The sequence below is a fragment of the Vipera berus genome (genome assembly GCF_964194415.1).
Source record: "Vipera berus genome assembly, chromosome: 2".
NCBI lineage: Eukaryota > Metazoa > Chordata > Lepidosauria > Squamata > Viperidae > Vipera > Vipera berus.
This window is the reverse complement of record NC_138203.1, coordinates 49,544,915-49,833,272: the sequence shown is the minus strand read 5'-3', so window position 1 is coordinate 49,833,272 and position 288,358 is coordinate 49,544,915. Positions and strand designations below refer to the sequence as shown.

The following is a 288,358-nucleotide window of genomic DNA, read 5'->3' as shown; positions in this document are numbered from 1 at the left end:
TAAGTTCTCTTTTCCTTACCCAAGTATTCCTTTCTGGCATCGGAATCAAGGAATTGTAGATCAGACTATGTCGCAACTACGCGACAATTGCTATAAACAAGCTGTTTCAGCCTTCTATTCATCGGAACGGTGGTTCCTCGGTCAATAAGCATTATTTGGAACATCGTAAACCTGCTTGGCGCGGATTTTCTAATCTAAACCCTTGCCCCCGGCTCTTTGACAGGCCGTCCTTTTACCTCGGAGTTGCCGCGGCAGTGTTCTTTCAGGAGGGTATGGGTGCAATTCCAGATCTCCGTTGCAGCGAATTTGGTTTTGGTGAAGTGGTAGATGCAACCCAATAACTTAGCCTGGGTCTTATTCCGGGCGGGAAGAAGAGAAGACAAAGGGTGAAAAGGATCACTAAAGCAAAGTATCCCTGCAGACTATTGGCCGAGAACTGGCTGTTCCCACCACCCCATGCAAACTCCTCCAATGAGCGCCCGATCTCATCAGCGTATCAGAGGTGCGACAGAGCATTTTTTAAAAGGTGGGTTTAGCTTTCAGGGATTCTGCCTTCTTTGACTGTATAGGAAGGTCCATGCTACGCGTGAATTCACTCCCTGGTTAGCTCCAGGTAAGCTTTAGGATCCTGCCAATTATGTAGAGCCCCAAGGAAAAGAAATCTATGGATTAATGCGGGATACAGAAGCTCCGAACTTTCCCATCATCTTACTCTTCTTTCTTGGAAAATGTTTTTTTTTGAATAGAAATTTCCTTCTACCATTTTAATTTACTTTGAGCGTTTAGGTGCTGTTTTGAAAAATGTAAAAAGCGTTTTGGGTACTGTTAGTAACCAAGGGGGTTAGGACCATCTGTAATCTGTTAGTTTTCTTTCTCTAATGCTATGTGCTGAATTACAGGATGAATTACAGTGGTTTAAAGATGTACAATTTATAATGTTCGGAAGGCTGCAAAGAGAACAACTAAAACTTGCAATAATGGATTTGTGTTGTGGTTAGTTAGTCCTTCTCCCATTAAGCATCTGAAATTCTGTTTTCCAAATAACAAAATCTTACCTTCTTTATACAACGGTTAGAAATATGTTGTTTAATATTACTTGCCTAGAAAGGAAGAAAAAAAAGTGTGATGCATGTATAGTATGATTTCCCCCACATACATTTTAACCAAGAGAGTTAAGTATTGATAGGAAAAAATTACTATCTACATAATTATACACCAAAATATTCAGGAAACCTGTCCAAGCCATAAGGAATTTTATAATGTGCTATGTTACAAAGTAAGAATGATAGTTTAATTAAGGTATATTAAAATGAAAGTATTACTAATTATTTAGTAACATTGCTTCTGCAATATGATGTCTAAAAAGGATTTCCCCCTTTCCCCCTATCTCTCTTGGGACAATTCATTATAGATTTATTTAAGTATGCTATAAAAGGTAAAGGTAAAGGTTCCCCCGCACATGTGTGCTAGTCGTTTCCAACTCTAGGGGCCGGTGCTCATCTCCGTTTCATAGCCGAAGAGCCAGCGCTTGTCCGAGGACGTCTCCGTGGTCATGTGGCTGGCATGACTAGACGCCAAAGGCGCACGGAACGCTGTTACCTTCCCACCGGAGTGGTCCCTATTTTTCTACTTGCATTTTTTACGTGCTTTCGAACTGCTAGGTGGGCAGAAGCTGGGACGAGTAACAGGCGCTCACTCTGTTACGCGGCACTCCGGATTCGACCTGCCAAACTGCCGACCTTCCGATCGACAAGTTCAGCGTCCTAACCCACTGAGCCACCGCGTCCCTTTAAGTATGCTATACATACACTAATTTATAATTGAAGCCATTTTGTAGATGCTAAATACTTCTGCATCTGTACAATCCCCAAGAGAATTATGATTCATTTAAAGAGATGAAAAAGAGTAGAAGAAAACAAACCTTGTTCAACTCCTTTGTAATAATGCTCTAAAAGAAATTACAGAAGAAATTAAGTAAATGATTTGTTTAACATTTTTTGAGAAATTTTCAGTAAATATTGCTAGGAATACTTTGCTGCCAATAGTTCCTATAGAGGTAAAATGAATATTTTTTTAAAAAATGCAGTCACCCTAAATCTGATGTTCTGTCACTTATACTTTAAAATAAGCCCTTTTGAATTTCAATGAGGCTTCCCAACAGCAGTCTTTAAAACTGGACTGTCAAAATAAATTATTCCTTATTAGGGCAAATTTGATTTTAATTATTATTAATTTTAATTTATGGAGACATAAAAATGTATGACATAAATGGACATTTTCATTTTTGGTAGAAAATCCAGCACAGCCTGAATTGTAACAGATGATGGTGAAGCTATTTGCACTTGAAGATGCCACATGAATTTTAAGTCTTAAGACATATACCTGTCGTTGACTTCAACTATCGCAGACACTGTCTAATCAGCTATATCTATACACTCTCCCCTTATCCCCACCAGTGCCATACCTGAAGTATATTTTGATAGTCTGTTTTAATAGCTGTATGGTTACATAGAGTGAAATTGTAAGTTCCCACAAGAGAAGCATAGAAGGATAATTGAGCCAAGCCAGTACAATGCAGAAGAAAAATCACTTTGGAAGTTACTGTAAGGAGAAGAAAAACAAAAAACATTAAAAGCAATACCCATGATCTATCTATTGGATATACACCTTAATCTAAAATATTAGAATAAAATTTGCTAGAAATAAAAGAATGAAGCAGTTGTGTTCCCATTTTCAAATATGAGAAAATCAAATGCATCCATTTACCCATGATGACTCTTAGGAATATCTGTTTGTTTCTGATTTCCCTGCAGTAGGATCTCCCTATATATATTTACCTATGGGTATTCCCCATTTCAAGGTCATAGTAGTATTGGATGTCTCATCCTTGCCTGCAAATAATTCATAAGTAGTATTTCCCATTACCAATTTCCCTAGAAACAGGTGAAACAGATATACAAATAACATTAAATACCAAGCAATCCTTGATAAGCTATCAGAAGGTGATGATTCTTCCAGGAAGTTACCATAAACTTTAAAAATAGGTAAAGAATCTTCCTGGATAATATCTACAAAGCTGAAATGTGGGGGAGGAACCCTTCAAAAGCACCGAATTCACTTTAAATTTCAATTTTAAAAGTTCATATTTTTTTGCCACTGAGGCTAGCTGTGCAAATTTTTCAAATTGTTTTGGGTTAGGGAGCAAAAGCTCTCATTATCAAATATGTTGGAGGTTATTTTTTTTCCCTTTTTCTTTTTCTAACCCTGCAGGTAGCTATATGTGAGGGGGCCCTGGTGCTCTCTGAACTTTCTTGCTTTCTTGCAGATATTGCATTACCCAAACTAGATAACATCATCTGTGCTAGTAAGCAGTGATGATGCTACCTAGTTTGGATAATGAAACGTCTGCAAGAAAGCAAGCAAGTTCAGAGAGCACCAAGGACCCCTCATTTCAACCCTGAGCTACAAATACTCTATTGTAACTATAGTCTCTGTGTTTAAATGATCATTTCCATACAGCATATTTGCAGTTATTCAGGAGATAAGATTATAACTGGAGTTCTCACTAGGTGGTGCTGTTACACTTCCTGACAGATTGAATGAAGTGAATGTACATTTGGCAATAAGTTGGTAGTAAGTTGGGCTGAGAGAGTGACTGGCACAACGTCACAGAGCTGACTTTCAGGGCTAAGGGAAGACATGAACTCAAGAGTCTCATACTTTCTAGCCTGGTGCCTTAACCACTGGACTAAACTATCTAAATCTTCAGTTGGTATATTTTCCTCAAGATAGCTTTGTGTGTGTGTGGGGGGGGGTTGTTTTGTTTTTTGTTTGGTTACCACAGCTACAATTAGGTTTTGTGTGTCTTTGGAAAAATGCAGCACATTTGCATTCTTATATACCAGAAAATATTTTATTCTGTCTAGTTGAGAATGTATTTTTCCAGATTGCACCTCTATTAATTGATCCTACCTAATGTTTCTGTAACTGGTTTTTTAAATGAATCAGAACAGATTACAAAACCTCCATAAAACCTGTTAACATCAAAATTGCCGAGAATATCTCTCTTCTATTTTCTGTCTGTTGTGTGCTGTGCAGATAGATAGAAATAGAATCGACTTTAACAGCTGAAGTTTCTATTTTCAAAAGTGTTGAACAACAATTATTTGTTACATCTGGAAGCTTTGGGAGTCAATGGTATGACTCAATTCCTCTAGCTGAAAAGATCTAGTTTACACATATGGCATTTCTCCATCAGTCCAACCCAAGAATAACATCTGTTAGATCTAATAGTAAACCAATAAATATGTTCCTTTGCTGAGAATTTTGTATCTCTTTTTAAAATAAACTAACTGCCAAACACAATTTGATATGTTGCTTTCATTGAAACATCCAAACATGCTTATCAACAATTATTCAATTTAAATATGTTGGCCTTTTTACAATCAATTTCTTCTATCAGTAACTGATGTAAAATATTATACATAGGATATGTTTATATAAATTACATGGAAGTCAAATATAATGGAGTGTTAATTATGAACACCTGGAATTATGTTCCTGATACATGTTGATATATAACATATAACAATCTGTGGGAAATCAGCCCCCCCAGAAGGAAATATTAAAAGGGCAGAAAAATATATTTCCTCAAAGGGCAGAAAAGCATGCCCAGTTTTTCTTAATAGCCTCAAGTCTCCCTCCCCCAAGCAGAAACCAGCTCTTTAGAAATGCAGATGTAAACCATTCAGGAAGGTTGAAGCTAGATTAAGAAGACAAAGACACCTAAAATCTACATACCCCACTCTAAGACAGGACATAATAGGATTAACCCATAGATGCCAAAGCACACACCCAGACTCAGGTCAAAATACATGACACAGGAAATACGAAGCCTCAGACAGGAACAGGAAACAACCTCAAGAGCTCCCACTCCCTACATGTGCTTGCTCTCTTTTCTTCCAGAGCCATCTTTCTGTCTGGCTGCAACCTTCTTTCTAAAGCAGTCGCCATGTTGTTTATTCCCGGCTTGGACTGAAGCATGATGAAGACTTCCTTCAACAAATCATATATGCTAATTATTTGTATGCATTATGTAAACTGAATCAGTCTACTGACAGTTTAGCAACGGTTTAGAAACAATCATAACAACTGGAAGAACTATGGGAATGAGTCAATAAAATTCCAAGTTTCAATGAAAAGAAAACTGCTACGTTTTATAGGTGGTATACAACTCTATCAATAATTGCCAAGATAGACAAATTATGTACAAGTAGTCCTTGACTTATAATCACAGCTGAGCCCAAAATTTCCCTTCCTAAAAAAGGCAGTTGTTAAGTGAATTTTTCCCCATTTATGATCTTTTTTGCCCCAGTTGTTAAGTGAATCATTGCAATTGTTAAGTGAAATGTATTTAAGTGAATCTGGTTTCCACCATTGACTTTGCTTGTCAGAAGGCAGTTGGAAAGGTTACCTATTGTAAGATATTACTAACATCAACCTTAAGCATAATACTATGGTGATCACATGACCATGGGGATGCTGCAACAATCATAAGTGAAAAATGGTCATAGGTCACTTTTTTCAGTGCCGTTGTAACTTTGAATGGTCACTAAATGAACCATTGGAATTCAAGGACTACCTTGATGGCCACAAATCAAGATTTAAATTGGTATATTTACTCATACAATGTACTGAACCAAAAAACAAGTAATTACATTTTGGTTTAATAGTTTGTAAAATCCATCAAATTTTCAATAGAGATGGACCTCAATTAACAATGCCAATTGGAACTGGGATTGCCATCACTAAATAATGTGGTTGTAAAGTGTGACATCACATGAATCTGCTGCATAGCGTCAGCAATTCCAGCATCCTGGTTGCTATTGTTAAGGGAGGACTTTGCAGGTCATTAAGCTAGGATATCATGTCACCATTTGCAATCTGCTAGCTTTTCCACTGACTACCTGCCAAAAGCTACAACATAATAATCAAGTGCCCAGATTGTGATCACATGACTGCAAATATCATTTGGTCAGCCCTGTTGCAAGTTTGAATGGTTGCTGAACAAGTAATTGTTAAGCAAGGACTATCTGATATCTTTTGATAAGGAAAACAGGTTTGACCACAGAAGCTCTGGATTGTGGCATATGTTTTCTAAGTACAATAATTTTATCTATGACTTAGTCAGTAAAATTCATACCAGTTCAGTCCAGTTGACCAACCATAATAAAAAGTACCCCTTCATGGATTACTGCCTTGTCGTGGCGAAGGGGCTTGCGTAATTCAATGAAGCTATGAGCTATGCCGTGCAGGGCCACCCAAGACGGAAAGGTCATAGCAGAGAGTTCTAACAAAACGTGATCCACTGGAGAAGGAAATGGCAACCCACTCCAGTATCTTTGCCATGAAAACCCTATGGACAGTACCAAAAGGCAAAACAATATGACGCTGGAAGATGAGCCCCTCAGGTCGGAAGGCGTCCAATATGCTACTGGGGAAGAGCAGAGGGCTAGTACTAGTAGCGCCAGAAAGAATGAAGTGACTGGGCCAAAGCCGAAAGGACGCTCAGCTGTGGATATGTCTGGTGGTGAAAGGAAAGTCCGATGCTGTAAAGATTTTTTCTTCATTGGAACCTGGAATGTAAGATCCATGAATCAAGGAAAGCTGGACGTGGTCAAACAAGAGATGACAAGACTAAACATCGACATCTTAGGTATCAGCGAACTAAAATGGACAGGAATGGGTGAATTTAATTCAGATGACCATCAGGTATACTACTGCGGGCAAGAATCCCTCAGAAGAAATGGAGTAGCCTTCATAGTCAATAAAAAAGTAGGAAAAGCAATACTGGGATACAATCCTCAAAATGACAGAATGATCTCAGTTCGAATCCAAGGCAAACCATTCAATATCACAGTAGTCCAAGTCTATGCCCCAACCACCAGTGCTAAAGAGGATGAAATTGACCGGTTCTATGAAGCCCTACAGCACCTTATAGAACTAACACCCAAAAATGATGTCCTTATCGTCATGGGGGATTGGAATGCTAAAGTAGGAAGCCAAAAGATAACTGGAATAACAGGCAAGTTTGGCCTTGGAGTACAAAATGAAGCAGGGCACAGGCTGATAGAATTTTGTCAAGAGAATACGATGGTCATAGCAAACACTCTTTTCCAACAACCCAAGAGACGGCTTTACACATGGACATCACCAGACGGTCAACACAGAAATCAGATTGACTATATGCTCTGCAGCCAAAGATGGAGAAGCTCTATACAGTCAATAAAAACAAGACCAGGAGCTGACTGTGGCTCAGACCATGAGCTTCTTGTTGCAAAGTTTAGGCTTAAATTAAAGAAAGTAGGGAAAAGTGCTAGGCCAGTCAGGTATGAGTTAAATCATATCCCTGTTCAATATACAGTAGAGGTGACAAATAGATTTAAGGAATTAGATCTGATAGACAGAGTGCCTGAAGAACTATGGACAGAGGTTCGCAACATTGTACAAGAGGTAGCAACCAAAACCATCCCAAAGAAAAAGAAATGCAAGAAAGCAAAATGGCTATCTGAGGAAGCTTTGCAAATAGCTGAGGAAAGGAGGGAAGCGAAAGGCAAGGGAGAAAAAGAAAGATATGCCCAATTAAATGCAGAATTCCAAAGAATAGCTAGAAGAGATAAGAATGCCTTCTTAAATGAACAATGCAAAGAAATAGAAGAAAACAATAGAATAGGGAGGACCAGAGATCTTTTCAAGAAAATTGGAGAGATGAAAGGAATGTTTCATGCAAAAATGGGCATGATAAAGGACCAAAATGGCAGGGACCTAACAGAGGCAGAAGAGATTAAGAAGAGGTGGCAAAATTACACAGAAGAACTATACAGGAATGAGCTTAACGTCCCTGATAATCACAATGAGGTGGTCACTGACCTCGAGCCAGACATCCTAGAATGTGAAGTGAAGTGGGCCTTAGAAAAGCTGAGCAACAACAAAGCTAGTGGAGGTGACAGTATTCCAGCTGAGCTATTCAAAATCTTAAAAGACGATGCAGTAAAAGTGCTACACTCAATTTGCCAGCAAATTTGGAAAACTCAACAGTGGCCACAGGATTGGAAAAGATCAGTTTACATTCCAATTCCAAAGAAAGGCAATGCCAAAGAATGTTCAAACTATCGCACCATTGCACTCATTTCTCATGCTAGTAAAGTTATGCTTAAAATTCTACAAGCTAGACTCCAGCAGTATGTGGATCGAGAACTACCTGAAGTACAGGCAGGATTTCGAAGAGGCAGAGGAACTAGAGATCAAATTGCTAACATACGCTGGATCATGGAGAAAGCTAGAGAGTTCCAGAAAAACATCTACTTCTGCTTCATTGACTATGCTAAAGCCTTTGACTGTGTGGATCATAACAAACTGTGGCAAGTCCTTAAAGAGATGGGCATACCAGACCATCTTATTTGTCTCTTGAGAAACCTATATGCGGGCCAAGAAGCAACAGTGAGAACTGGACACGGAACCACTGATTGGTTCAAAATTGGGAAAGGGGTCCGGCAAGGCTGTATACTGTCGCCTTGCCTATTTAATTTATATGCAGAGCACATCATGAGAAAGGCAGGGCTAGATGAATCATAAGTTGGAATTAAGATTGCTGGAAGAAATATCAACAACCTAAGATATGCAGATGATACCACTCTAATGGCAGAAAGTGAAGAGGAACTGAAGGAGAAGAGTGAAGAAGGAGAGTGAAGAAGGAGAGTGAAGAAGGAGAGTGCAAAAGTTGGGTTGAAACTAAACATTAAGAAAACCAAGATCATGGCATCCGGCCCTCTCAATTCCTGGCAAATAGATGGGGAAGAAATTGAGGTAGTGACAGATTTTATTTTCCTGGGCTCCAAGATCACTGCAGATGGGGACTGTAGCCAATAAATTAAAAGACGTTTGCTCCTGGGGAGGAAAGCCATGGCAAATCTAGACAGCACACTAAAAAGCAGAGACATCACCCTGTCAACAAAAGTGCGTATAGTCAAGGCTATGGTCTTCCCAGTTGCAATGTATGGCAGTGAAAGCTGGACCATAAGAAAGGCTGAGCGCCAAAGAATTGAGGCCTTTGAACTCTGGTGCTGGAGAAGACTCCTGCGAGTCCCTTGGACTGCAAGGCGATCAAACCGGTCAGTCCTAGAGGAGATCAACCCTGACTGCTCTTTAGAAGGCCAGATCCTGAAGCTCAAACTCAAATACTTTGGCCATCTAATGAGAAGGAAGGACTCACTGGAGAAGAGCCTAATGCTGGGAAAGATTGAGGGCAAGAGAAGAAGGGGACGACAGAGAATGAGGTGGCTGGATGGAGTCACTGAAGCAGTAGGTGTGAGCTTAAATGGACTCCAGAAGATGGTAGAGGACAGGAAGGCCTGGAGGAACATTGTCCATAGGGTCGCGATGGGTCGGACACGACTTCGCAACTAACAACAACAACAAATAAAAAGGAACAAATAATGTCACTTCTTCAATATATTGCATCATTTTTTCATTTGTTATATCTAATTGTGACCCCAGAAAAATATGCCAATGGAGATTTTGTTTTATTGCATTAGTTAATTCAATATTTAGATTTCAACAAGTTGCATTTTCAAAATATTTTCATCTTCCGTGAGAGTTGTTGGATAGCATTGCAAAGCAAGATCTTTTATATGACAACAAAGATGGATTTGTGTTTAATGGCATGCAAAGATGAACACATGTAATAAAATAGGCATTCAAAAGGTCAAGCCCGCTCATTGGTCAATCATTTATTTTTTCTTTCCAGAGAAAAGCTTGTTGTACTTAGGAATATTCAAAGGCTGTGTGTCAAACAAATAAGGAAATATAATAATCCTGAAAATATACTTGAGAGACAGGAAGATCAGCAGCAGCAGCAACAACAACAGGAGCAGCAGCCTAGGCGAAGGTCAGATAAGAGGCAATTTAGCCTGCAAAAATAGCAATAGCACTTAGACTTATACAGTATACCACTCTATAGTGCTCCACAGCAGTGGTTTACAAATGTGAGCATATTGCCCCCAACAATCTGGGTCCCAATTTTACTGACTTTGGGAACATCGAAGGCTGAGTCAACATTGAGCCTGTCAAGATGGAACTCCGGCTGTGAGCAGATTTAGCCTGCAATACTGCATTCTAACCACTGTGCCACCATGGCACCACCTGTTGTGACTCAGGGCCAGTCTGTGGGTCCGGCAGCCGGCTCAGATGTCTCGGATGACTCAGATGAGGGGGAGGAGGAGGGTGTGGAAGACGAACTGGCTGATGACGGCTTGGAGGCTTCGCAGAGCCCTCAGCCGGGGCCCTCTTCTCAGCTGCGTGAGCCCGATAGTGCGGAGGATGATGACCCACAGCTGGCCCTGTTCAAGGACGCCCGACGCAGGAGGCAGTCGAGCAGGACCAAGCAGAGAAAGGCTATGGGACTCCTCGGGAGGAGCACAGGGAGACCATGCCCTGAACTCTAAATAAAAGGAGTGTTTGGGGAGGGGCTGGTTGCTGAAAGCAACCCTTCCGTTTGAGGATTCAAGTTCCAGTGTTTTTGTTTCTTGTTCTGTTTGTGTAATAAATCTTGGCAGACGCTTTGCAGCCTCAGACGCTCTCCAGTCTCTACTGTTTGAACAGGGGTTTGCCTTATTGCAAGGCCGGTAGCAGGCTGGTTCAGAACACCACCAGAAATAATGGGGCATGGTAAACACTGTATCTTGAAGAGATCCTCCCATCAATGGCTGGGTTTATTGTAATCTTAAACCAAAGACAATGTATGGGAATCTCTACTGAGTGGATTCCTATGTTCTGCTAAACTGATTTAATCCCAGACTGCTAAATAAATCACGGAGTTGATTTATAAATTGTGTTAAGCTATATATCGCAGTGACAGTGGCTCCACTTGTCTGATCTCATTAAGTAGCGATCAGCAAGTCATATTACTATGGTTTGTGAGGGCTTTATATGCACATATCTCTCTCTCTCTCTCTCTCTCTCTCTCTCTCTCTCTATATATATATATATATATATATATATATATATATATATATATATATATATATATATATATATATATATGCCGCTTGGGGGGGGAAAGCCCTAATAAGCAGGCATATACATAGAATGAAGGCTATTGCTAAGCACATTGATTTGTGCTTAGATTGTAAGCCGCCCTGAGTCTTTGGAGAAGGGCGGGATATAAATGGGATTAAATAAATAAATAAATAAATAAATATGTGTGTGTGTGTGTATACTGTACACACACACATATATATATATATATATACACATGCACACACACACATACATATGCATACATACACACGTTTAGATGCTTTTAGGTCAGCTAAGTTCTAGTCTCCCAGGCTTTAAAAAAAGAAAAAAATTAGTACATTTTAGTACCATAACAATTCTAAAAGTATTTAAAACTGAATTGCTATTAAAAGCTTTCCATTCATTATAAAGTTTAAATGATAGTTTTTTTAAAAAATAAAACTGTCTGTAAATGACCTATTACCACTTTGTGGATGTGATACCATCCCACAAAATAAGAGGCAATTTTATGATGTGTGCGGCTTCAAAAATTATTTATGGTTTTAGAACGTTCCCTTGTTCTTCTAGAAAAGAAAAAAATGGAGAAATATGCTTTCCTGGCAAACTTTACCCTTCCATCTTTTATAAAAATTTACCTCTAGCCAAAATGACAAAGTTTGTCCTCCCTTTTTTTGCTTGAAATATGTGATTGCATTTTTTGATTAATAGATCTATCCTTTATCCTATTTTTAATCCCAGTCTCTAGTGCTGTTGTTTGCAGTAGTAATCATATAATCCTTTTATTATATTTCTTTGCCACCCATTTCTCAACAACTCTGAGCATTAAACAGAATAAAATAGGTTCAATATTCTTACGCTCCAATGTGGGTAAGAGATTTTTTTATTTATTTGTTAAATTTATTTACTGCCTATCTTTCTGTGGGGCTACCCTAAGCAGCCTACCATGATAAAAAGGAAGGAATGAAAATGAGTGTGAACAGAAAAGAAATAAGATAATAGAATAATACATTAAACAATGAAAAAGAACACGAGAAATATCACTACATGATTACCAAAAAAGAAAGCTGGACAGATAGCAGAGAACAAAGGGAGAAGGTGGGGTTTGCCATCAATCCAGCAACCACCTCCAATGTGGAACTCCTCCATTTGGATCCTCAAATAGGGAGAGAGGGAAACCAGACTGTGGGAGCAGCAGGCTGGGATGCATGTGTGTGCGCAGCTCAACTCACATGAGCGGCGGGTTGGCACGCACATGCACATGCAGCTCAACTGCAAGTTGAGCTTCATGCACATGTGCACCGGCCCGCCACTTGTGCAAGCCAAGCTGCATGCACTTGTGCATGTGCTCTGGCCTACTGCTTGCATGGCCCAGTTGCAAATAGGCCACGGCCCGGTAGTGGGGATTGGACTGTTGTGTCTCTCAGAACCAACTCTGTCAGCTGTGTAGGAAAAGGGCAGTGATCAATCAGGCTGTCTTCTCTATTCTTCACAATTAACAATTACATTTTAGCTGCCAACAAAAAAATCAAGATGATGGGTACAATGGTGTAATCAAAACTTTGACTTTTTTATGTGCAGCTGAAAAGAAATAGTGGGAAAGTACTGTACTGGCTTAGTACTTTAACCATGACATGCTCTCAACTCTGGCTTAATTAACGATCATAATTAAGCAGCATTACAAAAAGTATGAATCCGTGCACTATTATAATATGTTTTATTATATTTTATTTTACTGGTGGGGTTATGTAATCATTATTATTAAGGCTGAGTATAAATGTGCACACAAAGAGGGTTAAGGTGACAAATCAATTGTGCAAGCTGAAGATATCAGGGATGCTTTAATTAAGTGAAGAGAGATGCTTCAGATGTGCTCTATACCTTGTCTGGAGGATTTGTGCAACTTTACTAACCAGGGCCAATTCTGCTTTATTTTTCAAAATCAGCTAATAGCCTTGCATTACTCTCTGGCTGGGTTATATAGTATTCTTTTCAAAATAAATATTTTGAGATAGTAAGATTACAGTACTTTCCCACTATTTCTTTTCAGCTGCACATAAAAAAGTCAAAGTTTTGATTACACCATTGTACCCATCATCTTGATTTTTTTGTTGGCAGCTAAAATGTAATTGTTAATTGTGAAGAATAGAGAAGACAGCCTGATTGATCACTGCCCTTTTCCTACACAGCTGACAGAGTTGGTTCTGAGAGACACAACAGGGCCCCTCTTGGAATTTGGAACAGATTATTTATTATTTACAGGATGAATTCTTTTAGAAGCTGTGTATATGCAAATGCTTGCATGCCATGGCAATAAAAATAAACACATCTTTTAAAAAGATGTATATGCTTTATGCTGTATAAAAAGTACTTAATACAAAAGAATCTCAGCCTTATTTTCAATCCAATCTCCATCTCTAAGGCTAGTATATCCTATTCATGAACTGGGATTTGATTATAGGTAGTCCTTGTTTAGTGACCACAGTTGGGACCAGCAATTTGGTTGTTAAGTAAAGAGGGAAACTATAACTGTGCTGATTATTTTACTTCACATTCCCTTTGCCTTACAGATCTGTAAAGATGATAAATTTCATTTTTAATGTGTGCCACTGTGCCCACAATGACAATAAAGGTTATCTATCTATCTATCTATCTATCTATCTATCTATCTATCTATCTATCTATCTATCTATCTATCTATCTATCTATCTGGAAGGATCAGCTAAAAAGTTACTTTTATATCATTCTCACTAACTGCAAATGGTTGCTAAAAGAGATAATATTAAATGAGGACTACTGTACTTTATAGATAACTCCAAAATCAAGCCTCAGTGCAAACTATACATATATAATACATATGTAAATCACCCAGAGTTGCTTGATAGTGAGATGAGTGAAATATACATTTAATAAATAAATAAAACTAGATGCACATAAATAAGGCACAAATTTGTGGCCCTTAATTAAAAAAAATACAGGCTTCTCATTAAGCTTATGCTAAATTATGGCTTATCAACTGATTAAACAATTATAGGTAATCCTCAATTTATGACCATTCTTTTAATTATTATTTAAAGCTACAACAGTAAAAAGAAGTGACATGACAGTCCTCGCATTTATAACCATAACAGCATCCTTGTGATCATGTGATTAAAATTCAGATATTTGGCACCTGACATGTATTTGTAATGGTAGAAGTCTCATAGGGTCATGTGATTGCCATTTCGATCTTCCCAGGGGCCTTCTAGGAAGCAAAATCAATGGAGGAAGCTGTATTTGCTTAGTGACTATGTGATTCGTTTAATGTCTATGGCAGAAAAGGTCATAAAATCAGGTGTGACTAACTTCATGACTGCATCACTTAGTGACAGAGGTTCTGGTCCCAACTGTGATTTTAAGTAAAGGACTATCTGCAGTTGCTGAACTGAACCACATACAAAGTCTTAATAAGTTAAAATTCTGATCTACCTTGTTTTGATTCAGAAGCCAAGTAGGTTTAGACTTGATTTGATGCAATGAGAAACCACAATAGACAATCAGCCTTATAAACCAGACCAGACTGTTGAAACAAAATCTAGAAGAAAGCAGTGGCTAGCCACTTCCCTATTGCCTCCGTGAAAGTTACACAAAAGTGCTTCCACAGCAATATCAGGCATCAAACGTGACTTAAAGGAGGCCATAAACTAGCCAATCATACTTTAGCCTAGCATGAATCCAGGTTAAGTAATTAGATTATGGTTCAGGGTCTCATGCAAATCCAGAAAACTGACTTAATTCAGTTTCTTTTCCAGTTTAGGGGTTGTAATCCCAACAGATCTGGGGATTAGCCAATACTGAGAGGCTGATTTTAGAAGATATTAGTCCTAAAAAAAGGAAGAGATAATGAATACAGCTAGTGCTTGACTTGCAACAGTTTGTTTAGTGACCATTCAAAGTTAAAATGGCACTGAAAAAAGTTTATGACCATTTTTCACACTTAGAACTGTTGCAGCATCCTCATGGTCACATGATCAAAATTCAGATGCTTGGCAACTGGCTCATATTTATAATGGTTGCAGTGTCCTGGGGTCATGTGATCACCTTTTGTGACCTTCTGACAAACAAAGTCAATATATATTCTTATGAATGGACCACTATGTCACAACTCAGAAAAAAATATTATCTTCGTTCACTTCCCATATTTTAGCAGGAATAATGCTTTTTTCCATGTCATGAAATCAGCAAAGTTCGGAAAACAAGTAGTTTTAAAAGGTATGAAATATAAATCAATTGTGAATAGTAACTGTAGGTTATATTAAAAATTCAAAGCACCTGTTAGCACCTTTTTAAAACTTGCAACACTTTTTAAAAGGCATTGGCTTTTGTAAATTGCAGCTCACATTGCATTACATCACATTACTACCATGGAGATAATCATTCCAAAGGAATTCCTAGTTTACAAAATACTATACTAAGCTTGTTTGTCATGTTCATTTAATAGGTTTACTCTTAAGTATTGCAATATGTGTGTAAAGTTGTAGAAAAATATTTAAATTATTTCTCTGTAGCTAATATTTGGAGGTAAAGATGAGGAAGGATGGAAGAGGAATGAAAATCTTAGTGAACCCAGTTTATGGAAATTTATCTGACAATTTCATGACTACTTTTACTGAAAAGGAAAACATTAATTCATTCTTCTATAACATACTTACACAGCATTTGGTGAAAGAGAAATAAGTTAGATCCAGGATTAAGGAAGGGTGAAGTAAAGTTGCAGTCTTTATGCTAAGAGCAACTTCTTCCTTTGCATCTGGATTTGTTTATGGCCAAAATGGAACCTTCCATAGTCAATTGAAAGATGTCATAAGACTTAGAAGTCCAGATTTCCTAATAAGCAAAACGAAAATAGGGGGAAAAACCTTAAAAGAGAAAACAAGGAAAATGGTTGTCTGTCTGGAATCTTGGAACAGGAGAACCATAATAATAAATCCTTCTGCTATTGTATCTAGTTTCTACTTAAAATCCTTTTAGCCAGGCTTTTTGACTCCAACTTTTGACAACAAATTCTATAAACATGTTATCCAAATTATAGTAAATTACTTACATTTTTCACAAACTATCTTTTCCAAAGCTTTTCCTCCAGTTGGATGGTTCCAGTTTTATTTGGTCTCTAGACAGAAGTTGCAGTAAGATCAGAAAGGGAAAGTCTGAATTGCTTCATTTTGTAGGCTGTGATGACCAGGGTAAAGAAGTCAGTTGATTTTCTAACAATGTTTCTAACTGTTACGTTAATGTTACAATAATAGCTGACTCAATTAGGTAATCTTCCTCCCTCAAAGTTTATTAACTGCAATAAATGTGACCATAATGCTGATTCTTAAAAACTCCACCCAAAATGGGTAGGGTACAAAAGAGTCAATATTTCTCATATCCTGACAGATAAATTTAAGATGCTACATAACAAATACTACAGGTTTTAAAAAGGTCCATTAAGTCCATTTTTGTTTACAAAAATCAGAGCCTTGGAGAGTTTTTTTTTAAAATCCTAATGTTAACAAATATACTTTCTTTTTTCATGCAATACATTGAATGAGTCCAGCTGTGCTATCCCTTTATCAAAATTACAGGATTTTGTCTCTTCCGTTGTTGCACCCTGTGAATGTTTTGTCACAAAGTGACTTGCGCTATGAATATGAATCTTTTTTTTATTGAAAAGTTTTACAAAATTTTTAATAATAACCCCCCCCCTCCCCATCAACCCTCCCCCCTTCCCTCCCCCCCCCGGACTTCCCAAAGCAGAATACAGAGTATTACATATAGCAATCTTATGCAAACATATGCTAAATATCTATTACAACGTTAACAAACCTTCCACCCTTTAACTCCCTTATAACAAAAATAAAATAATTATAATAACACTTCTATAATTGTAAAAATTATTCATATGCTATTTGAAACTTTTTAGTCCCATATTTGTTCTGAATATAATCAATCCATCTTTTCCATTCCAAAATATATTTTTCTTGTGACTGTTCTTTCAAATATGCTGAAACTTTTGCCATTTCAGCTACGTCCATTACTTTAAGTATCCATTGTTCTATTGTAGGTTAATCTTCTTTCTTCCAATATTGTGCCACCAACAGTCTGGCTGCTGTTATTAAGTGTAACATTAATTTAGTTTCTATAACAGTACAATCCAAAATAATCCCCAATAAGAATAGCTGCGGAGTAAATCTTATTTTTTTCTTTAAAACTTTCTGAAAAATCCACCATATTTTTATCCAAAAGGCTTTAACATTTTTACATGTCCACCATATATGATAATAAGTTGCCTCTTCACTACCACATCTCCAACACTTAGGTGGTTGATTTGGATACATACATGCTAACTTTTTAGGATCTAAATGCCATCTATGAAACATCTTGTAAAAATTCTCTCTTAGGTTTTGTGCTTGCGTAAATTTTACATTTCTAACCCAATTTTTTCCCCAAGTATCCATCATTATGGGCTCTTGAATATTCTGAGCCCATTTTATCATACAATCTTTAACTAACTCCGATTCTGAATCAATCTCTATAAGAGCATTATATAACCTTTTTATATGCGATTGACTTTGATCTGTAATTTGCTTTATCAAATTTTCATCAGCTTTTACTATACCAATTTTCTGATCTTCTATCCATCTAGCTTGTAATTGTATAAACTGAAACCAAGTCTGTACTATCTTTTCTTCCTTTAAAACATTTAAAGGTTTCAGTTTCAAAATATTCCCTTCCATCCTAAGAAGTTCTTGATAGGTAATCACATCTTGTTTCTGCTCCACATTTATATTTCCTATTGCATGTCTAGGTATTGCCCATATTGGTATTTTATTATTTAATACCGTATATACTTGAGTATAAGCCGACTCGAGTATAAGCCGAGACCCCCAATTTTACCCCCCAAAACTGGTAAAAGTTATTGACTCGAGTATAAGCCGAGGCTGGGAAATGCAGCAGCTGGAGGCTGGATCCCCCGAAAGACGTCTCTGCTGAGATGAGATAACGGGGTGGCAAGCCGCCGAGAGAATGGGGCGGTGGAGTGCTCTGCCGAGAGAATGGGGCGGCTTGCTGTTCTCTCGGTGCAGCACGGCAGAGGCTGGATCTCGCGAAAGAAGTCTCCGCTGAGCGAGAGAATGAGGCGTCTCAGCGCCCATTTTCTCGGCGAAGACTTCTTTCGGGGGATGCAGCTTCTGTCGCCCCTTTCTCTCAGCTGCCCAGTGGAACAGCTTGCCACCAGAAATCAAGAGTGCTCCATCACTGGAGGTTTTTAAGAAGAGACTGGACATTCACCTGTCTGAGATGGTATCGGTCAGTGGTGGCGAAACTTTTAGAGACCGAGTGCCCAAACCGCAAGCCAAAACCCACTTGTTTATCACAAAGTGCCAAGGCAGCATCGGCATTCTGGTGCCCTCGGGGGAGGGGACAGGGAGGCGCCTCTGAGTGCCGCCTCTGGCACGAAAAAAAAGGGGGAGCAAAAAATGGGCCACCGTACCGCAAGGCACAAAAACGCCAACCGCCGCGCCGCAGGGTGCAGATACAAGGCACCACACCACGTGAGAACGGGGCTGGGCTAGTGAGTATCACGCAGGCACTAGCCCTGCCCCCTTTGCAGCATGTGCCTGCTCGTGGCCCCGTGCGCGCATGCACGCATGTAAAATGCTTCCCCCTCCCTTTTCTTCCAGTCCACCAACCGACAAGGACCTGCTGCTGGCAGCGGTGGTGGCGCACGTGCCAACAGAGAGGGCTCTGAGTGCCACCTCTGGCAGGCGTGCCATAGGTTCACCACCACTGGTATAGGTCCTCCTGCTTGAGCAAGGGGCTGGACTAGAAGACCTCCAAGGTCCCTTCCAGCTCTATTCTATTCTATTCTATTCTATTCTATTCTATTCTATTCTATTCTATTCTATTCTATTCTATTCTATTCTATTCACTTTCTATATTTCTATTCTATTCTATTCTATTCCATTCACTTTCTATATTTCTATTCTATTCTATTCTATTCTATTCTATTCTATTCTATTCTATTCTATTCTATTCACTTTCTATATTTCTATTCTATTCTATTCTATTCTATTCTATTCACTTTCTATATTTCTATTCTATTCTATTCTATTCCATTCACTTTCTATATTTCTATTCTATTCTATTCTATTCTATTCTATTCTATTCTATTCTATTCTATTCTATTCTATTCTATTCTATTCTATTCTATTCTATTCTATTCTATTCCATTCACTTTCTATATTTCTATTCTATTCTATTCTATTCTATTCTATTCTATTCTATTCTATTCTATTCTATTCTATTCTATTCTATTCTATTCACTTTCTATATTTCTATTCTATTCTATTCTATTCCATTCACTTTCTATATTTCTATTCTATTCTATTCTGTTCTGTTCTGTTCTGTTCTGTTCTACGTTCTGTTCCATTCCATTCCATATTTTCTATTCCATTCTGTTCCACTGTCAGAGCCCATCGGAGGCAACCCAGTCAGCCCAAACAGGAGTTACACTAAGGCTACGCAGCCTCTCCTCTCAACCTGAACCCCTCCTTACCTTTCCTTTTATCTGCATCCTATTTTTAACTGCCGGCTCTGCCCTGCCCTATTTTGTCCTTGAGCACTCGTGAGCTCATCAAGAACAGAAGGTAACCGTGGGGGGAAAGGCAGGGCAAGATCTGCAAGATCCCCATTTGCATTTGACTTTGCCATCCCATCTGGTTCGAGATAACACACCACACACACACACACACACACACACACACACAGAGAGAGAGAGAGAGAGGATGAGGATGAGGATGAACGAATTTTGCAGCGCGTTTGCTTTCAGCTTTCAACGAAGAAGGGAATGTTCTCCACTTCTCCCTCAACTTTTTCTTTCCTCAGGAACCAGAGGCAAGGGCTTTCTGTTTGTTTGTTTGTTTTACCACGAGTTGACAGTTGGGCAGAAACCAGAGGGGGGGAAAAAAGAGTTTCGGGCTTCGTGGGAACCGAGGAAGCAAAACAAGATGCAAAGTCTAAAATCTATAGGCTCATAAACCACCCCGGTTTCTTGAAACAAACCGGGATTTCTCTACCCCAACCTTGAAACCATGGATCGAGTGAATCTCTTTACCGAAGAATGTGATGAACGGGAGAAGGTGAGTCTTCACCGAGAAAATCTCAGCGCCCATTTTCTCGGCGAAGACTTCTTTCGGGGGATGCAGCTTCTGCCGCCCCTTTCTGTCAGCTGCCCAGCTGAGAGAAGGGGGTGACAGAGGCTGGATCCCCCGAAACAAGTCTCCTCTGAGACGAGAGAACAAGGCGTTTCTTTCTCCCCCCCCCCGCTTTTGCCGCTTTTGTGTGTGCGTGTGTGTGTGTGTGGCCCATCTGCAAAGCTGCCGAGGAAGGAGAAGCGGGATACTGGTTGGGTGGGGGAGCGGCAAAAGCGGGGGGGGGAGAGAGAAACGGCTCCGCCTTTGGTTCCCCCTCCTAAAGCACAGGGGCGCTAGAGAAAGTTTGGAGTTGGGTAAGGAAGCGCAAAATTCAGGAAGAAAAGTGGGGCGGCGGGCGAACGGGAGACCTGTACAAGGGGGAAGGGGAACTCTCTGCTTTTGTGCGTGCGTGCGTGCGTGTGTGTGTGTGTGTCCCATCTGCAAAGCTGCCGAGGAAGGAGAAGCGGGATACTGGTTGGGTGGAGGAGGCAGTGGCGGCGGCGGAGGCGGCCGCAGCACCGGCAGCCTTCCGCTTTTGCCGCTTTTGTGTGTGCGTGTGTGTGTGTGGCCCATCTGCAAAGCTGCCGAGGAAGGAGAAGTGGAGGAGGCAGTGGCGGCGGCGGAGGCGGCCGCAGCACCGGCAGCCTTCCGCTTTTGCCGCTTTTGTGTGTCTTTGTGTGTCTCCTTCCTCGGCAGCTTTGCAGATGGGCCACACACACACACACACACACAAAAGCGGCAAAAGCGGAAGGCTGCCGGTGCTGCAGCCGCCTCCGCCGCCGCCACTGCCTCCTCCACCCAACCAGTATCCCGCTTCTCCTTCCTCGGCAGCTTTTCAGATGGGCCACACACACACACACACACACACACACAAAAAGCAGAGAGTTCCCCTTCCCCCTTGTACAGGTCTCCCGTTTGCCCGCCGCCCCGCTTTTCTTCCTGAATTTTGCGCTTCCTTACCCAACTCCAAACTTTCTCTAGCGCCCATGTGCTTTAGGAGGGGGAACCAAAGGCGGAGCCGTTTCTCTCTCCCCCCCCCGCTTTTGCCGCTCCCCCACCCAACCAGTATCCCGCTTCTCCTTCCTCGGCAGCTTTGCAGATGGGCCACACACACACACACACACGCACACACAAAAGCAGAGAGTTCCCCTTCCCCCTTGTACAGGAATGAAAGGCCCCCCGAAGGAAGCCCAGCCTCTTCACCGCACCGATCCGCTGAGGAGGAAAAAAGCTTATTTCTATTGCCACGTGCAAACTAAATTAAAACAACTTGGTAAGCTCGCCCGTGGGCTGCATTTAGAAGGATTTGGGGGCTTTTGTGATTTGCTTCGCCTACAAGTGCCTTAACCACGACTAGCCCATGGTTCCAATTCAACAAAAAACGCTCTCTCGGTGCCTTCCAGATGCGCGAAGGTCACCCTGACTACAACCAGCCTGGGATTTGGAAAGGCTTCCCAGGTTATTGGGACAGACTGGCTTGAATACTTGGGGTAACATTTTTCAGGAGGAGGATCCTTATGTCCACCCCAATAGGGCATCTTCCCCTCACAAATCTTCCCTTCCCTTCCCTTCCAAGCGGGAGCCCCGCAGCAAATGACCCAGCGTTTGGACAGCGTGTGAATGGGCGAGCGTCGCCGTCCCCAAACAATGCAATTCCTTGCAGCGATGCGGACAAGAGGGAAAGGAAGCCCAGCGGCCAGACTGCGCTCCCGCCCTGCCTCCCCAAGGGCTCCTAATGGCTTGCTGCCCCGCGTGAGCCCGCTGGCTGACGCTGGCTCGTCTCTCTCTCTCTCTTCTTTCCTCCCTCCCTCGGTCTCCCCCTCCCCCTTTTCCGGCTCAGCCCCACGTCACCAGGAGACCAAAACGGGGACATCATGGCAGAGCGGAGGAGACACAGGAAGCGGATCCAGGTACCGGGCTGGCTTATCTCCTCCCTCTTTTCGCAACCGCTCTGTGGGATGACTTTCCCTTTTCCTTCTGGCTCACCCCCCCTCCCCCGCCCGGTCACCCTTCCCTCCCTCCTCCCCCTCCGCCTCCTCCGAGGCCGCCGCCAGTCAGCATCTCTCCTACCGTTTTTGCGGCTTTTCCGTCGCCCCCGCCGCCACTCCCCCTTCCCCGCAGAGCCGGCCGCATCCAGCGCCTTCTTCCTCTGGAGGGAAGCACCGAAGCCTCGGCCGCGCGCAAGTCCTCGGTAAAATTTTTTTGTTGACTGGAGTATAAGCCGAAGTGGATTTTTTCAGCCCAAAAAGTGGGCTGAAAAATTCGGCTTATACTCAAGTATATACGGTATATATTGGTACTTTTTCCAAACTCGGAGCAAAGCGTTCCTTAAGATATGGGTCTTAAAAATATTATCCACCTTTTTGTCATAAAATAAATACGCATGCCATCCATACAATAAATCATACCCCTCAATATTCAATATTCTTTCATCCGTTAAATTGAACCAATCACTAATTGTTGATAACACAACTGCATCATAATATAATCTCAAATTGGGCATCTTCAAACCCTCTCTCTCACGTGCATCTTGCATTATTTTAAGCTTTACTCTCAGTCTTTTCCCTGCCCAGATAAATTTATTAATACCTTTTTGCCACTCATTTAAATTTGCGTCTTTCTTAAGTATTGGTATCATTTGGAACAAAAATAAAAATTTTGGTAAGACATTCATCTTCATGGCTGCTATTTTCCCCAACCAAGACAATTGTAATTTTTTCCAACTATCAATCTCCTTTTGTACTTTTTGCCATAACAATTCATAATTGTTTTTATATAATTTCACATTCGATGCTGTGATATATACCCCCAAGTATTTAACCTTTTTTACTATTTCAAATCCTGTTGATTTTTCTAACGCTTCTCTTTGTTTTATAGTCATATTTTTTGTTAATAGTTTTTGCTTCCCCTTCATGGATTACTGCCTTGTCGTGGCGAAGGGGCTTGCGTAATTCAATGAAGCTATGAGCTATGCCGTGCAGGGCCACCCAAGACGGACAGGTCATAGCTGAGAGTTCTGACAAAACGTGATCCACTGGAGAAGGAAATGGGAACCCACTCCAGTATCTTTGCCATGAAAACCCTATGGACAGTACCAAAAGGCAAAACGATATGACGCTGGAAGATGAGCCCCTCAGGTCGGAAGGCGTCCAATATGCTACTGGGGAAGAGCAGAGGGCTAGTACTAGTAGCGCCAGAAAGAATGAAGCGACTGGGCCAAAGCTGAAAGGACGCTCAGCTGTGGATATGTCTGGTGGTGAAAGGAAAGTCCGATGCTGTAAAGATTTTTTCTCCATAGGAACCTGGAATGTAAGATCCATGAATCAAGGAAAGCTGGACGTGGTCAAACAAGAGATGACAAGACTGAACATCGACATCTTAGGTATCAGCGAACTAAAATGGACAGGAATGGGTGAATTTAATTCAGATGACCATCAGGTATACTACTGCGGGCAAGAATCCCTCAGAAGAAATGGAGTAGCCTTCATAGTCAATAAAAGAGTAGGAAAATCAATACTGGGATACAATCCTCAAAATGACAGAATGATCTCAGTTCGAATCCAAGGCAAACCATTCAATATCACAGTAGTCCAAGTCTATGCCCCAACCACCAGTGCTGAAGAGGATGAAATTGACCGGTTCTATGAAGCCCTACAGCACCTTATAGAACTAACACCAAAAAATGATGTCTTTATCATCATGGGGGATTGGAATGCTAAAGTAGGAAGCCAAAAGATAACCAGAATAACGGAAGTTTGGCCTTGGAGTACAAAATGAAGCAGGGCACAGGCTGATAGAATTTTGTCAAGAGAATACGATGGTCATAGCAAACACTCTTTTCCAACAACCCAAGAGACGGCTCTACACATGGACATCACCAGACGGTCAACACAGAAATCAGATTGACTATATGCTCTGCAGCCAAAGATGGAGAAGCTCTATACAGTCGGTAAAAACAAGACCAGGAGCTGACTGTGGCTCAGACCATGAGCTTCTCCTTGCAAAGTTTAGGCTTAAACTGAAGAAAGTAGGGAAAAGCACTAGGCCACTCAGGTATGAATTAAATCATATCCCTGTTGAATATACAGTAGAGGTGACAAATAGATTTAAGGAATTAGATCTGATAGACAGAGTGCCTGAAGAACTATGGACAGAGGTTCGCGACATTGTACAACAGGTAGCAACCAAAACCATCCCAAAGAAAAAGAAATGCAAGAAAGCAAAATGGCTGTCTGAGGAAGCTTTGCAAATAGCTGAGGAAAGGAGGGAAGCAAAAGGCAAGGGAGAAAAACATAGATATGCCCAATTGAATGCAGAATTCCAGAGAATAGCTAGAAGAGATAAGAATGCCTTCTTAAATGAACAGTGCAAAGAAATAGAAGAAAACAATAGAATAGGGAGGACCAGAGATCTTTTCAAGAAAATTGGAGAGATGAAGGGAACGTTTCATGCAAAAATGGGCATGATAAAGGACCAAAATGGCAGGGACCTAACAGAGGCAGAAGAGATTAAGAAGAGGTGGCAAAATTACACAGAAGAACTATACAAGAATGAGCTTAACGTCCCAGATAATCACAATGAGGTGGTCACTGACCTCGAGCCAGACATCCTAGAATGTGAGGTGAAGTGGGCCTTAGAAAAGCTGAGCAACAACAAAGCTAGTGGAGGTGACAGTATTCCAGCTGAGCTATTCAAAATCTTAAAAGACAGTGCAGTAAAAGTGCTACACTCAATTTGCCAGCAAATTTGGAAAACTCAACAGTGGCCACAGGATTGGAAAAGATCAGTTTACATTCCAATTCCAAAGAAAGGCAGTGCCAAAGAATGTTCAAACTATCGCACCATTGCACTCATTTCTCATGCTAGTAAAGTCATGCTTAAAATCCTACAAGCTAGACTTCAGCAGTATGTGGATCGAGAACTACCAGAAGTACAGGCAGGATTTCGAAGAGGCAGAGGAACTAGAGATCAAATTGCCAACATACCCTGGATCATGGAGAAAGCTAGGGAGTTCCAGAAAAACATCTACTTCTGCTTCATTGACTATGCTAAAGCCTTTGATTGTGTGGATCATAACAAACTGTGGCAAGTTCTTAAAGAGATGGGAGTACCAGACCATCTTATTTGTCTCTTGAGAAACCTATATGCGGGTCAAGAAGCAACAGTGAGAACTGGACACGGAACCACTGATTGGTTCAAAATTGGGAAAGGAGTCCGGCAAGGCTGTATACTGTCGCCCTGCCTATTTAACTTATATTCAGAGCACATCATGAGAAAGGCAGGGCTAGATGAATCAAAAGTTGGAATTAAGATTGCCGGAAGAAATATCAACAACCTAAGATACGCAGATGATACCACTCTAATGGCAGAAAGTGAAGAAGAACTAAAGAGCCTCTTGTTGCGGGTGAAGAAGGAGAGTGCAAAACTTGGGTTGAAACTTAACATTAAGAAAACCAAGATCATGGCATCTGGCCCTCTCAATTCCTGGCAAATAGATGGGGAAGAAATGGAGGTAGTGACAGATTTTGTTTTCCTGGGCTCCAAGATCACTGCAGATGGGGACTGTAGCCAAGAAATTAAAAGACGCTTGCTCCTGGGGAGGAAAGCCATGGCAAATCTAGAGAGCACACTAAAAAGCAGAGACATCACCCTGTCAACAAAAGTGCGTATAGTCAAGGCTATGGTCTTCCCAGTTGCAATGTATGGCAGTGAAAGTTGGACCATAAGAAAGGCTGAGCGCCAAAGAATTGAGGCCTTTGAACTATGGTGCTGGAGAAGACTCCTGCGAGTCCCTTGGACCGCAAGGCGATCAAACCGGTCAGTCCTAGAGGAGATCAATCCTGACTGCTCTTTAGAAGGCCAGATCCTGAAGCTAAAACTCAAATACTTTGGCCACCTAATGAGAAGGAAGGACTCACTGGAGAAGAGCCTAATGCTGGGAAAGATCGAGGGCAATAGAAGAAGGGGACGACAGAGAATGAGGTGGCTGGATGGAGTCACTGAAGCAGTAGGCGTGAGCTTAAATGGACTCCAGAAGATGGTAGAAGACAGGAAGGCCTGGAGGAATGTTGTCCATAGGGTCGCGATGGGTCGGACACGACTTCGCAGCTAACAACAACAAAGTTTTTGCTTATTAACTTTAAATCCAGAAACTTGTCCATATTGTATTATCACATCCAGTAATTCTAAAACCGATTGAGTAGGTTGACTTAAAGTAACAACCAAGTCATCTGCAAACGCTTTCAATCTATAATCTTGATGCCTAATTTTAATTCCCTTTATCTTCTTTGATTCACGTATTTTAATCAATAATATTTCCAGTGTTAAAACAAACAACAATGGTGATAAAGGGCATCCCTGCCTTGTTCCTTTTTCAATTTTACAAATTTCTGTTAAATTACCATTAACAAGTATTTGTGCCGTTTGCTTTTGATATATTGCTTTAATAGCCTGTAAAAAATAATCCCCAAATTCCATCTTTTCTATTACTTTCAATAAAAATTGCCAATTCAATTGATCAAAAGCCTTCTCTGCATCAAAAAATATCAATGCAGCAGAGACTTGGTTGTTTCTTTCCAAATATTCCAATAAGTTAACAATTTGTCTTACATTATACTTCATTTGTCTACCAGTTATAAACCCCGACTGATCATTATGTATCACTTGTTGCATTATATTCATTATTCTATTTGCCAATACTTTAGCAAATATCTTATAATCAGTGTTTAAAAGAGATATTGGTCTATAATTCTTTGGTTGACTAAGATCTTGATCCTCCTTTGGAATCAATGTTATAAAAGCTGTTCTCCATGATGGGGGCACTACTCCCCCAAGTTGAATTGTTCTAAATAAATCCTTCAAAGGCTCCACCATTTCTGACTGCAAATTTTTATAGTAACTAGCTGTCAATCCATCTGTCCCTGGTGATTTACCCAATTTCAACTGTTTAATTGCTAAAACAATCTCTTCAGAAGTTATTAACTGATTCATTCCATCCCGCTGCTCTTGAGTAACCTTAGGAATATTCACCTCTTGTAAATATTTAGCTATATCTATACTTTGAATTGTATCACTTGCACATAATTTAGAATAAAATTCTGAAAATACCTTTCTGATAATATCTTGTTGATAAACCTTTTTACCTTTATATTCTATTTTCTCTATCGTCCGAGACTTTTCTTTTTTCCTTAACAAGTAAGCTAACCATCTACCTGGCTTATTAGCATTATAAAAAGTATTGTGTTTAGTGTATCATATGTTGGTTGCCACCTGGTCTTCCATCAACATATTAAACTGCCCTTTCAATAAGTTAGTTGCTTCTTTCACTTTCTTATCAGCTGGGTTCAAGATAAGTAACCTCTCCTTCATGAATATGAATCTTGATGAAGATGAGAACTTAGAAAGCGGTTTCTGAAGAATTTTCTAGCTTTTACTGTATTTAATAAAAGGAATATATTGAGGACATTCAGGAATCTTCTGTTTTGAACTGGAAAAATTATCCCACTCAAAAACAGAGATAAGCATCATCTTGCTAACGTATTCAAACTGTCTGGGTTGTTTTGAGTTAAACTTTTCAAAAACTGCAGAGGAAAACTGACAGAACGTTGCATTTCCTGTAGTTGGAGCATTCATGGATGATTCTACACTAAACATTATCAGCTGGAATTCCTTTAGATATACTACAAACAGTAACTTTTCATAAGAATAAACAGTACGCAAACATTGTAAATATAAGGGGGAATCTGAGTTCATGCTGCCTGTTTTAGTGAGTAGCACTTTCAATTCTTTCTGTTTTTACATTGCAAGATAGGAGGCTATACCTTCAGAATTTTACTGTCACTCTCTCAAGTAGTGTTTCTCATTTTTAGCAAATACCTATCTTGTATTAGGGAATGCCAGTGTTCATGAGACCACCATCAGGAGAACATTGAACAATGGTGTTCATGGCAGGGTTGCAAGGAAAAGCCGCCACTCTCCAAAAAGAACATTGCTGCCTGCCTACAGTTTTGAAAGACCAATCTAGAAGCTACGGGAAGAACATTGTATGGATAAGATAAAAACTGAACTGTTTGGTGAATTCCACTATAAGAACTGTGTCCCATCTGTGAAACATGGCGGTGACAGTACCTTAGTTTGGGCCTCTTTGCTGCCTCTGGACAAATATAGCTTGCCATAGCTGATGAAACTATGAATTCTGAATTTTCCTAGCAAATTTTACAAGAAAATGTTTTGAACTGAAGCTCAAGTGTCATGGTTCAAACAGACAGAGATGAATAAAGCAGAACTCTGAGGCTTGAAAATTCCTCAAAGAACATGTTTATTAGATACAAAGTATTGGCATGGTCAAAAGTGAAACCAAGTCTGAATACACAAGTAACAATTGCCCAATTACAAAGTATAATGTCCCACCCACAAAACTATGCAAGCAACTACGTTATCTAATATTTCCATTTGGCAGGCTTTTTTATCCAGTGCCGTCTGGCCACAGGAACAGTAGATGACCTTGGTTCCCATGGTACAAAAGATTATTTTGAGTAATGAAGCACCTGGGCAACCCCCCCCCCCCTCCGTTCTATGCGGCAACCTAGAATGAGAAGAAAAAATGGCTGTAGCCACACTCATTGCAGAGTTGACATCAAGAGAAAATGGGTCACATAGTAAGAAAATAGTCTAGTCATAACAATCAAAGCATGGCTAAAGCAGAAAAAAGTTAATGCTTTGGAATGGCCAAGTCAAAGTCTTGATTTTAATCCTCAATAAAATGTGGGAGGACATGAAGCAGACAGTCCATGCAAACAAAAAATAAAAAACAAAAAAACCCCACCATCTCTGAGTTGAAGCAGTTCTATAAGGAGGAAAAGGCTATAATTCCTCTAAGCTAATGTACAGGACTCATCAGTTCTCAGAAAAGTTTAGCTGCAGTTGTTGCTACCCAAAGACACCATACCAATTACTGAAGAAAGATTTGCACACTTTTGCCACCCATAAATATGTAGCTTTGGACCATTTTCTTCACTGATGAAATGAACAAATTTTTGTTTCACTGGGTTCTCTTTATCTAGTTTTAATACTTGTGTGAAGAACAGAACATGTTTTAGGCCATATTTGTACATATACTCTGAACTCAAACACATTCACAAACTTTTAAGCACCACTGTATGCTGATTAGGGGACCATTCATGATCTCTTTTGTCCTTTGTTTTTGTTTTATTTTTAATTGTCAGCTTTTTAGAATGATCAGGAGTATGATGTAAATTATATAAATAAATAAATGCTGCTTCTTGAGGAGTTAAAGGATAGCACAGTTTGTCTTTTTTGCAGAGGAGTTCTACGTATATCTGTGGCATATGGCATTGATCCCATAACAAGAATGCAATGTCTGGTGCTCAAAGGAACAGCTAGCAGCTCTTAGACACTCTAAAAGATCTCCCAAAGGTAATCCACAATCCTAACCTATCCCATCTATGCTATTTGTAGCATAGATATACTGCATGGTGGCACATTGGTTAGAATGTAATATTGCAGGCTAACTCTGCTGACTGCCAGCAGTTGGATCATGACCCACTCAAGGTTGACTCAGCCTTTCATCTTTCCGAGGTTGTTGGGGGCAATATGCTGACTCTGTAAACCATGTAGAGAGGGCTATAAAGCACTGTGAAGCAATATATAAGTCTCAGTGCTATTGCTATTATAGAGTCATATTCCATGATAAAAATAATAAATCAGTCTTAGGATCATGTTGTTGCTTCTTTTTGTTGCTTTGGCAAAGTCCATGTTTTTCTTAAATTTGTCTTCCTATTATTTGTCAGGAAAAGGATTCCATGCATAAAATAGAGATATGGGAAGCTGTATATTATACCAAGTCAGCCATTTGTTCATTTGGGCCAGTGCTGGCTACATTGCCTGTCAAGAACTCTGACTTTAGATTTGAATTTTTCCCAGATGGTCAAAGGTTAAACCTGAATCCTTTTGTATGCAAAGCAGAGACTCTACCTCTATAGAACAGAACAGAACAGAACAGAACAGAACAGAACAGAACAGAATAGAGCTGGAAGGGACCTTGGAGGTTTTCTAGTCCAGCCCTCTGCTCAAGCAGGAGAATCTATACCACCTCAGACAAGTGACTGTCTAGTCTCTTCTTAAAAATCTCCAGTGATGGAGCACCCACAATTTCTGGAGGCAAGCTGTTCCACTGGTTAATTGTTCTCACTGTCAGGAAGTTTCTCCTTAATTCCAGGTTATTTTTCTCTTTGTTCAGTTTCCAACCATTGTTTTTTGTCCTGGTGCTTTGATGTATAATGCGACCCCCTCTTCTTTGTGGCAGCCCCTCAAGTACTGGAATACTGCTATCATGTCTACCCTATTTCTTCTTTTCTTTAGACTACCCAGACCCAAGTCCTGCAGCCATTCTTCGTATATTTTAGTCTCCAGGCCTTTCATCATCTTAGTTGCTCTTCTCTGAATTTTTTTCAAACTCTCAACATCTTTTTTTGTGATATGGTGACCAAAACTGGTTGCAGTATTCTAGGTGTGGTCTTACTAGAGTTTTATAAAGAGGTACTAGTATTTCACATGATCTTGATTCTATGCCTCTGTTTATACAACTCAGGATTGTGTTAGTTTTGGCTGCTGCACACTGCTGGCTCACCTGTGAGATAACACTTCTTAGAGTCACTAACAAGCCTTCTACAGAAAGGAATAGTGGAATGTAGGTGGTGTTGTTTTTCCACCAAGGTTGTGGAGAAATGAATATATTTAGTTAAGCTTTGAACCTATTCTATTGACAGTTCTTCTGTTTCCTCTTTTGGAAAGGTTCAGCAGAGACCAAGATTTTTTTTAAATTTTTTTTAAACAATAACAACGAGGCAGTAATCATTTCCTAACATTTAAAAAGTCTTCCGGGAAGAACTCTTCTACATCACGTCTAACAGTCATTGTTAGGAATGTTTATTTATAGTTTGAAACCATAGGAACAGGAAGAGACCTTTATTACAAAATAGAAAAAAATACAACTGCATATTTTGCCTTATGATATCTTGATTTCTAGCTGGGGTGGAGATGGGCTTTTTTAAAAAGAAATATAAGAAGTAAAGCTGAAGAATATGGTTTATCTGAAAGGGGGGGGGATTGTTTTCCTGAAAGATGTCCATGGTTGTCACAGAAACTTTTTTTTAATTTTGAAATTGGTACAGGTAATCCTCAACTTATAATTATTTGTTTAATGACCTTTCAAAGTTATAATCACATTGTAAAAGTAACTTATGACCGTTTTTCATTCTTATGGCCATTGCAACATCCCCATGGTCATGTGAGGAAAATTCTGGTGCTTGGCAACAACATGTACTGCCATTATTTATAACAGTTGCACTCTCCTGGGGTCATGGGATCACCATTTTTATACCTTTCCAACCAGCTTCTGATAAGAAAAGTCAATGGGGGGAAAACCAGATTCACATAATGACTGCATGATTCACTTAACAATTGTCTTAATCATGAAGTCAGCTGGGTGACTTTGGGTGACTTTCTCATTCTTTTTCCTCTGTATGAAGAACGAAATTGTAAACCAATTTCCGAAACTGTGAAGAAAGCACAGACTGGTTTGTGCAACCACCAGGAATCAAGACTGACTTGAAGGTATAGATAATAAAATGTAAAATGCAGTCAGCAAAACTTAAAATTAACGTGAAATAAAATATAGCCATAGTGTGTCATATAGCCGCCAATTTTGTTAATTAAAGTCAGCATTCTTTGTTATTTCATAGTTGATTGACTGGTTAACAGTGGTAATGCAAGCATTTCTAAATGTTTCAAAATTCAGGCATTGTCTTTTTCAACTGAAAAGCACAAACATTTATAGAAGATTTCCAAAAGGCTTAAGGAAGTTTATAAAATATATAGATGAATATTACTGCCAATGTGATATGTAGTTCAGATGGCTGAGAATGATGCTAGCAGATATGTAAGTTCATGCTAGGGTTGCCCTTGCCAGTGAAGTCAAAAGAGGAGGAGTAATGATAAGAGCAATGTACAACTGGGATGACAGCAGGTGAGTAATAGCACACATGTAGGAAAACAAACCGCTTAGGAGAAATCACTACAAAATCAAACCTGGAAAATGGCAATAGCAAAAAATCCTGCATCACTGCCAAGGAAATAGTCCTTCATGGCATAAATATTTTATTTGGATATGAGATAAATTGTGGTTGCTCTGAAAATGTCACTGCTTCTGGGACAGAGTCATGTGGGCAAAGGAAACCAATGGATAGAGTGACCTGCTCTTCTTTCCCAGTATGACTTCTGAAGTTCTGGAAGATGGTCAGGGAGTGATTGGAGGTGGGGGGATGGTGTGGGACCAAGGGGGTTGGGAAGCAGCTCAAGGTCTATGGGGACCCAATGGGGAGGATGGTGGAAGGAGGTAGGTATGGCATCCCTGTTGTCGGCCATAAGGACGAATCCACCAAAATTTTGTTCATGTAACTGCAGATGCTACAGCAGGCATAACTTTGAAACCAACTCATATACATGAGTTTTGGGAGAGGGGATGTCTGTTGTAATTTTGAAAATTGCTAGGCAATCGGTCATAAGTCAAGGACTACCTGTATTTTAAATCAGATGGCTAAATGGTATTCAGGGCATGAGGCTAATTAAAGAAATAAAGAATAAAGTGGCAATGATATTTAAAGGTACGTTAAACTATAACCTGTTAAATTGTACAATCATAATTTTGTTTCAGATGTGTTTGCCCATATGACTGCAGCAGTGATGGAAGAGACTGAACAATTCTGTGTCAAATTGCAATGGCTATTAAATGCAGCATCAAGAGAGGACATAGTATTATTTTGTGTGATTGGAATACAAAAGGTAGAGAAATTTGCATGACATAAACACAATAATTCAGGGCACACATTAATAGAGTTTTGAAAGATAATTCATAGTTTATTGCTACTATGTGTTTTAAGTAATATGCATGCAGACTTTACGCCTGGCTATACAGGTTGGACAAGATCTGAGTCAAATGGATTACATAATAGAAAAGAAAGTTGAGAAGCACAATTCAGTGAAATCACAAGTATAGATTGTGGTGCAAAGTGACTTAATCTAACAAGATAAAAACTATAATCATGCCAGCAAGATTTGATGTAGAGGACATAAAATCAGAATAAGATCAATGTTAACACACTAAAAAAAGACAAAAAATAAAGCCTTGGGCTATGGTGCAGTTGAATGAATTCTTCCAATATTAAGGAAAAGGGGGGAAAAGATAAGTGAATCAAGAAATTCAACAAAGAAAGTGCAACATCTCGAAGAAAATCAGCAAAAATCACAGCTGGCATACGTAAAAGAGGAAGGGCTTGGTTTGCAATATTGTTTTTGGCATCTTATCGGTTTTGACCCTGGACTGTGGATTTTGCTGGCAGAGGCTTGCTTTGATCCAGATCTGAGCCTACAAATAAATAGCAAGGAAGGCTAAAGACATCTAAAACATGGATCCTCAACTCCTGGTCCGTGGGCCACAGCACGTTAGAAACTGGACCCACAAACAAGCCAAGCCCCAACCTCAGGATATAGGCAACACATGAAACCACACCCCCTCCAGTCCACAGAAAAACCTCTCCATGGAACAGGTCCCTGGTGCTCAAAAGACTGAAGGCCACTGATCTAGGAGACACCCAGTTGAATGATTGCTGAAAAATATGCATTCAGTTTCTGTGTGATATGGGCCAAGACTCTTGCTTTTCTGATTGTCTAAAGTGCATAGAGTAGTTTTTCTCAACCTTGGGAACATTAAGATGTGTGAAGGGCTTAGGCCTCAAGCTGGCTGGAGAATTCTGGGAGTCCATACATCTTAAAGTTCCCAAGGTTCAGAAGTATTGGAATAGAGAGTGCACTCTGGAACATGATCACCATTATCTTGCATTTTTGCATCTGGGAAGTAACAGTTCAAGCAACTGGGAAGGTCAAGGTTTGAATGGGTCAGTGAAATATGCTGGGGTAGCAACTGGGTTGACCAGTATCCATGGGACCATGCATACTGTACTTTCACTATTCGCTTTGTCCAAATATTGTGTTAACCTAACCTGGAACAACCCTCAAATTCCTGATTTATTTTTGTGATATCATAGTAAATGAACCCACAATGGCTCAGTAGAACTTGCAGGATGCAATCAATTTATTTATTTACTTATTTTATTTATTTAGATTTATATACCACCCTTTCCCGAAGGACTCAGGGCAGTTTACAGGATATTTAAAAGAAAATCAATACAAAAGTTAAAACAAATTAAAAAAGATTAAATGAAATCCTGAGAAAAAATAAAAAACCCAGTTAAAATTAAAAATTAAAATTAAAAATTCTCAGCCTGGGCCAGAGAGCTCGAAGAGCCAGGTCTTCAGGTCCTGGCGGAATGAACAGAGGTCGGGGGCAGTCCTAAGCTCCGCGGGCAGCTGGTTCCAAAGTGCAGGCACGCCCACTGAGAAGGCCCTACCCCTGGGTGTTACCCGCCGACAATTGTTTTAGGATCAAAATGAAACATTTATTCATTTGTTTACACTAGTGGTCCTCAATCTTTCTGGCTCCATGGACCAGCAGAGGCAGCAGCAGGCAGCAGTGGTAGAGGAAGGGGATGGTTTCATATATGCAATCTAATCCCGTGCATGTGCAAATGAAGCTTTGTGTGCTTGCTTGATGCATGGACCAGTTTCCAATGGGTCATGGACTGGTAGCGGTCCATGGTGTGGGGATTGGGGACCCCTGTCTTAGATAATTCCCTGGGATGAATGATTTTATCACTGGTTGCTGATTTATTTGTTTGTTTGTTTGTTTGTTTGTTTGTTTATTTATTTGTTTATTTATTCATTCTGTTCTGCCTACCCCCTATAAAATTGCGGACAGATCTCAGCAACAATGAAAATATAGAAATATAAATCATAACTCATCAGAGAAGCATTGTAGCAGCAATAAAACAATTTAGATTACTGTAACAGCATTTGATCAAACAACAAGAAAACTACATAGAAGACATTTCTTTTCAGGACATTTCTTTGTCTATGCAGTGGCTTTTTAATGTCTATCTTTCTAACTTTCTTCTGTAGTGAGGAAGAAAGGTGGTCCCAGAAGTGAATCCGGAGTCAACAGTAAATAATGTTTTGCAACATTGGAGAAAATGTCCATGCCATGGGTCATAGTTATCTATCATTGGTGTCATGGTTCTTTTAGATGAAACCAAATGTCATTTTCAAATATGACACTTCCTTCCTCTGGCTTTCTCTGTGCTCTAAAGTGTGTCAAAACATTCTTCTGCTTGGTGTTTCTAATTATGGTGTGCAGGCTCAACACTTCCTGTTCAAGGAATCTCATGAATCTTCTCTTTCACTTCTCAATCCAGCTAATAGCATCAATTTTTTGATTAGGAGAATTCCACTCTAATAATTCCAGTACTAGAATGGAATTTTCCCAGTCAAAATATTGTATAATTTAAAGAACAGAAAACATTCATTCATGTAGCATTTAGTTAAGAAACACCAGCTTTCATTTCTTATAGTTTTTTGTTCTATTAAAAATAATTGAAATTGCAAAATTGGATTGATCATCACAAGAGTAAAGGTAATTTGTCAGTTCACACCATCATATTCATGTGATTAATATTTTCTGCAAACGTAACAGGGCCAAATTTAGTGTGGCAAGACAACCCAGTAGGAAAAAGATCTGTCTTAAGAGTGCCCTATATGTGATGGAGTATCCACCTTCAGCAGCAGAGAAGGATTTTGTCAGCTCAGAGCTTTCCCAGAAAGAGACCTGGGTCAAGAGACTGTGCAGTTCTGAAATAGATGTGGGATAGTGGAAGTAGATCAGGGTAACCACATCCTAGAATCTTTCAGAATATACAGTGTTTAGCAGCTTAGAATGTTACAGTTTTAGTTTGGCAAGATTCCATCTATCAGATGCAAGCAAATAAAATATTGAACTTGATTGGATCTCTCTCTCAATTTTTGGCTTGGGCCTGACACCAGGTCAGAAAAAATACCCCCCCCCCCAGTGTATTACTATTGTTGAGACAATTAGACAGTCGGTCCAAATGCTGCTTTGTGATTTCATCATCCGGGCCCCCTCCTTCCTGGTTATATGAATAAGAGTGAGCCTGTAGCTTTCCCTACACTCCTCAACATATATAAACATAGAGTAGAGGGCAGAAACACATAAACATGGATGCAACACCTAGGACCCTATCATGATTAAATTCACATATGCAGTCACTTGAATTAGATTTGGAGAGAAAATGTATATGTATGCCACACACACTATGTTATTTGGTTACACAGAAGAAACTACATGCATCTTTAATGACCATTGATCATCAAGAGATTAGGAAAAATTTAGAAGCCATACTTTTCCTATTTTATCTAAGTCTTGCCCAATGCAATGAAGTTATCCAGATGTGGAGTGGCTGCTTTCTTTCCTTCTTCCCTGCCTTGTAATATAAAAATTATATTGATTTTCAAAACCTTCCTTTACCCTGAATATATTTAAAATTAAGAGAGAGGTTCTTGGAGTGAGAATGTCAGTTACCAAGCCGATGGGAATTGCTAATATTAGTATAATATTAGCATTAGCATTAGAATTAGAATTCATTATTGGCTAAGTTTGGTTGGAAACACAAAAAGTTTGTCTCCAATCCATAAGCTCTCAGTGTACATACAAGTAATAGTGATAAATCATGACCATAAACAACATAAAATACATTCATCATAAATTATAAAATACAACACTTCATCATAAATCATAAGATGCAACACTTAGTGATAGTCATAGAATAATAGTTAAGCATGCAACATAAATCATACTAGGATACTAAAAACAATATAAATTGCAAGATAGAAGCAATGAAGTTATAGGCATAAGGATACGTAATAGGAAAGATGAGAATAATAGTAAACAGCTTTACTAAGTAGTATGACAGTGTTGTAGGAGTTAGTTGTTAAGCAGAGTGACAGCATGGGAAAAAAACTCCTTATGTCTAGTTGTTCTGGTGTGTAATGCCCTATAGTCAGTGGTGGGATTCAAATATGTGAACAACCGGTTCTCTGTGTGGATACCACTTCTAGAAGTCCATTCTGGGCCTGGGCAACAAAAAATTAGCTACTGGTTCTGCCGAAGTGGTGCGAACCGGATGAATCCCAGTACTGCCTATAGTGTCATCTTGAGGGAAGAAGTTGAAATAGTTTGTCTAGGATGTGAAGGGTCTGTAGATATTTTCACAACCCTGGGGTTGCCCTGTGCTAATTATACAGGTATCTGATGTGATTTTGTCTAGCTTCACTTGCTGCTTCCTGTCTGTTAGAAAGCTTACGATCCATTTACAGGTGTGATCAGGCACGGCTAGCTGATTTAGTTTAGGGAAAAGAATATTTGGAATGATGGTACTGAGTGCCAAGCTGAAATCTACAAAAAGCAGTTTCTAGTGTTATATCAAGAGTCCTACATGATGGTGATGCATGAAGGTAAAAGGTACCGTTTGGCTACTGTGATGCAGGCGCGTGATTTTTACAATAACGTTTTAAAAGCAACCCCACTATCACTTTTGGAAGCTGCAAAGGGATCTGGAGAAGGAGAACACCAAGAGGCTGAAGATGGACAGACAGAGGAGAATGGTGCTGGAGGAGATCAAGCTACAACTTCTTTGGATGATTCTAGAGAGCAGAGGGAGACGCGTGCTGCTTTAAAACGATCAAAAAAAAAATAAAAGAATAAGATCAGCAGAAGTCTATGGAATTTCTAAAATGTATTTACAGCCAAGTAGTGGGAGGAGCACGGCCTAAAACAGATAGTCCTATTTAAGCAAAAGATGCTTTTAGTTGGATTATATGCTCCTAATCAACAACAAGTTGACTTTTTTAGTTTATTTCATACAAAGTTTACCTAGTTGGATTATAAAATTTTTATTTTTATGGGGGATTGGAATGGTGTTTTGGATGTACAGATGGACAAGGCTGGAGCTTTTAAGCGCGGCCCAAGTCATGCTAGACTGTCTAAATCCTATTTTGAAATGAAGGATGACTTGGAACTGCGAGATATTTGGCGTGAAAGACATTCGCATGAAAAGGATTATACTTTTTTTTCCTTTCTGATAGACATCAATCTTTTTTCAGGATCGATTTTATTTTGTTGACTAATGACTTTTTTTTTAAGGATTAAGAAGGTGAAGATATGTGCAAGAACTATTTCTGATCATAGCCCAGTTTGGCTAGAGATTTATAAGGAGAATAGAGATAGGCGCTCGTGGCGCGTAAATGAGAATTTGTTTAGAAACCAGAGAAATGTGGAAGAATGTAAACAGCGGATGAAGGGTTTTTTTTTTTGAAATTTATATGAATAAGGGCACCCCTATGGATATGGTTTGGGATGCTAGCAAGGCCTATTTGAGAGGGGTGTTGATATATATGAACAATAAACATAGATGTGCTGTGGAAGCTAGGAGGGAAGAATTGGAGAATGAAATAAAGGAAAAAGAAAAGGCTTTGATTTTGAATTTAGGGGTTGTGAAGTCTAAGGAGGCTATTAAACTGTTAAGAGGAATGGATTGAGTATATCCAGAACAAATATGGGACTAAGAAGTTTCATGTAGTATTTGAATAAGTCTTCCTTTCTTTTTTTTCCCTGTTTTTTTATATATTCTATATTAATAGTGTTTGTAGTTATCCTATGTGAGCTAGAGAGTGATAGATTTTAGAGTCTATGGTTGTTAGCATATGGTTGTTTATGATTCTTTCTTTGTTTTTTTATACCTTGTACTTAGCTCTGGGAAGTCGGGGTGGGGTGGGGAGGGGGGGCGGGGTAAGGAGGGAGGGACAGGGGAGGCGTAGGGGGGACTGTCAAAGATAAAATGTATGATAAAACTTTTCAAAAAAAAAAAGAGTCCTACATGATGTGAATTGCTTTTTGTGATGAACTGGGCATGAATAAATGTGGTGTGGTTTCCCTGATCAGCAACAGTGATTGTTGCTAAACAATTTATTGCTAGGAGAAGCCACCCCTAGCTCTGCAGGTTAATTAATTACTTATTTAATAGATTTATAGGGACGCAGTGGCTCAGTGGCTTAGGACGCTGAGCTTGTCGATCAGGTCGGCAGTTTGGCAGGTCGAATCCTGAGTGCCTGTTACTCATCCCAGCTTCTGCCAACCTAGCAGTTCAAAAGCACGTAAAAATGCAAGTAGAAAAATAGGGACCACTACAGTGGGAAGGTAACAGTGTTCCGTGTGCCTTTGGCGTCTAGTCATGCCGGCCACATGACCATGGAGACGTCCTCGGACAAGCGCTGGCTCTTCGGCTTTGAAACAGAGATGAGCACCGGCCCCTAGAGTTGGAAACGACTAGCACGCATGTGTGCGGTAACCTTTACCTTTACCTAATAGGTTTATATCCAATGTGAATCACAGCACATTATTAATATTTAAAAATCCAAAGGAAAGATGAAACAAGCAAATAACAATGAAATAGCTAATTCCACACAGAGGCATGGGAGGAAGAGATGGAATAAGAAAAGCAGTTACACACCATTGAAGCCATATAGTAAAATGGGGTTATAAATCTTCTGTCCCAAAACCTACTGAAAAACACAACAATGTGAATTTCAGAGAATAGTGTCAGCCACACCTTTAGCAGGGAAAGTGACTCCCAATCATTAGAATCCATAAACATATGCATTATTATGATTTTACTCATAAGAAAAACAAATTAAAAATAAAGGAATGTAAATAAATGTAAGTAAATTTTCCTTTGTAAGTAAACTCATGTGCTTAATCACTGTTGTGCATTCTAATGAGAGTGAGTCCACTCTATCAAGTATAAAAACCTTGATAAAAGATGGTAAAAATGATATGAAATAGATTATCACCAGTAGCTTCATGTATCTGGTAAGCCAGGTGTGTCAAACTGCTGGCCCATGGGCTGGATGCATCACAGTGAAACCGCGTCCACCTCATTGCTGGCAATGGCAAAAAAGTCACGATACATCGCAACACGTCACGTAACATGAGTTTGACACCCCTGTGTTAAGCAATGGAGGGAAAGGTTTGAGTTCTTGCCAATAGGATTTTGTCACAATGCTCTTATTGTTAGAAATTCTTTTCTGGCTACTTAGCTTGGATAACTACAAGAACTACTTAGTACTGGCTGCAACTTTAAACAGGTTTTACAAACCTGACTTGGCAAAAAGGAACTTTCTGAAAATAAGTGTGCGTTGCATTGTCTGAATACACGCACACATACAGAATTAAAAATATGCAGCACCTCATTTCATACAGTAAAGTGCAAACCTGCAGGAGTAGCCAATTTGGCTTCACTCCAGTCAGGTGTTAGGTGGACAATGCTTGATCATTCTTGCTGCCCAAGGCAGACTGGTCATGGAGCAAAGTTACCAGTGGCCAGAAAAGATAAGCAGGCTACAACAACTAATAGGAGCTGGGCAGATTCCAGCATCTATAATGCTACACATTATGCTTGTAGAATTGCTATACATTATGCATGTAGTAAAGTTTGTGCTGGGAGAAGATATAAGATATCATTGTAACACCGAACCAGATAAATCTGAAGTTAAGCAACTTTTTAAGCTGTGGCTTTGAATGAAAGGAAGGTTGCAATTTGAGGAAGTATCTTCAAAGTATCTTGAAATAATAGTGAGAGATTTCAGGGTGAAATTGTGGAATGTTTTGATTTGCCATCTGATAGACATAATACATCTATTTTGAGTACCCACACTTCATCAAACTATTTTCTGAGTTAGCCCCACTTCCTTTAGAACACAACACTGTCTTCGTGTCTTGTTCAACAAACCATGCCTAAACATTTTAGCATGGCATTATATATGGATACAATGTACTGCTTTGCCAAATCACTCTTTTGCCCATGGCTGCAGTAGGTGATCTTGGTTATAGTTAAAAACAAAATAAGATTCATAAACAAAATCAGTGCATCCTTACCCTAATTCTTGACTCAATAAAAGTGTTTAAATATAGACATAAGCCTCATTTAGATGTTCTTTGCCCCTAAGCCTAACACTGCTTAGGGAAAAGGCAGTTTTGTGTTTCTGCCATTGCACTCCAACTGGCTTCACCCCATGCCTATGACAAAGGTTTGTAGGCTGTCTCTGTGCACTGGCAGAAATCATATTGTGAGAATCAGGGCCAGATCATGCAACTTCATTTTCTTTCACACCATCTATAGAATAATTACTGAATGGTGTTTTTTTGGGTTTATTATTAAACTCCAAGGGTGCCGGTGTTGCCTAGGTGACTCTGAATGATTATGGTTCATTGCATTCCTGATGCCTTCTAAGGAGTTTAGCTAATTCTTTTATTCTTCAGGTAGAAAGAAGTAAGATTTTGAGTTTTCAGAACAGTGTGCAGGACAACAGTTCATTGATAAAAGTGTGCATCAAGGAATCCATTATGAAAGTTTAAAATGTCGTATCTATTTTAACTTAACAGATTTGCTTACACTATTCAGAAGTATCTGCAGGATTGAGCACTTTTGTCAAAGCAATATTGTGCTGTTGGGCACAAGTTCTGCAAGCTCTGCCCCACTCATATCTTCATGTGAAATCACCATGCCCATCCACCATGCCAGGACAATGCTTTAATTTCTCTCTCCCCCTCCCCATATCCCCTATGTGGATTTCTCTGTAATTGTTCAAATCTCACATAGAAGGATGTTATCTCTATTATCACTCTTATCCTATTCTTTTTAGCAAAACCCAAACACAGTAAATTGTATTATCCTTTTTACCAGTTAACTCTCTGTTGCATTCCTTGGGGCTCTCTAAGAATGCGATTGGAAACACAATGATTCCTAGTATCAGCTTCTTCCCTTTTTTCTAATTTTTAGAAAAATTAGCTCAGCACTTTGCATATATAGTAGAAAAAAATAGATTAGCCAAATAAATTGTTGCCTCTCTTGGACGTTCTCATAGTCACTGATCTCATGGCTACTGTTGTATATTGTGCATTGTGGAAACCATGCATCCAGGAAGCTTGAATACAGTGATCAGCAAATTCCATACATTCAAAGAACAGCGTATGAATCTTAAGCAACAAGTTCACAAAAGTTCAGAAAATCACCCTATGATCTTTTAGTTTAAAGCAACTTTCAAAAATTAGATCACTTTACCTCTTTAGTAATATTCTGTTTCACTTCCTTGTGGATTTCTTCAGATTCTCTTGAGGTTTTTTTTCTGTTCTCCCTTTTGTGGTTTCTCTCCATGGATGCTATCTCAAGTTTTAATTATTAGCATTTATTATTATATTTGTTAGATTTATATTCTGCCTTTTCTCCAATGTATAAGGTAGCTGATAAGGGGAAATCCCTTTATCCCCATGCAAAGCATGCTATGATGTTGATTGGGCTGGGGAGGATTGGCCAAAGTTCATTCAGAGAGTTTCCATGGCAAAGATAGATATGAATCATTATTTTAGTACTTCCTTATGGCAAAAGCTGTAGGAAGAATGGAGGAGAGACTAGAAGAGATGGTTGTTTAAATACCTTTGCTTAAATGATGCTTCACTTAAATTTGCACTGCTGAAATAAATGCATCTTATCTTGCTTAAATTACAGATAAAGGGTGGGTGGAAGAAGCATTCCCAAGTTTATTTGTGTATTTCCTTGACACAAAGTCTTGTACATATTTATTTATTTATTTATTCACATTTATATACCGCCCTATTCCCTGAGGACTCAGGGCGGTTTACAGGAAATTAAAAAATCCACCATACAAAAGTTAAAAAACCAAATTAAAAAATATTAAATTGACCCTGTATACTTAAAACCCCAATTAAAATTTCTCCTCAGCCTGGGCCCGAGAGCTCAAAGAGCCAGGTCTTCAGGCCCCGGCGGAATGATCGGAGGTCGGGGGCAGTCCTCAGCTCCACCGGCAGCTGGTTCCAGAGGGCAGGCGCTCCCACTGAGAAGGCCCTATCCCTGGGTGTCACCCGCCGGCAATCTCTCACCGGCGGCACCCTGAGCAGACCCTCCCTGTGGGAGCGCACTGGGCGAAGGGCGTTTGATGCCGGCAGCAGGTGTTCCCTCAAATAGCCCGGACCCAGGCCATGTAGGGCTTTATAGGTAATAACCAGCACCTTGAATTTCACCCGGAGGGCAACCGGAAGCCAATGCAGCTCACGGAGTAGAGGTGTTACATGGGAGTATCGGGAGACCCCCATTACAACTCGCGCGGCCGCATTCTGCACCAGTTGAAGCCTCCGAGTGGTCTTCAAGGGCAGCCCCATGTAGAGAGCGTTACAGTAGTCCAGACGGGAGGTAACAAGCGCATGAGTAACTGTGCGTAGGGCGTCTCGGTCCAGATAGGGACGCAACTGGCGCACCAGGCGAACCTGTGCAAAAGCCCCCCTGGTCACGGCTCCTATGTGGTCTTCAAAATTGAGCCGTGAGTCCAGGAGGACGCCCAAGTTGCGAGCCCTATCAACGGGGGGTAACACCTCACCCCCCATCGTTAGAGGTGGAATAAGTTGGTTAACCCGAGATGCCGATATGCACAGCCACTCAGTCTTGGCGGGATTGAGACGAAGCCTGTTTCTCCCCATCCAGACCTGAACCGCCTCCAGGCACCGGGACATCACGGAGAGGGCATCGCTGGGTTGGTTCGGGGTGGAAAGAAAAAGTTGGGTATCATCAGCGTACTGGTGATACCCCACCCCGAAACCACGAATGATCTCGCCCAGCGGCTTCATATAGATGTTGAACAGGAGAGGCGAGAGGACCGACCCCTGAGGAACTCCACAAATGAGAGACCTCGGGGCGGATCTCTGCCCTCCTGTCAACACCGACTGCGAGCGGCCCTGGAGGTAGGAGGAGAACCACCGTAGAACGGTGCCTCCCACTCCCAACCCCCTGAGACGCCGCAGCAGGATACCATGGTCGATGGTATCGAAAGCCGCTGAGAGATCTAATAGGACCAGGACAGAGGAGCAACCCCTGTCCCTAGCCCTCCAGAGATCATTCACCAGCGCGACCAATGCCGTCTCCGTGCTGTGTCCGGGCCTGAAGCCCGATTGGTACGGGTCCAGATAATCAGTTTCCTCCAGGAACAGAGGGAGCTGATGCGCCACCACACTCTCAACAACCTTCGCCAGAAAGCGAAGGTTGGAGACTGGACGATAGTTGTTTAAAACAGCCGGGTCCAAAGCAGGCTTCTTGAGAAGGGGCCTCACCACCGCCTCCTTCAAGGCGGCAGGGAAGACACCCTCCTTCAAAGAAGCAGTTATTACTGCATGGAACCAGCCTCGTGTTCCCTCCCGAGCCGCATAAGCTAGCCAGGAGGGGCACGGATCCAACAAACAGGTGGTGGTGCTCAGTCTCCCCATGATCCTGTCCACATCATCAGGGGAAACAGGGTCGAACTCAGTCCAGATAACATGCTCAAGACCGCCTGATTCCTCCACGTCAGACTCTGCCCAGTCAGAGTCCAGACCGGTCCGGATCCGAGCGATTTTGTCCGCCAGATGATGACTAAACTCCTCGGCTCGTCCCTGCAAGGGATCCTCTCTCACCTCCTGGTTAAGGAGGGAGCGAGTCACCCTAAACAGGGCGGCCGGGCGATATGGGCCACACAACATTGGCTCTCATACCAGATGGGATGTAAATCTAAAAAAATATTTTAGTTGTTTGCTGCTGGCAATTACCGGTAAGTAAAAAAAGGGAGCATAGTATACTTGCTTGACTCTGACAGAGACAAGCGTAAAGATAGAATTGTGGTGAAATAGTTTTCCTATGCTGGAGTCTTGAGAGTAAAGTATTTTTTGATATGGCCATAAGAATTTCTTTTCTGTCATACCAATCCAAAAAGAAGAGCAATGATTACAGGTAGTCCTTGTTTAGTGACTGCTCCATTTAGTGAACATTTGAAGTTACAATAATTTGATTAAAGTTTACAAAGATTAAAAAACTAATACAAACTAAGAAAAGTATAAAAAGTAAGGAAAAGAAAAAGTGAAGTGCAAAGAGATAGAAAAAAAAAATTAAAAAAAGAAAACATATAAAAAAGATGACTGCCCCCTCCATCCAGACAAGTATATTTTTCTCTCTAAACACTTCTTGGGCATTAAAGTCCACTTTATTTTGTTGAAATTTTTTTCTTGAATGTTTATGGAGATCCTCAGTCATCCAGGTCATGGTTGTCCCAATGGTGCTGAAGAACTGAAGAAGCTTCTTGGATGAGAAGTGCAACATCTTTAAGGAAAAACAAAGAAAGTCCAGTTGAAAAAAGCACCTTTGGGACTTTTCCTTGAATATTGACATTGAAATTGTTCAGAGATTCAGAAAGGTCCACCTAATATGTCAGTGAAAGCTGAAACGATCTGTAAATTCAGACTAATTCTTTTGTGGCTTGAAGACAATTTTCAACTTGCCTTTCAGCTCAGAAGATGTTCTCTTAGAAAACCATCACATGAAAGAAAGTGGTTTTATCATCTACTCCCAAGTTTATATTAAAGTTATATTAAAAGTGCTGTTTTCATAAATTTTATAATTGTGAAGTCTTGATTCAATTAATTATAAAGATAAACTAAAATGTGTGTCCAACTGTTTTGGCTTGCCTGGGCCAAACTGAGAGAAGGGGAATTGTTTTGAGCCACATATAAAAATATATAATATAGTTAATGTACAGTATGCAAATGCACATAATTTTGTTAACTGTTTACAATCTTGTAAGTGTTCAGGGCTGCATGTGCCCCACAAGCTGTGGTTTGGACACCCCTGATTTAAAGAGTTTTTAGCAGCCAATATTTTGTCTGTGTATGACATAATGGGGTCATAATGATAACTGATATATAATGATAACTTATATTTTTAACAATACAAGAAATCCACAGGGACAGACAAACTGTGCAACTCCTGTAGACATCCCAACTAGTTTTTTCTATGAAAGTCTATTTTCTTCCTGTTATTTTCTTCCTATTTATCAAAATGCTGTTAATTTGAATTCTTAAAAGCAAACAAATAACCATGAGGATGGGACTTTGAACTGGTTCCATTAGTGGCAGTGGTAGTCTACTGAGGCCATCAGCATGACCCATTTCTTTGCCCAGTTTGTGAATCAATTTAAAATTGTATACAGAAAGAAAAATAGACCATCTCCTATGTGGGGGTTTTGTTTGTCTGTTGTGAAAAGTCCCAACAGTGGCTTGTGGTCTGTAAAGACCGTGAAGTCCCTACTATATAAATAGTCATGGAATTTTTTAATTCCAGCAATAATGGCTAGGGCCTCTTTGTCAATCTGAGCATAGTTGCGCTCAGCAGAGGACAACGTCCTTGAGTAGAATGCTATAGGAACCTGTGTTCCATTCTTTTCTAAGTGACTTAAAACTGCCTCCACCCCATAGGGAGATACATCACATGCAAGACATACTGGTTTAGACTCTTTGTAATGAGTTACAGTGGACTTTTCTGACAATAGTGCTTTTAAGTTCTGGAAACTTTTTTCATGTAAATTAGTCCATTTCCATGGAGCTTTCTTATCTAAAAGCCTGTGCAAAGGCTCTGCTAATACTGCCTTATGAGGTAGAAAGGTGTGATAGAAGTTAAGGAGACCCAAGAATGCTTGTAGCTCTCCTTTGGATTTGGGCCTACGAGCCATTTTAATGGCCTTCACTTTAGATTCAGCAGGGTGAATGCCATTAACATCAATTCTGAATCCCAAGAATTCTGTTGAAGGAACCCCAGAACTACACTTGCTCTTTTTTAATTTGAGGCCTGCTTCACAAAACCTCTGTAAAACAGCTCTGAGCCTGTTGGCTAACACTTCTGGGGACTCCCCAGCAATAAGAACATCATCAAAATAAGGGCAGACACCCTGAATGCCCTTGAGTGTGCGTTCCATTATTCCCTGGAAAATGCCTGGGGCAACACTGACTCCAAACTGTAAGCGTTTTACTTTGAAAGCCCCCCTGTGAGTCATGATCATCTGAGCTGCAGCTGTGGCCTCATCAACTGGCAATTGCTGATAGGCCTGTGCTAAATCAAGTTTAGCAAAAATAGTACCCCCTTGCAAGGAGGCTAAAATGTGGTTGGCCACTGGAACTGGGTACACGTGTTGCTTGAGGGCTTTGTTTAGGGTGCATTTATAATCAGCACAAATGCAAATTTCCCCGTTGGCTTTAAGTGGGGTGACTATAGGAGTTTCCCACTCCCCCCCCATCAACTGGCTGTAAAACGCCCTGTTCTACAAGCTTGTCAAGTTCAGAATCAATTTTATGTTTTAAGGCAAAGGGGACCCTTCGAGGCTTAACCCTAATTGGAACTACGTTGGGGTCTACCTTGAATGAGATAGGCGGGCCTTTGTATGTTCCTAGGGCAGAATCAAAAACATCAGCATAGTCCTCACATACTGACGAGAGGTTTGCAGTTTGTGTCCGGTTGATACCAGTAATCTGAATACCTAAGGCATCAAGCCAATCGAGTCCAATGAGGCTCGTTCTCTGGTCCCCTACTACTATGACATCCAGTTGCCCATAAAACCCCTTAAATTTACATTCAAGGTGGCTTCTCCCTTAACTTTAACGAGCATTTTGAAAGTCAGTTAGAATTATGTCTGAGGGCCTCAGTTTGGCCCAATTGTTACTGCACCTACACACAAAATCAAAAGTGTCTTGAGAAATAATGGAGACTGCAGAGCCAGAGTCCAATTCCATTTTACAAGGAACTCCTTGTAGCTCTACCAGGAGTCTGAGTTTAGGTTTGAGGGGGAGTCGGGCCCCAGTGTGGCACATGCTCCTACAGCTTCTGAAAAACCCCACACTAACCGGACCCTGGGCCACAGTACCTCTCCTACTTGGTTCTTCCAACTGGTGTTTGGGTGGCTGGTCCCTCTGGCAGGCTCTGCAAACCGCTGCGATGTGGCCTGTCCGGCTACAGGCTCTGCACGTGGCTGACCGGAATCTGCAATCGGCGTGAAAATGGCTGCAGCCACACCCCTTACATCTAGGTAAGAGAACTGCCTTGTAAGTGTTCTCTTGCTGCTAGCTGTTGCGGTGTTGCGCGTTGGGCTGCTTTTGAAGTTTGTTGATTTCTGGTTCTTCCTCCTCGGAGGACTCTTCGGGGTGTTTGGTGTCCTCGTGGTGGACCGTTTCTTCATGCTTTGTCGTTTTGGCAGGCTGGACTGCTTGAACTGCACCCCCAAAACTTCATCTTGCGCTTCTGAAAATGTTAAATTCAGTCTGGCAAAGAGTCTTTGTTGAAGCATTTGGTTCCATAGGCTGCAAACGAGCCGATCTCGTAGTCTCTCTTCTAAGTTTGAAAATTTGCAAAGGAGTGCGGCCTGCCTCAGGCCCGCGATGAATTCTGAAGCTGATTCACCAGTTTGCTGCACTCTCTGGTCAAACTTGAAATGCCAGGCCATTTCAGACATCTTGGGCTGGAAATGTTCAGTTAACTTCTTCCTGAGGTCTGCGTATGTCAGGGAAAATAAATCAATAATTCCCTATCAGAGGGCAATGAACCATGGTTCATTTGACGCATGGTAAACATCAAGTAAAAATAAAGAAACCCGAGGCATATTCTACTGTCTATAAAACTTTAATTGGGAAACAAAGAAAGAACTTAACTGACTACATCCTCTCATCAGACAGAATCAAAGAGAAGAAAAAAAGTAAAGTAAGAAAACTTTTGTAGACATGCGCAATTAATAGCAAAAAACAGATTGAAACCATAACATGGCTGGACATGTGACAATCACCTTGGTTACATTGATAAGATTACTATGCAGCTGGCAGAAAAACAAAGTGAGACGTGCGTAGCTGACAAACACTTAAAAAAATGCAGTGACAACCCCTTCTTTTGTCAGTAACGCAGAACTCAGATAAGGCACATGTTCTGACACAGATACTCATGCTGGGCTGCGGGAAGTGGCTTGTTCAGCATATCAGCAATCTGATCATGTGTAGGCACATACTGCAATTTTACAAAACCTTGTTTGACTGCTTGTCTTATATTTTGATAACGGATGTCAATATGTCTAGACCTTGAACCTGTAAAGCGATTCTCAGCTATATAAACCACAGATTCGTTGTCTTCCATCACAGTGATCGGTCGAATCGGATGTTTCCAGATATCTGTGTCTAAAGCATCAAACCACGTTAGAGAATTACATGCATCTGAAGCACAAGCATATTCAGCTTCAGTAGAAGAACAAGACATGCGCACTTAATAGCAAAAACCAGATTGAAACCATAACATGGCTGGACATGTGACAATCACCTTGGTTACATTGATAAGATTACTATGCAGCTGGCAGAAAAACAAAGTGAGACGTGCGTAGTTGACAAACACTTTAAAAAACGCAGTGACAGCGTAAGAGACCGATTCTATTGTCGTCGGAGTGAAGAGGTTCTCGGCCAAATCAAAGGTTGCTGGGCCACAAAGGCAGAGTAGCGTTGAGGCCTTGAGGCCTTCTTATGCGATTTGGTTTGCCTGGAGGTAGTTATATCCCTCAGCTTAGTCTAATCATAATGTATACCAGAGTTATGTAAGCTCTGTAGAAAAGGCTTTTGTACTTTATCAGATTCAGCCTAGCTTTAGGAAGTACGGTAAATCAGAGAAGGGGTTTCCATTACTGATTCTAGCATAAGATTTTAAAAATAAAACACTACTTAACAGCACAATTAGGTGCTACATTGAACTAACTGTCTGGTTTATACTCTAACCAGGTAGTTCTGCACTATGATATTTTTAGGCCAATTACATATAGTTTTGTTATTTTACATGTGGAATCCTCTGACTGTGTTGAACTTCAATCATTGTGAGACTCAGATATGCTGAGTTAGAACGTTGGGAGTTGTTCAAAACTATTACTACTCACAAAGCTGTTAAGATGAGGAGTGGTTTTGCCCAGAGTAGTTGGGTTTCATGAATAATCTTTTACAGAAAAATAGATACGTAATACTGAATTACTTAAAGTGCCAAAATTGGAGGATCCAAATGAGTAATTTTGTCAACCTAAGTCAGTATTAATCATAAGCACTGACTTCTGTTTATATTATACTTCTAAGCTGGTGATTCTTTCCAAACTTTATTAAAATGACGGTGTTCAAACTGAAACCTTAGGTGAGTCAAGGTATTCTAGTTTTCCAGATAAGATATTGGATGAGTGAGAATTTAAACACTGTCTTCAAAGATTATTGCCACCGTTTGTAGTGACTAATGTGGCAATAAATTCAGGAGAGAAAAATGTCTAAGACATCAATCACCTCATATCACCTGCATTCCAGAGGAATCAGTCATGCCTAATGAAAACTTCATCCCATAGTACATATTATTATTATTTTTTGCTGCCAATTTTAGTGAAAGGTAGAATAAGCAACAAAAAGTCTGTTTGTTTTGCCACAGCCTCTTAGTTTCATACAAAGTGATTCATACTTCCGCATTCATTATCTGAATGTTGATTCCAATAGACCAGGGCTTTTCAAACAGTGGTATGGGTACCACCTGTGGTACATTGGCGCCTAGCAGGTGGTAGGCAACCATCCTAGAAAAGTGGCAGCGGGGGAGGGGAATGTGGTAGCACTGCACAAGCCTGAGCGAGAGATGGCTGGAGATGCAGGGTTGTCAGGCCTCAGCGGAAGCACCAAGGTCAGCGTCAGGCTCCAGCTGGAGCTTGGCACTGATCGTAGCGCTTCTGCTGAGCCCAGAAGAAGTGCCAATCAGCTGGAATGTTGCAGCATCTCCAGGGTCTTGTGATTTACATTCAGATGCTTGGCAACTGATTCATATTTATGACGGTCACAGTGTCCCAGGGTCATGTGAAGTGACCAAAACCACCTGCAACCACCCAGCAGATGGGGGGTGGATAAAAACCAAACACCCACCCCACCCCACCCCCGCTGCCAATCCTCAACAGAAATGCTCACAACAATGAAAACCTCGGACAGGAGGAAGAGCGCTGCTGGGCGGGCAGGCAGGTGTCTTGCTTGGCTGTGGCCTGGGGGGCACTTTTTTCAGTGCCATTGTAACTTTGAACAGTTACTAAATGAACTGTTGTAAGTCGAGGACTACGTGTACTTCACCGCTTTTTTTCCTTTTTTTTGGTCATCAAGTTTTTGACACCTTATTTTATTTATTTATTTATTTATTCGTTTTTATATACCGCCCTTCTCCCGAGGGACTCGGGGCGGTGTACAGAGTAAGGTAGGTATACAGATGAACAATAGTAAAAAACAATAGTAAAAAACAACTGAGACCCCAAGAACTATCAGGCCAGGCCGGACTGCTGGAACAGGTAAGTTTTTAAGTCGCGCCGGAAGGTGCGGAGGTCGGGGGCCATCCGGATTTCAGTAGGCAAGCAGTTCCAGAGGGTTGGCGCACCCACTGAGAATGCCCTCCCCCTGGGGGCCACCAGCCGACATTCCTTGAGCGGTGGCACCCTGAGGAGGCCCTCTCTGTGGGAGCGCACAGGACGGAGGGGTGTTGACGTTGGCAGAAGGTGCTCCCGTAGGTAGTCCGGACCCATGCCATGCAGGGATTTGTATGTCATTGTTAGCACCTTGAATTTCACTCGGAAGGCAACCGGAAGCCAGTGCAGCTCACGGAGGAGAGGTGTGATATGGGAGTATCGGGAGGCCCCCAAAAGTGTCCGTGCAGCTGCACTCTGCACCAGTTGAAGCTTCCGAGTGGCTCTCAAGGGCAGCCCCATGTAGAGAGCGTTACAGTAGTCAAGGCGAGAGGTCACAAGTGCATGGGTGACTGTATGTAAGGCATCCAGGTCCAGATAAGGTCGTAGTTGGCGCACCAGTCGAACCCGGGAGAAGGCCCCCTTGGTCACAGCTCCTATGTGATCTTCCAAGGATAGCTGTGAGTCTAGGAGGACACCCAGGTTGCGGGCCCTATCAACAGGGGGTAATAACTCGTCCCCGATGTTAAGGGATGGAATGTTCTGAGTATCCTGGCTTGCCCGTATGTACAGCCATTCAGTCTTGTCCGGGTTGAGTTGAAGCCTGTTCCTCCCCATCCAATCCCGGACCGCTTTCAGGCAACGGGACATCACGTCGAGGGCATCACTGATGCTGTTTGGAGTTGAGATGAAAAGCTGGGTGTCATCAGCATACTGATGGTACCCTACTCCAAAACCACGAATGATCTCACCCAGTGGTTTCATGTAGATGTTGAACAGGAGAGGCGAGAGAACCGACCCCTGAGGGACTCCGCAAACGAGAGGCCTCGGAGTCGACCTCTGTCCTCCTGCCAGCACCGACTGCGAGCGACCCAGGAGAAAGGAGGAGAACCACCGCAGAACCGTGCCTCCCACTCCCAGTCCCCTGAGGCGCCCCAGCAGGATACCATGGTCGATGGTATCGAAAGCCGCCGAAAGGTCTAATAAGACTAGGACAGAGGAATGGCCCCTGTCCCGGGCCCTCCAGAGATCATTCATCAGAGCGACCAATGCCGTCTCCGTGCTGTAGCCCGGCCTGAAGCCCGATTGGCACGGGTCTAGATAAACCACTTCATCCAGGACCTGAGGAAGTTGCTGCGCCACCACACTCTCAACAACCTTCGCAAGGAAGCGAAGGTTGGAGACTGGACGAAAGTTATTCAATGAGGTTGGGTCCAAGGTGGGCTTCTTGAGGAGAGGTCTCACCACCGCCTCCTTCAAGGAGGTGGGGAAGTGGCCCTCACTCAGAGAAGCAGAGATGACCACCTGAAACCAGCCTCGTGTCCCCTCTCGAGCTGCATAAGCCAGCCAGGAAGGGCACGGGTCCAGTAAGCATGTGGAGGAGCCCAACCTCCTCATAATCCTGTCCACTTCCTTTGGAGTCACAGGATCAAATTCCTCCCAGATGACGTCGACAAGACTGCCCATGTCCTGTTCCTCCGACTCTGCCCAGTTGGAGTCCAGGCCGGTTCGAATCCGAGCGATTTTATCCAACAGATATTGACCGAATTCCTCGGCTCGACCCTGTAAGGGTTCCTCCCTCACCTCTTGGTTCAGTAGGGAGCGAGTCACTCTGAACAAGGCAGCCGGGCGATTATCTGCGGACGCGATGAGGGTGGAAAAGTAATTGGATTTCGCCACCCTTATCGCTGCGAGATAAGACCTGGTGAGGATTCTTAGTCGCAATCGGTCGGATTCGGAACGACTGGATCTCCAACGGCTCTCTAGGCCCCGTCTCCGGCGCTTCATCTCCCGGAGCTCCGTGGTGAACCATGGGGCTCGCTGGGATCTGCGTCGGGACAGGGACCGCAGGGGTACAACTCGGTCCAGGGCCTCCGTGGCTGCCCTTTCCCAGGCTTCCACTAAGGCGTCCACCGAGCTGTGAGCAGGGAGTGCAGGTGGGTTCCCAAGCGCTGCCTGGAACCTATCAGGATCCATTAGGCGCCTGGGGCGGTACCATTTGGTTGGCACCGTGCACCCACGGCGGGGGGTGGCAAATGGGAAGTCTAGCCGTAGGAGGTGATGATCGGTCCATGACAGGGGCGTAACGGTCGTGGAGCCCCCACCAATATCATCACGCCACCGTCCAGATAAAAACACCAAGTCGGGGGTGTGGCCTCCCTCATGAGTCGGTCCAGAAATTATTTGTGACAGGTCCATGGCTGTCATGGAAGCCATGAACTCCCGAGCTAGTTCGGACAATCCTCCCAGGGACGGTAGGTTAAAGTCGCCCAAGACCATGAGTTTGGGGAATTCAACCACCAACCCTGAGAGGACATCGAGTAGCTTAGGCAGGGCTGCCGCTGCACGATTAGGTGGGAGGTACGACAGCAGCAGGCCCAACTGCGCCCCCGGACCGTATCTCAGAAAGAGAGACTCACACCCGACTATCTGAGGGACGGTGATCTCCCGCGGGCTAAGAGTCTCCCTGATGATTACTGCCACTCCTCCGCCCCTACCATGGGCCCGAGGCTGGTGCAGCACCTGGAAACCAGGCGGGCAGAGGTCAACCAGAGGGACACCACCCTCTGGGCCCAGCCAGGTTTCCGTGATGCAAGCCAGGTCCTTGCTAGGGGACTGGTGGTACTCGGATGTTGCCATATCCTAAAAGTGGTACAATGGGTGAAAAGGTTGAAAAGCCCTGCAATAAACTATCCTAGCAATCAGATCTAAGATCGAGAATTTCTATTAAAATGACCTGCATGCCCATGGTAGCTTTACTGTGTGCAATTATAGGAAATTAAAATAGAATTCCTCTCCAGGATGGTAGTAAGTACACAATTGAGCCCAAAATTTCTGTTGCTAATTAAGACAGTTTTTAATTTTGCCCCATTCTATAACCTTTCTTGCCACAGTTGTTAAGTGAATCACTGCAACCGCTAAGTTAGCAATATGTTTGTTAAGTGAATCTGGCTTCCCCATTGACGTTGCATGTCAGAGGGTTGCAAATGTTGATCACATGACCCGAGGACACTGCAACTATCATAAATATGAGTCGGTTACTAAGTGTCTGAGTTTTGATCACATGACCAGGATGCTGCAATGGTTGCAAGGGTAAAAAACAGTCCTAAGTCACTAAATAAACTGCTGTAAGTCGAGAATTACCTGTACAAGTACTGCAGTTTATTACCATTGTCTGATAAAACTATCAGAGACACTGGTACAAGAAAGAGCCAGAGTTCCTTGATGTACATTAAGCCAAGAGATAGTTGTTGCTAGTTTTCAAAGAACAGGCTTATTTTGGTAGTAGTTCCACTTTATGGAAAACTTTCCCTGGGTGTGCATGTGGGCCCAAGACTTTTTGCAGTTTAAAGAGGTGAAAGGATTCCTATTTCATTGTGCCCTTGATCCAAGTGGCTCTGTGACAGGGTAGTTCTTAAGCAAATTACAGGTAGTCCTCAACGTATGACCACAATTGACCACAGAATTTATATTGCTAAATGAGAAATTTGTTAAGTAAGTTTTGCCTCATTTTACGACTGTGAATCACTGCAGTTGTTAAATTAGTAACATGGTTGTTAAGTGAATCTGGCTTCCCCATTGACTTTGCTGGCTTGTGGGCCGGGCAGAAGTTTGCAAAAGGTGATCACATGACCCTGGGACACTGCAACTGTCATAAATGTTAGTTGTCAAGCATTTGAATTTTGATCACATGGTCATGGGGATGCTACAAAGGTTGTAACTGAAAAACGGTCATAAGTCACTTTTTTCAGTGCTGTTGTAACTTTGAATGATCACTAAACAAACTGTTGTAAGATGAGGACTACCTGTATACAGGTTTGCATTTTTTAAATTATTACTTTGCTTTTGCCCTTCACAACCAGCATCTTTCAGTGTGGCTAGAAATGCTATTTAATAAATAATAAGCAAGCAAACAATTCTCTCTTGAATATGACAGTCTTATCTATTCTATACCTCCAAATGAAAGGGGTAAGTGCAAAATCTAGTTAGTGGGAAGCTACCCATCTAGCCTAATTAGTTTTATAATCCATAGATAGCAAAATTGTAGACAAGCAGGAATTTGTGGGGATAAAAAACTAATAACACTTTGCTGCCATCTAATGGTAATTGTTGCAGCCCTATTTAGTAGTTCTAGGACAGGGGTGTCAAACTGCCGGCCCGCAGGCTGGTTTCATCATACCGAAGCAGCACCCATCCCATTGCCGGCAGTGCAAAAAGCGTTGCGATACGTCACGACATGTCATGTGACATGGCGAGTTTGAAACCTAATAAAGTCTCCTTTGAATCCAGCAAAACTTCAGATGACTTCATGGACACTTCCATATGTTTCTCTTGATGTGAGCCCTTTGAGGTAGGTCAGGTCAGGAAAAAGATTCCACAAGTAATATTTAACTCTGTTTCATTTAGATAGGCTCATAGTAATAGAATCTTGAAAACCTAACAGCATTTTTTCCTTTCCCTCTTCTTATATAGAAAGAGTTAAGGTAGAGCCAGTTTGAGTTTCTTTCTAATATTCTCTTCCTATCCTGAACTTAAATGATATTTTGCTGGGGGGGGGGGGGAGGAGCCAAGATGGTGGACAGGCAGCAAAGGCTGTAAAGAGCTCCTCCAAAAGTAAAAGCTTTATTTTATTTTTATTTTAACTTTTTAACCTCTATTAATATTGTATTTTTAACCTACGCCTTTTTAATCTAAAACCTTTTTAAACCTTTTAAACCCATTTTTAACCTTTTAAAACCTAGTTTTAAACTTATTTTTAAACCTGTTTTAACAAACATGAATGGGGAAAAGGAGGAAGAGACAGCACTCTGCAGCAGAGAGTTTATCCAAGCCATTGAAGCAGAAGAAAATGGAAAATTATATTGCAAACAGACAGTCTGCTCCAGTAAGTAACTCATTCGCAGGCACCTTATCAGATAAATTTAATTTATGTGACTCATTGGAATGGGACTTACAAACCGAACTGGAGAGCAGACAGCGTGTGGAGTTGTCCTCCTCCCTCTCGGAGAATGGTTCCCCTCCTTGGAACCCAGCAACAGCCTTTTTTGCACAGGAGGGAGATGTAACAAATTTAAAGGGGGAAAATGTGACAGACTTCCTCCCTGGACAATGTTTGCTTACAGCTCAAACTGTAAACTCAATATATGATCTTTTGTCAATTGTCATAAATAAGGTCGACTGCCTGAAAGAATCTTTCGCAAAGTTTGTTAGGAGCCACCCAAATACTGTAGAAGGACTTGGGAGGACAACCATAGATAGATATGGGATGGCTAATTCAGAAAATGAAAATAGAGAAGGACCTTGTCTTCCTTCCAAAAATGTGAACACCCACAGAGAAAACACTCAATCAGGCAAAGGCCTAAGAGATGACCAATATAACTACAGTCTGCAAACTAACCAGGTGACTTTGCAAATTTATGACAAGAGAGTAAATAAAGGGCGTTGGAGTAATAGAGAAGCTGTTAGGCTGTCCCTGAGCCAGCTGCTTCACTGTGAATTCACTCTGATAGATCTACTACATGCAGAGTGGCTGCCAGCAAGAACACAATCTATGAGAATTCTCCTATCGTTCAAGCAGCCCACAATTCCCTCCATGCTCTTCAGAATGAAGCCCTTTCTGAGCACTTTTTCAATATTTCCAATAAGGGTCTTTTGCTCAGACAAAGTGTGCCCACTCCTGAAACAGCGTCACCAAGAGGCTATCAGCAGCCTGAATGGACAGAGTGATGACATCATCTAAGTGGCCCTGCACTATGCAAAAGGATAGGGGATGGGTTTTATTTCCTCCCCCCCATATTTTTTTGGGTGTGTGATGGTTTTCCTTTGTTTCTGCATTAAATTTAGTGTAAGAATTTTTTTAAGTTTTCATTTATTTATCTATCTTATTTTTAGCCAACATTTGATCTATGACTCAAAGAGGAAACACACCCAAAACAACTACTACAATTATTTGTTCCAGAAAAAAGAATGCTACACAAAGACTTTGCTTAGGAATGAAAACTGTATAATTCTCATAAGTTCTTAATTTTAAGGAAAGTGTGAGCTGGTTTGGTGTGGTACATAAAAACACCAGGTGAAATATCTAAGATTGTGAATTCTTGTCCCGCCTTAGGCACAAAGCCAGCTGGGTGACATGCCAGTGACTCCCTCTTAGTTCTGGGAAGAAGACAAAAGAAAATGTTGCTAAGAAAATGCATGGACTTGTTCTTTAATTTCTTAAGAGTTAGGACTGATTTGAAGGCATATATGTGTATGCACTCCTGCCCTCTCAATTCCTGGCAAATAGATGGGGAAGAAATGGAGGTAGTGACAGATTTTATTTTGCTGGGCTCCAGGATCACCGCAGACGGGGACTGCAGCCAAGAAATTAAAAGACACTTGTTCCTGGGGAGGAAAGCCATGGCAAATCTAGAGAGCACACTAAAAAGCAGAGACATCACCCCTGCCAACAAAAGTGTGTGTAGTCAAGGCTATGGTCTTCCCAGTTGCAATGTATGGCTGTGAAAGCTGGACCATAAAAAAGGCTGAGCACCAAAGAATTGAGGCCTTTGAACTATGGTGCTGGAGAAGACTCCCGCGAGTCCCTTGGACTGAAAGGCAATCAAACCGGTCAGTCCTAGAGGAGATCAACCCTGACTGCTCTTTAGAAGGCCAGATCCTGAAGCTAAAACTCAAATACTTTGGCCACCTAATAAGAAGGAAGGACTCACTGGAGAAGAGCCTAATGCTGGGAAAGATTGAGGGCAATAGAAGAAGGGGACGACAGAGAATGAGGTGGCTGGATGGAGTCACTGAAGCAGTAGGCGTGAGCTTAAATGGACTCCAGAAGATGGTAGAGGACAGGAAGGCCTGGAGGAACATTGTCCATGGGGTCACGATGGGTCAGACACGACTTCGCAACTAACAACAACAATTTTACTGGGATTGTGGCTTCCTACAGGTTAGTAATCATTGTGTATGACTCTTTGAAGGAAGGTCAGAACTCAGGATGGATACTGGGAGATTCCCTTTTTCTGGCCCATGTCAATATTAGAGAGGTTTATTTATTTGTATAGGGGGATACCTAATGTATTAGAAATCAGAAATAAAATGTACAATTAAATTGGTAGTTTATATAAATGTGTTGAATCTTATAATTAAATTTAACAGAGACAACAATATTTTATGTAAACAAAAGAAATATTACCTAGAGTGGGAAATGTTTGGTTTGGCAACAATATTTGTGAAAAGGGACTTAGAACTGTAATTGATTACAAACCAAATATGAGTGAACTAAGTGACAGTTGAAAAAAGACAAATTTAATTTTATGCTTCATTAACAGAAGTGTAATCTTGAAATCCCATAAAGTAGTACTTTGTTTCTTATTGGTCTGAGCATACTTTGAGTATAATGTATAGTTCTGATAATTTAAAAGGGAATGGAACACAATGGAATTGAAGCAGGTGCAGAGATGGCTACTAAGCGTGCTGTTGGCCTTGCAAGGTAGTCCAAACAGAAAGCATGCCCAGATTAACTAATTTTACTTTATTGTAAAGTTACATTTATCAAATCTTGCAAATCTGAAAGTGTATTTCTCAGCCTTTAAAGCCTAAGACACTAACTAGAAAGGATCCCTTCTGAGATATTTGTTATGTCCTTATTGCTTCTGCAAGCTAAGTTGCCTCTTATCCCATCATCCCCTTGGCTGTGGCCCCTCCACATCTCTCAAGGTCATTCTTACATATCATTATAGGTAGTCAGTGGGCTAAAAGTTAAATCATTATGAAAACGTATTGAATGTAGTGGGTTAATTTAGCTTGGGAAGGCTGAAGGAAAATATGATTGAAAATAACATAAAATTGTCACACAGATATCTGTTCTTTATCATTCCAGAAAATAGTTTGCGGAATAATGAATTTTAATTACAGGAAGGTCCTCCTGTAAGTAAATTAAATACATAACTGCAAGTTGCCATTTCTCAGAGAAATAAACATAGTAGCATTTTTATATGTAGAATTGATATAGGCATTTTATGGCTGAAATTCATATCCCTAAGGCTCAGCCAGTTAAAATTGTATTGATATTATTCTGCATAAAATGATACTAATATAGAATAAGGTTTATAATGCAGCAAAATTTGACAATGAAGTCATGGAAGTAAGAAAACCAGCAGTCAATAAATACGCCAGACTAGCACTTGGTAGAGAAATAATGAAAGCCTTGGAAAAGATTCTCAGATGCATGATTGTTTGTAGATACAAAGATCAGAACTGTCCAGACAATGATTTTCCCTATGACAGTGTATGGAACTTAAAGTTGAGTTTTGAAGGATAGAAAGTGTATTGATGCTTTCAAAATATGCTGGAGAAAATTTCTGACAATACCAGGATAGCCAACCCCATGGTTCAAAGAACAAATTTTCTCAGTTGAAGCACAAATAATTAATTACCATATTTTGAACATATTATTAAAGACTAGTAAAGTTAGGAAAATGTATCATAGCATACTTTAGTATTATTTTCCTTTGTTTTTTTTCCAGCTGTTTGCATTAAGTGCAGAGAAAGTAATTATAGTAACAAGGAAGCCAGCATTAAAAGTGTCTTTGTAGAACTAAGGATGGCATTTTCTATCTTATTGTATAAAAATGTTCAATTCCAAGTTCCTTTGAGATGATAATACTTCTATTTTCAGCATGTTTTAACAGCCTTTTAAAAATTGTTGTTGTTGTTGTTGTTAGCTGCGAAGTTGTGTCCTACCCATCGCAACCCTATGGACAACGTTCCTCCAGGCCTTCCTGTCCTCTACCATCTTCTGGAGTCCATTTAAGCTCACGCCTACTGCTTCAGTGACTCCATCCAGCCACCTCATTCTCTGTCGTCCCCTTCTTCTATTGCCCTCAATCTTTCCCAGCATTAGGCTCTTCTCCAGTGAGTCCTTCCTTCTCATTAGGTGGCCAAAGTATTTGAGTTTTAGCTTCAGGATCTGGCCTTCTAAAGAGCAGTCAGGGTTGATCTCCTCTAGGACTGACCGGTTTGATTGCCTTTCAGTCCAAGGGACTCGCGGGAGTCTTCTCCAGCACCATAGTTCAAAGGCCTCAATTCTTTGGTGCTCAGCCTTTTTTATGGTCCAGCTTTCACTGCCATACATTGCAACTGGGAAGACCATAGCCCTGACTATACGCACTTTTGTTGACAGGGTGATGTCTCTGCTTTTTAGTGTGCTCTCTAGATTTGCCATGGCTTTCCTCCCCAGGAGCAAGCGTCTTTTAATTTCTTGGCTACAGTCCCCATATGCAGTGATCTTGGAGCCCAGGAAAATAAAATCTGTCACTACCTCCATTTCTTCCCCATCTATTTGCCAGGAATTGAGAGGGCCAGATGCCATGATCTTGGTTTTCTTAATGTTAAGTTTCAACCCAGGTTTTGCACTCTCCTTCTTCACCCGGAACAAGAGACTCTTTAGTTCTTCTTCACTTTCTGCCATTAGAGTGGTATCATCTGCATATCTTAGGTTGTTGATATTTCTTTCAGCAATCTTAATTCCATCTTTTGATTCATCTAGCCCTGCCTTTCTCATGATGTGCTCTGCATATAAGTTAAATAGGCAGAGCGACAGTATACAGCCTTGCCGGACTCCTTTCCCAATTTTGAACCAATCAGTGGTTCCGTGTGTCCAGTTCTCACTGTTGCTTCATGGCCCACATATAGGTTTCTCAAGAGACAAATAAGATGGTCTGGTACGCCACAGTTTGTTATGATCCACACAATCAAAGACTTTAGTCAATGAAGCAGAAGTAGATGTTTTTCTGGAACTCTCTAGCTTTCTCCATGATCCAGCATATGTTGGCAATTTGATCTCTAGTTCCTCTGCCTCTTCGAAATCCTGCCTGTACTTCTGGTAGTTCTCGATCCACATACTGCTGGAGTCTAGCTTGTAGGATTTTAAGCATAACTTTACTAGCATGAGAAATGAGTTCAATGGTGCGATAGTTTGAACATTCTTTGGCACTGCCTTTCTTTGGAATTGGAATGTAAACTGATCTTTTCAAATCCTGTGGCCATTGTTGTTTTCCAAATTTGTGCTGGCAAATTGAATGTAGCATTTTTACTGCATCGTCTTTTAAGATTTTGAATAGCTCAGCTGGAATACTGTCACCTCCACTAGCTTTGTTGTTGCTCAGCTTTTCTAAGGCCCACTTCACTTCACATTCTAGGATGGCTGGCTAAGGTCAGTGACCACCTCATTGTGATTATCAGGGACATTAAGCTCATTCTTGTATAGTTCTTCTGTGTAATTTTGCCACCTCTTCTTAATCTCTTCTGCCTCTGTTAGGTCCCCGCCATTTTGGTCCTTTATCATGCCCATTTTTGCATTAAATGTTCCCTTCATCTCCAATTTTTTTTTGAAAAGATCTCTGGTCCTCCCTAATGTTTCCTTAAGTAACACCAGCTGCCTGCAATTAGTGCAGGTTTGCATCCCACCAGGCTCAAGGTTGACTCAGCCTTCCATTCTTCTGAGGTAGGTAAAATGAGGAACCAGATTGTTGGGGGCAATAAGCTGACTTTGTAATAATGCTGCTTGGGGCCCCCCGAAAGCCCTAATAAGCAGGCATATACATAGAATGAAGGCTACTGCTAAAGCTTGTAAGCTGCCCTGAGTCTTCGGAGAAGGGCGGGATATAAATGGAATTAAAATAAAAATAAAAAATATTCTATTCTTCTATTTCTTTGCACTGTTCATTTAAGAAGGAATTCTTATCTCTTCTAGCTATTCTCTGGAATTCTGCATTCAATTGGGCGTATCTTTTTCTCCCTTGCCTTTCACTTCCCTCCTTTCCTCAGCTATTTGCAAAGCTTCCTCAGACAGCCATTTTGCTTTCTTGCATTTCTTTTTCTTTGGGATGGTTTTGGTTGCTACCTGTTGTACAATGTTGCAAAAGTCTGTCCATAGTTCTTCAGGCACTCTGTCTGTCAGATCTAATTCCTAAAATCTATTTGTCACCTCTACTGTATATTCAACGGGGATATGATTTAATTCATACCTGAGTGGCCTAGTGCTTTTCCCTACTTTCTTCAGTTTAAGCCTAAACTTTGCAATGAGAAGCTCATGGTCTGAGCCACAGTCAGCTCCTGGTCTTGTTTTTACTGACTGTATAGAGCTTCTCCATTTTTGGCTGCAGAGCATATACTCAATCTGATTTCTGTGTTGACCGTCTGGTGATGTCCATGTGTAGAGCCGTCTCTTCGGTTGTTGGAAAAGAGTGTTTGCTATGACCATCGTATTCTCTTGACAAAATTCTATCAGCCTGTGCCCTGCTTCATTTTGTACTCCAAGGCCAAACTTCCCTGTTATTCCGGTTATCTTTTGGCTTCCTACTTTAGCATTCCAATCCCCCATGATGATAAAGACATCATTTTTTGGTGTTAGTTCTATAAGGTGCTGTAGGGCTTCATAGAACCGGTCAATTTCATCCTCTTCAGCACTGGTGGTTGGGGCATAGACTTAGACTACTGTGATATTGAATGGTTTGCCTTGGATTTGAACTGAGACCATTCTGTCATTTTGGGGATTGTATCCCAGTATTGCTTTTCCTACTCTTTTATTGACTATGAAGGCTACTCCATTTCTTCTGAGGGATTCTTGCCCGCAGTAGTATATCTGATGGTCATCTAAATTAAATTCACCCATTCCTGTCCATTTTAGTTCGCTGATACCTAAGATGTCAATGTTCAGTCTTGTCATCTCTTGTTTGACCACGTCCAGCTTTCCTTGATTCATGGATCTTACATTCCAGGTTCCTATAGAGCAGACATGTCAAACACAAGGCCCCGGGGCCGGATCCGGCCCGTGAAGTGGTTTCATATGGCCCGCGAAGCCATCCTGGAAACAGTGAGGGAACGGCCCCCACTGCCTTGGCCCTGGCCCAGAGACCCTCCTCTTGCCAGAGACCCTCAGATCTGTCCCACTCCTGCCCAGGCCCCCATAGGCACCCTTGATGCAAACGATGTAGAGCTGGCCACGCCCACCCAATAGACCATATGCACTCTAGCCACGCCCACCCAGTAGGCCACGCCCACCCCAGCCATACCTATCCGGCCCCCTGAGGGCAACCACAATGCTGATGCGGCCCTCAATGAAATTGAGTTTGACACCCCTGCTATAGAGAAAAAAATCTTTACAGCATCACTTTCCTTTCACCACCAGACATCCACAGCTGAGTGTCCTTTCGGCTTTGGCCCAGTCACTTCATTCTTTCTGGCGCTACTAGTACTAGCCCTCTGCTCTTCCCCAGTAGCATATTGGACGCCTTCCAACCTGAGGGGCTCATCTTCCAGCGTCATATCGTTTTGCCTTTTGGTACTGTCCATAGGGTTTTCATGGCAAAGATACTGGAGTGGGTTGCCATTTCCTTCTCCAGTGGATCACGTTTTGTCAGAACTCTCTGCTATGATCTTTCCGTCTTGGGTGGCCCTGCACGACATAGCTCATAGCTTCATTGAATTACACAAGCCCCTTCGCCACGACAAGGCAGTAATCCATGAAGGGGTTTTAAAAATTACTTGACTAATAATGAACAAGATTCCCAAAACCTCACCTTTTTGCATACACTAAGTTGACATAGAGCTTAATTTTTAAAAATCTGTGTACACCATTTCCAAATTAATTTGCTATAGTTTGCCACACAGGTAGAACATGCATCAACTGCATAATATGTAAAGTGATACTTTATCACACACATAACCAAATATTGTTCCAATGTCAAACAAAATTTGTATCCATTTTTATTTTTTCTCCAGAATTCTGAGAAACATATTTTGTAAACTGAGGATCCACAAGTTCATCACAGCACATTTTATAGCTTTATTAAAGCTTACAAAGTGTACAATTCCTTTAGGACTCTAGTATTAAACCTAGCAGAAGCATTGTGAAAAAATTACATCTATGAGATACATTGAAAAGCTAAAATGTGTTACTGTTACCCTCTTTTCAATTCATTTGTTTGGAACATTTATTTTGGCAAAACAGTCCAGATACAAGAGAAATTGCCTGATGTCTTCAATTCTCACACCAATTCTTTAATAACTATAAAAAATTAATTAATAACGTTAACTTGTTCTATTTCAATTTCTTTTCAAAAATTATTTGATGTGCTCCATAATTCATGAGTGTATTTAGTAGACATATCCCATAAATTAGAATTTTGTACATAAAGTTTGAACTGAAATATTGTTTTGCAGATTCATAGACACACAGTCTTTTACCACACATTGATTGCTGGAAGGGACAGGGACTTTTCCAAAGCACTTATGCATTGTAAAATACATCTTTGTATATTTTTCATTAGATCAAGCCTGGACATAGGAGCAAATAGACATCTAATGTATTAGGTTTTTGAAATAAAATTAGGTCATTTTAAAAGGGAACATACTATGGACTGCAGTCCACAATTGTATATTATACTGATAGGTAAAAGAATTCTGCTCTACCCCCAGCTATTCCAGAAAAAAAAGTAAACAAGGATTTAAATAGCTAAAATTACAATATATGCTGTGGTTGGGAGATATAAAGATCACCAAATTCAGCCAGATTTCTGAGATGAATTTCAATTCAATTCTTTAAAAAAATTCATCAATACTGAAAGCAACCTCTCTTTTACTTTAGTCTAAAATTTGAATACAATTAGAGATGTGCAACTATTTCCAATTCAACCCATTTGAATTCAAAATGCTCTTTTAGTGTAAAACAACTGTCAAGTGGAAGGTGGGTTATTTTAATTTAATTTAATTTAATTTAATAATATTTATATACCGCCCTTCTCCCTGAGGACTCAGGGCGGTTCACAGGGCAAAAGTCAAATACAAAGTACAAACATTAAAAAAAGATTAAATAATTGCCCAAGTTAAAACAATTAATACAATAATAAAACCCCAAAAATAAAATTAAAAATACAAAAAAATAAAAACCCCACCAATCCCCATCAGGCTAGGCCGGCTTGTACAAACAAAAACGTCTTGAGATCGCGACGAAAGGAGCGAAGATCGGGCGCCATCCGGAGCTCTACCGGCAACTGATTCCACAGCTCCGGAGCGCCCACAGAGAAGTATCTCCCCCTGGGCGCCACCAATCGACATTCTCTGATCGGTGGCACCCTGAGGAGGCCCTCTCTGTGGGAACGCACAGGGCGCAGGGAGCTTGATGCCGGCAGCACTTTGATCACTTTTTAAGTGTTTTGAGTTTGAAACATTTCTGTTCTTAATTTAAAACAGCACTATTCTGAGTTTAAATCTCTGTGCTTCAAGCTTAAAATATTTCCTACCTGCTTCACATTTGAAATGGGGTATTTCAAATTAATAACGGCTTTAATGAAAAGCTATGATATTGTGCTGAGACAGTTATCAACTAACTAACCTGCACTGGAATGTATTATGATGCTGTCTTAGGGACAGTAGACAGCTAAACTAAAATCCACTTATGACATTCTTCTGAGAGCTCATACTGTGGTGAGGCAGAATTCCAATACTGTATGAAGAATTCTAGTAGTGCCAACCATAACAAATATTCTTCTCAACAATTGAGTAGAACAATTTCAACCAGTTTTCTTTTATGGAACAATTTTCGGTTCTGATTTTTTGGGGAGTACCACACACTGTTTAATCAACAGAATGTGGGGAAAAAAGTACACTGTAAAACAAGACTACAGTGTGTAAAAATGCTGTTCACATTTGTACTATTGATATTAGCAATAATCCTTCAACAAAACTGACGAAGTACATAGTTTTCTCAATTTATTCCAAGACTGCCAAATTAATTTCACATTAACAATCTTCAGTGCAGGTCTCTCTAATAAGAGACAAGGCTTTAAACAGGACACAGCTTTATTTCTATATACAGTAGCTACAATTTATTTCTAATAGTTATGCAGCAGAAATTGCCAGTGGAATTGTATCTACTATCTGTCGTCATTCTGAAAATCACACTTTGCACAGATTTATAAAATGCCTTCTAATATTTTATTTACATTTCAATATTTTAAAAGCCTGAGTTGATCTACACATTTCAATTTCCTCTTACCATAGCCTGTGTAAAGGAAATGTTTGCCTTTGTTTTTATTTATGAAGGAACCATTACTATATATTTAATCTTTCAGATTTCACTACTGTGCCTATTTTCTGAAAATGTAGCCAACTAAATGGCCATGTCCACTAATTATTAAGAAATGTTCTGAAGCAGTGTCGAGTAAAGAACTTTTGTAAGCTGTAGTACAGCTACATGCAGTGTGTACTGTACAATTACAGCCCCAAAACCTTTGTAAAACCCCAACATTCCCTCTTCACGTTTTATACTATTGATACAGTCTCTCATCCCTTCATACTGTGTATTGATGGGGAGAACTTCATATCCAAGATCTGTATTGTCAATGATGGTGCGTGTCCCTTGAATATGAAGGCGATGCAAAACTGTCTCCAGTGGATAAAGCATAACATCTGCACAAAGACTGGCAGCAAAGCTTGCAATAAGTTCAGGAAAATAAGCATCCAACATGTTTTGTACAGAATTAGAGTTCTCAGCTGGGAAGCTTGGAGAATTCTCTTTCTTTAGGAAGAAGAGGACCAGTTTCTGTACTGCAGAGCTGATTATGTAATGAAGAACTCCATGCAGAACTGTTGGAAAGGTCAGTGCCAATAGAGGGAGTAGCCGCTTGCTATGGGGAACTCCAAAGCCCATTGCTCTGCCTATGCCCTCTTTCAGGCAATCCAAAATTCCAGGATTATCCCGAATGATTTCACTCTGTAAGAGAACACAGTACTTCAAGTAAATACCCAGAATTTATGATTACTGTGACTAGTTTAAACTTATTCAGAGAAATAAACTTCTATAGAATCTATTAGATTTCAAAGCTACTGTATTTCAGGTTGAATAGGCTTTGATTTAAAAAAGGTGTATCCACGGCCCAGAGGCTGCATGCAACCTTGGAGACCTATAATGTGGCCCCACAAGATTTTAAACTTTTAACATTATTGTATGATTTATATACATGAACTATATTGTATATTTTATATGCAGCCCAAGACGATTCCTCCTCACTCAGTGTGGCCCAGGCAAGCCAAAAGGTTGGACATCCATGATTTAAATATTATGCCATATGGTTGCCCTATAGCTTATGAATTTTTTAAAAAACTTCTTTTCAAAAAGGGGTGGCCTGCTTTATGTTATGCTATCTTTGGGCGATTATGATATTTATCTTTAATTATGCTTCAGGTATTTCAATCTTAGTAGATTAAGTACATGCCTCTTTGGGACAAAACAAATGAATAAGCTTTGTTTTCATACAGTACTGTGACGTGCAATTCAATAACAAACTGGCAGTATAGGTAGTCCTTAACTTACAACCATACATTTAGTGACCATTCAAAATTACAGTGGCACTGAAAAAAGTCGCTTATGACCATTTTTCACACATTTCACATTTCACCATTTTTCAACCACTGCAGCATCCCCATGTTTATGTGATCAAAATTTGGATGCCTGACAACTGGCTCATATTTATGATCACTGCAGTGTCCTGGGGGGGGGGGTCATGTGATCAACTTTTGTGACCTTCTGCCAAGCAAAGTAAGTGGGGAAGCCAGATTTACTTAACAACTGTGTTAATAATTTAACAACAGGAGTGATTCATTGTGGCAAGAAAGGTTGTAAAATTGGACAAAACCAGTTTAATAACTTTCTTGCTTAGCAACAGAAATTATGGGCTCAATTGTGGTCATAGGTTGAGGGCTATCTGCACTAGGTGGCTTACTCAAAGAATCTTTATAAATCTTTATAATTTCATATCACACATAAGCAAACCCGCTGCCAATCATCTGCACATTATGGAAGGCGTACTGGAATGCTTGATTTATCCTCCTGTCTTATATTCATTTTTTAAAAAAATCCATTTATATCCCGCCCTTCTCCGAAGACTCAGGGCGGCTTACAAGCTTAGCAGTAGCCTTCATTCTATGTATATGCCTGCTTATTAGGGCTTTCATACACCCCCCAAGCGGCATTATTACAAACTCAGTTTAATTGCCCCCAACAATCTGGGTCCTCATTTTACCTACCTCAGAAGGATGGAAGGCTGAGTCAACCTTGAGCCTGGTGGGATGCGAACCTGCACTAATTGCAGGCAGCTGGTGTTACTTAAGGAGGCATTAGCCCACTGCCCACTGTAACTGATCCATGAAAATTATAAGACATTAGGTCTTCTCTGTATTCAAAGTTTTAATTTCTTCATGACTTATGCTTTACAGATATAGTGAACCTCTAACAGTAGTAAAATGGATCAGACATAGTTTGAAGGATTCTAGAACAGTGTTTCTTAACCTTGGCAACTTTAACATGTGTGGACTTCACACATCTTAAAGTTGATTAGGTTGAGAAACACTGTTCTAGATGATTAACAAACATACTCAATACTTGCCAGCTTTATTTTTTTATCTAAGTTCAAGATCTCTGGAAGATGGAGTAGCTGTGGGTATTTGGACCCCCTGGAGACAAGGATCTTTCAACTCTGGTTCTGGATGGGGTGGACCTGTCCCACATAGATCTGGTACGCAGTCTGGGGGTCCTCCTGGACTCACAGCTCCTGCTCAAACAGCAAGTGGCATCCGTGGCCAGGAGGGCCTTTGCACACCTTTGGCTGATGTGCCAGTTGTGCCCATACCTGGATTGGAAGGCTCTGCTTATAATAACCCCTACCCTTGTCACCTCCAGATTAGAATACTGTAACACACTTTACATGGGGTGCCCTTGAAGACCATTAGCAAACTTCAGAATGGTCAGAATGCAAGGGCGTCAGGTAGTAACTGGTGTCAGATATATGATACATGTAACACCACTTCTGTGTGAACTGCACTGGTTACCAGTGTGCTTCTGGGTGCATTTCAAGGTGCAGTGGTTTGGGACCAGGGTACCTGAGGGATTGCCTTTTTTTCCAGAGTCTCCACCTATCCAACTAGGTCAAACAGAATGGGCATGCTGCAAATCCCTTCAGCCAAAGAATGTTAATGGTGAGCTTTTTCTGCAGCATGCCCTGCTCTATGGAACACCCTCCTTTCAGAGATTAGAATGGGCCCAACCCTGTTAGCCTTTTGTAAACTTTTGTAAAATCTGGCTGTTCTCCCAAGCCTGGGGCACCACATGAGCCAAGGGCCCTTCCTCCTGGCTATATGTTCATGAGCCAGATATCTTGCTCTTATGTGTAAATTAGATATTTTAACATTCTCTATTGGTTTTAATGTTTTTACTGTTTTAAAATGTTTTCTAAAAATTTTGGTTGTAATGTGTGAATTGAAAGCAGTCCAGAGTCATTTACTGACATGGGTGGCTATAGAAATCAAATAAATAAATGAGGACTGGAATGCACCGTTCTGCAACTATTATGTTTCCAATGCAGATCAAAATTGCTTATGAAGTTCTTAGGGTGCCACCAAGTGGTAAACACTTTGAAAAGCAATACATAGGAAGGAACTCACTTGCTGATCTGTGGGCCACATTAGTCTCCAAAAAATTATTATTCATTATAGTTAATTCATTATAGTTAATATGTTTTCCATATTAGAGATTAAATTAATTGATTTAAAGAAATTGAATGAGATCCTGAAAGAAACCAAGTATTTTATTCTATTAAAAAACAAGTATATCAAACCTGATCTTGAGGTGCGTCTAACAATTTTGGAAATTTTAATTATTTTCCTTCAGAAGCAATAGATATAAAACAGAATATAAAAGCTCGGTTCCAAGGCTATGATACTTCCAATTCTGATTCCCCCAGAATTATACAAAAGAATATGCAAATATGAGTATACATAAAAACAAAACTTACTTGCACAGTTTCAATCAAACTTGCTGAATAAAAAGGCATTGCTATCATACAAGTCAACCTAGAGGAATAAACACAGTTACTATTTTGATAATCAAAATCCAATTTGCTAAAGCCCAATCACATATTTTTATTTCAAACATCCCACCCAAGAATTATCTTAAGTCTTTATGATTTAATCTATTTCAGCCATACAGGTAATCCTCAGATTGCCAGGGGAATTGGAACTAGAATTTTTGTCACTAAGTCATATGCTCATAAAAATGTGATGCATGTGACCATGTCACTTAGCAATGGCAATCCCAGCAGTTCTTGCTGCTGTAATTAAGTGAAGACTGGGGGATTATTAAGCAAAGACTTATGTGATTGCATCTTCCTACTTCCTGCCAGCTCCCCTTTTGACTTTGTTTGTGGGAAGCTGGTAAGGAATGTCACAGAGGATGCTCACATCATCATGGGGGTGCTTCAACTGGTCCTAAATGGCAACCAGTGGCCAAACACTCAGGCAGTGATCACTTGACTGTGGGAATGCTGGGACAGCCAAAAATCAGAGGCCAGTTAATGAATGGTTGTAAATCAACAAGTATTTGTATTTCTTCAAAGCCATTGTATATCATTTTCTGAATGCTACTTAAATTCTTTAATTGGAAAGAAGTAAAAAGAAATGAGAATTCACCCTCAGTTTATCAACTACTTTGGATTTGTGTGTGTGTATTCAAGGGAATCATCAGAATAAAATGAAGAAAACAGATTTTAGTATTAAAAAAAATACTACAACCTGAAAGTCTCAAGAATTTTCCACAAATTGATCCATTCACAGTGTTGGATTACTTTTCAGAATTTTCAGTCAGAATGGTATTTTTCTATAACTGGGAATTCTGGAATTGGTACTCCAACAAATCCAGATAATCCTGCTCAAATTGATGTTGTTATTCTATAATGGAGAGAGTCTTATTATGCTTACCATTCACTTTTGTTTTGCCTGTATGGTTATTAATTTGAAAGAATGATCAAGCATACATACGCTTTTAGGGTCAGATGTCCTCCTATTTGCCTGGGATTCCATTTGTATGAAATTTCTCTGAAATTTTTTTAAAAGATCTCTTATTCACGCAGCAGTTAGAATATACAGCAAACCATTACTTTATGCTATGCTTAACATTAAGGAGTCACATATAATCTATAGTTAAACTGGAGAAGCATCAGTTTCCCATGGTACTCTAAATAAATTGGGGCATTATACACACAGCAGTGCTACCGTCACATTGGGTTTTGTTTGAGGGATATAAAAGCTCGTGTAATATAAAAATAAAGGTATTGGGTAAAATGCATTTACATGCCAATTGAGAAGCACCCAAAGTTTGATCACATGATTATGGGGATGGTGCAAGGGTCATAGGTGTGACAATTGGTCACAAGTCACTATTTCCAGTGCCACTGTAACTTTGAACAGTCATTATTAGACATATGGTTGTAAGTTGGGGATTACCTATGCTATATTTTGTTTTATTTATTAATACTTATTGGACCTTTCCACAATCTCATTACTTACATTAAAACTGAAGAAAAAAATAAGACATGCTTATGTTAAGAATAATACAGAATTGGTAATGGATGTAAAGATGTATTATAAAGGCATAATACAGAGCCCCAAAAGGATAAGAAAAAAATGTGTATTCATTTTTATCTTATAGAGCAGAAAGTCCTATTAAATGGTAATTAGAATTCCTACTAATATAATTTCAGCATATATTATTATAATTAGTTTACATCTGAATATACAATAGATACAATGCTATACTGTATTCACATTAGAATGTTGAAATAATTTGCTCAAAAATCTGAGTATGCTGTTTTGTAGTGCTGATCCTAATGCAGATAGCTTTATTTATGTTTCTCATCATAAAACAGTTATTAGAGGGGCTTATTTTTAAAAAAATTAATTAAAGGAAATAATCTCCCATATATATATAGGAACAATTATTATTATTTTATTTAATACAGTGAGACAGAAAGTGATTATACCTTGGCAAGGGTGTGAATTCACTGATGATCCCTTCTGCTCCAAGGGCTATACCCTGGACAATGAAAGTACTCCCCATTCCTTTCCAAAGAGCTCTGGGGCCCTAAAATTTAAGTTATAATTGGTTCAATATTAGATTTAATAATAATTTAATTTAATAATTTAATTTGTATACCGCCCTTCTCCCGAAGGACTCAGGGCGGTGAACAGGGCAATACATAATAAAACAGAATACAAAAATTAAAAAGTGATTAAACCATTATGCCCGTAATAATTAATACATATTAAAATTAAAACTATTTATAAAAACCCAACCCCATCCCGTCAGACCAGGCCAGCTTGTTCGAAAAAGAAGGTTTTGAGATCGCGCCAGAAGGAGCGAAGGTCGGGGGCCATCCGGAGCTCGACCGGTAAGCGGTTCCAAAGGTCTGGCGCGCCCACAGAGAACGCTCTCCCCCTGGGGGCCACCAATCGGCATTCTTTGATCGGCGGCACCCTGAGGAGGCCCTCTCTGTGGGAGCGCACTGGACAAAGGGAAGTTTCAATAGATGTATTGAAAAGGCCAATGTTACCAAGTAATAACAACCTCTTTACATATTGCCATTTTATATACTATTACAGTATATATGAGAAAGTCACAGTGCATAAATAAAATAAAAACAATAACAAATTTATTGTTCCTTTAAAAATTTGTGAGCTAACTTTACAAATAAATAATCTCCAACTGACAGTAAGTACTAACCTGTGTTTTATTGATGCTATACATAATGTTGATGATTGTAAACGGAGTAAGGTGATAATTCTTGGCATGATAATTAACCTGAAAATATAAAAAATATAAATATACACAGGTATAATATATATATATTTGCGCTAAATCACTATTGCTTATTTTGTCTAGACAAATCATGATTACAAATCTTTAATGACGTGTATGAACTGGATCTCTTGAAGTTCTAGGTGCACTAAATGTTGTATGAATACTTTTACATGCAAAAATCTAATCAAATTCCATATATTAGTGACAATAAATTCAAAACAAATGGTGCAATCTTATCGATATCTATATTTCATTGCACATGTTGGAAGTTTCAGGTTTTGGATCCAAGAGTACAAAAGTGGCATTGACACCTGACTGAAGAAACTAGAGGACATCAAGAAGACAGAAATGGGCCTGACTACGTCACTGCTCATTAAGGAAAACATGGGACTTTTCTGAGCCATTATGGTTATGAGTAAAACCAACAAAAGGCATAAGCTCCTTTAGAGATTCACCAACAAGGATAGCAGCTTTGATTACTTCAGATCCAAGTACTAAAATGCCTGTCTTCAAAATACTGTATAAGGAGGATTTTTAGGAATGTGCAGATTTTTCAGAAGAGATGGTTCAGAACATGAAAGAGCTTTTATGAAGAATCTTTTTTCAAATCCATGAAGTTCCTGTTGTTTTTTTCTAGGCTTGTGCTGCTGCTCTGAGATGTCTCCATATGTATATATGTGCAAAGCTGGTATACATGCACCACATAGGGCAGGGTTCTTCAATCTAGGCCCTTTTATGACTTGTGGACTTCAACTCCCAGAATTCCTCAGTCAGTGTGCCTGGCTGAGGAATTCTGGGACTTGAAGTCCACAAGTCATAAAAGGGCCAAGTTTGAAGACCCCCCCCCGGGCCCCGACAGACGGAAACAACTGGCAGTGGTTTATGAAGCAATTTCATGAAGCTGTAAACTATCAATGGTGTACTGATTCAAAGGAGAGGTTTTTATGTGTTCCCAGAGGCTCCAAAACATTTTAAAAGGTTTATACAGCTTGAATGAATTTCTTTAAGTATTTTACCTTAAGATTGGCTACACTGATAAAGATTTTGACAAATTCATAATTTTGGAAAAAAAGGAGGATGCTATCTCAATTTATCTATTCATTAAAATATATAAAATATTAGACCTGAATTATTAAATAAATTTTAAACTAGGAGTAATATAAAAGATGAACTTAGGATAAAGCTATTCTAGCTATCTAAAATGGAAAATTCAGTTCTATACTAAGTGGTTCAGATAGAGCAGTAAAACAATTTATTTACAATACTTGATGTAGAAATGTGAGTTATTTGGCTGTATGATTATTTTGCCAGGTTAAACTAACTTCACAATTTTTTTGATACCCCTGTACCTCTTTTCTATTTTACAAAAGGAACAAATATATTTTTAAAATCAGAAAAAGTTATAAAAATCGAATACTAAATATGCATGGAACCTGCTGTCCTAATTACATAATTACAACAAAGAAACACAAAACAAATATTTGAATAATAGTCCACAATTGCCCAAAGAATTTACCTGGCATTGCCGACGCAAAACGATGCAAGGATGAGCCAGAACATTTTCTGTGAATAAACTGCGAAGAAACAATTATTTTAAATGTTCAACTTTCATTAAAACATTAGTCATTCTAATTTGTACAACTGTGATGTCTAGGAAATTAAAATTTATAACATTTAGATAATTCTCAATAAGCTTCACATACATCTGCCTTCTGCAAAAATCTAAGCTGAGTATTGAACTACAGCTTCTATTGCATATATGAGAAATACAAAACGTTTGTTCTAATATGGAAAATTGTTAAGATGAGTCATTCTGCACCTACAAAATAAGAAGGCAGGGACAATGGGACTAGATTTGTATGTTTCTTTCAGTAACAGTCTGCACTGAATGCACTGCATATGTTCAGAAGCCCCACTTATTTATTAGATAAAAACCAAGCAATACTCCGCTGATTGGAAGATGGGTACTGTTTTGTTTGAAAGTGGTGTTTTGAATTCTGATGAAGCAAAATACCTCCCCAAAATAAGCTAATTTTAATAGGCAACTTATGTATTTCTGATATAACTTCCACAATCTTTTTTACATTTGAAAGAATCCAGGTTGTCCATCTCTGCTGAAAGACACATAGGCTACTATAACATGTAAGTAACCCGGTAATACAAACATAGAGAGGAATAAAAGCTACAAATTAAGCATTTATAGAAATGAATATGCATAGGTACTAGATAACTGTCTAAACTAAACTATCAGAACTATCAGTTTGATAACATCTAGAAATAGTGAAATGTGAAATACTTGTTCTCTATTCGGTTTACATGAGCTATATACACACACAGCCACAAAAACCAAAACAAATCAGCAGATCACATTAAACAGCCAGAGAGGAATTATTGTACATTATGATCCGTGTCCAAGATTTCATCAGTCAGCCCAGCCACATGTAAGCAGCAAGAAGCTGGTTTGACTACTTGTGTGAGAATGCCTTGCCACCTAAGAAGGAAAGCATACTGCACTATTGGCATTAGTTGCTAGGCACCACACTTCTAAGGGAGGGGTTATTCTCCCCTATGGTTATAATGGAACTTTTAAAAAGCAGCAGTTAAAACCACCACAATGGCCAATTGGCAAAGCCCATCTTACTAGATTTGTCGTTTTGTTTTAGGAAAGTGAGGGAACAAGTAGTTTGTGTTCTTTCTCATGAGAAATTAATCTGAGTTATACTGCTTTTTGCATGGCCAATTGGACCTATCACCTCATTAAAAAAAAATCTCATATAGTGAATATCCCCTCAAGAAATTTCTATACCAATTAGAACCAGGAAACAAAGTGTTTATATGTACCTGGGTAGAAAATGCACTTCATCTATTCACCTTGTGATTATATTATTCAAAATTCTGCTTTTAGTAGAATGGCGCTATTAAAGAAAATCCATACATGTGTTGTAAAAATTTCTTTTTATGATTGCAAAACCCGTATGAATAGCACAGCATGACAAGCTAATTTGTAAGGCTGCAAAATGGTTGCAATAGGACAAATATATCCTCTTTTTCCTTCTGCTATTGTTTTTGCAAATTATGTACCGTAGTTATCTGCAGTATTTATTAATTATAGATACAACAGTTGCTTCTACTATGATAAATTGTTGCTTTTGTTGTACAGTTGGTTGTTACCTAAGCAAGATCCATCCAAATTGGGATATGTAGGTAGTCCTCAACCTATGACCACAATTGAGACTAAAATTTACATTAAGGCAGTCATTAAGTGAGTCACAGCCAATTTTATGAGCTTGTTTGCCATGGCTATTAAGCAAGTTAATGCAGTTGTTGAATCCTGTGGTCTTCAAGCAAAACTGATTTTTCCCATTGACTTTGCTGGCCAGAAGGCAGCTAGGAAGGTCGTAAATGATGATGACATGAGCCCAGGACTCTGCAACCATTGTAAATGCCAGATGCCAAGCAACCCTGATCATATGACTATTGGGATGCTGTGTTGGCTGTAAGTGCGAGATCTAGCTGTAGATCCCTTCGTCCAGTGCGCTCACACAGGGAGGGTCTCCTCAGGGTCCCGCCTGTAAAAGACTGCCGGCGGATAACACCCAGGGGGAGGGCCTTCTCTGTGGGTGCGCCTGCCCTTTGGAACCAGCTGCCCGTGGAGCTAAGGACTGCCCCTGACCTTCGTTCATTCCGCCGGGACCTGAAGACCTGGCTCTTTGAGCTCTCCGGCCCAGGCTGAGAATTTTTTAACCGGGGTTTTTATTTTAAGGGATAATTTAATCTTTTTTAATTGTTTTTTAACTTTTGTATTTGTATTGCTGATTTTAAATACCCTGTAAACCGCCATGAGTCCTTCGGGAAAGGGCGGTATATAAATCTAATTAAATTAAATTAAATTAAATTAAAAATTTTCAGTCCCATTGTAACTTTGAATGGTCATTAAATAAATGGTTGTAAGTTGAGGACAACCTATATTTACAAGCCCAAGTTTCCCAAAATATTGCTGGGATGTCTTTATTAGTTTCTTTGGTTGTCAAATTGCTCTAGTATTGAGTGTAATACTAGTCATGAGTAAGAATTTTAATTTATATTCAGAAGCAACCATAAATAATTTATGTCAACTGCATTTTAATTACTGCTTTTCATGGTTTCATATCATACTATATATCTCAGTATACAATAGTGTTCTAACGTCTGACAATACTTTAGGGCACTTATTTATTCCAATTTGCTTTATAATAATGAAACTAAAGTTTCAGTAGACAAGTCAGATCTGTTGAATGGAAATTATTTAAAACATTTAAAAATTTCTTTGTTTCCATAAGTCTGCTGAGATTTTAGAAAATAGACTGATGGTAACAACGAGGCCATAAAAAGTAGAACTAATTTCAGACCTCTAGCTTTCATTTAGTTCAGAACAAAATGCTGAATGCATTGAAATGATATATTGAAAGTGCTCAATTATCTTTTAGCAACCAGAAATTCATGAGATTATATTCATATTGGATATTAGGTTTAAGGGCTAAAAATGTATATAATCTAAATAAAATATGGAAATCCCATAACTCCTGTCTTAATTTTTAAAAAACTACATTAAAAGACAGCTTCTGGGAAAGGTATAGGAACAGAATCTTCAAAACATTTATTTGGCTCAACATCAAGTATAAACACTATTAAGGAACTTTTTACATAAAATTTCTGAAAGAAATTGGATTTTTACAGATAATAGAAATTTCTTTTACTGTCATCCAATTCATCCATTTAGATCTTGTTGACAAACAGTTAACAAGACTTCAGGATTGAATACATATACACAGGCAAGTTATGGCTAATTTATCATAGTCAAGCACCCGTTTGCTCAGATGAATTAATGATTCTTTCTAAAGAAATGAACTTCTGTCAGTTATGAGCAGATGTTTTGCAAATTTATCATTCCAAATTTTCACTATTTAGCTTGAGACCAACTTGAAGTATTGTTGGTTCAGATTGAGACTTTAAACACAATCTCCTTCCAGATGAGTAATTTTTTCTAATGTAGCTTTATTGCATCATTAGTATCAATAGCCAAAGACTAGGCAAGAACAATATGAATAGCCTAATTAGCAATATCAAATAGATTCAGATGGTTAGTTAGCAATATCAAATAGATTTAGATATTGTAAGCCACTTAGAGTTATTGACTGAGATAGGCGGCCACAGAAACTGAACAAATATCAATTTAGTATTAAATGAAGTTACTTAGCAATATCAATAACCAAGTGTTAGTTATGAAAATTCAACAACTGTAACATTTTGTTTAAAGTTGAATGGCAATATTCAATTTCTGAATTACACAGTGGGCATGAAATTTTGAAAAAAAAATAAGGTGTTTTTGCATTTAGAAAAATGCCATTAACGGAAGTTTAGACCTCTTACCTTGCCAATCCAATCCCAAAGCCTGCAAACCGATTTAATTGCTCTAAAAGACAGATAACCACACATTTAAGCCAGAATATGAGCAACGCATTTCAGTATAGAATTTTTACTATTCACTGTAATAAATTTATATAGCTAGTCCAAGAAATTTAGCACATTAGGCATCCTTATTAACTGCAGAAAACACAGTGTTTCTAAATAAGTTAAAATACTTAATTTCCTCATATCTCTTAAATAATATCTATATTATTCCAGGTACTGTATAACTTGTTTTTTTTGGAAGTGCCTAGCATATGCCGCTCAAATATTAATAATAATAATAATAATAATAATAATAATAATAATAATAATAATAATAATAATAATAATAAGAAGAAGAAGAAGAAGAAGAAGTAGTAGTTGGAAGGGACCTTGGAGGTCATCTAGTCCAACCCCTTGCTGTCCAGTCTCTTCTTAAAAACCTCCAGTGTTGGAGCATTCACCACCTCTGGAGGCAGGTTGTTCCACTGGTTAATTGTTCTAACTGTCAGGAAGTTTCTCCTTAGTTCTAGGTGAGAAGATGCTTCCAGAAAGAGACACACCTAAAGACATGGATTACAGAAAAAGCGCTGGACAGCATCCAAAGCCAAAAATGGGTTAGCACACCGCTTCCGGTGGCTTTTTCGAGCAGACTTAACCAATGAGGACTGCAGAGCAGACCTGCCTGACGCACCGGAGCACCTGCTGCTTCAGGGCGGAGGCCAGGCTCTTATAATCTACGCGTGCCGCTCCCGCACTCGCCATTTGTTTTACGCACCGGAGTTGGTGCCAGCGCCTCCCAGGTACGGGTCCTCGTTGAGCCCAGCCGCCACCAAAGGTGTGCCTGCGGCGAACTGCGGCGTCTTTTCCCCCCAATGGAGATTGCGGCTGCCAGGAATGTCAGGCGGGGTAGTGACCCAGTGGCCTAGGTCTGGCTTGGCCGCGAAGCCTCCGGGCTCCTCTCGGGCGCTCCGATAGCCCAGGCCGTCGAAGCCCTCGGGGCGCCGCGGATGCATTGGGCAGCGAAAACAAGCCGAATCGGGGAAAAGAAGCGAGAGACAGAACCGGGAAGAACCAAGACCAGCGACTCCCCCTTTCTAATCACTTCCGGGCGTCAACCGGAAGCAAACCCCCGAGCTATCTGACATCGCCTAGCTAGGGCGTAGGGTTTGTCTGTGCTTGGCAGGTAGCGGGAAGCTGAGAGTCGTTGGTTAGGACCGGGATGGGGATTTTACAGCAATTCGGGTTTGCAGGCTAGAGTGGAGACAGAAAACAATTCCAGAACAACCTGCCTCCAGAAGTGGTGAATGCTCCAACACTGGAAGTTTTTAAGAAGAGACTGGACAGCCATTTGCCTGAAATGGTATAGGGCAGGGGTCGGCAACCTCGGCTCTTTTATGACTCGTGGACTTCAACTCCCAGAATTCCTGAGCCAGCTGCTGGCTCAGGAATTCTGGGAGTTGAAGTCCACGAGTCATAAAAGAGCCGAGGTTGCCGACCCCTGGTATAGGGTTTCCTGTCTGAGCAGGGGGTTGGACTAGATGACCTCCAAGGTCCCTTCCAACTTTATATTATTATTATTAGAAGAATACATGGCACTTGTATTCTTCTGGAATAGTTTTCTGCAAAACCGAATTGTTGTGAAATCCCCCGTCCCGGCACACTTCTGTAATACTGCTAAGAAAACTTTTGTGTGTGAATCATAATTCTCACTGTTCCTCATTGGTCCTTTTTTCATTTTTAAATGTTTCTTGTATGAGATATGAAGAGGTTTGTACAAGTGAATAGTGGATCAGAGTTGTAACACAGCTGGAAAAAAAATACCGGCATATCATCATCCGTGCTTACTTTTTAATCATGTTTTATGTGAAGTGAGTACATACGAATTTCTTTGAATTTGTAAGGAGCTAATAAAACTGACAAGAGTCTAGTGATTCCCATAACGTTTTCCAGTGTTTTGACATAGCAACAGCAATTTGCAACAATTCTGCAGTATTGTAAATTTAATATTTTATTACAGTTTGACAGATTAGTGTAATACAATTCTGCAATGTAATCTATTTTAGTAATTGGGTCTTTTTAGTGGTTGCTAATAAATACCCGAGATACAAAATTGATCTTGGTTTATAACAAAGCTGAGTTACAGTTCCTCTATAATACTTTTAAGCACTCAGTTGCTCAAGTCATTGGAATGCAATGATCTACCTTACCTGCCCTTGTCAATCCATACTTTGCTTGATGGTGGCTATTGACACAATTTGCGCAGTACCTGCAAGATCAGAAAGCCAGAGTGTAGTAGTGGTTAAATAAAGATGATTGGGGGACTGGAGGCTAAAACATATAGGGAACGGTTCCTGGAATTGGGTATGTGTAGTTTAACGAAGAGAAGGGTGAGGGGTGACATGATAGCAGTGTTCCAATATCTCAGGGGCTGCCACAAAGAAGAGGGAGTCAAGCTATTCTCCAAAGCACCGGAAAGCAAGCAACGGATGGAAACTAGTCAAGGAGAGAAGCAACCTAGAACTAAGGAGAAACTTCCTGACGGTTAGAACAATTAACCAGTGGAACGACCTGCCTCCAGAAGTGGTGAATGCTCCAACACTGGAAGTTTTTAAAAAGAGACTGGACAGCCATTTGCCTGAAATGGTATAGGGTTTCCTGCCTGAGCAGGGGGTTGGACTAGATGACCTCCAAGGTCCCTTCCAACTACTTCTTCTTCTTCTTCTTCTTCTTCTTCTTCTTCTTCTTCTTCTTCTTCTTCTTCTTCTTCTTCTTCTTCTTCTTATTATTATTATTATTATTATTATTATTATTATTATTATTATTAAGATCCAACATCTAGGAGTGGGCAGACTGAGGTTGAAGCCCATTCTTATCTATGGAGGCATATTGGGTGCTTTTCTTAAGCCCAACCTATTTTACCTGATGGTTTGGAAGAAAAACTGGAGGAGGAAGTGTATTAATTATACATCTAAGAAATAATACCAATTACAATATTCTAAGCTATAGCATATTATATTTTGAGTTATGAGTCTCACTTATGAGCTAATGTTGTACCCCATACAAAAAGGGAAAAATCACATAAATTACAATTTGAATAGGAACGCTTTATTTAACTACTGTCTTTTGTTTCTGATAGACTCTTGCACTAAACCTCTGAGTTTCTTCAATGATTAATAAACTCTTCCAATTTCTCCTCTCAGGACTCTGCTATAGGGCATTGCATGCCAAAACAACTAGACACAGAGACAGTTTTTCCCCCTCATGCCATCACTCTACTGAACACCTAATTCCCACAGCACTGTCTTATGTCTTACCTATGTAGTAGGGTTGTATTACTATTATCCTTCTCATCTTTCCTATTACCTTCTATTATTGATATGATTATATTACTTTGTTGTTTGTACGCACACTGAGAGCTTATGCACTGGAGACAAATTACTTGGTTGTCCAATTACATTTGGCCAATAAAGAATATTATATTCAAAACACAGAGAAAAAAAATCTATTGAAACTTGATCTGCCTGAAATATTTGTGGCTGAAGATGTTAAAATAGATTGTGATGTTTCAATTTATCTAAGGATTATTACTTTTACTCACGAGGACTTTTCTTATCAATCAAAAATCATTACAGTGTTGCATATCATCTATGATAACATGATATACGTGCTGTAGGCAATACAGGTAGCCCTCGATTTACAATCATTCGTCATTAAAATAATCCCTATATGGATCCCCGCTGCATTTAGCTCCGATTTACAGCAGCGGCATATACAAAACGCGGCGCTGGAATGGGAGCCAGGATCTCCAGCGGTACCGATGAGTTTCCCCGCTCTCACTCCGTGGAATCCCGTCCTGCTGCGTCCATGGCAACGGTTGCCGCGACTCATTAAAACCCCGCGAAGGTGGCAGCGTGAGGCCGAGGCCTGGGCGCTTTTCCTTTTCGCCGCCTCCTGAGAACGCGGTAAGTTTAACGAGAAGGTCGCGAATATGATCCCAAGTAGGGAGCTCTCAAGGGAATGGTTTTAATCCCGGCAGGTTGCCTCGTACCCGGTTAGAGCTTTCCATATCCCTGGTTCGTGAGCTGCTGTTCCACGTCTTACTAATCAGGGATCTTCAAACTTGGCCCTTTTATGACTTGTGGACTTCAACTCCCAGAATTCCTCAGCCAGCGTGCCTGGCTGAGGAATTCTGGGAGTTGAAGTCCACAAGTCATAAAAGGGCCAAGTTTGAAGATCCCTGTGACTTACTTAATGCCCGCTCAGGTGAGGGGCAGCATGGAGTGGACTGTGAAAAAGTTAAGCGGGCTCGGACCTGCTTCGTACCTGTAGTACTGGGACTGGAAAGACGGAAAACTATCCCTGAAGAAAGCGCTGGGAAATCATCTCCATCCTTTGCTGGAGAGAACAGCGCTGATTGATCGGCAATGTCAGTAGAAGAGCTTGCTTGGGTGAGGAGGGGGGGGGGTTCTGGGCTGACAGGTTTCTGAAGACCCGCTAGAGGGCAGCAGTCAGCATAATAGCCTGTTATTACTATCTATTTCTGCATATTTTAAATCGGCTCCTTTCCCCATTCGCAAGTGATATTACATTTTATTAAATGTCATTTGTATGGACAGAAAAGGCGTTCCTGGGCTCCTGGTTATTTGCTAGTACAGCCTAACGTGGCTCTCTTCCGACAGTGTTTGTATATTCTGCTGAAGGGTTCTGGAACAAAGGGAAATTGTTTAGTCTAACTGTTGCTTTCTTGCTTTTTGTAATCGGCTTTTGCACCAGAGAAATTTCATGCAAGCTTGGGAAACATGTACATGGATGGGATATACTGAAGGAGGGAATTAGGGAGTGTACAGGAATGATTGATGTTTTTCTTATGATGTAATGGGTCTGTTGTCTGATTTTCATTGGCTAACAATAATAATAACAATAAACCTTTATTGTCAAAGTACAACATGTGTACATTGAGATTAGCTGAGCCTCCCCCCCCTCCCCGTGCTCCCTCCCCCCAACACACAGTGACAACAAACCCTCCATCCTACCACACCATGTGAACCAACTACACCACACACCGGCCTCCCAAGTCAATTCTGCATAAGTTCACAGAGATTATATCCCATTCAAAAGCCTAACAGCCCACGGATAAAAGCTGTTTTTCAGCCTGTTGGTACGGCTGGCTATACTCCTATATCTGCTACCCGATGGTAGGAGAGTAAAGAGATACCGTCCTGGCTGTGAGTCATCCCTGAGAATTTTCCTCACTCTTCCAAGACAACGAGCCCTGGCGATGTCATCCAGTGGTGTCAGGGGACAGCCCACAATGTCTTGTGCTGTACTCACCACCCTCTGTAATACTTTCCTATCCGCGGCTGTCAGACCAGCATACCAAACCACAATACCATACGAGAGGACGCTCTCTACAGTATAGTAGACCGGTAAAAGAGGGTCATTAGTCGTTGTTCTACCCTGTTCTTCTGCAAGACCCTGAGAAAGTGAAGTCTCTGTTGGGCCTTTCTGGCCATCCGGGTTGTATTAACTTTCCAGGTCAGATCTTCACAGAGGTAGACTCCCAGAAATTTAAAGGAGGAAACTCTCTCCACACAGTCCCCCCTGATGTAAAGTGGGGCAGGTTCCTCCTTTTTTCTCCGGAAGTCCAGCACCATCTCTTTCGTCTTGCCGATGTTCAGGTGCAAGTTGTTACTACACCATATGGATAGTTTTTGTACCTCCGCCCTGTATGCTGTCTCATCCCCACCTGTAATAAGACCCACCACAGTTGTATCACCTGCGAACTTGATTATCGCAGTGGATGGGTCAGATGATACACAATCATATGTGTATAAAGAGTACAGGTAGGGGCTAAGCACACAGCCCTGTGGTGTGCCGGTGCAAAACGTCAGGGAGGTGGACAAAGCAGACCCGACCCTCACTTTGTAACCGATCCCTAAGGAAGTCTTGAATCCAATCGCAGATGGCGGGGGAGAATTTCAAGTCAGTCAGCTTCTCGATGAGAATGCTCGGCAAAATGGTGTTGAAAGCCGAGCTGTAGTCAACAAAAAGCATCCTGACATAACTTCCAGGTTTCTCAAGATGACTTGCTACAGAGTGTAAAGCAGTAGCTATGGCATCGTCTGTCGACCTATTTCCCCTGCAGGCAAATTGATGTTTATCAAAGTCCAGTGGTAGGCATGTCCTACGATGTTGGAGAACCAATCTTTCGAAGCATTTCATGACTACAGATGTTAATGCAATAGGTCTGTAGTCATTCAGGCACTCAACTGCAGTTTTCTTGGGGACTGGGACAATGGTAGCTGCTTTCAAGCACGATGGTACACATGCCGTTTGCAAGGAGATGTTAAAAATCCTTGTCAGGACCCCTGCTAATTGGTCGGCACAATTCCTGACCACTATCCCCAGCACCCCGTCTGGGCCTGCGGCTTTGCTGGGATTCACAGCCTTCAATACAGCTCTCAATTGGTGTTCACACAGGGTGAGTGGCTGAGAGTCAGAAGGCCGGCCAGCAGAGGCTACGGGGTCTGGTCTTTTAACCTCATTGCGAGCGAAGAAGATATTCGGCTCCTCAGCCAATGAGGCATCGGTGTTTGCCATGCTCCTCATGCTGCCCTTTATAAACAAAGTTTATAAAGGAATGCTACCAATTTTCTAATGCGTGGCACTTCTGGATGTAAGTCTGCCAACGTTCCAGATTGTTGGCCACCCAGCTGCTTAATTTGATCAAATAAAGTGCTGCTTGATCAAGAAGTCTCTGCTTGGGTTATCTGATTACATTGATATGTAACTGGGACCTTACACTGCTATCACATAATCATTGTTATGGTGTACAATGGTGTACATTGCCAACAGGGATGTTATAGGGTGCTGTAAGTGACTAGAAGGAAATGGTCTTCTAAGCTATAGCCTCAGTGTCCTTCACAACAGAAGAACTTCAGAACTGCGGAGAAATTATGCCTTTGAAATTTATAGGCGGTGAGAGAAATGTCAGTAAATTCTGATAGTATCTGTGATTGCTGTTGGAATACTGAGCGACTGATAATGCTCTCAGTTATTTGATGTTAGGATGAGAAGGAGAGTCTTGGACATTTAGGCTGTGTCTTTCTTCTAACCTGTCACCAGACAGATTCAGGAGTGTGCAGAACTAATGATAAAAGTTCCCTTTCTAGAAATGTACCCCAGTAAAAACAAATCAGTCAGTGCAGATGACCTTTCCTGAGAAAATCTGCATTATAAGCATAAACACTTAATTCCTGATATAGAATATTTGGTGGAAGCCTGTTTGTAAAGTTGTATTTATCTGATAAAATTGGATCAGATTGATATGTAGCACAATTTACTGGTATTTTTTTATTTCCAGACTGGAACAGTTTTTATAAGAGGAAATTTATGAGTGTGAAATAATCTATACTATGGATTTAATCATGTTTTCTATAACTGAAGTGGAGCATCTATAATTTCCTAAATCTTAAATTAAAAAAAACCCCCAAGCAGGATTTCTTGGCAGTCAGTAAGGCATCTAATGTTTTATCTGAGGAATGTCTGAGCTATAGGCATAATATCAGTAGTACTCACAAAGGATAGTTATGGCTTGGCTTATCAAAGTATTAATTATTTGGCACTTTCAGGAGCTTATCCTCTATTTTAAATGTCTTCTCTGTGTATTTCCAGATAATATTTTATTCTGTGATTCTTCTTCCTCGTGTTATAATGTGGGCATGTGGGAGCCTGCAAGATATCTGTATTGTCTGTTGGCTGGCACTCACCGATGCTTGTATGTTTCTGGTTAATTGTTTTAATATTTACATGAGTTTGTCTTTGCTGTTTTAATTTGTGAGGTGCACAGAATCATGTAAGTGAGTTGGGCATCTATATAAATTGAGCAAAATAAAATAAATAATTTATAACACTCCTAGCTTTTTTCATAAGGAAGATTTTTTTAAGGAAAAAAGTATAATTGCTGCATTATTTATCTTGGTTATTGGTGCTTTCTGGAAGTATCCTTTATTTTCATTCTCCTAATCCCACTAGTGGTATAAACAATGGCAATTTTAGTTTTCTAATCTGTTTATGTGGTGGGATTCATAGTAATTCCACTGTCTTTGAGATTCTTCTGAACACAGTGCTAAAGAGAGCTCCAATGAAAAAGGCCACAATGAACTGTACTGGATTTTACTCAGAGTAAATATGCATTAGAGTATGCTGAGAAGAGGCTGTAATCCTGACCGTACGATAGAGTAAATTTTGTCGAACTTATGGAATGATTACAGGTCAGCAAATTTAGGACAGTATTCAACAAGGGAGACTTATAACGTGCAATGCTTTGATTGTGATATGGACACTTGGCAACCGGGTCACAATTATGACAGTTGTAGCATCCCATGATCACTTGATCAACATTTGCAACCTTTGCTGCCAGCTTCTCACATGGATAGTCAATGGGAAAGCTGGCAGGAGGTTGCAAGGCACTCCTGTTGCTGCTGCTTTCTCACCTGCCTGTCTGTGGAATCCACCTACCAACCTCTGCTCTGTAGCATTTGCCTGTGACCCCTGACTGTCCACCACTCTCACCCACTGCCCTGCTTGCTTGAGACTCCTGCCTTTTCTTCCTTAGCAACATGTGCAGTCCTGGGGTTATGACAGGAACTGGGACTGCTGGGATTGCTGTTGCTGTATGATACAATTACATGACTTCACACTTTATAACCACATCACAGAAATTCCGGTTGCCACTGTAATCTGAGGATTACCTGTATTTCTGATGATAGCATAGGTCAGATCTCCACTATAAGTCCTTAGATAGCAACAGCCTTAAAACCAAAGAATGATTTTAAGGGGATCATGTATCATGTGGTTTCCTTAATGCTACGGGCATAATTTTATTATAAGGTATCTCTGATGTGATGATTACTGTCTGCCTTTTTTGGAGGGGCTATAATAAATTATATATCTGGATAACATCTGTATACAGTATATATCCAATGGTTATATACTGTCAATGGTTGCCTCCCACCAAAGTTTTTTTTGAGGGGTATGTTTTACTTGTGAAGTTTATAAGCAATTATTTTTCTATTCATCAACAGCATAGTTTAAATTATATTTTAGGAATTTTTATATTTTAAATAGTGATGTAAGTTTAATGGACATTTCCATTATTCTATTTGTGGATAATATTCTAATTCTTTGATATTATATTGCCTATCACATATCACTTAATAACAGGTAAATCGATTAATCAAACATCAAGCTAGTCTGTTGTGGTGGCTAATTAACTGATCAAGAAGTAATAATGAAATAGATTGGAATAAATCAGTTTGGCATGAATCCAGATGCAATTCAACAATTGTATTTTTAATGTAAATAGCATAACACATTGCAATTTTATTTTAGCTATTCTATTATGAATATTTGATTAACATAATGCCATTTAAATTGTTTTCTAAGTAGAGTGCTAAAAAAAACCTAAGTATTTTTAAATTGCTTGTTCCTTTTAGGATATCCAAATTATTGCTTTTGTTTTGTTTTGTTCTTCAATTCCCTGGAGGACATGACAAAAAACTTTTAAAGCTTAGTCTTGTATAGGAAATTGTAATCTTTCCTTTTGTCTGTACTGTTTTTGTTTTTTTGTTTTAAGACTGAATTTACAACACCATGCCTATTTTAAAAGTGCCAGTGTGTTATAACTTTGGCATTGTGTCCCGTGATGAGCACGAAAAGCTTCATCAGAGACTGGTGACTGAATATCTGAAAAAATGTTCAGCTGATTTCAAGAGAAAACCACTTAGGTAAGTTTAAATATTGATAATTGATGCAGTATTTATACCTTTAGTGTTTTCAGGGTTCTCAACCCATGCCTTAAGCAAAGAGCAAGTCAGCGAAACACTTCGTTAGAGTTTAAATAAAGTGTCCTCAAAATATAGAAAATGAAAGATACGGTGTACAATATGATAGATGGGACATGACTTCACTGTTGCCTTTTCAGCCTATGCTAATAGATTCCTGAACTGTTAACAGCCACTAATTCAGCGACTGTTTGAAGTTATGACACCACTGAATGAATGGTACTTATGATATGTCCTAGAAATTCTGGCCATCCCAGTACCCCTGCGGTCATCTGATCATGATCTGAACATTGGGAAACTGCATTGGCTTGCACTTACAATAGTTGTGGTGTCTCATGGTCACATGATCACCATATATGACCTTCTCTGCTGGCTTCTCAAAAGTAAAATCAATGGGGAAGCCAGCAGGGAAGGTCACATGTCACTCCTGTAAATCACTCCCATTTCCATCACTTTTTCTCCCAAAGAACCGAGCCTGGAGTGTAAGATCCCAGGGTTCCCTTATTCTGTAGTGCACACATGCCTTGTGTGGTGCCACAGCAGCCACACACATACCCTCCTGCCGCCACCAGCAGCTATCCTGACCTGGCTGGGTTGTGGCTTGTGTTCCCTCTTTACCTTCCAGAGCACCTCCCCCCTCCCCCCCCGATGCTTGGGTGTGGTTTCATCATGCCATAGCAACTACTTACCTGCCCACTAACATGTTTGTGAGCTGCCCAGGACTTGCAACTTCCTATCGTCTTATCCATTAAATTTGCTTGTTAGAAGCTGGGGGAAGTTGTGAGGAAGAGTTCACTTGATGACCCATGACCTTGCTTAATGACCTTGCAATGGGGACTTTCAGGATTGCTGTCGCTAAGCAGTGCTGTCATGCGATATTGTGCTTTACAATTGCATCACTTGGTGATGGAAATCATGGTTCCAATTTTTGATGTTAACTGAGGAATACCTGTAAATCCATTCTGGATCATTTTCTGGTGCATGTTATTTACTGCATGTAAATAATACATTCCATAGGTACAATAGCAATTTCTTCTAATGGTGGTATCTATACCACTTGTGAACAGGCGGATACTATTGGATTTCAGTCAGAGATAGGAAACGTTAACACTTGAAGAGCTTTATATAAATAATAGGGAAATGTAACAACTATCTGCTTAAGGAAAAAGGGGAATAAGAAACCAAAATAATCTTAGCACTTAAATTGAGTTAGCAAAAATAAACCTGTCCTCCGCATTTAGGAACTAAAATATTATCCCATGTCCTGGAATTTACTGGAAACTATTAATAAGATTCATGCTTAAGGAATTAGCTCTCTATTATAACTATAATAGGTGGAGTGAAACTTAGGATAATTACTTAGAATAATATCTGTTTGCCTAAATGAAATAGTAGAATCCATATTGAATCTCATCTGTGAGTCATTATCAGCAGTGTCCTGTCAGTTGAATTTAAATACATTTTAAAAATTGATCTTAAGTTTCCATTAAATGGAATTTTATATGACATTAATTTTCTTGATGAGAACTAATAAAATTAATTTCTGTGATACCTTCTTAAAAAATAATGTTATGTATCCAAGTCATCTGCATAGCAACAGCCACCAGGGGGCGTTGGCCTGGACGGTTTTGGCGGGAAACCCAGTTTCGGTGGGAAACCTTGGGCCAACCCCATTGGCTGGTCGCCTACCTGGCCGGGTATTTAAGGAGGCCAGGTAGCCCTTGTTCTGGCAGTACGCTACCCCCCCAATAAAGAGCTGAACACGTACTCAGGCTGGCGTCTCTTCCTTGCGTCGGACCCACTACATTACAAATAAAGGAAACAGAAGTTTGCTTGGATAAATTACTGTTTGAAGAGGGTGATAATGTTACTTAAATACACCTCCTCACGTCCTTGACTAGGCATAATCTGGAATAACCTTTCTTCTGCAGACTTGCTCCTTTCCTGACTTCACTTCGCTATTTTGTAGAGTGTTTTAGCTTAGATCTTGCCATCAATTTCTTTTCATATAGCTTTTTTATATTGCTTTGTTTTGGTTTTTAATTTGTACTTAGATATTTTAGGCGAACCTGGGGGCCTTTGCCCAGGTTCGCCTGGTGCGCCAGTTGCAGCCCTATCTGAACCGGGATGCCTTGCCTCGGAGGCTTCAACTGGTGCAGAATGCAGCCGCACGAGTTGTGTTGGGAGTCTCCCGATACTCCCATGTTACACGTTTGCTCCGCGAGCTGCATTGGTTGCCGATTGCCCTCCGGGTGAGATTCAAGGTGCTGGTAATGACCTACAAAGCCCTACATGGCATGGGTCCGGATTACCTACGGCAGCACCTGTGGCCGGCATCAACTTCCCTCCATCCAGTGCGCTCCCACAGAGAGGGCCTCCTCAGGGTGCCTCCGATCAGAGAATGTCGACTGGTGGCCCCCAGGGGGAGGGCATTCTCTGTGGGCGCGCCAGAACTGTGGAACCGCTTGCTGGTTGAGCTCCGGATTGCCCCCGACCTTCGCTCCTTCCGGCGGGATCTAAAAACCTATTTATTTGAGCAAGCCGGCCTGGTCTGATGGGTTTGGGGTTGGGTTTTAATATGGTTTTAACTATTGTATATATCAGGCATAAATCATTTAATTGTTTTTAACTTTTGTACTTTGTTTTTTAATGTTTATTGCCCTGTACACCGCCCTGAGTCCTTCGGGAGAAGGGCGGTATAAAAATTTAATAAAATATATAAATATATATTGTATAAATTACCAAGAGTTGTTTTTAATTGTGGCAAAATATAAATGCAATAAATAATTATATAAATAATAATGGAGGAAATGAAAGAGATTCCACCACCTTTAACACTTCTCTAGCCCCTGTTAGTCATCTGGACATTTTCAGCCAAGGTATAGTCTCTCTGTCTCTCTCTCTCTCATACACACAGACACACGAAATCCATCTCTCTTATCGTAAATATATTGCTATCAGTTGGCAGATTAATAATGTAAGAGAATACAGTACACTTATCATGAAGAGTTCATAGCATCCTATCATTACAGGTTATTCCAAGACTGTGGAGAATTGATTATTACATGCATAATTAAATTCATACATCAAGGTGCCTTACACTATACCATCATAGTATATGTCATAGTTTGATACAATGATGACTTCCTAGCAAATACATGCTTAGTGCAATAGACTTAGATACATTCATAAATTATTAATGGTTATTTCTGATAGAAATGCAATCCATGAAGTAATGTCATTAACTTCGAAGCAGCATGATGGTTAACCATAACTTATATATTTCTGTTGACCACTGATATAACATATTACTAGCTTCGTACAGGTGGCCTTGTTTAACAAACACTCATTCAGCAACTATTCGAATGTGACGTGGTGCTGAATGAGTGATAGTTATGATTGGTCCTCAAAATTCTGGCTGGCGACACCACTCCTGCAGTCGTGTCATTGCGATTTGCAATGTTCCCTGCCAGCTTTCCACAATGAGAGTCAGGGAGAAGTTGACAAGAATTTGGAAGTCATGATCAGTTGAGTTCCTTGCTTAATGACCTATGTGGAACTACTCTTGTTACTATTCTGCCTTGTAAATAATTAAAGGAGAGAGATACCATTGTGTAAGTTAGTCTTTTTTCTTAGTCTGCTAATAGGAAGTATGATTTTTACTCTTTCAAAGACATTCTGTTCTGTCCCTGATTTCTACTATGCCTATGTATCAATTATTTAATTTTTGCAAGTTTAGTTATTGATTAAAAATTTCTATATTAGTTTCTTAATGAACACATATAGATATGAATTACAATATTATATCAAACATTTAACATCTACAAATAAAACTGAATCAATTACTTCAGGCAATATCAGTCAACTGATTAAACAAAAATGAAAAGGCATAGTTTTACTTTAGAATTTCAAGTGATTCCTATGGCATAACTGCACAAAATCTGATATGTCACAACAATTCCCTGTAAACCGCCCTGAGTCCTTCGGGAAAGGGCGGTATACAAATCCAATTAAATAAATAAATAAATAAATAAATAAATAAATAAATAAATAAATAAATAAATAAATATAGGAATATTTTCTGTAGTGAATATACACCCCCTTAACTAAGAGTGTATTTGACATTTTTTTTTAAAAAAAATTCCTAGCTGTTACTTTTCTCCAGAAAAAAAATCCAAACTTGCCACAGGGTGGCTCCTTTGTTTATTAAAAAGAAGTCAGTGAGAATCATAGAAGCATTCACAGCAGAGGATAAAATCCAGCAAAATTGATGCAGACACACCTACGAATCCATCACATTATTTATTTCCTTTTTGGGTAAGCAGTCTTAAGCCAACTGTGGAAAAATAAGGAAGCAAAATAAGTTTAAAAATGAAATTATAGAAAAGGAAAGGAAATATAGGACACAATTGATAAAAAATTCAAAATAGTCAAAATAATATGGTTGAAGCTTACAGCATGGCATTGATAAGTGCAATAATTGATATTAAATGACTTTTAGGGAAAACATGCCAGAAATGGAAGGACAAAATTGAGAACCTCTTTTCCAGTTCACCCATTTAATCCAAGAGAGATGAGAATAGGAACTGCCTCCTAATGACAACAGTATCATTTATAAATGTATGTTTTAAAAAAGCTAGGCCTAAATGTCCAGGTTCACAGTGGACTTACCAATTCTTTTTCATAATCCTCTTCTTCCTAATTTGTCCCACCCACATGGGACTTCATATAAGAATCTGGCTTTATACATATTTTTTTGGTTTTGTGAAATCATCAATGCTTCTTCCTTCACTGTACATATGTTTGTACTTTTGTGGCTCCAGCTACTTAGTTTTTATCCTGGAAGAGATTTGAAATTAATTGCACTTGGTACTTGCAGAGATAGTGAATTCTCTTTTCCTTTGGAAAACAGTTGGGCAAAGAAGGTTTTCAATAGCAGTGGAAATGTAGGAGGGAGAACTTGTTGATGATTACATTGTTTTGGTGACTTTCAGTCAAACACTACTTTGAGCAATTCCAAATGAGCTGCTAACTGTAGGCAGAGTTTCACAGTCACACTGAGAGAGCTTAAACCAGTACCTTCCCAGCATATAATGTACCTGTTACATTTGAAAGATGTCAAGTACAAGGGAGAGACAATAATAGACATCTTGTACAGAAAGTGTGCATCCTGAAAGACCCACTCTTCAGAAGACAAACAACTGGCTCTTGTTTTCCCAGTATTTAATAACCATTTGTTTAGTGACCATTCAAACTTTAATAACACTTGCTCAGTGATCATTCAAACTTACAATAGTGCTGAAGGAGTGATACTTATGATCTGTACTCAAAGTTCCAGCCATTGCAGCATCTCTGCATGTGATTGTTCAGCACCCGGATTGACATTATGACATTGTAGTGTCACAGAGTCACATCATTAGAATTTGTGACCTTCTTTGCTATCTTTCTGCAAGCAAAGTCACTGGCAAAGCTGGCAGGAGGTTGCAAAGGTGACCATGTGAGATTGCACTTAATGATGATGTGGGATTTGTTTAACAACTGGACGTGCAGAACTGCCAGCGCTAAATTGCAGTCATGTGATACTGGGCTTTACAACTGATCACTTAGTAACAGTAATTCTGGTCCCAACTGATGTTACCTTAAGATGGAAGTGGTAAAGATGCACAGGAGTGTACCAGCTAGGAGCTTTGGTAAACTCCATCTAGGCCAAAGCCTGGCCTATTTCATTGCCAAAACTAATGAACAGATTGAATTCTGGACAGCAACTTCTTAAGCTAGATTACTTTCAGGATAGAAAACCAGTATTTCCATCTAGATAGAAGAGTGGCCTGTCACACAGATATATTGTTCTGATCTTACCAGGATAAATTGTTCTGACCTTACCAAGACAGAATTTTCAAATGTGTAGAAGCTATAAATTTTTTTGTAAAAGTGAGACAGCAGCAGATAATCTTAAAGACTGACATTACACAATGGATCTTTTAAAATTAAATAAGCTTTCCGTTCTTTTATGCTTGAAAGGTTAATTCTATGTATTTGTCCAATTAAATTGATATTCTCTTCCGTATATCTTTCTAGAAATCCATTTGAACTTACTGAAAAATTCATTGAGAATTTCAATAATGCCTCAGAAACAGAAAGAAATGAAGCATTCATAGATCTGGCTAAAAAAATGCTTGCTAGATGCAAGGTTTGTATATGTGGGATTCGTAAAAAGTCATTTATAAAGACCATTTGTTGAACCTAAATATTTATGGTGCTGTTTAAGACCTGAGAATTAATGAAAATACTTTTTACTACATCATATTCATTTTCTTTTTAAAGTTATTCATACAAAGATGTGCAGAAAGGACAATGTTAAAATAATTTGTATTTTAACATCTAAAATGTATAAGATATTGCCAGGCTGAAAATGCTTGAAATACTTGTTTTCTTTTTAAATGTAGTCACGTTGAAGTAATTTCATGAAAACAATCTTGGGGTGAGGAAAGGACATCAGAAAACTTCTTACTTTTTAATTATTGCCTCTTGTTCCAGGAGATGAGGAAAAAGAAATGGCCTGACAGACTTTCCTTTCGTAGTCAAGTTAAATATTGTTATGGCAATCCAGTATAAAAATAAGGCAAAGTTACTCCAACTCTGACAGAATTATGTTTTAAAAGCCTACTCTCAAATGCCCAAAGACGTTTCATTGGATTGGTTTTGGGCACCAGTGCAAGTCATTGCTGGAATGCAGAGCTTGTAATTAATTGCTCTTTGTTGCAAGGCACTTCAATTGGTGGTAACAATATAATTACACTCAGTATTTATCTTCTTATTTAAGTGTTAAGCTGAGAGATGAAAACATTGCTATCTCTGCTAGCCCCTGTATTTTCTTGTCAGCAGTTCATTTTAAACGTTATCTTTAAGTAGTGCTTTGCATACTTTGACAATGCTATCTTTCTGTACTGCCATTCATTATGTTTCTGTTATTTATTAGAGCAGCTCCACTTTTCCAGTCTGACAAAAGATGCTACTGCTTTAAGAGTCTTATGCATTCCTTAAACAGCATCAGCAACATGTATTCCAAGCAGAAGGTTGAAAAATGTCAGACTGCTTTAATGAATAGCTCAGAGGCACTACACTTGTGCAAGGTCTGAAGAATTTCTTCTGAATTCCTTCCGAATATGCTCATTTCATTAGTCTTTAGTTCAGCCCCAAGTCTATTGTTATTTTTTTTGGGGGGGGGCGGAAATGGTATTATAATCTTTTGCTTCTTTCTATTTTATATTCTTGACAGAGACGATTGGGGCTCAACGTATTAGGCTGTGGGAAGTATGTGAATCTTCCAGTAGCATGGACTGAGGCAATAATGTTATCACAGTGCAAAGGAGAAATTAGTGAAGGTATGTTGCTTTTTCATTTTAATAGATACACATTTTCTCTTTCTGCTGAACAAATACAGCTAAATTATGAACACAGAGACCTCATTTGAATAAAGTATTTGGTGGAAAGAAGCTATTACGTTTGTTTGTTTGTTCAATATAAAAATACACAATTAGCTAAAATACATCAACATGCTATTGGAATAATGATGTCATTATGCAGATGACTTAAATTGATGCACATGACATAATTTGCTTAACATGCAAAATGTTGCCCTGTTTCTACACAAGAAGTAAATCACACAGATATTGTAAAATTTGATCAATATACATTTACCTATCTTGTCTGGACTACATTGGATGCAATAAATCCATATTTTTGGGGGGGCACCTAGAAGGAAATTTATCCTATTGTATCCAACTTTGGCTAAAAGTGATATTGTTAAATAATGTTTAGGAGGTCTTTGCCCTCCCCATATGTTTCTTCTGAGCAAGATGGACAGAGGTTAACCACTGCAAACATTCCACTCGTTCAGTGAAAAACCATACCGAACTCTGATTCTAACAGCTTGCATTTTGATTCTTATTGTTTTTGCAACTTCAAAACAACATACATTCATTATTATTCATTTTGATTTCATTTTCAAATAAGATTGATTTAGAAATCCTTTTCTGAATTTAGATGTGAATAGGCTGTAATTCAGCATGCGTAAGCTACTGAAATAATTTGCCTTAAATAATGAAAGGCTTTAGTTTTCCCCCCAGTTATTCAATAAATAAAATGATAATTGACCCTCAAGATTATGGAGCATTCTCTAAAATATGTTTTGTTCTCTGTCTTAAAATCCTTGGAGAACAGAATATTTTATTTTTTTAAAAAAATGCTGGTGTATATCTCACACCTAAGCTTTTATTTAAAATTCACAGTAGAATTAAAATAATAATTTTGAAAATACAGGGAGATAAGTAATAAAGTGGTTGGATAAGGGCAATAATAACGATTGCCACATCTGAGATTTTCTTCCTTGTTACCTGAAATATATATGCTGAATGAAAAATAAGTGGTTGGTGACTTAAAGCTAAATATGCAAAGTGAATAGTGACCATATTGTATACATAGCTACGCTACATTGTTTTGTTAGTTTATGTATTTATTCACTGCAGAACTAAAATGGGATGTCATTCAAAGAGATCTGGAATAAGTTTGTTATGGTTTATCATGGATAGGAAATAGGACTTTAGAATAGGCCACGGCTTTTCCCAGATAGTTCATTTAAACTGGAAAGCAGCATGCAATCCTGATGAAGCACAGGCTGCTTAATACAGATGGTCCTTGAATTCCAACAGTTCATTTAGCGATCGTTAACAGCACTGAAAAAAGTGACTTCTGACTGTTTTTCGCACTTACAACCATTCCAGCATTTCTAGAGTCATGTGATCAAAATTCAGATGCTTGGCAACTGACTCATATTTATGACAATTGCAGCATCCCAGAGTCATGTGATCACTTTTTGTGACCTTCTGACAAGCGAAGTCAATGGGGAAGACAGATTCACTTAACAACTGTGTTACTATCTTAACAACTGCATTGATTAACTTAACAATTAAGGCAAGACAAGTATTAGTAAAATGAGGCAAAATTCACTTAACAAATGTCTCACTTAGCAACAGAAATTTTGGGCTCAGTTACAGTCACAAAACAAGGATTATCTATACAATACTGGATGGGGCTGCAATAGCTCTATGTGTATTTATGCAAATTAAAATATACAGAGAGAGAGAGAGAGAGAGAGAGAGAGAGAGAGAGAGAGAGAGAGAGAACTGAAACTGTTCTAAAACTTATCAGTGTAAATAATATTTAGGTAGCTATTTAATTGATCCAAAGATGCTCTTCTACTTACAGAAGGGCCTTCAATCCAGGCAAGACGTGGAATTAGCAAAAATCACCTTCTTTTTCTGTATTTTTCATTTGGCAAATCATAAAACTGTCTCTAAAATGTTATGGAATTAAGGCAAATATACGTGTTCCAGAATAATGTTGCAGGATCCAATCTGGGACAGTCACCAGATTATGGAATTGTCTGGAATAATCTTTCTTATGTTGGAATCTTCCATAATCAGAATTTCCAGCCAGCAGGACTAAAATATGTCTGTGTAAGCTTGTGAGTTTGAGCCCATATGAGAAACAATTATTGTTTAATAGTTTTTAGAAAGCAAAGATGGTGATTCCCTCAGCTTCCAGAACTCTAAAGCCACTGGAGACTACTTATCTTACAGTCTCCTTGCAGGGAGCTACTGCTTACAATAGTTTGGGGTAATCTGAGTCCTCTCCTTTTTCAGAGAAGAATTCCAAGATCTGGTCTTTTCACAGTTCCTCATTCTGCTATGATCATAAGCTCCACTCTCAGTGGAGTCATCTTGAGTTGAGGGTGGAGTTTCGTTCTCCGAGCTTGTGAGTTGGTTTCCAAACATTTCGTTACCAGGTCAGGTAACATCTTAAGTGGAGTTTAGGGGATGTCAGTATTGGTGTTCTTCTGCTTATAAGGCCTTAATGTGGTCAGTAGGTTTTGTGATGGGAGGTCACATCTTGTCTTCTTCATTGCTTCCCAGGGCCTCACATTGCACATTCTTGGTGGCCCATTCAACTTTATTAGATGGCTTTATTATGCAATAGTATTTAATTCACATTCTAGCATAAATATTTCAGCAACTGTTGATCAAAATTATGAGAGGGCTGAGTCTTAATTACATTTTCATCAAAATGATAATCAGAACAGGCAAACAATCTGGAGGAAATTGATTTAACACTTGTTATTTTGTTTAGAATTTGGCGAGCATTGTGATGCAGGTGTGATAAGTATTGCATGAAATATTAAGATTTTGTAGACTTGTAAAATAGTAATACCAATCTGAATTTGTTTTTCCTTTCCTTTTTTACTTTAGAAGCTCTTGAGATTCTTGGAATTTCATTGGATCATGCCCCTATTGCTCCAGAACACATCAGTATTTTATTTTTTGTAGCGGAATGCATTTTGTATAAACTCTGTTATGATGCAGCACAGAAATCATATCTATTCTCATGTGAAATCAAATTGTTGAAGGTATGCTTTTAATATTAACACACTGGTTTCTTATATAGATATGTGATCTTCAGTGATTATATAGATCTTATATGCTAATATCCCTTTAGTCTTTTATGCAGATTTGCTCTTTCTGCAGGTGTCAATGCTGCAACTTTGTTTTTAATTGCCACAGTTGGGAGGGGAGATATGTGCTTTTAAGGTTAGACAAAACAATAAATTGTCCTGTGGGAACCAAGGTCATTGCTGCTGGGGTTTTGGCGGGTTGCGCTTTCTGTTAGAAAGCCCCGCCAAAGTAGTTTATTGGGGAATGTGATTAGTGACATGTTACTGGGGTGGGAAGTTCAATTTTGTTACTTTGTAACCTTTGAGGGAATTTCAGTCTTGGTTTCACTTTTGATCCTACCAATACTTTGTAGCCAATATGTTCTTTAAGGACACCTTTTGCCTTGGAGTTCTGTTTTTACTGGTCTCATCTATTGGAACTATGACGTTAGGACTGGGAAAGATTTCTTACTTCAGGAAGTGCATCTGGAGATCACAGGTTCAGATAGTACTTGAAACTGTTTTCTGGTTATTTTCTTCTTGCTTTTTTTTTTTTGCTTTGGAATGTCATTTAGACTTTTTTTTTAGTAAGTAATGATTTTTAGTTAGTAATGATCTTTATGTTTACTGCTTTAAAGAAATATTCCAGAAAAGTAATAAAGAAACATTATCTCCCTTTTAAAAATAAAATGAAACATTTGTCGATGAAGATGAAGATTCTCAGTCAACTAGGTAGAGTGGTCGTAAGTTGAGTCATGGCAACTGGATTTCTTTTTTTTTTGGTTTGAAAGTTCTTGCTGCTTATTCAAGTAGCTTCTGAAGAAGAAGCTACTTAGATAAGCAGCAAAATCTCTCAGACCAAAAATGAAAAGAAGTCCAGTTGCCATGACTCAATTTCCAGACAAAATGAAACAGTGTAATTGCTAAAATGATACTTTACATTAGGATAAACTAAAATAAGTCTACACTTTAGCAGACATACTGCATATAATTACTCCCTGAAGACCCAAGTATAGACTAACTTGATATATTGATTTGTAGACTGCTGTTGCTTTTGAAATCAAACCCAAACTAAGTACCAACTAAGGCCTAGGCAACAATTACACTTCAAAGACTTTGTGCATAAGCCATGTTTTCAGACTTTCAAAATTATGCTAGGATAGATACCCAACCCACCCATCAAACCTGCACACACAGTAAAAAAAAAAGCATGTGCAAAATTACATTTCCCCAAATAATGACAACAGCAACAACAATCACTTCAACACTTGGGCAATTCCAGTCATTATATATACAAGAATGTGGCTTGGATAAAGGAGGTGAAGAAGGAAAAAAAGGAAGCTGAAATGACTTTGAACTAGTCCTATTCTGTCAGCCCAAGGCAGTAATAAACTGCTTTTGAAAACGTTGCCAAAAAACCTGCAGGATGCAGTTGTCGAGTTAAAAATGATTTGAGGACACAACTTTTAAATTTGTAGGTGGCCTACTGTTATATTTTCTAGTTTATTTATGTGAAGAAATACATATTAAATTTAAAATGTTATTGTTCCATATATTTACAATTTACTTGCATGCTTACATTGTGGGGCACAAATTAGTGCTTGCTTTGGAAATAGTTGTACAAAGCAAAGTTTTACTATACATATCATTGTTTGTATATTGGTTTTTATTTTTTATTTTTGTAAGCTGCCCAGAGTCACTGAGAGAGAATGGCGGCCATACACACTTTTTCAAACAAACAAGTCGGGAAGTAGAGGGAACATTATAATTGACTGAATCTCTGGGTGGAGATTATTTCATAGGATGAGGTCTGGCATTGAAAAAAAACTGTCTTTGGGATCCTGTCTTTCTCATTTACGTATTTGGAAAATCTTTTGTGTCCTCACCTGAAACAGTAGGATGTAATGAAATGGTTCCATATGAAGCAGATGGCTTAAACTATCAACTTTGCAGCTTTTTCCTGAATTCATTGCTTTTGAAAAGTCCATAAAACTATGAAATAAATTATCTATACTTAATCCATATTATAAATATTCGAAAATGGTCCTGTAAAATAATGTTTTTTTCTTAGAAGTAACTAATATTGCCTTGCATAATAAACTTCTCAGTATTTGTTAGGTCTCTTTATTCTTCCACGCAGATTACCATTAACTATAATATATTTTGTTTGGTCACATATCTTAAAGAAGCAGCAAGAGAATTAGCTATTCAAGGGTGAAATTGGTGCCATGTAAAAGAAAATTTCCAAATGAAGATGTTTATTTCTTAAAGCTGAATTGAACTTCCATAAAAATTGAACGGCTTATGGGGACATTTTGCTTAACGATATAATGTGGCTCTGAGCTTTAATCATATATATTTTTCTTACCATTTATTAAGCTTTCTTAAATAATTCATTTTACTATGACTTCACTAATTTTTCTACTAAATATTTTTGAGAATCTCACTTTAGCAAGTAAGCTGTTAGTTTTATTTTTATTAGATTTTTAATCCTGCTTTTATTATTTTATAAGTATCTCAAGGCAGCAAACAAACATAATTTTCTTTTCTCCTCCTATTTTCCACACAACAACAGCTCTTGAGGTGGGTTGACTGAGAGAGAGAGTGACTGGCCCAAAGTCACTCAGTTGGCTTTCATGGCTAAGGCAGGACTAGAACTCACAGTCTTCCTGTTTCTAGACCACTGCTTTAACTGGAAGTAAACATGAAGCATTGTACAACTTAACAGAATATCAAACTGAATATACATTGGAACAGAACCTACATGATTAGCATTGCACTACACATCAGATAGTTCACAAAATGTAGCTTCATATCCTAGAATGCAAAGAAACAATGGGGGGGAGAGGAAGTTGTACAATAAAAAAATGAACCTTGCAAATAACCAAAGAGTTACGAATTCAGAAAAATTACTTGCCTACAGATAGTTATGCTATTGAAGAGCCTGAAACCCAGCTAGGTGGCAGCACTCGGCCATTTTCGGTCTCAAAAGGCTGGACCAGCTTAGAACTTGGATGCTAATTCACTAGGACATTTTAATACTATAGACTAGACATGAAAGAGAAAACAAAATTCTCAAAAGATAATGGTCATTTTTTTACCTATAAATAAAAGTACATACTGTAGTTATGTCCAAGAAATCCTCAGGAGTTGGATTGACTTTAGAAGCTGAGAGTAAATAATATTTTTTTCAACACAAACAGCCAGCAAATTTGCTCTGTCATTAATGGATGCTTTGTTTTGTCTCTCATGTACTAACAACTATATTTTTGTCCAGATAATTTTGATCAGCTTATTTTTGATGCCGTTGGAGTGTTAAAAACATTGTATTCAATCTTATATGCACTTAGACACATTTGGAAGACAAGTCTATCAGTTCTGAGGAACTCAATTATTCTGACATTTTCTACTGACTTCTTTTTATTACCGGTACTTTCTTTTCTATAATGATGATGATGTAGGCACTCAATTGTCATAGATATTACTGATTCCTGTCTTCCTCTTAGTTTAATATGCTAATGAAGCAAAATACTGTAATCCCTCAAGGAAAAAAAACATTTTTAATCTTTATTTTGGGTTAGCAGGCAAATGATAGATATTGAAAAATTCAGAATGCTTTGCAGCCTCACTCTTGTCTCATCACATCTGTTTTTTTTGTAGTTATTTTTAGAGAAAACTCCAAACACATGCTGTTTCTTTGTCAAAGATAATACACTATTTTAATTCTTGGTGACTAATAGTTAGATACTATCATTTTTCACCCTGCACAGGAAGGAGCTGCAAATACTGCAGCACCACCTCTGTATGATCAGGCTGCATTAATTTGGCAAAATTTCTGTCTATAGGTGAGAAACTGTTTAGAACAGGGAACTATTTAGAACGGGGAACTGTTTAGAACAGGGGTGTCAAACTCAATTTCATTGAGGGCCGCATCAGCATTGTGGTTGCCCTTGGGGGGGGGCGAGTGGGTGTGGCCAGGATGAGTGTGACCTACTGGGTGGGTGTGGCCAGTTCGACATCACTCGCTTCAGGGGTGCCTGGGCAGGATTGGGGCAGAACTGAGGGTCTTTGGCGGAGGAGGATGGGACTGGGGTGAGAGCTGGGACATGGTCTCTCCCACTCTCCTTTCCTTCCTTCCTCTGTTCCTTCCTTCCTCCCTCCCACACTCCATTCCTTCCTCCCTCTGTTCCTTCCTCCCCCCTTCCTTCCTCTGTTCCTACTTTCCTCCTTTTCCCTCCCTCCCTCCCTCCCATTCCCTCCCTCCCTTCCTCCTTCCATTCCTTCCTTCTTTCCTCTTACTCTCTGTTTCTTCTTCCCTGTTCCTTCCTTCCTCTGTTCCTTCCTTTTTCCCTCCCTCCCTCACTCCCACCCTCCCTCCCTCCATTCCTTTCTTCCTCCCTCCAACCCTCCGTTCCTTCCTCCCTGTTCCTTCCTGTTTCCCCTTTTCCCTCCCTCCCTCCATCCCACTCCCTCCCTCCCTACATTCCTTCCTTCTTTCCTCTCACTCTCTGTTTCTTCTTCCCTGTTCCTTCCTTCCTCTGTTCCTTCCTTCTTCCCTCCCTCCCTCCCTCCCACCCTCCCTCCATTCCTTTCTTCCTTCCTCTCACCCTGCGTTCATTCTTCCCTGTTTCTTTCTTCCTCTGTTCCTTCCTTCCTCCCTCCCTTTTCCCTCGCTCCTTCCCACCCTTGCTCCCTTCCTCCATTCCTTTCTTCCTACCTCCCTGTTCCTTCCTTCATCCCCTTTTCCCTCCCTCCCTCCCACTTCCTCCCTCTCTCCCTTCCTCCCTCCCTCCATTCCTTCCTTCTTTCCTCTCACTCTCTGTTCCTTCTTCCCTGTTCCTTCCTTCCTCTGTTCCTTCCTTCTTCCCTCCCTTCTTCCCTCCCTCCCTCCGACCCTCCCTCCATTCCTTTCTTCCTTCCTCTCACCCTGCGTTCATTCTTCCCTGTTTCTTTCTTCCTCTGTTCCTTCCTTCCTCCCTCCCTTTTCCCTCGCTCCTTCCCACCCTTGCTCCCTTCCTCCATTCCTTTCTTCCTACCTCCCTGTTCCTTCCTTCATCCCCTTTTCCCTCCCTCCCTCCCACTTCCTCCCTCTCTCCCTTCCTCCCTCCCTCCATTCCTTCCTTCTTTCCTCTCACTCTCTGTTCCTTCTTCCCTGTTCCTTCCTTCCTCTGTTCCTTCCTTCTTCCCTCCCTTCTTCCCTCCCTCCCTCCGACCCTCCCTCCATTCCTTCCTTCCTTCCTCTCACCCTGCGTTCATTCTTCCCTGTTCCTTTCTTTCTCTGGTCCTTCCTTCCTCCCTCCCTTTTCCCTCCCTTCCTCGCTCCCTCCCACCCTCCCTTCCTCCCTCCCTCCGTCCATTCCTTCCTTCCTCTCTCCCACCCTCTGTTCCTTCCTCCCTGTTCCTTCCTTCCTCTGTCCCTTTTTTCTCACCCTCCGTTCTTTCCTCCTTCCCTCCCTTCCTTCCTTTGCCTTCTCATCTCTTTCCTTCCCCCGCACTCAGGAAGGGGTGATGGGAGGGGGAAAGATTGCCAGCACTAACATGCTGCTGCCGGCCATTCCTATACCATGTGGGTGGGCAAGGGTGGTCCCATTGAAAGTGATGCCTCGTGGCTGTGAGGCTGGAGTTGCTGGTGAGGTGGTGGCACTGATCTACAACCTGGTTGCGTTCATCAAAGCCAGAATGCTTTCAGCCTAAGATCCACTGGAACCAGCAAGAAGCTGCCCCCCTGCCTCTGCCCCCCCTGGGTTTGCGCACAGGAGACGGCCAGCGCCGGTGTCCTGGGTGAAGTCAGCCTGCAGAGCAAGACAGCCAGCAGAGATGCCATTTTCCACTTGCACGTGCACCCAGGGACGGGGTGGTGCTGCCCTGTGGATTTAAGGCTAAGTGCATTCTGGCTTTGATGGATGCAACCAGGTTGTAGATCAGTGCCAACCTCCCCAAAAAATCTCCAGCCTCACAGCCATGAGGCTTTCCTTTCACTGGGACAGACCCCCCCCCCGTGGGATAGCAACACTGCTGGCAAGAGTTATTATTTTGCAAAGAATTCCAAGAGAGCGATCAGACTAAAATAACATGTCATTTAATAATAATACTAGGTTTGAGGTCAATAATTAATATGAATTTGTTTGTTTAAGGAGTTGCTTCTTTGTATTAAAAACAGATTCCACAATCAATTAAAAACAATTGGTAATAATTGAAAACAAAGCAAATAAGTCAACAAAAGTTCTAAAATAGTATACTTAAAACATAGTTAGTTAAAAAGCTATAGTACAGAACAGGGCTTTTTGTCACTGCGTTTTATAGTAGAATATATGCTTCGGGGTTTATTTTTACCTGATGTTCACCATGCATCAAATGAACCACGGTTCATCGCCCTCTGATAGGGAGTTTTTGATTTACCCCCTGACACTTTTCAACCAGTGGTATGGGTACCACCTGTGGTACATTGGCACCTAGCAGGTGGTATGCGACCATTCTAGAAAAGTGGTAGTGGGGGAGGGGAATGAGCTGAATCAGTAGTAGCACCGCACAAGCCTGAGTGAGAGATGGCTGCAGCTGCAGGGCTGTCAGGGCTCAGTGGAAGCACCAGGATCAGCACCAGGCTCCAGCTGGAGCTTGGCACTGATCCTGGCCCTTCTGAGCCCAGAAGAAGCACCGATCAGCTGGAATGTTGCAGCATCCCTGGGATCTTGTGATTTACATTCAGATGCTTGGCAACTGATCATATTTATGATGGTCACAGTGTCCCAGGGTCATGTGAAGTGACCAAAACCTGCTGCAACCACCTAGCAGATGGGGGAAATAAAAAACAAACACCCTCCACCCCACTCCCGCTGCCAATCCTCAACAGAAATGCTCACAACAATGAAAACCGCAGACAGGAGGAAGAACGCTGCCAGGCGGGCAGGCAGGTGTCTTGCTCAGCTGTGGCTCGGGGGGCACTTTTTTCAGTGCCATTGTAACTTTGAACAGTCACTAAACGAACTGTTGTAAGTCGAGGACTACCTGTACTTCATCACTTTTTTCCTTTTTTTTTTGGTCACCAAATTTTTGACACCTTACTAGGCAATTGGTGGTACTCGGATGTTGCCATATCCTAAAAGTGGTACAATGGGTGAAAAAGTTGAAAAGCCCTGATATAGAACAACAGTGAGCCAAATGAGAATGTGTAACTGAATACATAGATAAATAGATATTTACTAAATTGTTTCTGACAACTTATATATGGAAAAATATGCTGAGAATAATGGTTTCTCTAGTCACAATTTTGAAATGGGGAGTGATGGGGGGCAATCTCACTCCTTGAACATAAAGACCTTCTACTAAATCAGGAAAATTTTTAAAAATGTTACTAGTGTACTGGGACACTGACAAACACATGGACAGAAAGTTATAGAATAAATACTGTTTTTTTTACAGCTTGGATTTTTAGTCTTTTTAAGGCTACTACTGCTATATTTATTTGGTTACCAGAGGTTTTCCGAAGAACACAAATCCAGGCTTCACACTGGCTTGAAAGGTAGATTTTTTTAAAAAAATCTGTTTATTTTTGCTATATTTGTAACATACTTTTAGAATCTTCTCTGACGATTGGTTATGTTATGTTACCAAAAAAACATCAAAAGAAACTTGAGGGCAAATCCAGATTGACATCTTCTATTTACTCCTGCCTATTTAGTAGGAACATGCAACCGTTGACATAGGGAGTGTATCTGGTCTATATTTATATTTTATGTCATCCTTAGACTATTTTTACAAGCTGTCTACAAGTGATTGATTCAAATCTTTGGCAAAAGCAACTGTTATGTTCCAGCCTATGACTGGCCCTGTTTGAATGTCAGGGACAACCCCTTTTCATAGTCAACAGGCTGGAAAAAACCCAACCAAATTTATTTACAAAGAGTTCAAACAAAAGTTAAACAAAAAGTTCAAGAGTTAAACCAAAAGTTCAAACAAGAGTTAAACAAGAATAACAGACCAGGACTCTAGCAGAAGATCTTCAAATGGTTCCCTTCAGCAACCAGCACCTCCCACACCTTCCCCTTTTATCAGCAGTCCCAAGGCGTGGCTTCTCATTGCCTTCTCCCAAGTTGCCTCATTGCCTTCCTCTGTTCTGCTCTGCTAGATTGCCTCCTGCTCCTAGTGTCCCTGAACAGAGCCAGCTGTGGATCGTCTTCTTCCAATCCCTCGTGCTCATATGGCTGAGTCTGATGAAGAACAAGATGGGAGGGGCCAGGGTGAGAGTCCTGCAATGCATCAGAACCTTCCTCTGACACCAAAGGCTCTCCAAACCCCTCCTCCTCCTCCTCTTCAGAATCATCCGACTCAGCTGCCGGAACCACAGGCTGATGCTGAATCACAACAGCAACCTAGCCTTTTCCAGTAAGCATGGGAAAGAGGGGTGAAGCTAGGAGAAAGACAGGAAAGGGCAGCACTGCTCATTATTTGCTCTTCTGCTGGCAAACAGACAAACTGTGTTAATCTGATTATTCTTGACCTTGAGAGAATATAGGCATTAACAGAAAGGAGTTCTCTTTAAAAGAGGCAACTCAAGACAATATTGGCACTCACCACTCTTATTTATTACCACCAATCCTAATTTCCTTTCTTGGGGACTTTTATTTCTTTAATTTGCTTTTAATCTGTTTTAGAAATAATGTTTATGATAGCATGTGGGAGGATTTCATACAAAGATCATAATTGGTTTCCTAAAATTAATTGTAGGAAGAAGTAGTTTTCCACAGTCTGGTCTGGATTCATTTTGCAGTTTGAAATAAAGTTGTTTTTGCCAATAAACCTTTCATTGCAAGTAAAAATAATTGTTGGAACAATATAGTTTTATCACAAAGATCAGTTCCAAATTATAAATAGAACTTGCTCAACCGAATTACCCTGAAGGCTTTTTATTGTGCTGCCATGATCTATCATGTTCCACAAGAAAGGGATACTGCAGCAGGTTAAATAATGTAGCATTGCACTATTTTCTTAAGAGTTCCCTGAAATGTAAATGTGACAATCTGAGAACGTCATGCTGGTTAATGTGACTGAAAGAGCAGCTAATGGCGTTTGACAACACCAGATCAGTTTTTGCTCACAAAGCTGGTATTTCTAATGAATGCTAAAGACATCAGTTTTTTGGCATACATATGCATAGCCTGCAGTGACTCAGCAGGCTGGGGGCGGGGGCGGGGGTGGGGGGACGGGGTGGTGCTGTTAATATTGCAGTGGTGTTGCAAACTTGCCACTGTTGTTGGTTGTCATGGCCACACACATTCATTCACAAAATCAAGAATATAAAGTCAGACAATTAAAAACAATATCAAGGATATATTTATATCTCCCTCATTAAAAAACCCCCCTCCCCCATGTGCAGTAGCCAATATAAAAAGATAATTACATTCCCCCAATATATTTCTCAAGAAATGCTGTAATACAGGGGTCTCCAACCTTGGCAACTTTAAGACTTGTGGACTTCAACTCCCAGAATTCCTCAACCAGCTTGGCTGGCTGAGGAATTCTGGGAGTTGAAGTCCACAAGTCTTAAAGTTGCCAAGGTTGGGGACCTCTGCTGTAATATGATATTGGATATAGATTTAAAAAATGACAGTGAAAAAAACTTGGTCCACAAAATATTTTATTAAAAGCAATACGTACATTTCATTAGAAATACCATTCACAGTTTTGGGCTATCTTTATTGTCCTGATTATATTAGTAATTCTTTAAAGTATAATTTCAGAAAAATTTACATGTTGCAGCATTTTGCTGTAGAAAAATCTATTTAAAAAGAAGGTTATTGTTCCACTTGTGGCAGTACAGAAATGATCAAGGGTGTGTTCCTTCATTAGATGTTATTGGACAGCTAATTTTTACATTGTATTAGAGTGCATTAAATATTCTAATTTATAATATTTTTAAGATAGATGAAAGCTGACAATGAAATTCACTGACCTACTGTATACTGAAATGTACACAAAACAGCAAGTTTGTATTAAGCAGATGGCTTAAAGCAGGGTTCTTCAAACTTGGCCATTTTATGGCTTGTGGACTTCAACTCCCAGAATTACTTAGCCAGCGTGCCTGGCTGAGGAATTCTGGGAGTTGAAGTCCACAAGCCATAAAAGGGCCAAGTTTGAAGAACCCTGGCTTAAAGTATCAGCCTGTTCTACTTCATTGTTAGCAGCTGTTGCTTAGAGGAAGCACATTGAATCCTTCCATTTAATAAAGAAGACAATAGCCAGAGAAAAATTCTGTGTACTGAGATTGAGGGATAGTAATTCGGATCTGTAATTTAATATATAAACTGAGTTAATTTGCACTTTCTACATATGAACCAGCATGCACCTACACCTCCATTTCTTTTCTTGCCTAAATATTGGATTGCAGTTCTTTTATAAAAGTAGGTGTATAAAAAAATAAATACATTAGGAAACATTGCAGATAAAAAGACATCCATTAAAGATGATTACAACCTAAACCAATGTTTTTATACAGATTTTTTTAAAAAATCTGCACCAAGAGATGTAAAAAGAAGATCGAGGGAACATTTATGAAAAATATGTCAATAATATAGGAAGGAAAATGGACTTGTGTATCTTATATAAATTATAAATTCTTCCAATAGAATTGTGTATGTAGTATTTTGTCAGTCCACAAGAGGTCACACAATATTTATATATCCATTCTAGAAAATTCTTTGCTAAAGATTCTTTTCATTTAATAGTGAAGTTTGATATTACGTAGTATCTAAAATTCAACAGGACAAACTAACATGGTGTTGTTGTTGTTTGTGCCATAGCATTAGCAGCATGTGAAATGTGCTATCAACTTTACCCAAACATTCTTTTTATGGTGCAATTTATGCTGAAGGCTGGAGAAATTATCTGTGAAACAGCAGTGGTTTCTGAATCACAATTAGAATCCCAGGAAAATTTAGAAGAAATGGAGGAAAAACCACTTCTTGACACAGTAGGTAACACATAATTGATATACAATACATCAAGCAGCATTACCACAATTAAATAAGCATGATTAGTAATTCAGTGAGAGCTATTAAAGCTGAGTTGAAGTGGCAGATTGGCAGTAGTTAAAAAAATTAAAAGATATGGGTTATCCTGGTCAAAGCCCGGTTCTTTGAAATATTCCCTATTAGGAGTATGTCAACCTAAGAATTGGATCCAAATATTTCTCTTCTTAACAGAAGTTTGTAACTTATGGAATGTTACGTATACAACCCATTTACCACAATACAATTTGGGTGGCCTCATCACAGAGACTCAAAATCATACTTAATCTTGGTTCCTAGGTGTATCTCTCTCTCTCTCTCTCTTTTTGTATTTTCCAAAGCTTTCTAGTCCTCAGTAAGAGATGTGTGGGGAGTACACGCTTTGCCTGCAGAAAGACAAAAACTCATGAACAAGTAGCTCTAGATTAAAGCTTAAGTTGGTTTAGACACATAATATGAAGGTAAGAGCTATTGAGGAAGTTTCTGATGCTTGGAAAAAATCAAATTGAAAAAGAAGGTAATAGACGTTAAGCTAGTTAGATGTTATCATGAGTGCTGTCACTAATGACACAAGCAAGAGCTTACAAGTATTGAAGAAATCAGTTACTAATAGACCATCTTAGTGAATGATACCCCATCAGTCACAAAAAGTTGGAAGTGACAAAGGTGGAACTGAAAAACTCTTGCCTGAAATTCTGGAAAATTTCTTTTGAGATAGACCTGGCATATATAACCTATGCTCTTCTTCAGGTGCATATGGCTACTACATTATGTAACTTCTAGTCATGCTTAGAGTGGACCTTAGACCAGGAATGGGAGAGTATGAACTTTTGGATTATATTTTCTGGCAATTCCAGGCAATAAGATCAATGATAAGAAATGTTGAAAATTATCTTTTTCGAAATCAGAGCAGGTTTGCTTTCCCTGCTGTTGATAACTTGTCATTCCCCCCATTTTTCTCAATGGCCATGCTTTGCAGAAGTTATAAATCGAATTATGTGGTGTAAGCAGCGGTGGGATTTAAATAAGTGAACAACCGGTTCTCTGTGTGAATGCCACTTCCGGAAGTCCATTCTGGACCTGGGCAACAAAAAATTAGCTATCGGTTCTGCTGAAGTGGTGTGAACCAGCTGAATTCCACCACTGGGTGTAGGGAATCTTGACACTTTTCAAATGAGCTAGTTTCAGATAAAATATATCTTTTAATTTCAGGAAAGAAATCTTTGGATTTCCTGAAATTAAAAGATCTATTTTATCTGAAACTAGCTCATAAAGGAATCTTGTCAAATACTAGAAAAAAATAACCTACACTTTATGTAGGATAAAATATTTTTGGCAACTGATGGGCCTGAGTGAACTATGATCTTTGTTACTTGTTTTTTATTCTCATGACCCTTCTGGCTGGCAAAGGCCTCCTGAGAGGTGATTTGGTTAAGTTTTAGTGGTGGTGAATTCTTCTTTGAGAGAGAGTATGGTTCCTTTACCCCTTAAAGAGCCATTGGTCCATTCTTTTCTCAAGACACTGGACTAACATACGCTGACTAATTTTTGACCAGTATTCAATGTTCCCATTTTAGGTAAGGTTATTGAGAAATTAGTCATGCAGCAGCTTCATAGGATTCTGTATGAAGCAGATTATCTGGATTTGTTTCAGTCAGATGTCAGGCCTGGGTATGGGACTGAAACAGAATTGGCTGTGCTTTTAGATCAGGCATGTCAAACTCGCGATGTCATGTGACGTCACATGATGTATCATGACTTTTTCCCTATTGCCGGCAACGGGGTGGGCGCAGTTTCAGGATGACATGTCTGGCCTGCAGGCCGGTAGTTTGACATGCCTGTTTTAGATGACTTCTGGTGGGAGTGGGATGGGGGTAGTGCATCCATCCTTGATCTCTTGGTGGCTTTCCATACCATTGATCAAACTATTCTTCTGGACTGGCTGCAGAAGTTGGGGGTGGGTGGCACTGCTTTGTGCTGGTTCTCTTTCTTCCTCCATGGACTATTTCAGTAAGTGTTGAATGGGAGTGAGAGGTCCTGCCCTTGAACCTGACTTTGGGGAGTGCTGTTGGGCTGGATTCTCCACTCCTGCTTAGCATCTACATAAAACCACTGGAGGAAATTGACCATAGCCATGAGGTGAGGTACTATCAGCCTGCTGATGTTACCAAGTTGTATATCTCCACCCTGGTGATGTTAGTGATGCTGTTTTTCTCTGCACAATAGAATATTCTTTATTGGCCAAGTGTGATTGGACACACAAGGAATTTGTCTCTGGTGCATAAGCTCTCAGTGTACATACAAATAACGAAGTATCATTTAGAAAGTTAGTGGAAATTAAAATTGAAAAATCTATTAGGTCATTGATTGTCTAAAAGATTTTATGTTAAAACAATTAGAATATGTGTAAACTAAAAACTATGGATATATATAAGGAAGTTATTTTCTATGTGACTGATAGGATAAAACTTGTCTTTAAATCTACAAATAGTGCATATGAAGGGAAAAAGAGAGGAAATGTTTATGGTAGCAATTTGAAATCTGTGCTAATGATATCTGTATGTAATTGAATTACTACTACCCAGCCACCACGTTGCTTTTCAAATATGTGAATGTAATATTAGAAAATCAATAAAATTTGTAAAAAACAACAAATAATGAAGTAATATAATCATAAGATACCAATAATAGAAGGTAAAAGGAAAGATGAGAAGGATGATAGTAATACAGCCCTACTAGATGGATAAATACTTAGACATAAAACAGCGTTATGGGAATTAGGAAATTAGTTGACTGTCAGGTCCCCAAAGAAATGTATTTTAACCCTATGCCTGTTTTCCCTTTTCTGAAGCCTTTCTTTGTGGCCTGCCATTCTGTTGGGAGGGGGGATCTTTTGGGATTGCTTGCACTGTTTGCAGGATACCCTTCCCCCAGGGAATGGACTGTCTCTCCCTTATCTAAGAGATGGTTTTTGCTTGGAGCCAGGAGAAATCGAAAGTGAGAAAGACCTTGAGGAGCCCACTGAAATGACCAGTTACCAAAAACGATGCCACCTGTGGATTGGCTGGGATTCAAATGAACACTGAGACTCTGGGGGGAGGAGTATTGAATGTTGCTTTTAATATATTGCTTCGTGGGTTTTTCTCTCAGATTCCGCCTTGATTCCCTACTGTCAGTAGCCTCTAATAAAAATTCCTTTTGAGACAATGCCTGTTTCAAGAGTTCTGCTTTTTTGGGAGGCTTAGCTGAGGTAGGCCCTTACATTGACATTCTGACTTGGTTATTGGACGCTGTGGGCATCTGTATGGGGACCAACAGCTTGCAGCTTAAGGGGCTTTGGGTATGGGGGCCATCAGGACCTGGAAATTTACCATATTTGTTTCTAGACAAGGGGGCACTGCCCTAGACAGATCTGATGCATAATCTGGGGGACCTTCTGGGCTCACGACTCCTGTTCAAAGAGCAGGTGACAGTTGTGGCTAGGAGGGCCTTTGCACAACTTCAGGTTGTTTACCAGTTACCCCCATTCCTGGAATGACTGTGGTCAGTCACTCATACCCTGGTCACCTCCTGCATGGATTACTGTAATGAGCTTTACAAGGGGCTTCCTTAAAGGGCATCCAGAAGTTTTGACTGGGGTAAAATGTGATGACAAGGATGGCTACCAGTTTGTTTCCAGGTTCAATTCAAAGTGCTAGTAATTATATACTACTTAACCTCTATTATCTGTCTGTAAGCCATAATGGTGCATCACAAGGCAACAGTTTTTGAAACAAGTTATTTCAAATGGGCTAAGTTAAAGAATATGTCCAAAATTGGGCATCTGTTGTTCCATGGAATTAAAATTGAAGGATCTTCATAAAAGTTGTATTTGCAAACAGTCAGCTGTAGTCCTATTATTGTGATTTCTGATGCTCCTTGCCAGTTTCCCACAAGCAAAGTCAACGGAGAAGCTGGCAGAAAGTCAGAAATCACTTCTGCTCCCACTGCTTTTTCCTCTGCTCACAGTCCTTCCATTTATCTATTTATGTAACAAGAAATATCTCTAAAATGATGGCTCAATGGGTCATGGGTCATCTAGTGACTATAAAGCACTACACAACATGTGATCAGGGTACTTGAGGGACTGCCTCTCATCAATCAAGTCTACTTGTTCCATCAGGTCTGGGAGAAAAGGCAGGTCCAGTCCAAGAAGGAATGTCATTAGAGTATGTGAGGTTTTCAACTTGAAGTTGCCAAGTTTGAAAAATACTGACTTAGAAGAGCAAAGGCAGGTTTTCAAAGAGTTTCAGAATAATTGCAGGTATGACCCATATGGATCTCTGGAGAGATGTCTTTTAGGTAGCATATTGGAGAAGGTGTGTTCCTTCGGTCCTACTAGATGATATTGTTTAATTGAAGGGACCTTGAGCACGGTCAGCCACAGTGTCCAATCTTACTTGGTGGGCAGAAACTGTTAGACAGTCCCTCATAAATTTAAAAAACCTAAACCTAAACCTAAATAACCATGTTCAATCTTTCCTTTGAATTGAGAGGTAGCCTTGACAAGCAGTGGATAAACTAAAGGGTTTCTCAGGACCACAGATAAAGAATAAGACAGAGATAGAGTCTAAGCTTCAGGTTTTAAATTAAGAGAACCAGTTTTGCTTTAGGAGATGACAACTCCTGACTTACAGCAGCTAGTGAGATTGTTTGCTGTTAAAAATCATTTGCTGTTGCTGTGACATATGTTTTTGATTCCAGCAAGTTCTGCTTAGCCAACCAGCAGCCCTTCACTTGTACAGTGCTGACAGATTCAATGTCTGCTATTCTGCATGGTTGCAGATATACTTCTCCCACAACACCCTGAAGTGGCCTGGGTGTTTTGTTTTTTTTAGTGAACCATGATATTGGTTGCTGGAGTTTTTCTCATCAGCTGTACTGCCATGATGAATATTGCTTTTTGCCCAGATAAAATAAATTTAAAAGACCTCATAGTAATGAGGCATACATTAGGAACACAGGGAATAGCTTCAGTACTAGGCTAGACTGTTATCCATCTAGACCCGTATTGTCTGTTCCAATCTTCTTTGCAAGGTGTCCTATTGAACTTCAAAATACAATTCTTCAATTTGTTAGTTTTTTTTTAAAAGATAAAAATCTTGCATGAATGATAGCTATATGTTTTAGAAATGACTGATATATTGTGACTGAAAATAATAGGTCTGTGCATACTTCAAACATGCAGAGTCATAGATGTCTAGACCATCAAATAAAAATATACTGTTCTCTAAATACAGTATTTATATCTAGTTTTTTTTATTATTTAGGACCAGCCTCAACACTTGTCTTAGGGATATTCAGAAAACAAAGAATAAATTCTTATTTGGCTTAGCTGCTGTTCCAGAAGAAATGAATGTTTTTGTGAGATAGTAGGTTTCCCGTTAGTTTATAGTAAGACGCTATTGTGCCTTTGCTTCAGAAGGAGATGGGAGATCCTACGATGTAGGAAATGGGACAAAGCATGAGTTCCTGCCAATGCAGGTCCCTTCACCCCCCAGGACAGAAGAAACAAAGGAAGCCTCCATTTATCCTAGTGCAGTAGCTGATATAGTTAACTCTTGCATTTAATTGATTAAAACCCCACACCTTCATGGATACATTCAACCACAGTGCTGATTTAAAATGGTGCCATCCCTGCTTCCAGAGAGGCCCTTATTTGTATCCTAATCTCACAGGCTTTAATGCAGTGCAGAAGCTGGAGGACCTCTTCTGTATATTTCATCGTGAGCTGGAACGGAAAACTCAAGGGATACAAGGTCTGGAAGCTATTTTATTTTAAATGACTCAGGGCTTCTATTTTACCCTTCCTGGCTTCCTGGAAGATGTTACAAAGATGTGTTCTCCAATTTGGAAAAGTTTGAAGAATAATTTATTGCTCAGAACAATTTAATATATTATAGAAACCGTGCTCCAGTAATAGTAATTGAATCACCATTCTGATATTTTTAGCTGTCTCTTAATAATATCCCTGAAATCTTTTCTGCTCTGTTACTTTTTATAGAGAGATTCAAAATTATGCCAAAAGAATGGGAGTTGTTTAAATAAGGAAACAAAAAACAAAAATAGAGTAATAAAAGCAGGCTGTATATGGAACTGAAACACGGCGGTGAATTTCACCTATCTGTTTATTCAGCTCACATGATTGCTATGGGGATAGACTACCTGTAGAAACCTCAGGCACAAGTGATTACGAGGAGATTTTTGTTTGTATGCAAAACATTCATACTTAGTAAAACCTTCTCATATTAAATATGTGTATCAAATTTTTCAATTTAAGTACTTTGTGAAAAATTGGTTCTTAAAATTAGACAATGAAGAAGCCTTGTATCAACTTAAAATTGTAATTTTGCTCATAAATTTCTTCCTCGAGTAATTCAGAAGTACCTTGTTCCCCAATATCCCACCACATTTATGAAAAAGATGCTCTTCTTTTTACATGCTCAATTAAGCTGAGAATATTTTCAAAATTACTAAACTGGATTAAGAATATTGGGTATCTTTTTCCATATACTGAACTGTTGCAGTAATATAGGTAGGTCTCCCTATTCGCAATACAGCTTAATATTATAAAACAAACATAAATCAATCATACCCCCCTTGAATTATAGAAATTGTGGAGTTGCACAAAGTTGTAGACTGACCATATGTAGGGGAAAGTAAGTGTACAGCTCAATGTTTCAGTTAATTGTTTTACATCTTTAATTAAAATATTAAACTTTTAAGATTGTAAGGAAAGTACAAAAGTAATATTTTGCTTGAATAAAAAAGCTGCCACTGAAGTTTTATCCTTCATTATTTGAATAAGTGATAGATTGAATTACAATTATTAAATGAAAAAGTGACATTGTGACACAAGCTTTTGTATCTAAAAGTAGGTAATCTTGATCCAGATAGTTTCAATTTCAAATGATGCCTTCTTTAAATTTATATTAAGACAATTTATATAAAATTGTTTTCATGAAAATATTTTTATTTGCATTTAATTAAAATAAATCTTAATTAAAATTTTTGAAGTATTTGTTCTTTATTCTACTTTTTGTGAATGATTCCTAATATGATCCCCGTAGTTGCTTATGATACAACAAGGGGAAGCATCATGCATCATATATCATACAAAAATGTACCCTCTCTCATCTTTTGCAATATTGCAAAGATTCCTGAAAATGTGTATGTGATACACATGCTTAAAATAGCACAGGGTTGTATGTTAATTTTTTTTCAGGCATCAACCTATGCAAATGACTTCTAATTTGTTTACATATGGAATGCATTCTTATGCTATCTATCAGATAAGATTACAGGACAGTATATATGACGATAAAGTAGCTCTAAAAAGCTAAGGGTGTCATCTGATTAAGTCCAGTTTTCAAAACCAAGTCACCCTTACTATTTTTTGTTCTAATTGCAGCCATTTGGAGTGGTGGTAAGACTGTAGTGTGTTGAGAGTAAGAGAAATGCTTTTATCCATTGTACAAAGAATCCATAATTTCTTTATATCACATAAAAAGTATTTGGATTGTTCTATATTTGAAGCTACTCTCTCTTGGAAGAAACTGATTTTTTTGTCATCCTATTTTCCATTCTCATTCTACCAATGTTTGCTTCATCAATTGTTTTAAACAGAATTTTGCTTTTCTTTCCCCCCCTCTATGCCTTCCTTTTTTTCTACATCAGCAAATATTCTGGGTTCTAATATTTTATTTAAAGAAAATTGGTTGTTGTTGTTCTTGTTGTTAGCTGCGAAGTCGTGTCCGACCCATCGCGACCCTATGGACAACATTCCTCCAGGCCTTCCTGTCCTCTACCATCTTCTGGAGTCCATTTAAGCTCATGCCTACTGCTTCAGTGACTCCATCCAGCCACCTCATTCTCTGTCATCCCCTTCTTCTATTGCCCTCGATCTTTCCCAGCATTAGGCTCTTCTCCAGTGAGTCCTTCCTTCTCATTAGGTGACCAAAGTACTTGAGTTTTAGCTTCAGGATCTGGCCTTCTAAAGAGCAGTCAGGATTGATCTCCTCTAGGACTGACCGGTTTGATCGCCTTGCAGTCCAAGGGACTCGCAGGAGTCTTCTCCAGCACCACAGTTCAAAGGCCTCAATTCTTTGGCGCTCAGCCTTTCTTATGGTCCAACTTTCACTGCCATACATTGCAACTGGGAAGACCATAGCCTTGACTATACGCACTTTTGTTGACAGGGTGATGTCTCTGCTTTTTAGTATGCTGTCTAGATTTGCCTTGGCTTTCCTCCCCAGGAGCGTCTTTTAATTTCTTGGCTACAGTCCCCATCTGCAGTGATCTTGGAGCCCAGGAAAATAAAATCTGCCACTACCTCCATTTCTTCCCCATCTATTTGCCAGGAATTGAGAGGACCAGATGCCATGATCTTGGTTTTCTTAATGTTAAGTTTCAACCCAAGTTTTGCACTCTCCTTCTTCACCTGCAACAAGATGCTCTTTAGTTCTTCTTCACTTTCTGCCATTAGAGTGGTATCATCTGCGTATCTTAGGTTGTTGATATTTCTTCCGGCAATCTTAATTCCAACTTTTGATTCATCTAGCCCTGCCTTTCTCATGATGTGCTCTGCATATAAGTTAAATAGGCAGGGCGACAGTATACAGCCTTGCCGGACTCCTTTCCCAATTTTGAACCAATTAGTGGTTCCGTGTCCAGTTCTCACTGTTGCTTCTTGACCCGCATATAGGTTTCTCAAGAGACAAATAAGATGGTCTGGTACTCCCATCTCTTTAAGAACTTGCCACAGTTTGTTATGATCCACACAATCAAAGGCTTTAGCATAGTCAATGAAGAAAATTGGTATCATCCATCATCTCAGAAAGATGTGTATGTGTTCTTTCTGTATTTTTTTTTAAAGTGATAGCCGCTATCTCTCTTCTTAGTCCTATTCAATAGGACTATATACTCTATTGAAAGTATATCTGAGTTAACATATTAGGCAATGCCATCAAAAAGAATATGGTAGTGAAAAGAGAACTCAGTCAAAATATGCAAGCCAAATATTAATGGGACTTTTTAGATTCCTATGGAAGTGATCCGAAGCTGCAGATATTGCAAGCTGTGTAGTTTGAAACACATACACACCAGTTTCCACAACAGTTGGAAATTTTCATTCTCCTATAATAATCTAATTTCTCTGCTAATTCTATCCTATGCTGGTAAAACACACGAATCTGTCACAAGATGAATTGGAAAAGTTCCACAGAGAAGTCCCAGTCATGAAGCAAGATGGGGAGTTCACACACACTTCTACTTAAAAATTAATGCAATACAATGAAAAATTAACATCGAAGAACAAAGTGACTTACAGCAAATGAAATATTTTATTCTTTTGACCTTTGTTGGGTTTATTTTTTTGAAGGAAACAATAACAGCAACAAAATGCCAACAACACAAATGCATAAAGAAAATGAAATTAGAGAAATTCAGTATGAGAATATAATACAATTAAAATAAAATTTTAGTTAAAAAGAGATACAAATCTGTGAGGAGAGTTGCCAATTAATTTTTTATTTGCAATGTTTTATTAATGGATTTAACTTTTTTGGTTTTTTTGGTAGACATCCACGAATGCCAGCTCAGCAGCTGAGTTAAATTCCAAACAAAAGCAATTCAGAATTAAGCAATTTCTTTGGCACAGCCTTCTTGTTTGGGTTTGTGTACATAATGGCAGCTCTGAAATAGATGCAGTCCTCATGCATGTCCTATTCTATAAGGAACAGCTCCATCAAAAAAACTGGTAAGGACATCTTATAACTTGATATACCCTTGATGGAAACCACTTTTGTGCTGAAATGTTAAATAACCTTTATGCCTAAATGTTAATCACTCTAAAGTTGCTTGTCAAAAAGATTTACAATTTTTGTGCCAGAAAGAGAAGCAATTTATGTACTTTGTATTGCTTTATTTTATTTAGAAATTGTTTCTGTCTTTTTGGCTAGGACATTTTACCAGTCTACTTTTATTAAATTATGTCTGTTATTGATACCAACTGCATTTCATGATTTCAAAGTACAGTATCTGTCACATAGCTAAACAGCTGCAGTGCAATGTGTCAATCCTTCTTCTGGGACCAATACTTGCCTTCATTTTTGGGTGCTCTTTATGCAAAGTGTAATAAAACTAATTTTGCATGCTTACAATTAATTTTATGCTGGAAATGTATTTTGATTGCTTCTGTTAATTGAAGCCTCAACAAGTTATAATTGCAAACTGCACTCATTGGAACTTTGCCTTATGCTTAAACTATTTTGTTAAGAATTTTTTTTTCAGATATACAAAATTATATGGATTTACAGAATAGCTAATTATATCCCTGTTCTGTGATTTTGGTCTGAGATCTTTTTGGTCGGTTTAGAAATTGGCATATTGGAGTAAAAGCAATGATTTTTGAGGAATATTTTTGTATTTCTTACGTTTAACAATATGGAGGAATGCCAACTCAGGTTATGTTTCAGCTGAATGTCAATTAGATGTGCATGGCTTCCATTTAAAAATAACTTCCATGGTAACTTTAATTTTATATAGAGCCATGAGTTTTATTTCCATTGAATGGAGGAGGGAAGCATGAAATAAATCTGGCATGATTCAAGCTGCAATTACAGATGTTTCAGGTGTCAGACAGCAGTGCAACACAAGGAGGAGGTTCACACTGTTTTGCCTAGCTTAATCCTATAACCAGGCAAAGCATCCCTTGAAATCTGCACATCTCTAATGTGGATTCTTCATAGTGTTGAGGACCTGGAGGCGCTAGACAAAAGTGAGGAGGCATATCACAGTGTAAATACTTGACAGAGGAGTTACTAGAGTCTAGACTAATCTCACTGAGCACTGGAAGGCAATACCCTAACTATTTGCCCAAGCATCAAGAAATACTTTGCTAAATTCTGGTCTGGCTCTTTATTGAATGACTTGTTCATGTAAGGAACACTCGTCTCAGCTTAATTGCCTGCTAGACCATTTGTTGCCTTCAGGCTAATAGTTGTGACAGTATTTATAACAGTAATATCTAAGGAGCCACAACATCAACATACTGTAAGTTAGTGAAACAAATTCAAGATGATGGATTATTTCTACTGTTTCTGTGTAAGCAAATCTTCATAAATTCTAGGATACATATAAAAATACTTGTTTATTTTTGCCTTTTTCCTCTGAAAAGTATTATGCATAATAATAGAATGATATTTCTATATACATTAAGCTGATAGATCTTTTTATAAGACGAAATAGAAGTGTTATGATAATTTGGAAGACTATTATTCTTGTTATCCTTATAACAGTGAGAATCTATACTTATTTCTAACTTGTTGGCTTAATATTGATAAGCAAAAGAAAAGAAAGCTCCATGTTCTGTGAAATGTGCAGTCTTTTTTAATGAACCTTAAAATGCTAATGGTTCAATGGATATAAGAAATTTATCCATAATTGCATGTTTTCAAGATGGAGCACCTAAATGCCATGCTGAGAAATATTATCCATAGATATCTTTTTATCTAAGATAGTGAATTATAGGATGCAACAGAACATACTACTTTCTTTATAAATGCATACAATGGAATGCTTTAAAATGTTCCCTTTCCTTTCCTTTCCTTTCCTTTCCTTTCCTTTCCTTTCCTTTCCTTTCCTTTCCTTTCCTTTCCTTTCCTTTCCTTTCCTTTCCTTTCCTTTCCTTTCCTTTCCTTTCCTTTCCTTTCCTTTCCTTTCCCACCCCCAAGAGCCTCTAAGCCCCTTCCCCTCCCCCTTGCAAACGCCAGACCCTGGGAGCTCTTGCGTTTATTCCAAAGGGTGGGTGGAAGGAAAAGCCCCTTTCGGCTCTGGCGTGGCTGCAAGTCGATGAGCCCGGGAAGGCACGCCCTCCTCTCTCACTGTGGAGGAAGCAGGGCAGGCTGGTGTCGGGCGGGAGCCGGCAGGGCAGTCCTGTGCACGCGCGCGCTCCCCGGCTGCTAAGGAGTGCTCAGGGAGCCGTGGCAGGCACCTCACGCCCTTCCCTCTTGAGGCGGCACTGGCGGAGCCGTCCGGCATCGGGCGGGAGCCGGCAGGGCAGTCCTGCGTACGTGCGCACTCCCCAGCTGCTAAGAAGTGCTTGGGGAGCCGTGGCAGGTGCCTCACGCACTTCCCTCTCGAGGCGGCACCGGCGGAGCCGTCCAGCGTTGGGCGGGAACCGGCAGGGCTTTGCACCATCTGCATCAGACGGGTCTAAATCGGGCTTGTGTCAGACACTTGGCAACTGGCATGTAAGTATTTTCTGGCGTATAAGACGAAAAATCTTGAAAATCTTCTCAAAAGTCGGGGGTCGTCTTATACGCCCAGTCGTCTTATACGCCGGAAAATACGGTACATAATTTGCCACCATTTTCATAGAGTGGTCCTATAGAAACAGCAGGAACTGCCCTGTCAGATCCTAGCAGTCTTAAGATAGTTCAGTCCATTTTAAAAAATCTTTGAAGAGGTAGTCCCAGACTCTTGGCTGACCCTGGGAAGCACATGAATGGGAGTGGCTCTTCAGAAATCTACCAATTTATTTTTAAGGTGATCAAGGATCTTTCAGACAGCATTGTAAGGTTTGGAATAATGTGTGTAGAATTATATCCCTGACTGAATGGAAAGCAGATTTGCTCTTTGGCAGAAAAGAGATCACAAGGTGTAGAATTACCTTGTCTTTATTCACAGCAAGGTATCTATGTTGATTTGGGAATGCATAGTTCATTAACATGCCTGGCAAATAACACAGAAATTAGAAATATAATCTTCTAAGACAATAAAAAGAATATATTATATTATTTAAAAGGAATGAACTATATGACCCAGAGTTCAGATGGTTTCAACATCGTCTTAGATAAGCTCCAAGTCAATATAAAGATGGATATAACTGAAGCAAGGTCTTCATGAAATCTTTAACTAAGAAATCTGAATGCAAAAACAAAACAAAGAAAGAAATGACAATTCAAGTGCTGTGATAACTGTAACATATATACACAACAAAGAGGAAGAACAAGTTTGGTTATGTCAGAGAGTATGTATGGATGAGACAGAACAATGATATGAACTGTGATTTCCACCATGGTCAGCCCACACTCATCTTCTACCTTGGTTAGGAAAGGGATCAGCAGGAAGATGTGAAAGAATGATTTTATCCAATTAAAACAACATGTACTCCAGTAGTGTACTCTTATCTTATCTTTTCTTTTTGCTGCAGAAATAGACACAAACTTACACTTGGTGGGAATTCGGCAATGGTAGATAATCATCCAGTTGCTTTTCACTTAGAAATCAATTTGGAGACACAGTTTAACATCTATCATCTTTTCCCACAATGTATGATTTATAATATCAGTCATATAGGATCATGGATCCCTTAGTTTTAGGGTGTAATGCAATGAATAGCCAAACCAATTTTATCTAAACAACAAAAATATTTCAAAAGATTACAGGGTTTTGAAATCTGCAAGGAGTTTCGTTTATTTATATGAAAAAAAGTATTTCAGATTCAGAGAGGATAGAGTGCACTTTGCAACTTATCATTAACTGAGGAAAGGAGTGGAAAAGACATCACTTTCAGAAAGTTGTCCAAATACTATATATTCACCTTAAAAAGGTTGGATATCTTGTCTCTGGCAGACTAGATTGTAGTACTACATATGCATTAGGTGTCTTTATAAATATATGCTGACCAATGTAGCATTGTCATATATCCTAAAACTAATAAGCATGAGGTAAGTCATCTTGCTCTTCCTAGAGGCAATAGTTTTTGTGAGATGTTGACACGAATGAGCCATGCTGTATGAATGGTCTGCTCTTTCGACACCATGACATCTAGACATTGGGCAGATGGTCATCAATTTCAAGAGAGTGGGGAAGGAAGAAGCAGTTGAGAGAAGGTGTTGGCATTATAACAGAGTGGATAACTTCCAATGCTTGCTCCAAGTATCACTTCTGAAATAATGCTGTTCCATTCTCTCTATTCCCATAGAAGATGAAAAACTGGCGTGTAACAGAGACAGAGAAAGTAGTAACTCATGAACTGAAGGCTTTGGAACAGGACAAGATTTGTGTTTTCATTTGGAACAAGACAAGGTGTAATGGGCAGAGGTTTTAAACATATAATATTTCTTTCTTCTCTTTCCCCTCTGATCAGTTAGATGATGCAATCAATTTGATTTCCACAGTTTCAAACTGATGGATCTCTGTGGTGTAAGACATAACAGAAAAACATGAAATATCCCTTAAATAAAATAAAGAATATTTCAAAATAGAATAAATATCCTTAAGAAGCTCAACAAAGCATGCTACCTCTGTGATAGGAAAAATCAAGAAATTAGTAGAAGCTGCTTCTAGCAGTATGCAAGGAAGCAAGTGACGCTTCTGCCAAGCATTTCTAAGCTCCATGCAATGCAGTACCTATTTATATAAGCACAGTGACTGCAAGGAAGAATAATACATTTTTTCAATTTTAAATATGCTTTGTCCACTGCATTGCTTGCACTCCTGGACTGTGCTGCTTCAACAAAGGCATTATTTAAATTTCCCTTTCTTTCACCAGATTCATTAGATTCATACGCTAGATTAATTTATACTAGTATAGTATACTGTTATTATATATCAGTTACTTTACACTTACAGTGGACATTTTAACATACTCTTCTGATGTTATTTCCCCTTACAAATCTGCATTTTCCCATACTGCTTTTATTGCAGTTCTTTGGTTCAGTTATAGCTAGCAAGTATCTTGAGTTTCAATACTGACAGGATCCTACCTGGAGAAAGTACACGTTATTTATATAAGCAAAAAAACCTGAATCATTTTTAAACTTGTAAATTTAGAGTCAAAGAAAAAGCAGAAGAAAACACAGTGATAATCAAATGAATTAAGAGGAAGAATGATTCTAAGGAAGTAACAGATAAAATAGTTTAAAATTCAACAAGAATGATGTAAATAGGAGATATTTTTATTTGTACGGTTAAACAATAGGGGCATTACATTTCACTAATGTAATTGCTTTTCCATGTGAGTGGGAAAGAACCTTCATAATAGTTGGAGATAGCAAAAGGGTTGAGGTAAAAATTCCATAAAGAATTATTTTGGGAATTGGATCTCTGTGTTTGAAAATCAAGAACTGTGGTAGTTACATCCAGTCCTCAGAGTTCCAGCTGTTGCAACATCCTGCAGTCATGTGTTCATTGTTTGCGACCTTCTTTGTTGGCTTCTGACAAAGTCGATGGGAAGCTGGTAGTAGGTTGCAAATGGGGACCACATGAGGTCCCTCCTTAACCACTGATAGTGATTCACTTAATGACAACAACTGGGAGTGCCAGAATTGCCATCACTGTGGCGTTGTGATATGATGGAGCACTTTATGACTATGTTGCTTAGCAACAGCAGTTCCAGTTACAATTGCCCTAGTTAACTGAAGACTACCTGTAGTTCACATTTGTATGTTTGCAAAATAATTGCTTGTTTTGTCTATAAGTTCCTATTTTGTATCCTGTTACATAGGGTATTGAAATGAACTAAATGTAATGTGTTCTTTCATAGTTAATTCTCTTTTCAAGCAGTACTTGCTGTGAAGTACTATGACTCTGTATAACCCATAGGGCCTACAGCTTAAGACCTGACTCCACTGAATGACCTATAATATTACTAAGATGTTGGTTGAAGTCCTGTGCTGATAGATCTACTTCTGACTGCTAAGTTAGAACAATTCCCTTCTATAATCACTTGTAAAAATATTTAACAGCCTCCCCAATTAAAGAAATCTGAAGTTATTGTTTAAGTCTGAGGCAATCACTTTATTAAATTTATGAAGATAAAGCATGCTTAATTTGTATAAAGATGACTTTAGAACATGAAGTATCTATTTTTTAAAATTCTGCATCATTTAAGCATGTAAATTAAAAAATTATTACAGTAATATAGCATAAACTTGTGAAAAGCATCTTAAGGAAAATAAAAATTGATTTGGCTGGCTAGCTAATTGGCTGAATATTGAAGTTAGCTTTTTAAACAGGATATAGTTAGAGGAAATAATGATGTTCATGTATTATGCAAAGATTAATACATCTTTCAGAGAATGTTTATTATATAGGGGGAAATGCTAAAAAGACCCTATAAGCAGTACCGAATTGCAATTATTTCAGGTGTTTCTTTACTGATTTTTAAAGTGCAGTGTATTTGGTTGTTGTTAGTATTGATTAATTACACATACTTCTGGCCTATTATTATTGCTTGATTCCCTTGGGTTGCCTGTATATATTATGAAACTTGCAGAGTTGCTGGAGCTTTTTAAAGAGCTTCAGTAAAAAAAAAAAGCAGAAAAAACCACTTTAGACTCAAGGGTCTTTTAACTGATAGTAGAAAAAGCACAACATGATGGGTGAGATTGCAAGCAAACAAACAAAAAAGTCCAACCCCCCCCTTTTAAATCTTGCCTTATTTGGAGGGGAGTGGGGAAGGAAGAAGAAAGGGCAAAAAAATAAATAAAAGAATAACAAGAATAATGCTGAAACAGTCAGAGAATAAAGACAAAAGGACAATGAATTTAGCAAGATGAGTAGCTTTATTGGGGAAGCTAATGTGTTCAGAGTATCACAAATGATTTGACATTTATATATACAGAGACTTGAACAAATGAGATTGTTGCTGAATAAAATATGGCTTTTCACTGAGTGTTATGGGAAGCAAAGCATAGAGGCTGTTGAAAAAGCTTAATTGCTCTATAAAAACTTGCAATAGCTTTGTAGAACAGCAGAAATAAGGCAGGAGTGTTTAGTGTCAAAGCCACTATTACTGTAAAGCACTTTATAAGCACAAACCAAACATCTACCTGAACTTAAACAGCTTTCTAAACATTAAAAAATTGGGCTTAATTGTAGCTTAGTTAAAAAGAATAGTGAAATTTTAAAAGAAAAGATTAAAAAAAAGATTCATAGTGGGACAGATTTAACATTTACAAGAAGTCATGAAATGCCATCTCTCTGTGGAAACTTCTACTGAAATACTATAAAGCTGAAATTAGGAGTAAAGGCAAATATACTGTAAATGATCTTACAACAGCATATCAACAGACAGTAACAGATCAAAACGAACTAAGATATTATCTATCATTATAGATAATGAAGTATTTTACACAGAAATATTAGTTCAATGAAGATCTAAAGGCAAAACCTGCCTTTATAATAAAATATGTGGTATAATGCAGAGAACCATTAATTCAATACCACTTGGTTAGAAATGAGGACAGTTTTGCTAACCTCAGTTGCTTTAACAAAGTAGAACTAGTAAATGGAAAAGGAGAAAGATCCCGAACTATTTTCTTATCATAATCTTGTCATCTCGGGAAATTCAGAATATTCCATCTCTTTCTATGGGGGGGTGAGTTATTACCCCCCGTAGATAGGGCTCGCAACTTGGGAGTCCTCCTAGACTCACAGCTTTCTTTTGAAGATCATTTAGTATCCGTGACTAGGGGGGCTTTTGCCCAGGTTTGCCTGGTGTGCCAGTTGCAGCCCTATCTAGACCAGGATGCCTTGCGTACGGTCACTCATGCGCTCGTGACCTCTCGGTTAGACTACTGCAACGCTCTCTACATGGGGCTGCCCTTGAGGACCACCCGGAGGCTCCAACTGGTGCAGAATGCAGCCGCGAGAGTTGTGTTGGGACTCTCCCGATACTCCCATGTTACACCTTTACTCCGTGAGCTGCATTGGCTTCCAGTTGTCTTCCGGGTGAGATTCAAGGTGCTGGTAATGACCTTTAAAGCCCTACATGGCATGGGTCCGGAATACCTCAGGGAGCACCTGCGGCCGGCATCAACTTCCCTCCGCCCAGTGCGCTCCCACAGAGAGGGCCTCCTCAGGGTGCCACCGGTCAGAGAATGCCGTCTGGTGGCCCCCAGGGGGAGGGCCTTCTCTTTGGGTGCGCCGGACTTGTGGAACTGCTTACCGGTTGAGCTCCGGATGGCGCCCGACCTTCGCTCCTTCCGGCGCGACCTAAAGACCTACTTGTTCGAACAAGCCGGCCTGGCCTGATGGGTTTGGGTTTTATTATTGCTTTTAATGTACTGTATTTATTGTTGTTTTGTATTGGGCACTATGTTTAATCTTTTTTAATTTTTGTATCTGTGCATTTTAGTATATTGCCCTGTTCACTGCCCTGAGTCCTTCGGGAGAAGGGTGGTATACAAATAAAATAATAATAATAATAATAATAATAATAATAATAATAATAATAATAATAATAATAATAATAATTATTACTATTATTATTATTATTATTATTATTATTATTATTATTATTATTATTATTATTATTATTATTATTATTATTATAACAGACTTGTTTTTAGAGTAGTATTTGCACCAGCACTTTGACAGAAAGCCATGAACTAAGTGTTACAAGATAGTCTAGGCACCTAGTGTTATTTAGATGACATAATTGCCACTGGAAAAAAATGATGTGCTTCATCTGCAAGATAGTGCTGCAAAGGTTGGCAATTGATGGCCTTCAAGCATAACACAACAGATATGAATTCTTTGCTCCTAATATTATTTATTGTAGTTACATCTCTGGTGCACAAAACATATAGAAGCATACAGATAATATTCAACGTGGATTATTCAAGCAATCATAAATGCTCCAAAGCCATGTGACATAGTACAGATATTATGCTTTTTAGGTTTGTGATGCCTCACAATATGGCATCAATGTAGTTACATCATATACTGTAAAAAATGACAGTGAATGTCTTGTTTTTGCATCATAATATAGGAAAAAAAGGTTTGAATTTGGTTTGATGATAAGCATTACAAGCAGTGCTTGAATGGAAGGGAATTTATGCTCCATCATTCATCAACAGCCACAACTATTAATCTCCAATCCTTAAGACTTTTGTTTACAGCTGTTGCTCAAATGAAACATTGGAGTTTGTTCTATGGTGGGAACAAATGCAAAGGATATATAACCATGCAAATGAAATAGATAATTTATGTTGTAGAGGCAAATGAACAATCCACAGAATCCACATTATATGAGTATTCCTTTGATATGCCTTTTCTGGTAGAAATTAAAGGAATACTCATATAATGTGATTCATGACTGAGATAATTTGCAGAGAAACTAGGAGAAACCCAATAGAATCTTCAAATCAAATGTTGGTGGTGTTCTCAGGTGATACTTTACATTCAAGGTTGGACTTTCTCAAACTTAATTTGAGAAAAAATGGTGAGAGCAGCTAACCTGAAAGAAACTGAAATGTTTTGATGCTGGAGCACAATATATTAACCAGCTGAAAAATAGAGTTGTATAGCAAGAAGTGAGTGATATAATTGCAGATTCTACTGTAATTTATGAGTAATCCACCATGTTAGTCCTTCAAGGTAGTGAGTGCTAACGTTATTGTAAGGTTACATTAGCAGAATCTTGCAAGACCGAAAGTATTTATTTCTTTCCTTTTATTCTGCTGAAAGTTACGGCAGGTCCCTTCTGAAATGCTTCCCATGCCTTTCACCTGCTGTGGCCTGAGATATCTTTTAATGCACCAGTTGTCCAGTTTGCTGCTGTCCCTCTTTTCTCCTAAGATCATTCTCATATACCATTGCATCCACCAATAAAATCTACTCCTAATTTATTATAGGAGTATGCACTGGAAATTGTTTTATGGTCTCCAATATTATCAGAAACCCTAAGCACTCCCATCTGTCATGTTATCTCTTAAGCATTCCAAAGACACCACAGCACAAAACTGTGTTAATAAAAATGGGTTTGTATGTTAGCAAAACAAATATAGTATATTGGGTTATTGTTTTTACTGACTGATTAAGCATGCATTTGATCTAGTATACTAGCAGGATCACCCCTAGGCTAAGGTATGCATTCTCATTCTTTCAGATTTATTGAAGCTAGTTAAAAGTTTCAGTAATGATGGGTGGGGGAGATTATACTATAAAGCTATCTTCATGTTTGACATAATGAAGATTTGTAGGTGACTGCCCATCTATTTCCCATCTGTTTACAATGAACACTTAAATAATTTCTTATAATAATTTATAGTGAAATTCATATAGATCTGTTTACAGTTCCAAAAAGTGCTCTGAGGCTTTGGGAGATGGTAGAAATGTAATACCTATCAGGAAATACACACACATTTCAGTTCATATATTTTCTGGGGTTGACGTGGCAGAGAGCTAGAAAAGATAGTCATATGATTCAAGAAATTATGCAGCTGAGAGTCCCAGGTGCTACATTTGCATGCACACCTCCTTCAAAACATTTTTTTTTATTTTTGTGTGAAGTACTACACAGCCTCAGTTCACTATAATCATGGATATATCTATATTTTTGCAAGGGTGGACTTTATTATTTGAATTCGGAGATATTGTTGCCTCCAAGCTAGCCAATACCTGAATATCCTTTCTGCTTGCATACAAATCCCCTGTCCTCCCAGGGAAGATCATGAATTAACAGAAATAGTTTTTCCCTCAGTAAAAGAATTTGTTAATACTTTTTCTCTTTGATACTTAATAAGCTAATTCCATTTCCAACTTACTTTATTTTGCAGCAGCATACCAGAGTTAATTGCCTAAGTACTTCTAAGCACTGCTCTTTTAAATTATTTTATTATTCAACTGATAAGATAAACATTACATGTGATATATAATGATGTATAAACATTTTATATGAGATCTGATTAGCTATGAACAATTTATGGAAATATTCTATGTGACAAGCCTGCAGAACCAAAGGCTTGGTCCTCATAAGTCATATATCTACATGTTTGTGTGGAATGGGTCCTGGAAGGAAAGATAATACCAAGCACCTGTTTTAACTCTGTGCTATGCTTTGCTAGTAATAGAAGTTATTTGGTTTCTCATAGGATCTTGTCCAGAAAAGAAGGAGGGGCAGACAGTTGGAGGAATGAGGGGGAATGCTTAGAAAAATTCCATGAGGATACATCAAGATTAATGAGAATTCTGGGGAAATTCTGGTTGGCAACTAAAGGCCTCACAATGGCTAAGATAGGTTAGATCAGTGCTTTTATTGTAAAAGAAAAAGGTGCCAGAACTCACACATGTCATACAACCCGCTTTGCCTACCCTACAAGGTTCCATCCAAAAAAGTTGCCGGAACTCCGTTCTGAGCGTTCTATGACAAAAAAAGCCCTGGGTTAGACAGTTTTAAAGGCTGTTGGACTGTGATGGACTGTGGTTGGTTGAAGAACCTAAATCGATCGAGTAGTTCCACTAATTAAGCTTTCTAGGATGTTAGATGAGATTGTAACAAATCTCACCAAAGTGTTCAAGGGCAGACCTGAGGATTGCTGAAAAGGAACAATATCATGAGGAAACATGGCTAGATGACTGTGGTGCCTGGGTTGAAGACAGACAGGTGAAACCAGATAAAATATTTCTTTGCTAGAGACTAACCAGCCAGACATTTATCATTTTTTTTTACCTGAGACTGGAGGGGTAAAATGCCAACCAAGTTTATAAGCTCTTTTTTTGAACTTAGAGTGATAAAAATAATTAGACACCTGGATGTGATGTTTGTATATTAGAAAGATATCATGTTGTGTAAAAATTTTCTTACCTAGAATTCTTTTGAGAACCACACATATCTAGACGGAAAAATGTGTAATGTACGATAAATTAAACTATGTTTGCCAAGAGAACATAGCAAGATTCTCCGGTCAGAGAATGTCGGCTGGTGGCCCCCAGGGGGAGGGCCTTCTCTGTGGGCGCTCCGGCTTTATGGAATCAGCTGCCGGTTGAGCTCCGGATGGCACCTGACCTTCGCTCCTTCCAACGCGGTCTGAAGACCCATCTATTTGAACAAGCTGGCCTGGCCTGATGGGGGATATGTTGGGGTTTTAATGGGGATTTTTATATTCTTATCGATTGTTTTAGCTGGGCTACTATTTAATTCCTTTTAATTTTTGTATTCTGTATTTTTTATATGTGCCCTGTTCACCGCCCTGAGTCCTTCGGGAGAAGGTATACAAATATAATAAATGAAATGAAATGAAATGAAGAGACTCACTCATAAAAGAATGTAAAAACGGTCAACTGAAAAGTGAAAAAAACTGACTAACAATTAAAATGATTATTTATTTCTGAATGATGAGCTGTGGTGGTAACACAGAGATTAGAATGCAGTACTGCAGGCTTATTCTGCTGACTGCCGACTGCCAGCAGTTTGGCAGTTTGAGTCTCACCATCTCAAGGTTGATTCAGCCTTCCATATTTCTGAGGTCTATAAAAATGAGGATCCAGATTATTGGAGGCAATGTGCTGACTCTGTAAACCACTTAGAGAGGGCTGTAAAGCACTGGGAAGTGGTATACAAGTCCTATTGCCAAGTGCTATATAAAAAAAGAGAAACTGGACTTCCGGTGGCTGCGCGGCGCCGGAGACAGCCTTCCCGGGCTGCCCGCGGCTCAGCTGAGTAATTTTCACCCGAAACAGCGCTGATCAGCTGTTCGGGTGAATTTGAAGCCCCCTCCTCGGGAGAAGAGGAGGGGGTGAGGCCCCAGGTAGGGGTTGAGTTCTCCGGGGCCGCCTGAGCTTGTTGCTTGGGCGGCTGAAGGATCGAACTCCCCCGTAGCCTGGGTCGCTCCCAGCTGGCCAGCGTCTCTGCTCCGGATTTTTTGGAGCAGAGCCAGGCGTTTGCGACCACCCCTGCCTGAAGGAAGGACTATGGAATAAAAGGAGCAGGCAGAGCGGTACAAGAGGAAAGGATGAAGAGGATTATTATATTTTACTCTCGAGCTTGATGGACTTTTTTAAACTTAAAGTGAAAGTGCGTCACAAGTGGAAGTAAAAGATGGCGGCTAAACCTCCCTCAAAAACTCTTCGGAGTGCTGGAACTTCTCCGACGCAACAATCATCATTGCAGGCGTTGCATCTTCCTGATGTATTGACACCGAAGGATCTACAAGATGCTCTTGAAAAACATGCTCAGGTAATTCTGGAATCAATGGGTGATAAATTTGCACGGATGGAGGAGAAATTGGAGAAATTGGAGGAGAGAATGGAAGAGAGGATGGAACAGAAGTTCAGTGTGATGAAGGCAGACATTTTGTCTTCAGTGTATAAAGTGGCTGAATGTGTGGAAGACCTGGATGAAAAAGTGGAAGATTTGACTCAAAAGAATGCCATATTAGAAGCAAAAGTATTGGAGAATGAAGATTTAAGAGACAAAATGGACAGAGAATTGAGTCTTGCTCAATATTACCAGATGCAGTTTGCTGTTAGAATCAGAGGCTTAAAAGAGAATATTAAGGAAGATCTAAAGCAGCTGATTTCTGAGGCTCTGGAAGTGGTATTGAATCAGCCAGCATCTGAAATAAAGGGAGGCATGGATAAAGTGTTTCGTGTGAATTCATGGATTGCTAGACAGAGAAAGCTGCCTAGAGATGTGGTGGTTTATTTTGTAAAGAGGGAAATTAGAGATGAAGTTATACAAGCTGCCTATGATTCTAAAGTTGTGATTGCTGATCAAGAAGTTTTGGTTCTAAAAGAAATTCCTCCAAAGATTTTAAGGAGAAGGAAGGATTTTACATTTCTTGTGCAAGAGCTCAAACAACGAGATATAAGGTTCAGATGGGAGATCCCAGTTGGGTTGATGGTGATGCATGAAGGTAAAAGGTACCGTTTGGTTACTGTGATGCAGGCGCGTGATTTTTATAATAACGTTTTAAAAGCAACCCCATTATTACTTTTGGAAGCTGCAAAGAGATCTGGAGAAGGAGAACATCAAGAGGTTGAAGATGGACAGACAGAGGAGAACGGTGCTGGAGGAGATCAAGCTACAACTTCTTTGGATGATCTTAGAGAGCAGAGGGTGACACGTGCTGCTTTAAAACGATTAAAAAATAAAAAATAAAAGAACAAGATCAGCAGATGCCTATGGAACTTTCACAACGTACTTATAGCCAAGCAGTGGGAGGAGCACGGCCTAAAAAAGATAGTCCTATCAGAGCAGCGCTTTAAGAGCTTTGGGATGATATGCATGACAACTAAATTTTTAATTTGGAACGTTAATGGACTAAATTCACCACAGAAGAGGAAGAAAGTTTTTCAATATTTAAAACAATTCAAGATAGATGTTATATGTTTGCAAGAAACGTATATTAGGGTTGTGGATCAAAAGTATTTACTGAACTCAAGGTTGGGTACGCGATTTGTTGCTTCTGCAATGAATAAGAAAAATGGAGTGGTTGTTTATGTTAAAAGTGCTTTAACAGCAGACTTAATTGAAGCAGATAAGCATGGAAGATACGTTATGATAGAGCTGCTGCTAGAAGGCAAAAAGACGCTTTTAGTTGGATTATATGCTCCTAATCAACAACAAGCTGACTTTTTTAGTTTACTTTATACAAAGCTTACCCAGTTGGATTATAAATCTGTTATTTTTATGGGGGATTGGAATGGTGTTTTGGATGTACAGATGGACAAGGCTGGAGCTTTTAAGCGCGTCCCAAGTCATGCTAGATTGCCTAAATCTTTTTTTTTTTTTTGAAATGAAGACTTTATATTAATAGTGTTTGTAGTTATTCTATATGAGCTAGAGAGTGATAGATTTTAGAGTTTACGGTTGTTAGCATGTGGTTGTTTATGATTCTTTTTTTCCTGTTTTTTATACCTTGTACTTAGCTCTGGGAAGTCGGGGGGGGGGAGGGGGGGAGGGGTAAGGAGGGAGGGATAGGGGAGGGGTAGGGGGGTTTGTTAAAGATAAAATGTATGATAAAACTTTTTAATAAAAAAAAAAGAGAAACTGGAATCTCTATGGTGTTTCCTATCACTGCTAGATCCTGAACATGTGATCCTTTGATATTCTGTATAGCTGCTTTCCTTCTTCAAATGGGCTTGCTATGTGCTTGACCATAGGTCTTTTATGCTAGCATATTGGTAGTCAGTAGCCCAACTTATTTTGTTGCTGAATTAATAATGTATAAGCATTGCATCAAGGAATGGATGTATATAATGTATAAGCATGCATCAACAAAACTGCTACTCAAAATGGCTGACACTTAAGAAAATACTTTGCATGGGATATTCCATGCATTCAACTGAATTTCATGTAAAGAAAATGTGGTACCAGCTAAATCCAAGAGAATTTAGCATTATTTTTAATAATGTTGCATTTTTCATTTGAAAAAGTAGACTGATATTTGTCCTTATTGATTTGAAATATCTAGGTTGGAATCAGTACTGGCCTTGATGGTACTGGGAGAAAGTGCCAAATTAAACATGTCATGTCTGAAAGTTTTAATGGACCTAGTAAAATATTTTATTTCAAGCTCTGTGCCTCTTCAAAAACAGGTAAGAGCCAAGTTAATCTTGGTGTAGAAAGGACTTGTGTTTATCATTGTCGTGTCCCAGATGAGTTCCTCCAAGATCTGCATTGATTCTGCTGCAGCCAATGCTCTGTTAATGTTTCTAAATATGTACTTTAGAACTGTAGTCTTTTTACACATTTTGGTTTCTATTTCATTTTGTTGCACAGGAAAAGAATAACAAGAAAAAGATGTCATGTTGGCACTGGCAGGTAGGATACATATATACAAATATCCTGAGAGAAATCTGTTTGCATGGCATTAATGCAGATTTACAAAAAACTGCTTTTCTTGGATTCTGTGACTGTGGAAAAGAACATGATAATGACAAAGAATTAAGAGGAGCAAATTTTCCTGATCTTTTGAACTTCTGCCTTCCATCTGATGACTGTAAGTATCAAAGTAGCAATTTCCTCCTGCATTATGTATGTGTGTGGTTGTACAGTGACCACACTATGGCTCACATGCACAGATTCAGAGGTGGAAATGGCCAATTCGCTTATGCCAACTGGTTGCTGGGTTTTTCTAAGTTACATCTCTTCTTTGTAATTCTGCATTATATATGTGTATGTGTAGCAATTATTATAAAACATACTACTGAAGATTTGGGAGGGGGTCCAACAAGAAGAACAGGGATGGGGTAAATCCGAAGCTCTTGCTGCCTAATTTAGATAATACTGTTGTCTTTATATTGCAATTCTGAACTTGTCACTTCAGTTGTTTTTAGAAGGCGCATTTCTCCTCACATAGCTCTTGATAACATCAACATATACTGTTCTCTAAAATGAATATTAAAATCCTAAACTTACACATACTTCAGTTCAAAGAAATATTCAAATTACCATTCATGCTTCTTTTTATAAGCGCATGACAACTTGTAATTAATGAGCCGCTTCATACTCTGCTTTTGAGAATAGTTTCAGAAGTTGAGATGTCATCTTGATGAAATTCACATTGCTATTACATTCTAAGGACAACTAAATCAAAGAAGTTACAAATTTAATCAGGTAACAATAAGGTTCAAGCACTTTCATAACCAGTTTAGGCAATACTACATCTTATGATACAAAGCTAAAATGAACTTAAAAGATAAATTAAGAGAATTCCAGTTTGCCCTAATGTGAGTATGAGCCACCAACCACTTCTTAAAACTAGGAATGTCCTCTTCAGCCTACCAGAAAAGCAATTTCCTCCTGTCTTTTTCTACTCTGCTTCAAAAGTAGCATTTTCTGACTTGTATGTCATAAGCAGCCTTGTCCAGTTCACTTCTTGTGCTTCATTCCATTGGAGAAAGAGGCTTTCTGCCATCAGTGTCTTCTCCTTTTCAGCCCTTGTCTTACACGGACATTGTTTTTACAAGTTCACCACTGGGATGTGGTGAAACTGCTCACTGATGGAACAGGGAAATGGTAGACTTGACTTTTTCTTTTAACCAGGGATTTCTACTTTTCCCTTTTACTACAAATGCAAGTGGAAATAAGTAATTGGAAAAAAAACCCTAGTATCTTGCCTACAGCTTTTTGTCATTTTGTCTTTAATAAAGAATATTAAAGCTCAAGTTCATAAAAGAAATCTAGGTGCCAATAGAAACACGGCCATGGCAGGACCCTGAAAACTTATAAAAATGGTACCGCTTTCTCACAAAGTTTATTTATTTATTTATTTATTTATTTTATTACATTTATATACCGCCCTTTCCCGAAGGACTCAGGGCGGTTTACAGGGTGATTAAAAAACCAAGATACAAAAGTTAAAAACAAATTTAAAAAAATTATATTTGTCCCTGCATAAATAAAAGCCCAGTTAAAATAAGATTAATCCTCAGCCTGGGCCAGAGAGCTCAAAGAGCCAGGTCTTCAGGCCCCGGTGGAATGAACGGAGGTCGGGGGCAGTCCTCAGCTCCACTGGCAGCTGGTTCCAAAGGGCAGGCGCCCCCACTGAGAAGGCCCTATCCCTGGGTGTTACCCGCCGGCAATCTCTTACCGGTGGCACCCTGAGAAGACCCTCCCTGTGGGAGCGCACTGGACGAAGGGAACTTGATGCTGGCAGCAGGTGTTCCCTCAGATATCCCGGACCCAAGCCATTTAGGGCTTTATAGGTCATCACCAGCACCAGTTGAAATTACCTATGCCACATGTAGGCTAAGATCTAGAGCAGGGGTCCCCAACCCCCAGTCCTTGGACTGCTGCTGGGCCATGGCATGCCAGCAACTGATCCGCACAAACAAGCAAAGCCACATCCGCGAGATGCAGGCAGCACACAAAACCACACACCCTCCAGTCCACGGAAAAACCTCTCTCCACGGAACTGGTCCCTGGTGCCCAAAAGGTTGGGGACCTTTGATCTAGAGGATGGACATTGTAATGAATCTGATGAAAAGATAGCTTTAAATGTTAAGATTAGGTCTTTGTAAAAAGAAATGTTTTCTGTTTCAAATGTATTTGGTGCATTTTTTCTCCTAGCACTGGTGTTTGAGATAATGGGAGAGGTAAAACACCTGCAGAATTGCTAAATGCGTTCTTTTTTCTCAGTGGTTACTCAATTAGCAATGAGCAGAGGAAAATTAGAATATGAAAAGAATCATTTTTCTTTTCAGCTTGCCTGAATATCTAATGAGTCTCTTTTTCCTCTATTCTTTTTAAAGACCTTTGTTGCAGAACTTTTAATACCACCTTCTCCCCTCTGCATATTCACTTGCTGCGTTGTCAGGGACATATTTCTTTCAATATATTTAAAGTAACAGTTTGATAGCTGCCATGAGGTCATGCAAAGCAGAACTGAAGGCAGCCTTCTGATGCTGTTGGGAACTTGGATGAATAGTTTTATAACAGATTTCTTTCAAAATGTCTAGACATGTTTATTAGATTACAGTCCACTTTTTATGACAGTCCTAGCATACCACCATCTGCTTGCCTTTGTGTATCTCTCTGTGTGTGCAATAACAATATGACACTTGGATATTCTAGCTTCTCTTTTCTCTCTTCTTTTAAAAAATCTGTAATAAATTATCAGTGCTTAACTCAACTGGAAAAGAACCAAATGGTTTAATTGTGAGTAGTTAAACTATGGTTGGCTGGATTGGTAAGGTTTATATTGTTAATTAACAATTTATATTGTTAATTTTAAGGTGAATTGAGCTAACGCAATTGTTTCGCATGCTGTAACTTAGCTTTCATAAAATAAAGACTTAAGAGAGAAAATAAATTGGGGATGTCTATATAAGGAGATTCCCTGAGATTATCATACCTCAGGGCATAAGGATGGGACCTTACCTGGTTTATTTTCCTACTTGGCGGCAGATTGTTCGATGTGGGGAGGGGAGGCCTGCAGGACGTGCGGAGGATAGAGGCAGCGTAGGGCAGCAAGAGATGCTTTGCTAGGGAACATTGCAAGGGGGGGAGGAGGGATTATAAAGGATTGTGGCCAGATGCTGGTTTGTGGCCTGGGGGCGGGGTCCTGTCTCCGGATGGCTATGTAAAGCGCTGGGAGCAATTCACTCCCAGCGCTGACTTTGAGCTGAATAAAGCCTTTTTTGTTGCATGCTCCTGCTTGGTGATTCCTGCTTTCATCCCACGAAGGATGTGTTTGACAGAGCCCTGCTTCTGGCAAGTATGATGACCACAGGATTTGATGAAACCATCAAGCACATTCAAGAGCCAAATTATCTTTTTATTTGTTGTCACACAGTTGAAACTCTGCAGAATTTTGCAGAAAAGTGTGATATCTGCTACAATAAAATGCATTTTTATATGTATAAAAGGTAGAGAACATTAGTATAATTTAAATGGATGTCTTTTTTTAAGTGCAAAGGTTTATTTGGGTCTGTCCCATTCACCAGTCTGTGTTGAGGCACCTACTATTTTTTTTCCATCCAGCACCCAAAATTTTTCATCCAGCAATCATTATGGAATAGTTTCTGGCTCTACTTTCCTGAATTATTATTTTTGCATTTCTTTATGTATGTGGAAATAAACAGCTGCTTCCCATACCCGCAAAACAACAGTTCAACTACCTGGTAACTTTATGAGCTTGATCTTATTTTTACTTTTTTTTCCCAATAAAAAGTTCATTTATTTGGAATAACCCCTGACAGATTGGAATTTATTTCCCAGTAAGAAGCAAAGAAATTCATTTTAACACCCTTTGTACTTTCCCCCCAGGCATCTCGCAGCTGCTGGCAGTCAGAAATCTGGTATTTTATATTTGTTCCTTCAGCTTCAGCAATTAATTAGGAATCTTATTTCCCAGCTATTGTACTGCAATGGTATTGTTACTATTATCTCTTGTATTCTTTTTAAAATGTAAACTATTACCTCTTCAGTAAAACATCTGATCAAATGCTGTCTATAAACAGGACTGTGCCCTGTGATTAATTCAGTTACTTATCATTGTAAGTAGGTGTGCAGCTAGAACATAGCCACGTTTCCTCCAAAATGAGTCTTACTAAGAGGATTTACAGTTTAGGTAAATATGTGCAGCAGGAGTGGACAACTGCAGTTACTATAATCCTTAACTATTATTCATGCTGGCTTGGGCTGATTGGGGCTCTTGTGCAACATTGGAGAGTCACACTGCTTATCTCCATGTAAAATTGCAAGTTGATACCGTGGATTGATTTGCACTTCTTCCTGCTTGCCCTGCCTGAGGACTTTCCATTTTGGAAGAGCAGGAGTGACTTTCATCATCTTTAGACCAGCCCTAGGCTGTTGGGAAGGTGACCCCCCACCTGTGATTTCTTTCTCTGCATTAAAGTCATGTTTCCCCCTTTCTGCCTGCTGCACTTCATTCTATTTTACACAGTGATCTCAGTTCAATTGGCTGGTATATGCTTTGGGAGGGCAGTCACTATAGTCACTGCTCTCTGCCTCCAGTGGCCATTTCATGCTGGGATGCCTAACCTGAAAGCCTGGATCTTTCTTGTGGTATGTGCATTTTGATGTGTTTGTGTGTACGTGTGCTTGTGTGTTTTCAATGGTAGAGTAATGAAATGCTGCCTGTTTCTTTTCACTGAGTGATATTGATATTGACAAGGCTTTTGTCAAGTTTCCCTCTCCAGTCCAAGTGACAGGAAGAACTGTAAAACTGTTTTAGAAACTGGCACGTGCTCTCCTGGCATAGGTGAGAGGAGAAAAGCAGGGCTTTTTTTCTCATAGAACGCTCAGAACGGAGTTCCGGCACCTTTTTTGGATGGAACCTTGTAGGGTAGGCAAGGCAGGTTGTATGACATGTGTGAGTTCCGGCACCTTTTTCTTTTACAAAAAAAGCACTGGAGAAAAGAAACAAGGAACCTATAGTTGAGGGCCATGTTAACTGTGCTCTGAGCAGAATCTTGTAATCAGAATGGAGGGAAGGAAATGTAGGAAATAATTTCTTAAACTGGTTTAAATCCCTGCCAGTTTACACACAGGAGACAACTAGCTGAAGGCTATGGTGCAGAAAAGCCCTTTGTATGTTTACTAAAAACAGGGGGGGGAAAAGCAGTGAAGCACATTACCTAAGCACGTACCCTGTAAATCACAGGCATGCTCCTTTCTCTTGTAAAGGACAAGCTAACCCAGTAACTTTCATGCAGCCTAGGCCAGGGGTAGGCAACCTCGGCTCTTTTATGACTCATGGACTTCAACTCCCAGAATGGCTCAGGAATTCTGGGAGTTGAAGTCCATGAGTCATAAAAGAGCCGAGGTTGCCTACCCCTGGCCTAGGCAAAATGATCAGGAGAGAAGTTGATAATTAGTTTCCACTTCTTGTTGCCAAGATGATTACATTGATATGTTCATGAAGTCACTCAGAGTTGAGCTCAACAAAGGAGACTTTGTATCAATTTTCTAGATACAAAGGACAATTAGCTTATCATACCCTTCACTTTAGCAGAGCAACAGCCAACATGCAAAAAGATTGGTCCTTCCTTCCTTCCTTCCTTCCTTCCTTCCTTCCTTCCTTCCTTCCTTCCTTCCTTCCTTCCTTCCTTCCTTCCCTTTTGTATGGGATAGGAGATGAGGTAATCTTTCTTTGCCCAGGCTACCAGAAGTAATAATCACTGATTAGTTTGACTTTGCTTCTGAAAGGATAGAGAATGAAAAGTATGAAAAGCTCCTAATTGCTGGATGATTATCTAGAATTCTTGCAATAGAAATGAAGGGAGGCAAACAATTTCTAAGAATCTAAGGGTCATTCTTCAAATAGGCATTCTGTTAAAGAGAATGATTAATTTATGCTACCTCAAGGTATGGAAACAGCTACTAGTTATGAAGACTTAGAAGAATAATGAACATTTAATAGAGGACAAAATTGTTCCTGGCTGTAAATCATCATGGGATTTTCAGACACTGCCGTAGTATTTAAAGGAAACATTCTTGTGTCTCCACATTCTGTTTATGGATTTCACTCGATATTTGGTTGATAAGATTGGACAAGGTAAGCTCATTGCAGAAATCTCTGGGTTTTCATAGAGCCTGGCTCCCCTTTCCTCTCCACTATCTAGTACCCAATCTTTCCAGCTATTTATGGGAAGAGGGGCTCACCTGTTTCTCTTCCTGATGTGGGAAGGGACGAGGGCCCCTCCTTAATTCAGCCCCTCTAGTTCACTGAATTGCTTTCTTAATGGCAACGCTTGCCTTTATCCAGGACAATAGTGAGCAAAGAAACAAAACCACTTGGTGCATGAAGACAGCACACCTGCAATTGCACCGCAGAAACAAGGCAAATGTTCACTGAAGGTTATGCTTCATCTAGCTAGCTATTAAACAAATCAACCTTTTCCTTCTACAAGGCACTGACGCTGCCTACAACAGCAGCAACTAGGACTGCCCTCCAGTAAGGACAGCAATCTTTGCTGATGCATGACAAAGTGGTTCGGTGTGGGGAGGCTGCTGTTTGCCTCTGCCCCATTTTGAAGATGGGAGGAAAGCAAATTGGTGAGGCTATGGAAAGAGCTCAGTGACAAGTGAGGGAAAAATAATCATCGCTTTCATATAAGGCATTTTTAACGTTGATGAGGCATTGCTGGCATTCAGCTGGAAATGGAATTAAAATTACAGAATGTTGTGTCTGTTGAGGACTAGTCAATTTATTATGGCATACGCTTTTGTGGACTATAGAGCTCTGTAATGAATTTGTATTAATTTTTAAAATGCCACATGACTCTTGGCTACTTTTGCTGCAACAGATTAATGAAGTTAACTCATTGCATATTAGACACGTACTGTTGGCTTCACACAGAACATTTAGAAAAGTTCCATTCAGCAATGCTCATTGAACAAGCAAGGTATTTAGATCAGTGCTTACACCAGTGCTTCTCAACCTTGGCTAATTTAAGAAGTGTGGATTTCAACTCCCAGAATTCCCCAGCCAATGGGTCAAGAGGCTGGGGAATTCTAGGAACTGACGTTCACACATCTTAAATTAGTGAAGGTTGAGAAACACTGTCTTAAACGAATCTCAACAACGCTCCTCTGTAGTGTTAATTATTTCAGAAGTGTGTGTAACTGACCTTTTCATTGTACTGGTAGTGCTTAGATGATTTACAACAATGTGCAATTATAAAATAAATCACGAAAGCTAGAAAATACAGTACAATTATTAGTTTACTTCCATGCAGTTTCATTTCATTGCTTCTTGATCAGCACAGCAGTAGCATTACTCATGAATTGCTTCTTAATTGCACCTTAATTAGTGTAATTGGTGAAACAGTGTTATTTTGCAGTACAATGAAAAGAAAAAAAATTGAAATAAATAATTAACCCCTCTTCCTTGTGGAACTGAGTGAGTGGGAATCGTGAAGTTATCATTAATCACTCTATAGAAATGCTGCTGTTCTGAATTGGAAGCAATAAGAACCAGAAACCCAAAGAAAAAAAGTTAATAAGCAAAAGCCAATTGTTTCAATTGTTCTTTGAAAGTCAGCACTTGATAAGCCACCACTGACATTTTGTTGGTTTATTTTTCAAAATCTGGTTTATCGAACAATAGCAGTAGAAAAACACCAGAGTATAGATATTAATCATATAATCTGGATTCTCTTTAAACAATGTGTTCCAAACTAAGTATCTAAACTGGAAGCAGCCACAGAGGAACTGCTGTTACTTTTACTCCTGTGATAATTTGGCCAGGCCAATGGTGAAAGTCAAGGGGGAGGGAAATAGAGTGATGTTAGCAACATCATAGTGTAAGTTGTGCCACTGTTTCACTGAAAGCTGGAACTTTCAGCCTAATGTTTGAAGGACCCAGGTTGGAGTTAGGAAAGTCTGTTAAAGGAATTGCTGACGCAGAAAGTTGCAGCTGCGATGAGTGTAACAGTGGTGGGACATTACTGCCTAGCAAAGAAAGTTACAAGTTAGAAGGACATGTTAGAAGGATGCTAGCTAAGGCACATAGATTATATAAACTTTGGTAACCTCTTGCTTATTATAATAGTAAAGGACACACTCCTTTTCATAAGAGCTTATTTACATAAATATGTGATGTATGAAGAAGGAGGGTAAAGTAGAAGGAGCCAATCAAAAGAAATGTGTGTCAAGGAACCAATGATTGATTCTTAGGGTGTTAACATCCTTAATCATAGCTATATAAAATTTGTATTTGTCCATTGTTCGCAGTCTTGGCTCCTTTAGCTGCTGAGACCCTTTTCTTGGGATACTCCAATAAAAGAAGCTGAAAGTGCCATTCCTCATGTCTGGTGGTCTTTATTGACTTTGGTGCCAGGCTAGAACCCATTTTGGATACAACATGTTGAGATGTTGCTTTTCTCAAAAGCCTGTAAATGCCTCTGGCTGAGGCCTACCTTTGCTGGCAACTCTTTCAAAAGTCATAACATTTATTGAACTATTCTGTGTCAGCAGTAACATCACAACCATTTGTGGTCTAGGAAGATGGCTGCTAGGATGCTAGTGTTCTATACCAAAGGCTCCGTGCCTATAGAATTACCTTTTAAAAGCATTAGCAGCTAATTGAATTACGTACATGGTTAAAATGCTTTCCATAATTGTTTAAAGGACCTTGACAAGCCTAAATTTGGCCTGAGGCTTGTAGAGGTGTCAGCTTTCTGCTTTTGAAGCAGAATTCTAGACTATGTGGATTTCTTGATTTGATCAGGAAAACATTTCTCATATTTTGAGCAGTCATGTTATGGTACCCTGGTCTACCATTATTTCAGATAACGATCCCTTCTGGGTTATACGTTACGGTGTGATCTACAATCTTGTTATTCTGCGTAGTGAACTCTTGGGAGATGTGAATCGAGAAGGATTAAGAAATGCTGTCTGGCGAACTTTACAAAAACAAAAGGGTGCTGAAAAGGATAGTCGAGTCCTGGATGCAGCAAAAGTAGCAGAGGTAAGCTTGAAATTTAATAGATGATTTAAATCATAGTTCAAATAATGTTATTACTTTAATAGCTCTTTTAGGATTTAAGAAATATTACAGAAACAACCATAACCAACTTGTCATTATTATTAGCTTTTCCGTGTAATACTCCTGTCTCCTACTCTCCATACCAGAATCTTGTGAATTGGATTATGCTGAGAGGAGTCTGGCTCAAAGTCACCCACCCAGCTGGCTTGCATGTCTAAGGGAGGTCGAGAACTCACAGTCTCCTTGTTTCTAGATCAGCACCTTAACTACTACACCAAACCTAGCTGGCATTCCTTCATATCTCAGCAGCTTTTAAGGCTGTTTATTTACTTGTTCCACAGCTTTTGTAACTCACCCCAATTCATAGATTCTCAACAGAATGCAACAAAGCAAAAATGTTTGATTTCTTTTCCTAAACATAGCTTTCACTTATTTCTATTAAATGTCTTTTTATTTTTTTCACCCAATGCCCCTAACTTCTTTTTGAATTTTGCATTTGTTTTAGAGGACACGTGGCTAAGGTTGATTTCCTGGTTTGCTTTTCATTGGAATAGGATGTAGCTACACAAATAGCCCTTACTATAACAAGAAGGTGAAAGTGGGAGAATATAGGGAAATGTTATCGCTGTATTCCTATTTTATAAAATTTCTGGATTAGCTGCTGTGAAAATAACCATTTCTCACCTTTTGATTGGGCTATGTTTCTTCTGTGAGATAGGCATATCACTTTCCATAATTACATCTCTCTCTCTCTCTCTCTCTCTCCTGACCCCCAGTATAAATCACATTCCTGTGTCCTATAGTTTCAGGGAAGCGACAATAGTTTTCAAACTGCTCACAAACATAAAAGCTTATAGTGCAAATGTAGCTTTGATTTAAATATTTTAGCAAGTGGCAGGACTTGAGGAGAGTTGGATTTAGTGAATTTGGACTGAAGACCACCCGGATATAACAGGCTATAAACTAGAATGAGCATATTATACAGGCATTCCTTGACTTATAACTGTAATAGAACCTGATCATTATGGTTATAAGTTGTAGTGGTCATTAAATGAGGCACTATGTGATTGCCCTGCTTGATTAGCACAATCCCTGCTCTCCCCATTACACTTGTTAACTGGAACATGGAATGCCTCAGGGATGGGAGAGACCTTGGATGGCCTGGCACAGACTCAGACCTGCAACGACAGCACCAATTCAGCTCACATGTGCCTTGTCCCGGATCTCCCAGGGCCTCCCCCTGAAGATATCCCGTGCTTTGCTTCCTGCTGGCTGGATCCCCCACCTTGGGCTTCCTCTGCTCCTGTCTCACATTAGTCCATTTACCTTTTCCAAAGATTGTCTTTGGGAAAGAGAAGCAGCCAATCTTTGTTTGGCCTTCCTCCTTTCCAGGAGCAGCCCCCCATTTCTGGGAGTGGCAGAGGCTATTTCATGCCATCCCAAATGGCAATTGTGACTGCTCTGAAAAAGAATGAAGTATTTGCAAATCATTTATTTTGCCCCAAAGCTGTGATCTTTTTCATAAAATACAGATAGATGTATGTATCCAAAGTCTGAATAGTAAAACTGAGATGAGATATTAAAGGATAATCAAGATATTTTTATTATTATTTTTCCTACCTTCGGTTTTTCTTAGTGAAGAAATAAAGAGAAGTCATGTAAACAAAAGAAGAGCATATAAACAGCGAAGTGTACATTTTTAAATTATCCAAAGCAGTACACAGCATTCATATGGAATGAATACTGGACTATGAACAATGTAAGCATTGTCTAAAAATATTTCAGAGTATAAAAAGAATGGGGAAGTATGTTATAGACAAAAGTATGCATACCTGGACTTTTTCCATGAGCTTTCTCAGTACTTTTTAGTCACTGGAATCAGCAGTGTTCAAAAGGGGTTAAATTGTTTTGAACAATCAAGTCACCTGGTAGGTGTATGGCCATGTAATTGAACAAACGTCTATGCCATTTGAAATATTAAATAACAGAAAAGACAAGCATAATTGACCTACTATATATTGCTTATTGTTTGCTATCTATAAAAGATTATATCTATATATCTATATCTTAAAGCTAGGTCAGAGGCAGAAACAGGCAGAAATAAAATATATGTTAGCATTTCACAAAATGTTATGTAAGGGTAACATAATACTTATGTAAAGGCTGTGGGAGTAGCATATGATTTCCAAACAGGGCAATATTTCTCTCTCACAAGGACAAAAAATGTATATAATGTATCTGAGCATTAAATGTCAGGCAGCTTTAAAGAATGTGTCTCCTTTTGAAAGCAGACCTTATTTTTCATAGAGTTAAATGACATTGGAGAAAAGCAATTTATAATTCCAACAGATAAGGAAGATAAATTTGTTATAATCAGCAAAATTTAATTATACATTAAACATTCTGCCTCTTCTTATTATTTTAGGAAATTAGATAAGAAAGTCTGATTTACTTTAACAGAAAGGGAAACAGGATATTTAAATGTAGCTCTAGAGATCATAGAGATATTTGCCTGCTGATCTCACTACCATAGATATTCCTATAGAAGCACCCTGTCTGTATATTTGAATAAATGCAAACTATGAGCCAAAATTCTGCTTATACAATGTGGGCTCATCCAGTGGTGGGATTCAAATATGTGAACAACTGGTTCTCTGTGTGGATGCTGCTTCCGGAAGTCCATTCTGGGCCTGGGCAACAAAAAATTAGCTACTGGTTCTGCCAAAGTAGTGCAAACTGCTGAATCCTACCACTGGGCTCATCTCCAGAAAAGAAGGGAACAGCTTATTTGGGTCAGTGGGGCAATTAACCTTCAGCCACTTAAGCTCTAGCAAGTTAAGTTTAGCACAAAATAGATCCAGCCATGCATAGGGTTAAATTCATTTCATCCAGTCAGTCATACTGTGAAACACTAAATCCAGCCAATTAGCCTTACATGGCTAGGCATTCAAGAATGGGAAGGCTTGAAAAAGCAATCTTCCATGATAAAATTCACTACTAAGGCATGGCAGCAGAGAACACACTTTTCTATATGCTGGGAGGTTGCATTAACTGGATTTTTCTTTGTCCCTCAATGTGATTTGAAATTTCATTTATTGTTATTTTAGTTACAATGGTAAAGCCAAATAAGTTTTTGTATTTGTAACTAGGAAAGCAAAAATAGAAAAAATAAAAAACTTTAAAGCAATTAAATTTGATGTAAGATAAAGAAAAAATATGTAAATGTCACTTTAGATCTTCATCACAACAAGTGAAAACAAATTTGAAAACTCTTCATCTCCATAAGGTTACAAATACCTTTTCTTCCCACAACATCTATATGCTCAGCCAGAAATCATCAACTCTTCAGGCCTAATGTCAACAAAAAGTCTACAAAGTGTTACCAGAGCTTCATAAAACGTATTTTATTTTAACCTTGATAAAATCAACCAACTTACATTCTTTCCTTTTACTTCTAACAATCTTCACTTTTCATTCATTCAGATGATGTAGGATTTGGCCTTTCTTCAATTTTTCTTTTTTCCATTGCAAAGGATTTTTGAGGCTGTAGCTAATTTCTTTTGTAAATCCAGTAAAAGTCATTATCTAAGCCATTCTTCTCGTCTATCATTTGCATTTCTACTTTGATTTTCAGTACTTTAACCAATTTAAATCTGCATCAGATTTAACCTCTTTTGGATATAGTCTGTCCATAAAAGCAGATATCATTACTGACATTTCTGACATTATAGATGTTAATGCCTTGCCCCATTCTTTCAAAATCTCATTAGGTATTTTAAAGGTTCTAAAATTTTGTGTCATTTTGTAAATCCCTATACTAATAAAAAAAACAAAGGCAAGGTCTGTTTGGAATTTTTCACCCCCTCTAGTGACCAATTTCTGAAATCATAACATTCCAAAATTCTGTAGTAAACATCTAAGGGTTCCCAGTTTGTCTGGACTCTTAATTCATGCATAACCCTGTATATCAAAATCATATTCAGCCTTTTGCTGTTTATTTCAAATTCTTTAAATTCTTATAATTATTTTTTCTTTTGTTTAAGAAGGAAGGTAGATTCACCAGGTGGCTTTTCAAATATGTCACTCCGAAGATCTCTAACAGCCTTAAAATAGTAAATAAGCAATTTCTGAAAGTGATTAGAAAGTAACTCAATGTCTTTTAAAAGGCTTCAGAGCTGTTATGTTCCCCAGTGTTTAAACCAACAAGAGACTGTGTCCTGTGGTCCTTGTGAGAAACAGCCATCAGGAGCACAAATGGGTGATCTTCTGTTCTCTCCTTGTCTGGAGAGTCCAGAGTCTTGTCTATTCTGCAGTACTTCGGTCTTTGCCATGATCATTGTCTCTACTCTCTGCAGAGACATGTTTATTTCACCATGCCTTCCAGGTTTTTTTTTAATTGGAAAAAGCAGGCTCTTTTAATACATTGTGGCTGGGATTTGGGGAATTATAAAGCCAGAGGAACTAAAAGTGTTCTTCTAATTCTTCCAAATCACTATCTTAATAAGAGTGGAAAGAAGCAGTGTTTTCTCTCTGCAGGGCAATGCAATATGGGAGCCCTTTCATTGTATATGTATACTAGAACTATTTTTTAAATTTTCTTTTCAAGTTTTATTTGAGACTTCTTAGTCTAGAACAAGAGTGTCAAACTGCCAGCTTGCGGGCCGGATGCGTCAGTTGGAAGCTGCGCCCACCCCGTTGCCGGCAATGGGGAAACAGTCCCGATACGTCACGCGATGTCACGTGATGTCGCGAGTTTCACATGTCTGGTCTAGAACTAACTAGAATTGTGTTTCTCAGCCTCAGCAACCTTAAGCTATGTGTTGACATAAGCTATGACAACTCCCAGAATTTCCCAGCCAACAAGCTGAATTTGGTCCACGCAGCTTAAAGTTGCTGAAGCTGAGAAACACTGACCTAGAAAATGTATTACTAGCATCCATAGAATATAGTTGAAATGGGCTTTAATTACATCCTAATTAATACAGAACAGGTCTTAATTGTCTTTCATGTAACACAGATGAAAGTGCCTGAGAACTTTCTCAAAAAAAGTTGCCTTTTTTGAAGCTGACATATCACATTTTCTCTTTTTCACTTTATAAAGCTTAGTTTCTCGCCTCCGATTCATCTTTTTCTTACTCATTTGAACCACTTTCTCTGAATTTCTTCAAAATGTGATTCCCAGAATTAAACATAATACTTTGGATGCAGAAGATAGTGGAATTACTGCATCCAAAGTTACTATTAAGCTTGGAAGAAGCACTAAGAGGATGGCATTTTCTTAATGCTCCATGAAATTACCATAATCAGCCATGCACATTGCATATTAAAAGGTCTGACTGAAAGCAGCCTGAAAATTACTTTAGCATTTCAGCCTGTTTTAAGCGTTGTGTTATTAATCTCAAACTCAGAAAACCCAAACTAAGATCGTTAATTATTGGGCTGAATTGTCTATAAACACATCTTTATCTGATTGTTAAATACAGTCAGGACCACTAAGTGTGAACAGACCAGGTTGATTTGAGTGGGGAACAATGTCTTCTGGCTGCCTGCCCATTATACTGCTTGTATCTTTGCCAGTATTCTTTTTAAAAACATACAGTCTCCTCTTTCTTTTCATTGTTACTGTCTGCCACCTATTGTTTTTCCCCCCCATTGTTGTTGCCTCTGTATTCTTGCTGCTACCACTATCAGTCCCATTTATTTCTTCTGCTTTCTGCCTACAAAAAAAAAAAGTCAGAATTATAGGTGTCACTACATTTCAGGAATTCCTGTTACTGATGCTTTGGCAAAGAACGTAGGGACACAACAGACCATTTTACTTGTTCAAAAAAAAATCTGTGCTTGGTTTCTTTTACATCCCAATGAACTACATCTTTAAAATTTTGCACAGAAGAGAGTAACTTTATTACTGGATTGCTGATTTAGTTTTCTTAATGTTTTTGATCAGATTAGCTGTAATTCATGAAAAATGTAAAATCTGAAAACATAATTTGTGAACCAAGGCCCTTTCATACAATCAGTTTATAGGAGGATAAGGGAGTGGTTGTGACTCATTTCTTGTAAGGAATATAGACAGCTATTTCTTAAATAAAATGATCCTCTTGTATAAGCTTAATTTTCCCTGTAGCCATGACATGACATTTGGAAAGGCCTTTTGTGAGCTAAGACAACAGAGTTGCATCCGGTCTTTCAATGAATCCTTTCCTCTCAGCACACTGGAAGACTTAATAAAGAAATATGATTTCTTATTGGCCAATTTGCCTGAGACATGAGCCAAGACTAAAATCAGGTCTGTAAATCCTTTGATATCATGCAGTGAAATGGCTCTTAAATAATAACATGAATATAATTTTTCCTTGCTGATTTTTCTAGTGGCTGTTTATTTTTTTGATATAGTTTATTCTCTCTCAGAATGCCTCAGAAACAGGATCAGGGGCCATAGACATACATGGGATATAAAATATGGCTGTTGTCATCATTGCTATGGGCTCATTTATCACTGAATATTTTATTGTTGGGAGGATGTAAATGACATTGGCATATTTAAAATATCAATTTATCCTCTGATTAGAGGATATGATTCTTTGAATGCTGACCTCAAAGTGTATACATACATACATACATACACACACACACACACACACACACACACACACACACACACACACACATATATATATATATATATATATATATATATATATATATATGTATATATGTATATATATACACATATATATATACTGTATTTAATAGTAGGATGTCTTATTTTGTGTTCCCTTTATTTTGTATGTATATATATATATATATATATATATATATATATATATATATATATATGTGTGTGTGTGTGTGTGTGTGTGTGTGTGTGTGTGTGTGTATGTGTATGTATTATATATATATATATCTTTATATGTATATATATCTTTGTATGTATTATATCTATATATATCTATATATATATATCTTGCAAAAGTTAAGAAGATTTGTATTTGAGATAATCTTTAAAGCAAACTCAGATTTGTATAAACTGATAATTCATAAACATGTAGTAACATAGAAGCTCTATCTATCTTATTTAATACCATCCCATTCTAATGTTGTGAAACATTAATAATTCTGAATACCACAGAACTACACCCCTAAGTAGTATAGCAATAAGCCCTGAAAAGGGAGAACAATATGTGCTCCAGCATCACTCATCTGGAAAAAAACTAGAGATGTAATTGGTAGATAATGGGGACAGGGTCTCTCAGAAGTTTAGCTATAAAGATATGACTGATTTCATATTAGTCAAGTACAAGGGATTACTGGAAACTTTGGAATTATTCCAGAAATGATCTGAGCAAGCAGTATGAAATATCGTGTAGGATCATGTTTAAGTATGCAGTCTGGCTTGGAAGAGGCTAGGACCACTTCCATCTGAAGGATGGTTGGGAGACTATAAAAAGAAAGCTGTAGAATGTTATCTTTCATGTTCTCCTTACATAACTAGTTATCTATTCTACCTTTGCTTAGATACCTGAAATAGAACTTGCATGATCATGCAATCTTATCATGTGCCATGTCTCTTGAAGATGCTGATTTTCTTTCTCAAGCTGTCCTATAAAACTCTGAAAACATTATGTAAGGACTCTTCATGCTATTCTTCTTCCTATATGTTCCACTGTCATTGCCAAGATCACCCATACTTTTTCCTATAGGTCCATAATTTCCAAACTGTGATTGCTATTGGAGATACTGCAGCAAACTTGCAGGACTGCTGCAGGATATTTCAAACTTTTTAAGGCAAAGACACAGCAATATTTGACCCTTGTTGGTATTGTGTGAACTACTCATTTGAGGTGGTTCACAAAGCTGACCTAGGGGCACCAGATAAAAATAGCGTGCTAAAAATTTAAATTTGAGAACCTCTGCTACAGATTATTTAGATCTGAATAACAGCATTTTAATACAGTTATTTTTCAGTGGACTCCTAAGGGGATCTTGGGAAACCCCAATGGTTCTGGGATCATAGTTTGAGAAACACTGCTATTAAACATCTTTATGGTGTTATATGTTAATATTTGTTTTCTTCTCGAATGTGTCAGAAAATTATACCTTGATTGTTTTGGTGATTTGCCATTAAATTTCACTAACACATTTTCAGTGGATTTTAGGATCTGTAAAAATTTCTAATATGTCTTCAAGTCAATGTCTTTCTATGTTTTTTGTTTTTAATTTCAATGTCTTCAAATGTCAATTTTCAAACTTCAAGGCCTTCAAAGTGCAACTGACCTTTGAATAAGAAAAACAAGTTAGGGTCTTAGTTAGGGTAGTTAGGGTTGTCAGTTACCGTTTTTTGAACATTTTTTTGGGGGGGAGTGAGGAACATTACTACCCAGATTGTTGGGGGCAATTAAGCTGACTTTGTAATAATGCCGCTTGGGGTGTGTGTGAAAGCCCTAATAAGCTGGCATATACATAGAATGAAGGCTACTGCTAAGCTTGTAAGCCGCCCTGAGTCTTCGGAGAAGGGCGGGATATAAATGGAATTAAAATAAAATAAATAAATAAATAAATAAATATTTTAAACTTAGTCAGAATAGTTTGAGTTAGTGATGATTTCTGGGAAACCTGGAGTAACAACTTGGCTTTTATGAGTAGTCCTAAAGCATCTGGTGGAAACTGAAGAAGGATCATGTCTAAGTGCTTTCTGCCATCTGCCTCACAATACACAAAACACTCAGATAAAGTGTTTTTTTCTTCTTCCAAAAAACGATATCTCACTTCTTATCTGTGACAGTTCTTTTTTGACCTTCTCTTTCTGGTTATTATAGAGAGAGTCCTTTTTAAGTAAATCCTTTTACTTTTATTCCCCCAGCCTATTTCTCATTCTCTCTCTTGGTGTGGTCACTGCTGAACTGAGCACAAAAGAACAAAAGCTATAATGAATACTGGTGAAAAATGAGCTCATCTCAAGGGTCTTTCCCCCCCTCCCCCAAGTGATTTTACCCATAATTTGAGAGTGGCTGTTCGAGAAATCCTATCATTATAGAATAATACTCAATGGCAGATGCTGCTTCCCTCAGTCACAGCTTTAATGCCGATAGTACTGTATGCCATTTTCATCCCTGGATTCACTCTTGAGGGTTACCCCATGGTACACTGGAGTTTATTTTGGCCACAGAGCAGATAGCAGGAGCATTCTGGCCTGGTGTCTTTCCATAAGGAATGTCTCTAGTTGCCATGTTTTTGCCTACTTCTCTAGAACACCATCTGTGAATTTTCCATTCTCACAATAATTCTGTCTATTTTCTATGTGCAGAAATGATGCCGTGCTCTCATTGTTTGGAGCCTTATTTGTGGCTATAAGCTTCATTCTCTCTAATGTTAGAATGCCATATGCCATTCTTTGGAGTGGATATTCGAAAGCCTTGGCTGTCTAAGTTAAGATGTGAAGAACCATATGAAAAAAAAAATTAAATGAAGTGCATTTTTCTCTTTCTGAGAGAACTCTTTCATATGGGTATTGTCCCAGTTACAGTATTGTCACTTATAGTGTGGAAGAAATTCTGACTCTTAAATGATTTGGGAGATGAAACAGCATGACTGATTTCTCATACACTGAGCCTTCTGGGGAAATGGAGTCATCTAGAGTTGAATTCTAAATCCAGACTATAACTAGTTTCATAACTTAAATTTCTAGAATCATAACTTACATTTCCAGTCACAGAAATCATGTCAGTTATACTCATATTTTCCCCAGTGATAGCATATTGTTTGTGCCTGGAGCAGGGAAGACAGCTGGATCCAAAGTAATAAATGAGGAACAACTGGACATTCATCACACCATAAACTGTTCAATAAGACCAGAGTTACTTTATAAAATATGAATTTACTTATTTTTAGTTTCTTATTCTGAAAAACAAGAATATGAATTAGCCACCAAGGACTGATTTGCCTATTTTTATAGTAAGTGATGTCTTATCACTTATTTTTTTTGTAAAACATTGTGTTAAATGTCATCTGGCAAAAGCTCTGTCAGTGGTATGTATTTTATGGTAGCTGTGCAACATGTATGAATGCAGCCTGAAAATTTGAAAAACGAGAGAAGAGGGATGTACCTGGGATTTGAATTATGGTTGGTTGAGCAAGATTGGCCACCTTAAATGGAACATGATGTAGATTACAGACTTTCTCAAATGTTCTGGAAATAAAGAAACAAACTATTTTTGGATATCCAGTTTGGAAGTACGAATAAGTGCCAAGAATTATGTCAAGCTTATATCTATTCTTAAGCTAATCTCATAAAATTTGGAGAGAAAACAAAAAGGGGATAAAAGAGACCATTTTTCTATTAGCAAACCCAGAAGCAATTTTAAATGCTCTACTAAAAAGAGTAGAAGACAAATCAAATAGGATTATCTAGTGCTAAGAGAAGGTGGATTCTGGGAAATACAATCTCTAATTAATGCTCAACATTTCTTTTGTGCAAGATTTATTGTTGAGTTACTTATCTTGCTATTGCAAGATAACCCACCCATCCCAAACTAATCCTACTATATTTGAAAATTATTGAAATCTGAAATAGTAGCATAACATAACTGTAATAATAAGTATGTTACACCAAAATAGAGATCTTTTGTATTTAAGGATACTTTAAGTTTTTTTTAAAAGCATTTCCTGTGTACTATTATAAGGGCTAAAAGATTTAAAAGGAAGCCTAACTGACTCATAAAGGGTTTTCCCCCCCAATGTATTAGTATAGTCATCAGTTATTTCTAGTATTTTAAACTCAGCTTGGAAGAAAAATCCATTGTCCTTGTAAGAATAACAATGGAGCTGGTTAAAACACTGCATACACTTTGAAGTTAAAAGGTTCAGCTATTGTAACCTAATAGGGTTTTGTCCAAAAAGTAAAGGCATCTTATTTAAAAATAAGGTGTAAAATAAATAAGTAAATAGCATACAATAGTAAATACGTAAATAATATATAATAAGTTCATAGTATAATAAGTAAATAGTATCTAACAGTGAGTAAATAAAATAATTACATCTCTATGGATTTTATTTAGAAAAAATATTGTCCAGATTACTATTGTGAATCCAGACAGTAATTACAGTAAGAAGTAATTACAGATAAATACAGAGAAGTTCCTTTACCCACTTGGTTGATGGGATGTCATATATTTTTATTTTCCTCTGTAAAGTAAATCAAAGCAGTTTTATTGAATTCTGTGTATGCCCACTTAAACCTTGACTTCAAAAAAAGAAATATTTCACAAAAAAGAGCATAGATTTGCATACTGTACATATGCATTCTCTCTCTCTCTCTCTCTCTCTCTCTCTCTCTCTCTCTCTCTCTCTCTCTCTCTCTCTCTCTCTCTCTCTCTGTACTTTAAGAAAAAAAACCTATGTCATCACAGTATAATTAAGAACATGATGAGATCACCTGCTTGCCTGCTCTGTGGCTTGTTCAGATGCAGATTGTTGAAAGAAAATTGGAAAGCCCATATTCTCTCTTCTTCTAATTCTCCATATTTAAACTGGGTCTGGCAGTCCCTCGAATGGTAATCTTTGCTCTGAGAAGAATGTTGTATAGCTATAATGTATCCTAATAGCAGCTTGATTAAGCTTCCTTAATTCTTGAGAGGTTAAGCACTTTTGCATATAGCTGTTAGCATGCCCAGAATCTCTGGAAATGGAAGTAGTAATTCCAAGCAGTAAATAAATAAAGGTAAATGTTGCCCCGCACGTGCGTGCTAGTCGTTTCCGACTCTAGGGGCCAGTGCTCATCTCCATTTCAAAGCCGAAGAGCCAGCGCTTGTCCGAGGACGTCTCCGTGGTCATGTGGCCGGCATGACTAGACGCCAAAGGCGCACGGAACGCTGTTACCTTCCCACCGTAGCGGTCCCTATTTTTCTACTTGCATTTGTACGTGCTTTCGAACTGCTAGGTTGGCAGAAGCTGGGATGAGTAACAGGCGCTCACTCTGTTACGCGGCACTCGGGATTTGACCCGCCAAACTGCAGACCTTCTGATCGACAAGCTCAGCGTCCTAACCCACTGAGCCACCGCGTCCCTATAGTAAATAAATAATTGCATCCAAATGAGGGCATAGACAGTGTAGAAAAAGAACTGTGCCACACAATCCATGCCCACTTCTCAATTCATTCTAATAAGACATAGAATCTCCACATGGTTCTATTTAGACACATAAATCTCCTTTCTCCTGGATTCCCCAAATATGACAAAAGTGCAAACTCCATAGGAAAAAAACTGTGGCAGATAGAAATGAATCTCAATACAGAGCTTAATGGAAGACTGGAACTGACCACTCAGCATATAAAAAATTTGCCACAGTGTTAATCTTTAAACTACCTTAGTGCCTATTTTGATGTGAATTTTAATATATTGTTAATCTTTTATATTCTATATATTTTTAACTATCTTGGTACTAGTCAGAGCAGAAACAGAATAAATCAAATATGTGGATAAACATAGAAACCTAGCAACATCCTAAAATATGTGCTGCCACCAGCACATAGGATGAGAAATATGAATTGCAATATCGACAAAATATCTCAAAATAGGTCATTTTGGAAATATTTTGGGGAAATTGTTGATTTGTGCTAATTAATAAATTAGTGATATTAATAAACAATTTGTGATATTAATAAACAATATCAATATTAGCATTTCAAATTAAGCTAAATCTGATTGGGCTTCAAAGAACAGAAATGAGAAATAATGTTATACTTAACACCTACTACATGACATCTTTTGCATCCTTCCTGAATAGAGCATCATTAGTAAATTAAAATGATGTGTCTCCTTTGGGAAAGCCAGTGTGGAATAGTGGTGAAAGCATCAGGTAGAAATTGTGAGACCATGAGCTCTGGTCCTGCTTTAGACACAAAGCCATCTAGGTAACCTTTGGCCACTCACTCTCTTTCAGCCTTAGAAAGAAGGCATTGGTAAGCCACTTTTGAAATCTTACTAAGAAACTTGCAGGCAGTTGCCAGGAGTCAACAGCGACTCAAAGGCATTAAAAAAAATCAAATCTCATTTGGTATTAGATATACAGCTCAACCTGCCCAGTAATTTCTTGTTTCAGGCAATAAATAGTATATTTTTTTCCTCTAGGTTGAGACCAAAGGTCAAATAAATACTTCCCTTTCATCAAAAGAGCCATCAAATTTTACCTATCTCTTTTCACCCCAATGCATTGGTTGGAGAGTCACTACTGCCATGTGCCATCACTTGTTGCCACCCATTGGTCCTAATATACCTTTGTCTCATCTGCCTAAGAGGAAGCCAGTATTATTGCCACATCAAAAATTGGAACCAGTGGTTACAGAGAAGAAAAACAAGCGCTTGTCTTTAAGGTATGAATTTCCGGGTCCTACTTATTTAAGTATTTAATGTGTTTTGATATCCTTTTAATGCTTCTCATTTTCATCCTCCTCATGGCTTATAAGGTTTTGGAAGGAATATCTGGAAATTAATTAATTGGTATGGATCAGAACTCTGGATGAAGTAGAGATTTGTCTACTTTGAATAAGGTTTCTTTTCTCTCTCTCTTGTTTCACCTTTCTGCATGATTACTAAATTTAAAACTGGTCTTTGAATAATGAAAACATCAGACATGGCAATATCTAAGATTAAAGCTTTTAAAATTTCTTTTGAGAATTCATTCAAGCAAGACAGTTTGAGAAAAGATAATGATAACCCAAGAAAAATAAATGAGATACAGTATATTAATAATATATTCATGGCCTAATTCTGACCGTAACTGTAGAAGAGATTCAAATACACTATTTTAATCCAAGGATTAAAATGTATGTTTTCATCACAAGGATGATTATGTTAATGAATGTATTTATTCTTCCTGACTATCCCAGGAACATCCTCCCAGAACATTCTTGTGGTTCAGAATACATTTTTTCTTGGAAAACTTGCATTTAATTATTTGATCATACTAACTAATTTGTTCACATTCATCCTCCATGCTCATCTTTCTTTCTTCTCCTTTACTTTTCATTACATATTGACATTAAAATTGAAGCCCTTGAAGGATGTCGACCTGTCTATCCTTTTTAGTCAGATTTATTGGCTCTCCCTAAATTAGTAATCAGAGCACACTATTTGGCGGCTGGGTCTGTATTTTATGGAAACAAGGACAGCAATTGATGGATCAATATTGTATTTATTTATTTTTAAGATTTATAAGATCACCCAACTTTTCGTAGCAGACAACATAAACAAATAAATAATTAAAAGAGAGAAAAAAATAACAATAAAAATACAAAGTATACATGCAAAATGTAAAACATAAAATCATGACCAGTGATTTCATTTAAAGGGGACGGGGTGAGATTTCGGAGTTGTGTGGTTCTGTGATTTTTGTTCCTATAGTTGTCTTGGTATACACCTGTAAAAAAATATTCTTGCTTAAATATGGAAAGCCCTGTCTTTAGTTCTATGACATCATTTCTGATGTCTTTAGAAACCATAAAAATAGATTCAGGAATTAGCTTAGTAATGAGTATAGGTTACTTGCCCACAGATATAGCCTGCCGATTTCAAGGTGGATTACTTTTGCATTTGATCTTAGAAGGATGTGCTTAAGAACATATTAAAAATTTGATGATGACCACATGAAAAAATTGGATAGAGGAATGTAAAAACTAGTCAGCGCAGCAAAAGCATGAATCAATACACAATTGAAAGTGATTTAAAGAGAGTTTGTTACATGATTTGGCAGTGACTATGCTAAGAATTTTGGTGACAATTTAGTAGAGAGCCTGGACACCTGTGTTACATTATTAGGGTACACAAACAACCTGTAAGTTCATTTCTGATTAAATTGATAATCCTATGGTAAGAATATCACTAGAGTTTTGCAATATTTTGAAGTCTCACATATCTTTGAAATGAAGACCACTTATTACAGGTCAAATAGCAGTGTTCCAATATCTCAGGGGCTGCCACAAAGAAGAGGGAGTCAAGCTATTCTCCAAAGTACCTGAAGGCAGAACAAGAAGCAATGGATGGAAACTAACCAAAGAGAGAAGCAACCTGGAACTAAGGAGAAACTTCCTGACTATTAGAACAATTAATAGTGGAACAATTTGCCTCCAGAGGTTGTGAATGTTCCAACAGTGGAAGTTTTTAAAAAGAGATTGGACAACCATTTGTCTGAAATGGTATAGCACGGGTGTCAAACTCACCATGTTATGTGACGTGTCGCGACGTATCACAACTTTTTTTGCATTGCTGGCAATGGGGTGGGCGTGGCTTTGGTATGATGAAACTGGACCGCGGGCCGGCAGTTTGACACCCCTGCGGTATAGGGTTTCCTGCCTGAGCAGGGGTTGGACTAGAAGATTTGCAAGATCCCTTCCAACTGTGCTATTGTGTTGTACTGTAAATATGAAAATATTCTAGACTAAATTTTGCTTGCAATTAAGTAGCTCTTCATGTGAATATAAATCAAATCAATTGAAATGATACTGACACTGTCCAAATGTTGATTAGATAAACTGTACTATAATCAAAATGGTCTGAGGTACAAATTTTGTTGATGGTAAAGCAACTCCATTGTCATTCTATTCAGGTAGTCCTTGAATTATGATTGCAAATGTGATTGAGATTACCATTGCAAAGCAATGAGGTCATAAAGCATGATGTCACATGATCACATTGGTTAGCGATGGCAGTTCAGGTTGCTCTTTTAATCCAAGACATGTGGGCTATTGTAAGCAGGAAGTGGAGGGAGTTTCAGGTAAGGAGCACGGGTGCTGCAGAAGGGACAGGGAAGGATTTCATGTTCTGGCTTTAGTAAATAGGAAGAACATTCATGCAATTGGCAAGCAAATTGCAGGCATGCTAGAGATGCTTGGGAGACAGGAGCATTTTGGGAGCAATATGTTTGCAGCGAGGCTTGTAAGAACATCAGGAAGGCTTGTCTGCAGTGATGGTGACAGAGTGGAGTCAATTGAAGAAGAGTTGTGGAAGCAAGAGAACACATGCACCTGTGCACAACAACTTACTAGTAGCTAAGGAGATGGTATAATCCAAGTAGACATTCTTTAATCCAGTGCCTCACAAGAGCTTGAAAGTACCAAGAAATGAGCTAGAGCAGGGGTAGGCAACCTCAGCTCTTTTATGACTCATGGACTTCAACTCCCAGAATTCCTGAGTCAGCTATGTTGAAGTCCATGAGTCATAAAAGAGCCGAGGTTGCCTACCCTTGAGCTAGAGACTTGAAGTGATCAGTAACACTTCAACATCAACATGAAGCAGAAGTCAAGAACAAGAATTCACAAAGCCAGATGCCCAATTTCCTTCTATTGTGGGAGGTAGACTCTGCAGTTTACATCCTCTCACGGCTTAACATGCACAGGTGAGGCTTTCTTGCCCAGTGGTTTCCAATCATAAGGAACTGGGCTTGCTTGAAGTCAGCATCTTGTGTTTGTTTGCATGGCACTTTGCCAGGGTGCAGGATTCCCGGGCTAGGAAGTTTGCCCTGCTTCTTGTCATCCATGTTGGCCAAAGAAAGATTAGTACTAGCTGAGGAAGGGCCTGAGAGGATATCAATATTGGATTTAGTTGCTGTTAAATCACTAGGCGCAGGACCCAGTGGGACCCGATCCATTTGCCTGTTGAAGCCTGGCTTTGAGACCATTGCAGAAGCCCAGTGCAGGCTGCATGTGGGTTGGGGGAGAAGGGTGCTGTGTGGAGTGAGCTTAGGAAGGCCAGGGAAGGAGGGCATGGATGGGGTGCATTAGAATGCATAAAGCCCTGGGAAGGAGGGCATTGGTGGGTGTGTGCATATGTCTGAGTACTGGGAAGTCAGCTTTATTTGGGTTAGTGATTCAATACTAATACTAGTACTAGTAATAATGTTGGAAGGAACCTTGGAAGTCACCTAGTCCAACCCTCCAGCTCAGGCAGGAAACCCTACATGCAAGTAAGTTTGCTTTATGTCCCATTTTCTCTCCATTTGAGGTTCAGGATCATGTCATATCTGATTTTGCTGCAGAGTTACCCCTAATACAATTTAAAAGCCCAGAATGGAAAACCGTTGGCAGAGCTTTTGTTGTTAAATTGTTCATTCCCTTATTTAAAAGCAAAACAATACAGCTATGTTTTTTCTCCCTAAGAATGAAGTTATTAAAATATTTTGCTTCAAATTTTCTGCTGCTGGGACAGCATTTTGTTGGAATAATAAGAACACTAGTAGTAAAGTACAACATGACTCACCATCCCATGTAATTTGACTTGGAGTTCCTGAAGAACATTACAATACTGGTTTTATTTGGATAGAGGGTAATTGAGAAGAGATTTCTGTTAATTATACTTAGGGAACTTAACAAGCAATATTGCAAAGTAGGAGCAAACATAGCAAGCTGTAATTAATCCAAAATACAATAATGCTCCCTTGAACCCAAAGATTCAACCAGAAGCTTCCAAGTTCTTTTGCACGGTTCTTAAAATAAATACCTTTTCTCTTCATCCCCACCCTGTGCAGACTATAAACATATTCCCTGTGGATTTCCTTGCCAGATTGCCTTTGTTCTAAATAGGAAATCCTATTCTAGAAGCTCAGATTAAATAGTATCCATCTTTATAAAACACTCTGTTTGATTCAGTAAATTCATAAAATGTATGCATGGAATAGCACATAGAAGAGAGGATGGGTAATGGGAAGGTTGCCTTATGTCTCATAGCAGTATTTCTCAAAACTGTGTTCTGCAGAACATGAATACCACTATCTCCAACCAACTTGGAAGGAATCTGATCCCAAGATTCAAAGAAGTTTCACTCTTCAGACAAGTCCCCTATTCATGAGCAAAAGTCCCTTTCCTCAGCAGAAAAAAAAACAATTTAAAAAATTAGCAAACAACTTTGCTAAAAATTCAGAGAAAATATGAGCCTTTAAGTGAAAAAAAATAGTCCTGCTTTCTTTCCCTTCAGCATAATTGTGTGAAAGTATCCTTCAGTACTCGGTAAGGAATGGACTGAATATACAATGTTTTGAAGACTTTGTTAACAAATCTCTTTCCACTCATGAAATATGCAGGCACAGCTCATAGATCCCTTTAAGATTTTTGATCATTGAAATTCTTTAAGGAAAATAAAGGATGTTAATTATCTTATTAGTCCTTATTTCAGTATTCTCCCCTCTCCTTTTACAACCATTCTTCAGATAATGGCACATTGGAGAAATCCAAGGTTTTAAAAGGTGCTGTGCAAAACCTGTTTTTCCATTAAAACCCAGTTTCCTTGAGGGTTGGCGGGGGCTTCCTTCTTGTCCATCCTGGCGTATAGGTTGAAAACTATAAGTATTAAGCTTCATGTTCTTGCTAGCCTTTAGTGAACTAGGGTTTATCATGCAAAGTACATTTTGAAACAACCTGGTAAAGATATGCCATTATTATTATTATTTTAATATTGCAAGTGATAGACTGAAACTGAGGGATGATAACTAGTCTAATCACATCAAGGCAGAAGCAGAATTAGAAGCTGAGACTGCATATTAGGCTGTCAAGTATTTATAATGCCACCTCTGAAATTACACATTTTGCATTTGTTGTTGCATCATGGCCATTGTGTTATGAAAGAATTGAATGAAAAATGAATGATGAGTTTAACATCAGACAGAATAGTGGAATATGACCTGAAAACCTTTTTTTTTTTACAAACAATGTTCTCATAACTATAAATATTCTTGACGGTTGGTACTGTTTTTTTGGAAAATATCTAGCTGTTGTGATTCAGGGTCAGCCTGTGGGTTCGGCAGTTGGGTCGGACGACTCAGAGGAGGAGGAGGGGGGTGTTGAAGAGCTTGCTGAGGGGATTGGACAGCTTGATGAGAGCCCCCAGCAAGGCCCCTCTCATCTGGTCACGACGCAGACCCAGCTGTGTGAGCCTGACAGCGTGGATGAAGATGACCCACAGCTGGCCCTGTTCAAGGACGCCCGACGCAGGAGGCAGTCAATCAGGAGTAAACAGAGGAAGGCAATGGGGCACCTCGGAAGGAGGCAGAGAGAGGCCACGCCCTGAACTGTATTTAAGGGGAATGTGTGGGAGGGCTGGTTTGCTGAAGGCAACCGCTTGGATAGTTCCTGTTTCTTAAAGCTCCTGTTTCTTGGTTTGTCTTGTTCCGTTTGTTTTTGTAGCAATAAATTTGGCAGGCGTAATTCCAGCCTCTTGCCTTCTTGTAAAAGGGGTTGTCCCTGCCTTTTCTGCAGGGCCGGTAGCAGGCTGGTACAGAACACTAGCAGACTAAAAGAGAATAATAGGAGAGAAGAAAAGGGGGGAAGAAAAGAAAGTTAAGTATAAAATAAATTTGTTCTACTGATGTCGAATAAATAATACAGGTCAGCAAGCAGAATATGAATAAATGGGATGCATACAAATATTTTCATTTGCTCAGCCACGTGTGGAACTTTATACCTTTTAAAAGTTTATTTTAGCTAATCTTTTAAAGAACCTACTAAGTTTCAAGGGACTTTTGATTTATATATTGTATGCTGGATCTATGTTCCCTTTCAGGCATAACCATGTTTACATGCCAAATAGAAGTTCTGAAAGTTCTGCAAATAAATAAACTATATAGGGAAGCTCAGGAGAAGACAGCAGACTGCTACTTATTTTCAATACAGGTATCCTCGATTTATGACAACAGTTGGGACCAGAGGTTCCTTTGTGAAGCAGAGTAGTTGTTAAGTGAGTCATTCCCAATGTTATGATTTTTTTTGCCATGCTTAAACAAATCACTGCAGTTATTAAGTGAATCATATGGCAAATCCAGCTTTCCCCATTGACTTTGCTTTCACGAAGCTAGCTGGGAAGGTCGCAAATGGTAATCAAATGATCCTGGGATGCTGCAGCCACCATGAATAAATGCTGTTTGCCAAGTGCCTGACTTTTGTTCCTATGACTTTGGAATTGCTACAACAGTTGTAAGTGCGAGGACTGGTCGTAAGTCAGTTTTTTCAGTTCCACTGTAACTTCAAATGGTTGCTAAATGAATGATTGTAAGGCAAGGAGTAACTGTAAATTAAAATCTGACTTCAGGACTCCAATACTCCACAGCCTTGGTGGAGCAGTGGGCTAATGCCTTCTTAAGTAACACCAGCAGTGGGCTAATGCCTTCTTAAGTAACACCAGCTGCCTGCAATTAGTGCAGGTTCGCATCCCACCAGGCTCAAGGTTGACTCAGCCTTCCATCCTTCCGAGGTAGGTAAAATGAGGACCCAGATTGTTGGGGGCAATTAAGCTGACTTTGTAATAATGCCGCTTGGGGTGTGTGAGAAAGCCCTAATAAGCAGGCATATACATAGAATGAAGGCTACTGCTAAGCTTGTAAGCCGCCCTGAGTCTTCGGAGAAGGGCGGGATATAAATGGAATTAAAATAAATAAATAAAAAATAAATAAATACCAACAATGGTGGCATGCACTTTACATTTTATTTCAAATTATAAAAGTCATACTTGGGAATATTGAAAGGAACGAAAACTGATGCATTTCTTGGTCTTTGGCTCTCAGCAAACTGAAAGACATATAAACTAAGGCTGCGGGAAGCTTCAAAGGAATGCTTAGCTTTGAAGAAGTTTTGCATGAAGTAAGGCACTTAAGTTGACTTGTGAAGCAATGTGCTCCCCTCTCTTTTAAAAGCAAAGTGAAGTGACTAAGTGAGATAGCCAACAGTGTATATCAAAACTGCTTAATCTAGTCTTTAGACATCTTGCTTGTTTGAAAGCAAATGATGTGTCCAGAACTTCCTACACTGTCACATTTTGGACCACTTGAAATTTCTGGGTAGTCTTCAAGTGCAGTTCCATATAAAGTGGATTACAGTAGTCTGTATAGGAAATGACTCCATCATGAACAAACTTGAGCAGAATGCCACTATCCAAGAGTCTGCACAATTGGCACATAAGATGATGTTGATCTTGGCTGTAAAGAACAGGGACCATGAATTTAAGAAAACTGCCAAATTGTGTCTGAGTAAACACTACTCCATCAATACTGGTAGTTAAAGATCTGTGAAAAACATCTTGAACTAATCATTGTTCTCATTCTTTCTCTCCAGCTGATTGTGGGAGAGTAGAAAGAATCAGTTTCCAGTCTTCCTAGCTAGGGTAAATTTTGGAGTAACAAGTATCCCCTCACCCCTGCTAAATTGCTAATGCCTGCCCTCCATGTTTTTCTTAATATTTTGTGCATTTCATGAGTGTTTTGCAAAATGAATTCCTGAGAAGATAACTGTGATGGGAAACTATGCAAGGAAATAGTAACTTGGAAAAAATATAACAAAAGCACCAAAATCTTCTAAAAGAGCTCTTAAATTATGAAGGTTAATGCCAGATTTTAACACATTTGCAGACAAGTATTTTTCTCCGTTGGTGTAGCCATTGTTGCATGTTGCAATGGTGGCTGGATTGGGGAAAGGAAGAGATCTAGACAATACATTAAAAATATGGTTTTGAAGGCCAATTTAATGGCTGACTTGACACAAGAACTTGAACATATAAGATAAGCATTCCCAGTACTGGAACAACAAATCAATTTGAAAATCTGAACAGCCATACTAATTGAAAGAAAAGTACCACTTTTGCTATATTTTGCTATATTTTTTTTAATCAAATGGAAACAATGAAGTCCAAAGCCATTCCTAAAATGGTACAGGGTGAGTCAGAAATCTATGTAGAAGTATTCTCTGGTGCCATTAATACATGATTTTGCTTCCATTCCTTACTACAGGTAGTCCTTGACTTACAACCATTCATTTAATGACCGTTGGAACAACAGGACCTATAACCGTTTTTCACACTTATGACCATTACAGCATTCCCATGGTCACGTGATTAAAATTTGGACACTTGGCAACTGTCTCATATTTATGATGGTTGCAGTGTCCTGGGGTCGTGTGGTCACTTTTTACGGCCTTCTTACAAGCAAAGTCAATGGGGAAGCAAGATTCACTTAACAACTATGTTACTATTTGCAGTGATTTAGTTAACAACCGTGGCAAGAAAGGTTGTTAAACGGGGCAAAGCTCACTTAATGTTTCAATTAGCAATGGAAAGTTTGGACTCAATTGTCATCCAGTTGAGCACAGGATTACTTGTATATGAATGCCTGCTAGAATTTGTTTAAGTCAGGCATGTCAAACTGCCGGCCCATGGGCTGGATGCGTCACGTTGCGACCACACCCACCCCATTGCCGGCAATGGGGAAAAAGGTGTGATACACCGCATGATGTCACGTGATGTCTTGAGTTTGACATGCCTGGTTTAAGTGGACAGCTTGTTTGAAATATGTTTTTTCTTTGAAATACATAGATAACTGAAAATGCAGCTGAAATGTCTCTTAGAGAAAAAAAATAGCATTTAGGAATATAACACTAAATTATATTGATTCAATGAATAATTTCCATTAATGTTTGGATTATTTTGTCAGATTGTTCATTGTTTTTCAGCTGTATCAATATTTGTATTAAAACCTTAAGCAGGGATCTTCAAACTTGGCCCTTTTATGACTTGTGGACCTCAACTCCCAGAATTCCTTAGCCAGTGTGCCTGGCTGAGCAATTCTGGGAGGTGAAGTCCACAAGTCATAAAAGGGCCAGGTTTGAAGACCCCTGACCTAAAGCTTGCATTTTTAAAGCTCTTACCATTCATTATGTTTGATGAAAGGCTCTTCCAAAAATTTGGCTCCACATTAAGCCATTACATGGTCTGGATCACAGAAACCTGCACAATCTGATGCTTTCAGCATTGTGCCATCATGATGCAAACCTATTCCTTTTGGAGATGTGTGTGACATCAATGACAGTCATAAAAATATGGCAAAGCTTATTTTGCACTGGTGAGGTGGTGTTTTCTTCATTTGCCCTCATTGGACTCTGGATATCTCCAGTATTGATTCTCAGGCTTTTCCTACATGGGCCTTGATTAATTCAGAGGATTGTTTGGGAAATCCATGTATCCTGAGGGACTCTGATATCATTATAAGCAACAGCTCTCTGGATGTGACCATTGCTTTCTTTTATTTCCTAAAGCAAAGATCTGCTTTTCTTGATGACTTTTATTAAATTTAGTGGTTTTACTGCTATTATCTTCTGTAAGGCAGAATTATATTAGGCACTAAGGTATTTCTATTCAAAATAAGTATTACTGACTTCAATAATCAATGTAAGATTTCTACCTTATTTACTTTTAGGCTTAAACTACTTTTGCTTACAGTTAAATAATGGTAATGATAATGGTAATGATAATGGCCTATAACAGCATAAACAAGTGTAATCATATCCATATATTTTTGGGAGCCAGGAAAGTATTGCAGTCTAAATATTCCAGGTTTTCAACTGAATCCATTCCTAAACTATATTCTCTCGTTTATATTACAACATTTAGCTGTTTAAAAATAGGAGATAGTCATATTCTCCCTAAAGTGCAGCATCATTTCAAAATGTTGCAGTGTCCTGTCAGCATTATCCATTTGTAGCTGAAATATTCTCCATACTATAATTTTTCTCCTGCACTTTGGTACTCTATGACTTGCCTCTAAGTAATTTTAATCCAGTGCTTCTTTCTAAGGCAGCACAGCAGTATCAAACACTAACCATGTATATTTAATAAACTGTCATATTCATTTATCTTCCTGAACAGCCTACATGTCCCTTTCCAGCTGTGCTCCTGCAATTTAAGATTAGTAATTGTTTAACATCCATCATACATAAAGAGAATTGTCCTTACCCACTTAACTCTTGACCAAAGAGCAGTAACTGGAGCTTGTCACTTTCTTTTGTGTCTTAGTTGATGTTTGTGGATGGGAAAGCACAGATAAAAATGTTTAACAGAATCCCCTGTGTTTTTACTAAGTGAGGAAGCAACCTGTACACGATAGCAGAGAGAAATAAATATGTAAAAAGAAACAAATCACACACAGAGATAAGGCCATTTAATGCATGGTGAATAAAAAGTGGTCTGGTGAGATTTGAACCGGGCAGTAATTGTAGCTTAAATGAAATTGTTTTAGCTTACTTTGGTTTAGCTAATTTAAGTTTTACCATCTTTCTCCGTCCATAAGAGATACCAGGACAGAATACTTAATGTGATACATTTCATTTCAATACAAACAAGCAAATGGTGTGAAAATAATGCAAATAAATGAGGTAAACAGACCAGTCATTTAGAAATGGAAATAAAAGATCCTTGGGTCAAAAGCATTGGCAGGAGGGCAGAGGTCGGCCTCGAGGCCTCTTGTTTGTGGAGTACCTCAGGGGTCGGTCCTCTCGCCTCTCCTGTTCAACATCTATATGAAGCCGCTGGGTGAGATCATTTGTGGTTTTGGGGTTGGGTATCATCAATATGCTGATGATACCCAGCTTTTTATTTCTACCCCAAACCACCCCAGTGATGCCCTCTCCGTGATGTCCCATTTCCTGGAGGCGGTCCGGGTCTGGATGGGGAGGAACAGGCTTCGGCACAACCCTGACAAGACTGAGTGGCTGTGTGTGCCGGCGTCTCGGGAAATTCAGAATATTCCATTGTTAATTATGGGAGGTGAGATATTACCCCCCGTAGATAGGGCTCGCAACTTGGGTGTCCTCTTAGATTCACAGCTCTCCTTGGATGATCATATAGGAGCTGTGACTAGGGGGGCCTTCGCCCAGGTTCGCCTGGTGCGTCAGTTGCGGCCCTATCTAGACCGGGATGCCTTGCGCACAGTCACTCATGCACTCGTGACCTCCCGTTTGGACTACTGCAATGCTCTCTACATGGGGCTGCCCTTGAGGACTACTCGGAGGCTCCAGCTGGTGCAGAATGCAGCCGCGCGAGTGGTGGTGGGGGCTTCCCGATACTCCCATGTAACACCTCTAATCCGTGAGCTGCATTGGCTTCTGGTTGTCCTCCGGGTAAGATTCAAGGTGCTGGTTACGACCTATAAAGCCCTAAATGGCATGGGTCCGGGTTACTTACAGGAGCACCTGCTGCCGGCATCAACTTCCCTTCGTCCAGTGCGCTCCCACAGAGAGGGCCTCCTTAGGGTGCCGTCGGTCAAAGAGTGTCGACTGGAGGCCCCCAGGGGGAGGGCGTTCTCTGTGGGCGCGCCATACCTTTGGAACCGTTTACCAGTGGAGCTCCGGACGGCTCCCGACCTTCGCTCCTTCCGACATGACCTAAAAACATATTTATTTGAACAAGCCGGCCTGGTCTGATGGGTTTAGGGGTATTTTAACGCTTTGTATTAATCTATTGAATTGGGCTGTAGTATTTAATATTTCTTTTAATTTTTATATATTGTATTTTATTGTATTGCCCTGTACACCGCCCTGAGTCCTTCGGGAGAAGGGCGGTATAAAAATTAAATAAATAAATAAATAAATAAATAAATAAATAAATAAATTAATAAATTAATAAATATCATACAAATAAAGGTGTATTTATTTATTTGAATTTATTAGCTGCCCCACTCCAATTGACTTTAGTATCTCTATTGGGAAGTAGCTGAGCGCCAATATAAAAAAGTTCCTTACTTTTATAATTATATATTTCTTCACTGATATTATTTTGGGGAAAAAAAGCTTCCAGAAAAATCTTAATTCTTGGGTAGAGTTTTCTGTGCCAAGAGGTAACAGCTATTCTGTTCATTTTAGCATCTTGAACTTTATAACTAACAGTGTAGTGCAGTGCAATTTTAAGATGTGTGGATTCCAACTCTGTGCTTGCTGGGGAATTGAAGTCTCCAATCTTGAACTTGCTAAGTTTGAGAAACACTGATATAATGTCTGCATGTCTACTTAAAAATAAGCCCCATTAAGTTTGGTGAAGCTAATTTTTTATGTAATTTAAAATCTTTTATCACTAAGTTGATTTCTGGACCACATAAAAAAGATTCCAGCCCCAGGAATCTTAAGAAGAGGAAATACATAGCAAGTTACTTTAATTAGCAGACCAAACAACCATGCTGCATTGATTTAGGAAATATGTGTAACAGGCTAATCAGTGATAGAAATCTTTGTAATATAATGAGGAAAGATTGTTAATATTTCCCCTCTTCTGTAAGAAAGATGAGTCGGTATCCAAATTACCTTTTCACATAAGCACAGTAATGCTGTTCACTGTAACTTAAAGTCCCCAATATAGCTAAACTGATTTTGGATATAAAAGTTATCTACTAAGCTTAGCATTTATTTTGTCTTTGCAAGGTTAGGGATGATTGTGACTGAGTTATTATAAGATAAAAAACCTTGTCTGAAAACTCAGGGAACTGTTGACCACACTAAACCAGAATGAACCAGCACTGAAAGTTCCTATATTATATCTTCATGATTGTCTCTTGACAAGGGAGGATTAGATATTGTAGGAATCCCTATACCCGGGCTTTAATCTTAAATCCCTAGCCTGTGGTTTTAAAGCCAAACTATGAAAAATATTTGGCAGGAGCGGGGATGTCTAGACAGAAATTGAGTCCAATATCCACTAAATGGTCATCAGTTAAATTGAGGTTTTACTGCATATGTGTTGTACTGATATATGTTAAGGTTGCATGGTTACATTTCTAATTATTATTATGGTTTGCAGCGCTGTCATCCAGATGTTTAGACTGGATTTTGCATTTTTATCCACCTGTTGAGTGCTTCTCAAGGACCTGGGATGGATGGGCAGATTTTTTTTATATATAGTATTAAAGAAATGTAAGCTGTTCCAAGTGAAGCTGCCTTTTGCAATTGACTGATGATGATTGTGTTAATGCTGATAGTATTCACATGTGCTCCAGATATTTTGGGATTGCAACCAAAGATCCTATTACTATTGGTGCTATCTTTGCTTTATTTTGCCACAGTCATTCTACTTTTATTTGCAGGTCTTTGTAATCTGTGATTTTCTTCAGTTCTTTTGTCTCCTGTTCTGCTGTGTTCAAGTATTACAACATCTACCATCCAGATCTTTTTTCCCCCCTTTCTTATTGACAGTTGCTAAGTCTGTGGTGTTACATGGCAGATGCTTGTCTGTTGCATACTAAAGTCCCCCAACACTTCAATGTCTTCATTTTCTATAAACTTTGTCTATTTTGTGTTCACACCTGTTCTTGCTAACAGGAAAATGATATTTCTTGCAGAGCTTCCAATGTACCATTCATGCTACTTTTTCATGCTGTTGTTTATAGTAAGTCTGTATGATCTTCTTGGCAGATAACTAGGTGTTTCACTATTTTCTTCCTTCAGCTTCTTTGCAGAGGAAGCAAAGGAAAAATATAATATAATTCGAGACACACAAAACTATGAAGCAATCAGCAAAGAGAACAAATAATCAACTTGAAGCTAACCTCACTATAGTTGTTCATGCTCTGGTCATTTCTAAACTGGAGTGTATAATTTGCTGCAAGTGCAACTTCCCTTAACAGAAAATGCACTGACATCAGACTGTGCAATACATAGCAACAGTATGGTTGGCTTCAGGACTCCCAATTTTTCTTTCTTTAAGGAGCTTCCTTAGCTATTTATGGCCTCAGGGGTGTGTCCCAGGTCTTTATTAACTGTGCAGAAACTCATTTTTGGTTGGATGCCGGTTTTGATATTGCTCCTTCCTCCTCTATAGAGATTTAGGTGCAAAAGGAAAGTGCTCTGGCTGTTTCACACACCTGCTAGAACAGGGGTGTCAAACTCAATTTCATTGAGGGCCACATCAGCATTGCGGTTGCCCTTGGGGGGTCGGGTGGGTGTGGCCAGGGTGGGCACGGCCTAGTGGGTGGGTGTGGGTGGAGTGGGTGTGGCCTACTGGGTGGGCATGGCCAGCTCTAAATCATTTGCATCAAGGGTGCCTGTGGGGGCCTGGGCAGGAGTGGGACAGATCTGAGGGTCTCTGGCAGAAGGAGATGGGACCAGGGTAAGTGCCAAGGCATGGTCCACTGGAGGAGCCTCACTGTTCCTCTCAGGCCATGGTGGTGGTGGTGGGGGCTGGATGGTGGCATGAAGGTCAAATGCCCAGCCCAGCCCTCAAGCACCCGCAGCACTAAGCCCAGCCCCACTTTCCCAAGGGGGGTGCCCAGCTGCACTTACCTCCTCCTCAAGGCTGCTGCTGCTGCTGTGCTTGCTCTCCTTAGCCAGGTTGCTCATTATTATTATTATTATTATTATTATTGTTATTGTTATTGTTATTGTTATTGTTATTGTTATTATTATTATTATTTAAACTTATATACTGCCCTTCTCCCGTAGGACCCAGGGCGGTTCACAAGGCAATTAAGACAATATAACAATACAAATGTTAATAACAAATTAAAATAAATTAAATTATCCTTGATTAAATCTAAAACCCTTAACTCTAATTAAAAACCCCAATTACAATAGGTTAAAAATTAAAAGTTCTCAGTCCTGGCCGGAAAGCTCAAAGAGCCAGGTCTTCAGGTCTCGGCGGAATGAACGAAAATCTGGGGCAGTCCTGAGCTCTACAGGTAACTGGTTCCAAAGGGCAGGCGCGCCCACAGAGAAGGCCCTCCCCCTGGATGTCGCCCTCCGGCAATCCTTTGCTGACGGCACCCTGAAAAGGCCCTCCCTGTGGGAGCGCACAGGACGAAGGGAACTTGATTCCGGCAGCAGGTGTTCCATCAGATAGCCCGGACCCAAGCCATTTAGGGCTTTATAGGTCATCACCAGCACCTTGAATCTCACCCGGAGGGCAACCGGAAGCCAATGCAGCTCGCGGAGCAGAGCTGTTACGTGGGAGTATCGGGGAGCCCCCATCACAACTCGCGCGGCTGCATTCTGCACCAGTTGAAGCCTCCGAGTGGTCCTCAAGGGCAGCCCCATGTAGAGAGCGTTACAGTAGTCTAACCGGGAGGTCACGAGCGCATGAGTGACTGTGCGCAAGGCATCTCAGTCCAGATAGGGCCGCAACTGGCACACCAGGCGAACCTGGGCAAAAGCCCCCCTGGTCACGGCTCCTATATGATCTTCAAAACTGAGCCGCAAATCCAGGAGGACACCCAAGTTGCGAGCCCTATTGACGGGGGGTAACATGATGCTCATGATGGGTACGAGGGCAAAGTCGAGAGGGAAGCCCACTCCCTCTCCATGTGAAGAAACCTGGGTTTGTATCCAAAGCTTCCTTAGCAATAGGATGGGAGACCCCCCAAGATAGGCCAGGAGGAGGGGCAAGGGGATGGTGAAAGGGCAGCAGGGAAGGTCTAAGGCAGAACTTCCCTCAGACCCTCCCTCTCCTTCCTTCCTTCCTTCCTTCCTTCCTTCCTTCCTTCCTTCCTTCCTTCCTTCCAAGAGTGGTGGGAAAATATTTTAATTAGGGAGGGAGAATAACAGGCAAGAAATGCAGCTGGGGAAGTGTCATCCTTCATGAGGAATGAAGAAATGCACCATTGCCTGGAAGTGGCCAGCACATGGCCCTTGCCTACTTCACATATCCGGCTTGGTGGGCTTTTGGGGAGGGGATGCCATGAGCAGCATGAGAGTCGATGTTACCTGAGCAATGCTGCCCAGCCCCCAGCCTGCCCGATTTTGGCAGGCAGCGGGGTGCTCTCCACACAGTGCCGAGAGGCTTGCCACTTCCAGGCATGAATCTGAAGAGAAGCGCAACGCTGCCCAGCCCCTAGCCTGCCCGAAGTAGGCAGGGCCATGTGCTGGCCACTTCCAGGTGATGGTGCATTTCTTCATTCCTCACAAAGGGTGATACCTCCCCAGCGTGCGCCCAGGGGGCAGTGTCGATGCGGCAGGGGCTGGTCCCTCGCTGTTTCCAGATGGCCTTGTGGAGCTAAGACTGAATGTATTTCAGCATAGATGGCCACCATTAAATTGTACATTGGCCCCCGGCTGGCCTGGGCTGGGACCAAGGTAGCGGGGGCCGTTCCCTCACTGTTTCCAGGATGGGTTCGCGGGCCACATGAAACCACTTTGCAGGCCGGATCCTGCCCCTGGGCCTTGTGTTTGACATGTCTGTGCTAGAATGTGGAGGAGCGAGGCTCTTCTTTGCCTGTTAGGCTAAGCAGATATTCTTTTCACTTGGCTGTTTTATACTTGTATTTATGGTTTGGGTTTTTTTTGTTAAGGTAACAATATTAATTAACCACTTTTTAAAATTTTCTGCTTCAATTATGAAGCATCTAGATATATATGTGACTGAGCTTTCTCTATAGAAATAAGTCAGTAAACTGCCAACAAGTTGCACTGTGTTTGTTTCAGCAGCTACTACTCATAAATACATAGGAAAATAAATGTATTTATGCTAGATGCCAAAACATCAATAAAACCAATGTTAAATGCAGTGAATTGTAAGTAAAAAACCATTGCAGTAATGGGATTTTTACATCATGTGCATGATTTCCAAAATCATATTAAGGATTTTTCATTGGCCAGGATAACTACCAGGATAATTAACCACTGCATGTGCTCAATATATGTAATTTTTAAAAAAATTAAGAACAAGCAGTTGTTAACAGAAAAGAATACACTGCAATCATATGCTTATGTCATCACATTAATTCTGTGAATGGCCTTGTAGAGTGGATAAACATCACAAATCACATTTTCAAATGAGGCAGACTAGATAAAATAGAAATCAAATTATACGTCTAAGATCAAAACTATTGAAGTGGAATGACAAAAGCACTATTGTCATTAATTTAACCTGCAGCCTATCTGAATATTGTTTAGACAAGTTAATCTGCAGATTGAATTTTGTTCTGTTCTATCATAGTCAGCGTATGTCATTACTAATTTTCAAAAATATAATAATGCCTCATTCTGCACATTTTTCAGAACCAAATTATCACTACAAAATAAGCTCTTTATGAATTGAGCACAGCAATACTACACTATACAAATGTGAATACTATTCTTCCCCTTCATGAATGGAATTCATGGTGAAGATTGCCACTATATTGTTCACATTGTTTGTGGGAGCAATATCCATCTCTCCATGTTGATTATAACAAAGATGTCCTGCCAAAAGAAAACATTGCAATCCTGTTTCTGCAGAATTTTATTGGTGGGAATAGAGCTGGAACTAGTTTGGAGACCAGAGTATAGTATTGGATTCTTAACAAGGGAGGAAAGTTTTAAGAGAAAATAAGGAGTTCAAAACCTATTATGTGGTGGCCCTAACAACCAAGAAAGACACATGGAATTACTTCTGTGCAATTTCATGCCTATAGACAGAAATGTTGCCAAACTAAAATAACTATTTGCATCACTATAGATATATTCTGAAAAATTGCTAGGGAGAAGCCTTCTTAACTTTCTTTTTCCCAACCAAACTATGTAAGTTTTGCTGCCTCTTTTCCCTCTGGAATGCAGCCCCTCCTTCCTGGGAATCCAAATTACATTCCACCATTTCATGATCTATGTTCCGATACAGTTGTTGGAATCCAAAGAGTATGTCCAAAAACATACTTAAGCCTATATTTCACTTGTTCCTTTGAATGGCAGGCATATTCTAATTGCTCTTGGCAATTTTAAATGCAATTGCTTTTGGCAGTTTCAGATCTTGCCAGATGTCGTGGAAGATGGCAGTTCAGGATGGCAGCTCAGGAAGGTGAAGTCATGTGACTCTTTGGATTCAGGGCATTCCAAAGATAGTTGTTGAGGTGCTTGACACAGTTGTTTTACTTACAGTGCTAAGCATAACCTCGTTGTCAGAAATGGCAATCATTTTTCAAAATATTTTTATCCCACCTTTATTATTTTCATAAATAACTCAAGGTGGTGAGCATATCTAATAGTCCTCCCATCCCCTGTTTCCTCCACAACAACCATCCTGTGAGATGAGTTGGGTTGAACGAGAATCACTGGCCCAAAGTGACTCAGTTTGCTTTCATGCCTAAGGTGGGGCTAGAAATCATGGTCTCTGTAACTAGCCTGCTGTCTTAACTGCTAGATTTACCTCCTTCCTCTAAAGAATTCAAGGTATCGTATTGATTATAACTCCATCCATATGGTCCCTTCAAAAGACACTGTAATAAAGGATATATTGAGAGACTGTGGTTGATTCAAGATGTCTCAGATAACTGAGTAAAGATTTGAATCCTTTACCTTGCTATAGTTTTGGTTTTGGTTGAAAATTATGTGATGTAGTAAAATAAAATTATTTATGGTGCAATTCTCTTATGACCATGAGATTCTGTAATATTGTCAATACAGTTATGCGTATATGATGCTGATAATCAAAATGGAAAATATTAGTTATATTAATTATAAAGATAAAATCTTAAAACAATATTGATGCTAAAATTAGTTTAAATTTGACAGGATGGGAAGGAAGGGAGCAAGATGCATATGGGGAGGAGGTGGGATCTTATCTTAGTCCATTTTTATGTCATGTTTTTAATTCTAACTAGAAATGAATACATCAATATGTTTTCATGGCACTGTTGTCTTATAGTTGTTCTTGAAGTAAAATGGGTGGCACATAAATTTAATAAATATTAATTATATAATGCTGAACTATCATTTAAATGTGATAATAAGTACATGCCAGAAATGAAAGAATAAAGCACCACCATCTCAGGTTAATATGGTATAATTTTGTATTTTCCCTTTTTGAGGGAAGGTAAAGGTAAAGATAAAGGTTCCCCTGCACATGTGTGCTAGTCGTTTCCAACTCTAGGGGCCGGTGCTCATCTCTGATTCAAAGCCAAAGAGCCAGCGCTTGTCCGAGGACGTCTCCGTGGTCATGTGGCCGGCATGACTAGATGCCAAAGGCACACGAAACGCTGTTACCTTCCCACCGTAGTGGTCCCTATTTTTCTACTTGCATTTTTATGTGCTTTCGAACTGCTAGGTTAGCAGAAGCTGGGACGAGTAACAGGCGCTCACTCTGTTACGTGGCACTCGGGATTTGACCCGCCAAACTGCCAATCTTCTGAAGTATTACATAAAGCAGGGGTGTCAAACTGTCGGCCCGCGGGCCAGATGCACCACAGTGAAACTGTGCCCACCCCATTGCTGGCAATGGTGAAAAAGTCGTGACACATCATGTGACATTGTGAGTTTGACACCCCTGACATAAAGGAAAAAAACCCAAATCATAATTTTATCACTAAAGGCTACCGTATTTTTTGGCGTATAAGACGACTTTTTAACCCATGAAAATCACCTCAAAAGTTGGGGGGTCGTCTTATACGCCCAGTCGTCTTATACGCCGGAAAATCAGTGGGTGGCATCTGGCGGGAGCCTGCAGGGCAGTCCTGTGCACGTGCACACTCCCCGGCTGCTCCTTAGCAGCTGGGGAGTGCGCGCGTGTGCAGGACTGCCCTGCCGGCTGCCGCCTGACGCTCTTCCCTCTTGAGGCAGCATCACTCCCCAGCTCCTAAGGAGTCCTCGGGGATGCTGCCTCAAGAGGGAAGAGCGTTGGACGGGAGCTGGCAGGGAAGTCCTGCTCCCGTCCGACGCTGCGCTTCCGCCGGGCGGTGCTGGCCGAGATGAGCCAGCAGGCAGCCACCGTGAGCGCGGCGCTGAGGGGCAGCGGCAGGACGGCCCAGCGCCTGCAGGACGGCCAGCAGCCCCACGCGCAGTAGCAGCCACCGGCTCAGCAACAGGTCCGAGCGCAGGAGCCGCACCGCCAGGCTGCCCAGGAAAAGCAGCCACACCGAGAGGCTGCACGCCCAGTCCAGCTCCATGAGGGGCAGGGCGGGAAGCCGGCCGGGAAGAGGGACCGGGAGCCCGGGCTGAGCGCGCCTCGGCCGACGGTGAGAGGGAAGCGGCACATGAAAAAGAGGCTGCGGGCGGAGCTGCCCCGCCCTGCGCTGAATGGGAGAAGTTCAAGGCCTGGGGGGGGGAAGCAGGAAAGGCGCCGGCCGTGGTGGGGTGGCGGCTGCCCTCCGGTGCTGCCTGCCGCCCAGGAAAAGCTGCGCCTCGGGGGCCGGCAGAAGCGCGGGAGCAGCGGGAGGGCCGGTGGAGCCAGTCGGGCCTTCGCCTCCTCTGCGACGGACAGGGAGGGCAGGGCATGTAAGTATTTTCCGGCATATAAGACAAAAAACCTTGAAAAACGTCTTAAAAGTAGGGGGTCGTCTTATACGCCGGGTCGTCTTATACGCCGGAAAATACGGTAGTTTTCTATCCGAGTCTTGTCATTTCTATCTGTTATCTTGTATTCTCTTTTGCTTTGGGAAGCTATGAATGAGAATATTTTTACATTCATATTTACTATATGGGCTTTCCACATCCATTTTCTCAATGTAGGAACAGAACGATCCAAGACGACTTTCATAATTGTACTCTCTTCCAGCTGTAGCTGGATGTGCAGGGAATTGAACCTATATTTGCACACATAGTTTGTACTGAGTAACAATCCATTCCCATAGATACTCTTTCATAGCTTACTGTGTTTATGTTACCATATGTATAATAATGAATTCTGACATTTATTTTATCACAAGCACCAGAAGGGAAATACGTTCCATTTATATTTCAAATATATGTTCTTATATTAAAGCTAGTGGAACAAAGTAGTGACAAAGGGTTTTTTTTGTATATGTATATGTATCCTATTTCTATTGCAGACAAGTGCAAGTATTTACATTTTAACCGAAGTTCAACTTGTATATACATTTTTCCTTTTCAGCTTAACCTCCAGGGAATCACACACTCTTTGACAGTCTCTAATTAGGCCTGTTTCCATCTTAGGCTCACTTGGTTCTTCACCAAGTTTGGGGATGAATCCTACTAAGAAGTAAAAAGAACAAAACTTTTTTATCTTTATCTTTCTTTATCTTTATTAGACTTATATACCGCCCTTCTCCCGTAGGACTCAGGGCGGTTCACAAGGTTTTTAAAATAACAATACAACAATTACAAAAGTTAAGAACAGTTAAAATGATTACATTTAGACCTTGAATAAATATAAAATCCCAATTAAAATCCAATTAAAACCCCAATTAATACTCTCAGTCCAGGCCAGAAAGCTCAGAGCCAAGTCTTCAGGTCCCGGCAGAATGAGCAAAGGTCAGGGGCAGTCCTAAGCTCTACGGGCAGCTGGTTCCAAAGGGCAGGCACACCCACAGAGAAGGCCCTCCCCCTGGGTATTATCCGCCGGCAATCTTTTACCAGCGGTACCCTGAGAAGACCCTCTCTGTGGGAGCGCACAGGACGAAGGAAGCTTGATGCCGGCAGCAGGTGTTCCCTCAGATATCCCAGACCCAAGCCATTTAGGGCTTTATAGGTCATCACCAGCACCTTGAATCTCACTCGGAGGGCAACCAGAAGCCAATGCAGCTCGCAGAGCAGAGGTGTTACATGGGAGTATCAGGAAGCCCCCATCACAACTCGCACGGCCGCATTCTGCACCATCTGAAGCCTCCGAGTGATCCTCAAGGGCAGCCCCATGTAGAGAGCGTTGCAGTAGTCTAACCGGGAGTTCACGAGCGCATGAGTGACTGTGCGCAAGGCATCTCAGTCCAGATAGGGCCACAAATGGCGCACCAGGCGGACCTGGGCAAAAGCCCCCCTGGTCACGGCTCCTATATGGTCTTCAAAACTGAGCCACGAATCCAGGAGGACGCTCAAGTTGCGAGCCCTATCAACAGGGGGTAACACCTCACCCCCCCATCATTAAAGGTGGAATGAACTGGTTAGTCCGAGATGCCGGTATGCACAGCCACTCAGTCTTGGCAGGATTGAGACAAAGCCTGTTTCTCCCCATCCAGACCCGGACCGCCTCCAGGCAACGGGACATCACGGCGAGGGCATCGCTGGGTTGGTTCGGGGTGGAAAGAAAAAGTTGGGTATCATCAGCGTACTGATGATACCCCACCCCAAAACCACGAATGATCTCACCCAGTGGCTTCATATAGATGTTGAACAGGAGGGGCGAGAGAACCGACCCCTGAGGAACTCCACAAATGAGAGGCCTCGGGGCGGATCTCTGCCCTCCCATCAACACCGACTGCGAGCGGCCCAGGAGATAGGAGGAGAACCACCGTAAAACAGTGCCTCCCACTCCCAACCCCCTGAGACGCCACAGTAGGATACCATGGTTGATGGTATCAAAAGCCGCTGAGAGATCTAATAGAACTAGGACAGAGGAACAACCCCTGTCCCGAGCCCGCCAGAGATCATTCACCAGCATGACCAATGCCATCTCCGTGCTGTACCCGGGCCTGAAACCCGATTGGTACGGGTCCAGATAATCAGTTTCCTCCAGGAACAGAGGAAGCTGATGCGCCACCACACTCTCAACAACCTTCACCAAAAAGCGAAGGTTGGAGACCGGACGATAGTTGTTTAAAATCGCTGGGTCCAGGGCAGGCTTCTTGAGAAGGGGCCTCACCACCGCCTCCTTCAAAGCGGCGGGGAAGACACCCTCACTCAAAGAGGCAGATATTACTGCCTGGAACCAACTCCGTGTCTCCTCCCGAGCCGCATAAACCAGCCAGGAGGGAAACGGGTCCAATAAACAGGTGGTGGAACTCAGCCTCCCCATAATCCTGTCCACATCATCAGGGGAAACAGGATCGAACTCAGTCCAGATAACATGCTCAAGACCGTCCGATTCCTCCACATCAGACTCTGCCCAGTTAGACTCCAAACTGGCCCGGATCTTAGCGATTTTGTCCATCAGATGATGACTAAACTCCTCAGCCCGACCCTGTAAGGGTTCCTCCCTCACCTCCCAATTAAGGAGAGAACGAGTCACCCTAAACAGGGCGGCCGGGCGATTATCTGCGGACGTGATGAGGGCAGTGAAGTAATTAGCCTTCGCCGTCCTCATCGCCACAAGATAAGACCTTATAAAGGTTCTTAACTGCAATTGGTCAGATTCAAAATGGCTGGACCTCCAACTGCTCTCTAGACCCCATCTCCGACGCTTCATCTCCTGGAGCTCCACAGAAAACCATGGAGCCCAATGGGATCTGTGCTGGGTCAGGGGTTGCAAGAGTACAACACGGTTGACTGCCTCAGTGGCCCTCCTTTCCCAGGCACCCACCAAGGCATCAACTGGGCTGTGAGTGAGGGTGATGGGTATAGACCCAAGCGCCATCTGGAACCGTTCTGGGTCCATTAGGCACCTGGGGCGGAACCACCTGGTCAGTTCCGCAGCCCAGCGGCGGGGGTTGGCATAACGGAAGACCAGCCGCAGGAGATGATGATCGGACCATGACAGGGGAACAATGACTGGCAAACCCCCTCCCAGATCATCCAACCACTGTCCAGACAGGAACACCAGGTCGAGAGTGTGACCCCCCACATGAGTCGGGCCTTGAATTACCTGGGTCAGGTCCATGGCCATCATGGAAGCCATGAACTCCCGGGCTAACTCTGACGACCCTCCCAGGGAAGGCAGGTTGAAGTCACCCAGAACTATAAGCCTGGGGAACTCCACCGCCAACCCTGAGAGGGTGTCGAGCAGCCCGGGCAGGGCTGTTGCCACACAGCTGGGCGCCAGGTATGTGAGCAACAAGCCCATCTGAGCCCGGGGGCTGCATCTCAGGAGGAGGGACTCACTCCTGCCAATCTGGACAATGGTGGTCTCCCGCGGACATAAAGTCTCCCGAATAACCACCGCCACCCCTCCACCCCTACCCTGAGCCCGTGGCTGGTGTAGCACATGGAAACCTGGGGGGCATAACTCGGTCAGAGGGACCCCTCCCTCCGAGCCCAACCAAGTTTCCGTAATCACTGTTTCATGTAGCTGAAGAATGTTTTCTATTTTTCCTCTTCCTTAGTAAGCTGAAGAAGGCTTTTTATTTCCTATTTGCTGTAGATTTCAGTTTTAAGGAATCAGTTATTCTTCTAGCATGTTACGAAGTTGGCATTACAAGAAAAGAGATGAGGTTGTGCAGTCCTGAATTTCAAAAAGAGCAGCTTGAGAGAGTGTTTGCATTAGAAAAACTGTCCCAAGAATATATATATCCCAAGCAGATATATCTATTCAGTATGCTTCTTTTAAGCCATTTTTCCAGTAAGCTGTTATAAAAATGTATTCTGTTTCCAAGAAGAAAAACATTCACTGTCAAAGGAAGCCAGAAACTACTCATTTGCCAATAATCCCTTAGATACCATTGAGACTGTTCATGAATAGTTATAGGAATTATATACAAATACATGTTTAAGTAGATAGTGCATAACAATGATGTTAAAGCAGAAAAACTCATATCTATCTTTTGAATTTTCCTAAGAACGTTTGAAAGAAAGAAGTCCCAGAATAATGCAGAAGTTATAATAATAGTTGTTCAAGCATGTCTGCAAATGAGTCCCTGCTTCCTCTATCCTGTGTTTCTTAGTAGATACCAAGGCAATTTTTATTCCTTGAGTTTCCAAGAAAAACTGTGTCCATAGAATAATAGCTCAGTAGGAAAAGCTGAACTGTATTATAAGAGCATATTTCAACTTGTACCTAAGTTTTGCCCTGTAATTTTTGTGAATTTTAACTGGTCCTTCTCAATTTGTTTCTTAGTAAAAGCTCTGTAAAGGAAAACTTGGAGAAAACTACATATCCCATATTGTGAACTACAGGATGCACAAATATGGCTTATAATATTAAGCTAATCTGTTCCCTAAATTAAGAAGAAAAAGCATGAAAAAGCACTTAAATATAAGTGAAAAAAATTTCCTGTCTCATGTGTGGTTTAACTTTTTTTTTTACAGCATAAAAGCATGCATATTTGGAGAGCCTATAAAAATACATGATATTCTTGAGTAATAGATTGCAGCATTAAAGAGCAATCTGTCAGGCAGTGCTGTGGCCCAAATCCTATTCACTGTAAGCCTTATTAATGAATGGAGCTGAAAACCAAGAGTGCTAGTTTAGTTGTGCTTTTTGTTATTATGCAGAACTATTATTTATTATTCCTGCCCAACAAAGCTGAAAATTAGGTTATTCTTTAAGCATTTTATTTATCACATTTTGACTCATTAATCAGTACAGTACTCAGAATAAAATCAGTGTCAGCTAATCATATTTCTTTCTGACTAAGTATTCATCATATTTATATATTTGAATTTCTTTACTATTATATTAATAAAACAATGAAGTTAATTTGAAATCTGATTATTTATTGAGGTATTAGATTAACTTTCAGTCTTGGAATTGTTGATACTAGAGGTGTTTGGGGATTACTCTGAATTTTACTATGTATTTAGTTTACTAAGATTATCTACACTCTTGGTTGGGGAATGTGAGCCCATTCACATGTTGCTAAACTATACTTTCCAGGTGTCCCAACAGTGTACGGGAGACCAGTAATTTAGAAACATCTGGAGTGAGTCAAGTTATTCATACATGTTACATAACCCGGGAATAGGTCCCATTAAATTCACTAGAATTTAAGTTTGAGGAAACATATATAGAGTATGCTAGCACAGGATTTTATGTGTGTGAGTGTGTTTGTGTAATTGAATGTATGTATATGTGTACATAAGGGACGCGGTGGCTCAGTGGGTTAGGACGCTGAGCTTGTTGATCAGAAGGTCGGCAGTTTGGCGGGTCGAATCCTGAGTGCCACGTAGCAGAGTGAGCGCCTGTTACTCGTCCCAGCTTCTGCCAACCTAGCACTTTCGAAAGCACGTAAAAATGCAAGTAGAAAAATAGGGACCACTACGGTGGGAAGGTAACAGCGTTCCGTGTGCCTTTGGCGTCTAGTCATGCCGGCCACATGACCACGGAGACGTCCTCGGACAAGCGCTGGCTCTTCGGCTTTGAAACGGAGATGAGCACCGGCCCCTAGAGTTGGAAACAACTAGCATGCATGTGCGGGGGAAACTTTACCTTTACCTTTACTTATATGTGTACATATACACACACAGATATATACATACATATATACATTCAATCACTCACACATACATACACACATACATATACATATTTACAATATTTTACCTAAATGGTATTTTTCAATTTATAGCTGGCAAAAGGTGCTGTTTTTCCCATTGTTATATATGTCTGTCCCTTTGCAGACTGCCTAGCTACCATGCTTTCTGATTTGAGACATACCATATAGGAAGACTTTCTTTATGGTGTCTTCATGCTTTAGAATTTAACTGAAGCAATGAAAGCCATGGAAGCTTCAGAATTTTAGAAAATTTGTGAAATAATCTATATGATACCTGGGAATAAAGTTACACTCTGTTTAAAATAAACACCTCTGTTTTCACTCTATGTAGTGAGGTAACTCCAAAAACACTGAAACCATCCATGAGAATTTCACTGAAAATTTATTCTCCTTTGAAAAAAAATAAAACAAAATCATATTCTTTTCTTTGAAACAGATGAAATGGTAAAGAATACAATATTTTTAAAGCAGTTTTACAATTTTGGCACAAAAACAGACACTATATAACAGCATTGCTGAAAAAGCCACTGATAAAAATATTTAATCTAGAAATGTATTTATTAACATTGATAAACATTTGATCATTATATTTTATGCACTTATTTGTTCATGTATTTTATGCATGAATTATATACTGTACATAGGATTATGTTTAAGTTGTACATGGTTAAGGACTTTTATTTTTTAAAAAAACCTTTCACTCTTTTCTGGGTTATGATATTATTGCATTCAAAATTGCTTCACAAAGTTGGGTTCTTCCCCGATGCCCCAGAGCAGACATGTCAAACACAAGGCCCGGGGGCCAGATCCGGCCCGCGAAGTGGTTTCATGCGGCCCGCGAAGCCATCCTGGAAACAGTGAGGGAACGGCCCCCGCTGCCTTTGCCCTGGCCCAGAGACCCTCCTCCTGACAGAGACCCTCAGATCTGTCCCACTCCTGCCCAGGCCCCCATAGGCACCCTTGATGCGAACCATGTAGAGTTGGCCACGCCCACCCAGTAGGCCATACGCACTCTAGCCACGCCCACCCAGGCCACACCCACCCAGCCCCCTGAGGGCAACCGCAGTGCTGATGCGGCCCTCAATGAAATTGAGTTTGACACCCCTGCCCCAGAGCAAATATTGCTCTGATTGTGTCCTGATAGCTGGAAGATGGTCCCAGGCATGCACTGTGGATATGTGGAAGCCTCTTCCAGCTATTGTATATGTTAAAAGGTAGTCACAGAAATATGAAGTGTCTCGATGAGGTCTATAGCATATATTTTGTATGTCAGCAAGGCAAATAGGATTGCTTCTCTCGTATGAAATGCTTTGTAAACCAAAGTAATGCATTTCACACAAGTCTGACAGATGTAGCGTTGTGCCCCACCCCATGACTGAAAATTAAAGGCATGTAGCCTTGGGTTTCACAGGGAGTATGTATAGCATAGCACAGCACATATGTAGGCATGTATGTAGCAGAGCTATGTAATCATAAGTACCAGGACCCCATGAAATGTCTCATCATTTAAAAGCTTCCACTTTTGCTTTCTCTTCTATGGATATTTTTGCGATAGACAGCTGGTTTATAGGAACACTTATGATAAGGGCATAATGAAAAGTAGCAGATTTTCTTAATATACTAGATAAAATTCCAAATGAGCCCATTGACCCCAAATGGTTGTCTTTCCCTGATATATAATTATTATTGTTAGTAGATAATAGCAACCTTATCAATTATAATTTCATAGTTATTTATTTATTTATTTATTTTATTAGATTTATATACCGCCCTTTCCCGAAGGACTCAGGGCGGTTTACAGGGCATTTTAAAAATCACACCAATACAAAATACAAAGTTAAAAGACAAATAAAAGATTAAATTATCCCTGAAAATAAAACCCCAGTTAAAATTCTCAGCCTGGGCCAGAGAGCTCAAAGAGCCAAGTCTTCAGGTCTCGGCGGAATGAACGTAGGTCAGGGGCAGTCCTCAGCTCCATGGGCAGCTGGTTCCAGAGGTCAGGTGCACCCACAGAAAAGGCCCTACCCCTGGGTGTTATCCGCCGGCAATCTTTTACCGGCAGCACCCTGAGAAGACCCTCCCTCTGCGAGCACACTGGACGAAGGGAACTTGATGCTGGCAGCAGGTGTTTCCTCAAATATCCCGGACCCAAGCCATTTAGGGCTTTATAGGTCATCACCAGCACCTTGAATCTCACCCGGAGGGCAACCGGAAGCCAATGCAGCTCACGGAGTAGAGGTGTTACATGGGAGTATCGGGAAACCCCCATCACAACTCGCGCAGCCGCATTCTGCACCAGTTAAAGCCTCCGAGTGGTCTTGATGAAATAATTACAAATTGACAGAAACATAAATTATACTATAACTATAATAGCATCACTACACCATCATAAATTCACTATATGAGTATAACTTAGAATTACACCTGTGCTCGGCATATCCTGCCCTTGACTTTGTCCAGCTAGGCTAGAGTAATTTGGGGATAGGATTGTATTATAAGATTTGAACATATTTCTCATGGATTACAAAACATTAAACATTCATGTTTTTGTACCGAAAGATTAAGTGGTTTTGTAGAAAGTAAGAATACAATTTTGATAAGGCTGGTCTTCTCTAAAGTGAGTGCAAGACCCCAAGAATTCATTCTCTTAGTATATCACCAAACTGCTGCTCAGGGAAAATACTATGAGGAGATAATAGTTTTCAAACAGCAATAGAACCTCTTAGTCTACACAACAAAGCTGGATAAATATTAATTCTTCCTAACTGACTGAAGATTATTCATGACTTGAGAACAATTAGAAAGTTGTATAATTTGCTAACTAAACCTAAATAGCTGGAAATAAAGAAAAAAAATCATACTAATAACAAGTTGTATAATAGGTGATTTATGAAAATAACAATAATAATAACTTGCCCACAAAAGCTTTTACTTTATACTAAGAAATTATGAATATTTGAACAAAAAATTTCTAGAAGGAATTGCTATGTTTTATTGGGTAGAATAAGATCCCTTTGAAATCAGTAGGACTGTAGTTTTAGTGGGATTGGATCATCAAATCAGGTTACCAGAATTATATTATATGTTCTAGATGCCAGTTGTACCACAGTTGTGGTTGGGGAATTGCTTAATACCACTGTTATTGCTTCTTATAATTGGAGCTGGTTCCTGCTTGTACTTGTCCAAATTTATAGAGGTAGACTTCAAGACTGAGGCTGTTAGAAATTCCATTGAATATATTTAGCACATATCACGGTTAGGTGAACCAAACCTTAAAATAAATTGATAGCAAAGGGACCATGCTGTGAATAAGCAAACTCTCTTAAGCATTCTGACCTTACCATTGAAATCATTATACCTGTGGGTTTCCCTCCCACTGCCCCAGGCTCTAAATAACAGATATAATGATATGCTGACATTCTGGATGGATCAGATCTGCTGTGTTAAACATAAGGGCTCAGAAAACCACTACATGATAAACTCTTGAGAGCAAGAGAGCCAAGTTTGTATCGTCTTTCATTGCCAACACAACTGAGCTATTCTTCCTCAAGCAAACATAAACCTTCTCAGTGCCTGTCCATAAAAGTGAGGCATTTAACTAATCAGACTCCCTTAATGGCTAAGGTACAGCCGGGGAACAATTGAACCTGCAATTAAGGCTGAGATAGACATGACACTGCTGATGTCAGGCATTGTGACTTAAATAACATTTTCCCAGTAGTCAACTGTGCACAAAAGTGCTGAAAAAGTTGGCAGTGTTTCAGTTGCTTATTATTTATTATGCCATTTTATAGAGGGTTTATTGGCAAAATGCCATAGTTTGCAGCTATCAGCTCCAGACCATTTAAAGCAAACCGTGCACTCACTTTTAAGAATTGAGACATTTGTATTGAGGTGCACATATCTTTCACTACTTAATGTTAAGCCTCATCACCCCCATATTATTTAATGTACATTAGCCTCATACTGTGTGCACATAGTAGTATACTACATATTGAAGAAATTATTATCTGACATGTTTGACATAAATAAAATGACTTCAATTACCAACCTAGCAGGAGGTCAATGTGAAGTCCCTCCTTAAATTAAAAAATTACAATTCAGCACATCTCTTTGTATTTAAAAAAAAGGGAAACACTTTTTACACTAGGTTCCAATGACAAGCAATCAAAAAAGATTCAGGGAAGCATTAATTTATAATCACGAAACCAGATGAAACAATCAAGCATTTAAATCCAGAAATGAGAAAAAAAAGCCTAGAACAATATTTGATGTGCACAGACACACTCTGATGGGCTGTAATTATGGCCATTTAATTGAAAGGATATAATTAAGAGAGTTTATCATTAGAAGAAAAACAACATATATCCTAAACAAAAATAAAATGCAAAGTATATCTGAGATGAAAAGTTTCAATGAAAACAAAAAGGAAATAGGCAACTGTTGCTAACAGTAGATTCTTTTTCATATATACGTATCTGATTTCACTGTATAAGAATTGTATGGAAATATATGTATATTAATGGAAAGTATAAGATTGTGCCCCTTCATGGATTACTGCCTTGTCGTGGCGAAGGGGCTTGCGTAATTCAATGAAGCTATGAGCTATGCCGTGCAGGGCCACCCAAGACGGACAGGTCATAGCCGAGAGTTCTGACAAAACGTGATCCACTGGAGAAGGAAATGGCAACCCACTCCAGTATCTTTGCCATGAAAACCCTATGGACAGTACCAAAAGGCAAAACGATATGACGCTGGGAGATGAGCCCCTCAGGTCGGAAGGCGTCCAATATGCTACTGGGGAAGAGCAGAGGGCTAGTACTAGTAGCGCCAGAAAGAATGAAGCGACTGGGCCAAAGCCGAAAGGACGCTCAGCTGTGGATGTGTCTGGTGGTGAAAGGAAAGTCCGATGCTGTAAAGATTTTTTCTCCATAGGAACCTGGAATGTAAGATCCATGAATCAAGGAAAGCTGGACGTGGTCAAACAAGAGATGACAAGACTGAACATCGACATCTTAGGTATCAGCGAACTAAAATGGACAGGAATGGGTGAATTTAATTCAGATGACCATCAGGTATACTACTGCGGGCAAGAATCCCTCAGAAGAAATGGAGTAGCCTTCATAGTCAATAAAAGAGTAGGAAAAGCAATACTGGGATACAATCTTCAAAATGACAGAATGATCTCAGTTCGAATCCAAGGCAAACCATTCAATATCACAGTAGTCCAAGTCTATGCCCCAACCACCAGTGCTGAAGAGGATGAAATTGACCGGTTCTATGAAGCCCTACAGCACCTTATAGAACTAACACCAAAAAATGATGTCCTTATCATCATGGGGGATTGGAATGCTAAAGTAGGAAGCCAAAAGATAACCGGAATAACAGGCAAGTTTGGCCTTGGAGTACAAAATGAAGCAGGGCACAGGCTGATAGAATTTTGTCAAGAGAATACGATGGTCATAGCAAACACTCTTTTCCAACAACCCAAGAGACGGCTCTACACATGGACATCACCAGACGGTCATCACAGAAATCAGATTGACTATATGCTCTGCAGCCAAAGATGGAGAAGCTCTATACAGTCAGTAAAAACAAGACCAGGAGCTGACTGTGGCTCAGACCATGAGCTTCTCCTTGCAAAGTTTAAGCTTAAACTGAAGAAAGTAGGGAAAAGCACTAGGCCACTCAGGTATGAATTAAATCATATCCCTGTTGAATATACAGTAGAGGTGACAAATAGATTTAAGGAATTAGATCTGATAGACAGAGTGCCTGAAGAACTATGGACAGAGGTTCGCGACATTGTACAACAGGTAGCAACCAAAACCATCCCAAAGAAAAAGAAATGCAAGAAAGCAAAATGGCTGTCTGAGGAAGCTTTGCAAATAGCTAAGGAAAGGAGGGAAGCGAAAGGCAAGGGAGAAAAACATAGATATGCCCAATTGAATGCAGAATTCCAGAGAATAGCTAGAAGAGATAAGAATGCCTTCTTAAATGAACAGTGCAAAGAAATAGAAGAAAACAATAGAATAGGGAGGACCAGAGATCTTTTCAAGAAAATTGGAGAGATGAAGGGAACGTTTAATGCAAAAATGGGCATGATAAAGGACCAAAATGGCAGGGACCTAACAGAGGCAGAAGAGATTAAGAAGAGGTGGCAAAATTACACAGAAGAACTATACAAGAATGAGCTTAACGTCCCTGATAATCAAATTGAGGTGGTCACTGACCTCGAGCCAGACATCCTAGAATGTGAAGTGAAGTGGGCCTTAGAAAAGCTGAGCAACAACAAAGCTAGTGGAGGTGACAGTATTCCAGCTGAGCTATTCAAAATCTTAAAAGACAGTGCAGTAAAAGTGCTACACTCAATTTGCCAGCAAATTTGGAAAACTCAACAGTGGCCACAGGATTGGAAAAGATCAGTTTACATTCCAATTCCAAAGAAAGGCAGTGCCAAAGAATGTTCAAACTATCGCACCATTGCACTCATTTCTCATGCTAGTAAAGTTATGCTTAAAATCCTACAAGCTAGACTCCAGCAGTATGTGGATCGAGAACTACCAGAAGTACAGGCAGGATTTCGAAGAGGCAGAGGAACTAGAGATCAAATTGCCAACATACGCTGGATCATGGAGAAAGCTAGGGAGTTCCAGAAAAACATCTACTTCTGCTTCATTGACTATGCTAAAGCCTTTGATTGTGTGGATCATAACAAACTGTGGCAAGTTCTTAAAGAGATGGGAGTACCAGACCATCTTATTTGTCTCTTGAGAAACCTATATGCGGGTCAAGAAGCAACAGTGAGAACTGGACATGGAACCACTGATTGGTTCAAAATTGGGAAAGGAGTCTGGCAAGGCTGTATACTGTCGCCCTGCCTATTTAACTTATATGCAGAGCACATCATGAGAAAGGCAGGGCTAGATGAATCAAAAGTTGGAATTAAGATTGCCGGAAGAAATATCAACAACCTAAGATACGCAGATGATACCACTCTAATTGTATCATTAGAAGAAGAACTAAAGAGCCTCTTGTTGCGGGTGAAGAAGGAGAGTGCAAAACTTGGGTTGAAACTTAACATTAAGAAAACCAAGATCATGGCATCTGGCCCTCTCAATTCCTGGCAAATAGATGGGGAAGAAATGGAGGTAGTGACAGATTTTATTTTCCTGGGCTCCAAGATCACTGCAGATGGGGACTGTAGCCAAGAAATTAAAAGACGCTTGCTCCTGGGGAGGAAAGCCATGACAAATCTAGACAGCACACTAAAAAGCAGAGACATCACCCTGTCAACAAAAGTGCGTATAGTCAAGGCTATGGTTTTCCCAGTTGCAATGTATGGCAGTGAAAGTTGGACCATAAGAAAGGCTGAGCGCCAAAGAATTGAGGCCTTTGAACTATGGTGCTGGAGAAGACTCCTGCGAGTCCCTTGGACTGCAAGGCGATCAAACCGGTCAGTCCTAGAGGAGATCAATCCTGACTGCTCTTTAGAAGGCCAGATCCTGAAGCTAAAACTCAAATACTTTGGCCACCTAATGAGAAGGAAGGACTCACTGGAGAAAAGCCTAATGCTGGGAAAGATCGAGGGCAATAGAAGAAGGGGACGACAGAGAATGAGGTGGCTGGATGGAGTCACTGAAGCAGTAGGCGTGAGCTTAAATGGACTCCAGAAGATGGTAGAGGACAGAAAGGCCTGGAGGAATGTTGTCCATAGGGTCGCGATGGGTCGGACACGACTTCGCAGCTAACAACAACAACAATAAGATTGTGACCACTTATTTTATTGTTTTAAAGTATCTCCTGCTATCTTGTGTTAAACAGTTAAATTAATAGTTAATAGGCATACTTTGAGCTTTTGAAGTATATTGTTAAACTTCTCTGTAAACAATCATACTAAGTCCCTCTATCTTGGTCATATCTATCATCTCTCTCTCCCTCCCTCTCCCCCCCCCCTCTCTCTCCTATATCTTTCATATATCATCTCTCTCACACACACATCTCTATGTATTTCAATACATAAGGATTTGCTTAAAAAATCTCCCTGAAAAATATGGAAGCAAGAAAGAACCAAATTTTGGATAAATGGAGCATGATTAGAAGTTTAATATATCATGGTTATTATTTCCCATTTTGTGTATAGCCTGATATTTCCTTTCTAAAATATATTTTTGAGTGTCATAATAATAAGAACAATATAAACTACAGTAGAATGAGATAGGAAAAAGAGAATGGGAGAAATAAAAGAAAAAGCTAAAAGTACAAAAAAGTAAAAGGAAGATGAAGAAAAAGAAGAAAATTAGAAAAAATAAAATATAAAAAAGATATAAAGAAATGGCTTCTGATCTTCACAACAGTTGCAAATACAATTATAGTTTAACTTCTGTCTCTAAAGTTTCATCATTATTGTCATCTTTCTATGGCCAATCCTGTCTAATCATAAAAATCATAAATCACATTCATTTTTTTCATTTTAAGCTAAAGTCCATGAGGGTTTAATCTGGTATTTTCTTAATTATTTACAACTCATGTCAGTCACATTTTTTACTGATAATATAAACATTAATACAGCAATCTTTCTCAAATGTCAAATATATTTATTTTAATTAATTAATTAATAAAATTATTTATTCATTGTCCACTTCCAAAAAAACTTGAATTGATTTATAATGCAAGGCAAAACAACTATTTAAATGATCAGCAAGTCAGTTTGACTAAGGCAGCTGAAGTAACATCAGCATCTCTATGTTCATAGTGCTAAAAAAAATCTTTAAATCCCTTTTCAATGCTTGGAGGCTGGGGACATTCCTTATTTTAGGAAACTGGCTGTTTATCAATATATATTTATGTGTGTGCGTATGCGCACATACACAAGTGAATGACAGTGGTGAGTGATTTAAAAAAGGCTGTTTTTAATATCTTGTTTAAGCACAGTGCTTTTTTTGTGAAAGAAAAAGGTGCCGGAACTCACACATGTCATACAACCCGCCTTGCCTACCCTACAAGGTTCCATCCAAAAAAGGTGCCGGAACTCCGTTCTGAGCGTTCTATGACAAAAAAGCCCTGTTTAAGCATAAGGCTGTTATGGCAATGGAATGATTTTAAATCTAAGATTATGGCTGATTTCATTGTTGATGAAATATTGAGTAAATTAATAAATGATACACAGTAATGGAAATCTTAAATGTAGGACAGATCATTTTTGTTTGGGCCTGGAATAGTTCTTGGGAAAAAAGGACGTAGAAGAAAACAAGTGTATGTTCCTATACGTAAAAGAGGTGGGGAGGAGGAGGAGGAGGAGGAGGAGGAATTTCCTTACTTGAACAGAAAGCAGTGTTCCAACCTGCTGAATGACTGAGGGGCAATTTAACACATATTTTTCTATATTTTGGCAGAAATGAGGAAATAAAAGGACAAATTCTTACTTTAAGATTTCAGGAAATAATAAGTTGTCAAGTGGACAGAAAAAATGCCCAACCTGCTTTCCCCTTTCTGTGTTGAGGGGAAAAATACAGAGATTGTTTAGCAAACTGAACAGTGATAGATCTGCTAATTATCATCCTAATTAAAGGGCTTCACTTCTTCAAGGCTGCATAGATTTGGAAATTTCAATTACAGATTACGCCAGAATTTTAAGATTATTTCTTTCATATTCAATATAAGAAAGAAAGGCATAACAGTTTAGTTTGTATGTCTGTGTATAATAATTATCCTTCTGTCTGTTTCTTAAATAAGGAAGCATACTTCATACTCTGGCTTTCAATGAAGGTTAGCAAAGAAGGTAATAGAGGTAGATAAGATTCCATTGTTTATTTTTTTAAAAATCAGGAGTGCCATCTGCTTACCAAGCATGTGTCCTCTTGACAGCATTTTAAATATTCTTTTTTTTATGTTGCCCAAATTTTGCTGAGTCAGGGGATCATGGAACTACCTAGCCATCCAGATTTGCCTGCTAGTCATCTTCCAATTTGTCTGTGTATTTGTATGCCAGTTTCACTATAGAAACTACATTTCCTTTTCTGATTTTATATATTCAATTTCTTTTGCTTCCTCCATTCTTTTACTTACATCTTTCCTGTGTATTCTATAACACTGCTTATACCAAAATGGAATTGTATGATGGGTATGCATGTATGTTTGTGTGTATCCATATGTGTATTTGTATATGTATCTGTTTGTATGTATGCAAAGCTATGCATGGTAAGAGAGTCAATGGCTGTATAGTGAGCTGACCAAAGGAGGTCATGGAAGCTGCTGATTCAGAAACGTCTCACAATATAGAGTACAGAGGTTTCCACCCTGATTCCAACACCCCAAGACTATGAAGCTGGAAAGAGGATGGGTGGGGTCTGATAAGTGTCAAACTGTCCTGGATGAAATTCAGAACATCCAGGAATAATCAGTAAGATGGTACCAAAAGATGAACTGTTGAGAGACTGCCTGATATGGGAAGAACATGAAGGAGAGAAAGTACCATGGCAAGACATTACCCTTGATCTTGGGATGGCCTATCAACAGATATCTGAGCTGACTGATATTGGTAAATCCTACCAGTGGCTGGAAAAGGTTGGAGTAAAAGACAACACTGAAGCACTGATCATTACAGCACAAGAATAAGCACTATGTACTAGATCCACAGAAATAGGAGTCTACTATAGTAGACTGAACTCAAGGTGCAGACTACACAGAGAGCCTCAGACACAGTCCAACACATAGTGGCAGAGTATAAGATGCAGGCAGGAACAGCACTCACTGAATGGTACAACTAAATAGCTGGCATTATGTACAAATATATCTGTGCAGTATATGGTTAGATCCTCCAAAGTCCAGATGGGAGATTCCACAGCAGGTCATGGAGAATAACAGGGCTAAGATCCTGTGGGACTTCCAGATCCAGACAGACAGGTACTCACCAATCACCCAGATATAATGATAATAGACAAGGACTAGATGACTGTTGTGATAAATATAGTGGTGCCAAATGACAGCAACTTCAGGAGGAAAAAGCCTGCTGGTGAAGTACCTAGGCCTAGAGGAGGAACTAGAAAGAATGTGGAAAGCAAAAGTTAAAGTGATGGTAGGAGACTCAGCCTGTGACTCCTAAGCTGGGAGAGTGACTCCAACAGATCCGAGGAACAACAAAAGAACTCTTGGTCCAGAAGAGGGCAGTGGTGGAAATAGCTAAGATACTGTGCAGAACCCTCAAACTTCCAGGCCTCTGGTAAAGAACCTGATATTGATTAGGGACTGAAAGGGATTTTGTTTGTTTGTTTATTACATGCCTACATATGTCAAGAGAGCCAACTGGCAGAATTTGATCACTGAATCATGAACAATGAATATACAAGCTACATAAAAGGACAATTGCACCTCAGTCCAATAGTGACTTGTACAAAGGGGTCACCAACCCTTTTCAGAATAATTATTTACTAACTACTGGATTTTAACTTGATGTTTGACAAACTGGATGGAAGTTTCTTAATGTGGGTGTGAGAAAAACTGAATCAGCAATAAGCACAAAATCCTCCAAAAGTTCATGGAAAGCATAACCAAAGCACTTCCATCTATTTAATCACAGAATAGATGAGGGATACCAGAAGTAGCTATTTTTTTCTTAGATTCTCATTAATTTGGAATCCTTATAGTTGTATGACTTAATTGAAGAAAAGCTCTATCATGGTTATTTCTAATGAGTTTCTATCTTTCACTCTCATCGTTTCATAGTATAGTCCCCTAAAAGAGCTGATTGAAGAGTCCATATCTACTTTAAATTTCATTGGAAATATTGTAATTTTCTTTATTTTTACTCGTGAATCATGAACACTGGGCTTGCAAGATTCATCTTAAATTAATTCAAAGCCATTTTTGTGCATATAGCAAATGATCAATTGCATGGCAGGTGCCATTGAATTAGTATCAGAATAAAAATATGCCAAATTTCTCCTGCTGTAATAATACCACCAAAACTTTTAGAGAATTGCCATAAAGGGGCTGAATGGAATATAATAAACCAGATAGGCAAAAATATGAACAAAAACATTTTGTCAATAGAACTTGATTATTTGTTAAAACAGGTGATAAAACAGCTATAATAGCAACTTCTCCATTGTACTTTTCTATAATTCATTTCTGAGGTTATGTCAACAGAAATGAATGAAATTTCCCTATTGTCAACTGGCTGCTCCTATAGGCAAAGGATAATTTTGGTAATTTGTCCTAAATCCCATAAACATCAGAGCTATCTCGTATAGTTTTCTAGAAGATGGATGAGCAAGCTATGTTTTAAAGCCCTAAACATCTTAGGCTTAGGATACTTAAAGAGAGTTTCATATTGAATTTTGTCTGCTTATTAAAAAAAAGCAGGGATAGTACTCTGTTTGTAATTGGTTAGAATATATGAGAGGGATTTCTTAGCTGTGACATCTAATTTCAGGAACTTCCTGCCTGCATATTGTTATTTACTTAAGTTCATTTGAACAAACTTTTTATCTGCATGTTGGTTAATTTTGAGTATTCACTTTTTAGTTTGTTTTAGTGTTTAGATTTTTTTTCCTTTGGAAAAGGAAAAACACAGCATATTTTAATGGGATGAAATTATGGAAATGTGTCAGTAATGAACATGTGTTATATTTTAGTCACAAAACTGCAGCAACTAATAATTTTTATGATTATAATTATAACTTAAACTCAGAGTAATTATATAGCCAGACATAAGTACAGAAATAAAATATATGAGATGCAGCTTATAAATGTGGGTTGTGTTTTTTTTTTACTATATCTACTAAATAGATTGCACATAAAACAGCATTGCACTGGAGATATAACACAGATTTAGAATATTGCCCTCTAGAAAACAACTCATAACTTTTCTTTGGATATGTAAAAGTTAGCATGTAATGGATGTGTGTCTAACTAGTCTTTGCAATATATCAAAACACTGAAAAACTTGATATCTCTTAGGTGTTAACATTTTCCCCTCTTTTTTTCTAAGGGAAGAACTTTTGCAAGCTGGTGTACCAAAATATCCATATCCCGATTACCTTACACGTACTGATATGGAACTAAGGAGAATCATAAATGCTCAGGTAAGATTGGGGATTGAAATGTATATTTGCATTAATGCAGCCAAAAACTGATAATTTACCACTATCAGTAAGTTTCGGGAACTCCTGAATTTTGGGAAATACACTTTATATTTTTTGGAAATAATGTATTCTAACCAAGTTTAACTTTGTCATTACTACTTCACATATATATGAAGTTTTGATATATTTATGCATATTTTTAAGAATTGGAAAAAGTTGTCCTACTCTCAACCAGCAGGAAAACACCAAAAGTCTATCTTTTACAGGTTATAGAGCAGGGGTCCCCAACCCCGGTCTGTGGACTGGCACTGGTCCGCGGCATGACAGAAACTGGGCTGCGCAAACAAGCAAAGCCCCATCCACGGAGTGCAGGCAGCACATGAAACCACACTTCCTCCAGTTCATGGAAAAACCTCTCCACAAAAGTGGTCCCTGGTGCCCAAAAGTTTGGGGGCCACTGTTATAGAGCATAATAGTGAGGATTTCAAGCCCATTAAGTCTAATATAGCTATTCTCAAGGCCATTTATTTTTTGGCCCTCTGTATGGGCTCTGTCTGCCAGATGCTGGGAAAAGAGAAGGCTAAAGAGAATATTGTAAAATAGATTATGAAAAAATCTATACTTCCCTTCTTATGAATTAATGATTTCTTTGGTTATATATATCAAATTGGTAATGACTCTTAAACACATAGATTTTCTTATGGATATACACTATTCATATCACAACAGAAGCAATTTAAAATGAATAGATGTACTATGAATGAACAATAGAAAACATTGTTTAAATATAGTTCTTTACTTAAGCTATTTACATTACACACAGTTCTATCCCATGGGGGAAAAATGTTGCAGGACTGCAGGTGCTATTTTAGGGTGCAGTCTGACTCTGGAATCAGTCTGTGACTTTGCTGGCCCATATTTTAGAAACTACCTCCCAACCAGTGGAAAATTTGAATATTATTCTCTCCATTTTTAATGAAATATTAGCAAGTTCAACTGATATACAACTTTAACTCATAGCATCAAGGTAGCCCAATTCAACATACAGACATTTAATTGTTTTACACAGCCAGTTAATATGTGAATGAGTTTTTGCATATTTATACAAAAATGAAAATCATCTTAAAAAGTGCCCCCTACAAATTATTATTCTGAATGTTCTCTTTTTTATTGGACACAATATAGTGCCATCATTTTATACTCAAATATTTTAGACTACAATGCTTATAGTAGTCAATATCTGGTATGGAACTGGCATCTGAAAGTACTTACTATATGGTCATCAATATAAGACAACAGCTGATAAATGTCATAGATCTAAACATATTATATTATTTCCAAGTGAAATATTTGAACTTAACTATTATATTTTCATTGCCAAATTCTTATATGAACATGACAGGAAATTTAAACAATTGGATTTGAAAATACTTTAAATATTTTTTATAGTTTTATTTGCATTCCCAATTTCAGAATGGTAATTATTGACTTTTACATATGTTTTATTGTAAATAAACCTATTGCATATTATTTTGGGATCCATGAAAATTATCTTTCTTTTTAGAACCATGGAAACAGGAGAGATGGAGGGCTAATTAAGAATAACAAATATATGCATTATTAAAGAGACAATTATTCTAACTTTTCCTACTATACACAATACCTTCTGTTCATTTTATAGTTTCACGTTTATTTGAACTATGACAAATGTGTGATAAATAAAAAGTTTGTGTGTGTGTGTGTGTTGCTTTCCTGTATACCATGGTAATTTTTTTTTCATATATTCTTAATGTTTCATAAACCTGGTTTACACATGAAATAGATTTCAGAGATAAATTAGATGAATCGTTTCATGATTTGATGGCACATAATGAATCAATGCATCTTCCCCATTAGTAACATACATACTAAGTGACCTCTCATGTGTTGGATTCCTTTAGAAACAAATATGGCCAATACAATCATCCTAATTGCGGAGGAAAATGCAGTCCTAGGTATGAGTAGCATGAATATAGGTACATCCACTCTGTATATTTCCCAAAATCATCTCCATTATCTATGCAATCCCCCAATATATTCTATATTTGACAACTGAGCTGATTTATTTCCAGTTTAGCTGTAGCATATCCAGGATCACACTGAAGGATATTTTCCATTAGGAAGACTGAAACTCAGCTGAGTAAAGGACTATTTGCATTTCTTGCTTCACTCTGACACTTGTTCTCAAGCCAGATCCTCTGACTTCTCTGTAGAGGTTCAGTCATCAAGTTTTGCATCAAGTTTAAACTCAACCAAAGGAAAGGGGCTTGCTGGCTTTGTTGTGTGTGTGTGTAATCATCAGAGAAGCAAATACAATAGGAGCTGAAAATGTAGAGCAGCTGAAGCATTCTTTGTGTTTCTGTATTGATTCTCTAGGGACAAAGCAATAAAGTTTACTGTATTTTGAGATTTGCAAGAGTAATTGGATAATTTCAGATTGTTCTGGAGGGATGGAGTGTTGAGATGGTGGCAGTATGGAGGCACAATATCAATAAACATTGTCTTCATTCTTGCCATCTTTTGAAGAACTGTGCAGGGCTTCCCATCTTTCAAAAATGTTTAAAATCCATTATTATTAATCCTATTTCAGGACTGAATGAAGGAAATACACTTTTTCTGATATGCTAAACAAGCTGACACATTAATTCACCAAACAACTAAGTGCATTGAAATATATTTTATAACCCCATGATAACCAGAGCAAAACGCCTAAAAGCTTCCTGTTCGGTTACAATACTTCAGTAGGAGATCATTTTATTATTTAAGATTAGTCTGTCCACAAAATAATTGGAGGGTATCCCAGAAAATTAAATTGCATCCCAACAATTAGTCCTTTATTCTATCTGAATCTAATCTGTACTTTTCTCTTAATAATGAAATCATTATGAGTTGCAGTTTTTATACCTAACCCTATGTTTAGGGCTGCCAATAATACAACAGTAATATTGATTCTGAGGCTCAGCATAAGTTATATGGGTTTTTCCTTGACTGTAGTCCTCAACACTTTTATTTTCTTACATATACACTAGACATTGGTGCTATTTGTAAAACTCTACTGGGCACTCATACATGGACACACTTGGTTGGAAAGATCAATGAAATAGTACAGCTTTATAGAAATAGTCTACATCAATGTTCTTCAAACCTGGCAACTTGAAGATGTCTTTGCTTCTTTTTCTCTCTCTTATGGTTTCACCTCATGCCCTATGTAAGACTCGTAGTTCTTAGCTTTCACTTCAGTCTCAATACATGCCTTTTTGGATCTTCTGCCACCATTTGCATTCTAACATTTTCTACTATCATAAAGATGACTTTGTGAAATATCACACCCTGGTCGGTACCTCTTTACTCTCCTACTATCGGGTAGGAGATATAGAAGTATAGCCAGCTGTACCAACAGGCTGAAGAACAGTTTCTATCCATGGGCTGTCAGGTTCCTGAATGGGAAATAACTCCATGTGTGATAGACTTGCAGGGTGGGCACATTGTGCAATTAGCTCACATGATGTAAGAAGATGTTGTCACTGTGAGTTGTGGTGGTGGTGGGGGGACACGAAGGGAGGCTCAGCCAATCTCATTGTACACATGTTGTACTTTGATAATAAAGGTTGATTTGATTTGATTTATCATATTAATTTACATGCTAATACTTTTGTATTTGTTTAGAAATTGCTTATGGCATTCAGTTAAGTCTAATGTTTAGTAGCTTGCCTTATCTTCATGGTCATTTTACCAGGAAAGAGATGGAGAAGCAAAGGGACACATGTAGGTAAACATAATTTTGTTATGTTTACATACATATAGCTAACCATTAAGTGACTAGCCCTACTCAGAGCCACTTTGTGAGGTTTTTATATATTAGCAGTGGAATGATATGAGAGTTTCATTCTATACCTTGAACTATAATGCACACAGGGAAACACATATTTGATCGTGATACTTGATAATAACAAATGATAGGTGCCTTCTATGTAAGCATTGGAAGTTATCAAATTAAAGCATCTTTGGGAAAGTTGCTGGCTCTCACTGTCTAATGAATGTTTCTCAGTTGGTATAACAAAATAAGAATTGGATTTTTTTTAGACCTGTGGAGATTATTACTAATTCTAGGCCATACCAGAGAAAAGGTATTATTACGATATATAGTATTAATTATTTCACAGAAAATGTGTGCTCTTCTCATATTAACTGTTATCTTTTCCCCTACTTTCTGAATATTTTTAATGTCACCATCAATAAATTATATAAACCTGTTCTCATTTAATAATGTATTCTAAAGTTTGATAATATACTGCAGCTATGCCTTGGTCATTTCTAATATTTAAGATAATGACAAGGGGACATCAAAACAGTGATTGTTTCTCAGCAAACAATTACTTCCCTCCCCCCAAGTAGCCCATTTAGTTTTGAGTATGATAAAATAATGCATTCAAAACAATTAATTATTGAGTAGCTCATTGAGGAACCATGAACTGGAAAATAACATGCTTGCTAGTTCATAGGGGGTAAATGTGTTACATTTCTTCTGTGAAGTTGACAGCATGCAAGCTGTGTACGTCTTTCCCTTTCAGGTAATAATGGCAGGCATATTGGGGAAGCAGAACAGTTCTTCTATTCTGACAATTTTCCAGATTGAGATGTGTTTGAATATTAGTAGCTCAGCTTGGTAGTTGGGCTGTTGGTTTGATCTCCGAGCTTGGCGGTTTGGCTGCAAATGTTTCATCTCCATTCGGGGAGACATCTTCAGTGCACTTTGAATTGTGCTCATCTGTCAGAGCACTGGCCTTTAAATACCGTTTTTTGTGTGATGTAAATTGAACACTGAAGGCTATGGCCTAGCATCAACAACCAGCCAATCAAACAGTCTGAAACCAGACCATGACTCAGAAACATCCGGACAAATAACACCCACACCAATTTACATCACACAAAATGTTATTTAAAGGCCAGTGCTCTGATGAGCACAATTCAAAGCACATTGAAGATGTCCCCCCAAATGGAGATGAAACCTTTGCAGCCAAATCGCCAAGCTCGGAGATCAAATCGACAGCCCAATTTCCCAGATGTTTGGTATTGTTGCTTCCAGGGATTTCAGTTTTAAAATAAAATGTCGATGAAGATGATGTGAAATCATATCTGAAAATGTAGTATATATTTGGTCCTTTTATCTGTTTTTCAAACATTTTATTCACAACTTGTCAGTCAATTAAGCAATATCTTAAGAAATACTGGAAATACATTTCTAATTTTGTGATTTTTCATCTATTATCCACACCACCTGATGAATTTTAAATCAAAGTTTTTATGTAATACCAAAATCTCTATTAAATAATGTATTTTTTTATTTATTTGCAATAGTGGGAAAGGGAATTGCAAATCAGGCTTAAGCTTGAAGAGAAACTCCAAGAACTAGAGCTTCAGGCAAAGCAAAGATTGGAAGAGGAACACTTCAGGCAAATAATGATATGGCGCTTAGAAAAGCTGCACAAGACAACCAAGCCATATGAACTGCCCTTTAAACACGAAGACCAAAAAGCAATAGAAGCAAGCAGCAGTACTCAGCTGTCAAATGTGTAACTGTCAGAAACATGGAAACCAGCTGTGTAAGAAGATAACTTAAAGGAAAATATATGTATTAAAGCTTCTTCCCCCCCCCCCCCCATCACACTCCTTTTTTTGAGTTAAAGCTCTGCAATATTGAGTAATGAAGTGTGGATAAGAAAGTGTTAAAGCCATAATTGCTGCTGTATTCCTGATTGCAGTTGCTTTCCAACTGTTTTTATTGTGATGTTCCACATATATGTTTATAAAAATACATCAGAAATCCTATGAGGGAGGTCAGACCAGCTTGAGAATGTTTTTGCATATAAACACAGAAGATGAGGAAAAGATGAGGCACTGCCTCTCATCTTAAGCAAGGCAGCTCAGCAAGACAGCTTTTAAGGGCTGCTTTTCCATAAAAATACTCACAGCCTTCAGTTTCACAACACTGATATGTAATGATTAATTGAATTGTCTCCCATGAAATACAGTGTTTATGGGGAATCTTTTTCTGGAATAATACATTCCTGAAACTTGTGTTTCTGGATTGCCTCACACCTATGTTTTTGTTACTGTTTTGGCATAGTCAGATATTCTAAACAAGGTCAAGAAAACCACCTGAAAGTTGCTTGGTAGTATCTTTATCTAATGTCTCTCTGTTGCCATTAAATTCTTCCTAATCTTATGTTTTCCTCTCATTACTTTTTACCTCCACAAACCCCCTTTCCTTGCTCTCTACTTAATTGTGCTACAAATTTTGCCATACTGCTTTCTTTTTATTTGTGGGTGTTTTATGCATTTATTCATCCATATTAGTATGCTGCCTGTTCAAGCAACTCAAGACATATTGTCTAATGTATAAACCAGCTGAAAGCAATACCATGTCTTCTGGTGTTCATTTTTAAAGAATTCTTTTTTACACTTAATTTCTGTGCACACATTTGAGGTGATTTTTTGGACAAATTATGTTGCTCTAAAGCTTCTCACAACTTATAGTACTACACTAAAAATTACAATAGCCACAGTATGCCACAGTTTCTTCTAGGTATTTTAGGCATAGTACATGCCATTGTGGGTACATGCTTAGAACAAAAACCTGAAGTACCAGCACATGTATCTGAAAGCACACAAAGTTTTTGTATCTTGTTTCTCTTTGAGTGTGTCTGTGCAAGAGAATCCTGTCAATTTCCAGTTTCACATATTCAGAATTATCTAGACTGGTCTTTACAGAAGAAGACTGAGGCAGAATAGGAAAACCTGCCATATCTCTTGAAAAATATGGTATTGTCCTTGTTTTCCTCAACTGAATTTGGCAGCTTTATCATGATAAATAGGTGTCAAGAAACAATCCTGAATATAACAAGAATAATAGCATACAGTTGTTCCATATACATTTCCATTAAACCTACAGTATTCTATCAATATGGTCCTTACTATTGAAATTAGGTATCTTGAATGGACAGATGTAATATTCTTCTTCCATCCACAGGAATGATGTTACAGTACACTGTATACTTATGTATAAGCCAAGAATATTAGGTGCCAAAATACACACCCAGAATTGGGTTTGGCTTGACTGTGGATAGGCTTACCCACAAATATATACACTAATATTTTTTTAAAGGACCTGTATTTCTTGCATATACTTATGCATAAACCCATCTGCTGATCCTTAAGTTTTTAACCATGAAAAATGGACAATTGGTGGATTAATCATGGATGAGTCAATTGTGAAAATTAAAACATAGAAACATTTTGAGGGAGGGCTTACCCACATGTAGCCTTATCTGCACAGTGAACTCATTTACATTGTCTGATTGTCAAATTCCATGACCTAGGTATCAATCAATTTGTAAGGACCTGCCCCAGTTGGTCCCTCAGGAAAGTAACACTTTTGAATCCATTGACTTGAATCAAAAGAACTTTTGCTGAGAGAAAGTGGTTACAGAAGAGTCAGATGGAATCTGAAGATTCCGCACAAAGCGCAAAGCAGTTCTTTCATTTTTCTCAAGTCCCAGCCCCTGACCAGTCCACTGGCAACCAATGTGATGCCATGAAGATATTTTGAGAATGCTGAAGTGCAAGGTATTGTAGATAATAGGTCACTCTCAGGGCATGACAGCCTTGGACCCAGGCTGAAACTGGCTAGAAGGGAGTCTGCTCCATCTCCGAAGACAATCCCCCTCCCTAATTCCCAAGTGCTTCAGCAAAGCAAAAGCATCCCCAAAATGAAAAACATCCCTCCCCCTCCAACAGAATGGCAAGACACAACTGTGGACCTGACACAATTTTTATTCAGTTATTGACTAGCAAATAGAAAAGAAAATCATTACTTAGGATGAAAAAAAAACCTAGAATAAATACTATGGCATACTGTGCCAACTATGTTGTTGTTGTTAGCTGCGAAGTCGTGTCCGACCCATCGCGACCCTATGGACAACAATCCTCCAGGCCTTCCTGTCCTCTACCATCTTCTGGAGTCCATTTAAGCTCACGCCTACTGCTTCAGTGACTCCATCCAGCCACCTCATTCTCTGTCGTCCCCTTCTTCTATTGCCCTCGATCTTTCCCAGCATTAGGCTCTTCTCCAGTGAGTCCTTCCTTCTCATTAGGTGGCCAAAGTATTTGAGTTTTAGCTTCAGGATCTGGCCTTCTAAAGAGCAGTCAGGATTGATCTCCTCTAGGACTGACCGGTTTGATCGCCTTGCAGTCCAAGGGACTCGCAGGAGTCTTCTCCAGCACCATAGTTCAAAGGCCTCAATTCTTTGGCGCTCAGCCTTTCTTATGGTCCAACTTTCACTGCCATACATTGCAACTGGGAAGACCATATCCTTGACTATACGCACTTTTGTTGACAGGGTGATGTCTCTGCTTTTTAGTGTGCTGTCTAGATTTGCCATGGCTTTCCTCCCCAGGAGCAAGCGTCTTTTAATTTCTTGGCTACAGTCCCCATCTGCAGTGATCTTGGAGCCCAGGAAAATAAAATCTGTCACTACTTCCATTTCTTCCCCATCTATTTGCCAGGAATTGAGAGGGCCGGATGCCATGATCTTGGTTTTCTTAATGTTAAGTTTCAACCCATGTTTTGCACTCTCCTTCTTCACCCGCAACAAGAGGCTCTTTAGTTCTTCTTCACTTTCTGCCATTAGAGTGGTATCATCTGTGTATCTTAGGTTGTTGATATTTCTTCCGGCAATCTTAATTCCAACTTTTGATTCATCTAGCCCTGCCTTTCTCATGATGTGCTCTGCATATAAGTTAAATAGGCAGGGCGACAGTATACAGCCTTGCCGGACTCCTTTCCCAATTTTGAACCAATCAGTGGTTCCGTGTCCAGTTCTCACTGTTGCTTCTTGACCCGCATATAGGTTTCTCAAGAGACAAATAAGATGGTCTGGTACTCCCATCTCTTTAAGAACTTGCCACAGTTTGTTATGATCCACACAATCAAAGGCTTTAGCATAGTCAATGAAGCAGAAGTAGATGTTTTCCTGGAACTCCCTAGCTTTCTCCATGATCCAGCGTATGTTGGCAATTTGATCTCTAGTTCCTCTGCCTCTTCGAAATCCTGCCTGTACTTCTGGTAGTTCTCGATCCACATACTGCTGAAGTCTAGCTTGTAGGATTTTAAGCATGACTTTACTAGCATGAGAAATGAGTGCAATGGTGCGATAGTTTGAACATTCTTTGGCACTGCCTTTCTTTGGAATTGGAATGTAAACTGATCTTTTCCAATCCTGTGGCCACTGTTGAGTTTTCCAAATTTGCTGGCAAATTGAGTGTAGCACTTTTACTGCACTGTCTTTTAAGATTTTGAATAGCTCAGCTGGAATACTGTCACCTCCACTAGCTTTGTTGTTGCTCAGCTTTTCTAAGGCCCACTTCACTTCACATTCTAGGATGTCTGGCTCGAGGTCAGTGACCACCTCATTGTGATTATCAGGGACGTTAAGCTCATTCTTGTATAGTTCTTCTGTGTAATTTTGCCACCTCTTCTTAATCTCTTCTGCCTCTGTTAGGTCTCTGCCATTTTGGTCCTTTATCATGCCCATTTTTGCATTAAATGTTCCCTTCATCTCTCCAATTTTCTTGAAAAGATCTCTGGTCCTCCCTATTCTATTGTTTTCTTCTACAGTATTTCTTTGCACTGTTCATTTAAGAAGGCATTCTTATCTCTTCTAGCTATTCTCTGGAATTCTGCATTCAATTGGGCATATCTATGTTTTTCTCCCTTGCCTTTCGCTTCCCTCCTTTCCTCAGCTATTTGCAAAGCTTCCTCAGACAGCCATTTTGCTTTCTTGCATTTCTTTTTCTTTGGGATGGTTTTGGTTGCTACCTGTTGTACAATGTCACGAACCTCTGTCCATAGTTCTTCAGGCACTCTGTCTATCAGATCTAATTCCTTAAATCTATTTGTCACCTCTACTGTATATTCAACAGGGATATGATTTAATTCATACCTGAGTGGCCTAGTGCTTTTCCCTACTTTCTTCAGTTTAAGCCTAAACTTTGCAAGGAGAAGCTCATGGTCTGAGCCACAGTCAGCTCCTGGTCTTGTTTTTACTGACTGTATAGAGCTTCTCCATCTTTGGCTGCAGAGCATATAGTCAATCTGATTTCTGTGTTGACCGTCTGGTGATGTCCATGTGTAGAGCCGTCTCTTGGGTTGTTGGAAAAGAGTGTTTGCTATGACCATCGTATTCTCTTGACAAAATTCTATCAGCCTGTGCCCTGCTTCATTTTGTACTCCAAGGCCAAACTTGCCTGTTATTCCAGTTATCTTTTGGCTTCCTACTTTAGCATTCCAATCCCCCATGATGATAAGGACATCATTTTTTGGTGTTAGTTCTATAAGGTGCTGTAGGGCTTCATAGAACCGGTCAATTTCATCCTCTTCAGCACTGGTGGTTGGGGCATAGACTTGGACTACTGTGATATTGAATGGTTTGCCTTGGATTCGAACTGAGATCATTCTGTCATTTTGAGGATTGTATCCCAGTATTGCTTTTCCTACTCTTTTATTGACTATGAAGGCTACTCCATTTCTTCTGAGGGATTCTTGTCCGCAGTAGTATACCTGATGGTCATCTGAATTAAATTCACCCATTCCTGTCCATTTTAGTTCGCTGATACCTAAGATGTCGATGTTCAGTCTTGTCATCTCTTGTTTGACCATGTCCAGCTTTCCTTGATTCATGGATCTTACATTCCAGGTTCCTATGGAGAAAAAATCTTTCAACTATCTGCCAACTATAGAACAGTACTTAGTTATGGCCCAAGATTGATCTGAAAATAAGAACAAGTCAGAATGACCAGGATGTACTGTATAGTGTGGAATGGAGAAATTCCTGGCAAGTATCTGCATAGAGGGGACAATACAAAATAATGTGCTACATTGTTTCAATTATTTCTCCACCACATGGACACAGTCTTTGTTCAGTAGTTCCCTTCAATGTAGGGAGGGTATTGAATCTGGTCAAGGATGGGGCCCTTCTAAATTTTGGAATTCTTATGTGTCTTAAGATATCTGGCTGTTGATATGCAGATTAGCTTACGAAGATGTTTCTAGGTAGAACTGGTAAATCTGCTTACAGCTCTAAATCAATGGCCCACTATTCATAGCCCATCAGGATGGTGGCTGGCCACATAAAGCCACAAAGCTGCAGATTGGCATGTATTGCCTTGTACCAGGAAGGCTGAAAGCTATTGTCATATTAAGAGGGGTCAAGCATACTGAAAAAAACACAAATTCCTTAAGCCAATAGGAGAAATGAAAATACAGACAGAAGTTGCTATTTTAAGTAGCCAGCTCCATTGCAAAACACCATATTTGGAACACAGTAAGGCACTTGAAAAATTGATCTCAAGAACTTAGACTGAACTCTTTCAAGAGAAAAAAATGATCAGTAGGGGCCCACCTGAATTCCAAAAAGAAGCTGGGCCTGAATCCTAGCCAAGAAGACTTCAATGGCTGCAACTATTTGCTGAGCTTCTTTGGAGAAGTAGAAAGATTGTAAAGCCCATGCTGTCTTTTGTGCACTTAGGTTAACATAAACAGCATGAAATTTTCAGATGCCCATAGCATGAAAAGCATTCCCAGAAATTTAAAGGTCTTGACTTGCTCTATTGAGTGATTATTTAGCTGCCAGATATGCGCCTTAGGGCACTTAGCAAAAACCATGGCCTTGGTTTTGGAGTAATTAATTTCTAGTCAGATTTCTTGACAATGCTCAGCAAGTATATAAAGAGCCTGTTTCAGGCCAATGCATTCTGAGAAAGCACAATATTATCTGCCTACATAAGAACAGATATGTATCTATTTCTCAATTTTGGTGGGTGAAGAGATCCAATTTTCACAGGTGAAAAGATGAACTAGGTCTGTAGTTCAACAGAATATCAACCTCTGAATTTTAGTGTTTGTTACATAATCGTATTTCTGTAATCCATTATTTTCTTCCCAAATTTGGTAAGTATAGGACATGCTGGCTGGGGAATTCTGGGAGCTGAGGTTTGCAAGTCCTAAAGTTGCCAAGTATTTATGCATATATATATAATTCATTGCATCATATACAGGCAAGTATTGGTTGCTAAAACCCTTCTGGATGATCTGTGTGATACATTAAATTTGGCCATCAAAGTTATACATTTTGCGAGTAGAATTTTAAATGTAATTTTTTTTTTGCATCTGTATATGTGGATTTGGAAGCAGATCATAAAGTACTTTTGTTTTATATACTAGCTTTCCAAAGGAACACTTTTGGGATTAGTTGAGCTAAAGGATGAAATAAAATTTGTTCTCAAGCAACCTAAGAAATTGGGGTTATATTTTGCATTTTGCAGTCCAAAAGTGCCAATTTTCATTGGCACATTTAGTGGACAGTTTTGATTCTCTGAACAATCTCAATTTAAAGCTGCCAAGAAACAATTATATCACCATCCCATTAAAGCAGTCACAGAAAAAGAAATGCTCTCTGAAACATTGGAAACAAGTTGAGATGCCTAACTTTTTATCTTTTTCAACATTTTAATCACTCACTGAACATTGTAAAGGGAATATGAAGTACAATATTGCATTTCAACTCAACAATCTCCCAGTTGCATTCATCCACTATTTTCCAAATAGCTTTTCTGGCAACACTATTCATAAATTAGTATGCAATCTCTTCAGTGTTGATGTCAATGCATTGCCAAAGATATTACTAGACGAACTACTCACTATAAATCATAATTTGACTGAAAAAGATAATTTGGGAAAAATTAGACTTGGAGGAATTTTGGATAAAGTATTTCCCAATGTGGATGAAAAAGACAAAATTGTTATTTTATTTTATTTTTATAAAAAACCTTTGTTTTTAAAAGAAAACTTAAACAAAGGCATTCAACAGATATCAACACTGATCTGTGTTGTCCACTTTCTCCAGCCTAGAATTTCTCAGTTCATAAAGATTGAAAACCTTTCTCATTGTATTTATTCTATTCCTGATATTTTTAAATGTTATATTTATATTTTTGATAAAAGTAAAATACTTATATTTACTTTTAGTAATAAAATAAATGTATCAGGTTTGTTTGTTTATTTCTATTTGTAATTGTAAATGGATTTTGGGTATTAAAAGGGGATTGGCTTAAATGGAAGTTTAGAGTGAAGATTTCAAAAAATTGAAAAGCAAGCATGATGCTGCAAAGTTTGGGAAACTCCTGATTTGGATCATTTGAACCAAGCTTAGCTTAAGACAGGATTGCAAAAAAGTGGGTCAATCAGCATCCTTTTTGTGGCCCACAGAACCCTGCAGAATTGGGAAATCTAAAAAATGCAAGTTTCTTGTTTACATATGTGGGGATTAGAGATGGTTTAGCTGCCTTAAGAGCAGTAGTGGTGCAATGATTAGAATGCAGTACTGCAAGCTACTTCTGCTGACTGCCGGCAGTTCAGCAGTTCGATTCTCACTGGCTCAAGGTTGACTCAGCCTTCCATCCTTCTGAGGTCAGTAAAATGAAGAGCCATATTGTTGGGGGCAATATGCTGACTATAAATTGCTTAAGATAAAGGTAAAGGTTCCCCCGCACATGCGTGCTAGTCATTTCCGACTCTAGGGGCCAGTGCTCATCTCCGTTTCAAAGCCGAAGAGCCAGCGCTTGTCCGAGGATGTCTCCGTGGTCATGTGGCCGGCATGACTAGACGCTAAAGGCACACGGAACGCTGTTACCTTCCCACCGTAGTGGTCCCTATTTTTTTACTTGCATTTTTACGTGCTTTCGAACTGCTAGGTTGGCAGAAGCTGGGGCGAGTAACAGGTGCTCACTCTGTTACGCGGCACTCGGGATTCGACCCGCTAAACTGCCGACCTTCTGATCGACAAGCTCAGCATCCTAACCCACTGAGCCACCGCTTAGAGAGGGCTATAAAGCACTGAGAAGCGATATATACGTCTAAGCACTATTGCTATTGCTTAAGTACTGCAGAACCTGAAAACTCTGAATCTCCTCATACCAAACACTGAGTCTTGGCCCACAAGAAAGCAGAAAAGACCCACTTGGCCCTTTGACATGTTATGTAAACCAGATTCTTATCCTGATCGAAATAGAGGGCTGCTTTATACATGTTCAATATCTGGTTATGTCAAGGGGTAAAAAATGTGCATACAAGGAGCTTACATTTTAAGTTTATTTAATATGTAGGAATTTGTTTAATAAAATTGCTGTACAATAAAATTGTATGAGGGGACTAGTAGTGTTTTGATATTTTTCACTGGACAAAACAAATGTTATTGTACTCTAGAAAAGTAGCTGAGGTTCATTGTAATTTTTGATGTGATTAGCTTTACTGTTATATCTGATGATTACATAAGATATTTTTGATACTAAAGTGATTAGTTTCAGCTAAGTTGTGACAGGTTTTTTAAAATAAGAACTTCACTATTATGATTACCATTACACATTTTCTATTAAAGTATGGGGGAAAGGGAAATATAAGATTCTGTATGTATCAGACTTTTACATTGATAAGACCACTCCCAAAGCTAATCAAAAAGACTAAAAATGATTCCTCCTCTCAGTTGAGCACATTTTTAAAATAATTGAACTACTGACCCATTTAGTCCAGCATTTGTTCTCACAGTGCTCAACCAATTGCACAAGGAAGCACAATAGTCTTCCAGAAGATTGCCTTCAGAGGCAGTCAGCTATAACTAAGCTGTGCTACTTTATCAAAGATAGTTACAATAATTTTATAACTATTATAAAAATGTATAAATAAATAAATTGCCTAGGAGCTTTTAGCCAGATTTAGCTATTGTTTATAAACAGTCTCTTGAAGACAAGGCAGGTTCACCCTATGGGAATGGGGTTCTAAGTAGATGAAATAGCTTCCAAGGATAAAAATTCAAACAAACCAATTAATGCCTTAGACTACCTCATTCCAGGTCTTCTGAGTAATTCCAAAAGTGACTGTTCAGCATAAGGTAAATCCATAGGAAAATCCACCTGGGATTTGATTCAGATAGGTTTGGTCAGATAAATGTTCTTTTTCTATCCATTAGGCTCCTTTAATCTTATGCTTCAATGAATATGTCTATGGAGATTCTCAGTCATCTAGGTCACGCTTGTCCCAAAGGTGCTTTTTCAAAAGGCAACTGGACTTTGTTTTTCTGGAAAAACTTTGGGGCTTTGATGAAGACGACACATGCCTTCAAATTCATATTGACTACTTTTCCAATATTCTCTGTGTAAAGAGCTTGGCAGGACTGATGAGTCAATTTGATTGAGATTACACTGTATCTTTAACCTAATCGTTTAAAATCTACTGAGTATGCTTGTGCAACATGCTTAGGTTAGTTAGTTTTAACTTTATTTCATTTGTTATGATTTGGAATGTTGCTCATTCAGTAAGATACTGATTCAAAGTGTAGTGAAAACCCCTAAAAGGGTTAAGTAGGTAATCAGGTTTAATGTCATGTGCAAATATAGTCACTAAGTATAATGATCATATGGAATTCATTCCATCAAGACTTGTAGAATGGTGACTTTAAGCACATTTCTATTAAAAATAACCTAAAAGATTACCATGCATGAGATGAACATATATTTCCTGCTGTGATCTGTTCCTTTTTGGTATTACTATCATTCAGTTTCCTGGGGGAAAGCATGTGTCTTAATATTTTATGCTTATGTCCCCAATATGCTTGGCTTTACATAAATGCCAATGAGAAGATGTGCATGTGGTACACTATCTTCAAATTGAGAATGTACTCTCCCCTTTCTTTGAAACATGAAAAGCAACCAAATCCACAGAACATATTTCTCCAATTATTCATTTATGAACCCACTGCCATCTGTTCAAAACAGATGGGAATACATATATTAAATTTTGAATATTTATCAAAATGCTGTGCTGCCTATGATATGCTTAATAATCAGGTATTACAGAAAAGGAAAAGAAAGAAGGAAAATATATTCATACTGCAGAAGCAGAAAGGAGTGCCTTATGGATCCAGCTCACCTCTCATGTATCTAAACTATAGCTTGGTTGCCTGAAATTAGAAACATTTGGAAGGTTGATTATACTACAGTAAATACAACTATCTTAATTGATATATATATGCATTCTTGGGATTTTATTTATAAATAGCAACGTGAATTTAGAAATGTCAGATTTTCTTACATAAATTCAAATATTTACATAGTATGGCACATTACACTAATAACTACTCTGATCAGCATTTATTTATTTTTTCATAGCAATGCAAAGTAAATTTAGATAATTTGGCTTTTATTTTGTTCACAGGCTTAGCACTAATTCCCATGTTTCCTGCTATTGTATAATTCCTTATTATACTGTACAGCAGCAGTTCCTCATTTTACCTTTTAAAAAGGAATATTTAGCTAACAATTATTGTTATTGTAGCTGTTACTAATATCATTACTGACCTCAAGAGAAGTAAACATCTTCCTGGGTGCTTATAAAACTAAGTTGCACCTCTGAAGCTTTAGTGCACCCCACTACACACTTCCCTCCATGTAGATGCAGTTCCATTGAGGACCACATGCTGAGTATGGCTGGTTAGCCAGCTACAAATCCATCTGGTGGTGATACTGTCTAACCCACATTTTTCTACCTTATCAAGTAGTAGGTTGTGATCTACTTTATCAAATGCCTTACTGAAGTCCAAGTAAATTATATCCACAGCATCCCTCTGGTCCACTAATTTTGTCACCTGGTCAAAGAATGCAATAAGATTTGTCCGGCATGATCTGTTTTTCACAAATCCATGTTGGCTTTTAGTAATGACTTTATTTGCTTCTAGGTGTTTGCTGATTCATTGCTTTGTTATCTTTTCCAGAATCTTTCCAGGTATTGAGGTCAGGCTAATAGGTCTGTAGTTTCCTGGATCTATACCCCCCCCCCTTTTTGAAGATGGGAACTACATCAGCTCTTTTCCAGTCCTCTGGTAGTTTCCCAGTACTCCAGGATCTTTGAAAGATATAGTTCAGTGGTTCTGAGATCACATCTACCAGTTCCTTCAGAACCTTAGGGTGTAATCCATCTGGTCCTATTGATTTGAACTCGTCTAGGGTGGACAGGTGCTCACTTACCATTTTTTTGCCTATTTTAACTTGTGTTTCTAATCTGCTTTTTACAGTACTGCTTTTGATAGGTTGGTCTGTTTTTCCCTTTGTGTAAAGACGGATGCAAAAAAGTTAAGTAATTCTGCTTTCTCCCTGTTGCTTGTCACCTTCTTGCCACTTTCTCCCACTAATGGACCAATTATTTCCTTAACCATTTTCTTGTTTTTTAATTGATTAATTGTCAGGATCTTAAAAGAGATATATAACTTTCCAATAAAGCCCATAGTGGCTTATATTTATTTAAATGTTCACAAAAATATAGATGATAAAATAAAAGCCAGTGATATGTTTTAAAATCTGGAAAATTAAAATCTCTGTCAAAATATAATCTCAGTTTGGCCAAATGAAATTCTTGGTGGTATATCTTCTCATATAAACAGATTATCAATCTGAATAAAATCACTGTTTAGAATTAACATTGAAATCCTTCTTAAAATACAAATTATATGGAAAATAATATTCCTGTTAATCACATTACTCTTACCCAACCAGTTTAATAGAGTTTTAATTCATCAACTAATGTCTATTACAATTTTATCTATATCAGTTAACAGATATTTCCACATATTTTGAAATATTTACTGTAAATATATATAATCCAAAATATTTATTATATTCTGTGCATATTACAAAGCCCAACATGTTTGTTTGCTCTGTTGTTATATTAAATTGTAAAGGAAGTAGTTTTTTCCTAATCAATCTTATAACCTGAATATTTATCAAATTGTTGAACTCTCATATCAAGTTAGGCTACTAAATAGAATAATTATCCAATATTGCCAAATATCATTACCATGTAAAATAATTTATACTCAGAATCTGTCAGTGTAATATCTGTAATATCCTAAAACTGCCTAACACTAATTGCTAATAACTCAAAAATTAAATAAACATGTAATAGAAAGTGAACTTCTTTGAAAGGTGCTTGGTTGTAACTTATATGATCCAAAAAACATATTATTTACTGTTCATTGCAAGTAATAAATCACAATCCATTAAATAAAAGAAAGTGAGAATCCATATTTACAAATGTCTTACTTTTTTAAAAAAAACATTCTGAATGTACCAAAAAACCTTATCAAATATTTAATGTAGCAGAATCAAACCAATTTTGATCTATATCAAAAATATCTATTAATTATATGATTAATACTTGTTTATTTTTAATAAATCTAGACAGGTGGATAACATATAGTAACACTCTTGACAATTGTTTAGCCAACAAGCAGTAGATCTCTTAGTATCTATATTGATTGTTAAAAAGGGTCTATATATTGTGCAAGCCATTTGCTAGACTTAACCAATTCATTGCAGATCTCTATCAAGAAATCTATAACATGTTTATATTATTCAATGGGAAAACTATTTTGTTTGTGGCCTTTTCAGTTTTTCATCAATTGAGTTGTATCTAATATCTCTTATAGTTTCAAGGTGCTTCCCAATCCTCTGATAATAGTTGAATATCAATCTCATTCAAAAATTAACTATTTGCTGTTTATCTATTATATCATCAAGTTTCTCTTCTATATTATTATATTCATCTTCTGAAATTCTTAGTCAATCACTTATTAACATTTTAAATATTATGTTTTGTTGTTTCAGTTGTTTCAATTTTTCTTCTTTTCACTAGATAAATGTATAATAACTGCGCTGTGGGGTTCTTTGCACATGCCAGTAAATATTTCTTATTCAATTTTTCATTTATTGGCACCTAAGATTTCTTTTTTTCCACAAAGGCATAAATAATGACTCATCCATGTATACAAGTCATTTATTTAAACAATTTGTAGAGCAGTCCTTCTCAACTTTAAATTACATTGTTCATGTAAGCTAGCACCACTTCTATTTTTAATTAAAAATATATTCTTAGGAGGAATTGTTTTTGTCCAATTGAAAATCCATTACAAGATCTCTGGCAACAATTAAACAATAAAAAGGTAAATAATTTTGAAAACTATTTTTCAAAGAAATTCTTCTGGACAATTTCTTGTGAGGCCATAAAAATTACTACAACAATATGAAAATTATATTTCTTCAAAGAGTAATAAAATATGATTCATTATCCAAATATTTTTGAACTGTAACTATATTTATGGATTTATTAAATAAAATCATCAGCTCCTTTTGTATTAATACCAATATATGACAAGCTGTAGTATATCTAGATTGTCCATACAGAGAGTTTGAAACGAGTGTCTATACTTTATATGATTATGCATGCCTTTAATGAATAACCTAATAATAAACTATAATAAAAAGCAAAATAAAAATAAGAAATATAAACCGTAGTGAAAGCTTCCTTGATAGGAGTAGATATATAACCACCATAAATACAAAAAGTTCTACCTATTCTAATTCTTCTAATAAATATACTTAGGGGAATAACAAAATAAAAGATAAAAATATGGAAAATAAACATAAAGTAAGAACAAAAGAAAGAACTTGCATAGGAGATTTACCACCTAACTCCACTCCCTCCTTTTTCCATAATTTTATTAGGTAACTAAATGCCACAACTGTTGCTAAAATCAGAACAGCAACAACAAAGAGGAAGCATAAAAAGGAGAGCAAAAGCAATTCCATATAAAATTTATATGATCAGCCCCACCAAATAATAACTCTAGAAGTATTTAATTACAGCCACCAAACATTGCCCTGCATCTTCCTGAAAAAAAAAACAGAACAGAAGAAAGAGAAACCATTATCATAATGGTCACCTGGCATTTTTAGGTCTCCACTGCAAGGCTGACTGCAACTCTGGGAGGAAGAAGATTGATGGCTTCCTGCTATGATTAGTAACAGAAAGCCAAGATTCTTTTATATACCACCAGCTGTTCAGGATGATAGCTAGTAGGAATAGAGCTTCCCATGGTGTAGTCTTCATGGTTGAAGGCCACATATTATCCTGATGTAGATTATTCTCTGGAACAATGTTAGTTATGAAATATTTGCTGTGGTGTAAGAGATTGTGAAACAGAGTTAGAGTCCATGAGAGATTTAGTTGGAGTGCAAAGTAATTGTTAGAAAATCCCCAGGAGGTACAGGGGGGGAAAGGGGGGGGGGAAATGGGAATGCAGAAAGGTTGGTGGATTTTTTCCCCCCTGGAACCCAATTTAAATTTAAATGATTGATCTATTCTGAAAGAATGGAATGGGGAGGACAAAAGAATATAAATAGCCTTTTGTCTCCTCTTCCTTCTCAATTCCCTGCATTTTCCCAACTGTCTGTAGCATGCTTTAGTTACAAAACACTGAATGCTTTAGGCAAACCGCTAGAAACAAACATCTCTTCTGAAAGAACAGTGATTTGTTCTTGTCAGTACAAACAAAAGGAACATGCAGTGCTGAGCCTGGGACATCCTATAAGGTGTCTGATATTTGCAAAACAGGCTTTCTGTTCAAAACCACAGAGAGAGTGCCACTGATTGGATTTGGACCATATGTTCAAGATGCTGTTGGAGAACACCCAGAGCAAGGCAATGCCAAGCATACCTATTGGTGCTTCTACTATATTCCCATTTGGCTTCTGTTTGTTTCTGGATCAGGAGGGGGAATAGCAAAATGCAAACATTTGCATAGCAAATATTCCACCGAGAACAGGGCTGGAGGGGAAGAATTATCTAGGCAAAATCTATTAAACTCCAACATTTGTTTCAAGGATTTTAAATGTGGCTGATTACAGAGGAAAGTAGCAGAGATTGCTATTTCATTATTTATGAAATGTACCCCTTGCCTTCAGTGCACAATTGTTTATTTTCAGATTTACAGCAAACACTAAAACAGTACAATAAGTCTTGAATTCAAAAGATGAGCACCTTGTCGCTAAGTGTAAAACCAATTACCTGTACAATAATAACAGTAACGACAATAAACAAGTTTTATTAAGCATTTATTAAAATATATTGTTGGAAGTCAGCATCCATCCACTCTCATAGCAAAGGAAATATTTTGGGGAGTATTAAAAAGGCAGAATATTATATTTCCCCAAAGGAATAATGGAGAAAAAAAGTCTTAGAGGAGGCAGAAATCAACCCAAGTTTCCCCAGGCAGAAACTGAGCAGGTCAGCTTTTAGAAATGCAGATTTCGAGCACACCATCCATAAGCAAAACACCTTCAGCCTCCAGCTGAGGGGATTAGAAAAGAAAGACTCCAAGGACATAAAAGGATTAACCCACCACCATTAGAATACCAAAAGGGCAAACTCAAGCTCAGGTCAAAGTACATTGCACAGGAACAGGAACAACCTCAAATACAAAGCCCTAGAAGGTATAAAAGCCTACCTATCCCAACTCCATTTTGTCAGCTGTCCCAGAACCACAAGCTGTTGTTGGTTCTGTTCTTCAGTAAACTAACCTTCTTTCCAAACAGCCTCCATTTTATTCCCAGTTTGGAAGTGGACATGATTTTTCTTTCAACAATATAAATGTGAAATATTATATTCAATGCATTGGCTGATATATTAATATTAATTACAATGACATATTAAATAAATACAGTATTATTTATTTATTTATTAAATTGATATGCCTCCGATCTCCTCAGAGATGACTCTGGGTGGCTTACAAACATATTAAATAAAATATTAAATAAAGTTAAACATTAAAATAATATTTGTTTATGTTTAAATATATATATTTATACATGTACTCATTCATGGATTTTGAGCCCTGTAAAATTTAAATTGACCAAGAGAATAAAAAAAGTCCTGTGGAAAGAACTCAGAATGTTACATCCATTATTGTACTTTCCTGTAATTGAATTTTCTCCAGCACTACAATTCAAAAATGTGAATTTATCTTCATTCATTCCTTCTGAAAACCTAGTTTTCACAGTTACAAATTAAGGGCTATGTTTTATGGCTATGTAATCATCACTGAACTTTTGAACTTAAGAAGATAAAGTCTATTATTACTTCAACTTCTACACTGACTTCTATTGGGTTGACATCAACTGTTGATTTAATTCTAAAAGGCTTTTTTTTAAGTGCAAAGCAAAAGATTGGTTTTTACACTCTTTTATTTCGCTTTCCACAACGAGGTTCCTTAAGTCTTGCTCACCTCGACCATAAGCATGTCTGAAAATGTTGATGTTTTTCCCAGTAATTTTAATCCCAAATTTTATTTGTTTTGATCCAACAGTTCTCTCAATAAGCTATGCATTCTTTTGATATGTTTATCCATGTTATAAAAATAAGGTGTCTGCTTTCCCAATTTTGAACCATTTCATTGCTTTATGTCCCATTTGTTTCTTCCCAGTCATCATTCAAATTCTTCAATGGGCAAGTGAAGTGGTCCTCTGTGACCATGTTTTTAAGAGCTACTCACAATGTGTTATGTTCTACAAAGTAAAAATACTGTATATATGCCATTTTGGATTTCCTGTGCCTTTTTTCATTCGTTATTAGAATAGGATCTTGAGTGTCTCTGCCTCTTCTAAATCTAGCTTATATAACTAGCAGTTTTTGTCCTGTCAAAATCAGGAATGCTGAAATCTGAATTGCAAATTCTTAAGTATTACCTAATGTTGTGGCAGAAATAAAAACAGAATACATTTTTAGGAAATCTCCCTCTATCCTTATAGATGTAACAGAGACCAGGTTCAGCTTTATACAGTATTTGTATAAAACCATCATAACTAAGGAAATTACGCCTTTCCAGAATATCCCCATCTTTCCTTGCTTAAATAAATTCTCTCCTTAATAAAGGTGAAATGAAATTGACTAGAGGCAGTGGAGATCCAGTCTGTGCAATTGTCTAAGGCAAAGCTAATAAGGAAAAGGCAACAATACAGTATAACTAGGCAGAACTGCAGACACACCTAATCCATCAATGTTTCTCTGCTTGTTAAGAAGCGACAATGGCTATTTCTAGCACTATTGCCACCTTTAAAAAGTGTGATTGACCCTAACAGTAAAACAGCTTTCAGTACACAATCAAAATTTACCTACCGGTAGTTTCCCTTCTAAGGTTATAAAATCCTGACAACGAATTACAGCCGTAGAATTTCTCACTCTACAATCCAGAATTCTTAAAGGTTTTCCTTTTCTTTTGTTCTGTGTTCCCCTCATTCTGTAATAATTATCCAATAATCTTCCCAGTAAATTGGTTATCTTTCTCCTCAGATTTCTGCTCCATTTTTCACCTTCCATGACACTAATAAGTTGGTTTGATAAATGCAGTTTTTTATAGATGCCAACATTTTTAGCATTGCACTTTTTTTAGTTGTGGAATCTAAATTTGTATTTTCCAGTCCCTTGCCCACTGTTATGCTTTTCCTGTCTGCTTAGCAACCACAGGTGGTCCTTTCACTGCATCATCTTGCAAGGTTTTAAATAGTTTGGCTGGTATTTCATCAACTCCTGCAGCTTTATTGTTAGCAATATTTTTAGAGCACTTAATTACAGTTTCCAGAATGTTTGAAACTGTTCAGTGATTGAGGCTTTGTTCAAGCAGGTTATCCTCACTTAGCAACTGCTTCCAACAGTGACTGTTTGCAGTTACAATATGATGAAAAAGTAACTTTGAAAACCAATGTTCACATTTATGACCTTCTCTCTCAGTCATATGTTCATCATTGCAATCAGTTAGTATGTGTTGTCCTGCACCTGACCCATGAATTTGGGTAATTATGTTTTGATGGTCTGATTATTTTGTTTATATTCTTTAGCTGGTAATTCTTCAAGAATTGTAATTCAGCAAAAAGTAGCTTGTGCTCTAAGGTCTTATTTTTCTGACTGAAAGAGCTTCTCCAACTTTGCTTGGAGAGTTCATAATTTTGATTACGGTATTGCACATTTGACTATGTCCATGTATTGAGTCATCTTTGAGTTGTTGGGTCAAGATGTTCGCTATAAACATTCAATTATCTTTGCAGAATGTTATAAGTGTCCTCTGCTTTGTTCTTAGACCATGCTTCAAATTTTCCATTAGTTTGTATGCTATTCACTTTAGCATCTCAGGCAACGATAATCACATTGTTATTGTTGTTGTTATTGTTATTATTTTCATTGATAAGTTGCTACATATATATCTATCTATCACGGGACAAATCTTATTTCCTGTTTCAGCCTAACCCATGGCCATCTACATGCAGTAGCCACAGCAGTGGTAGCTCATATTTGTGTAAATTTTTTTGGCTTGTCTCCCTTTATTCTTTGTTAGCAAGCCAAAAAAGCTAACAGAGCGAGAGAGACCTTGTGGCTTAAGAGGCAAATAACACTGCCTAATATGCAATCAGCCCAGGTTCGAATCTCAGAAGGGTATAGCGGACTGATGAAGACTAAAGAGTCAGAAATGCATCTCAGTTTCCCTTTAATTCTTTGTTAGTAATTTACACAAATATATGAACTGTCCGGTGTGACTACAGCCTGTTCGATGGCCTTCAAGATAGGCTGAAAACAGGAAATAAAGATTTGCCCCATGTTTGGGGCCTAGCAAGGTAATCTAAATAGTTAACATTTGATATATATATATATATATATATATATATATATATATATATATATATATATATATATATATATATATATATATATATATATATATATATATATATATATATATATATATATATACATACATACATACTTACCAATACCTTATTTTAAACGAATGATAATTAAAATAATAAATTGTAGAAAAAAATAGTGAGTTTATCTGTGCACTCAATACAAGGAACAGTATACTTATTACTCTGAATTATATTAAAATTATCTAGATTTTCTAAGTATACACATATACAGCTATATCTATTCAGGTTTAGCAAGCAGGTTTAGGAAGCATACTGTATGTGAGAAAAATTATTGACTCATATAATCTCAAGACATTTTGCTGCCAGTTGTAGAGCCCAAACTGAAGCCAGGAGTAAGGAAATAAGTCTGAGCAAGGCAACTAGTCAGGTGGAAAGTACCGAATCCACTTATTTTCCTGCCATTATTTTGTTTTAGAGAACAACAGTCTGCCATATTGTATACATGGTTCTGTATTTCTTAAACTGTTTTTTACTGTTCAAATCAGGTATGGGAGCTTAGTTTATTATCAGTTTAGACCAAACTCCAGCTGTGTCTTCAGATTTGTACCTGTATATGAAATGGAAGGAGCCATCATATTGTAGGCAAGATAATCAGGAGCTGAATTATTACATGGCATATCCTGAAGGGAAGAAGCAATCTTTGAAGTAGCTGTATTCATATTTAGGGGGCAATAACATAACTTTAAATTGCACCTGGAATTTAAATTATTTTAAAACCAGTGTAATACTTATTTGTCTGGTGTGAAGTAGTCAATTAAATGCTGAATTTTAAATCAATCATATACTTCAATCTTATACTCCATATTACTTATTCAGGGGAAAGAAATAAATAAACTTTTGCAATATCCTGCATTTAAATAAAACTCAGCACTTCATATTCAAAAATAGGAAATTTAAATTGGTAATACAACTGCTAAACCCAACAATGTGATTGCAATGTAAAGTGTATCCTTGGTATATTAAAATGTACAATTTCTATCATAAGTGTCAGCACACCATTTCTACTATTGCAATGTATTGCATTGCTCTATGGCATTTTGAAAATGGTTTCCTTATGAAAAGCAAATTTGTATCATTTTAAAGTTATTTATATGAATGTAATTCTCTGTGACATCCTACTAAACCTCTTTCCTTTATCTTAAATACTTGCTTTTTAAAATGAACTTCATCACAGACTTGCAAAGTCAGACATCTGAAATATTAGGGGTTAGATGGCTTTTAAATTCCGTCTGCAAAATTGGATGTTTTTAAAGGCCAAGAGTTCACTTAGGAAAAAAACCCCATATGCAGCAAAATACACACATACACATATTCCAATAAAAATACAGATAGAAAGGAAGAAGAAGAAAGGAGGAGAAGGAGGAGGAGGAGAAGGAAAGAAAGAAAGAAAGAAAGAAAGAAAGAAAGAAAGAAAGAAAGAAAGAAAGAAAGAAAGAAAGAAAGAAAGAAAGAAAGAAAGAAAGAAAGAAAGAAAGTCTTCCTGGATCAGATATTTTAGCTCTTGATAATTTGACATGGAGTCACTTTCACAACTGAGTGATGCATGTATTTTTCCCTATATGCTTATTTCAACCTTATACTTTTTAAAAATAAAACTATGTTTTAATATTTGTAAGCATATTGTATTTTTTTAAAAAAAATTAAAGACAGATATGCTTTATCTCAAATATTTTCACTCAAGCTTCTAACCTATCAATTAGGGCAGTATAAGTCCGAGCCATTTCTGTATATATTATGTCTGTTGTGGACTTAATATATGTTTAACCCTTCATTGCATGTTACTTTCAAAGTAATCTTCCTTAATTGTCATCTATCTATTGTCATCCTAGCTGTCCAACTAAAGCAAGTAGGTATCTATCCTGGGCAACAGCAGTATAGGAGAATGCAGAAGATCGCTTTAGTGACAACAACAAAAGGATCATTTGATGTATGAAAGAAGGCAATGTTAAACCTTTCCTTCCTTTTATCAATAAAAGTGCATGGACAGACAAGATAAAGTGATTGTTAGTTGAATGCTGAATGATGGGTCCCTCAGGTCAGAAAGTACCTAACATGATACTGAGAAAGAGCTGAGGATCTTCAGAATAATAATGAGGTTGGCAACATAGCTAATATCCTTAATTTTACACATTAGCAAATAATGCTTATGATCATCCAATATAGATTAGAGACCTATATGGAAATGGAAACAAGATGTTCAGCTGATTTTAGAAAAGGCTAAGGATCATAAAACATTACTGTTGACACATGGCAGATAATTGAGAAGGCCAAAGGATACCAAAAAGAAGTCAATATGTACTTTAGTGCCTATAGAAAGGCCTTCATTTCTGTCAACCATATCAAGCCATGGAATGTTTTTAGAAAAAAGGGGATCCAAACACAATTTGTTTGCCTTCATACATAATCCATACACAGGTCAGGAAGCCAAAGGCTCAGTGGAGCATGATGTGACATAACTTGTGCTACACTGATGACCTTACTCTGGGCTGAAAATGCAAATGATCTATAAGCTCAAGTTATGAAAATCAAGGACCACAGTGAAAAAAATGGGAGTAAGATTTGGCAAATGACAACAAGTGAAGCAACTAGCTTCAGAATTGAAGATAACCACATTAGTGGTCAGTTTCTGACTTTTAAGATAAACTATTAACAGGAAAGGAAACAACAATCCAGAAATCTGCTGCTAGCTAGCACTTGGTAGGGTATCAGTGAAGTCTTTGAAAAAGAAATTCAGATGCTCTGACATGTCTATACCTACAGAGACTGGAAACATGCAGACAAGGCTTTCCCTGTGGCAGGCAATAGATGTGACTACTGGACTTTGAAGGCGCAGTATAGAAAGAATATTGATGTTTTTGTACTTTGGTGTTAGAAAAGAGTCCTGAGAAAATCACGGATAGCCAGGAAAACAAATGTATCAAAGCACAATCCAGAGTTCTTGTTCAAGGTACAAATTACTGGCTATTTTATTTTGAAGACATTTTGTGAAAACCCTTCCTCCTTGAAAGATCATTATGAATACATAATAAGACCAATGCTTTTTAATGGGAGAGAGATAGGAACAGATTTCATGAATTAATCTTTTAAAGGAGGAAAATATAAAAGCCTTTTCAGTTTTGGACCTTTTATGAGAACTCTAAAATTAGATTTTTTTTGTGTCCATGCATTTCTTTATTTTTTGTTAGATGAGCTGGGTAGTAGCAATTGCATTTGCTCAAGTGTACTACTGGCATTTTTCTCAACAGTGTTTTAAAAGTAAGGAAGGTAAGTGACTAACTAATTTAGCTCACTCAAAATATTAAGCCACAGTGTGATTTCCACATCCGTATAAACAAGTTGCGGTCAACTTCTGAATGGTGGCAGACATCACTCTGCCTCCAGACCTTCTGGATGGCTGCTACCATTCCCGCCACTAATTTTCCAAAGCTGAAAGTCAAACCAATCAAATTTGGCCATTTTGCTTCTCAAGTTCATCAGCATTGTTTTAAGGAGCTGGGACCTGCAAAGAGTTGCAGGATCTGCAGGCCGTGGATTGTCCAGCATAGCTATAAGCAAAGCAAATGAAATACATTAAGACTTATTATTATACATTATGCCATTAATAACTGCAGATGTGAATGAGAATATTCCATAGGGTCTAATGATAAAATCTACTTCAGGATAAAAGTAAGGGGGAAATGCTTCAGAGTAAATATTTCCCTGTAAAATCTATAGTAGATCATTCAACTTACACTTTCATATTAGTGTAGAAATGCCCCACAGTAGAGCAGCAGCTTCCTGGAGGAGATCTACAGAAAAGAGAAGTGACAGGAAGTGGGGAAAGAGTGTGGACCCAGTAGGGTGGGAGGCAGGTTCAAGGTCTATGAAAACACAGCAGGACAGAAAGGGGTGCTGGAAGGTTGGGGAGGCAGGCCAGGCCATGTGTGAGCTGCAGTATGGGCCTTGGTGCTTGGCCTGTGCTAGGCTTCTCAGGGCCTCTCCCACCTGAGACACCCCATGCTCTGCTTAATGAACTATGTAATCACTTAATGATTGCAACCAGGAGAGCGGGGATTGAGATCATTACACAAGGCGATAATCTGAGTGCCTCCCTTAACAAATTGTGACCATAATGGGCAGACTCTAATACAGTCATAGGTTGAGGATTACCTGTACTTTTTTCCATTACTCTGAATCCTCCCTGGCTTCCTACTGTTTTTACAAAGTGAAGTGAAAAAACTCTGAGGAAGAATTCTTTAATAATGTCTTCTCTTGAATCCTGATGGAAATGTGAGGAGCCAGGGAAAGTAACAGACTACTTGAGAAATGATTATGCAAGAAATGGAGGACATGTTTACATATCCCCTAGCTACTTCATAGCTGAATAGTGCAAGGACAGTATTTGAAAGAATAATGGTAGGGAAAATGCACATATTTTTCTGCATATTATTCACTTCTCAAAGAATAATATATTCACCTTTTTTTACAGCAGTAGAAGGATTTATTTGCTAGAAAGCAACCACCAGTTTGTTAGGCAGGGGGTGAGAAGGGCTTCAAAGAACAAAACAGCTTATGAATCTTTGGCAAGCATCACTGTTGTTACTACACCTGGGTTCTCTCATAAAACAAGTACTCATATGCCTGAGATAGCTATCAGTGTTAAAGGTAAAGGTAAAGGTAAAGTTTCCCCCGCACATGCATGCTAGTCGTTTCCAACTCTAGGGGCCGGTGCTCATCTCCGTTTCAAAGCTGAAGAGCCAGCGCTTGTCCGCAGACGTCTCCATGGTCATGTGGCTGGCATGACTAGATGCCAAAGGTGCACGGAACGCTGTTACCTTCCCACCGTAGTGGTCCCTATTTTTCTACTTGCATTTTTACGTGCTTTCGAACTGCTAGGTTGGCAGAAGCTGGGACGAGTAACAGGCACTCACTCTGTTATGTGGCACTTGGGATTCGACCCGCCAAACTGCCGACCTTCTGATCGACAAGCTCAGCATCCTAACCCACTGAGCCACTGCGTCCCTTATCAGTGTTAGGATCCATTAATCAGGCTTCAGTCAGGCCAGAAGGGTAGTTACAGAATACATCAGTTGCATTCAGATCTAAGAAAAATAAGGGAAAAAAAGTGAGGCTTTTTTTAAGTCACCGTATATTTCTATAATATTGAACAAAAGCTTGTTTCCAAGCTGTTGCTGCTAATAGCATATAAAAAGAAAATAAATATAATGAATGTCTTGGGCATTGTTGAGGAAGATTATTGGTTTTTTTTATCAAGAAGGAAAGTTCTTAAGTTCTGCGTGTTAAGAGGCCAGACCAAATCCTACCCAGAGGAATTTTGGGTGAATTGCGATATTAATTGTAATTAGATTTCACAACTTAAAGCAACTCATATATTGTAGATGGTTCCACCACCCCTTGGAGAGGTACACAGCAACAAATTAGCATTTGTATTGGTTATCCAGTTCAGTGGGCTGTATTATGTTCATTTAATATGCTGCACAGAAGAAATACTCCAAGCAACTTTTGTTTACATTTACATTCTATGGGAGGGAGGGAGAGAGGAAGGGGAGGAAGGAAGGAAGGGTCCCATTCCTTTTCCTGATCATCTAAAAATAAAACAGCATGTAATTTATTGTTTCTTAATATAAACATTTTAGTGTATGATAGAAACTCAGTGTTGTGCATGTTAATACTACAGATCACAAGTTAGTTTGGCACAATCTGTGAACCATCTATAATACCTGGTCCTTTTGTTCAAGCGTTCCCAAACATGTTGCTGAAATTTAGTGTCAAAATGACATTGGTTAGGCTAGTAAAAGAAGATTTAAGGTTTAATAAGGCCACTGGGAATCATCATACACTCAGCATCAAAAAAGGAAAGAGTTTGACCCAACAGATTTCCAATAGTGCCAGTGCCCCATTCACTATACCCAGCACTTCTCAGAAGACCAGTACAATAAAGACAAAAGCCCCACTTTAGCATCTTACTGCAACTGGTAGGATATACTTACCCATTCCCTTTTCTGTACAAAAACATAGATTGTGGCCTGAACACTACGATGTTATATTGCCTTGTTTGGAGAAAGGTTCTTGCTGTATAATTCTGTTTCAGGTGGGAAAATGGATGTTTGGGAGGAGAAAATGAAGCAATTTAGTGATTCATTTTTCTTTTTGAAGCCCAGCTTTTTCTAATCTTATGACTTTCACATACAGTATGTTGGGAGTACAATTCATAGAATTCTCAGCCAGAATGGCCAGTTAGTTATAAATTCTGCAAGCTGTAGTCCAACTATAATTGTAGGATGTAAGACTGGGAAAAATCTAGTATTCTAGGTCAGCGTACTAAGAAACTTTTAATTTTGTTCTTGGTCAAGCAAAAATAACATATAAGCATCTAAAGAAAATCCATAAGATACCGATGATGAAGGTGGATTTTAGCAAAGCGTTTGGTACAGTTCAACACAATGAACTCCTAAAAAATTGCACGGGCTAGGGATTAACCACATGGTGATTCAGTGGATAGGAAGTTAACTCAGGGATAGGTCCCTGTATGATTGTTAATGGGGCTCTGTCTGAACAGAGACCAGTTACAAATGGTTTAACACAAAGCTCAGTTCTACATCCTGTTCTGTTCAATGTGTTTGTAAGTTATATAACAGAAGGATTGCTAGGTAAAATTTGTCTTTTTGCTGATAACACAAAGGTATATAATAGAGTTGATGTTCCTGGGGGTATTTGTAACATGGAAAATGATTTGGCATTGCTGAAAAATTTGTGGAGATTGCAGTACAGTGTTTCTAAATAAAATCCTCTGCCAGTGTGTTGGGGTACAGGGTTAGATAGAACAACAGAAGGGTTTAGAAATGCTCATAGCAGGTAACAGCAAAATGAGCAAACAGTGTGGCCAGGCAGCTGTGAGGACAAACATAATTCTGGGATGCATCACTAGAGAGATCACCAGCAGGAAATAGGAGGTCCTAATCCTGCTATAAAAGACTTTAGCCAGATCCCATTCAGACTATTGTGCCTAGTTCTGGAAACCTCACTTAAAAATGATATTGATAAGATTGAGTGAATCCAGAGATGAGTAACAAAAATGGTGCAAAGTCTGAGGGACAAAACATATCAAGAGCGATTGAAGGAACTAAATATGTACAGCTGTAGGACAGAAGGGAAAGATGTGACATGGTTGAAACCGTTATATATATTAAAGGTGTGAATAAAATTCTAGAAGGCAGGTTTTTTTTAATATTAAGCAAAAATCAAGAGCATGAGATCATAACTTTAAACTGACAGGAGGGAAGTTCAAAAGTAATGTTAGAAAGTTTTGCTTCACAGAAAGAGTAGTGGAAACTTGGAACCAACTTCCAGGAGAAATAGTGGACCAGTCATCAATAACTGAATTTAAACATGCTTGGGATAAATACATGTCCATTATCTGACAAAAATTAAAACATAAAATAAAAATATATAAAAAATAAAAATATATAAATTAAAAAGAACACCCCCCAACCCCCCCCTCAGGTTCGATGGACCAGTAGGTCTTTTTCTGCCATCAGTTTTCTATGCTTCTATTTTCAGATGGCAAGGCACTAACCTATTTAATTATACATTGTAATTTTGTTGGGAATAGATATATAATAGGAATAGGAGAAAAACAATGAGTTATATTACAGTAGAAAAACTAGCGTCTCAGAGAAAATAGGATCTATTTTAGTGAAGTCCATCATTATGTCACAGCCTTGAGTACAAAATATTCCCTGCAGGAAGGTAAAAATATAAATATTGTAAAATAAGATAAGGGATCTGTGTACCAGGTGTTCCCACATGAGAAAAAAAGAGATTAAAGACTAATTTGTAAGACAATCTTGTTAAAAATAACCAGAAGCTTATTCTTTTTTGTGCTTGTTGTTTTTGTATAAAGTGCTAAAAATGACACATATGAAGAACTATGAATTTTGAAATATATGTAGAGATTGAGATTGTGCAACATCTGCTTACAAAATAAAACGACTATCAATTCCAATGCATATATTTCTATTTCAGACCTTATCTGCTTTGGGGAAGGGGGGAACTTTTTTTCCCTGAATTAAATATCTATTGAACTATTTATATCAGCCCTAAATAATGATTGTTTATAAGACAGCCTCAGAAATTATTTGAATTTAAGCAAAGTAGCACCATTAAAAATGTATCAAACCTTCACCCAATTTATTTGTGCATACTGCTCAAACCAGTAGAATGTACTTGCATGTATTTTTTTATTAAGTGTGGTTTTACATTTTTTATCTATTTATGTTCAACCCTAACAACACTTCAATATAATTGCTCTGTGAGCATCAAGAAATGAGAAAAACCACTAACTAGAAAACCGAGAAGTAGCTGAAGGGAAGGTAGAGTTAACTTCCAAATGCTTACAGTACAATGTTAACCAACCTCTTTTTTATTTCTGGTATATAATTATTATGGTCCAATACTCTGACATCTCCAAGCACTGCTCTGAGCCAACACAAGGCTCCAAGCACATTAATTTTGAAGGCAATCCTGCCACAGAGATATTTTGAGAACAACATTTCTGAGAAGCAAAATTCCACAGACAGTACCAGTCTTTTGACGAGTAGCACCAGATTTGAGGCTGAGATGCACAAATTATGAATATGATTGGAAACAATTCTGTGTGTATATTAACATATTTTGATAAATATTTTAGCACAGTTTCCAATGAAGAGCAGTTGAAAATGTAGTTGCACATATGTATCATCCCCTGAATTCACTTCACTCTGAATGAAGATTAAAGAGGTTGCTCTACAGGATTAGCAGAACACAGAGTGGAAACTAATGGCTAGCCTGAACTGGTCAGACTTGGACCTGGGAGACCCAGATTCAAGTTTTCATTTTACTGTGAAGATCACTGGCTGGCTTTGGGCCCATCACTCTTTTGTAAACCCAGTTTATCTTGCAGCATAAGGTCAAGGTAGAACTATGATATCTTGCTGCAAAATCCCAGACAATCAATAGGAGGAAGCAAAGATTTTTCTGTATCTCATTGCTATCATCTAATAAACATCTGGAGTTATGCAGCCCAGATATTATAGACCTTGATTGGGGAAGTGTTCCATGAATCACAACTTGAATTCAAAGCAAAGCATAAAAGATTTACATGATATGAAGACCAACCAGTGTACATGTGCCCGAAAAACATTTCCAAAAACTCAGCGTGCTGTGCTATTTCTATGTAGTTCTTCAGTCCAAAAATTTTATTTTAAAAATGCAGTTATCAATTAAGGACTGGGACTATGGTATCCCAAATTTTGAATGATATCATTATGAATTATTTAGTCATCATATTTTTGGATGGCTTTATTTGGTATAAATTCTCTCTCTTGGACTTTTGGAATACACAGCATTTTTAGTTAATTGAATTATTTGGAGCTCAAAATATAATAGTTTAAACATTACTTCAAAAATTGTGGTATACTATTCCTTGAAAATTACATTTTTATCCTTTTTTCTCATATTAAATTTACAATATGAAGTAATTGATTAAAAAAACCCATCTGCTACATGAAAGATTTAGATAGATGTTGAATTTTTATTTTAGATACATTATGGGGTGATAATGAAGACTATTTATTATTTCCTATAAGAAAAAATAAATATAATTTGTTTCTTGCTGCCCACTAGCAACATCTGTTAATATCTTGTTCTGGGCCATGTTCAGCTTCAGTGACACCTAATTTGGTAGAAGAGATAACTAAATCTTACAAGATAAAAAGGCTCACAACTAGGCTTTATAAATACTTATTATGTGTAAATCTATTTTATATGAAAATTTGAAGACTGAATAAAAATGAGAGATCTCAATATTATGTGAACAATGAGAATTGTATAAAATTCATATAAAAAAGTCAATAGATCTTAGACTACAATTTATTTAACAAAAAATTATATTCCAGCTGTATTAGGGCCCATTGCATTTTTATAGAAAAGGTACAAAAATTGTGTTGCTGGATAATAATGCTTCATTAAGACATTTTAATACCTTAAAATACAGTAGTTATTGGATTAGAAAGGTATTGGTGATTTTGATATTTGATATTAGAGAAAACTGAGAATGCCATGGACAGCTAAGAAATTTAAAAAATGGATCATCAAACAAATCAACTCACTTCAGACACAAATAATCAGGTTCAAATTATCTTACTATAGACATATTGTTTTGCCTTTTGGTACTGTCAATAGGGTTGCAGTTCCTTGGACTGCAAGGCGATCAAACCGGTCAGTCCTAGAGGAGATCAACCCTGAATGCTCTTTAGAAGGCCAGATCCTGAAGCTAAAACTCAAATACTTTGGCCACCTAATGAGAAGGAAGGACTCACTGGAGAAGAGCCTAATGCTGAGAAAGATTGAGGGCAATAGAAGAAGGGGATGACAGAGAATGAGGTGGCTGGATGGAGTCACTGAAGCAGTAGGCGTGAGCCTAGATGGACTCCAGAAGATGGTAGAGGACAGGAAGGCCTGGAGGAACATTGTCCATAGGGTCGCGATGGGTCGGACACGACTTCGCAACTAACAACAACAACAAGACATATTGTGTGAAGACCAGTTCTTCAGACAAGACTTAATACTAGGAAAGTTGGAAGGAAAGAGAAAAAGAGAATGACAAACAGCAATATGAATGGACACAGTTATAATGGCAATGGCTGCACTGTTGGAAAATTTGAAGGACCAGATTAGGGACAAATTGTCTTGGAGAAAATCTATTTATGTGATCACTTACTGTAATCTTTAACCTGATGGCACATAAGCAACCACTTTCTCAAAAAATAGATTTATTCTTGGAAGAAATCATTGACATTTTATTTTGACTTTGAGGCAAGATTTAATATTTTTGGACATCCATACTCTTTGGAACTATATAAAACTATATAGACATTAATGAACAATGGAAATGTATTCTTTCAACTAAATACAACTACATGGAAATTGGTGAACAATGAAAATGGATTCTTGAAAAGATAAAGTGTTGACCTAATTAGTGGACTGAAAGTGACATTATTTGCAACTTAAGAACAAAAATATATTATTTATGCATAATATATAAAAATGCATTAGGCGTAGGCCATTATAATGAAATATGACCATTCTTTATTACAACAGTTGTGTAAAGCTATATTACATGTATGGGAAGCCCTTAAATAAATTTGAGTTTCTTGCTTTCTTTTTCTCTAATTTTTCCCCTTTTCCTGTGTTGTTTAACCAAAGGCAAAAACATACAAACAAACAAACAAATAAACAAATGAAAACTTTCAGAGGACAATATAAACAGATTAATAAAACAAAATTAATCAATACAATTATGTTCCAATCTCTAGAATTTCTACATGCTATCTGGAATTAAAGTCTAATTTCTAAGCAAGCCTGAGCAGTTCTTCTTCAGCAGAATTGTAGAAGTAGCTTTGGAATTGACTGTCTTGCATTCTCATATCTTTGGCTTTAAATCTTAGGTCCCTGCGTGTATGGTCAGGTATTTGGAGCCGGGGTGGAGTATCTCATATTTGCTGGTGCTGGTGATAAGCAGTGCCTGTTCTGTGACCCCAGGTGGTGAGTTTGTAGTGCTTTGCATCACCATGGAGAATAGTTCCAGAAGTCCTATGTTAGCCTCACTCTTCCTAGCAATAAGGCTCATCCTCTTAGTATTTTGGCAAATAAATGAACCTCTAACTTATTACAGCACCCTGTGTGTGTAGCTCCAGCATGTAGGAATTAATCTGTAAACTATCATAAGAATGTAAGGGTGTGACAAACACTTTGTGCACCCAACCACATTAATTTTGACTTTGACCCCCTAGGCAAATCAATATTACGGCAAATATGAGGCAGAAGCAGTTTCTTAAGAGCGGTGAGTGAGATAAAAATCAAGTCACTGTGTAATGGCTAACTAGATGAAAGGCTAAATGTGTGCATTGCTTCTTCCTTCATGCTAGTATTAACACAAGTATCCAATTATGCTAATCTTCTCCACAGCTTTAGGTTGCAAAAATTTCTTTAGTGTTTTTTAAAAAGGGGGAAACAAGATAACTTGATGACTTCAAAGAAAAGTAAAACAAGGTAGAGTCTCATTATGTATTGAACATGTCAGGTAGTTTGCATACCTCAATGACTGCTGTTTGTTGAAGGAAGCTTACACAGAATTTGCTAACCCCATACACAGAGTGAGAAGTAATTTCTGCTCTTTTTCCTGCTTTTAAAACAACTTGTTCTAGAAGAACTTGGTTTCCACCAGAACAATCATTGGACACCCTTCTCCCTGAGATCTGACAAGGCCCTGTCTTCATGGCCTTTTGAAAAGCTAAAGACCTGGTTTTTCCCACAAGCCTTGGATTGATGTGAGGCTGGAGCCAGGGGAAGCTCTATGGTTTTTATACTTAACATGGGTGCATGCTGGAGTGTTGGAGATATTCTCTTTGGTTGGTTTTTATGCTATGCATTATTTTACCTATATACTTTTATTTTTTTTAATCATGGTTATGAGCTGTCCAGGGTTATGTTATGTATGACCAATGGCTAGACAAATCTTTCAAATAAAATAAATAAGCAAATTGGTTTTTTTTGTTCTTCCTGCAGTTAGATGAGATATATAAGTTTGTCTAGGAAATGGAAAGGAGCTGTTTACTTTAAAAGTGCTTCTCACTGTCCAAAGAATCCAAGTTATGCTCCAGGAAATGATGCCCACCAGTTTTCAATATCTACTACAGAACATGACCTCACCCCTCCCTCAAACATGCACTAATGATCATTTTTGTTTCACTCAGAGAAACAGGGCAGATGTAAAAACAAGGCTTATTCATATAAATGGTTCGTTTAACACACAGTGAACAAATACATTATAAATTGGCTGTGATAAATGTCTGTGTTCAGCACGGTTATTTATTATGAGCTCCATTACATAAATTGGTTGCAGAATCATAACAAATGCTCTTTATTAATCTTACCTTCCCTGTGTCTGGAGGATGCCTTGAAGCAATTATCTATAGCACAGAATTCAATTCCATTATTGCTGATGGGGAAAGCTAAGCAGGAAACACCCTGGCTTTGCAGAGAGGTTATCCTGCATTGGTTTTCCAACTTCTTGCTTCAGTCCTTTTGGCCCTGGTGTGTTATATCACTGCTTTTCAGTACAATGCCATTAACTCCTCTATCTTCCATTTCAAATAATTTGTGTCCTGTACAAATTGTTCAGAGATACAAATTGAGATACAAATTGTTCAGAGACAAGAAAACCTGACTTTATCCATTAGAGGATGCATTATGTATAGGGATGCTAAAGATTTCTGTTAAGTCCACATTTTTAAACAGACTGCTCTAATTCATAATCCATGAACTAATCAGAATCAGCTATATTTAATGTGCACATTTTTTAAAAAAAAATCATACAACTCTCATATTAAAAAGACAAAATACAAATTTTAGGAGAAATTGCCTACAAACTGATATATTTTATTTTTTTTATTAAATACATATTTTAGATTATTATAACACTTTATAAATGGCAGCATCAAAAGTACTAATAAATTACACTTTATATTTCATTCAATTTTAATGGAAAATGCATTTTATTAAGAGGAGGCTTTGTGTAGGACATGACTACAGTAATCTCAGATCAATTTCACTGACCAATTCATTTCCATGCACAATTCGACCCTAGTTTTGCCTTACAGAGTCCTAAAAAAGCAGAGGTATCTTGGGGGGTATATCTCTTTCAATATGAATCTGCCCATAATTTATATATACCATCAGAAATGCTCTGAGGAGTCCCAAGACAGTTGGTGAAATTTGTGACGGAATCTTTTTGATATCAGCACCTTGATCAAGGAACTCTATCCTTGTGTTATTTTATTATTAGTATGCAAAACTAAAACAAAACCCACACCTGATTCCCATGACTGTCAGATTACCCAGTACTGATATAAAATTATAGTACCATTTTTTCCTGCCCTCTCCTGTAACTTCCTCTTAATTTAAATTTGTTTTATGGAATTACTAAAAATTCCAAATCTAAAGTGTGTAAATATTGAATCTAAATGTTTGAAAATTTTTAACAAAGAAGCAAATCAATCTGGAAGTGTTAACATACAGAAAGAATGGTCCTGCACCATTTCAGAAGTGAGAAAAACTAACTAAATAAATAAAAAAATCAAATTATCCTCCTGGATATGAAAATAATTTTCCTTAAATGAATTTTTAATTATAAACTGTTTTCACTCCAAGAGATGTCTAATACTTTCTCAAAGTCTTCTGCAACATTATCTACAATTCAATTGTAATTTCTTGTTATTCTCAAATTTTAAATCAGGATTGAACTGCCAGGATCAGTCAGTGTTTTCAGTCAGATCCTCCATCCTTTACTTTTCTTTTTACAACACAATGTTTCTAGAAGTTAATTATATTTCACATTCATCAAATAGTGAAACTCATAGTTTTCACATTGAAATCAAGGTCTTCACATTTCATGATTTTCATTTTTCTGTTTGATTAGAAACATAAGCCTTCAACACTGCTCAGCTGTACTTGGTGTTGAGCCCTATTGATTTGGGCATCAGTGAAGATTTAAGCTTAAAATCACATAAGCTTCTGATCGAACATGGGTCACATCAATGTTATTTTTGCAAGTTTTATTATGCTACTAGATGGCTTTAAATTTTGTATTTTCAGACAGTTTGTTCAGTTTTTAGATATATTAAATATATTTAAATTATTATATATTAAATTATATATTAAGATTAAAGCCTAGGATTATAGTACTTTAATGAAATAGTATAAATAAATGAAGTGAGAATGGCACGGTTTACATATTTATGTATTTATTTATTTAGCATATTAATATAGCTGCCTACTTCACAAACTTGAAACTCTGACAGCATACAACACAACAATACTTAGAAATCCCATAACAATCTAAAAACAATAAAAACAAATAAACAGATACATCCAAAAAACCAGGAGAACAAATATTATTTAATCTCATACAACCATATTTCAGGCTTTTCCTGGAATCCCAAGCCTGGTTGGAAAAAAAATAAAAAAATGTGTTAGCCATCTGGAAGGAAACTGAGATGGGGCTAACCTCATCTTATTAGGAATGTTGTTCCAGAGGGCAGGGGTCAAATCAGAAAAGGTATGCACCTTGGTCCCATCAGATGGAGCTCCTTTGTAGATGGGACCTACATAACCCTCCTGCTTGACATGGTGGGACAGGTAGATGTAACTGTGAAAATCCCTTAAATAAGCTGTTTATTATTTGAGATCGAATTTGGGTTGGCCACTGGGACCAGAGATTTACTCTTCTGAACTTTCGGGACTGTCTTCAGGGAACTTCTGTCTACTGAAATATGTGCTTTGGGCTGTTCTGTGAATCGTGTTTGTGGTGTCTTCCTATTGGCTGATTGGTATGTTGATGGCTGGCGATTGGCTGTCGTTTCCTTGTGCTGCCAAGCTGCCAAATACTGTCTAAGTATTTGATACGCTGGTGGTAAATCAGCACTCCTGTTAACTGACAAGTCACCCTTTCCCAGGCTTCAGGTTAGGCTGATTTAGCTCTTCGACTGTTGTTTATGTTTTAGCTTAATTTTTAAATGCTATAAACAATGCAGAGTCGCTATTGTGAGATAGGTGGCTGTATAAATTAAAGAACTATTAATCAATCAATTAGGCTTTTCCAAGCAGTTTTGTCATCAGATACATTGAATTTACAATTCCTAGGATTCCCAGCCATTCTCAGGTCTTATTTTGCACAACTATGCAACATAATAATACTTTTACTGACAAGAAAAACACGTTCCCAGTATTAGGATAAACAATCAGTTGTCATCTTATTGCACCAGTGTATATGCCTACCCAGATGTTTGCAGTTAATACTTTGAATTCTTTTTCTAATTACAATACAGACACATCTTCTTTAACACACCTATAATGACATGCAGCGGTGGGATTCAGCCGGTTTGTACCACTTCGGCAGAACTGGTAGCTAATTTTTAGTTGCCTAAGCCCAGAATGGACTTCCGGAAGCAGCATCTACACAAAGTACCGGTTGTTCACATATTTGAATCCCACCACTGATGACATGTATATATTGGATGGAACAAAAAAACGTAATGGCTTTATAAAATGCCAACATATGCGGAAGGATCACTAAAAATAAATAAAGAAATAGGATCCATGTTTGTTCCTGAGTAACAAATATCCCTGTGATTAGATTTTTTTAATGAAAGTATATTAGGGACTGCAAATGGGAGTATTAATTTATCATTTACAAACACTTTTTGCAAAGTATAAAATAGCAAAGGTTTTGTAAATATGCAAATATTTGTAAATATATTGCGATTAGTGATGAGAGTGATTTTTTAGTAGAAAAAGTCATATTTCAAAAGAAATATCCTGTTTTGCACTTACATTTCAATTATTCAATTATTAATAAGCAGGAAGATTATTCTGACCTAAAGTGTGAGAAGTCAGGATCAGTGAACCCTATTGGGCTGAAGATTATAAAACAAGAGACAGAATATACAAACATATACTATGGCAACAATAGAATTAAACCTTTTTAAGGACACTGTATGCAGACATAATTAAAATGCTCCCTTTCTTTGAAATGCATTTCAAAAGCAAATCTTTTTATTTAAATAGAATGAGAACTGGTGTGTGTGTGTGTGTGTGTGTGTGTAAACCAGGGAAATTTCCTAGTCTGGCGCTAAGTCTCCTTCCTATTTTGATTGGCCTTCGGATATTTTGTATTCTTGCTTCCAGAATTCCTAGCCAACAGAACTGTTGATTGGTTTATTCTGATGATAAGAGATTTTCCAAGTAGAGAGAAATATTCACATCACCCATTTGATCCTTTAAACAAGAAATACCAGAGGCTAAATGTGTAATCTATAGCATGTTAAGTCTGCAGCACAGGAGTCCTTAAGTTTTCATATAAAGGCAAACTTCTTTGTGATCCATTCTCCCAGCCACCCATCAAGCTTTTATTCCCCTCTATAGCCTTGTAAAAGGAGGGTGTCCCATTCTATTTTGTAATTCTAAGATCCAAGCAAGTAGAAGAAAGAATCCAGTAGAGCTTTATTGTCAGGAGAAATTAACTAATTAATCAAATAAGTATAAGCTTTAAAAATATTAATATTTGATACAAATATTTCTCTATACATTTTCTGGCAAGTTCCTCCAACATTTTTTTAGAGTTAACAACAATTCCATAAAAAGTTTTGCATTCTCCATTATTTATTTGATATCCCATCCATGAAACAAAAAGACTACCATTCACAATATTAGCTTCCATTTCCTCAGAGTGATTTATCATCACCTAACCATCCGATGTTGATACTGCTTATCGTTACCCTTTGCTTGACAGAAAATGTTATACAGGTAATCCTCGACTTACAACTACAATTGAGCCCAACATTTCTGTTGCTAAGCGAGACATTTGTCAAGTGAATTTTGCTCCATGTTATGATCTTTCTTGCCATAGTTGTTAAGTGAATCACTTCAGTTGTAACATGGTTGTTAAGGGAATCTGGCTTCCGCATTGACTATGCTTGTCAGAAGGTCGCAAAAGATGATCACATGACCCTAGGACGCTGCAACCATCATAAATGTGAGTCAGTTGTTAAGGGTCTGAGTTTTGATCATGTGACCATGGGGATGCTGCAACAATCCTAAGTGTGAAAAACGGCCATAAGCAATGGTGGGATTCAGCCAGTTCTCATCAGTTTGGTAGAACCGGTAGCTAATTTTTTATTGCCCAGGCCCAGAATGGACTTCTGGAAGTGGCATACACACAGAGAACCGGTTTTTCACATATTTGAATCCCACCACTGCCATAAGTCACTTTTTTCAGTGCCATTGTAACTTTGAACGGTCACTAAACCAGCTCCTGAAAGTTGAGGACTACCTGTATTATCTTGTAGTGAAACAATACCTTATCTAAAACCAAAAAATTTCAAGGGTATTTGAAGTGGAGAGCATTCTAATTTTTTATGGTTATATGATAACCATAACCATATTTTGTATAAACTTTTACCCAGTTCTGCAGCACAACAAAAATGTCAGTGCATTATATATAGGAAAAACAAAATACTTCGCTTTAAAGGAATTTATAATAGGTATGAAACACTGTGCCATATCTTTTTTTTTAGATAACTCAGTAGTAATGAAAGACAGCCCTAAAAAGGAGAATCTGGATCAGTAAGAGTAATAAACAGCTGTTTACCAATAATTGGGTTTTTGTATTAATCAGCTGTTTGTGTTATATTTTTTCATCTTTCTGCAGAGCCAGATAATTAGCTGTTTAGTGCTAACAACTGATCTGCTTGAACGTTACATTCTATCACATGTAAAAGTGCTAAACAGCTAATTAGATGCTGATGGAATATATAGCCAGCTTGGCAATTAGAAGCATCTGTAGATGTCTAAATGAACTTGTGTTTAGATCATTTTCTTTCTTTTACCCCTTTTATTTCTTCCCCAATCTGAGCAGGAAACATGGTGAATCAAACTCAGTTATAGCAATGGATTTAACTTCTTGTCCTCAGAGAACATGTTTTAAAAATTTTCATTTGCCACAGCAACTCTTCATGCTTGTAAGTACATATCTAGTACTTAAGAGGGTTCAGGGCGTCTTCTAAATTGACAGACATTTGGGGCTTCTTCTGCATGAATTCTGACATGCAAGCCTACTTCTTACCAAAGGTGTCTTGGCCAGGTGCTTTCCAGATATTTTGGGACTTTAATGTTCATATTTTAATATTTGTCTGAATTCACTATGATTTCAGGGAAATGCATCCTCAGTGGAACTGAAGGGCACCAGATGGTAGAAAGATGCTTCCAGGTTGACATTCCCAAGGGTATTGAAAACTTATTAGAAGAGGTAGCTATTAAAGAATAGCTTGCTTATTTCTTATCAATTGCTAGAGTAGTTAAAAATTATCAATAAGTCTTCAGAGATTGATGGAAGAAGGGAAATGTGTTGCCTCAACTTCCATCTCACAGTGTTACATAGAAAAATGCTGACATTCATCCAGCATTGGTTGAAAGAAGCTATAGTGCTAGTAATTCAGGAGGGCATTCTGGACTCATGCTTGAGGAATATAATGACAAGAATGCTACAGTGTGAGAGGGTATTGTAGTGGCTGACTCTACAATGTCCATATCTGACATCAATATTTATTGTGTAGAGTTGCTTTTTTGTACCTAGATGGTTCTAGCATTGTACTGTAATTAGATTACTAGAAATGAACAAATCAATCTGCCTTATTTGTGCAAACATTTACATATATTCATATTTTAACTGAACAAATTTCTTTATCTTTCTATGCTTTTGAGAAAACAAACAACATGAACATTTCTATTTATTTCCATAGGCAATTTTCTAAATATTGTACTTCTATATACAGTACCTTACCCTAATTATTGAAATTTGAATTGATCTTTTTTTAATATGCACATTTTAGCATGCACATTCCCCAAACATGTGGAAGTTTGTATGCAACATTCATTTATGTATACATCTTCATACGCAATTTTTGAGTGACAACCATTTTGTTCAGAGAAAGAATACCTTTGGTGAAAAAAAAGTTTTCTAAACTTTTGTCTCAAATGGCCTGAATCAATAATGTATGCTCCTCTGATTACAACATTATTGGAGATATTTGTAATTTGCAGACTTTTAAAATCTCATTAACCCAGTAGTTGATGAGGTAGAACAGAAGATTCCTACATGCTGCTGGAAGAACTAAAACTGCTGTAAATGAATCAATTGGCTTCAAGGGGATACTAAGTCATCATTCCCAAACAAAGTGGAAAAAGCCAGCCATATGTTCTGTATTGCAAGATTAAAGGAACATTTTTTTTAGTTTAACAACATGCAGTTTTACTGGAAAGGAGTTAAAACTGTGATTATGATAAGTGCTTACTTTAATCAAAGCCCAGAATGTGATGATATAATTATAATTAATGGTTAAAATATAATTAATTCAGTAGCAGAATAAAAGAAAGCAACCATAAAATTTTAATTGATTTATTCAAACAGTCAGAGTTGTAACAGAAATAGTAAATCAAATTTAGCCACACATTTCCTTATAGCTGTAGAAATAGAGCAGATCTTGGTAACCTCTCTAGAAGTTTCAGTTGAGAAGTCAACTGGTGGTAATGTTGCATTCTCCTTGTTTGATCTGCAAGGATGACTGGGTAATAGGGAAATTATTCAGTCAAGGTGCCAAAGTTGATAGAATGAACAATGTAATGGAATATATAGATCTGTCCCAGTCATCTCCTCTAGCATGGCTAAAGACACTCATGCAAGGGTTTATTGGTAAACAAAAGAAGAAAAAGCACTAAGTCTTGCCATAAAGAATGTATTTGATGCAGAATGGACAGGATGTTTATGAATGACTTGCAGTGGTGAAGAGACTTCTACACAGGCTACCTTTGCAAGTATGCCAAACTTTCTGGAATTTGGGATCAAGTATCTGCTATTTTAATTCTACAATGTCTCTATCAGAAGATAGCAAGATAGTTCAAGCCGTGATTTGTTATAATTGTGATGATTATGGCGTACAGCTCATGAAAACCCCAAATCCACAATCTCAGAAAATTAGAATATTACATGCAATCAATAAAACAAGGAGTGTACATAGAACAATATCGGACCTCTGAAAAGTATAAGCATGCATATGTACTCAGTACTTGGTTTGGGCCACTTTTGCAGCAATTACTGCCTCAATGAGGCGTGGCATGGAAGCTATCAGCCTGTGGCACTGCTGAGGTGTTATGGAAGACCAGGATGCTTCAATAGCAGCCTTCAGCTCTTCTGCATTGTTCTGTCTCATGTCTCTCATCTTTCTCTTGGCAATGCCCCATAGATTCTCTATGGGGTTCAGGTCAGGAGTGTTTGCTGGCCAATCAAGCACAGTAATCCCACGGTCATTGAACCAGGTTTTGGTGCTTTTGGCAGTGTGGGCAGGTGCCAAGTCCTGCTGGAAAATGAAGTCAGCATCTCCATAAAGCTCGTCTGCGGAAGGAAGCATGAAGTGCTCCAAAATCTCCTGGTAGACGGCTGCGTTGACCCTGGACTTAATGAAGCACAGTGGACAAACACCAGCAGATGACATGGCTCCCCAAATCAACACAGACTGTGGAAACTTCACACTGGACTTCAAGCATCTTGCAGTGTGTGCCTCTCCATTCTTCCTCCAGACTCTGGGTCCTTGATTTCCAAATGAGATGCAAAAGTTGCTCTCATCAGAAAAGAGGACTTTGGACCACTGAGCAACAGACCAGGTCTGTTTTTCTTTAGCCCAGGTAAGACGCTTCTGACGTTGTTTGTTGTTCAGGAGAGGCTTGACAAGGGGAATATGACATTTGAAGCCCACGTCCAGGATCCGTCTCTGTGTGGTGGCTCTTGACGCACTGATTCCAGCCTCAGTCCACTCCTTGTGAAAGTCCCCAACACTTTTGAATGGCCTTTTCCTGAAAATCCTCTCCAGGCTGCGGTCATTCCTGCTGCTTGTGCACCTTTTTCTTCCACACTTTTCCCTTCCACATAACTTTCTATTAATGTGCTTTGATACAGCACTTTGGGAACATCCAACTTTTGCAATTACCTTTTGAGGCTTTCCCTCCTTATGGAGGGTGTCAATGATGGTTTTCTGCACAAGTGTTGGGTCAGCAGTCTTCCCCATGATTGTGATTCCTAATGAACCAGACTGAGAGACCATTTAAAGGCTCAGGAACTCTTTGCAGGTGTTATGGCTTAATTAGCTGATTAGAGCGGGACACTTTGAGCCTAGAATATTGCACCTTTTCACACTATTCTAATTTTCTGAGATTGTGGATTTGGCATTTTCATGAGCTGTATGCCATAATCATCACAATTACGTCAAATCACGGCTTGAACTATCTTGCTTTGCATGTAATGAGTCTATCTCATACATTAGTTTCCCCTTTTAAGTTGCATTACTGAAATAAATGAACTTTTGCATGATATTCTAATTTTTCGAGTTTCACCTGCAGGTTTGATGATTAGACAGGATAGATTAGAAGAGGGGTGTCAAACTTCCGGCCCGTGGGCCAGATGCATCTTGGCAAAACTGCACCCACCCCATTGCCGGCAATGGCAAAAAAGTCACGATACATCGCAACACATCACATGACATTGTGAGTTTGACATCCCTGGATTAGAAAAAGAAGAGAGTCATGATAAGGTTAAAGTATAGTTGTACTTATAACTGCTATGAAGAATATGAGAAACTACTTCTTTATGTCTTTGTATATTTCTTTATATCTTGATTTTTCTATCTTTTTCTATATTAATACACTTTTAGCTTTTTCTGTTATTTCTTTATTTTCTCAGTTCTAGTTTAGTTTGTAGTAATTCTTAGTATTTTTTAATTTTTAATAAAAATATATAGGAAAGTCACCTTTAAATTAATAAAATCCTTCAATGATTATGGAAATAGTTTACTGTTAAATGTTCAAGCACTCTGAGGTCACCTGAGAAACTCAAAACATAAAGAAAGATGAGACTTGTTTGGATTAAATGATTCAGGACTGATTCACACCTCCATCATGATCAGCAGCTCTATTGTTACATTCAGGCTGACAGGATAAAATATGACCAATGTCAAGATAATGACATATGCTACAAGATTGACTCTTGTGACCAAAAGTCACCTCCTAAAAGGCATTGGTAGAAAAAAAGCACTATAGTTCATATATTACTTTCTCTATGCCACTGTGTCCAAGTCAATTCTGTGGTGTCAGCTTGAAGAAAACCATGCCACCCCCTTCTGAGGCTAAAAATAAATTTAAGCTGCTCTTTGAGCAGCAGGGATAACAGAAAAAGGCAGTAGGGTGAAAGGGAAGAGCAGCCCTTCAGCAGGTTAAAGTGTTTAGTGATACCCCAACCCAGCAAGATGGACCAGTTGCTCACTACCACTTCTTTCTCTAAAGTACTCTTCTCCCTTTTATCTCACTCCTGTGGGCCTACAAGAGGTATTTTGCTCAATTCTCATCTGGTTTCAAATGAAAGACACTAATACAATTCTTATACACTTCTCCAGAGCTCTGGTGGGGTGATTATGATGGTGCCCAATGGTGCGCTTACCAACATTCATTATAACCTTATAACATAGACTAGATGAGCATGGAAGGGTGAGCAAAGAGAACCAAGAAGCATCTTCTGTTGAGTTTAGCAGGAGCAGTGCCTTCCATGGGTGTCCATGGAGGAAAAGGATAAAAAAATTCAAGATGGTGGGTACAACTACTTGATCAAAACTCCACTCCTTTTGACATGAATCTTTAAAAGGGTGAGATTTTAATTGTACAGTTGCGCCTGCCATTTTGATTTTTTTTCCTTCAACCTTTGTGCAGAAGCTCCTAGTGCTTTCTCTATGCAGTAACTGATACCTCAATATGTTATGGAACAGCTTATTGTTCTTACCACTTTCCTTATTCATTTCCTCAGAATGCCTCTGTCTTTTAGGAAGCTTTTTGAAGCTGACACAAATTCTTTGTAACTCTGTGGCTTGTCATGGCTCCAATCCATTTCACTCTTTCTCATGGAGATTATTTGGGGGACTGATGGGGGATCTCTGCCATGAAGTCAGCCTTAATGGTGCTACTATTTGTTTTAGGATATAAAGCAGTGTGATTTCATAGCCCGGGCACTGAAGAAAAAAGCTATATTTTTAAAAGAAGGATATACTTCAGATAAAACAGAAGGAATAATATACTGTTTGGAATTCCTGCTGTACTGTGTTCAATTAAAAGAGGCCTTAGGAAACAATATTTAAATTCAACTGTTTAATTAATAAAGGGAAGCACTTGGCAAAATTAAAAACGTTATTTGAGATTGTTATGGCTTGTTTTAAATGCATGATGCCTTAATGAAAGATAATGTAGATTTTTTTCCTGTTAATAACAACAGCTCATTAGAAATGTAATAATGCCTTTTTGACCATTTTTGAGCTAATAAGTCAATATTTTACATTTTGTTTCTTTTCTCATTTTATTTTGTAGAATAATTGCTGACCTATAAAAAACTATATAAATGTATTCCTTTGCCTAGAACAGTGGTGGAGAACCTATGGCACGCATGCCAGAGGTGGCACTCAGAGCCCTCTCTGTGGGCACGTGTGCCGTTGCCCCAGCCCTGCCTCCCCACTGCAACCCCCTCCTCACCAGCAACCTACCTGAAGGAGAGGCTCTCCAGGCATGGCCCACACAGGAGCTGGGCAGCAGGGGAAAGACTCCACCCTTGCACCCCATCACATGCAGATGATGCTGCGGGGTGTGGGCGGAGGGCGTGGCCGCCATGGTGCTGTAAGGCTGCCTGGGCGATCTGTGGTGAGTGGCCCTGTGGGTGGGCGAAGCGGGTGACGGACTGGAGGGTGGAGTGGGGGTGGGCTGAGGGGTGGGACGGTTTTTGGGCACTTGGCCTCTAAAAGGTTCACCATCACTGGCCTAGAATGGAATGCAGCTCTCATGTGTATGCACCAGAGATGTTTCTTTTTACCACTGTAACAATGTAGACCATTTGAATTCTACAACTGTTAATCACTTATGTATTTTGCCTTCAAAGCTAGGAAGCATTTCAAGTATCCATTAGAATTACTGTAAAGAGCAAGAGAAACATAGAAATGTAGGTGATGCTTTCATCTCTACCAGATTTTAACTATAAACATTTCAGAGAAGTCAAGTATAGATTTTAGCAACTGGTTCTGATCCAGGAACTATTGTTCTTCTTAAGCAAATGTGTAATTCCATCCTCTTTTGTATTAATATTTTGGATGTAATTGGTTTACCATTTCTCCTGCAAATGGATTAATGTTTTATCCTCTCAAGTTAGCATGCTAAGTAAATACTACTGACACAACAGGATTCAGAAATAGTTTATTTGCATTAGCATGGTTTTTTTTTAAAAGTTGTCACATTATTGTAATGTGCTCAGGTAATAACCCTGAAGATAAAAGATAATCTGATAAGAGAGCCCAAAGAAGAACTAGAATGTATGGATTTCCTAATTTTCTTTAGGATAAAGGCTGGGAGTGGAATGGCCCATTCAGAATTACAAGATTATATTATTGTAACAAAATAAAATGAGTTTTAGAATTCATAGCTTTGATGTTCAAATCTGGTCCACCTTCAAGGGCTGACAATTATATAAATAGATAATTGTAAACGTAATACAATAGATCAACTTTAACTTTTATTTCTCAAGGTTTCCCCCTAAATTGGAGTCAGTTTGGTGTCAAATCTTATGTCCAGTTATAGAATATTTTTAAAGGTATTAGGAATAGTCTGTAGCAGATTTAGAATAGATCCACCTATGAAAACAACCTGGTTAAATACTGAATCCTTGACTCTGTTGAACTGTTTTGCCACAAACCTATTATGTTTGGTTGCCTGTAGTAGTGCCTTCTGCTCTTCATGTAAATCTTGGTTTTTCCAGTCATTTAGAAATATGGCAGCCAAAACTAACCAGAAAATTATTCCTGCTTTCATACACAGTAGCTGTACAACTGATACAGACTTTATATTTTCTACCTAGATATGGATATGTCCAGTGGTGGGATTCAAATATGTGAACAACCGGTTCTCTGTGTGGAAGCCACTTTCTGGAAGTCCATTCTAGGCCTGGGCAACAAAAAATTAGATACCGGTTCTGCCGAAGTGGTGGGAACTAGCTGAATCCCACTACTGGATATGTCAGATATGCTATCTTGCTATGAAGGCTTTTTATACTCAAGTTGTTTGAAATGTATTTTTTTTCCAAGTTGGCCTTTTCAGATTCCATTTTGTTCTGTGAAAACTAGGGCATTTCGCTTGAATAGGGGAATAGTGCTAGCAATAAATGAGCTGGCGGGTTAATATCCAGTAATCTATATGTGCTTGTATTAATTAAATTAAAGGGATTTGCCCCTAGGGAAATTTCAGATACATGCAAATAATTATTTGACAACCAACTTACCGCTCAGCCAATTCAATATCCTAAGAGGATACCTTTATTTGGCCAATTTAGAACCTTAATTGAAAGCATGGACTAGTTCTGAAGATATCCTATTGTGATTCAAAAAGATACAAATGTACTTTATAATATCTCTATAATAAGAACAATGAGCTAGACCTTATAGTAGAGAGTTGATATAACATAGGTAATTTTTTGTGGAAAAAGAAAGCTTGCATTAATTGATCTTAAACAAATCTTAGCCATTTTTGCCATTTTGAATACAGTGTTCAATTTGATCCCTATATATGTAATGCTAGGGACCCCTTCATTTTATATTTACATATTTACTTATTTGATTTCTATCCTTCTATATATACTAACTCAGGGGTAGGCAACCTTGGCTATTTTATGACTCATGGACTTCAACTCCCAGAATTCCTGAGTCATAAAAGAGCCAAGGTTGCCTACCTCTGTACTAACTCAAAGCAGTTTACATAGCACTGTCTCCTATTTTGCCTGATGACCAACTCCCCCATGAAATAGATTGAGCTAAAATAGAATGATTGGCTCAAAGTCACCAAGCCAGCTTCCATGAATGAAGGTGGACTAGAATTTATTTATTTACAATTTGGGATCAGAATTTCTGTTGCTAAGCTGTTAAGTAAGTCGTACTTGATTTGAAGACCTTTTTTGCCATGGTTATTTAGTGATTCACTGCAGTTGTTAAGTGAGCCATGTGGTCGTTAAACAAATCCAACTTCCCCCATTGATTTTGCTTGTTGGAAGCTGGCTGGGAATGTTACAAATGGTGATTACATGATCCTGCAATAGTGCAACTGTCATAAATACATGCCAGTTGCCAAGCACCTGAATTTTGATCAAGTGGATGCTGTTGACCATGTGGATGCTGCAATGGTCATAAGCGTGAGGACTGGTTGTAATTCATTTTTTTCAGTACTGTTTTAACTTCAAACAGTCACTAAATGATATAATGGTTGTACAAACTGCACATACTGAGTTCTCTTTCACATATAGGCAAGAGCACATTTTGACACTTGCTGATGTGCAGCCTATAGTGGTAAAATGACAGGAGAACAAGGAGGAGGAAGAGAAGGGACAGCAACAGCTTAAAGAGCTCTGTGGATGCTGCTGAAAGCTACCATTTATGATGATGCTGAATACCTTCCCAAGAAGCCATCATTTTTGCTTGTATATTTAGAATAATTGTCACAGTTTCATAGGTTAGACCAAATTCAGTTCAGCATTATTTTTGTTGAAAGTTGATATAAAAGAATCTGTCTTTTGAAATCCATGTACTCTTACTCTACGTGCTCTTTTTGGTATCATTTTATAATAGAAATGTATTTCCTGTGTTTCATGCAATTCTGATAAAAAGACATGCTGAGCCGTTTGGTTTTAAATCTGTCTGCTCCAGCATATAGAGCTTTCAATATTTTGGATACTGAGATAGAAGGAGGAGTAAAGGAACAAATCAGAATGTCATGGCCAGCATCTCTCATGAATTATAAGAAGAAAATAATCTAGTAAATGACCTGATTAGTTTTGCAAGTGATTCAACATCATTGGTGGAATGGCTTCAAGTCTCCTTGTGGGAGCCATTCTGTCTTCTACATTCCAAAATGTGCAATGCATACTCCAAATGAACAACTCAGAAGGGGAAACTGCTTTGAAAGCAAACCAAAACCATCCTGTAGAACTATTACTATGGTTACAAATAACCCAAGAATCTCTGCATGGGTATATGAGATAGACTTTTCAAGTCCTTGTGATATGGCTTTCTCAGGAAAAAGGACTTAGAGACACCATCTTTATTCATTATTAATGCTCTTTTAGTAGTCTGGGAAAATAACTTAAAAAGTATATCCTTATAGTAGGGATAGCATTGTAATCTCTGTTAGTGTGACCAGCGGCAAGAGAACATGAATAGTTGCTTAAAGCATCTGAAAGTCACTAAGCTATGAGTGTCTGCCTTAGAGTATGGTAAATTGCTCTTCTGGGAATGAGATCACCACCCTTATCTTATAGTATGTTACTCAACTCTATGTTCAGCAGTATTTATCAATGTTGGCTGGAGAATTCTGGGAGTTAAACTCCACACATCATAAAGTTGCCAAAAAGAAGAAATTCAGTAAATGTGGACAGAATGTTAGATGAACAGCCCACACAAGCCTTACTTTAAAAAAAAGTGTTCATTTTTTCATCAAGGTTGTTTCACTCATGAACTTTTTTTTGCCACTTTTATCCACAAATTGTATGTAGCTTTGTTTTTGAAACAGCTAAGATTCCCTTTTATCTATGAAGCTCATTTGGAAGACCTTGAACTAAATATTATTTCTCAAGCCAGTTGTATCCCAGAAATCTATCCAATTGAAATGACAATAGTGGGAAATCATTGTATCTTATCTTGAAATATTTAGGAGGGAAAAAATGGAAAAAGAATATGCATACGAATTATTGCTATTATCCAAAGTACTCTTTAATGTTCTTTTCAGAATTTTTGTGCTGTACTAAGTCTTCTGTCTCTCATCACTGAATGCAGAGATTCTTCCATTTCATGCACATTTATTTACCCTCCAGCTATTCATTTCATTGAATGACTCCCCAAATCTCCAAAGCTAGAATTATTTGGATCTCTTAGACCAATAATGGGAACCTGTTAAATCTCATTAGAACTGCTTTGTAACATAAGCATCACAAATATGAAGCATGCAAGTCAAGGACAAAAACAGCAAAATATTTTGCTTATTTTTTCTGTCATAGTTTAATATATTTCATTTATATTTCTGCCTTTTTAAAAAATCAATGTCAAATTTATGATCCACAGAATACATTTCAACTGAAGAAAGAGAAACTTATAATTAATATTCTAAAAACATCTTTACTTCTATCAAAGTCTAGCACACGCCAATTTGACAATAAAAAAGCAGTAAAATACTATGTAGGCATATTTATATGTTGCAGAACAATGAGTTTTGCATTGGCACAAGCAATTAGGATAGTAAATTAGATTGTCAAAAAGTCAGGTAACAAATATGCATTACAACATATCACATCTCAGCCCTGAGGTAAACATTTTTGAACTTTTCATAAGTATAGATCTGTATTATAATGGGATGGTAAATATATAATGGCAAATGAAATCCTAAGGTACATAATAGTAGCTGGTTTTTTCCTGAAAAAAATCATTTTCTGATTTGTCCAACATAGGTTAAAATAATGAAAATAATCAAGGCAGTCAGTTTTAACACACTGCAAGCTTAGTGAGGAAATGAAAGTGACATATTTGTGATTTGGGTGGAGGGGATGATTCCACCTAACCTAAAAGAGATGGTGAACAGATAAGATAATCTTTATTGTCATTTTTTACTGTGAGCACAACGGCACACATCAAAAATGAAATTTAGTTGTCCGCTCTCAAAGTGAAACACATATATGACACACACCTAAAACATACTATATACAACATATCTATAGACCCACACCCCTACATATATGTAACAATAAAATATTAAATACTGTCCATCTTGAATATATAACGGAAGGAGGAAGCTTGAGAGTTCACAAGGTTAATGCTGTATGGAATGAAACTATGGTTGAATCTGGATGTTCTGCTATGGATACCACGAAGCCTCCTCCCAGAAGGTAACAAGGAAAACAGGTTGTGAAGAGGATGAGTAGTGTCCCAGATAATCTTACGGACCCTGTTCAAATAATGCTTCTGTGCTATGTCCTGGATGGGAGGGAGGGAACTGCCAATGATCCTTTTGGCCCTCCTCACCACTCTCTGCACTGCCTTCCTGTCTGAAGCAGAGATGCTTCCAAACCAGACTGTGATGCTGTATGACAGGATGCTCTCGATCATCCCCCTGTAGAAAGTGGTAAGGACAGGGGAAGGAAGATGTGCTTTTCTCATGTGATGCAGAAAATGCAGGCGCTGCTGTACCCACTTCACCAGTCGCTGTTGAGTGACCATGCCAGCCTACTTGTTAGCTGCACACCCAGGAAATTGATGCTGGTAACCATCTCCACAGGTGAATCATTAATGCACAGAGAAGTGTGGCTGTGCCTGCCTTTTCTGAAATCGACAATGAAATTGACAACAACCCTCTTTTCAAGAGATCATACCTAGATCTAACTGTGTTGGACAATTTTCATCCAATCTCCAACCTCCCTTTGGGGGAAGGTGTTGAGAAGGCAGTAAGTCTGCAACTTCAAAGGACTGAGCAGGAAGTAGATGAACTGGAAGTGTTATAGTCAAGGATTAGGCTGAGCCATAGCATTAACTCGTATCAGTATTTGATCTCTCAGCAATTCACTGTTGATCATAAGAGCCTTCTGAACCAGCTGAAAGGGTTGGAAATGGGTCATACTGGCAGCTAATGGTTCTTCTCTTTCCTCTAAGGACCGTTCCAGTCAATGTTGGGGGGGGAAGGGGGAGATTTCTAGCTCTAGGTCTCTGCTTATAGTGCACTGCAGAGCTTAACTTTTTCCACACTTTTATTTAACACCCACCTGAAATCATTAGGTAACTTTATCTGTTGACACAGGGTCAAGCATCATGATCATGCACATCTTTGCCCTACATCAGAGGTCCCCAACCTTTTGGGCACCAGGGACTGGTTCCATGGAGAGAGGTTTTTCCATGGACCGGAAGGTTCGTGGTTTTGTGTGCTGCCTGCATCTCACGGATGGGGCTTTGCTTGTTTGTGCAGCCCAGTTGCTGGCATGCCACAGCCCAGTACTGGTCCATGGACAGGGGGTTGGGGGCCCATGCCCTACATCATGCTAATAAAGTGCTTTCCCAGTGCCTGGAGGTTATGCAGATCTGGATAGGGGAACACAACACAACCCTGATAAAGTTGAGTGGTTATGAATTTTAGTGCTCTCGCATCTATGATTTTCCATCATTGATTCTTAATAAAGCTATGGTCCCTGATGATTTCTGCCCAGTCCACCAGATTTTACAAAATGAACATGGTCTAGGTTCCCTTGGTAAAGCACTCTCACCTAGGTAGGTTGTCTTTCCTGTCATGGTGCTTGAAATGGTTAGCCCCAACTCTATTGGCCTTTTGAAAGCCTGTAAAGAGTTGGGTATTCTGCCAGGCATTGGGCTGGGATGTTAGCTACTGGGTCTGTGACATGGATGTATATGAAGTGTGCATTTTCTGAATCAGGGTATATTGGGATGACTTGGATTCTTGTTTGTGTTTTATGGTTGGTTGTGTATTTTTATTCTCTTTGCCACCTAGAGTTTCATTGGATAGATGGGTAGCTCCTATAGTAATGGTGTTACATGTGCCATATACCTGGCACCATTAACTACCAATGCAGATACATTTTGCATCAGTTGATGCATTCTACCTTTTCAACCTTCTCTAAAAAGGGGAAGTTAGAGACTGGACATAAATTGTTCAGATCAATTGGGTGATCCAAAGGCATCTGAAAAAGGGGGAAAACCACCACTTCCTTAAGAACTGATGGAACCACTCCCTCACTTAGTGATGAATTAACCACTGCCCATATCCAACTACATGTCCCTTCCCATGCAGCCAGGTGAGTCATAGATCTAACATACACATGGCAGAGGTAGTAGTCACAAGGGAGCTGTCTTCCTCCTCAGGTTCAATCAGCTCAAATTACCTCTAGATAAACAAGTTAGACAAAGTTCCTGTAACCTCAACTGTGTCTGGTTCAAGGCTGGATTTAAATGTGGACAAAATATCAGTGATTTTGTCTGCCAGATGTCTGGCATATTCCTCACAGTGTCCCTGTAGGAGAATTTCAGTATTATTCCTTCCTAGGAGAGACTGAGTCATCTGCTACAGGTCTGCTGGATGACTATCTGCAGATGCAATAAGAGAGGGAAAAGTAATTATCATTACGAGATAGGCTCTTATAGCAATTTTAGCTCATGTTCATTTGCCTTTGTTCCTTTTCTTCCACCAGTGGCGCTCTAGATGTTTCATATTTATATGTTCTGCTATTTCACAGTCTTCTTTCAACAGCCTTTTTATGTTCAGAAATAGATTCAAAGCTATCAATTTATATTTAGAATTTCTCATGTTAAACAGATAAAAAGAGGAAGTTTCACCCATATTTCATTAATCCAATGTTGGTAACCACAGAAATGGTTCAAGAGCCAATTACCTGTATCACCTCTGGGATGACTCCAGAGACATCATTAAGACTGCGCAGACCACTGATTAGTTAACAAGAACTAAATTACAGAAAGAAAGAAAAAAGAAAGAAAACAAAAACTATTCTAGAATAAAAACAGGCTGAACAACAACATAAATAGAAACCAAACATTCCTTGGCAAAACATATTGTATCATGGTAGTATTACTTCATACCCATTTCAAGAGATAATTACTTAAACTTCATAAGAGATGAAACCAATGTAGTTGTTCTTTAAGTCTGGAAAGTTCATGATCTTTCCTTCCTAATCACTGCTCATTCATGCATTATTGTCTCATTTTCATGTAACCTCAGCAAACTGTAATTACATAATGTCACATATGCTAAACAGAGATGTACCATCTCTGATAATTAGAAACATGACATGAAAACACAGAAGAGAGCATTCTGAGCAACATTTCCTAATGCTGCTAATGATCTTGAAACTAGAATGAGAAATGCTACAACTAAAGTATTGCATGGTTAAGGTATGTTAATGTAACATGAGCAAACATTTGGCTGTTTATTTTTTGACCTTGAGAACTGAAGCCATTTGCTCAGAAATGGTTACAAAATGGTTCTCTCTAGTGTGAGAACCACTAGTTTCTGCCTTGCCAACTTCAGAATTTCCATATCATAGCCAGGAAAATCTGTCTTCCCTTATTAAAGGTAAAGGTTCCCTCGCACATGCGTGCTAGTCGTTTCCGACTCTAGGGGCCGGTGCTCATCTCCGTTTCAAAGCCAAAGAGCCAGCGCTTGTCCGAGGACGTCTCCGTGGTCATGTGGCCGGCATGACTAGACGCCAAAGGCGCACGGAACGCTGTTACCTTCCCACCGTAGTGGTCCCTATTTTTCTACTTGCATTTTTACGTGCTTTCGAACTGCTAGGTTGGCAGAAGCTGGGATGAGTAACAGGCGCTCACTCTGTTACACGGCACTCGGGATTCGACCCGCCAAACTGCCGACCTTCTGATCGACCGCTTCCCTTATTAAGTAAGTTTAAATATAAGATTACATGATGGCCCTAATGAAAAAGGATTTTTTTGTAAAATTGTTAGCAAAAGAAACTTCAGTGCACATATCCTAGTATCCCTTGAGAATTCAAGTGGGACTGAAAATGATAGACTCAGAGGAGTGGATTCTGCTGCAAGGTAATAAAATCCTCTCTCTCTCTCTCTCTCTCTCTCTCTCTCTCTCTCTCTCTCTCTCTCTCTCTCTCTCTCTCTCTCTCTCTCTCTCTCTCTCTCTCTCTCTCTCTCTCTCTCTCTCACACACACACACACACACACACACACAGAGTGTTCCCATTTTGCTCTTCTCTTACATTGCCCTTGCTGCTAATCTCCTCTTTTAATCTACTCCCCCACCTGCCAATTTCTCTAGCTGAAGTTGTCTTCCTTTTTTCTCTCAAGCGTTGTTCTCCAACTTGGCTATGAAAAAAATCCTTCCTCTTTTTCTTTTTTTGCAAAAGACTCTATATACAGCCCTATATTTCATACATACTTCTGCTCATAAACAATTTTTAACAATTCATAAAGGATAGGAAATTAATAAGAGCCAAATTATAAGGAATATTTGAAGAGTGATTAACCCCGGCATGTCCTTTTTATGGGATGATATTATCCCATGCACCTTACATCATTACCACATCCATTATGACCTTTGGTTTTCCCCAAAATGATGCACTGTTATCCTTGACCACCAAAAGATTGTTTACCAAACCAATATATGGACATGCTATCTTGGTTCCTTATGCTTTTTCAGGCTATTTCACTATTGGCTCAAATTACTATCAGCTACATAACAAATTCTGGCTATACACCAATGTGCATCCAAACCTTCCATAAAAGAAACTAGATTAGATTGAAATACTCCTCTACTGCATACTTATAACCCAAAGCAAGGTTTCAAGGTTATCCTGTTTGTTAAGGCAGCAAGCAAAAGGCAATTTTCAGAGATGAACTAACTGACTAGCTGATTGATTATATATGCTTTTATGCTGCTTCAATTAAAGTTTTAAGTGACCCAGGCAACAACAATAATAACACAATCAATAATATAAAAATAATAACTGCCTTAATATTTAACAATAATTCAAGCCATAATCATCTGTCATAAAGTATAGCATTGTAATTCATCAGAACCTTACATATCCCAGGTACCTCCAATTATACATGACTCGGTTCCCATATTTTCAAGAGCTTTCTAAATGTCAACAGAAAGAGTGATTATGTTACATCTAGAGAGAGGGCAGGGGCATTAATGACATGCCTTGGATAAGCAGATATTCTACTAAAAGAAATCATTGTCTGATATAACCATGTTCCAAGCCAGATAATTCTTTAAAGTTTAACTTAGTTTAATTATAGTTTCTGAATTGTACTTTGGATACAACAATCTTCACACAATACTAATCTTATATAATAATGCCAAGCTGTTTCCAATAATACATAGGCCATTGATGTTGCACTAGTTGAATTTTGTAATTGTAGCATGCACACATAGTTTGCAAGCATAGTTTCATTTAATGTGTATTATGGTAATCCATCCATTAATTGATGGGTGCATCAAAAGGCAATATTGTATTCTTATCAAAGGACGAAACATGTCCTACTTTGGCAGAGATGTCATGATATTTTAGAACAATAATTTATATTTTATTATACCATAGTATTATATGGTATTTATTAGCCAACCTGTGACTATTAATATTTAATATATAAAGTAGATCTTTCCCTTCTTAGTTTTTTTTTTAACCTTTTTCTGTTTCTCTTCTTTTTTTTAAGATTAAGAGTTCTTTTATTTAATTGTGTAAAGTTTTTTGTGTGTTTTGGTGTTGTGTCTATATTTTATGTCTTGAATTTTATTTCTAAATTTAAATTTTAAAAAAGCTTCTTTTGGGGGAACCTAGCCATCTTTGGAAGGGACGCGGTGGCTCAGTGGGTTAGGATGTTGAGCTTGTCGATCAGAAGGTCGGCAGTTTGGCGGGTCAAATCCCGAGTGCCGCGTAACAGAGTGAGCGCCTGTTACTCGTCCCAGCTTCTGCCAACCGAGCAGTTCAAAAGCACGTAAAAATGCAAGTAGAAAAATAGGGACCACTACGGTGGGAAGGTAACAGCGTTCCATGCGCCTTTGGTGTCTAGTCATGCTGGCCACATGACCACGGAGACGTCCTCAGACAAGCGCTGGCTCTTCGGCTTTGAAATGGAGATGAGCACCGGCTCCTAGAGTTGGAAACGACTAGCACGCATGTGCGGGGGAACCTTTACCTTTACCTTTAGCCATCTTTGAAAACAATCTGTTCCCTGACTAGGCAGGTCTATTGAAGTGATGAAAGCAAGGTTCATGCACTAATATCTGTTCTGAGGGAAGGGGTGGTTCTCCCTGTTTTGGCTTGGTGTGCCTCTTTCCAAAGAGGCCTTTTCTGGACAATATTTGTTCAATTCCAATCTTTCCCTTTTAGGGAAAGTTATTGGAATTTAGATGATTATTATGCATCTCTTATTTCAGTATCAGGAAACTGTGAGTGACTGAATGGGGAGAAAAAGGTAGACATTAACCCTGATGAGTGGCTGTCCTGTGGCAGAGTGGTTGTACACTATATTCTAATTCTAAGAATTCTAATCTGCCAACCTTCCAACCAGAGCTACCCACTTTTCTTCACCAGTTCTGCTCAGTTCTGCTAATACTCTTTGTGAGAGGGCAGGAGAACTTTTTTTTTATTGAAAAGTTTTACAATACATTTTATCTTTAACAATCCCCCCCTCCCTCCACCCACCCCTACCTAACCCTCCCTATCCCTCCCCCCCATTCCCCCCTCCCCCCGACTTCCCAGAGCTAAGTACAAGGTATAAAAACAAAGAACAATCATAAACATCCATATGCTAACAACAATAAACTATTAAGTCTATCGCACTCTAGCTCATATGAAATGACTACAAGCAATACTAATATTACATAAAAAAGGGGGAAAAAAGAAAAGAAAACTTATTCAAATGCTAGGTGAAACTTTTTAGTCCCATATTTGTTCTGGATATAATCAATCCACTTTTTCCACTCCATAATATAATGTTCTTGCGAATGATCTTTCAAATAAGCCGAAATCTTTGCCATTTCCACCAGGTCAGAAACCTTTAAAGTCCATTCTTCTATAGTCGGCAGTTCCTCCTTTTTCCAATATTGACCTATTAAGAGTCTTGCTGCTGTAATTAAATTCAACATCAACTTAATGTCCACAACAGTAGCATCTGTAATTATGCCCAATAAAAACAATTGCGGACAAAACTTTAGCCTTTGCTTGAAGATCTTCTGCATATTCCACCAAATTTTTATCCAAAAAGCCTTAACCTTTTTGCAGGTCCACCATATATGAAAATACGTTGCATCTTCGCCACCACATCTCCAACATTTAGGTTGATAGTTCGGATACATACTTGCAAGCTTTTTAGGATCTAAATGCCATCTATAAAACATTTTATAAAAGTTCTCTCTTAGGTTTTGGGCTTGCGTAAATTTTACGTTCCTCACCCAAATCTTTTCCCACATGTCCATTGTAATAACTTCTTGAATATTCTGAGCCCATTTTATCATACAGTCTTTAACAAGTTCTGTTTCTGAGTCAATATCTATCAATGCAAGATAAATCCGTTTGATATGTGCTGGACCCTGGTTTCTAATTTGCTTTACCAAATTTTCATCAGTCATTGAGAAACCAATTTTCTGGTCTTCTTTCCACCTGGCACATAATTGACCATATTGAAACCAAGTTTGAACGATCTTCTCATCTCGCAAAAGATTGTACGGCTTCAAACACCAGACGTTCCTCTCCAAGCTTAAGATCTCCTTGTACGTAGTTACATCATGTTTGAAGCCAACATTTATGTTTTCTATTGCATGTTTTGGGATTGCCCACAACGGCATCTTGTAGTCTAACTTATGTCTATACTTCTTCCAAACTCTCAACAATGCCTGTCTTAAAATATGCACTTTAAACACATTATCTACCTTCTTATCATACAACAAATATGCATGCCAGCCAAATAACAAGTCGTGGCCCTCAAGATTTAATAATCTCCCTTGTGTCAAAGGGCAGGAGAACTTATAACACTCCTCCAGATCTCTATCTTCTTCAACTGCAAGCACTCCAACACAACTATCTAATCTAATAGTTTCCCAATCTCTTAATCTATTCCTTCTAGTCCAACTCACTGTCAGCCTTACAGGGTAGAACAGACAATGAAGCCATTGCCAAAGAAGGTCAGTATTACTTTATTGTAAGAGCTTTACTAACAGAATTTTGCAAGTGTGAATGTACTTCCTTTCTGCCCCATTTTATCTATCTGTGAACCAGAGAAGGGATTCTCAGAGGCATTTTCTCTACTTACTTAGCCCAGGCTTATGCTGTTTTTATTTGAATATTGCCAAGGTAGTAGCTCTTCCTCCTTCCTTGAAGACTCTGCCCTCTACGTTCATTACCTTCCCTCCATTCCTTCAGTATAACCCAATGCCCAGTTTATATTTTTAAGTGCCTCCCCTTTTACCTGCTCTATAATGTCACAGATTTTCTTGATTTTCAACAAACCTTTCTATCTTCTTGAACTGGCATTTTTGGGTCTGATGGCAGCCATTCCATCATTTTATTCTAGTGGCTTTGGGAATTTGGTTAGGCATGGATTGGGGTCTCTGGTTTATTTCTAGGAAGAGACTGATCTGTTTTTTAGCTAATTTTTAAGGGGTTAAGGGGGAGGGTTGGATTGCGGTTTGGGCTGGAATTTGGGGGGCTTCCACCAACCAAGGTTCAGTCCAGGCTTGTGACAGGTCGCAGTGGGATTGGGCTTGGGTTGGGTGCCTCCAGGTCTCCGGAATGGGGGGTGGGGTTTTAATTGCCCTGTACACCGCCCCAAGTCCTTCAGGAGAGGGGCGGTATATAAATCCAAATAATAAATAAATAAATAAATTTCATTGCTAGCAACTGCAGACTCACCCATCCCCAACAGCTTAAGTCATTGTAACTCTGTAAGAGACAGTTTTGTCTTTTCCACTTCACCACCATCCTTGTTGCCTAAAATTTTCTAACTCAATCTGACCCTGCCTTATCTGCATTTTATCTCTCTACTTAGCATGTACACACCATGTCCAGTTCTACTATCAGTCAAGTCGGAACAATTTCACTGTTCCCACTGTTTTCACCAGTCCTCCTTCATTACATAGTCATTTTGTCTCAAATCAACAGCGATCATCCTCTATCAATCTCTAACCACCGTTCTCAAAAATAGATCCTTATGACCTGATTTTCTCTTCTTTTAGTGCTAACTTTTTCTTTCTTTTTTTTTTCAAAAAGCACCCCATTTTGAATTCATGGGATATGATTCATAAGATACTGAGCAAGTTTCAATCGATATAACAGATAAAATACATAAAGATGTGTTTTATGATGAGATTCCTAGTACCAATTATTCTGACTGAATGAGTGTGAAACGGGTGTGCACAGTCAAAAATGACGAGAAGTCAGGTGGAGAAGTAAAGTAAAAGTATTTGTGGGATTGCCTTTTCCCCCTTGTGTCCACCCATCCCATCAGGTCTGCAGGAGAAGCATGCTAAAGATTCCATTAGGGTCCTCTAGCAGGATCCAGGAAGAGAGCCTTTTTTTGTCAAGGTACCTGCCCTATGGAATGTCATCCCCCTTGAGATCAGGCTGACCCCTGCTCTGTAGATCTTTCTCGAGGCCTAAAGACATGGATCAGAGTATTAGACACAGCCTGCAAAGTGGTTATATTGATGGTTTATTTGACTAATTGGTATTGCCCACCCCATAATTCTCAGTAGTTGTCTGTTGTTTAATTGTGGCTATTCATTGTATATTTATTTTGTGTGCTTGGTTATTTCTTTGTTAGCCATCCAGAGTCACTTTGATGAGACGGGCACCATATGAATTGTGTAAATAATTAAATGGAAGGAAAAAGTCAGTGCAAAATTAAATGTATGTCTGCCTCAATACAATAAGCAATCAGATTTGAAAAAAGAAAGTGCAGGTGAAAGCCAGGGAGCTCAGCTTGTGGGGTTTCCAAAGATCTAGGCATTAAATCAGGGTTGAACCGATTTCTTCCAGGTGTATGGATTCTGATCATGAACTGACATTTTAGTCTCTAAATCTCCATCAAAGGAGATGCTGAATGGCATAAGAAGGTCGGATTATGAAGTCAAAGGTTTAGGGAGTTTTCTTAAGATTGCAGTTAGGAGAAGCAACACTGAGTTCTTCATACTTTCTATCCAAAAAAGTAAATCTTGTCTAGTGGTATTAATTACCTAATCCTCATCTGTACCTTACTCTACCTTTTGCACAATCTTCTTGAACTTTTTTGTGAATCATCTTCTATATTCTTGAGCTTAGCCAGTTGTCTTTCTCTTGCTTCTGAATACACAAATAACACATCCCACCTATATCCATTTCCCTCCAAACCTTTGTTTTAATATTCTACCGAATCATAGCTTTGCAGTATACACTCCTTTGTCAGGGTCTTACTGTGCATTTGACTGAATGGATACTCTTCATAAAAATGGAAGCCATAATACATGAATTAGTTTTTCAGGTGCCATAAAACTATTACAGTTGGTTCCTCAGCCGTAATTACCAATGCATTTAAATAATATTTGATGTTTCGATATCTATACCATTGTCTCTCACCAGCCAGATTTCCTTTTCTGGGCCTTTTCATGAGTCAAGAACCTCATTTGGTTCTTATTTCATTTTGAAAAATGGATTTCACCCTCAGGCAGATGAGGGGAATCTGGAATTAGAGACTGAATCATGAATTGATGTGAGAATGGCAGTCATTGCCTGAAAAGTCAAGAATCAAGCTACAACAACCTGGATCATTTCTGCATTTTTACTTTGTCCTTCCCATCTCTTATTTCCTAGACCAATCTCTTCTCACTTTCCCCCTTAGGAAGCCAATTTTGCTGCTCTCTTTCAAAGTATATATAGATTAAATAACTGATGTCAAATAATTGCTCAATTTGAAGAGAAATTGATATCTTTTGTATAGCTTTACAAATGGTTTTTATTTCTTCTACTATCCTTTGGTAGAGGGCAGTTTCTTCATGACTCACAAGTTGTTCCAAGTTTCTGACATAGAAATGATTAATAAGCACAAATGGTGCCAAAAAATTGTACAGATTGCAATGCTTACTGACGTGAATCATTTCTGTGAAAGGCTGCAAAGAAACATTTAAGATAATGAAATAGTATGTGTTATGGAGAAAGCAGCCGCAACTCTCATTACTTCTAAGGAAACTAATGTTTGGTTATCATATTATCCTTAGTGGATTTTTGGTAATTGTCTAATCTGCAATATAAATTTCATTTGTTACAATGGTTGAAGTAACCACCAAGGATTCCTTCCTGACTACTCTAATTTTCTTTGAATTTTTTTCTCTTAAAATTTAATAATCACCACTTTTTTTCTTGGACCATTTCTTAAAATGAGTTCATCAAACCAATAGTAGCATAGCCAAAACATGAATAAATTTTTTTTAGTACAACATTTTTAAATAAATAAATAAATAAATAAATAAATAAATAAATAAATAAATAAATAAATAAATAAATAAATAAGGACTGCTAAAATTTACAAAAATGCATTGAAGACTTTTTTTTTTAAAAAAAACCTCGACAGCAAATAATACAAAGTAATCTTCTCCATGCTGTGACTAACTCCTTTTACCAAATTTTATCATCATAGATCCATGTTATTCATGTTGTTTTTTAATCTGATGGAAAGGAAAGGAAAGGAAAGGAAAGGAAAGGAAAGGAAAGGAAAGGAAAGGAAAGGAAAGGAAAGGAAAGGAAAGGAAAGGAAAGGAAAGGAAAGGAAAGGAAAGGAAAGGACAGGACTACTCTCCTGCAGGATTCTGGATGAAAGTGTCTGCCTTCCAATCTCCCTAGGGTGGACAGTAGAATTTTTCTGCCCATGATTAATGCATAACATGTATCTTTGCTATTCTTGATTTCCTATGTATAAATCCATCATTCTTCAAAATTGTTACCGTACATCCACATACCATTTTAGTAGACATGCAAATTACTGTCATATTCAAGGTGAAGCTGTTCAATATGTTTCCAGTATTATCTTGACAAAGGCTTTCTTCTTTTTTGCTTGTTTGCTCTTGTACTTACAAAGGACATTTTGCATGACTTCCACAAAACATGATCACTTTTGATGTCTTTAAAAGGCTTTTACTTTTAAAAATTATTAGGATACAGTTTGATGGGTTTAGGGTTGGATCTAATTTTAACATAGTTTTTAAGCATTGTATTATATTGGGCATGATTATTTAATTCTTTTAACTTCTTTTAACTTTTGTATTTATATTTTGATATTTATTGCCCTGTACACCGCCCTGAGTCCTTCGGGAGAAGGGCGGTATAAAAATTTAATAAATAATAATAATAATAATAATAATAATAATAATAATAATAATAATAATAATAATAATAATAATAATAATAATAATAATAATACATACAATACTTAGGAAAGAACTGATGAAATTAATGGATCTTAAATGGAAACTTGTGCATCACATTTTTATAGATGACAAAATCCTTTGATCTCTCAGAGAGTATATAATTGCCACATGACAGGTGACAGAGAGGTCTACTTTGGACAGAAACATTTCAACTTAACTCTCCATTAAAACTTGTCAAACTGTTATCTTTGGGACACTGGAGATCATTTTGGTAGGGCAGAAAAAAAGGGATACATGTCATCCATATTATCACAACAATTGGGTAGTAGGCTCCTGACTACTATACTCTTTTGTTGGAACATATTAAGAGAGTGGGGTGGTTTGGAATTCTGTGATTTCCAAGCTTCCCTCATTTTGCCCCTTAAATGGTTCCTTTCTGCTTTCTAACTGGAATCTTGATGCTAGATAGTCAAGGTTTTTGGAGAGTTCCAGAGTGGGAAAAGCAGAAAGCCATCCAATGGCTATAATCCCCCCAAAATAGATTATTTATATTCCCAAAGCCAAGATTTTACGAGTACAGTAGATTTCTCCTTCTGAAGATGGAGCTTTTGACATTACCTTAAAATGGTACAGTAAATGCATTCTATGACCCTTGAAGCAGATCATCCTAAGGAATACAAAGATACAATCAGGATGCACAGAATTGCAAACAAAATATGAAAGATCTGATCTGTATAAAAAAGTGACAAAAGATCTGCACAAATAGCTAAATCAGTTTTAATATAAGCAGCATTTCAACTGATATCATTATATTAAATATCATGCAAATATCATTATATTAAAAAATTATGGATAGTAGTATTGAGACAGTATTTTACAAGTGAATCCTGCAATAAAATGTTGCTGTACGGAGATATTTCTGCTCATGGCTTCAGCTATCCAGCAACATCTCCTTCCATTCCATTCTTCATTTCCTAGTTTTCCATTGCCACCCAATATTCAACAAGTATCATACAGATAGTCCTTGACTTATGACTTTTTGATTAGTGATGACTTGAGGTTACAACAGACCTGCCAAAAGATACTAATGGGCCAGTTCTGAAGTTCCAATGGTTGTCTCTCCCCCACATAGTCACAGGATTGCATTTTGGATGCTTGGCAAATGTTCCATTTTTATGGATGTTTGCAGGGTCCTGCATCACATGGCCACAGAGGTGCAGTGGCTCAGTGGCTTAAAGACTCTGGAGATGGTTTCTGCTCCAGCTGTTTGAGTCCTAGCACTGCGTATCTGGATGAGCTCCCATCACTCACTTAAGCTTCTGTCTGCCTAACAGTTCAAAACATGTTCTATGTGGGTAGATAAAATAGGTATCACTTAGGGGGGGGGGATGAGCTGATACTCAGTGAAGCTGTCAGATTCCTACCCTCTGAACCTTCCCAGTTTTCGCGCCCATTTGCAGGGTGGCTTCTGAGGAGGGAGGGATCCCCGAATGACTCTGCAGGAAGAGCCGCTTGTCTTTCTTTCTCCCTCTTGTGGCACACCATGGGAAGCACATGAGCATTTCCTACAACAGCGCTGGTACCTTGGCAGCCAAACTGCTATTCTGCAGTTGCATTGTACTCTCCTGGCTAATGTAACAATGCCATACAATAATAATAAACTAATTCTACTCTATTCTAAGGCTATATAAACATAAAGAAAGCCTGAGAGTATAAGTATCCCACTGTCACTTTTAACAGTTTGATTGATTAAGGTGTGTCCTTCCTAGGTAAGTGCTTGGGGTCTCCTGCATCACTTGTCTGAGGTAGCATCTCTTCCGCTTGTCCCTCAATATGATTCTCATATACCAGGGGTATCAAATTCAATTTCATTGAGGGCCACATCAGCATTGCGGTTGCCCTCAGGGGGCTGGGTGGGTGTAGCCTGGGTGGGTGTGGCCTACTGGGTGGGCGTGGCTAGAGTGCGTATGGCCTACTGGGTGGGCATGGCCAGCTCTACATCATTCGCATCAAGGGTGCCTATGGGGGTCTGGGCAGGAGTGGGACAGATCTGAGGGTCTCTGGCAGGAGGAGGGTCTCTGGGCCAGGGCCAAGGCAGTGGGGGCCGTTACCTCACTGTTTCCAGGATGGCTTCGCGGGCCGCATGAAACCACTTTGCGGGCCGGATCTGGCCCCCGGGCCTTGTGTTTGACATGTCTGTCATATACCATTAGATCTGGTCACGTTCCCTGTTTGATCTATCTAGTAAGGCTAAGAAAAATATGGTAATGTAAAAATAATTTGTGATAAAGCCAATTATCCTTCTATCCTTCCCTGGAATCATTGGCTAATTCCTCATTAATCAGGGGCCTAACAAAAGTTTGTATTTTGAAAATCTATAAAACACAAGAAGAAAAGAAAAGCTGAAGAAGGGAAACATCTGTCTTTTTCTTCTTTTTTTCTTTTCTTTTTTGCAGGAAGGGAAGGTTGACAAGACTCCACGGTTAGGCTCAGCTGGCTCAAAAGGCATCAAAATTTAGATTTCTGTGCACATTTGGTCACTGTTACTGTTTTTATTAATTTAATTTAATTTAATAATTTGATTTCTATACTGCCCTTCTCCCGAAGGACTCAGGGCGGTGAACAGGGCAATACACAATAAAAATCAGATACAAAAATTAAAAAACCATTAAAAACCAATTAAACATCATGCCCATAAAATCAATACATATTAAGTTAAAAACTAATTTTAAAAACCCAACCCCATCCCGTCAGACCAGGCCAGCCAAATTCTCTGACATGACTGCAAGGGCTGTTACATAAAAATAACCCCTCTTCCCTCTCTCTTCCCCCTCTCTAATATTCCAGTGAGATTTCAGTAGATATAGTGTTAAATATTGATTCAAAAAAGAAAAAAAATGCATGGGACACATTCTTCCATTAGAATGTGATTTTGTTGTACCCAGGGATGCAAAAGAAAACTGTAATTTGCAGTCTTCAAATCAAAACATTGTGATTAATGAAGCCACAATCTAGTATGATAGAGACAGGGATATAATTCACGGAATCCATTAGTAACTCTGCTGAAATGGTTTTATGGATCAAAAATTGCATACAAAAATATGAAGACAAAAGAATGGAATTAATTCAACACAAAGCTTTTTCCCACAGTTACAAATGTCAAATAGTAAGAAAGAATTAAGGAAGGTTTGTGATTGTAAAGGAGTCTAAAAGGTAAAGGTAAAGGTTCCCCTGCACATGCGTGCTAGTCGTTTCCGACTCTAGGGGCTGGTGCTCATCTCCGTTTCAAAGCCAAAGAGCCAGCATTTGTCCAAGGACGTCTCCGTGGTCATGTGGCCAGCATGACTAGATGCCATAGGCGCATGGAATGCTGTTACCTTCCCACTGGAGTGGTCCCTATTTTTCTACTTGCATTTTTACGTGCTTTCGAACTGCTAGGTTGGCAGAAGCTGGGACGAGTAACAGGCGCTCACTCTGTTACGCGGCACTTGGGATTCGACCTGCCAAACTGCCGACCTTCTGAGTCTACCTCCTCCCATTTCCCTCACCCTTTTTTTTGTATGTATGCAGGATCAGTCTGTGTGCCCTGTCGTTTCTAAACAAATAATAATAATAATAATAATAATAATAATAATAATAATAATAATAATAATAATAATAATAATAATCATCATCATCATCATCATCATCATCATCATCATCATCATCATCATCATCATCATCATCATGAGGAAGGTTTTTATGGAGTCTGTGTTAGCTACTTTGCCTCTGTGGCCACTCTGAAAGATGCAACTTCAGTTACAGATCCTTGAATAGCACTAACAAAAGAATTCACTTCTCAATTACCCTTTTAAAATCTTTACCTTGTTCTCTCTTAGTGTACAGATCAGAGAATTTAATCAATTAAAAAATGAAAAACGGAGAACAATGCAAATAAAAGCCATTAATATGCAAAACCCTTTACTTTCTTTGATTGCACTGCTTGAAATGTATTTTTGTTAAGAGCTTTCCTTGGAAGACTGTTAGGCTATTCCTGCAGGAAACCCCAAAGCATCTTTGTACTCATATACAAACGACTAATTCCCTAATGAGCTGTGAGGATACACTACCTTGCTAAATATTTTCCCAACAGACCAAAAAGAGATGCTGATAGCAGAAGATATGAACATTTCCTGTTTAATGGAAAAGAAAAGGAAAAAGGCAGCACTGGGGGAAAAATATGTAGAAATGCATTTTGCAAACAGTATAATTAGATATAGGATTATTACTGAGCATGATGACTATAAAAATCAGGTAAACAATGTATCCAGTCCAGAACTGGTGAGATGCGAACAGGTCCATTAACATAAATGCTATGGAAACATAAGGCATAATCCATTGACAAGTTAATGAGTCATAACAAATCAAAGCTTTTTTATCTAAATTGACTGTTTCCAATTACTCGTTTGATTAAAATTAGGTGCATTTATAAATGGCTGTATCCACATTATTAACTGTACATGTTCCTCCTGTAACAAACCAATGACATGGGAGGGACAACTGTAAGGTCATAACCATTTCAATCACTCTCATGTACGGGACACTGACTGTGAAGAGCACTATAAATTCTATAAATGTCCTTGAGGTATATTTGGTAAGGTATTTGCCATGAAAACCCTATGGACAGTACCAAAAGGCAAAACGATATGACGCTGGAAGATGAGCCCCTCAGGTCGGAAGGCGTCCAATATGCTACTGGGGAAGAGCAGAGGGCTAGTACTAGTAGCGCCAGAAAGAATGAAGCGACTGGGCCAAAGCCGAAAGGACGCTCAGCTGTGGATGTGTCTGGTGGTGAAAGGAAAGTCCGATGCTGTAAAGATTTTTTCTCCATAGGAACCTGGAATGTAAGATCCATGAATCAAGGAAAGCTGGACGTGGTCAAACAAGAGATGACAAGACTGAACATCGACATCTTAGGCATCAGTGAACTAAAATGGACAGGAATGGGTGAATTTAATTCAGATGACCATCAGGTATACTACTGCGGGCAAGAATCCCTCAGAAGAAATGGAGTAGCCTTCATAGTCAATAAAAGAGTAGGAAAAGCAATACTGGGATACAATCCTCAAAATGACAGAATGATCTCAGTTCGAATCCAAGGCAAACCATTCAATATCACAGTAGTCCAAGTCTATGCCCCAACCACCAGTGCTGAAGAGGATGAAATTGACCGGTTCTATGAAGCCCTACAGCACCTTATAGAACTAACACCAAAAAACGATGTCCTTATCATCATGGGGGATTGGAATGCTAAAGTAGGAAGCCAAAAGATAACTGGAATAACAGGCAAGTTTGGCCTTGGAGTACAAAATGAAGCAGGGCACAGGCTGATAGAATTTTGTCAAGAGAATACGATGGTCATAGCAAACACTCTTTTCCAACAACCCAAGAGACGGCTCTACACATGGACATCACCAGACGGTCAACACAGAAATCAGATTGACTATATGCTCTGCAGCCAAAGATGGAGAAGCTCTATACAGTCAGTAAAAACAAGACCAGGAGCTGACTGTGGCTCAGACCATGAGCTTCTCCTTGCAAAGTTTAGGCTTAAACTGAAGAAAGTAGGGAAAAGCACTAGGCCACTCAGGTATGAATTAAATCATATCCCTGTCGAATATACAGTAGAGGTGACAAATAGATTTAAGGAATTAGATCTGATAGACAGAGTGCCTGAAGAACTATGGACAGAGGTTCGCGACATTGTACAACAGGTAGCAACCAAAACCATCCCAAAGAAAAAGAAATGCAAGAAAGCAAAATGGCTGTCTGAGGAAGCTTTGCAAATAGCTGAGAAAAGGAGGGAAGCGAAAGGCAAGGGAGAAAAAGAAAGATACGCCCAATTGAATGCAGAATTCCAGAGAATAGCTAGAAGAGATAAGAATGCCTTCTTAAATGAACAGTGCAAAGAAATAGAAGAAAACAATAGAATAGGGAGGACCAGAGATCTTTTCAAGAAAATTGGAGAGATGAAGGGAACGTTTAATGCAAAAATGGTCATGATAAAGGACCAAAATGGCAGGGACCTAACAGAGGCAGAAGAGATTAAGAAGAGGTGGAAAAATTACACAGAAGAACTATACAAGAATGAGCTTAACGTCCCTGATAATCACAATGAGGTGGTCACTGACCTCGAGCCAGACATCCTAGAATGTGAAGTGAAGTGGGCCTTAGAAAAGCTGAGCAACAACAAAGCTAGTGGAGGTGACAGTATTCCAGCTGAGCTATTCAAAATCTTAAAAGACAATGCAGTAAAAGTGCTACACTCAATTTGCCAGCAAATTTGGAAAATTCAACAGTGGCCACAGGATTGGAAAAGATCAGTTTACATTCCAATTCCAAAAAAAGGCAATGCCAAAGAATGTTCAAACTATCGCACCATTGCACTCATTTCTCATGCTAGCAAAGTCATGCTTAAAATCCTACAAGCTAGACTTCAGCAGTATGTGGATCGAGAACTACCAGAAGTACAGGCAGGATTTCGAAGAGGCAGAGGAACTAGAGATCAAATTGCCAACATACGCTGGATCATGGAGAAAGCTAGAGAGTTCCAGAAAAACATCTACTTCTGCTTCATTGACTATGCTAAAGCCTTTGATTGTGTGGATCATAACAAACTGTGGCAAGTTCTTAAAGAGATGGGAGTACCAGACCATCTTATTTGTCTCTTGAGAAACCTATATGCGGGTCAAGAAGCAACAGTGAGAACTGGACACGGAACCACTAATTGGTTCAAAATTGGGAAAGGAGTCCGGCAAGGCTGTATACTGTCGCCCTGCCTATTTAACTTATATGCAGAGCACATCATGAGAAAGGCAGGGCTAGATAAATCAAAAGTTGGAATTAAGATTGCCGGAAGAAATATCAACAACCTAAGATACGCAGATGATACCACTCTAATGGCAGAAAGTGAAGAAGAACTAAAGAGCCTCTTGTTGCAGGTGAAGAAGGAGAGTGCAAAACTTGGGTTGAAACTTAACATTAAGAAAACCAAGATCATGGCATCTGGCCCTCTCAATTCCTGGCAAATAGATGGGGAAGAAATGGAGGTAGTGACAGATTTTATTTTCCTGGGCTCCAAGATCACTGCAGATGGGGACTGTAGCCAAGAAATTAAAAGACGCTTGCTCCTTGGGAGGAAAGCCATGGCAAATCTAGACAGCACACTAAAAAGCAGAGACATCACCCTGTCAACAAAAGTGCGTATAGTCAAGGCTATGGTCTTCCCAGTTGCAATGTATGGCTGTGAAAGTTGGACCATAAGAAAGGCTGAGCGCCAAAGAATTGAGGCCTTTGAACTATGGTGCTGGAGAAGACTCCTGCGAGTCCCTTGGACTGCAAGGCGATCAAACCGGTCAGTCCTAGAGGAGATCAATCCTGACTGCTCTTTAGAAGGCCAGATCCTGAAGCTAAAACTCAAATACTTTGGCCACCTAATGAGAAGGAAGGACTCACTGGAGAAGAGCCTAATGCTGGGAAAGATCGAGGGCAATAGAAGAAGGGGACGACAGAGAATGAGGTGGCTGGATGGAGTCACTGAAGCAGTAGGTGTGAGCTTAAATGGACTCCAGAAGATGGTAGAGGACAGGAAGGCCTGGAGGAATGTTGTCCATAGGGTCGCGATGGGTCGGACACGACTTCGCAGCTAACAACAAATTTGAGGTAGGGGAAAGTTATAGGAGTTGGGGATTTAGAAAGTTGTGGATGATAAGAGGTGAGGTGTTTGAGTGGATATACTTCAACTATGCTAGGAGTTGAAAGCTGTAATGTGATGACTCATGAATATAAGGCCTGAAGAAGCACAATGCTACTGTGACAGTCTCTGGGATAATCAGAGAGGCAGAACTGTAGAACAGCTGGGATGAGAACAAGAGCTGTCCAGGTCTGTTGGTCTGAACCCTTTGAGGGTGGCTGGAGCAATAGCAGACTCTTCCAATGAGCTGGGCTTGTAGCCATGCTGCTTATCAGTTGTATGGCAAAAACTAACTGCTCAGCTGTAATTGGTCATCAGACAATATGGTAGCAGCAGTCAATTTGATGCTTTTTCTCTAGATAGCAGAAGAAACAATAGCAGTGAGGTCTGCGGTATAAACCAACTTCTGGATTGTAATGACATGGTGTAGGTAGCTGGATGAGATCTGACTTAGCTTTGTGTTGGTCACTTACCTCCTCCTTTCTGCAGGACAAATTATAGTTGGTGTTGATGGGAATACTTGAGATTTTTCTCAAGGGCCCAGCTTTATGAGTGCTCAGAGATCTCCTCTCTTCCCACTCCTATTTAACATCTACATCATGAGTCTTCAAACCTGGCCCTTTTATGAGTTGTGGACTTCAACTCCCAGAATTCCTCAGCCAGTGTGCCTGTTGAAGTCCATGAGTTGAAGTCCACAACTCATAAAAAGGCCAAGTTTGAAGACCCCTGATCTACATGAAGCCAGTGGGTGAAATTAGTATGTTGATGACACTCAGCTGTATACCTCTGCTATGGGCCAACCAAATGATGCCACCAAGTGCTTATTACCACCTATAAAGACCTACGTGGTGTGGCTATTTGCAGGGCTGCTTCTCTCCAATTGTTTTTCCTTTCCCCATCAGAACCAGCAGGGAGGACATGCTCAGGGTTCCTTCCATTAAATAATGTTGTCTTGTTAGAGTCAGAATCATGCCTTTCCTGTTGCAGTGCCTGCCACATCATCCTAATCCTGCTAGCATCTCATGAGAACCAAGTATCTGGCTGTTTCCTGCAGTTGGGCTAGGATGGCTTCATGGAATTAAAAACGGGAACCCCCCCCCCCGAAAAACAACATAATATAGAAAGCCCAACAGGTGTAAGGGAACATTGCAAAAAACCCATCTCCTATGTTACGTCCAACTCAGAGGAGCCTGTCCAATACCAAAACCCCAGTTTTGGAGCTTGTTTAAAGGTATGTGGGGTGTCTCCACTTCTCTGTGCTTTCTACTTTTCTGGTTGATAAGTAATGGGAAATAATGAATGAGAGGTTTATTTTCAACTGGTAAAGCACTCTAAAACAAAGCATTCTTTATCAGATACATGAAACTCCCAGTTTCCAGCCAAGCAGCTAAATATAAATAGAACTATTTCGGTGTTCTATTCCTACTTTATACTTAGAAATAAAAGTTGCCCAATCATACTAAGTGGCATTCTCTCTCCTGTCCCCTTGTCTGACCTTCTGTCTCTGTCTCTCTAGTTAAGCATCTGGCTGGACAAATTTGCTCTCCCTCAGTTTTCAGTTTTCCCATGGAGACCACCTGCACCTCTCACATTTTAGTTAACAATCGTAACATTTGTAAATTTATAAATGTTGCATTTATAAATGCAAATAATTACTCATTAAATGTGGTTCCATTTGCAAATAAGCTTCCTCAAAGCAGCCACGACAAGGCAGGCTTCAAATAGATGAGCGACTTCCATGGTTTGAAGGGTGGCTTTGGCAGAAGACTTTGCTTGTGACAATACAGCAAGTGAAGCTTTTCTCCAAAAGTGTGTATAAACTTATTATTCAGGAATAATTTACACTGAGTGCAGTGCTGCTTACTTACAATTAATTTAAATTAATTTAAATTAATTTAATTTAAATTTAAATCCTTCTTTTGATTCAGCAGTTTCCTTCAGATAGTGCCCTCCTCCACTTTCAGATGTCTTGCCCAAGGTATCCCACAAAGACCTTCAGCAATGCAAAATTTGAAACACCCCCCCCCAAATATTGGGACCTGCAGCCTTCATTGCGTTTTCCTAAAACAGTGAGTTTCAAAATCCAAAGCTGCCTAGAATCCTTTATGATTTTCCAGCACCTCCTGCTTTCCTTCTAAAAGTTTCTTCCTCTTCTCGTAAGTTCCTTTTTTGAAGACTTCATTTCTGCTAGCTCAGCATCTACCTTTCCCTTTGCTTATTCCAAAAGGAAACTAAGCTACCTCCTTCTGCTTCTACCAGTTAGGCAACCAGAACAGATAGTCTTGTTTTGAATCTCTTAATAGCTACATGCCAGGATACCAAAAGTCCATGAGTGAGAAAATGGTGTCACACCATCTTGTCTAATATACATATACTATATGCCACATTACACAAGTTGATTTGATTTGATTTTAATGCAGGTTTCTGGGGGTCTCAAAGGCCACTGCACAATTCAGAGATGTCTGAAACTAGAAGAGCAAATTGGACGGCTCATTTGCACACACACATCAAATGGAATCATCCCTGATCCCTAGAAATGACCAGGGCCTAAAAATGAAGCCTATAAGGAAATCGCCAAATGAAGTCTGTAGACTTATGAACTTAAGTTCATAATATGTCTGAGTGACATAGATTTGTACTGTTTAGATTAGCTTAAGACTACATATGCGCTGAAGTTTTTCTTATAGCTATGTCACTAAGATATAAAATGGGAATTCAGCCAGTCAATTTTTCAACATGCTTTAAAACGAAACAGGGAAACTGATATCTTTTAGGTCAGGTGATCCAGCTGATTGCATGTAGGTTTTCTTTTCTGCCTTCAGATAGGCTAAATTGAAAATCAACCTCTCTTAAACAAACAAGCAATACATGCCAAAGGATTATTTTGTGTTCAAATGTATATAATGCTAATTCACAATATGATGAACCTACCTGTGGAGACTCTACGTTCCCCCTGGAGGTTTTTTAAAGGAAGCTGTGGATCATTTAAATGGAAGTTTCCCCTAACATCACAGATGGTTGGGTTAGATGAGCCTTGTGCTCCCTCCCAACTCTACAATTTTATAATTTTTAAATATTACAAAGTCTTTACTTTTTTATCTCTCAACTCTCTCTCATCTGTAATATCTTTCAAACATTTACACTGCTCCTTTATCCGTGGAGAATGTCAAGCTCTTCAGCAGTTAAACTGCACTAGCCCCTGAAACAGGACCCCGAAAGCAAGCTGGAGAAGGGAACCCATGAACAAACATGGGTTCCTTGTAAGGCAGGACCAATCCCTGAAAGGAAATGGCAGACACAGGGAAAACTATCCATATTACAGCCATCCAACAACACTTGACTTCTTTGAGGTTGGGGAGGACTAGAAACAGAAAAATGTCAGTATGGGTCCTAGACCAGGGGTAGGCAACCTTGGCTCTTTTATGACTCGTGGACTTCAATTCCCAGCATGGCTGGCTCAGGAATTCTGGGAGTTGAAGTTCACGAGTCATAAAAGAGCCAAGGTTGCCTACCCTTGTCCTAGACTATTCTGAGCACCAGCCTACTACAGTTATCAATCCAAAGCAATATGGATAGGAATTCTGCATCAGCTTTTTTTTTTTTTAAAAAAAAGCCTGGAGCAGCCCAGGAAATGAACGGCTAGGCAGAAATGCCCATAGAGTTGCTAGTGAAAAGCCTTAGAAATTGGATAGACATGACACGCTACCCCTCTTTGTCAACAGAATTCTTTCCAGAATAGGAATGCTAAAGCCATCAAAACTGTCCTTCAGTTTCATGAATTATACATTGAAAACATAACATAGTGTTATGTTAATTTATTATTAATCAGGAACCAAAATTACTTTGCCTATATCCAAATGAACAGGAAGAAGTTGACATACCATCATAAAAGAGATGTGCTGGCAGCAGTAAAAAATCTGTACAAATTCTGGAGCATTTCATGGATCGTACTCTGGCCACTTTAAAATGTAATAACTTCCCTTCCTCATCTCACTTCCTTGTGATTATTGTTTCTATCATATGAGAGGTCATTCCAAGTAGTTAAAATACAAGTTGGAGCATTCAAAAAGAAAATGTGCTTTGGGTAGATTTGCTTGCTCAGTGAAATACAATCAAGTTATCACGAGCAATGTTTGGGTTTGTTTTTTTACTGACTCCAAAATGCTCTTTCTAGTTCATTCTTTGTTATGTGTCCTTGCAATCTCTTTGGGCTAGTGCTGTGCATCATGAAAAAAAAAATCCTTTCTGGAAATTATGTTGCAACAGCAAGAACATATTTTGTCAGAGATGTCTATACTGGATTTTTGTTTATCCAAAACCTCATTGACTTTTCTAAGACTAAAATGCCTCCAGTAAAAGACAGAGGAAATGCACATAGGAGTTGTAAGAACAAGTCAAATTCAGAGTAAGAATGATGAGAGAGATAGATAGGCAGAAAGAAAGACATATGCAGTGTTTGGGCATCAGTGCAAATTCCAGGCTTTCTATGAAGCTGCTAAATGAGTTTTTGCATGCACAAAGTAAATTTCCTTCACCTTTGATCAGCTTCAAAGAAGGAAGGATGTATTTACAATATTGACAGAATTGTCTTACATGTCCAACAAAGGTAATTAGAGCTCTAATGTAAGCTTTTATTAATAATAATGGGGCACATCCATGTGCTTGTAAACAATACAATAAAAAGCAGAAAAACTATAAAGCCAATTCAAACTGGAATGCCTCCCCCAATTATATTTTATCTCCTATTTTATTTTCTAATGATTGCATCCCTTATATATCACTTTCTTCCCCAGAATGGCTCCTTAAGTCTTATAAGAACAAACCTGAGATTTTACTGGCCCCAACCCTGCTTGCTTTTAGGAAGATCTGATTAATCCCTGAGGTGTTGGTATCCTCTGTTTATTTTCTGGATATTCTGCTACTAGTGATTCTCTAATTCTGTTTTATTGCTGTTTGCTACCTGGAGACATGTTTTGTGCATTGGGGAATCATCTAAATCCAATAAATAAATAAATTCTGCAGCCACTCAATCCTTTGCTTCTAGCTCTAAGGCAAAGTCAGAAGGCTTTAAAAGGCCACTCGAATGAATGGAGTTGAGTGGGTGAGTAGATAGATAGATTGATTGATTGATAGAGAGAAAGGGATGATCTTGACAGAGATACGTAGGCTCTATTGCCTAGGCAAAAGGAACTGTAACATTTTTCAAGTCCAGAACATGTTATCACATTTGGAAGTGGCTCAGGTAGATATTTCCTAAGTGACTATACAGTACATAAAAATATAAGAAAGGGAGACGTCCATCTAGTGGGAAAGATAGATAAACAGATACTTCAATAGATTTAATATAGGACTATCAATTCATGAGAGATAGAGGTTCTATGTAGAAAGAAAGAAAGAAAGAAAGAAAGAAAGAAAGAAAGAAAGAAAGAAAGAAAGAAAGAAAGAAAGGGAAGGGAAGGGAAGGGAAGGGAAGGGAAGGGAAAGGAAAGGAAAGGAAAGGAAAGGAAAGGAAAGGAAAGGAAAGGAAGGAAAGGATCTTAGTGCTTCCTTTCCTGTACCTACAGGCTCTAAGATGTTTCTGCAGTGGACTGAGAATGAGATAGAAGTAACATAATGAGGACAAGTAGTGAGAAATGTTCATACCATAGAAGGCTTGATATAAACATGAATCTAATGACTCTAGGTATGGTTTAGATCTTTCCCAATTTGGTACCCACAACAGGGTTAATCTAGACAAGGATATCAAGGATTTTAATTTAATACTTCTGGTGGACTCAATTGTGGATGTCTGTTTATGATCAGTTTGTTATTCTATGTATATGCATGCATGTGTCCATATTAATCATATTAAAATAACTCTTAGGTGAGTGTTGATCAAAACTAAGACTGCTAATAAACTATAAGAGAAATTTCCACAGGAAATTAAAGAACAAGAAGTTCTTTAATAACAGGGATGAAACAACTGTGACCCAAATATAGATTATATATACTGTAGATTAATGCTAATCACATTACATCTATGATCAGTATAGTACAATAGCCAATTGAATATGTATGTTGATGAGGGAAGTGTTATAAAGACAAGAGTTCACTGAGCTAGATAAAAGCTATGCTCTTTTTTTTTTTTTTTTTTTTTTTTATTGAAAAGTTTTAAAAATACAGTTTTCCTTTAAAAAAACCCCTTCCCCCTCCCTACCTCCCCTCCCTACCTCCCCCCTTCCCCCCCCTCCCCCCCTCCCTCCTCCCCCCCCACCTCCCCCTAACCCCCCTCCCCCCCCCGGACTTCCCAGAGCTAAATACAAGGTATATATATATAAAAAGGCAATCATAAACAACCATATACTAACAACTATAAATTCTAAAATCCATCACTCTCTAACTTATATAGGATCAAACAAAACTTAGCATTATTAAATATATATAGAAGACAAAATAAAAAAAGAAAAAAGAAAACGAAAGAAGACTTATTCAAATGCTAGATAAAACTTCTTGACCCTATACTTATTCTGGATAAACTCAATCCATTTTCTCCATTCCATAATATAATGTTCTTGCGAGTAATCTTTCAAATAGGCCGAAATCTTCGCCATCTCTGCCAAGTCGGAAACCTTTAAAATCCACTCTTGTATAGTCGGCAGTTCCTCTTTCTTCCAATATTGACCTATCAAAAGTCTTGCTGCCGTAACTAAATTCAGCATCAACTTAGAGTCCACAACTGTAGCGTCAACAATTATTCCCAACAAAAAAAATTGCGGACAAAACTTTATCCTCCGTTTAAAAATCTTCTGCATATTCCACCAGACTTTTATCCAAAAAGCCTTGACCTTTTTACATGTCCACCATATGTGAAAATATGTTGCCTCTTCATCACCACACCTCCAACATTTAGGCTGATAATTCGGATACATACTTGCAAGCTTTTTAGGATCTAGATGCCATCTATAAAACATTTTGTAAAAGTTCTCTCTTAAGCTTTGAGCTTGAGTGAATTTTACATTCCTCACCCAGATCTTTTCCCACGTGTCCATTGTAATAACTTCCTGAATGTTTTGGGCCCATTTTATCATACAATCCTTAACAAGCTCTGTTTCTGAATCGATCTCTATCAATGCAAGATATATCCGTTTAATATGTGCTGGTCCTTGATTTCTAATTTGCTTTATCAAATTTTCATCAGTCGTTGCAAATCCATTTTTTTGGTCTTCTTTCCACCTGGCCTGTAACTGAATATATTGAAACCAAGTCTGAACAACCTTCTCTTCTCGCAAGAAACTATATGATTTCAAGCACCAAATATTCCTTTCCAAACTTAAAATTTCCTTGTAAGTAGTCTCATCATGTTTGAAACCAGCATGTATATTTTCTATTGCGTGTTTTGGGATTGCCCACAATGGTATCTTGCTGCTTAACTTATGTCTATACTTCTTCCAAACTCTCAGCAATGCCTGTCTTAAAATATGCATCCTAAACACAGTATCTACCTTCTTATCATACAACAAATATGCATGCCAGCCAAACAACAGATCATGGCCCTCAAGATTTAATAACCTCGATTGTGTCAAATTAATCCAATCACTTATTCCTACTAGTGCAGCAGCTTCATAATATAATTTAAAATTAGGCATTTTAAGGCCACCTCTCTCACGAGTATCCTGCATAATCTTAAGTTTAACTCGTGGCTTTTTCCCTGCCCACACAAATTTATTGATACCACGCTGCCATTCCTCCAAGTTAGAGTCTTTCTTAAGAATCGGTATCATTTGAAATAAGAATAAAAATTTGGGCAGGACATTCATTCATTTTCTTTAATAACAGGGATGAAACAACTGTGACCCAAATATAGATTATATATACTGTAGATTAATGCTAATCACATTACATCTATGATCAGTATAGTACAATAGCCAATTGAATATGTATGTTGATGAGGGAAGTGTTATAAAGACAAGAGTTCACTGAGCTAGATAAAAGCTATGCTCTTTGAATAGATGTTACTATTGATGGGTTATTTGCCTTAGGTGCTATTTCCTAACATTCTAGCTTTCCACTGCTGTTCTTGTATCTTGGTATCTAATTAACATTCTTTGTGTTTAAAAGCTTTATGTCCTAGTTGAAAATTTATTTGTCCCTGGGAAAATGAATTTGGGGAGGGGATAATTAACTTGACCTAACTAATGCCATTTTTCTTCTCCAAACTCCACCCATTTTTTATCTGTTCCATATATTTGCCCTTGTGGATCAAAACACGGACCCTTCCAAGTTAGAAAGAAAATTAATTATGGAGATGGAGACTATAGGAAATTCACAGAAAATGAAAACTTTGTCCTTGTTTACAAAACGACTCTAGCTGACCAAGTACTCACTGTGGCAGGAACGAACAGTTGCATAAGAAGCACCACTATATATTGACATTTTGGATTTCATAAACATCACATTTACCTTCATCTATAGACAGAGATAAATTGGACAAAGTGGGTTCTTTTAAAGTAGTTCAAGATATGCAACTGAGCAGTCTCTTCCCTAACCTCTTAGATTGCAATTATCTCTTACCACTTTCACTATCTCAACATGGCAACACAGAAAATAATAATACAAATGCTTTCTGTGCAATTCTGTTGACTTGTACAAATTTGTAGCAGGAGTCAACTACTGTACATACTTATGAAAGTATGTGCATGTGTTCCAACAACTTGCTTACTAATGACTGAGATTTTTTCCCTCTAGTTATGTTAAATGACACACTGAACCATTAAATAACAACAGAGGCTGATTTCAAAAACCCCTTAATTAAAAAGAGGTTCACTAGTTTGAAGTATATTATCTTATGTCAATTGAATTATTTTGTCAATCTAATATTAAACACAATTGAGGGAACACATACTGCTTAATATGGAATTCTCTATCAACCATCAAATATCAAATACTACTGGATATCAATACTGACATCAACATTTATAGAGGAAGATTTTGAGAAGGTTATATTTACTTTGAAAGAGAAAAACAAGGCTTTTGGATTTGTAAATCAAAAGTAAATCTATAATCTAGAATTAAAACTTGATGTAACTCCATCACATTTCATAAGCAGCTAGAAGTAGAGAATAATTAAGCTCTTCTTCATTCTGAAATGGGGTGTAAAATGCCCAGACAAAACAACTATTCTAGATACTAGACACTCTTCCTAGACTTAATGAACTCAATTCTATCACACAACAGGGATTCTGGCTACCACAGTTTGTCAGCTTTTCACTGCTTCCTTCTCTGCACTGCCCAGGGAGAGATTCCATAATATTGTAGCAGCTCCATTTGGAGATTTCCTGCTAAGTTTAGAAAGATTTTATCCATTATGAATGAATGAATGAATCTCTTTGAAACCAATAAAGGATAACTTATCCCAAAAGTACAAATTGCATCTAATTTTTAAAAGCTCATTTAGAGAAAATTACAAGTATTGCTTTGAAATTAAAAATAAAATGAAAATAAAGCAAAAACAATTAAAGATGGGATTTTCTCTTATTTCTTTGCTAAATAAAATAAGAACAATTAAAATGATAACTCCCAAGAATACTTTATCTGTGCCAATATATTTCACAGAAGTCCCTTGAAATCAGATAAAATTAATTGATACACACATTTCCAGATTTGTTGTGAGCATCAATGATAACAAAACAATATAACTTTAGAAGATCCTGCTTCTATTTATTTATCACACTGCATTACTTAGCATACTAATTTCAAATTATTTCACATTGTGGAGAAAGAGAGAGAGAGAGAGAGAGAGAGAGAGAGAGAGAGAGAGAGAGAGAGAGAGAGAGAGAGAGAGAGAGAGAATGAATTGCTAATGGAACAAATATAATAAAGAGATATACTTAATTAGTATCAGTATTTTTTGTAATTTTAATAACAGAATAACACTTAAAACATCATTAAATGACTGTGATTCTGAAAAGATAAGACTCATTCTGGAGAATTAATGGAATTCATGATTTCTGAGAAATGCTCTAAGGATGCACTGAAGATATTGATATTCCAGTTGAAATCTATCTGTTGTCCTCGTATCTACGTATATACTACTAAAAATCATGTCTGTTTGATTATTTGGAACCTTCAGTTGGATGAAATGGTGCATCCTAGGGCAACAAGTTTTGAACTGACATACCTCAAATAGGCTAACTTACAGTATGGGTCCATAAGTTAGGAGTCACAAGTCTTGTGGGATTGAAATTTGGCAAAGTTGCAGCCATTTTAATGCTGCTGCTGAAATCAGCTGTGGTCACATGATCATCATTTGTAATGCTCCTTGTCAGCTTCCTAGAACAGGAGTGTCACACTGGTGGCCCATCGGCTGGATGCATCATGCCGAAATCACGCCCACCCCATTGCCAGCAATGGAAAAAAGTCATGATACGTCACGACACATCACGTTATGTTGTGAGTTTCACACCCCTGTCCTAGAAGGAAAGTCAATGGGAAAGATAACAGGAAGTTAGAAATAATCCCCACTCACATTGCCTTTTTGCTACTTGTAGGCAAAACCTGTTTCTCTGTTTCAGTAAGGAAATATCTCTGAAACTATGATCCAAGAGGTCATGGATTGTCTAGTACTTTCCTGTATTTTCATCAAAAGAGAAAAGTAAACACAATGGAGTATGAATTTGTATGCATCTAGGTATCTCTCTCTCTCTCTCTCTATATATATATATATATATATATTTCACAAGGCAGTCTTTAAAAGTATCTTTTGAAATGTAAAGAAGCCAGTCCCAATTATTTGCATGTCTCATAGATATTGCCCCAAAGTGTTGACCTTTGCCATTTCTTTTTTCCACCCTCCCTAAGAATTATTTCCCTAAAGCCTAAAATTACAAACCCTTTAGCTCCCCGCCTTTAACCTTCTGACAACATTAATTAAATAGAGAAATGTCTTGGCAAATATTAATTATGAACTGCTAGGCTTTCAGAAAGCAAATATGCATTGAATGTTAACATGGACTATCCAGATTTACTAGATATGGAAATCTGTAAGATACCTTTTATCTTTGAATAGGAAGACTAAGAAATAGACCACCTAAAAGAGCATATTGTCTCTTAACATTTCCTCCTCCTCCTCCTCCTCCTCCTCTTCAGCTAGAGTTAAATAGCTTTGCCAAAGATGGACAATCCTATAAAGGTCACTCTTTTTTAAAAATAAAAATGGTAGTGAATGTCTACAGTACAACACATTTCAATGTATTGTTTCTAAACAAAAGCTTAGCCACAAGTTTTAGCTCTGTTTAGTCTGCAGAAAACAAATCAGGTAATCCTAGCATTCTTCGTTACCTATTTGCCACCAAAATTTGACAGCACGAGGTTTAGGGGTTCTGGACCTTACAGAAAAGAGATCATACACATACAACCAGTGAGTCATCCATCCTCCTGTACTATGTGGTATTGGGATAGATCAAAGACATATACTGGAATGATATTTTCCATGGGGAAGCTATTAAAGTGCTTCTCCTTCTCATGCTGCTGAAAAGAAATGTCAGTTCAGGAGTCCAAGTGAAGTATCTCCCCTTAGCAACAATCCCTTCCCCAATTTCTGGCAAAATCATTTGTGGTATCACAGCATGGGCTTCCTTAGCTGCCACAATCCTTGTGCAGTGCAGGTGAGAAGAAGCAGCATCAGCAGCACAATATCAAGCATTACATATAGGTGATAAAATTGTAGATTGCATCAGGTTTTTAAAATCTGAAAATATAGACATCTCCTGGCAGCGAATACATTGCTACCATCAGGAAGAATTTTTAAAATATGACATATATATCCTGGAACCTTATATTTGAAGATGATGTATTCCAGAATATACACCCCAGACCTTTGCTTCATTCCTAAAATGTAGTATATAGAATCAGATACCAGACTGTAGCTCCAGTGAACACATCCTGGTTGAGCAGTAGCATAATCAGTGATTAGGGCCTGGAGTATCACCTTGTCTTTGAGCAACAGCAACAGCAGTCATTAGATTTGATTTCTGCACATTTGGAAGAGAAAATACAGTACTCAGGGTTTTGGCTTCATCCATATTCAGAACTGAGGCAATCTAATCCTGGCTAAAGATGTCTGCAGGCTGAATTTTAGTTATACTTTGGGTTTTATATTTCTTTGTTTTGCCATTCATAGTGCCTTTTTTTGCTTTTGTTAAAACCCCTAAGTGTTCATAAAATGCACATTATCACAAGGGTAGTTTTAACAGAATCTGTAAGAAAGTACATTTAAAAATACATATTCAAGTGTTTAGACACAAATTTATATGCAAATGACTGCAAGAAGGCAGAAACGGACTATGAATAAACATACAGAAAACCAATACAGAAAAAAACATGCACTGATCTGTTCATAGAAATTAGTATTTTGCACAAGTCTTCTTTAACTTTATTGCTTTTAGGCATGTAAATTTGCTGATATATCATCTGAATCATCTAACTTTAGACTTAGGTTTCTGGTGGTAGCAGAGAGCAGCAATTATATTAATCTGCACAAATAGGATTACAATATCTCTTATCAGATAAAGTTTATTTCCTGGCTGGATTTTCCCAAACAGATCTGCCATAACTACAGTGTATACAAATTTGGTAGAATCAAAGTTTGGCACTAGGAGTATTTACGTAAGGAATCGATTTCTTTGAAGATCAGTTCTCTGATAATTTTGCTATGGTTCTAAACGGAGAAGATAGTCAGAGGGAGATATTTCTTCTCAGACTCTGCAGTCTGTGCAAGCTATTTATTGTGCTTATATTCACATAGTCATTTAAAAAATTCAAGTCTTGACCTTCTGGTGCTTATGCATCATTTAGGGTGACAAAACTCATTTAAAATCAACTGCAAGATGGAAGTGTTCCTTTTCTCCACCTTCTTTTACTGAATGACAATAAAATAAAAGGGAAAATGGGTAAGTGTCCTTCATCTGAAGGAGAGAGAATACAGTATTTGTAGCTCAGGGTTGAAATGAGGGGGTCCTTGGTGCTCTCTGAGCTTGCTTGTTTTCTTGCAGATGTTTCATTACTCTAACTAGGTAACATCATCAGTGCTAGTAAGGAGTGGGGTTTGCTGCCAGTTTATATACGGGTGTCTTGCCTGTCTGGGTGGTGGTCTTAGGGATTCTTTGGTTGGGCTGTTTACTAATCGCTCTTTGGCAGTTTCTTGATTGTAAACAGCCCAACCAAAGAATCCCTAAGCCACCCACATCCACCCAGACAGGCAAGACACCCGAATATTAAACTGGCAGCAAACAGCACTCCTTACTAGCACTGATGGTGTTACCTAGTTAGGGTAATGAAACGTCTGCAAGAAAACAAGCAAGCTCAGAGAGCATCAAGCATAGCTTAGTTATCTATAGTATCTGCATTTCTGGCATTGCTCATCTAGTTATATCATATGTAAACAAGCTGATTAACTAATCAGCCAGTTGCAAATAATACACACTACAGCCTTTCAACCTCCAGATGTGTTGGGACTATATCTCAAAGAATTCAGTGGTCATGTGGACTATGACATACACATCCTGCTCAGAAGGGATGTGAATGAGAAAGGGAAGAGAAAAATGAAAGGTAGAAAAGACAGTAGAGCATACCGTCATTGCCATGCATGACCCGCATAGAAGAGCACATTCCATAACACTTTTTTTACCCCCAAGAGAAGACAATGCCATTCACAAGAGGCCTGCAGGAGAACAGGTTTCATCATTCTCCTAAAGATATAGGTTCCCAATTGTTGAAGGATCAGGAAGCTCTGAACTGGAGAAAGTCTATTATTTCTCTTTTTATCATGATTAACCTCATCTACCGTGGTTGCTAATGCAGGCTATCTATTAAATTCTTGAAAACTACAATATAACTGCAAGGCTAGTAGCAGTACTCTAATCCCTTGCTCACATTAAAACAAAAGTAAAATATTAAAGTAAAATATTTTTTTAAAAAAACCCAAACTCTTTGCTTTAAACATTAAGCTCTAGACTCTAGAGAAGAGATTGGTGCTTTTTTTTAAAGGTTAATAAAGACTGCTAATAATTGCTTCAGATACTGGAGAGTACACACTGATTAGCATCAGTCAAGATAAGCTGAGATTTAAATAAAAGGTAAAGGTAAAGGTTCCCCCGCACATGCGTGCTAGTCGTTTCCAACTCTAGGGGCCGGTGCTCATTTCTGTTTCAAAGCCGAAGAGCCAGCGTTTGTCTGAGGACGTCTCTGTGGTCATGTGGCCAGCATGACTAGACAGTAAAGGCACATGGAATGCTGTTACCTTCCCACAGTAGTGGTTCCTATTTTTCTACTTGCATTTTTACGTGCTTTCAAACTGCTAGGTTGACAGAAGCTGGGACGAGTAACGGGCACTCACTCTGTTACGTGGCACTCGGGATTCGATCCACCAAACTGCCGACCTTCTAATCGACAAGCTCAGCATCCTAACCCACTGAGCTGCCATTTTAAAAAAAAGTGATGGCTAATAGTTTTGTGAGCTGAAGGCACATGATTCCAACATGCCTATTCTTGAGAAAGCATATCACACACTTATGAATTTTGAGATGGGGGATGGAGAGTGAAAAACAAATTCATTACTGATGAGTCATAAACTAAGTCTTCCTGAAAAATAGATAACTGCCTACTAAATATAGAGATAAGTATTGTTTAATACTTCTTTCCATGATGAAAAAATAATGAGATAAAAGCTCTCAGTATTAAGAAGCACTTAATTAAATAAGCTTATCTCCTTAATTAAACAAAGATAAATTAGATAGAGAAGAATCCTATAGAAATCAAGGTCAGATTGTATATATTCAAGAGAAAAGAAAAATGACAATTAGCAGTACAAATTGTTTGTCCTGGAAGGGTGGGCAGGGGTGAACCTGCCTTGAACTTGTTAGGTACTACTTCTATGGTATATATGGTTGCAGAAATAAAAATATTTCTAGATTTAATATTTTTTTCAAAATGCAAAAAGTACTTTTCTTTTTGCTCCCATCCTTCCAGGATGACATATTATATTGTCATACTCACAAGTCGTCTTGTGAAGGAGATTAGACTGAGGGATAGTACAGTAGCTTATCCAAGACCACTCACTTCTAACTATTGTTGATTATTACTCTGAGACAACAACTTCACAGAAGCAGAATAGTTAACAAGACTTCAATTTATGCTTCCAATCCACCATCATGTCATAACCTTTCAGCCTATATTGTTTTTCTCCCAGGTTTTTGCTTAAGCTCTCCAGTTTATCAATAAATGGATTGGAGTAATGGGGAATTGAAGTCAAAACTTACCCGCTGCTTGCCCATCCTATTGTCTAGAAATGCCAGTCCTATGTTGTTGTCTTGGCAGAATACCTTATCTGTGTCACTCATAGGAAGTTTAAGAATTGAATCATGTGAAGTGCCTTTGAAGTCGCGCTGCATAGTTGTGGTTGTGGCTTTACTAATATCTTAATCTGACTGCTTCATGCTTTTGTGATGGTTTCTTACTATCTTTTTATTTTACAATGAGACTTTCTTGATCTGCTCACTGGAACCCTTTCTTTTAAAGAAGTCTAAAAAGGATTCCATCATTTGTAAGCCTGTGGAGAAAATATCTCCTCTTTGCATAAGTGTTCAGGCTAATTTGGAACAGAAATCATAAAACTGTGTCAGAAACATATCAGTGACATTTTTCTCTCATATTGTACGCAGGGTCAAGTAGAAATAATTGAGAAAGACTCATATCCAAGTAACATCTCCGGATGGCCCCGGATCTCCGGTCCTTTCGTCGCGACCTCAAAACATTTCTTTTCCATCAGGCTGACCTGGACTGACGATAGGTTTTTTTAAAAAATAAGGTTTTTAATATTTTATCACTGGGGCTTGTTAGTTTAATCTTTTTTAACATTTGTATTATTGTGTTTTATTGTTGTTAGCTGCCCTGAGTCCTTCGGGAGATAGGGCAGCATATAAGTCCCAATAATAAATAAATAAATAAATAAATAAATAAACTAAGCCTTTATATTTCATGAAACAAATTTCCCAAGAGATCAACATCAATGATTTAATTTCTGATTTAATTTTAAATGTATTAACAAAGTAATCATTCATATTCCTGGAGATATTTTCTGGCCATTTTTTGGCCCATCCTGTAAGATTTGATAGAAAAGGCATATTCCAGATTCCATTTTAATGGGACCTAAGGGATGTTTCCTATGTCTCAGCACTGTGAGTCAAGTTGTTCTGACTCTGCTATCTTTGAAACAGGCTTTGAAGCCCTGGATTTTTTCCCCAGGCCCTAGGTTAGAAAGTCTTTTCGCTATGGGAATTTATTGATGTATTACTCTCCAGCTTATTGCCTTCTTCTGTTGGTATTGTATTGACTTTTTATTTTGTACATCATTGTGAGTGAAGCAGTTGATTTTATTTATAAAATAATAAATCATAATTTTGACTTTGAAAAGTTATGTATTTTTTATTTATTTAACAAGATTTCTAAGATGTTCCAATCAGAACCAGTTCTGA

The 288,358-nt window shown here is 38.7% G+C and overlaps 2 protein-coding genes across 2 annotated transcripts; one reads left to right on the top strand and one right to left on the bottom strand.

Annotated features, from left to right (window-relative positions):
- Positions 1–66,428: 66,428 nt before the first annotated feature.
- SLC25A46 (solute carrier family 25 member 46) lies at positions 66,429–80,036 on the bottom strand. The gene is made up of 8 exons (XM_081321760.1): positions 79,568–80,036; positions 78,772–78,814; positions 74,879–74,936; positions 73,285–73,362; positions 72,545–72,645; positions 71,544–71,600; positions 70,523–70,580; positions 66,429–67,446 (listed from the first exon to the last, which is right to left on the bottom strand). The coding sequence occupies exons 1-8, from the start codon at positions 79,803–79,805 to the stop codon at positions 66,868–66,870; spliced, it is 1,212 nt and encodes a 403-aa protein (XP_081177886.1). The 5' UTR covers positions 79,806–80,036; the 3' UTR covers positions 66,429–66,867.
- Positions 80,037–88,296: 8,260 nt separating this feature from the next.
- On the top strand, positions 88,297–203,350 carry TMEM232 (transmembrane protein 232; the record flags this gene model as incomplete). The annotated part of the gene is made up of 13 exons (XM_081318864.1): positions 88,297–88,580; positions 94,716–94,827; positions 95,917–96,022; positions 98,945–99,102; positions 106,546–106,645; positions 109,923–110,092; positions 119,747–119,925; positions 135,377–135,500; positions 135,685–135,904; positions 144,666–144,844; positions 157,991–158,232; positions 197,641–197,734; positions 203,132–203,350. Exons 1-13 carry the CDS (start codon positions 88,447–88,449, stop codon positions 203,348–203,350), a joined length of 2,037 nt encoding a protein of 678 aa, XP_081174990.1. The 5' UTR covers positions 88,297–88,446.
- Positions 203,351–288,358: the final 85,008 nt, after the last annotated feature.

Coding starts and splice junctions, on each gene's coding strand:
- SLC25A46 (XM_081321760.1), bottom strand. CDS start 79,805: ATGCATCCGCGGCGCCCCGAGGGCTTCGACGGCCTGGGCTATCGGAGC. Junction 78,815..79,567: donor AGGCGCTGGCACCAACTCCG/GTGCGTAAAACA, acceptor TCTGTCTTTTAG/AGCAATTAAATCGGTTTGCA. Junction 70,581..71,543: donor GGACATCTGACCCTAAAAGC/GTATGTATGCTT, acceptor TTATTCCTCTAG/GTTGACTTGTATGATAGCAA.